The 288358-nt window shown below is 36.4% G+C and overlaps 2 protein-coding genes across 6 annotated transcripts; one reads left to right on the top strand and one right to left on the bottom strand.

The window, feature by feature from the left end:
• Positions 1-53046: 53046 nt before the first annotated feature.
• Positions 53047-137555, bottom strand: SPATA17 (spermatogenesis associated 17). Of its 4 annotated transcripts, XM_072333025.1 has the most exons (11): positions 137435-137555; positions 134996-135085; positions 133074-133155; positions 127843-127893; positions 121489-121592; positions 104298-104421; positions 90615-90818; positions 85384-85535; positions 84004-84042; positions 76315-76450; positions 53141-54627 (listed from the first exon to the last, which is right to left on the bottom strand). In XM_072333025.1, the coding sequence occupies exons 1-11, from the start codon at positions 137500-137502 to the stop codon at positions 54547-54549; spliced, it is 1131 nt and encodes a 376-aa protein (XP_072189126.1). In that variant the 5' UTR covers positions 137503-137555; the 3' UTR covers positions 53141-54546. The 4 variants fall into 4 exon arrangements, with proteins under 4 accessions (XP_072189127.1, XP_072189126.1, XP_072189128.1 ...); XM_072333026.1 differs by lacking the exon at positions 84004-84042 and having other exon boundaries at positions 53047-54627; XM_072333027.1 differs by lacking the exon at positions 127843-127893.
• Positions 137556-137661: 106 nt separating this feature from the next.
• Positions 137662-240208, top strand: GPATCH2 (G-patch domain containing 2). Of its 2 annotated transcripts, none has more exons than XM_072333023.1 (10): positions 137662-138057; positions 144814-145524; positions 149525-149586; positions 155810-155992; positions 157029-157108; positions 202008-202072; positions 204247-204286; positions 207334-207398; positions 224082-224164; positions 236533-240208. In XM_072333023.1, exons 1-10 carry the CDS (start codon positions 137726-137728, stop codon positions 236700-236702), a joined length of 1791 nt encoding a protein of 596 aa, XP_072189124.1. In that variant the 5' UTR covers positions 137662-137725; the 3' UTR covers positions 236703-240208. The 2 variants fall into 2 exon arrangements, with proteins under 2 accessions (XP_072189124.1, XP_072189125.1); XM_072333024.1 differs by having other exon boundaries at positions 137758-137986.
• Positions 240209-288358: the final 48150 nt, after the last annotated feature.

The raw sequence follows: 288358 nt of genomic DNA, 5'->3' as shown, positions 1-288358 counted from the left end.
GCTACACTGTTTGAAGTATTTGAGGTAGTTTGCTGTTGTATCTGTCCAACATTTAATTTCTTTTTGTATTCACAGAGAGTAAGCAAATATTAGGAACTAATGTAGCGAGGCATATTAATATTATTAGCTGGCATTTTGAATAATGGAGTCATGATAAAATGCTACATTGGAGATGTACTCTGGACAAAGATAATTAATAGTCTGCTGACTTTATTCCAATATTTTATGACTTTTCTACTTAGACAATAACTCTGAAATCCATGCTTTAAGAACTGATAATTATACGTTGGGTGGCACTGTGGCTTGGCTAGATTGTGTCAGTCCAGATACAAATATCAACAGAAACAGGATTTCTCTGATACTGTCACGTTTTAGAAATATAATTCCAGATTAAATATCAATTATATGGTTGTAAAGTCACCATAAATTGCAGAACTTTTATTTATCTTGTGCCTAATAAGGCAGAAGACAGGGTGAAAAAGTAGAAATCATACAGAAACACACTCTATCATGAAGAAAGGCTTTCAGGGGCTAAACAGGGTTTTTGCAGGCATTGCTAATACTGGTTTTTACCAATGTCAGAGATTTTAAATGTTTCATATGAATTGTGCCCTATTAACAATGATTTATTTTTTTTTCCATACAAGTAGCATTGTTTTCTTTATGATTTAAAAAACAACAGGTTTTCATGTACACACAAATGCACTTTCAGACAGAAATAGATTTCTCAGTCTCACTGAGCACAATTCTCTGTTGATGGACTTCATCACTTCAGTAAGAAGAGCATGTTGAAGAAAGACAAATATCACATGGACAGCTTTTACCTAGATAAAAGTCATCCGTAAATAAATGAGTACCAATCTCAGAAAACTGATACTAACTCTAGATATATGTCAAGCACCTTTATTTGGAGTAATGCATTTCCTGTGGTGGGTCAGCTCTGCAGAAAAAAAATATTAAGTAGACCAAGAAATGAAATAAAAACTAAACCCATTTTTGGCAGGTTGTTTCTCCTCCTCATCACTGACATAAGCAAGCATTTTATGACTTACTTATATATCTGTCCATCTGCTGCTGAATAAATTTTCTACCTGTGTGAAGATTCAAGAAGAGAGAATGGGACAATCCTCCACAGATTTCTCCCTGTACTATTACATGTAAGATGTAAGAGAATATGAGAATCATTTAAAATTAAAACGGTTACGTTTCCATAGTTTGTAGAGCTGAGGAGCTGTGAAACTCATTGAGCTTCACTGGTAGTTTTGTCACACATGCTGATCTACCCATTTCAAAGGTATTTTGAATGTGCTCCATGCAGATGTTAATACTCAGCTGAAATCTCTCCCTGTGTAAAGGAGAAATTCACCACTACGCTAATCCTTATAAGGAGTCTCTTCACACCATTAGTGTGAAGAATGTGCTACTATATGAGTAGAATCTGAAAACAACTTATTATCTGAGCTTTAATTAAGCAATAAACACGATTTAATTTCTGTAGAGAATTCTGTCACAAAAACTAAAATTCCTTTGCAATAGCAACGAAATAGAGAAGTGTTATTTGGAAAGGAAAAGGAGTATTCATAAGGGAGAACAGACAAAGATGGGATAAAATATTATTAACTAAAACTGAAATCCACCACAGAATCAGGAGTGGACGCTACATTTCTGCACTTTGGTTATCCTTTATTCTTTCTGGATATTGATGATTGCACCCCTCAACTTCACATCAACAATTATTCTACTCCTGAAAATTTCTGGCAATTTGACATTACTTTGCTGCTTTGTAAGGGCTCCTGGAGCCTCAGCTTCTTTCTGTGCCTGAAGATTGGTGATGTGGCTAAGCGCTGTGGGCACCTTGTACTCAGCAGTTGCTCGCGCCTCTCTCCCTTCTTGGTATTGTAAATTGAAGAACTGGAGCTGATAGACTGTATATTAATGCTGAGTGCCAAAAGGGTGGGATTTCTCTGTCTTCTTGTTTATCTGAATATATAATAAACCTTCATGTTGCAGATTGTTGTAAGAAATGTAGCTAAGCTACATGTTGTGTTTCTGCTCCACAGCTTTACAAAGTACACAGGTTTCAGGGTTTCAGAGAGACCTCTTTCATCAGACCTGTTTGGAAATCTGTCCTATAAAACATGGCAGACCTGAAGAAATTAATTTCAGGTTCTGGAGAACGGTGAAACATTACACGTCTTAGAAAAAGCACCAGTACATTAATTTTGATTTACTATTTATGGAAGCTGATATGTGGGATCAAAAGAGAGAGGTGAGACCAAATCCTAAGCAATGTGTCAAGAACTAAACACAGGAGATTTTGTGAAAGGACAATCAAACCTAAAACAGCAAAATATGTTGATCTTCAATACCCTTCTGTTAGAGGATGTTCATTTCCATGAACTGTTTAGTTTACAAGAATTGATGCACTGCATGAGTTTTAAGAAACAGCAGGGGATTTATGGCTTTACTATTTGTTATCTGGGTCATGAATATAAGAATTTCATTCTAATGTCCTGGAGCCATATCATGCCATTGATTTTTTAAGCAGATTTTGCCATTGATTTAAATGGGGGCTCTGCTTAAAAATCAATGGCACAATATGGCCGTGAGACATTAACACATTCAGAATATTGACAGAAAAGGAAAATAAAACCTTTTTTCCAAAAGCTCTGCCTCTAAAATTATCCTTTCACCAGAAGGCCCAGACATTCTACTGTAAATTTTTTAGCCTAAGAATAAATATTGTTAAATGCAGGTTAATAATTAGATTTACTTTTCTTTCCTAAAATATCCATATGACTGGCATCCAATCTTTTAATCAAATAATTGACTAATCACTCACTATGATACAGCTTCACAATCGAGTCGTCCAGCAAAACCCATCTTTCCTGACCCTCTCCTTGCCACTTTCCCTCTGCTCTTCACTTCAGAAAATGTTCAGTACAGTCCATTAAGGAACACTTTAATTCAAGAGGGTCTGGCTGATCAAGAAAAATTAAGCTCCTAATAACAGCAAAATCGAAAGAAATTTGGACAAAATGACTCTCCGCATCACAGATTTTGTTTACTAGTGGGTAATTAATTCTCCACATATGTTGGGAACATCTGTCGCAGTGACCTGCCATCGTATCTGTGAAATGACTGCTGTGCAGCTCCTCCTCAGGTCATTAGCAACGCTCTGAAAGGAATCTTCCTCTTTCTGTCCCAGATGGGTAGTGCTCTCTGGGAAGCCCACACCCCATGAGTCACCCAGGTCCCTGCCATCCTGCTTCTCACCTGCCTCCAGCTCCTACTGCCGTTCCTTCTGAACCAAGCAGTGATCGAAGAAGATCTGGTGCCCGACAGAAAAATGAGCAAACAAAAAAATAAATAAAGAAAGGAAGGATGGATTTAATCTTCTGCTACATCAACCAGAATCTTGTCACACCTTTGCGGGTTAGCCTTCCGGGCTAAGAAATCATCCTAATTTAATGCTTTAGCAGCCAAACTGTCTATTCTATTTCCCCTTGTCCAAAGGGCTTTGATGAATAGAGAAGAGAATGGGAGATTTTTCTCTCTTCTGTGCTGGGCTTCCTTTTCTGCCCATACAGGGACATCAAGAAAATATAAAGATGTACCAAAGGAAGTAAGGAGAAGCCATGTTCCTTGGCCTATTCTTCCATGCCTACAGTAAATTGTTCGGTCCAAGAGATGATCAGGTACAAGAAGTCTTCACCAACTAGAGAAGGGTGACCCATGAATAAAGATATACATACATAGGTCTGTTTTTTTATCATAAGTGAAGCAAAAACCATAACAAATAAACACAAACACAAAGGGGAAAGCCCAGTATCTGTACTTGAAAATCACATTTAGGTCATATACAGGCCAAGTACTGCTCATGTGCCAATGCATAATCATATGCTTCAGAGATTTAGACGTTATTTTCAAGGTCACGCAAAGAATATTTTGCTGGTGAGACAAGCTCCCCTCCCTCCCCTCATGCCCATCGGGACTAGAATAAGCTGAGGAGGGTGAACACCTGCAGCTCTTCCAAGACACCTGTGTTTACAACAAATGCCACAGAGCCAACAAATCTTCTTTCACAGGAAACAAACAAAAAACAAAAAAGAAAAAAACAAAAAGATGCAGACATCAAAGAAAATTAATCTATCTGAGATATCATTATACAGAAAAGAAGCATTTACTGTTAGACTTACTTATGCATCTCTCTAATATTTCATTGCAGACAATAATCCCTGCTGTTTTCAAATTTCTTTTGCTATTAAAAATACCTTTTCTTACCTTTCCTAAATGTATATTATATCCTCGTGTCCAGGATACATGTCTGCCTTTAACTAATATACATATGTATTTTCCAATTGAAAGCTCTCTCACATTTAAATTCGGGGAGGATTTGATCCAAAGGAACTGGCTGCAACTCCATAAGTACCTGAGAAGCAAACCTGATTTACATCCAGGGAGACTGTTGGACCTCTCTATTCCTTAAAAACAGCAACAACAAAATTTCCTTTCTGCTGCTTCAGATAATAGTAGAGAGGAAAAATCCTACTATTAATATTTCTACTCTAGAAACTGAATATGAATGTATATGCTAGAAAAGAAAGTAAAAGATACTTTCTAGTTTTATTTTTCCTTCCATGATACAAGCTGCTCCATGCATGGGCTGAAAATAAACCACGATTCTATGATTCACAAAGAAATCATATTTGGTAAATCGTGGTATATAAATAACACAAATCTTACCACTGAACTAAACTGGTTGCACTCATTTTTCAAGATGCTGAATTTGTTCCTATTTTCAGAAGTCACTCAAATGAAATAGTAGAATGGGAATCTCTCCTCACCACTGAAAACTACCTGTGTGACCTTGGCAAACATCTTAGGACTCACAGGACTGATGACTGCTTAATGAGATAATCCACTATGAAAAATGGGGGGTGGGAGACTGTGGTTAGAACACGTGTGCATGAAAAGAACAAGGAGTTCCTGAGTGCTGTAGTCATGGAATCAGGCCAGTGTTTTAACAGGTGTTTCTATGTCTTACATACAAAGTCTGAAATTTTCAACACTGTAGCCACACACAACAGGATGGATGATATGTTACCATCCCTTCTATACAAACAGGAAACTCGGGAAATGAAACATTGAAGGCAGATACCCTAAAGCACTCATTTATGTGAGTTTCTTAATGTTTCTGAGGCAATTATTTCTAAGGTATCTGGGGTTTATGTCTAAGACAAATATATTATCACATTCATGTTCTGCGTTGCACACATTTTCATAGTGAAAGAACGAACAAGTAATATCTATCTACAACTAGACAGTCAAGTCTACACAAGTAGACAGCACTGACACCAGCTTAAATTCTCTGAGGATATCAATATTTTAGGAGAAAATTGTTTTGTGCATACTTTCAAAACTTAGCAACATTATCTTCCAAATGTATCTTCCAAAACAGAATAGAAAAGCAAGAGCTTCTAATAGTTTTTTAAGGAGGGTGGGTTTGGACCCAGCAAGCTGACTACCAATGCATCTTCATTCTTAAGTGTGAAATTCTGATGGATTTAATAAAAAGTAAAAGGAAAAAAAAAAAAAAAAAAAAAGAAAGAAAGAAAAAAAAAGAGACAATGGATGAACTGCAGTAGCAGTGTCGCATTCCGGTGAGTGAAAGACTTAGGAGGCAGTTCTGAATGAAACATTTTTTGAGGGAGATCTTGGTTTAGCACATGAGAAGAGAACAGGCTGCCCAGGCAGCTCAGCTGTGCTTGACCACGCTTTGGCAGTGAAAAAGAAAATAAGCTAAATCAACTATTCCTCGCAGCAACAGAAATACTGAACAAGTTTTAAGTCTGAGGATATGCACACTTGTTTCCTTGCCATGGAGATCTGGTGAAGGTGCGTGTATTTTGTTACGTTTCTAGCAAGACTGTGTGTCTGTGTTCCTCAGATGTCTCTGAGGCTCAAGGAGAGGAGTGAGAGAAGCACCAAGAAAGAGATCAACTGTGCAGGGTTCCTGACAAGTGATCTCTGAGATCACTTGGAGTCCCTCCAAGAGAGAAGACTGAGTCATATTTATGTGCATTTGTATAACTTCAATTGCTGAATGGTACTTCAGTTGCTGAATGGTACCCATCAAAGCTGTATCAAATTTATCGTAGTTATGGTAGTTATAGCAATGCAGTAAGATTCAGAACCACAGAAGTTCTGAACCACACATCATACTAGCAGTGTATTTCCACTTTGGATTGTTTAGCAAATGCCTTATTGAAGAACTATTCAATTCTGCTCAATGAAAGTAATGATGAAAAAGGACCCATGCAGAAGGGATGCTCTAGCCATGGGGGATTTCTGAGCACTAAGCAATATAGATAAATCATATATACATCTCTGAGTCCAGTTGCAGAAATACAAGATAGGCCTTGATCCAACCCCAAATTTTTCACTGTATCTTCTGCAGGCTGTAATCTCCAGCTCTCCCAGGGGAGTAAGGCCAACCACCAAATATCTGCTGACAGCTTTACATGTGTAAACCCATAGCAACTTCACTAAAATCAGTGCAATTAGTCTGGTTTAGCACCAGTAAGAAGAGTTGAATTTGACTTATTAACACAGTAACTGAGGAATTATTTAGATTACGCTGAGGATTTCTGTGATAAAAACATTTTGTTTTCATTTTATCACTGAAAACATAAAATTCTTTTCGGGAATGTACAGAAGTAGTAGACTACAAGCCCATACACAAAGAAGAGAAGGCCTTAAAGAGCAGTATGCTGTCAGGGAGAGTGATACTAATCCCCAGGAGAGCTGTATATAATTAGCTGTCATCATTTACATGGTTAGTTTCTTCAACACATACAAAATATACATGATTACAGTTCACTTACAAAAGGATGAGTTTGCTGTGTTCTATACCTTATGAATTTTTATGGCATGTAAGCCAGTTGCTATTGAGTTGAATTCTTGACCAAAATTTTTAGTACACTTCCAGTTTGCACTGCCTTAAAGACGGCAGGAGATTGTACTCTTACTTCTCCATATTAGATTTAATAATCACTCTAAAACTCAACGTTTATTTATTTATAACTACACTCATTGTAACATTTGATTTTTTTATTAAAAAAAACCACAATATTCTCTTCACAGATGTGTCAAAATTTCAATTCAGAAAGCTTCACCCAAGATCATTTTGATATTTCAGCTAAAACTAGTGGAGAAAGAATAGTCTTCTGCAACCCAGAAATTATTAAATTTTATTTATTTTTTATTTATTTATTAATTATTATTTAAAAACTTGCCACTGAGCAGCAGGGCTGGTCTTTTTTTTGTCAGGAACAGGTATAGCCACATGTGAAACAGCTTTGAAGTTCTGAAAAATTCCTCTGAGATCTGTAGAGGTTTTGGCAGGTAAATTGTTTGAGGACTGGATTCCGGTAAATATATCCTCAGGGATCATATTTGGGAAAAGGCAGACATTAGAATGGAACCAAATATTTCTGGGCCTGACTATTCCTTTGCTGTTACCAAATGAATGTGGAATCCACTGGCTAATTGGATTTTTCACCTCCCTCTCTTATTATGGATTCAGAATTACTAACAACTATTGTTGACAGAAAATTCATAAGCAAAAGTAGCAAAAGCATCTGAATCCTATGCACAAGCACTAAGCAGCTTTCACATTAATCAGATCTTTTAATTTTATTTATAGTTTCAGTTTTCCTATTTCCTAAAAATAAAAAATAAAAACTATAGATATGGACAAGTGTTCAGTGACATTTCAAATCTAGAGGGGCTGGGGTTGAATACAGCTGGTACCTGCACAATTGGTATATGCAATCTCATGCTGCAGGATGTTGGTGAAGGTAAAACAAGATCCCATAATACTATATCCTGTCTTGAAAGCTCCGGATCTTCCTTCTACAGTGTTAGAAAGGGAACAAGAGAATCCTGACAACATGAGCTAGCATTTCCCAACTTTGACTCTTCCTAATGTGCAATTCCCACAGAGGCAGTAAAGACAAATCCATTTGCTGGGCACAAGCCTAAGGAGAATGTAGTTCTGTTATGTGTAATGACATTACACATAACATTTTGAAAAGCTTTTAACGTGGCTGCCCAGCTCTCTACTACCTTTGTGGTCAGAAACCAAAGCTTTGGCAGAGCTCAAAATTTTGCAACAAAGGTGAGAAACTGGTAAGTGCTTAAAGAATGCGTTGCATATGGCGCTTTAATAATGTATTTAAAGTGCTGAATGACACAGCTAAGGAGACATGCATGTACCACACCTTCCTACGCACTGCATGCAAGAGTGCATTTAAAAATTTGTGAAGTCTAAGCAGATGCTGTTACCATGACAAATCGCTTTTTAATCAGTCATAATTTTGCACTAAGTGCTGTATAAGTGCCCTTTGTTTCACTACTTAAACCGTCAATGGCTAACACTGGAAGTCACAGACTAGTGCCTGTCATTAAAAGCAATTGGAAAAAATCAATGAAATTTTTAATTAAAGGTGCCCAATCACTTGAATTTTTAAGGAAGGAATCCTCCTTGCCAGTATATCTTGCCTTCAAGCATTGTCAAGCAGTTCAGAGGTTAACACACAAGCAAATGGAGGTATCTGCAATGTGCATCTGGGAATGAGAAGAGGTATGAGAATTCAGGGAAAATATCTCTTATTTGGTTGATGGTATCAGAGAAGGGATAAAGTACATAAGTAGTGAAGTCTGCAGAAACCCTAAAGCATGCTTTTCATTAGATTTTTAAAAATACAGAAGAACATAAAAGAAGATACTGTTGCCAGTAAAATGTGTAGTATTGTTTTTTCTGTACACACTGGTGAAGAAACAGCTTGAAGAGAACTTCATATTGCTGTCATTAGTATTGAAGTATTCGTGTTATTGACTGCCTCAAGCATCTCATCTTTGTTTGGTCTATTTGTACCCAAGTGCTCAGGTTTTTTTTCTTGTAGTGTTTTTACTGATACCTTCTGTTTCTCCATCATCCACAAATGCATTTGTTAAAGATTTATCCACTGTGATAAAATCTTCACTAGTGAATCTCCAAAAGCAGCATTCAAGTACAGTAACTGGACTCTAATTTCCCAAAAGAAAAGAAATGTGACAGAAATAAATGTAAGATCTGGACCAAATTGGAAGTTTCCCTGGGTACTTTCTGGATGGGTGTCCTTCCTAAGTAAGTCTGCTTATTTTAAAATTAGAATAGCATTTCTTGATTGGGTTAAATTGTATCCCGTCATATAATATGATACAAAAAAAAAACCAGCCACTTTAAACGAATGGTGTATGTTCATTTACGCTAGGAAATTATCAAGTAATTTTGTAGTATATATGAGTTTGACCTGATCTATAAAATCTTAAGTAACTGGTGTATTTTGCAGAGATTTATAATACTGGCAAGAAAAAGAGAGAGAGAATATATATGTATATAATCTGTGGGGGTTTTTTCATGTAAATAATTCTAGGTTTTTATAGATTTCAGTTTTTCTTCTTATATTTACAAAATGAAGAACACTACACCATGAACCACAATCTGAAGTGTAAGTAGAACCTTTGTAGGAAAAATCTGCCTGAATTTGCCTTTTGATTAAATATTAATAATTACAGACTTCAGGAGTACTATAACTCTTTCTGTAAACTGACCCTGTGAGGATTATGTGGTTACAAGTTGTTGTCATACCCAATGCTTCAGCTTTTATTCCTTTTAATTGCCCTTTCTGTAGCATGTAACCTGTTTGTGATAACAGTAAAGTTCTGTGTTGTGTTTATTTTTCTTGCTTAAATTGCAGTGTTTCCATTAGGAGTAATAAAGACGACTATGGGCGTGCTGCACATATGTAATGTTTGCAACACCAGAAAATGAAAAAAAATGTCACAGTGACAATGCTTTGGGGTTTGAAATGCATCCAGTGCTTTTGGACACAGGCAGAATGGCTTACTCTTGTGGGCTGAGCTCAAGGAACTTCTTACTCTGCTTTGGCATCAGTCAGTCCTCCTCACTTGGTCCTTGACAGAGATCCAGATGTCTGGAATTTGGTTATTGTATACGTCAAGTCACATGCCTTCCTTTGGCATGTTAGCATGACTGAATCAGAGTACTCAGCTAAGCTGTTACTTCCACACTTAAAACTGAGAGATATGCAGGAAGAAGTGACTGGGAAAGAGGCAATGGTAAATGAGACAGTGGAGCTCCACTACCTGGCACACAGAGTATCACCACCTTGGCTCTTGGGGTGCCTACTTGCATGGCCTTAAACAAGTTGCTTTGTTTCCATACCTCTAGGTCAGACTCCAGTTTGGCCTTGTAAGAATTATGAGTTCATGAGACAAAAGTTCCATATACGTTTCAAGAAAAAAGTTGCTGCCCTTCGATGTGTCTAGTATCTACTGAGGGTCTGTGTCCTCCATCAGTGCATTTTCCCATTTCTGTCTCAGACAATGAGCAGCAGTATTTCTGGGGAGCTTTTGCCTTTTGATCTCCTCTCTGATCTAATGCAATTGTCCACTGGCAGAAGCGCTGCGAGGTGCAGAATAAAGTAATGAAGTTAATCTGATTTCCACCCCCAACCCCAGTATCTACATGTCCTTATTATATTAGATTCCTAATGAGATTCTCTGTCTGCACTCCAGAAACAGGGCTGAAAACATATGTATATGTGAGGAGGAGGGGATATTGTGGAAGGTTGCCTCCATTTACATCCCATCTTTAATGGATAAAATCTGCCTGTCCTTGAGTTCCAAGATATCTACCTTCAAAAGATTTCTTGAGGGAGAAGCTACTGAAATTGCTAAGAAAGATTCATGCATTCAGATCTGACGCATGTTTGGTATGGCAACAACATAAGCACAGAGGAATAGGGAAGAAACTTCTCATGAAGGTGTTGGGGCTTCCCACCTAGCAAGATATGAGGATATTCTGCAGTGGCTGGAGAATGTTTTGAATGGATGCACTTGAGTCACACTTGCCCATAGGAACATGGGCTAAATGAATTTTATTTCATTAAGTAGTAAGCTTTTGTTTCCCACTTTGTCAATACAGAGCCTGCACACCTCTAAAGGGCCCATGAAAGGCAGTGAGGCTTTTCTTGCTGCTATGCAGCTCTGGGGAAAGTCAAGTAAATGAGCGAGGCTTGAATCCTGCTTCATGCTAGAAGGACCAAAACTTGATCACTTCAACACTAAGTTTGTCATTTGGTCCCAAGACAGAAAATTTTTGTTGCAAATAACCCTCATGACAGATAAGTGTTTATGGATAAAATGCTTTTAAAAGAAGTTTAACAGCCTCAGCTGGGTCTTTCATGGACAAAGGCCCGTATCACAGCAGCACCATACATAATTCACCACAAGAGAGCCCCAGAACTAAGCAAGAAAGCTAAATTGCCTGTCACTTCCAGAAAAAGTGTTCCCTTTGGGTCAAGGTTGAAATCATTGGTAAACCAATGTGAAAAAGATCGCATTGGCCTCCATATGGATTCTTTCCCTGTGTCAAGACAGCAGAGAAAATAGACAGAACAAATGCTTACTAAAATTTCCATGTTATTCACAATTCCAATTTGCAAACCGGTGCATCACTCTCCAATCAAAGTGTGAGGGATGTGTGGCTGCAAAGGGGAGAGTATCAATATTTTCAGAGCAGCATTGATTCTTCTGCTGAAGCACAACAAGGCTGCTCGCAGAACATGTATTCCATTCACAGGGGTGTCCTGTCAGAGGTGCGAGGCATTACCACTTAGTCTGAATACAAAAAACACCTCATTATTACCCAGGGTAGGAAATGTTGCTGGTTACAAGCAGTGAGTATGACTTCAGGAGTACAGTTCATGAGAAGCTGATGCCATCTGGCTGTCATTAAGTGGGTGATTGTGGCTTCCTGTGATTGACTGGTGATTGATTGACAGGTAGTTGGGAGGAAAGGGATATAGCATGTCAGCAAGGCATGTGAGCCTTTTGTTTCAGATCTGTAAGTTTTATGGTGCATCTAGCTACCATGGGGGCAATTTTTCTCTTAGTCCCATTGGCACTGCAGCCTCCATTTCAAGTAGGCCTGAAATCTGCAGAGAAGAGATGGAGAGTGTGGAAAGTGCTTGGCCAAACAGACTCCTGCAAATATTTACAGCTTAATCCTGTGATGAAGTGTCATTTAAAGAAGGCGTGTTTTTTTTTCCTTCTTCCCTTTCCATGGCCACATTTCCAAAGGCTGCAGGAATTAAAGCTTTTCTGCCACATCTTGTTTGTAACAACTTTAAACATTACAGCAGTTTAATAACTTATTTCCTAAATATAGCTAGTTAAACAAGCAGAAACATAACTGATATTCAAAAGATAAAATACATTTCAAATTACTCTTTCAAGGACCAGAACTGCCGCATTTCAACAAAACACTTGAAACTGAAGTCTTTCTGCCACACTGAAAATTTGAGGTGACAGCCTTGAATTGTGCTGAGCAAGGTTCATTTTCTTTAAATATGCACGGAGTAAACTGGAGCCTAGAAAAGCAAATGTGTACGGCAAAGGCTTTATGCAGAGATGGATTACAAGCACTCAACGTCATCTCTATGAGGGCTGCACTTCATGGGAGTCAGTAGGATGTGTTTTTCTTCTCCATAACACTGGCATGTATTATAATGATAGTGCTTAAAGTTGCTTCTCATTATAGGATCTATGTTGGATACAGAACTTGTCATTTCACTGGTGCAGGCTCTTGGCTGCCAAACACCCAGAGACAGAGCATTGTTGCAGTTAGGAGTTAATCCATACTGAGCACATGGAGCAGCATCTGAAGAAGGCTTCCAAGTCAGGAAACTTGTGTGCAACAAATCCTCTTGCAACTCAACACAATCAGTGGTACTTAGCAACTTGTCTCACAGAAATTAGAAGGGTTTCTTTTTCGATGCATTGGGTTAAATTTTGACTTAGTGCGGGCTTTGTGAGTGGGACAATCTGCGCACATGAAGTGACTCGTCCAAGTTCAGCCCTAATTAAAGAATTAAAATAACCTGTACAATATCAGCAAATATATTAGGTCATGAAAGTAGTAAGTAGTCCCTGTTGATATTAAAAGGGACTTCTGCTAAAAACTTAGCAGGGTGTGAGTCCAACCTGAGCCTGGTTGGGACTACCATGTGGCCTGCAGATGCCTACTTTCTTAGCTCATAATATTTAATCTGCGTATAATGCTATAATGTGATAGAAAATACAGCAATAATGGAAGGATGGCTAAGTCCTAGGCTACTGTAACTGAGGACAAAAAAGGCTGTTATAGTCTAGACTTCTGCAAAGCCTTTGACACTATCATCTCCAACAGCATTCTCCCGCAGAAGCTGGCAGCCTATGGCTTGGACAGGTACACCCTTGGCTGAGTAAGGAAGTGGCTGGAGGGCCAGGCCCATAGAGTGGTGATGAATGGAGCTAAATCCAACTGGTGACCGGTCACGAGTGGTGTTCCCCAGGGGTCGGTGCTGGGGCCTGTTCTCTTCAATATCTTTATTGATGGCCTGGATGAGGGCACTGAGTGTACCCTCAGTAAGTTTGCAGATGACGCCAAGTTGGCTGGAAGTGTCAATCTGCCTGGGGGTAGTGAGGCCCTCCAGGGGGATCTGGACAGGCTGGATAGCTGGGCTGAAGCCAATGGGATGAGGTTCAACAAGACCAAATGCCAAGTCTTGCACTTTGGCCACAATAACCCCAGGCAGCGCTACAGGCTTGGGGCAGAGTAGCTGGAAGACTGTGTAGAGGAAATGGAGCTGGGAGTATTGATTGATGTTTGGCTGAACATGAGCCAGCAGTGTGCCCAGGTGGCCAAGAAGGCCAATGGCATCCTGGCTTGCATCAGAAACAGAGCTGCCAGCAGGAACAGGGAAGTGATTGTCCCCCTGTACTCAGCTCTGGCGAGGCTGCACCTCAACTACTGTGTCCAGTTTTGGGCCCCTCACTGCAAGAAAAATATTGATGCCCTGGAGCATGTTCAAAGAAGGGCAACCAAGCTGGAGCACAGGCCTTATAAGGAGTGGCTGAAGGAGCTGGGTTTGTTCAGTCTGGAGAAGAGGAGGCTCAGAGGAGATCTTATTGCTCTCTACCTGAAGGGAGGTTTCAGTGAGCTGGGAGTTGGCCTCTTCTCTTTTGTAACTGGTGATAGGACTAGAGGGAATGGCTTCAAGCTGCACCAGGGAACCAGGCTAGACATTAGGAAATACTACTTCTCTGAAAGAGTGGTCAGGCAATGGAATGGGCTGTCCAGGGAGGTGGTTGAGTCACTGACTCTGGAGGTGTTCAAGGGGAGTTTGGATGTTGTGTTGAGGGACATGGTTTAGTGAGAACTACTGGTGACTGGTGGATGGTGGGACTGGATGATCTTGTAGGTCTTTTCCAACCTTGGTGATTCTGTGACAAGCCCAAATACAGCAACCACGGATGCAGAAACAAAGGAAGAAAATCTGCTTATCTTTAGAAGGCATCCAGTAGGCAAGAATCTCCAATGAGATACTCTTGCCTCCACTAAATGAGGTCTAGGAAGGGGTGGATCCTGTCTCCGCTAGGTGCAGTCACCCAGGTGCACTGCAATCCCCTGGGTTGGCCCTGCCTTCCCACCAGGTGCTCAATCACTGTTTCAAGGACTTAGCATTTCTGCTACACTGAAATCAACCATTTAGTTTTGAAGAAACATTCATATAAAACTCATTATAATTTCAAGTGCTTAGAAATCAGTGTAGCCCAAAATAATAATTAAAATATAACATTTTCCAAGTGTAAAAAACTCCCAAAATACAATAATATATTTATATACACAGGAAGGAGCTAACTTTCTGCTTAGAGCATAACTAAATCTACTCGAACAAGCTGTAATTGTTCCCATGGTAACTGTGTATTATACAAGAATCCACTAAGTAAATAAAAAAATAATAATTCATATTTGAACACCTGGATTCATAAATGCCTATTATTTTTTGATGACACTAAGTGGGAAGAAATATTTCACAGCAAGGAAAAGGTAGGACCCTAATTTTACTGGAACAAACAAGGTCATTTTTTTTATTTATTTCATTTTTTATGTTGGTGCCCTGATACACAAAGTAGCACTAGCACACAGTGCAATACCTTTCCTCCATGTCAAAGCTTATATTCCAGTGTGGCAAGCCCAAATGGTATGTTCTTACAAGGAGAAAAAGTGAACTAGCTCAGCTTGTACAAATTATCACATTCAGCTCAAGATTTTACTCAAGGATTCGACAAGACTACTGCTGCTTTAAGGAAAGATGGTCTCCAAATGGTTTATGAAGTGATAGATCATATATAAATAGGTTGTTTGCTCTCAGTACAGATGCCATCATTACTAACTACTTTCAGGCTCTTTGAGAGCTAAATAATTTCGTAATGCATCATTGAACATTTAGTTGCTTCCATAGCAGATGGTTTCAGGGGTCCATCTGCTCACAGCAATGTTTTCAACAAGCCCCCTTCACCTTCACCAAAAGGTTCACAAGCATTAGAATATTCATTCCTCACCACAGGTGCCTTTCCTGGAGCCTCCCCATACACAGGCAGAGTGGGATGTACACTCAGAAAGACAGAGACGGCTTCCGAAACATGTGACTTAATCTATTGTCTATAGATTACTTCTGTCGGCACGTGAGGAGAGCAGTAATGTTAGGAAATACGAAGCATCAGGTTACCTGGAGCACAGCTTTCATTTGTCAGAGACAAGTTTGTTTTTAAACAGGCTCGCATCTAAACATAAAGAGTTGAATACATTTTAACAGCATTAACAACATTAAATCTGTGTACAGTAACAGTTACATTTAACTCTGTGTACACAGCTAAAATTATTACTACTATTAAGATGTTTGTACTTAGATGCACTTGCTGTTGAACGATCAGTGCACAGCACAAATACCTAGGTAACAGCTGCTGGAGAGAGAAATCTGACGCAGTGGAATTCTAATACATAAAATATGTATTGCCTTGTAATTTCAACAAGCACAATAGCCAGGGAATAAATTAGTTATCTTTTTGTAAACTGCCTGTCCTGCATTAACTCTTGTAGTAGAGACGCAGTGGAGACACTCAAGAATGAGCTGTTAACACTTTGTTGGGCTTTTTACCTTGAAGTCAGTAAAACGCAGACCAAAAATAACAGGAGGCACAGACTCTATTTTGCAGAAAATATGGATACATTTGATTTCTTTACTAACTACAGATGCGTCATTCCGTTATCCATATCTCAGGTAGCCATGTAATGAAAGAACTGTTGCAGTTTTCTCAAATCTGGTAAAAGGGATCTCAGAGAAGAACACCACTTCAGAAAGACAGACTGGTTGAACGCAATTGGGACACATGAGTTGGAAGAGTCTATGCATCTGAGTTACCACCTCTGCTTTTCATGGGATCTCCCTGGAGTTACATGAACTTATTTTCTCAAAATGTGTATATTCCTGCACAGATTTTCAGTTTCTTAAAGTATTTGGAAATAGAAATTCATGCAGAATTCATCAAAACTATCTTGGAGGATCAATGAAGCCCTTCCATCTTTTAGAAGCTAAGAGATATGTTTTAGGGTTAGGGCTAGTAATACCAGTTAATATCAATTAGTAAGTAAGAATGCATCGCAGCTATGGGGCATAATTCAGGCACTGAAATAAGAGATGCTTTAACTCTTACATCAAGATTCTTTACAAAAATATAAATATGCAGATATATAATTATATACAAATATATAAATACGCAGAATCTGCTGAAATATTCCCTGTCTCAAAAACATGAAGTCTTTTACATACATCTATAATCCCTAACTTAACACTGTGCTTCCATTCACCAGGAAGCCTGAACCTGTATAATAGGAACTCAGGAATTCTTTTGCCTGTCTAAAGCTAAAGAAACTCACATCTTTAAGCCATGTAATGAATGTTACACTTGCATCAAGATAATCTCAGATATGCACACAGACTGGGAGAAGAATGCATTGAGAAGACCCCTGAGGAGAAGGACTTAACAGTCTCAGCAAATGAAAATTTGGCCATGAACCAGCAGCATGCTCTTGCAGGAAGGCCAACAGTATCCTGGCCTGCATCAAAAGAAGACTGTTCTTCTCTACTTTGCCTGTGTGATCCCTACAAAAAGATGTAGAGCTGTTGGAGGAGGTCCAGAGTGGGGCCATGAGGATGACCAGAGGGCTGGAGTACATCTCCCATGAAGAAAGGTTAAGGAAACTGGGCTTGTATGAAGACTCCAGGAAGACCTCACTGCAGCCTTTAAGTACTTGAAGGGAGATTATAACAAGAGGGGAGAGACTGACGTTTTAAATGGTTTGATAGTGATGAGACTAGGGGGAATGGCTTTAGACTGAAAGAGGGGAGGTTTAGGTTAGATATTAGGCAGGAATTCCTTACTAGACTGGTGAGGCCCTGGCACAGCTGCCCAGAAAAGCTGTGAGTGCACAAGACCAAGGTGGATAAGGCCCTGGGCAGCCCTATTCACAGCATGGAGCTGGGGCTGGATGATTTTTAAGGTCTCTTCCAACACAAGACATCTTTCTCTATTAGGTAGCATTACTGATGTTTTATGGTACTGCTCATTTTATGAGTGTTTTTGTTTGTTTGTTTGATTTTTTTTCGGCTGCAGAACCTCAGTAGATGACTATTTTTGGTCACTCATTGCATACTCAGTTTCATATTCCTGGGTACAAAAATCCAATAATTAATAAATAATTAGTTCTAACACATTAAAAATAAGAGGGCTGAGAGACATGATCTGATAAAACCGTATCATAGTTTTATATACGTGTATATATGCTCTTCACACCCTAAAAATATTATGTCAAAAATCTGTTACAAAAATACAGTGCAAGAAGGAGGTGTAAACTGTCTCCAGTTCTGAGGTGCGTGGTTCAGTGCACCATCCAAGTTAACTGAATTCTTCCCAAGAAAAGCAAATCCTCCAGGTAGGCTATCGCATCTACTTCTCTTATGTGTGAATGCAGCTTACTCACCTGCTACTCTAAATGCAAATTTCGGCCTCTGTTTTTGAGTTCTCAGGGGTGGCTCTCATAAACATAGCTTGAGTCTTGTTGTTTTACAAAACTGAAAGACTATTTCCTCACATGCAAGATACAAGAATAGAAGAGGGTAATACAATGTAAAGACGCAATATGTATTTTTTACTACAAAAAATAAAGCTAAGAACACTTCATATGAATATACCAAATAAAGAAGAGTCTTACATCTGATTCCAGAAACCAATCCAGCCTATGTATTCTATGCAGTCTGATAGTATTTCTTTTCTCCTAGTGCTTGGTGAACAAGAACTTCTTGCTCATTCAGATCACCCCATGACAAATTTATCTTAATAAACTTTCTTGCTCCAAACTGTGGGCAATTGTCCACAAGAAGTGGCATTACATTACATTCAAGGTACAAGTCTGGCTAAAACATGGGAACAAACAGCTGCAAATAATATGAATTTAAACCGAGGCTGATTATTACGAGATAGGCTCCTAGCAGAAATCCCCTCCAGCTGGTCCTAAGTTTTTACATCAAAAGTCCAAAGAAGCCCTTCTCTTAACTCCAATCTTATGAGAATAACACGCATTGGAAATAAATCTGACTGCTTCCAGATCAAGAGAAAATAAATTTGTTTTTTGCTGGTTTGTTTTTTTTCCTTTTTGTTTGTAAGTTGTTGTTTTATTTCCCCTCTCTAAAGGAACAGTGTTAAAAGAACTGGTGTAATTCCAGGCCCTGTTCTTTATGCCTCATTGTAATAAATGCTCTGAAGTTTTGATTTTTATCTTGCTGTGTGGAAAATTGAAGCAAGAAGTATGGGGAAACTACAGTTAGAAAATAATATATGCTCAGACTTTTCTGTGTCTTGACCCAGAACTAACTTGACCTATAGCTCTGATATGCTAACATAATTGAAAACTTCTCGTGTTAATACGAAATCATTTCTATGTGGTTATACGGCTGTAGTTAGTGAACCTTAATAGTCATCCAAAGCATAACACTGCTGGTGCTGTTTTTCTTACATGTTTTTAATTGCATTTCTCAGTGCAATGTTAGAGAAGAAAAAAACAAACAAACAAACAAAAAAAAAAGTGAGCTAAAATATATTCATTAAAGAAAATTATTTCTGGAATTCATAAAGATACTGCAGTTACTGACTAGCTGACCCACGATTTTAAAACGTATTAATAATAGTGATTAAGTCTAAGTCAATTTAAGTATTTCACTAAACATGAAGGATCATATTGGTATCTATGTACGTTTCATCTCACTGCTAGCTAAACTTTCTTACTTCCCTACCTAGCTATAGAAGCTCTTATTCCTCTGTTTTAGACATTCATTACAAACTTTTCAGTAACTCTATGCACTCCCAAAGGATATTGATAAAAAAATATTTTCTTATAGAATGGCTTTTAAAGGCATTTAAAAATCGAACTATAAGTTTATCATCAAGTAAGAATAATATGGGAAAAATAAAGTGTGCCATATCATCAAATAGAAAGACATGGAGAAAGAGTGTTGGAGAATGGAAAAGAAAATAATTTCTTTATCTAAACTGTTATTGATATGCACATGTATACATCATATATATCATTGCATTTTGTATTAATTAGGCTCAAGGAATTTATACATTTTAATTATAGAAACCTTAGCACAATGCCCTCCACTATGCTAAAATACAGAGTGAGATCTACCTAAAGGCTTCTCAGGCTTTACACCTGCTGTACTTCATTTACTGTTAGTGGATGTCCGATAAGCCTTGACTGATAGCTTTTCCCTTCTGTTGCCATCATAATCTTTCCAATCTTCCAGCACAATTTCATAAGGAATTTGAGTCATTTTCTGCCCAGACTGCTGTGCCTCTAATACTAGCCTTGCTTACATGTCTAACAGAATGCAGGATTCTTCCTCTCTTTCTGGCCCCTGGCTCTTTCTTTAAAAGAAAAAGCTAACAAACATGCCAAGTGGTATAAAAAAGTGGGCTGTCAGTGCACTGGTGAAATACTGACATTCCATGTCTACAACCCCAATTTTCAAGGCAGTGTACAAGTTGGAAAACCACCAGTGGCAAGAACAGTTGCCATTTTGAATTTCATTCCAGCTCTCACAATAACACTGTTGAAGAGACTATCAAGCTTTTAATTTCTAGTTACAAATGCAGGTAGACAGAGGTCTAAGCAGGAATGATGCAAAGCATGCCAAATCAATTACTGCATAAGTTTGGGGCTGCACATTTTGTATATGTATAGAGAGAGCTATAGAGATACTTCACCAGACAAGTTCTTTAAAACATGTAAGTAAAGGATGGAAAAAATAAAGGACGAGGGCTTTTTTTATTTTCAAATTTAAGGGTTATAAATGTACTGACAATTGAGTGTGTGTTTTATGAAATATCATCCTGACATTTTAGTGTTTATATTCAGATTGAGTTAATTAGTACACAGTTAACTTTTTGCTGAAGAATATAATGCATTAAATTATAGAAAATAAAGTTTTTCCATTACTGAAGTGCAAAGAACTTTCTGATATCATTGTGCGGATGAACAGCCTAAAATAGATACATATTCAATTCATTTCATGCTATCATAATGCTGAGAATATTAATCTCCCATTTTTAACTAATTTATCTCTATGTTTTTGCTAGTAAGTGTGTGAAACTGTGCATATTTATGTAGCTCAAGCGTAAGCTCAGTGTGGCACATGGATCTACTCTGACACATTTCTTAACGTGCCATCAATATGAAGAATCTGCCTGAATTTTCAAATGTAAATTAAAGCACTAAAATTAAAGTTATTTATAAACGTAGTTGCAAATCTGCATAAACTTCAAAAGATGGGATATAAAAATGAAACTGAAAATATGCTGTGAGGCAATTATGTGTCTGTAGACACAGAAGTAGAGAATAATCCAATTATGTCTTTAGTTGGTTGCTTACAATTAAAAAGTAACAAAAGAGTTCATTAAAAAAATTAATACAAATAAGAGTTTTATTATTCTTAGAGTGAATGTGTGGTGGCAGTAATGTCCAATTATATTCTTCTCGATCTGTTTAGATGCTGAGATTCTATTCTAATGGGCCACAGTTTTATTCATGAGTGTATATAAGCATATATCAACGCAGTAAAAAATAAGTACTACATAACAATCACCTACCCTAATAATTTTATCTTGATTTCTTTATGATCTTAAATTAAATTGAGTCAATCTCATCTGCAGTAAGTGAATCTATATCATAGATTTAATCTGAAGATTTATCCATGTTATGTAAAACTTAGTATCTGGATAATATCATTGAACCAGGTGCAAGGATTTATTTTCAGTAGTAATACCAAGCGGCTCCTCTGAATAATCACTAGGAAAATGTTCCATTTATAGAATGCAAGATTACAATGTAGTGCTTGGATATACTCTCAACATGTTATGAAAGCTAATATTTGAGGAAAGAGTTTCACTCAGACATTTTTAATATGTTCGTTCCTGTGTGATTGCTCTGGAGAGAAAAACAGTTTAATGTGAACTAAAAAATCCTACAGGAAAGCATGGTACAATTAAGTACTAGGTTAAGCTTTTTGGGCTGACCTGTTATTCAGTCCATATCACACCAATTGCTTATACTAAGTAATATTAACAAAATCATACATTCCAGAGGTATGCATATTAAGTTGGTATTTTGTTCCAATATAAAATTGCCTGAAGACTCTTCAGTTCATTGACAGCATTTTAACCCAATTCAGAACACATACAGTTTGCACTTTTTTCTCTCTGGGGAAAGCAGGAGTTTCTTTTCTTTCTTTCTGGCTTATCTGTGAAAGTCATCTCACCATTAAGAAGCATCACAGTATCTGAAATTTTGCAGCAATCCTATAAGCTCCATCTTTAATTCATACAGTTTTCCTTCCTTGTCTGCATGACTGATTATTTTCAACCTTTGGAGTAAAGAAAATTCCTAGTGTTGGCCATATAAACGATGCATTAATTCTACATTTTAAGGAAGAGCGTTCAATTCCATTTAGAATAAAAGTAACATCAGGTTGTTGTAGGGTGGAAGAGAATGGAAGGCTCTGGCTATTCAACTATTTAAACGAGTGCCCTGTGCTCATTTTGGAAAAAGACAGGGGCTCCCTGCACCCATTTCTGCTCCGATTTAATGAAGTCGTTAAAGTAGCAAGACTGACAGGTTAATTATCCTTTATAAAAGGGGGACAAATTGAACTGTGTCTTTCCATCATTTTTTGATATATCAAGAAGCTCCTGAGGTGCTCAGATGCCACTCTGGTGAATAGAACAACTAATCCACTCTGCTATTCTTTGCTGACCCCGGTCCCCCCATCGGGGCCTTGGACTATATTGCAGTTGGGTTTTTTTGCTTCACATTCAACAGATTCCACATTATTATAAATTCAGAAGGATTTTTTTCCTCCATATGTTGGCTGACAGCTCCCCTGAAATAACTGATGGCTAAATTTAAACTCTGATGAAAATTAACCCGAGTGTTAAATGCAAACAGGAGCTGCTCGGAAAGAAAAGAGTTATCATGGTAAATGCCAAACAGTGGAAAATGTGTGTAAATTAATGGAGTCTCACTGGTGACAAGCTGTCAAACGGTTTGATGGCTCTTGCTAGTGCTTCAATCCCACTGAAGTTGGCCAGAGGGCAACATGGACAAGTCCTGCTTTTCAAAAAGACCACGGGATGCTTGACAGTAACGCTAACTAGATCATCTAAAGTTCATGGTCAAATAAGAGATGGTTTTTTTCTTTTTGCAAAGCTTTGCACTAAACAGAAATCATGCACAGCTGGGCTATGAATGAGATATCAAATTGTAGCTTCAGTACAGCGATCAAAACAGAATGGAGAGACTAAAGAGCAGCGGGGAAAGGAATTAAGTTGAAGTTAATATCAGGTGGACAATAAAATTCTGGTATTGCTGTATTTGTTGAGCACAGAGAAATGCTTGAGAACTTGCTGGATGAACATTTATTTCAGATTGGTATTTTAATTTGCTTTAAGAAACAAAATTCATTTTAGCCTTTTACAGAATCCTTCAGCTGAAGTATCCTTCAACTCTAAAGAAAACTTTGGTATCTATGGTAAGATAGAATTTATTCCCCCCCTTATATATACGTATATATACATATATGTATGTATATTTCTCTCTATTATTTTATTTTTCAGCAATTGTATGCTGTGCATTAAAAAAATTAATTTGTTCTTTCCTGCCTTAGGACCAGAGCATTCTTGTTATTAACTTCTATGGAAGCAGTGCCTAATTTTGACAGCATCTAAATGCTCTCATACAGCCTGCTCTGACTGATCTAGTGAGAATTAAGCTGAAACTGGTATAACAGATCTTTACCAACCTAAGAGATTCTGCTTCTGACAGTGTTTTTTCCAAAGTTCTCATCATGAAATCTTTTCTGTTAATTGCATTCCCAGTCAAATTAACCAAACTTTTGTCTAAATTTTCTGTAGATTGGGCATGGAGTGCAAGACTCTGCGAGCAGCCACTCTTGTGGATAATTAATGATTGTCAGTATTTACACTAAACTAGTGCAGCAATATGCTTTCTGGAAATGACTGTCTGTATTGGTCTGGGACATTTCTTTGTAAATGTCACACAGTGTAAAGAGAAACTATATTTGAATAATACCTTGGAGAGGACAAAGGATGAAGTGTGTAGCACTACCCTCCATGAGCCATCCAACTCATGCGACCCCCACTGCTCCATGTCACCGCCTGTGACTGATGTCACCTGTCCACTGATCTGCATCTCCACGGCCTTTCTCCAGGATTACAAATACTTTTGCCAGTTCAAAAAAGGCACTGACTTTTTGAAGTTCTCCTTCTCCTTCCACAGAAAGTTGATTCCTTCATGACAACAATCTTTGCCTAAAGATCAGGACAGACAAGACTACATCCAGAGTCTGTTGGATGGGGCCCTGGGCAGCCTGAGCTGGGGGGGGGGGGGGGGGCAGCTCTGCCTATGGCTGAGGGTTGGAACTGGGTGATCTTTAAGGTCCTTTCCAACCCAAACCAATGTATGATCCTATCATTTTCATAATCCTCCTGTGACAGCACTAAGTGTTGCTGCTTTTGTCTTATATCAATCAGTTTTTAAATCTAAGTGATATGGAAGGAAGTCTGATGATTACAAAAATACTTGCCAAAAGCAAATCAGTCTGTACTGTGTTTCCAAGATTGCAACACCCTGGACAAGTTCATAACCATGAGTGCTTTAACTGGAAATCCTTTTCTCTCTGTCCTGTACAAGCTGCGTTGTGGTGTTCATTAATCTCAGCAACCCTTTTGATTGCACACTGCTGTATCAGGGTCTAGAGACAGAGGTTGTTTACAATATAGCCTGGAGTAATCCTGATTTCCTCAGAGAGAATGGGATTTTTTTTTTGCTACTTCATGAGGACTATGGGACCTCCTCTGCAAAGCCTGAAATAAATGGAATTTGCCTGTGCATATAAAGGCTAGAACCTTGAACTCAATATTTTTCACCAGTTGCACAGATAGGATGGAACACAGTTTGCCTTCTGGATGTGCTTTCATTAGTTTTTTCATACCACCAGGAAGGTTTATTTCTGAGCACTCAGTTGTGTAACAAATAGCTGAGTAACATGTAATTCATTAGGTCCATGCCTTCCAGTTGTTGTTCAAGCGTTATGACCATTGATAAATTGTCTACTTCTTTATTGCATATAATGAGGTGCCATCATAAGTAAGGAGTATTGTTCATGTATTTCTACAACACATACATGCTTTGCAGGACAAACACAGCATGCTTAGCACCACATTCATCACACATTTCAGATTACATGGACCTTTGTGTAGAGAGGAGTGGCTGCAAGAAACATGATTTGAAATTAAATAACCATAGATCAGTGATTCAAGAGCAGGTCTGCTTTCTGTATCGCAGCCAGCACCCTTTATTTGAGACATGGTGGGATATCTTGTTTGGCAATCTTTCTGAACTGGGGCATTTTCAAGAGAAAATATTTTCTAACTCTGGGATCTTTAAAAAAATCACCAGTCCTTAGGGAGCTGTAATCTCCAGTCCCCAATATTATTCTACGTCTAAAAACACAGGGTTGTACAGAGTTAGAGCTCATCTGTTAAACTCTCTCCAGAACAGGAGGCAGTAGAAATCTGCCAGCATGGTCCTGTGTGAGTGTTATTTGCACAGCTGGAAATGTAGAGCAGATCAGATTAAAATACTTTTAGTCCTCAGCAAGTGTCTCTTGCATAGGGTTGTGCTGTGCCATTCCTCAGCCTCACTGGGAGCCAGAAGAGGAATTGCTAATACAGCTCATTTGTGCTTGGTGCTGACATGCCTGTGTCTACCAGAAGAGCTCCTGCAGTGTTTACCACTTTGTTGATGTTTTTTCCTAAAACCACCTCTCATTCGGGAAGCGTTAAATATGTCAGCAGAGACCAGGTCCTGTCAGATGTATTCCATGCAGCTACTCTTTGAATAGTCTTCAATAGAAATTCATAACTGATCACTGAAATCTGATTCAAAGATGACTGTTGTTCTGATGAATATCCTACTCCCTGAGCTAGAAATCCCTATCGTTCCCCTAGGAAGACTGGGAATTATTTCTTTTGGAGAGATCAGAAGGATGGGTGGAAATTAACCCTCCTAGGAGACTAGGCTTCTGATATTTCCCACATCCTTCTTTTATCAATAAGCACGTGTATGAGCACAATGTCATATTTCTCTGTACTGACTTTTTGTTGTTACAGGTCAGAGGTTTTCTTAAACTTAACATAGCTTATAGCAGCTTCTTTTGCTTTAGAGTTATTCCCCTAAGTGAAAGGACATGGGTTAAAGAAGAGTCTACTCCAAACTTCTGCATAATGTCAACATGGGAAGTAGTTGCAAAATGTAGATACAAAGAAAGGAAAGGGAAATATAACCTAGCAAATCAAGCATCTTTATTCTGTATGAGGGCTTATAGTATGTCTGCTGTTGATATCATTGCATATATGCCAAGTAAGATACATAATGACAGTTAAATATATATGTACAAAGAAAGCTAGCAAACCACACTTTATAGGAATCAGCTTTTTGCTTATCATGAAGTGATGGATAATTTCTGGAGAGCTTCAGCAAGGGAGAGGAAATGATGCAACTCAAGAAAAAACAAAATGATGCTGGAGTAATCAGGATGTGAGGTGAGGAGATACTGTCTGGGAGTTATCTTTATACAGTCAGACATGAAAACAGGCATCATGGAAATGGAACACAGTAAATATCTCCAGTGTTTAGATACAGGCTTCTGTGTAGGCTCTGTTGGTGATAATGTCCAAAGTACACACCAAGACAGCTGATAATAGAAAAGAAGGGAAGAAAGGAAACCTGAGCAGGAAGTCATTTGTCTGAAAAAATAACAAAGTTTAGTTGTTTTTTGTTTTTTGTTTTTTTTTTCCAAGTAAGTTTACTGTTTAATTTACATGAAACACATTTGAAGGGAAGTAATAATAATGCAATATTTTATTTTTGAAATTACATAACAGATTTACATTTCAGTATAAAGGTTGGCAGAATCTTTAGAAGGAAAAGCATAGAGAAAAAGTGCTATGCTGACCCGGAACCAAAGTAAAAGATATATCAAAGTTAAGCAAGGATAAAAAGAACTCCAATGCGGTACGCTTAGGGAGGTAAGAGGAGAATGTGTCAAAACTGATGGGCTGAAAGTCATGGCAGGAAGCCAGACTGATGGACAATGCTGAAGAGGATCAAGTCAGAGAGATGGGATTCAGCAGCTAAGAGACCAGAAAGAAACAGTAGTTCCAATTTAGCTTGGAACAGGTCAAATGAGGAGCCATTTTCTTGGAGAGTTTAGGAGAGTTGAAATAAGGTTTCAGAACAAATGGAAGATGTCAAGATGGGTACATGCAACTGATATTCAGCTGACTCTTCATCATATCAGTATCAGAGGAAGAAAGATGGTGAGAAGAACAGAGGCCATCAATCAAACTGAGAGGAAGACTAAGGCCAAATGAAGCAACTTGCCACAGCAGGATTAGATGGGGAGTGAGAAGTAGAGAAACTGAGGTTTTGAATGAAAAAAAGACAGCAGTGGAAAGATTAGAGAGGAGTGGGGAGAGAGGAGCCTTAAGCACATGTGAGATGTAAAATATCTGAGGAAGGAGCCCTTGTGCCTGTCAGTGTGAGTAGGAAGGAGGGATGGGAAGATCTTGAATAACCTTTTTATGGAAAAAAGAACAGGAGGAGAAACTGTGAGGAGTAAGAAAATTCACAATGGAGAGATGGAAAAGTAATATAAAAGATGGAAAAGTAATATAAATTCAGTGGATGAAAAACTGGCAACTTTTGTACGGGTGTCACTGAGGAGCAGAGAAGGAGAGAACTGACAGAGTTCCTTAGAAACAATCATCTGCACCCTCTACAAAGTGGGATGCAGAAGATGTATTTGTCTATGTATTTTTAAGCTGGCGATCACAGGATATATACTAGCAGATTACCTGCAGATCTGTACCTGAAAGGTACTGGGGGCCAAATCTCTTAAATGCTGTGTTGTTAGTTGTGTTGCCAGAAAGCAGTTACTAGTTCTGTTAGCAGAACATCAGTCATCTCCCCTAAAGTCTATGAATCTACTTTGGTCATAATACTGACCTGCTTATTTGTCTAATGGGTTGGAAATTAGCTTTCATGCCCTGTCAATAATTGTCATTGCAATTATTACAATTTCTAGCCAGATAATCCGAATAATTAGTGAACAGGGTGGATATAGAGGCGCTTTGTGTTGTTTTGTACTTATTTTTTTGTTTGTTTAATATAGGATAGATGTGAAGCTCCAGTAATTAATTTCCTAAAATTTCTAAGAGGAAAAATCTATGTATTTGTAAGAAATTAGTTTTTTTCCATTTTCCAAATCCCACTTAATTCTTAGTAACAGCTGTTCACCTTAACAGTTTCAAATCTAATTTTTTTTCTCTCATTCTTTTGCTAAAATGATCTATTTATACCACCAGTAAGGAGAGAGAGATTTGCTCCCTTGAACGTGCCTACCTCTCCAATTAATGTATTAAAAATTCCACAGTTTCTGTTTGCCTGCAGGTATGTCAAATGAAAGAAGATTTCAGACTTCCAGAAAAACAAAAACTTCACCAAAAATAATAATAATAAAATAGTAATATAAAAACTCCCGCCATCTCAGATGCCCCTGGTCTCGTTACCTTTTTAGATGTCAGAAAACATTCCCATGAATTGTGTTCTTACAAGGTAGTCTGAACTGCTCTGAAATGCTCAGTGGTTTGCGTTGAGTGACATTACTCTTGCAGACCTCTTGTAAAAGTGCTTTATCAGATGATGTTTTGACAGATTTTTACAGGCATGATTTTGTTTTCCCTTCCTTCTTTCATGAATAATTGGAGAAACTGATGTAAAATCCCTCCCTCTCTTGTGTATTGAGAGGAAAAAAATATTTTTAAGTCTTTACCTACTCTTGAAAGGCAATTTCAAAAAAAAACTCCAAAGCTGCTGGAGTTGGAATTACACTGTTATTAGGACTTAGCAGTCCATAGGCCAGCATTAATAGATAACCAAGCTCCTTGCTGGTTTAAAGCAGTATTAGCAGGCTTTCAAGCATCCTGAGTGTAAGGATGCTGTGCGATGCCTAATCAGTGACCGACTTTCTGATCCCCAGCGGATTAGAAATAACAACTCTGCAAAGCATAGGAGACTGAAAGATGCAGAACCGTCCTGTAGCGCTGTATCAGTCTACAGGTAACTGACACTGTGACTTCCTCTGAATAACTCGAGCCGGTCTTCCTTCTCCATCTTTTTACCTTTCTTGCCATCTGTTCCTGCTGCTCCCGCAGCCTCCCCGCTCTCCTCCCGCCAGGGTCTGTCTAAGCAGAAGGGTACGAGAGCCTCTGATGAGGTAGGCCTCGGGCCCCTCCATCACTCCTAGCCACGAGGAGAGCACCAGCTGTCTGGCTTCATTTGCATTTTCTCTCCAAAATAATGAAATTAGCCATGAGTATCCTGAGGTGATGCGAGACGCAAATTTAGGCTCGATGTGTCAGTGTGCGCTGGGGAGGGAGAGGGAAGGTCATGGAGGCATTCGGAGGATGCTCACAGCATGGAAATTGAGGGCAAGGAAGCTTCTGCCTCCTGCAAGAGGCACAAAAGCACTGTGACCAAGGGAGATACTTCATGTGCAGCGAGCCTTTCCACCACCCCCACCCACATGTTCATGTTCTTACATGCAATGGATATGTCTATGCTGCCCCAATAAAAACTTTATTCCAAAGAGGAGTAAAATACAGCTGTGGTTTATCTTCATGCCAGCCGTGCTCTGAGGTCCAAATTACGGCTAGTATTTTAATTTGTAGGTTATGGATGTTTCTGATGAAGCTGCTCTTGCCTGCCACCACATGTTTGCCACCGCGCTAACATTTTTAATTATTTTAATTAATTTGGTCATTTAGGACTTGCCACAGCTGTTGTACAGCACCACAGCTCCCTGGCTCTGCTTCTTTTTTCTGCTTGCCTGAAGTAGAGAGGAAAATGTTTGTGAAGGATTGCTAAAATTATGGCTTGCAGAGATGAATGAGGAGAACAGGCTGATACTTAAGCTCTGCAAGCCCTGTCTGTGCTATGGATGATCATGGTTTCTTTTGGTTTTGCTTTTATTCTTTGCATATACATGAACAGCATGTACTTATACAGCATACAAGGAAGTTGGCTTTTCACAGTCTGTAGCTTCTTTGTGTTAATTATTCTCCAGCAATAGTGAATCTTTGGATAGTCTTTAGGATACATGTAGAAGATTTACTATAGAGGACTAACACTGCACCTAGATGAAGACTAAAATATGTAGAAATATGAATTTTGAAAACAAAATATTTTTTCTTCTGTTTGTTCTGTTTGTTGTGCTTATGAACTAGTTTATGCATGCAAGCAACAGATTCTGAGAGCATGTTACAAAATACTATCAAAAAGCTGAAGTTTTCGTATTTAAAAGTTAGTGTTCTCACTCACCAGTGGATCCTATTACACACTTATCCTCCCAAAGTTAATCAGAGCACTCAGGTTTTACTATCAGATGCTCACATTAAACTTCATATGGAAATGAAGAATTAGCTATATATCATAAGCTTATCCCAAGGGGAGTAGTTTATGCAATTAATAAATTTAAGAATATAGGAGACTACAGAAAGTTATTATTGAGTATTTCTATACAAGTTATTTGCTCTGCTGCAGCAAACTAGGTGGCTACATGCATATAAGTATGTGTGTGTCCATAAAGAAATGAAGTCCCAGCTACCAGGATGGATTTGGCAACTCATTGCATGTCCAGTCTATGAAGCTGGTGAGTGCTTCAAGCGTAGACTGCAAAGTTGCACGTCCTTGTATCACTGTGAAGTCAAATGTATCACACATTTTTTCATCTTTCATTTTACCTACATATTGACTATATGGGTTTTTCATCCAAGAGGTTTTTACAGGGTCACAGGTTGTCGTGCTGGGCAGCAAAATTTAATTATAAATATTTATCAAAAAGCTTGAGTATGATTTGCCTTGATTTGCACTAATTACAGACTTCTGATACCTTCAACTCTAGCTCAGTTATCCACTTGCATCTTCAAACATTTTGTACTTCATTACCTGTTCTCTCCCACCACTGTTCACATGTGCTTAAAGAGCAAATAAAGTTAGAAGAAGCCAGTATGGTATTGCCCTTTCAAAGTCTTCCATTGCTCTGAAGTGGAAACAGACGCCATAAGATTGGGCTAGGATATTTTGAAATTCATTAGAACTTCCAGTGGTTAAAGCCAAACTGCTTTCGCCATTTGTAGTACAGTAGTTTTGTCATACCCTTGTAAGTTTAAGATGTGACAGAAGACAGTAGCTGGCATCTGTGACATTCCTGTATCTTATTAAGGAGGATATGGGTATCTTCTTTTAAAGCCATGTAAAGGAGTAGATTCATATGCAAATGATGACTGCTCAAACTTATTAGGCATCTCCTTCTTAGCAGTTTCAAAGTCCTGTTTTTGTTCTACTCAAGTTCAATAGTAGATACATATCTGACAATGTAGATGTACCCATTTTTCTTTGTTGATTATCCCGTTGTATCTCCCTGCTTGCTTACAGTTCTATATTGTCTAATCTTTCCAGCAGTGAAATAACTTTTCCAACACAAAATCCTGAATATATTTGGTCAGTAAAACGTGTATAGCAAATGCATGGTAAAAAAAAACAGTCCCAAAGACCCCCCTATTTTTGGGGGGAAAACTTTATATGTCATGAGTATAGGGAACACAGAAATACAAAGTGTGCAGGGTGCAGAGCAAGTTAAGAAGTACTTTGGCATCTACAATTATTCTTAGGTATAATCAAGATATCTTTTTTTGGCTTACTGTCCAGATAGAATTATTTATATATATGGTAAAGAGAAAAAGGTAAGTCGTTATTAGAACAATTTTTAACTGTCTAAATCTCAGTAAAATTATATTCCTTACATTCTTGCAATCTGGTTCTCATCTTTCTATCACAAGTTATTTTTCCAAACATACCAATGACTCAGACCCCTTCGTGCTTACTCACCACTTACAATGATGCACCTTGCCTGACAGCTTTTCATGTCAATCAAAAGTCTGGGTCAGGCACTTATCAATTGACCCTGTGTTAAAGATAGACCCTCATTTCAGCACCTGTCAATAGCATCTTTTGATGCATTTAGAGTGGAGGTTGTATCAGTAGAGTGATTTGTACCAGAACACGTGTGGAGCCAGAAGAAAAGGAAATATTTCTAAAGTTGGTTTCTGGTTTATTTTCTTATTGAAAAAATATTAGAGAAAAAGAACAACAACAAAAACAGAACATTTTTTTTTTTGTCCATAGGACAACTTTCATTGTACTGATATAACTGGGAAATGTGCTGATAGCGAGCAGCGCAGTAAGCCCTACCAACACATACTGCTAAAATCTTTGCTAACTTCCCATTCCTTTTCTAATATAAATGAACACAAATCAAATGCTGGTCCCTTGTACTGTGCTAATGTATAAGGAGAACCTTTTGATTATTAGCTGCGGTTACCATGAGCTCCCAACCTGGGATGGTGTCTACACTTCTCCTTCTGAGGTGTTAATCACAAATCTGCCAATCCTGTCCCACTTACAAGACAAGGAAAGAAATGTGAACATGTAAAAATTCACAAAGGGGCCCAGGAAAATTTCCCTGACACACTCCCGCTGTGACACCACAGCAATTGAAGAAGGCCTGTCATTTGGTTGTCAACCTTTGACCTCAACCAGACATATTTTGAAATGATGTGAAAAGAATTGCTGTGCTGTACGGCTGGCTCCTTACAGCTTTGCATGTCTGTCCTTGATGTCAGTCAAAAGTAGTTAACTGGCACCCATGGAGTCTTAACAGAAAAAAAAAAAAGCTCCTTTAAAATATCAGTAATGACTTCTGTTAGCAAGACTAGCTCTTGTCAAGTAATGACTTTATGACATAAGGTATTGTTTATCTAGGCATCGTTCTCTTACTTGCATTTTAATGAGTCTAATTAATAATAAGTTAGAAGTCCTCAGCTATTTCTTCACAGCTGGACCATATGCACTAATTACACTGAGTGTGCAAACTTAGACTAATCCCTTCGTCAAAAGAAATATTTTAATTTAAAAAAACCTCAATGTACTTTTTTTTTTTTTTTCACCTGATTACTTTCCAGATGTAATCTTTCCATTCTGGCAAATTTGCACAGAATCAAAGTAAACCTGGGAGTGGAGAAATTCCATATTTTATAGTTTTTCTCCTGGCAGACTTCATGCTTAAAATAATTGAGGAAAAGAGCAGAGTGGTGTCAGGTTCATTTTCAATGTGCGTTAGGTTCCATAAAGGTAAGAGATAATAACTTTTAATTTGAAGGATAATCACTGGTTTCTAGGAAAAGATCCTTCCTGAACAGAAGGATAAAGGATAACTGAGTCTTGGTGCAGACAAGTGGGGGTTGTTTCTATTGTCAAAACACAACAGCAATCACACATCTGCCTAAAAGTGATATTATTAGTCTCAGTGTAAGAATAATAATGTCAATATTAAATCAAGCATTACCATTTGAAACTAACAGGGTTTTTTTCCCATAAATATACATATTTTCTAACTAATTACATATTTGCTTTTATAATAATTCCTCATTTTATTCTGATAATGCAAATTACTTGATTGATTCATTGGTGTTTGCTTCTTTTTTTCAACAAGAAAAAGGCCCTTCAACATTTTTACAGCTCTTTAATAGTACATGTAGCTACGTAACACTCCATAGATTGCAACAGGGTACATTAAGGGCTACAGGTAAGAACTACAGTTAACTTCCTACTGATTCTATGTCTGTGTTAGATGGTTAAGTAGATTGATATCAAGATAGGGGTGGTATAGAAGTTCAGTAACTAAGAAGAGAATGTAGAATAAATTCTGATATCCAAATCCTGTTACCAGATGCGAAAATGTTTAATCATCAGATGTCCATAAAGTTTTTAACTTCATATGAATTCAAACTCGCATTTGTCTGTCTGTTTTCACATCAGAAGCAGAATTCAAACAAGTCTCATAAAACATGGAGCTCCTCAAGTCTAGCTGACAGTATCACTGTTGCTCAATTTTGTTGTGTAACAGAATTAAAGTTTCACTCAGCTTTTTTATATTAGCCAGTAAAATATGTTACATTCATATCCTTTAACAATGAAAATAATTGGATCTTTGTTCTTGGGTTGAAAGGCAGATTTTGGCACTTTCAATTTGAGTTTTACCAATCAATTCTGCATTAACAGCAACCTCAAATATGATGGGGTTTATTCCTAGCAGATATGCTGTGCCTGAGTCCAGGTCCTCTGCTTTTTATAAGTCACAATGCTACACATGGTTAGCTGAAATGTCCATAAGTATCCAGTTCATTAGCATGTGAATTTCAGTGGCAGCAATGGCATGAATAAACTAGAATGAGCAAATGTTGCTAACAGGAGGAAAATGCTTGATTATAAAGTAGTATTTCTATATATACGCATTGTAAAGACCTTTTCCACAACAAAACATGATGTTAAGCAGTTAGCTGAGCCTAAGTTCATTTACTGAACTCATGAGGCATTTCATCAAAGGAAAAAATGAACAAAATTTGGGTTACCAGACAGAGACCCAGTTTCATCCTGAAAACTCACTGATGATGAACTGAAAGCAGCTATTTGTGGAATTCCTACACTCACAGGCCAGTCAGGGACCAAATCTCTAATACTCACATATTGATCTGAGGAATAGGAAAGGTTCTTTTAATTTCACTTTTTTTGTTTGTTTGCTTACTTGCTGATAAATGCACAAAGCTTATGCAGATATTTTCTTATGGTATGGCCTTTCCAAAGTGTGTCAAAGACCAGTGGAATGAAGAAGTGAAACCAGGCAAATCTAAATTGAGACCTTTTCCTCATCACCCACACCAGCCTTGTTTTTGCTAAAATATTTTACTATATTTTATCTAGAATCATTTTAGCTATTTCCGAGAATCTCAGGAATTCCAGCATATCCACTTGGAGGCTGTTAGGCCATCTAAAAAAGCTTTGCCAATAACTTTTTTTACTGATGTGCTCAGTTTACATTTTCCATTTCTTATTTTCATTCCATTAGCCCCTGCTGCACATCACTGTACATTTCTATAATTCTTCATTCCTTCGGGCTCATCCAAGCTACATATCATTGCAAACTAGTATCTCATCTTCCCCTGTTTGTTGTTTAACCTAGCTTTCACTATGTATCTTCATACTTTTCCAGCACTGCTTCAGCTAAGTGCTATTAACCTTTCAAGCATTGACTCTGGAAATACAACAGTTCTTTCATAATTAAATACGCCATGCATAATAGTTTGCATGAAAAATTAATAATGATAGTTTATCTTCTTTACAGAAAAACAGTTGAGTGAAATTAAGAAGAGCTTTTACAAAACTGTAACAAGCACTGTTGTCATTTGGAACAGAGGGAAACTTTCCAGAAATACAATTCATTGTGTATGAGGTTTCTATTCTATGCCGTTCACTTGGAAATCTGAATCTATTGATTACCTCTCTAATTTGTATCATTTCCCTGGGTCTCACCAGACAGAGTTATTACTCCAGAAAATCTCCCCTCAGTTAAACACATGTAGCCTAATCCTCAGCGTTTCTTTCTGTGCATCAAAAGTCTCTGCCTTCTTTGGACAGCAAGTACAGACTTCACTACTCCAAAGGGCAATGCAATTCTGGCATAGTCTCATCTGTGACCCACACCTGCAAAGGCAGCCCAGCATAAAACAACATCTAAGAGATTATTAGCAGGGTAGAGAGGCTTCTTCATCAGGTACAAAGGAGTAGTTCTCTTAGCTCTTTGCTCTGTTTTCTGATGGCAATTGCATGTTTCATAATAGGATTTTTCTCTCCCTCATAGGCTTACGTTCACCTTTTTTCTTAAGGAGGTGAATGTTTTGGGTTAGGTACTGCCCATCCACAGGTGCCCTTGATGTGACGGGGTGAACTCTGGAGTCAATTTGACAGCACCACTGAACCGCATTACATTGAGGAATAAACAGAGGAAAGGCAGCAGAAAGGACTCTGAGTGGAAATCCCTTTGGTTCCTTTCCTGAAGAACAGCTGCCAGCTACAGTAATTTAGGGTTTGATCCAAAGCTCCTGGAAATCAGCCTGCTTTCATTTTTGGTGGTTATTAGCTGCCCCTGAATGCTGAGGACCTCCAGTTGTGAATCACGGCATGGAAGAAAAAGAGGCCGACTGTACCTAAATTACCTCCTCTGTACTTAATTTATGCTGATGCTAAAGTTTGTTCTCTCAGGACCTTCCAAATATAGACACAAAATTCTCTTTCCATTGGAAAGCTGAGAATCTTTCCAGAAGGTTAGAGCTCCAGTTTATAACCTTGATATATTGTCTCATCCTAACCTTGTTATTTAATTAAGTCTGGGCTCCAGAGCAGTGCATTTCTGAGGTGCTAATACTATGGCTGTTGAAGAAGAGGACATTGCTTTTTTTAAAGGCAGAGCACATTTTACATACAATACTAATTACGATCACAGAAGTTACTTCTATAAAGTCTTTTGCTCTTTGCTTCTCATAAGGTAGATCTAGATAATTCAGGTGCATTCATAATATTCCCAATTATTGTTAGCTATGATTAATGTATTAATCTGACCATATGGCATTAGCATATTAGTCTCAATATTGCAACTACTGTCTTATTACCTTTCTGGCTTAGGACTAGAGCTCGCTTCGTGACAGCGGGAACAAAGCCGGGGAGGAACAAAGTACCTCCCCCCTCTAACAGCGCGGCCCGGCCCGCCCGGCCCGGCCACGTGCGCTCTGAGAGAGGGGAAGGGAGATTGCGAATGGGTCTAGGGGGGAAAAAATGCAAAAAAAAAAGAACGATCTGAGAACGAACGGCGGTTTAATGAACCCAATGACACTAAACAACAACGAGAGAGGTTCAACAAGGAAAAAAAACAAATCCAAATCTCACCTGTGGGCTGAGGGAGGCGGGAAGTCCCAACCACGCTGTCTCCTCGCAAGCAACCGGCCGACACCCCGTCCCCTACCCAACATCCCCTCCGGTGCCGCCCCCTCCCCACATGCCCATTTAAGGCAGTCCACAGAAAAGAAGAAAAAAAAGACAAAACTTGTCTCCTTGACTCCCGTTATCCCACATGATGTTCTGATGTGGAATAGCAACACCAACCAAATTACAGAACCATAACAGAGACTGACCTCATCTCTCAGGTCCACCTAAGATCTCTACTAAGAGCTCAGGCAAGGCATTTACGTACATTGTTCCAAGATTTTTTTCCCATGTATAGCTCTTTAAGATGTCACAAAAAGGGCTAGCTGATGATTACTGACATATCGAGCATTTGCTGTGGTTCGATAAGACTGTTTTATCATACTGCCATAGAATGGTCTTGTTGGAAGAAACCTTAAAGGACATCTAGTGCCGACTCCCTTGCCATCAGCAGGGGTAACTCCCACTGGATCAGGTTGCTCAAAGCCTCATTCAACCTGACCTTGAGCACTTCCAGTGTTGGGGCTTCCACAGCTTTTCTGGGCAACCTGTCCCAGTGCCTCATCAATGTCATCATGAAGAATTTCTTTATATTTAGTCTAAATCTACCAACTTTTGGTTTATAGCCATTACCCTTGATTTAGTTCTATCAGAGCTTTAGCTTTCCTAATTCAACCCTTGACTGCTTAGATAATTTCTCTATATTCCACTCAGGCTGCTTGTCCTTGCTTGTAGACCTCATTTTTGTATATGAGGTTGTCCAGGAGCTTCTTGTTCATCCATGCAGGACTCCTGATGTTTTCGCCTGACTTCCTTGTTGTTGGGACACATTGCTTCTGAGCTTGAAGGAGATGATCCTTGAGTATTAAACAGCTTTCTTGGGCCCCTCTTCCTGCCAGGACTTTATCCCATGTTACTTTACCAAGCAGATACCTGAACTGACTTCTGTCTTCTCTCCTGAAGCCCAGTGTACCGAGCTTGCTGTGCAAGCTCCTTGCTGTTCTAAGGATCCTGAACTCCACCATTTCATGGTCACTGTATCCAAGTCTGCCCTTGAGCTTCACATTCCTCTCAAACCCCTCCTTGTTGGTAAGAATATATAGAGGCAAGTTGTTTTGTGCTTTTTTTTTCTTTTTTTTTTTTTTTTTTTTTTTTTTAAGGGAGCTATTTGATGTTGATCAGATCTTTTAAATGATAGAAGTGTTCCCAGAGGAAATGGATTAGTAAGCAGAGGGTAGATGAGGCAGTCAAAAGCACAAACAGCAATTTACCACATGGTCTGTGTAATTTATCACACAAACGTCTCTGACACATACGTGCTACGTGTGTATCCTACAAGTTTGATTGTGTTGCTCTTATCTACTCAAGGTTTTACCCAGTCTTCTTCCAGTGCTGAGAAAAATGTTAAGTAGCAGAGAGTTTGCAACTGCTTAGTCTGTAGAGCACAGTGTAGTTATGAAAATATTCATGGCAGCAATTCTTTGTGTTGAGAGGATCATCACAAAATGATCATTAAGATAGATGCTGAAAATTAGACCCAGACTTAGTTTAGATATGAAGGTACAAGAAAGGATACCATCTTAAGAACCTGATGCAGGTTAGTTAGAAAATACTTTGTGCATCTCTACACGCTCTACATGCAGTACTGAACAGAGGTGTCTGCGCTAGCTAACACACAGAGATGTGTTTTTTGCAGTCTGCAGATGACTGCATGGATGTTAATGAGATTCAGCCATTTGTGCTAGAGGCAACATTTCTCCTAGATCATCTTATTTGTCCCATATTTTTATCTCCTGCCTCATCAAAAGGGTTTAGTTTGCTGGGGTTTCTTTAAAAGTTACATTGTGAAAACAGTACAGGCATCATGCTGTGTTCACCCGATAAAGTTCTGCACCATCAGTAATTCCTACGAGGCTTTGTGCTCTTATGAAAACACCGAAACAAAATCAGTATTTTAATAGAAAGAGCTTATTGATTAAATTGTAACACATCTATACTATCAATTTCTTTCAGCTGTGACTATACATTCTATGCAGGTCCTTTACTAAGTGAGTGTTACCAGTAATGAGAGAATAGCCACCACTTCTTAATTACATTTTACATTAAAAAAAAGGAAAGTGCTGTATATGTTGTTAAGACAACAGTGCTAAAATAAACAGAATAAATACAAGTTCAAGGGTATATTTTTACTGATAATATAATTTAGTAAACAAGTCATCATATCTTGCTACCAATACCATTAGATAGCATACCATAGCGTTTTCATTATCTAAGTTTTGACAAAAGGGATATTTGAGGCAGATCAAAATAAAATAGCTTATTCTAAACTGCATAGTTTAGATTTCTTTAAATCAGTGGTAAACAGTGTCAACAAACACAAGATGACTCCCCAGAACAATGGTATATATTACCCCAGCTAAATGAGTGGTGAAAATATAATGAAACACCATTTTGAGGTAAGTATGTTTGGAGATACAGGCCAGCAATGACAGTTGCTGATGAAGTCACCCCTCTTACTACCCCAAATTGTTACATAAGAAACCCACTAGAGTTTTGAGAAGAAGCTTGTGACATTCTGTGAGTTTAATCATGTTCAATTCATTAACACAATTAGAGCTGTGAACAAATCTATCGACAAAGCCAGAATTACTTAGAAACAGCTACCAGGTCATAGATTATAGGAACTTTACCTCCACCTCTATACATCAGCCATGATTCCCTGGAAAAATACATCAGCCAGTCATTTGGAAATATATTTTTCATGGAATAAGCTTGTTATTTTCTCTAAATTAGTTTTTGCATTTCAGCAGAAAGGCCTAATTGCATCCTCTTATTAAAAGTAGCCTACAAACAAAGACCTTAAAATGCATTACTGTCACACCCTTGTGATTGATTCCTCTGCTAAATTTGTTTATCAACCTATTACTAAGATACATTTTAGGTCCAGAGCTTGATCAAAATCAGAAATCCTTCAGAATTTCTGGAGAACCTCTGTGAGAGCCACCATTTTGTTCTGAGCACGTGTATGGAAGTACTAGAAGTAAATCAGTGAAGTGACTGGCAATTCAGGGAGAAATGTACAGGGGATCTCACACAGGAGAAAATCCTTTACTGAAATCCTATTCCACACTCTCACCACAGCACCTCCCTTTTTGTGATCTACTCCCTACACCTGTGAGTCAAAAGAAATTTCTGCAAGGTTTAAACATTCCTTGTGAAAGTTTTGTCATGCTATTGTACTTCTCAACAACCTGACTCCACTAGAGCAGGATTGACATCAAATGCCTGTGGTTGTTTTCACAGGCCTGCTGTGATAAGGGAACGAAGCAAATGGAAGGAAATTGTATGAATCCTTTTGGGCAGTCTGCCGCACTTTGCACTGATTACTTTCTCTCTACCTTGAGCGTTAGGAGACCTTAGTAACAGAGATAAAGGGTAAATTATATCTTTACTTTCCTCAGTGCCCGAGGAACTTGTGTGAAGGGTCCCCTCTAATTACAGGTGATTGGGAAAAATCTCATTGCAAATATGTGTAGAACCAGGAGGCTCCTACAGACAGGTAAGCAGCCCTAGTTTTGTAATTGATAGATGGTGTAAGACTAAAGGCTGTGTGCATATTGGTCCTTTCCTTTTCCTTTCTTTAATTCAGTTTTATCAGCACAGCTCTGTTCCCCTTGTTCACAGGACACAAAAGAGACCCAGAAAAAAATAGGAAGTTTCACAGCAATTTACTTTTAATACAGAAATACTGGTCAGCTAAGAACCTACTTAGAGTGAAGCTCAGAAATTGCTAGATCTATTTTCCAAGGAGGTTTTGTAGTTCTAGGGGCAAAGCAACAAATAAAACCAAAACACTGGCAGAGTCTACACTGTTTGTCACTAATTTATGACAGGCAATAAACTGGATCACCACTGTTCCTTTGTTAGGCTTTATGAACAGTTTGACAGGTCTGGATTCTATCTAACAGAAGGCAGTAGTCCACAGCTCCATGTCATTTGCTTCACAGATTTATTTCCTTGGAAAGAAATGTGATTGGAATAGTCAGTTTCCAGTAGGTCCTGACAGAGATGTCTACAGAACTGCATGTGGCTCTCCATCTCTGTTGCATCCTTCATGGAATGTATAAAGTCTGTGTGTGACTTCTCATCACAACCAAATAATAGTCTCCAGCACTAACACAACTTAGCATCGCTTTCCAGAATCATTAACTCTCATTATTATATTGCAGAATGAGAAGAGGACAGGGTATTTTTGGTCAGGACTGGTAGTGCTAGTTACCAAACACCTGTCTTTAATCAGGCTTGGGTGATCTTATGAATTTTCAGGTATTTAAACATGGATGAGAGGTATCTTGGAAAACTGATTTAGTTCTTATGTTCTTCTGAATACATGGAAAATACTCAAATAAAATACACTTACCCTGACAGACACATTGCAATAGTAAAATGTGTATGTAGCTTTTGCAACGTTTATAGTATATTAATTACAGAGATATTTCTAATAATATGGTTAAACTGTTGGATCTACCTTAATTGTACTATTAAAAACCATATGTACTGTACATTCACTATTACACAAACAATTCACAGAGCATCTAAAGGGCTTTAATAGCTATCGTAAAAATTAATAATAAAATATGCAAAGGATAAGCTACCATGAAAACGTCAGAGGAAAATGATGACCTGTGTGTTTTAGATGATATCCTGCATGTATGCTATGGTGCTACTTCCATTCAGTTAATGCTTTGTTGAATAGATGTGTGTAAGCGTTGGATAACGTGTTGGTTTAATGCATTAGCTTTTCACATCACAGAACCAAAGTGAAATTTGATTTTGGCTATATCTCAGTTGTGTTTTGGAGGGTCCCCCTTCTTAATGAATTTCTCAAACTGCAAAACTACAATAGTGTTTGGTACAATTAATCAGAATTAATCTTTCCTGCATAGAAAGAATCCAGAAAAAGTGTACTTGTGGCTGAGAATGCAATAGAGAAGCTAAAATGTCATTCTATCTGACCTATTGCATCTTTAATGTCATAAAGCAAATAAAATTAATCAACTAAGTTGATGCTATGAGTGCTCTTCAGAAGCCAATAATGAACTGACAATAACAGTGCATAGTTTAATGTCACGTTATGTTGGTGATGAGCTGATGGTTGGACTAGATCATCTTAGTGGTCTTTCTATCCTTAAAGTTTCTTTTACTCTAGTAATAACAGATAGATAGACTTTTTTATCATTAGCTGAAAGACAAGGAATGTGATTATCTGTAATAATATACACACCTGACTCCACAGCACCATGAAGAGATACCAGGCCAACTTTGGGTTGTAGATACAGCACTCATGTGTGGACTTGTGTGTCCATTCAGGGAAGTAAAGCTTTGCTGCATCCAATTTGACACTGGACTGAGCTGTGTTAGACACACCTGCATGGTGAACACCCCTGCAATAATTACTAAAACAAGGTTAAATGCACCAGTGTAAATCAGCATAGTATCCATTAGCTAAATTTATTTCTTTAATACAAAAATGAAAAGTACAGAAAGCTGGAAGAAGTTGACATTCAGAAATAGACAACGGCTTTCAGTCTGCAACTAAGCTTTTCCCTGTCCAACACTAATACTTTCTTTGCAGTATTTTTTACATCAGTCTTTCAGTGTATTATAGCAGTTAGTCATCGTGGATCTCCTATAGACACAGCAGTGGCAGAAGACTTCTCTTTGATGTATGAGAGACACAAGTTCTGCCCCTGGCTTTCTAAAGCCTCTTCTTGCTTACAGCATAAGAAATGTAACAGTGTGGAGTTTAAATCAGCAGAGTGGCTGAGACTGACTCAAATGCACAGAAGCTGATTGATGAAGCATGATGCATCCCTTAATTAAGCAGAAGCTACTAATAAAAATGAACTTACTGGATGATTTGTGTGATTCTTGCAAGGCGGCCATATGTGCTGCACACTGGTAGTGGGAAAGGGTGGTAGGCAGCTGATGATGGGAAACTACAGAAGAGGAAAGTTGTTAAGAGAGGCAGTTTGGGCGCTGTCACTATCTCAGGGCAGTCTGTAATTAATGTCCTTCTCACTTATCCTTGTCTCTGTGAGAAGTTGTCCTCTCCTCCCTCTCTGCATCCTTTCAACATCAGTGCTTGCCATCACTGCTGCTCCCACACCAGTATCTAGTTTTACTTCTTCAGCTGTGATTGCAGCATTTGGGGGAGATAAAACTCCTTGAATCTGCACATCTGTTCCCTTTTCTGTGAGCTATAAATGTGCTTGTCTCAGCAAACCTTTACAGCAGCCAGAGTCCAGGTAGGTCTCCCAGTGCTCGTCTCACTGCAGCACGCTGGGTGGGAGCTGGAGCAGGAGAACACTGTTTGAGTGGATCAGGAGGAGGCTCCTGGAAGTCATTCTCTGTGCCATGGGCAGGTGACCAGCTGCAGCTGCTTTACCTAAACATGCAGTTCACCTCCTGAAGACCCAGATTAGCCTGAGTAAGATTGCACAACCTCATCAGGAGAGCAGAAGCATTACCAAGAAACAGCCTAGAAGTTAGGATGCTACAAAAGTGTGGGAATATTCTTTTGCTTACTGCGCATGGTCCTCAAGACATTCTGCTGTAAACCAAAGATTTGAGAATACAATGTAAAGGGAGAAGAGACATGTGATGTTTGTATCCTCAGCATCTCCACTCTGTATGTCTGAGAACTGAGACATTAATTCCAGATGTGTATTCTTTTACGTCTGAAGAAAATTGGCTCTTATCTCATTTGAGTGAGGGATGTGATGTCTTCACGTAAATAAGCATTCTCTGTTTTTGTTTTTTTTTTTTAATTCAACTTTTTCAGTCAACTTTTATTAAAATCAGTCTGAATATGGGTAGGCTAGAGTTCCATAGGAAAGGAGCATGAATTTAGTATAAAACAACAAACTTAAACCTTAGAAAATAAGCAAGCACTCACAAGTAACAAGAATGCTTCTCATAATGCATGTGGTATATTCCATTTGTGCTTCTCAGCACAGCTGTAAGTATGGCTACAGTGTTCAGTTGTAGATGCCTTTTTTGAAAGAGATGAAGAGGGAAAAGAAATGATTGGAAGTCAAAATGGGGAGAAAATGACAAAATTTTGTTTGCTCATTTGAACAAAAAGAAGGGAATCCTATGAACAGTCTTCGTATTTGTAAAAGGGACATGGTAAAAAAAGAAAGGAATAAACTTTCCTCTGTACTCTTTGACAACAGGACAAAAACAAACAAACAAACAAAAAGCTTAAATTGAAGCAATGGTGATTCAAACTTAAACATCTGGAAAACTTTCAAAGAACACGGATAGTTAAACACAGGAATGGATTGCCTGGGGATGTTTTGGAATCTCCATGATTGGAGCTTTATAAGAACAGGTTAGACAAACATCTGTCAGGAATGATTTAGATATAGCTGATCTTGCCTTGGGGTAGGGGGATGAACTGGATGACCTCTAAAGGTTCCTTTCAGCCCTCTTTGTATAAAAAATACATTCAATGATTGCATATTGAATTGAGCTTGGTGCCTTTTAGTAAACCTCATTGTTTCTGCTTTTCTGTTGTTCACTTTGCAGCTTGGCCATGCTGCAGAATCCAGGTTTCAACAAGAATCTTAAAAAGCTGTCTGATGCCAAATAGTGCTCTGGTTCTTTTACACTGTTACATTTAATTAGGCTTCCTAATTAATCTTCTCTGTGTATTACACTATATCCAGCCATCAATGTTAATAAAATCTTTGCTTAGTTTAAAGACTCTCTGAAAGTTTTCATTTGGAAAGTGAGACCATCTGGCCCCTCTACCTCACCAGGATTAGATTCTGGGTAAAGTGTACTCCATCTGTTTCTGAGATTCATGTACATATTACACAGGAGTGTGTGCTGGGGCAAAGCTAAGGAGGGATTTCATTGCCAAGATAGCTGAAATACGGTCAGATCTGTCTAGAGAATCTCTTTGATACTCTCAAGGCAAAGAAAAGAATCCTTTTCAAAATGTTCTCAGCATCTCTTCAGAGCAGGAGTGCTTATTGTTTCTCACTGGGTGAGGCAAGGTCTTCCACTGAGGTATAATCCAGAACTGAGTTATTTTAAATGTTGAAATGGTAATCTGCTTTATACTGTGTTTCTCCAAAAGGATTCTTCAGCCTGCCCTGGTATTGCTGAGATAAAGGGACTGTGACACAGATAGAGTTTGTTAGTACAGAACAGGCCCATCTATTGAAACAGACCCTGAGCTAGTACAAGCTCAGTCCTCTCTGCTTGCAGTCACATACCATTAGCACCCCACATATGGCGTCTGGCACCTCTCTGACATTATTAGACAAATCAAATGTCTTGATTTACTAAACAAAGCAGAGAATATTTTGCAAGTGGTAATTTTGATCATTGAAACGCTTCCTCAACTATGATTTTATAAATGATCATAAAACCAGATGGCTGGATTTCCCAGTCTTCTCCCATCATACAAAGCAGTTTTTGTATGCAGTTGTTATGTTTTGTTAGCTGACTTATGATTGAAGCACCTGCAACGTGGCTTCTGTTCCATCCATAGCACCAACTTCCTTTTAGGCTCACTATTACTCATAGAAGACATAAAGAAGTTATAGGAAGGTGGTAGTCAAGCCCAATCACCGACCTGGCAACAGTTATTTGTTTCATCATTTTAGGCCCATCCCCCACATACTGCTTTCATTTGGGTTGGATGATGTTAAAAGTATCCTGGGAATTACTATAACATTTGAAATATGAATATGAAATTTTGACTTAGGTACAGATTTCTGGGTGAAAATCCAGTCAGAACGAACTGTTTTTTTCCATATCATTTTGATAAGCAGCAACTTGTAGAGTTTCATAGCTACTGAACTGAAATCCCAGTTCTGATTTGACCTTAAACTTTAACTGACATTCAACTGGAATATCATTTTTTTTTCCAGCATATTTTATACAGAATTGATTGCCATAATCAATAGACTGTGTGTGGAAAAATGCCACACCCCGTTTGGTTCTCATTCTTTTTGGATGAAATCCATGGAGGAAAAAAAAAAATAGTGCAAAAACTTCTTCAAACATTAAAACTTATTTCATTAAAAATCACTACAGGTGTGTGGAATTTCTTGCTTCCTTACAATGCGCCCTACATTTGCTCATGTGTTTTAAAAACAAAAGCAAAAGCCAAAAACAACAGCAATAAACAAAACAAAAGAAAACAAAGGGGATTGTTTCAAGAGAGAAGTGTGACAATTTTGTCTCTGGATGTAAAGAGCCATTATCTATGACTTAGCTTTCTCAGCTTACCTATTTAGAACTTCGAGTAGATAACAGTGACTTTCATTGATGCTGGCAGATTTATGGGGCCATCATTAAAAAAGAGCGAAGTAGCCTTGATCAATGTTTTCAATGGATGAGGTATGTACTTGCTTTCCATCAATATCAGACATGCATCACTACTTTTCCTGCCTGCTCTTCTTCTTCTTTTTTATTTTTTATTTTTTTTAAGAAAAGATATAAATTCTGACAAATTGCAGAGTAACTGTTTGCTTGAGGATCCTGCTCTAGTTTTCTGTGGAACAGACTGATATCTGCACAGAAATTTGTTCAGTTTCACACGTTTTCTGATGTGTTTGATGTTAGATCCTTAAATGGGCAATTGACTATTTTGCATCATTGGTGCCATTTTTGTGTTTTGGAAAAAATTAGCAATAATTTCCTTTGACTCATGAAAATCTGGATTATATCTGTCATATAATCCATCACTTGGTAACAAACAGAAACAGGTTTCATTATCCAAAGGGGAATCATTAGGATTAAAAAGGGGGAATAAATTATTTCCAGCTTTTAATTCCACTTTGTGACATATAAGTGACTTTTTAACATTTCATTACATGGTAGTTCAAGTGTATTTTTTAAAGTTAGCTCTGCCAAATAAGTGCAGGAATAACCTGTTTTGCAGTCATTCCAAGCAACTTATTGAAGGTTTTATGAAGTAGAGCTATAAAATATATATCTACTACCTCTGACGTTCCAAGAATGGTTTAAAGGAACTGAAAGCAAAAAGCTTCTGAGCAGCCTCAGTAAACCCAAGCAGCCAGTAGGGTTAGGCCCACAGCTGGGACCTTGAATTAACCTTATAGCTCTCCTGCCTTTGCCCCACAGCTGGCAATCTGCTTTGCCCTTCAGCTTGGTGCTGTATCAGTCTCATCAGTAAAAAGGAAAACACCAGACTTTCTGCTTTCAGTTGCTTGGGACTCTTACGTTGGTCACCTTCAGTTTAAACTGTTGCACCATGTACTGTGCAAAACTGTGTTCTGGTAGGTAATTTTCTAGCCGTACGACTTATGCTGTTCTTCTATGTATTTTAAAGAACAAAAGTGAACAAAAAGAATTTGAGAAGAACAGAAGAGTTACATATATGAAGCAAATAGCTAGTGAATTGTCACCCAAATCCAATCGTCTCTAACATTTTCTTTCTTGGTGGAAGAATATTTTTTCTCTGTGAAAATCTATTGGAGCCTGCACTAAACGCACAGCTTTTCAGACAAATATTCGTGTCTTAGCAGCAATTCTTACAAGGCATTTTCAGAGAAGATGACTCAGTTGTTTCTAATCCTATTCACTTAGAATTTTTGCATAGAAAAGTGCCAAGATCCATCACTCAGCTCCTTGCTTCAAACTTACAGACTGCAATAAAACATTTAATCTTAGAAGTGTTTTGCTAACTCTATGTGACAATCTGAGTAACAGACGTATCAGCTAAATGTGGTCATGCTGTGAAGAACCAGTTTATCAATATATTTTGAGAAACAGCATGGTCAGATTCCTTTTATCAGTGTAAAAACTGGGGCAACCTAACAGTTATCAAGCTCAACAGAAGGTTAGTAGTGACTTGTTTAAGGTGAATCTCCTCTCACCTATCACTTCAGGCTTTCTTATGAGAGAATTATGGTACTGTGAAAACGTTACCTTTTCTCTAAGCTATGAGCAACCTGGAATTTATGAATAATTTGGATTGGAAAGAAAATTAGCCAGCTTAATCTATCTCCGTATATAATTACTGAGGAAAATATCTGAGTCCTTCACATTTTGCCTGTTCAAACAAACTTTTCATATTCACAATAGAATTTGTGATTCCTCAGAAAGAATTCTCAGGAATCGCTGGCACAGATTCTATTTTCTTCTTCTAAATAGGCATCAAATACATTCACTGTTATAAAAGTAAGAACAAATCATTAATTATTCCGGTTAGCTGATGGACTGGGAAAAAAAAAAGAATAACAAAATCAAAGGAGTAAACATTCACAACTCTCTGCAGCTCCAATTTCTTCTATGTTCTTAAATTGTAAGAGCAAATTTTTTTACACTCATTATGACGATCAGCTTTGTAAGAAACTATCTTTATTTTCTTTGACAAATATTTCTCTCTTAAAAGAAGCTGTGATGAAAGAACACATTTTTTTCTTCCCAGCTTTGAACACCTTCAGCTAGAGTGGCTTTGAAATTGGCGTGCATCTGAAAATCTTTACAAGTCATGTGTGTGAAGAGAGAAAGCAAACACCAGTGAGAGGTGAGCATATCCTATCAAAATCTGCTGATACTTGGAGCAATCATTATCAAAGACGAAACAGGAAAAAAAAAAAAAAAAAGGAAAAAAATATTAAAAAGGAGATAGAAATACCCTAAAGAGCCAAATTCTACATGTTTCACTACTAGAGATCCCTTACAATAATAGTGTATGAGAACTTTGCAAAAAATTATCAGATTAACTGTTATAGGATCTACAAATCTTTGGGCATTTCTGTCCATGGTCATAGCTTCTAGAACCTTCCCCAAGAACCTTCGGTTAGTCTTGTGTATAATATAATGTGCCTCACTGTCTTCTTCAGGTCAAACTTGCCAGAAACCTTTCCTGGCAATGGAGATCCTCTTTTAGTTCTGAGGTGTGACTCACCAGGTTGCTGCTGGTGACCTACTACATCCAGTCTCTGACAGAACTATGAACTTCTATGTACATACATGTGGATTCTTTGTGGCACTGAGACATTCTATATTGGCCATGGATATATACATGTATATATGTATACGTATATATTGTGTATGTGTGCATATATAATAATGAGAAGGATGTAAGTGGGATAAACACTGATTTAGTAAAAGTGCCTTGTCATTTTAGCTATGATTATGCCTGAGGAAGAATCACACAGTCCTCACTGTAAAAATATTATATTAAAAGAGACCTGTACTTTGAAACCTTTCAGGCACCTTAAAGATTTTTCGTGGATGTTGATTCAATTGTTAAAACAGTTGATTCCAACTCACTGCATAAATCTATAAAGAATTAAATAAGTAGATGGATATATTTTATGAGAAATGAAATACCTTGTCACTGTTTCCACATTACCAGAATATCCTGATGACTAAATAGAAACAAAAACGTAGGAGGAACCAGAGCAAATATTCCAGTCTTCTAACTAGAAACATCTTTTTGCCATAAATGGTAAGATCCCACCACTCGATTATGCACTTGTAAAATATAAAGTCATCAAAAACCTTTCCTGATTCTTGGTGTTCGGCAACAGCTGTGAGATATATGACCATGAATAGAAATGAATGAGAGCTAAATCATGTGTTAATCATTCCCAGAACTAGGTCAAACATAAGCTCTCTCTTGATGTTTACAGACACAGCTGCCTGTCACGGTCATCCTTTTCAACTGTCATTAGACTACAAATGACGAACTAACAAGTTGTAGGAGCTGTGGCCCCAAATATCTACGTGAGAAGTGGTCTCAGTCAGAATTTCTGCATTCTCAGGGGCAACAGCAACTTGTCAGTTCATTCTTCACTGCAGAGACATCGCTTTGAGTCACTCCACTGTAGATTTAGAATGATTGACACAACTGTTTTGAATAACAGGGACTGATTCACACCCTTGCTCAGAATAATTCCGCCTCTTCCATTTTCCTGTTTGACATCTGGATAAAATGTTCCCACTCCTTTTAATATGTGTCACTGGTTAGAAATCATAGGGAAGACTGTTTCCATGTTTCTTCTGGTTAGTACTTTATTTGCTTGTTTGGTCTGGTTCTTATGCTTGCTGTGTGGTCTTTTCCCTTTTCAAGTAATTTATCTTTCCTTTAGATTTGTGCAGCAATAACACAGAAGGTTCTCTCTTCTGAATAGGGTGCATGAACCCTCTTGTGAAACACGACCAGTCATGATACTCACAACAGACGCCCCCAGAAATATGATGGGCAGAGACCCAGGCAAGCCTGTAGAGATCCAGAGTTCATCACTGACCTCTCCCATGTCCAAAACATATTGGTTTTGCATCCTATGTGCGGTGATTCACATGGCTAGATTTTGGCAAAAAATATCAGCAATATCAGCAAGAAAAACTGAGAATGATCCTGCTCAAGAGAGAGAAGTTACTTCAAGAGTATATTAAAAGAAAGTTTAGCGCTTGTTTTGCTTATGTGTAAGTGATTAAAATCTACACTTCTTTCTTTACGTACCTCTCCACCAGAGTAGCTCAGACTATAAATCTAATGAAGTGGCAATAAAGTGGAAGAACAACTGTTGTTACTAGAAAATGATATGGTGGGATCAAATGAAGCATGTGGATGAGGAATTACCACCATGCCATACCACAAATGTATGGAGAAAAGGCAACTAAACCTGTTCTCATCCTCTTTTCACAAGAAGCATGTCTTAATAACTGGCAGGCATTGTCCCTCTTTAAAGATAGTTATCATGGTATGAGAACACACAGCCTGTATTTGCAAGTGCCCCTTATTTGTACAGTAACCAGAGATAGATACATTATGTAGATGGCTAGGTTCTTTTTTACATTGTTGAATAGTTTCACCCAAAACAAAAGCAATATTAAGATTCATTAGACAGCACAAAGTAGTAAAGAGATACAAGAGTTCAGGTTTAGACATTCTAATCTAGTCTATGTGCATTACTGGCTGTCATGTGTGAGGATGCTACCATGCCACACTTGCAACAGCACCAGTCAGTGGATATATTTTTTTGATCCAACATTAAATACCTAGAGCAACAACGCTTTCTTTTTTCCCCTGAAGTGCCTGAATGATTTATCTCAACAGATTTCCACACTTATTTCTTAACCAAAAGATTCTCAAAGGAAGCAGTTTAATGCAAACTCTCAATATGTCACATTTTGGCAGTGATTGCTTAATGCAGCAGTGCACTAATGAATTGCTCCACTGCATCCTCTGATCATGAATATGAATCGGAGTACTATAAACTGAACTCAATGTACTGATAAGTGACTGTATCTGATTGTGCCAGCAGCCAGATGATTTTCTCATTAATGAGCTGAACTATTAAAAGATGGAGGAATATGAAGCCAAGCCAGCTTTGCAGTATCTAATATTCTTTGCTGATATTTTTCCAGAATTATCAGAAACCTTTGTCAACTAGTGAAAGAAAACAACAAAAAAAAAAATGTATTAAGATAGCAGTGAAGACAAATAAAGCTCCTAGGTCCAAATTCTGTTTCTGATTACAAGAGTGTGACTCTTTTGTGTCTGTAATATTTCTGTTTCAATAACCAAATTTTACAGTAAAGGAATTACGTTATTTTCTCTGCTTTTTGTTCTCTACTGTTCTGAATACAGGATCCTATGGCTGTCCCTAAGAGCTCCTCATCCTCCTAAAAGCTCCTCTATGCAGAACTTATGGATTCATTAAATTGAGAACCATTGACTTATGAAGGACATGTTGCAAACACATCTTTTGGAATACAAGTAATCTGTTGGAAATATGTTTGGAATTTGATCTTCTCAGAGCCTTATACAATGTCAAGAATTGGTAGGTCAAACTGTGTTGTTGTTTACAAGCACCATTATTTTACTTTGCAGTTTAAATGTCGTCACAGCTCAGCTGGACACAGCCTTCACTATAAATCCAGCATGAAGGACCTAGATCACTCACAGTGTTCCTACCATCAGGACCTCTTCTGTCATACAATTTGAAGTGTGGCTTATTTTAAACAACAACAACTAACCAACCAAAAAATGCCCTGTTGCTTGAAAGCTACAACATCAAATTTGGACCAGAAAATTGCGTACAGAGTAAATCAAAATGTAGTCAACACTATTATAGTAATTCTGCCTCTAGAGGGCATTACAAGCTAAATGTTTCCTATGAGGAGTGTTGAGAGCATCTTGGATCAGCCCAGAAGACAGCCCTTACGTTGCTTAAATTAAGAGATTTTCTGTGTTAATGACATCATTTATGTAGGAGTCAAACAACACTATTGGGCAGCAACACCGAAAGATCTTTAATCCTCAGGGTAACAGCAGATAGATTCTTTGAGGAGAAACGTTGCCAGACATTTCAAATATCCCTGAAAATTCTCATGACGTGAGATCCTGTGAGCAACTTGTAGCGGAAAAATATTCCATTTTAATGATTTTGCCTGAATCCCTTTTGTAAGTGCAGTGATCCCCACTGATGGTTAAACCCAAAGATTATTATCACAAATGCTTCGAATCTTTAACACCTGGAATGTGGGCCAGTGTATGTGATATAGGAATAAACAACATTATTGTTTGACTCTGTCAAGATCTATGATGTATTTAAGGTGAACAGGTAGCACTGAGTGTCAAAGTATCAAGTTACAATCTTTTTATGCATTGGACAAGTGGCATAGTAACATTCTGCTAGCAAAACGGTGTTACAGGTTCTTCCCAGTATTTGCTGCTTCCTGAGGGTATTTGATAAGCCACTTTAGCCGTGGAGTATGAAAATGCCCAACAGTATTTTTTTCTTCTATGCAAGGGGATTAAATCAATCCAAATGATAACAATACATTTGTGTTTCCATGTCAGAAAAGCATGGATTGTGCATCTCTAGCTTCAGGTCAAAGATACTTTTTTCAATTGTAGAAAACAGCTACTAGGATGATTTGATATATTTTAGCTATGGATGCTTTACTATTCATATTTATTTTTTCAACCAAAATTGACTACATTTGATGAAGCAATTAGAGTAATTACTTTTCTTTTCCTAAGGACTTATGACTTGGATACTGGTGTGAGTAGTCTGTCAACTATCATATCCCACTAGATTTCTAGGAAACAATATATCTTTCAGATTCATGAGTTGATTTCAGGTTTTGAGTGTTCCTTTCCCTGTGTCTCTATCTACACCCATCCTATGTTTACAAGACTGAACTGTGAGAATATGTTGCAACATCCCCAATAAAACAGAAAAATCTCCTCTAAAGTACACACTATTCAGTAGCAGAGGTAGGAAGGAACAGAGAGAGGGAGAAAAGGAAGAAAGGCAGAGAGGAAAGAAGGGAGAGAGAGAGGAATGGAGGAAGGCTTATTTATCAATTATAGTGAACAATGTAAAGAGGCTTGTGGGAAGTACCTAGTTGATTAGAGAATTTTTTTTGTTTTTGTTTTTTTGTTTTTTCACTTGTTTCATTGTTTGTTAAGAGGAGGCAAATATATTTATTTATTATGTATACTTCTTGGGTTATACATACATATATGTATTAGTCAAACAATTAAAATAAACAAGGTTTCAACCTTCATCTGTGCTGTGGACTCTGCTGTGGAGTACTACTGCTATTGCAGTGCTGGTCTGCATAGCAATCTTTGTTTTGTCCTAGGGTCAGAGATACTGAAAGGAAGAAAGAGAGACTAATCTGATAAAGGCACTGCCATTTCTAATCGAACTGATGGGAAACTGTGGTATGGAGTTAAAGAGGCAACACAGGGTGAATTTCTCTGAAGTGATGAACTACCTTAAAGCTGAAGCAATCAAATAGATAGCTCTCACATCTAAAAATTACTGTGGCATCTTTATTCATCAACAGTTTTGCACAAGTGTATCATGCTCAATCCACTCCACAAACAACTAAAGCACTCTGAATACATTTGATGAGATTAAATCTTAATGGGGAGACTCATCTACTGAGGGGTCTCCTCGCTTTTCAGAGTGAATTTTTCATTTCTATGTTGAATAATAAACTTCAAACTGTGAAAAATCACAAATACCAGAAAGCAGCAACACTACAGCCAACACTTAAGCTCATAACCTACTGCAATGGAACTGAAAGACCTTTCACTCTTGTGTGACTTTTCCACAGTGGCAAACAGCTGAAAACCTATGGAAGTGAAATTTGTGAATCTTAGTCCAGAAAGTGTTCGGACATGTTTACATTAACCTACATCCTATAGAGCTTTCCTGAACACTTGGAGAGGACAAGAAAATAATAAATTAAATTTAGTAATAAAAAGCATATCACTGAATATCTGATCCAAACACTACAAATACTATATGATAAAATACTACTTGATTAAGATACATTCAAATGAACTGAAGAAAGAGTGTGGTAGACAAAAAATCCTGAAAGAATCCACACAAGACTTAAAATATTTTAAAGTAGCATCTAGCATTTCAATAGCCTACATAATTCCACTGTCCCTCTGAAAAGATGGATTTCAAAGAGGATGTAGATTGATAGAGAAAATGATGCAGAACAATGATGAAACAGCTATATCTGTACTTGAGATTAAAAAAATTACATTTTTCTCTTCTTTAGAGCTAGCCTCACTTGCAAACCCATAATAAGTGTTTTGTGGAGTCTTCCACTTGATTTCTCTAGTTCATAAAGAATTTCCATTTAAATAAAAGACAGCATTTTCTAAGTGTCATCCAATTTTCCTAAGATAATACTGACTTCTTTTTCAAAAGCACACGCAAAAAAAACCCCACCTTTGATTAATGTTGAAAGCTGCATTGCTTAAAGATCAAGCAAAATCAATTAACAGTACTTGAGACATAGTATACATCACTTTACAAAAAGGTAATTTATGGGACATTCAGTCAACATACTGCTGTGCATTTGCTGTATTACATTTATTGATTACTTATCAAGTGTCTTACATTGCATAGTTTACAGAATGATTACACTATTTGCCCAGCTCTTGAGTAAGTTTTCCCAAACTTCTCGAAGAGAACAATCGATGGTAACACAGTTTGAAAGTCCTAAAGAAATAAGAGAGAGACAAAAAGGGATGTTAAATTTAGTTTTCGTGTCTTTACCTTTTACTTCTCATAGTACTTTAGAATACTAAATATTCTCTTCTAGTTAAATTTGCTTACACAAATTAGGATATAAATTACAAAAATTAATATGCATTCAAAATATATAATGTGTACAATAGTTTGGAGAAGAAAACAATAATCTCTTGATACAGTTGAGAGAAAATATGTATTTAAAATATACGTAAATAAAAAATCTTACTTCTTTTCAGGAAGTAACATGCAAAGAGGAGTTATCAGCTTCCCAGGCTCTAATGGTCAACTTCAAAGAGAAAACTTTCCACTGTCAAACTGACGTTGGTGGAAAGGTTTTACGGAGATGCAATGAGTCTTCATAAAATGTCTGGGGACAAGCCAAAGTGTACAGCTTCACAGAACATTTTGTAATTTGAAAAGTTTGGTTTTCTCTCAAAAACAAAATAATAACATTTGTTTTCCAAAAGCTGACATGAAATATAATTTCCTGGATAATTTATATTTACTTACTTCACAGCCCACAGTTCAGTTGAATCACCATAAGCAGGCAAAGCAGCTGTGACTTCTGGTAAGCTCTACGCTAATACTGACTTGGCGCAATTAAGTTTCACCTCCTGCACTTCATATTTCCACACCATGGCTACATCTTAGAGCATCTTAGAGCATAAATCTTAAAGCAGCAAGGTAAATACATGCGTTCAAAATGAAATACCTCCTCTGTGGTATTCTTTAATGAATTGTGTCTCCCAGTTTTTTACCCAACAGAAACTTCCTATTTGCTTATTTTCATATTATAATAAGAATGGCACAGAATTCTGATTTTCATTGCGTGTTTGGCATCAAAAAAACCTTCATAATGCAGGAAAAAATTGTCCATTCAGGCAATTTAGAACAGATTCGACTATTCTTTCTTTTGAAAATAGGAAAAATAGTTGTATTTTCACATAGGATAGTTAAGTTCTGGTTTAACAATTTGGGAAGAAAAAAAGAGCAGAGAAATTGGGGTGAGATAGGGAAACCAGAGTACACCCCCTACATCAGGATAAAATCAGGAATGGCAACTCTGAGCATTGAAGAAGTCTTCATTTGCTGGAGCAGACGGCTTTTGCCATTAGGATGCCTGGCCAAACAAAAACAATTGGCTGCCAAAATTAGCTCCTTGGGACGATTTAGGAGCCTTTGAAGTGAACAGTTTTTTGAGCTGGAACTAAGCCCAGGTCCAGCTTCAAACTCAAATCAAGATGACAAAGAGGAAATTTTCTGTGCCACACGCCCCCTCAGTGTAAGATTACTTTGGGTTGGCAGCTGCACTGTTTATCTTGTTATTTAAAGCTATCTCACTAGATACTCACAACTGAGCATTTAAACAACTGGCTCTGATTATGACGACAGCAGTTATGTTCAACCACATTTGGGAAACATCACAGTCTGATGGATAATGGAATTATTACTGTCCTTACAGTTTGACTAATTTATGAAGTTTATAATGAATACTAGATGAATATTGCACAAAATGCACATAAAATATGAATATATTTTCAGGAAAAGACACAGTCATTTCTACATTTAAAGAGCCAGTTTTTAATCAGTTTTTAACAGTGTACAAAAGGCCTGAAAATATCATTAGCCTTGCAAGATCTACTTCTTTGCATTGAATTGAGCCTATCCTACCATATCATTGTAGCTGATTGCTACAGAGTCCTGAATTTACAGTTATGTAAAAAATTAGTTTGAATTATTTTGTGAGAACAAAAGCTCTGAGTGCAGAAAAACACACTGTCCCAAAATTATTTCCATCCTATCATTGATGGTAGCAGGAATGAATTAGCTTACTAATGCAAATTCCCATATGTTGGTCAAATAGAGTTTTGCTGCTTCAAAATCTTAGGAGCGTGGATTTGAGTTTTCTTCATTTATTAATTTTTTCAACAATGCATTTTTACAGTGCAATATAATTCCTGGAATCAGAGACCTGTAATTTGCATGACATTAGACCTATTTTTAAATTCCCGAGCCAAGTTTATATAACACCTCCTTTTTAAACTTGTCAAGCTTTGACTTCTTTCACTCCAGTAAATTTTAAGTGACTCAATCCAAATGGCAGAGCTTAACAAGACCTGTGAACTCTTTCAATATATTTGACTACTTGACTGTCCCGCGCACTCGTCTGATCCAAACAATTAAGATAAAAAGGTGACATAAAACCACCAAATAAAGAATTGTCTCAATTAGCGCACTCTAATGCCATAGATTAAATCTGCCAAATGCTCACATAGTTTATCTTTGGAAAGTTACTATTAAAGTAAATTCTAAAGGAAATTCACATCTGTGTTCATGGACATATATCAATATAAAGACAATGTAAAAACAATGGGCAAACAAGCAAATTGCAAAGCTATGATTGGATGCATATATATTCAATTGGATTGGATTATTATTAAAGGCTTTCAAAATTGTGTTGCCTCATATTTCTAGTGATAAATTTTTATTATCAATGTTTTTTTCCAAACAGTCTCTGGAGTGTGCTATACAATTTTTTCTAAAATAAAAATGCACTTTGGAAAGAGGAAATACATTCAAGCTGGTAAATTTAATGAAGAAGTGAAAAGTCAACCACTTCAGTCCAAAGTAGGCAAACAGCAGCAGCACATCCACTCACAGATTTAAAGGCCAGAATGTACCTTTGCAAAAGTTTATGATAAGCTTGGAACAATTAACTTACAGTGAACCTTAATTTCTGCTTAACACTATTCCATAGTTTCTCTGTAAAGACAATAATTCATTTTGTTGACTATTTTGCCATTTTGGGCCCCTCACTGATACTGAGTTGCTCAAGCACTTGCAGAGAAGAGCAACAGAGTTAGTGAAGGGACTGGAAACTGCTGCTGTTTAGTCTGGAGGAGGTCAAGGGATACCACATTGCTCTCTACATCTCCTTGAAAAGAGGTGATAGAACATGAGGCAACATCCTTAAGTTGCAACAGGGAAGGATTAGATCTGATATTAGGAAGAATTTCTGAACAGAAAGGATAGATAAGCATTGAAACATGATGTCCAGGGAAGTGATGGAGTTAACTAACATCCCTTGAGAACAGGGATACGTGGATGTAGTGCTTAGGGATGTCATTTAATGGTGGACTTGGCAGTGTTAGGCAATGGTGGGACTAGATGATCTTGAAGATTATTCCCAATGCAGATGATTCGATAATTCCATGAAAAGAGACTTTTTTTACATAAATAAAGATTAAAGTTGTTGCATATGGTTGTATGAATGCAGGTTTTCTTTCTGAGTGAGAAGTAGCACACAAAACTATTTCAAAGATAAATCAAATGTCCCCTCTAGTAAGCATCTATGCTCTCCTTACAATGCTGATTCAGAGCACGAAGTCCTCTTTTGAGCCAGTTAAAAAATATGGAAGACACAGTATGATTGCATGACGTCAACTATGATCCCACATGCTATGCAATTGCTAGAACACAAGTTCTGTGTTCATGTGTACTTTGCAACTGCATAGTAAAAACAGAGAACAAATGTCACTTGCTTGAAATCAGTACCTACAGAGAAAATAGCATGATTTTAGAGAATGCAGTGAGAAATTCTGCATAAAAATCCATGCTATAGTCCCTTAGTATGTGGTAAACACACTGTGCAATCTTGGTTTTTTTCCATAAATTTGAGATACAGCTCATGTGCATAACCTCATTTGAAAATCAGGCAGCACTGCCAAGAGCCACTGTGCAGACATACTCCACAACCCTCTCTGTTTAAAACTGTGGTCATATTTAAGTATTCCTTATGATTCTAATGCTTGTAATAGTAAAATTAGAGTTTTAAATTGAACAGTCATTGTAAACCTCCTGACCCATTAATAGCCACAGAGGTCTCTAACAAGAAAGAAAACCAGAAATGGCAAGTTGTTATTCAAGTGAAACGTTGATCCAGCTAACTTTTATTCTTAGCAAATTTATCAATACTGGTTAACAATACTTCCAACTAGTATGGGGCCTTCTGACATGACAAAATGAGTGTAACAACCCATTCTGTCAATACAACAGAAATGTCATTTCAAGTGCTCAAAACCCACTAAGCTACCCTAAAAAAGATTGATTTATCTGCTCTAGTGTTTCTTTGGGGCAAACTTTTCTCACAACTGAAACCAATTAGTGGGCCTGGCACTTGTAGTGCAGAATGTAGGTCAGCATCAAGTAATAAAAAAGTATTGACTTTTCTCTGTCTGTAAGCAGCATGAAAGGGGTGCCATGGCCTTGTCTTATATGAAAAGAGCTCCATTAATTTCACTTATTTCAACCAGGGCTGTCAAATACTAATGCTTCTATTGCACTTTTCACACATAGTACATTGACACCAATCCTGGCCTCAGTGAAACAAGTTTACAATATTTCAGACAGTGAAAGGGCTACTATAATTTTTAATTCCCTGTTGTACATTTAGTCTCTTTAAGCAGCATTGGTCAGAAGACCTATGGAGAGATATGAGCTGGGACATTAATAATGGCCACACACTTCTTCCTATGGGCCACAAAACCTATTCCTTGGGCACAGTTTCAGCAGCTAATTAGCCATAAAGTTCAGGATGCGGTTGTTTGGCAGAACTCTGGTGGTGTTTGATTGTTTTTTTGTGGCTCATGGGCAGTGGGCACAGACTAACAATTCTGCTTTCCAAAAATGAGGAATAGGTCTTCTGTGACTTAAGGCTATAAAATTGAAAAGTTAATGTGTTAACCAATTGGGTCAACTAGACCCATCAAATAAGAGATAATAACAAAAGCCTGTATCATGCCTTAGGGACTGGATCTCACTGTGTCAGTGCAGAGGTATTGACTCAGGGGGAGAAGCTTCCCTAATCGGAATTCCCCACACTGAAGTAGACAAGTGACCACTGCTAAGTTAAAGGGGGAAAAATGATGCCCTTACCTATTCAGCTTGTCAGCACAGTGGAGAGGGGAAAAGCAAGGAGCCATCATCTTCCCCTTGTACTGTCTACTACTATTACCAATCCTAAACCTTTTGTATTTTATTCTTTTGTGTAAATGCAATGAGTAAAGCTGCTTCCATGAAAACATTATGAGCTTCTCCACATTGTGGATCAAAACAGTGCTTTACAAACTGACCTAAAATGCTATGAATCTATTTCTCTCTATTCTCTGCAATATTCCTCCTAAACTGCCTGTTCCTTTTTTTTTCCCCACAAGTGAAGTTTATGGTTCTTCTTGACAAACTTGAGGGCCCTGAGTGTTATGTCTAACTCATCCCCTAATTACCTCCAGCAAATGCAAATGACATTAACAACAATAAAACTCTTTGATTTAAAAAGACTGGGTGAATATGGAATGCAATTTTATACTTCCTTTAATGACTTTGTAAGAGCAAATCTTACCCTTTGAATCAACTTGCCGTTAGATCTTAAAATAAAATGATATTGTATAGACATCATAAAAGGCAACTTTAAAACCTTCTGGGTTACACTTACATCAGGCAAATTTTTTACTTGTTAGTTTTAATCTTTTATTGACGTTATGATAATATGTTGTAAAAACAAATCAGGAAATTATGCTCACAGTAGGAAATCTAACAACACCGTTTTAATATCCTATCTTCCAAATAAAAACAGAAAACATTAATTGCTATTTAATTTATGTAAGAAACATTTCATTATCATTACAGTTAAATTTTCATGGAGCTTTACAACTACCACTGGTTCTTAGATGTTTCATCTTTTGGAATTATAACTGACAAAGCCAAACCCAAATAGGGCTTGCCAAAAATTATCAAATTTTATGGGTCGTGAATTTGAAAAAACACAGTTCTGACAATCACATACATTTTTTATACTTCCTGTGTGATGTCTCCGGTATGAACAACAGAGCAGTATACGTTCCTCTGTGACAGTCTAACATGGAAAATATAACTCTATTCCTCACTTGCTGTAATATTCTGAGAAGTGCACTACTACTAACCTGTGTTCACCTGTGTTTGCTTTCTTAGAAGCTAAGCTGTGCTAATTGATGGTTTGGAGATAACTGGCTAAAACAAGTGAAGCTCTAAATCTTCTCTGCAGGAAACGAGTTCTAGCCTCTTTCTGCCCCTGTGTGGTTGGAAGCACCTCAGACAAAAGAACAAAAGCAGATCCCAGTACCCACTTCAATAGCTGCTCAAATTAAGCTACACCATGATAGAAAGTAGCAATCCTTTTGAGAATACAATAGTCTGAGCCACTACAGGAAATGACAAATATTTCTGACTGAGCAAGATAGTTTTTTTCAATATCATAGAATTGTAAAGTGGCCTGGGTTGGAAGTGACCTCAGAGTTATTTTACTTCCAACCCCAGAGCTATAGGTAGGGTTGCCAACCACAAAATTAGGTACTAGATCAGGCTACCCAGGGCCCCATCCAACTAGGCCCTGAACATATCCTTTGATGGGGCATCCACAACTTCTCTGGAAAGCCTGTTCCAGGGCCCCATCACTCTCTCAGGGAAAAATTCACCTTTGACATCTAACGTAAATCATCTCCCCTCTTTTAGTTTAATATCTGCATTTATTAAGCATTACAACTCTATCATACCCTACAGTGTTTTCTCACACAAAAAGGCAAATTATCTCATATTTGAAAGTTTTGTTCAAGGAAGAATAAAGAAAAAAGGGGAAAGAATTTTGTCTACTGAATTATTTTTCTTGTAAGCTTGCCTGTATAAAATTAACCTGCAATCTGAAAATAGCCTGTCCTTTATGTCATGTGCAATACAACCAGCAATGAAGATTTGTGGTCTGAATTTGCATTCGTTAAATATGTTTAGTATCCTGCAGTCACTGTGGTTGCCCAAGGGGAAGGAATTCCCAGCTGTACCCTCTATGTTCATTTAGCCCATTTATTGATGATCTGCAAGTCAGATACTGTTTTGCTCTTCTTCCCAAACATGTACTAGCTTTACTTTAAAAAGTACATCCTCCTTTATAAATACATATGCAGTTAATTAATTTATTTATGTGCATAAAGCTAATCTACTGAGAAGGAATAGATCACCACTATGTAGACACTTTATGTGCTTTTAGACATATTCAGAGCCAGCATCAATATTACAAGTACAATTTGCCACACAAAGTTATAGTGTGTGCGGTACCTTTTTCAATGTTAAGAAACATCACACAAACTCTGTTTTGCCTAGTGTCTGTACTTGAACCAAAACTGCCAAAGATAATACTCTATTTTTATGACCTAATGTATTTTTTTGTATCAAGTAAATTAAATTAAGAAACCAATGCGAATTTGTCCACTAACTATTTCATAGTTGGATACCCTTGAACTTTACTGAATCTGGGCTTAAAAACAAATGTGCACTTGAAATAGTTTAATTTGTACTCAGAATCCCAAGAGGCATTTATTATTGTCATGTAAATCCCTACATCTTGCAGAGTGCTTAAATGTATATAGATATAGTTTTAGCACTAGAGTAAATGTTAATTTAAGATGCATACATAATATTTTGTGCAATATGAAAATGCACTAATGAGTAATGCATAAACCTTTTATGAAGTTACTAAATCTGAGATGGAACCATGCCTAACTACATTCCAATGTAAAAAAAAAAAAAAAAAGTACATGGTCTTAAAAGTGATGAAAAGTAAAGAATCCATTTTTGTCACGTTATTTGTATTTTTAAACAGACTCCTTGTCCAGTCCATCAGGTACACTCTCCTAGCAACACGATGTGCATTAGGAAATAATGCATTTAGAATAAGTATCTTGACTTATGCCATTTATATGCTGCCTCTTTCATTGTCTAATCTGTTAAACCATAACATTTTCTTTCCAATAGAAAATAAGCCAGTGCCAAGTGCTGACTGCCAAGATAAACTCAGAACCACTTTTAACCTGCTGGACTATGGCCAGAAAATGTTTAACCTGCCAAGAACAAGTTGTAACTATCTCTAAGTTGCCAAAATCATGCCACTAGGAGTTAAGGAGGGAAAACTCAAAACTGAAAACCTCATCTGAAAACAATATTTTTCTTATCAGTTTCAGTTGTACCTTTTTGAACAAAAGTTGCAGTTATTTAACATCAATCAAAAATATATTTTGATTCTATCGTACTTGGTATATGCAGCAAAAATAATACTCAGAAAGACCGCATCCACTTTGATACTGTTCTGGATAATACTTTCCAATCCTTATTGCCTTCTGTGCTGAAATGACTAGACCTGTAGATGAAAGGAGAGTGGTAGATGCTGTCTGTGTCAACTTTAGGAAGGCTTTCAACACCATATTCTAGAGAATCCTTTTATCCAACTTGGTTAATTATAGTCAAGATGTGCAGACTAACAGATGTAGTAACTGTCTGGAGTATCAGCCACAAATGGTAGCAATTAATGACTGGTAGCCTAACTAGAATCTGGCTGCAATTGTATTTCCTGAGGCACTGTCTTGAGACCTATCTTGTTTAATATCTTCATAAGTGACCTGGAGGTGCAGCTGGAACGTACGCTCATCAAGTTCAGAGACAGCAACAGACTAAGGGTGCAATCGATACACTTGAGGGTAATTATTCAGAGTGATGCAGACAGGATAGAGGAATGGTCTGTCAAATAAAATTCAGTATGGACAATTGCACCTGGCACAGCCTAACCTGAGGAACAATGTTGACAGTTTGGGTAGCAGCAGAAGAAAATCATGGGGACTGGGCAGACCATTCACTAAATATGAGCTAGAAGCGCAACACACTTCTGAAAGGTAAGAAGTGACTATATCACTGGAATATAGCCAAAGTAGTAATATTCCCCTTTATTTCATGCTTGTTGGACATATGGAACAGAATATCTACTTTTTGGCTCTCTTATGCAAGACTAGTGTAGATAAGCCTAAAGTCCAGAAAAGATTCACCACGCTAATGATGTCATTTTAATGTGATGAGTTATGAATTTATTTATTTTTTTTTGTTTTCAGTTGGCATTAAGAACCCATTGGAAATAAGAAGTTAATATTCCTCCATCAGTCACAAAATATATTCATTCTTTGTTTTTGTGTAGTCTTCATATGTAAGCACACATAAGCCAGTAAACAAGCAGAAACATACATTCTAACTGTGAAAATACTAAAAGTAACTCAAAGACCAAGACTTTGAAAAAGCCTGATTTTGCTTTAGTTATAAGAAAATGTATGCTTTTAAAAGTTTACAACAAACATGCAAAAAAGAAAAACCCCAGATTTTAGAGTTTCATTAGATTTTAGACTGTCTCTGTAGAATAAATTCTATAATAATTTATGAGTTTTTCCAATATCAACATGATAGTTCTCAGTCACATCAATATCACCATAATTATTTTTTTTCAGGTTTTTCAGACTCATCAAATTCACATCTAGATACAGGTTTTGGGGATTATCAGCACCCACCTTGGTACTGATAATTACAAGTAGCAAATAACAAAAGATTAACTTATTGTTATACCATGTCTAGAATCAGTATTTTTATGTGGTATGACAGTCCAGCCAAGTATGCATTACATTTCCACGCATCTCACTCTCTATAAATTGAGAGGATAAACTGACACAAATTGAGAGGATATCACATATTATTAAAACGAATGCTTAAAGCAACATTTCTTTATGGTAACACAGAAGGACAGACTGTCACTAGATCACAGATTGCTACTCAAGTGGTATTTCTTGAGACAATCTCCTCATTTGTACTTCTAATTAAATTTATCTTCAGCTCCTAATCTTCTGACTTCTCTCAATATAAAAAAGACAGTTGTCATCCACTGAGATCAAAGATAATTATTTCAGCTTCTGGAAAGTGTATCTGCAAAACTTCCAGTTCTTAGGGATTTAGGACAAATTATTTAAGTAAAGGCCAAATCTTAATAAAGTGAGAAGTAACAGAGAAAAGAAAATGTTTTTCACACAGTTCTTCCATGAATTTCGTCCTGCTCTTTGTGAGAAAGATGTTACTGGATGCTAAGTTCAGAACTGGTTTTTACATTTCTGAAATTCCCTGTAGTTTAGTACAGTAGTGTTTCGTAGGTTGCAGTACTTTTTGCTGAATAGTTACATTAGTCTTCTATGTTCCACAGTGAAAACAGTTTAACATAAAATCTAACTAACTTTGTTTTTAAGGGAAGCAAATGTATTTTAAAAATGTATAATAAAGTTACACGTCAGATCCTCTGTACAACATAAAAGATTACTGATTGATTATAATCACCTAGTGTGAATGAGAATGTAGTTTTATTTATTACATTGATTTCTTTAGACTTTGTACATAATTTTTTAAGAAAACACTTTTTTAGCTTAAACAGAAGAAATAACTGCAAACAATCTTGCCTATGATCTCTATCAAGAAAAGCACAGACTGTACTGATTCTCACTTTGGTGCCATGGAAATTACTTATACAAAAGCGGAGTTCACTTTAAAGCAAACCACTGCTTTCCCAGCTTACTTTCTCATGATTCTTCACAAATCATAATTTAACCTGATCAAAAGCTACATGTGCATAGGATGTGCTAAATGCTGTGCTGTTTTTCACACATTATTTTTTTCATTTGAAAGCTAATAGAAATATATTCTTATATTATAAAGAAAAGCAATGAAGTACATACCAGTACTTCAGAGATAAGGGAGTGCACAGGACTTAATGGGCCTAATTCTTAGTATACGCTTCCCTGCAAAGACTCTTTGCTGCTCGAGTCCTTTGTCAGAATGCTTGAAAGGGTGATGTCTTCATGGCTGGTGGAGGTTTGATGAAGTCCAGAGCTATAAGAAAGATGTGTTCCCTGTCATGTTCCATGCAGGGAAGACATTTTGTGGCAGATATTTAAAGGAACTTGAAGAGAAATTACGTCATGTCAGAAAGAAGAGTGCAGATGTCAAAGAGGAATACTCACAGTGAGGAAGGACTGCTCCCTACCCTCTCCTCATTCCAAAAGTGAAAGGATGTGACTAGGAAAAGGGAGCCTACAGTAAAATAAACAATTCTTCCAACAAATTACTTTCCTGTGGCTCACTGAGAGAAACTGCTTTCCTGTTTTGTAAATGTAAGCTAACTTCAGAAGAAACTGAAATAATGGAAAAGGAGGAGGAGGGCTTTCTCACTTTGTATGCAACTACTCTGGAGATTAGCTGAAAATAGGAAAATTACACGTATTCTACCCAGCATTCACAAATGCTCTAACTAATTAACAACACTGGAAAATAGCTCTTAGACTAATATATATAAAAATATTTCCCCATTTGCTATTTATGTATAAAAACATATCTCTGCGTACCCTTTTTTACTTCATTTCTCAGTGGTGCTTACTGTTCCATTCCTATTATTTTAAACAATTGAAGGAGAAGGGTTAGCATCAAGAACTATTCACTTGTAGCACAGATTTGTTCTGTCATTGACACAAAGCTAGTTCTTGTCAAATTTCAGATGATTAAGAAATTTCAGGGAGAGGAACATCTGAAATTTATGATCAATCATTATTTCAGATTCAAGTGTTCAGAGAAATGAAATGGATGACACATATTAGCACAAATTCAATAAATACATTGCTCACAACACTTGAACTAAGATCATGCTGTCATGGTTCTGATATGAATACATGTTATATATAACAAATGTGCCAACGTGTGCAAACAAATTCTATAGTCGTACATAACAGAAGGTTTATTTCATTTTTTAGCTAGCTAACTTCCAGTGTAAGTTCTACACCCCACTGTATATGTTGAGGAAAGAATTTAGCTTTATACTTTAACATCCACGCCTTTTATGCCTATGCAGAACTTTCACTGTATAGCTGAATACTATTATATCTTATAAATGATAAACAGGAACACAGATTGTTACAATGTTTTATATGCTAATTTATTCATTGACAGTGTAGTAGCAATATAAGTTGTACTGTGAAGTTTCCCATACTTTGAGGACTTTGGATTTGACCTGAAGTGCAAAACTACTTAAAATAGCAACACATTTTGGTCTTCCTGCTGCCAAAGGCTTGGGTATCTGTAAAAACTACAAATCATGCCAAACTCTTTGAGTGATATATGAAGGATCACAATCCACAAGGAAATAAGCTAAGACCAATTCATTCATTTCATTTAGGTCCTTCAGTGGGATTTGAACCATCCAGTCCACAAACCATGTCTCATGAGATTGCAGTATACACCCAGCCCACTGTAATAATGATTCATATACATATATGTGTATATGCTTTATTGCTACCTTTAGCTGGATTAAAAGCAATACATCAAATTTTATATTTCTGCCTCTTTTATTAGCTTTCTAGCACTTGATCAGCTGATAGAGGCAATAATGAAATGTTTTTTTATAAACTAGAGTTTGTAAGTCCTGTCCTGAGAACGTAATATTTCAAAAAATAGCCTAAGCTTTGGGGAAAAAACCAATTACAGAAACAGCATTAAAAATGCCAAGCACTGAGCAGAAGCAATTCTGGATCAGTTTAAAAAAGTGATTGATGAAACTCTAATCTGAGCTGAAGGAACAGTTTCACGACAAGCTGTGACCATTCCACACACTTCATTAGCTGCCATAATTAGCCTGGTGTTTCAATTTGTTAGAACTGGTGGGGACAATTTTACTGAGAATGCAAACATCAAAAAACAGGGTGCCTCAGACTTCAGAAGGGGCTGATGAGAAGCTTTTCTAGTCTCTGTTAACTAAAAGATTAATTACAGCTGATGGGAGGCTGTACTCTGATTGTCACTCTGTCTATGTGCATTACTTTTAGCATTAGAAGAAAGATATGGTTGACACTGCACTGCTCAATCAAGCAGCTTCGCATTAGTGTACAAAGTCTGTTAATATGCAGGTTTTTTATTGTTTCTCTTTTTCTTTTGTTTTCTCATATCCAACAAGTTATACTGTAAAAGAGCAGTACATTCAATTGCTAATTATCAGTGTTTGTCACTTACACTCTCATTCCTTCATATAACTACAAGTGAGAGATCCTAACAGTCAGAAAGCCGTGGGCTGGGAGTATTGTTAGTTCCTATTATCACAGCCAAAACGTAAATTCCTACTCAAAGAGACTCATTATGGAAAACAAAAGCAGTACAGTTAGAAAACAGATACTACGTTCATCGCAGTCTTTATCTTGTGCCGTGTACCATATCTACTATTATCCCTTTACATTAACTCATCAAAGCTTGTAAGGTTATTTAAATGAAAATGAAGATAGAAGTGAAAAGGTTATTCTTGAGTAATTCTGTAACTCTCTTTCTTGAATATTAACACACAGTAATACAACTGTTCATAAATAACTACTGATGTGGCTATGCATTTCAGTTTCCACATCTATTTTCTTCTGAGATCAACAGAAAACAAAGGATAGCAGAGAACGGGGTTTATCATCTTGACGGCAGTGAAAGATCCATTTAACTTAAATTTGTAAAGGGTATTTTGAAAAGTTTTTCACTGGCATTAAATGAATAAATACAGAGGTGCACTACATCAGTACTTGAAATGGAGCAAAGAGTTGATTCATGATCTACATTTTAAAGAAGCAGTAGCTGCTTATGTTAAAACCATTACGACAACAAGCAGCCTGTGTTACTTGTAGTTTCTCATTCACTCCAACACAAGTCTGAGAATAATCTACACTTGTTCTCTGGAGTGATCATCAAAGCAACAAACATGCACTTTTTCTCTCAGGTTGGACAAATACCCAGCATAATCTTTTAGAATTCATTCAAAGCAGATACATGTGCTAATAGTGTTACAAATGACACAGCTATTCAATCACAATGCATCAATACAATAAAATACTTCTTTCAGCCAATGTTTTCAGATGTGACATTCTGAAATCCTAACTGTATATGTTGCAGGAAGCCACCAGGACATGCTTCTTGGACTACAATTTGTAAAGCCACCAGCAACATGTAATTAAGATGAGATTCAAAGTGTCTGTTTTTCTGCAAAGATGAGTAGCAACATTCTTCCTAGAGTATCCTTCCTAAAAGGAAATGATGGAATTTTTCTGCATGTCAATAATAGCCATTCCTGGTTATCACACATAACTACGCTAAGTACTGAGAATTAATATCCCAGGCATTTTTGAATAGCAGCATGGGCTGTGTTAGTCTTACAGAGTTGTGAAAATCTTTATAGCTACCATTTCAACTATATTTAATTATCACAATCAGGCTAAACATGAGTTACAAAATAATAAGTAGCATGCTTTTGCAGATATGCTCCATCAAGAATTGCTACTGACTTTTACTTTAATATTGTGACAAACTGGTTTGGTTGAAATACAGTCTTTGGTGAATGTATGAACAAATCTTAATTCCAAGAATACTGAACAGCCCCTGCAAAACTGTCCTCAAAACGTAAGGCCAAACACGTCCCAGTTTAGTGAGAGGATTTTCAATTCCAGTAAATCAAATAATATAACAGTAGCAAAGATCTAAAACTAACATCAATTAAATATTTTGTAAACAAACACTAGTGTTTCCAGCTTCACTTACAGGTGTTTTTTTTTTGTTTGTTTGTTTGTTTTTGGACTTAAAGCTCTGCCACAAGTTGCTGTAAGGTCTGTGCGCACTGAAAAACTATGCAAGATACTCTATTAGTAAAGCTTTTTTTCCTCATTAAATGAGACCTCTTAAAATGTTTGAGCAACACATAAATTGGGAAGTTAAATATATATACCTACCTCCCTCAAAAAATACTGGGTAAAGTTAACTTACTAAAAGGCAAGATTTTCTTTCTATACTACAAACATGCAAGTTGCATTATTAAATGAGGAAGGTAGGCAAAGCCAGACATTTATCATCCTACAGACAAATGACACTGGATTGCTAGTTAGACAGTATAATAAGTACCATCTAATTTTCTCTTTCGAATCAATTTATTCTTCAAAGCCTTGGATCATCATCAAGGGACTGCATTTTCCCGTTGAGAAATCACAGGACTGAAAATCAGGATTTATAAAATATTTAACTAGTTACCGACAAATAACTAATAGAATGGATTTGATTAAAAGAATAGTGACAGTATCTTTTCTTATGCAAATAACCAACTGAATGGTTTGACTCATCCCAGTCACCACTTTGTATTATTCCTTCAAAATCATACCCTGTAAGTCATCAGCAACCTTTGCTTTTCCAGCTTTTCTTTCCAGCCTTCCAGTTATCCACCCATTCTCTTCTATATTTAGTTAAACAGCAGCCATTGGGTATCTTTTAATTTGCTTCATAATTTTAGCTTTCCTTTCCCTCTTAATAAAGTAATTTCAGAGATGGCTGATACTTAATAATCATTTGCACTACTCAATGAGTAGTGTTTTTTAAGGGCAGCACAGTAGCAGTGACCTGAAGAATGTTTCTTCAAATGAGAAAAACCTCCACACAGAAACTTTTAAAATGGGAATTCTGAAAGGGATCTTTATAATAAGATGTATTTCTGTAAATATAGCATTGGTCAAGGAATCTGGAAAAATCGTTATGCCAACAATCACAAGTTGAAATTCTGTTTTTCTTTCCTAGAAGTCTGAATGGATGAATCATATGAAAGAGATTTCACTTTACTCCTGCAAATCTGAGGTAACGTCTGCTGCCCTCACTGTTGTTTTTCACCCATTCCTGGCTTTCTGCATGTTTGCTTTTCTTTTTAGCACCACCTATCCAAGACTGTAGTCAAATGCCTGAGCTCCAAGGATCTCACAGTTCCAAAGAGTGATGCTGTTGTGGGAATCACCCTATGTGGAGTCAAGGAGTATAGCATGAGGATACAGAAGTGCTCTGACTCACAATGAGGACAGCAGAGAAAATCCAAGAGAATGTCTTTTCATGAATTATATAGAATGCATAGCTGTAGGATCAGATTATTGGATTTTGATTATTTAATTTGGTTTAGGACATATGGTAAGAAGCAAAGCATTGGAAAGCAACCTTAACTTGGAACAAGAGAGCTGATTATCATAGAATGATAGAATCATAGAATAGCTTGGGTTGGAAGGGACCTGGAGGATCATCAACCTCCAGCACCCCTGCCCATAGCCAAGGCTGCCAACCTCCATATCTAATACTAGATCAGGCTGCCTGGGGCCCTGATGTGGCCTTGAGCACCTCCAAGAATGGGGCATCCACAACCCCTCCAGGCATCCTGTTCCAGCACCTCACCGCTCTCCTGGTAAAGAATATCCCAGGTGATATCCAACCTAAATCTTTCCTCCTTCAACTTAAAACCATTTCCCCCTGCTATTATCTACTCTTGTGAATAGTTGTTTCCCCTCCTGTTTAGGATCCCTTTAGGTACTGGAAGGTTGCAACAAGGTCACCCCACAGTCTTCTCTCCACTGGGCTGAACAAGCTCAGCTCCCTGAGCTTGACTTTGTAGGGGAGGTGCTCCAGCCCTCTGATCATCTTTTGTTGCCCTCCTCTGGACCCTCTCCAGCAGCTCCCTGTCTTTCTTGTACTGGGGGCCCCAGACTTGGACATGGTACTCCAGATGGGGCCTCAGGAGGACAGAGTATAGAGGGACAATCACCTCCCTGTCCCTGCTGGCCACCCCTCTTCTAATGGGGCCAGGATACCATTTGCTTTCTGAGCTGCAAGAGCACACTGCTGGCTCATGTTAAGTTTCTCATCCACCAGGATAACTCATGCTAAGGGTTCATCTGAAACATCTGAATAGATCCATGAAGTTACACTAGCAGTAATAATTACACAGGAGCTGTGTCTCTGGCCAGAGACTGCTAGAGTGCAACACAGTTTTTGAACAACTCTTATCCCTGACATGGCTCATGAAGAAATCAGTAGTGTAAAACGCAAACTCTTACAGATCACCTAATAATTCCCCTACAAGAGAGCCACTTCTAGCTGCCACATTATGTCGACTTTACATTGCTTAGGAAAACACATTGCAATTATACTGGAGAAACTAAGAATCTGATACTCAGAATGTCCTACCTCATGTATATTAGAAACTTCTCTTACAAAGCATACTAGTAAGTATGGTGTTTACATTTTTAAATCATTTAATAAGGCTGATAGAACAGATCCATATTCCCCAGGGATACTACTCTGTGCTAGAAAATATGCTTGTGTACTTTATTATTTTTTCCTTCTGATCAAAAAGAAAAGAAACCAAGCAAATTCCTTAAGAAACTGTTAGTCTAAGAAAAAGTTAAAAGAAAAAAAAAATCACATATATTATCTCAGATATAATTGCTGCCAGACTAAGAAAAGTCGAGTTAAAGTGAAATTTAGATAAATTTCAGTGTAGGAAGAGGTGGAAAAACACAAATAGTATACTTCTTTTGCAGTAATACAATACAGTTATTCTGTGAAACTACAGAACATGGTGGCTTCAGAAGAATGTGAAAGGAAATGGGTTGACTATGTACAAAAGTCATGTGTGTACAAAAGTCCTGCTCACTTTCTAAGGATCTGAGATTTTCAGGCCATCTCTCCTGCACAGGTGAAAATTAAAATGCTGCTCAACTTGTTCTATATCACAAGTAACAATGAAACAACTGAAACTATTGAAGTTCCAGAGGCAACAGACATCATACAAAATAGCATGGATTTCCTCAACACTCAAGTTTTCTTTTTCATCACTGAAACTCAATACTCAGTAAACTAACATAAGAACAGCTGAGACACTCATGGAGACCTGATTCTTGCAATCTTCCTTATGGTAGAAAGCAAGTTAGACTTTTTTCCCATGATCTGTTACCTCTGTTATCCCAAATAGGACACTTCTGCAAGTTCTTGAACAAAGAGGAAGAATTTATACCTTCTGCAAATCAATGAAATACCTAGCATTATACTAATATCCTAACATTCATTTTATAACCTTGAGCTTGAAGTCCATCTACAAGTCATTATATGACTGAACGGAATACTTCTGCAGCTTCACCTATTCTCAGCTGATGGCAATCACTATCCAGCAAAAAAGGTGGAAACTGCTGGTTGTGCTTTGTGCTTTTATCCACACTGCCTGAATTAAGCTCTTAGCTTAATTCATTTAGCTCTGCCTCTGGTGACAGAGGTGGAAGCTATACCATTTATATACCCAACAATTATGGTTTGCTCTAATGGTTACACAATACAGCATGAAAATGATATTGATGGTAACTACAGCCCAGTTTCTACTGCTCCAACATAACTGGAATTTAGTTGGTGGTGTAATACAAGTGCTGTTTTTCCTAGCCTATGCAAGGCCATCACAATCAGAAATATTTCAGCTTGATATTTGATTAATGCTGGCAGTACTCTATAAGTGATTTCCACTCAACATCTAATTGTTTAATTATTTCCCATTATTAATGGAATGAAACAATTCAAAACAAACAGGCAGAATGACTGTTTTGCAGGAAGCTCATAATCATCAATTCATACATGTAGAAGTCTTCCTAAAATTATATTACACTGGCCTGTTGAACTTGAAAGGCATATTTTATCCCAATCAATGCATAAAAGTAAAATTATCCATAACTAAGGCATGTTTCTCTGCTGTACAGTTCAGCTGTAATGATCCCCACACACTGCACTTGCACATCAATTATGATAATCATAATCACGGTCGTTAAGCTGAATGTTCATTATTATCAGGATGCTGGTGACAGCAGATTCAATCATCGGGTGCAATGGGCAGGCAGTCACAGTCCCACCCAAGTTTCTGCAGACAGCGTTGTGCCACATTAAATCTATGATGTGTTCCACATCCCACTCCATTCCAAAAGCTGTAGACGGTAAAGGTCAACTTTATGTTCTGTGCAATATGCTTAGGTTCTCTAAATTAATTCCTTGCAGTACTGGATATTTTTATGCTTTGTAGATAATAAAATTCTGTTTAGGGCCAAAATGCCTCTGCAAATAATGAAACAGTGATGCAGTTGTGCTGTAATTCAACTCTAATAAGGCATCAGAGGAAAGAGTATTTCAGCGAAGAATGTCTTCAAACATCACGTCCTGAATTTTCCAAATAAGAAAACATTTAATGCTGTCATTTAAGTCAGTTTTCTAAAATGCATACGCAAACTAACTCCAATACCAATTAAAGGCTGTAAGCTATCATTTCTGCTTCAGTAAATATGAACATATGTGAGTGTTTTGACAACTGAAAGATTATAGTTAGTGTATTTGATCCCCTGACTGTCCAGCTATTTTGGGACCTATCACTGTAGATTAAACTCACAGTGACTGGTAAATTTTATTTATTTATTTATTTTTTATATTGGTATTTCTCACACATAAATCAAAAGTGATCCAAGGTATTTAGACATACATTGCTTCAACTTTAATAATATGAATGCATTTTTATTTATATAGTAGTTTACAACTGGATAAAAACATTCTCTTCCTCCTCTAGAAGTAAATTATCACTACATTTCTTAACTGTTTTAGTTTTTATTGAATAACAGAACTAGTTTTTCCTTAGCATAGTAAGATTTTTGAAAGCTAAGTGTAAGTACTCCAGAGGAAGTATTACAAGGCATTACTTTTCATTATTGCTCATTTTGCTTCTGAATTATATAATTTGCATACTAATTCTGTAACTTGAATTAAGATGCATATATATATATAAATCTGAAGGAAATACAGCCCGAACATGCACATGGACACACAGAAAACCTTTTTAATACACAATTTTTAAAAAGGCAGTTAGTATCAAATAATACTTCAGTGGATCAGAGGAATCTGGCTATTGACCCACTAACCACAGAACTGCCTCCCTGGAAGAAATTACACCACACCTTTTCTTATCAGCAATGATAAGAAAGATTTATCTACCATGCTACTTTAAGAAGTGGAATATACATCCTGACAGTTATCAGTTATTCAGGGTGTAATAATGTATTAAAATATATATAATCTCATGGAAACCTCCCAAAATGACTGCATTAAACAGATGAATTGTTAAGCAAAACTCCAAAATGAAGGTTAATTTTGATTAAAAATGGGAGTTGGAAGGCTGTTTGTCATGTTGAGTTAACACATACGGCTATACGTCTCCAGAGATTTAGGTTGAAATATATCCAAGATCAGAAATCAGTTCAGTGATATCAGATTAGTCCCATAATTTATATAATACATATATACATATAATACATTTTATTATATTGTCATTTCAGTCTGATCAAGAACTGCCAAGGACTGGAAGAGGGAGAATCTTTAAAGTGTAAGATAAGTATGACCAACAAATCTTTATACTGTTTTACATACATATGTAATACTCATGCAGTTGGACTCCAATCAAGTCCATCCTCCACTAATTGCTCTCAAACTAAATTTCCTTGGAACTTATTATATACTTACAAGGATAAGTTAGTTCCAAGGAAGTAAGTAATCACATCTTAAAAACTCTCAGAATTACTTAGGTTGAAAGTGACCTCTTCAGATCACCTATTCCATGCCCTTGCTCAAGCAAAACCTGCTAGAGCTGTTGGCCCACATTTGGGTTTTGAATATCTCCAACGAAAAGAAGGCAATTTCAAAAACCTCACGGACAATGTGTGCTAGTGTTTGATCACACTCACAGTATGGACTCACTAGATAGTACTAAGAATTTTGTTCCATCTTTTTCATTCCTTCCCACTAGGAATTTAAACACATTAGTGAGATGCCCCTGATAATCTCCAAACTGAAGAGTTCCAGCTCTCTTAGCATCTTCTTATATCAAAGATGCTCCACCTTATCATCTTTGAGGCCTTGCACTAGAACTGCTCTGCCAGATCCGTATCTTTCTAATACAGGGAAATTATAATGTGATTATGATATCTAATGAAAAAAAAATAGTAATACAAACACATCTACAAACATGTTAGAGTGCTGTTTTTGCTCATTTTCATCTTTTTTCACTAATTCTATACAATTGTACTATCCTAAGAATGTAATTCCTTTTTCATATAGTTTCAGAGAGTGTATTTGGTTTTGCAGGAGTTGACACATGATTTAAAAAAACAAATCCTTTTCTGTTTTTTGTATAAGCCTACTGTGAAGATACAGAAGTTCTGAACCTTTAGTTTCCTAAAGTTGCTATGTATCTGAAAAATAGGTAAGAAGCAAGTTGTTCAGTGTTCCTTTTTCTGTAAGTGTAAGCTTGGTAAGTGATGGAACTTTTCAGACTTTTGAAATCTCATACTGTATTAGGTTTCAACCACTGAAAATAGTTTATATAACATTGAAAGTTCAGAGCAAAACTATTTCTTATAGCACCACAGAACTGGAAATATGTGTTTCTGACAAAGAAACGATCTAAAAAACAAAAATAATTTTTTATTCACTTGTACTACTTTTTGAAGAATACATGCAATATAATGTTTCTGGTGCATTTTTTCCATAATTTTCGAAAGGTTTGTCTTCATGTGTAAAAGTAAATATATGTATTATATCTTAAATGAAGAAAGGCAACACAGAAACAGCAAAACTTTACAAAATTGATAGAACCGGATATGTACTTACGCATGCTTTTAAATCCATATCTAGTAGATGGGAGATGTGTTGAATTTCCTCAGATTTAACTTACCAGAGTGTTGAGGAAGCTTGATATCACAATAGCTCAATGTGATTTTATAACATGCTAGAAATATTGGCTTTGATTATCTCAGGATTAGGTCCTATCACATACAGTAACTTTCTTAAAAAAAAGTAAGCCATTCTTTAATTTTTGCGGTGACTTACCTTTCCTGCTATCCACTTATTAGGCTGTACTTCTCGGAAATGCTTAATTCCATAAGTTTCTTTGCCTTTTTTTTCTGATGCATGAATTGACAGCTCATATTTCTTATTTTTATGATATGAAGAAAATGGCAAAAATCTGAAATTTAAGAATATTTCAAAATTACTACATACGACTCTGAATGCCACAGGATTTATGTAAATCAAATATCAGCGAATTAGGATATTGTGTGGACATGCATTCCTGATATTTCCCACTCTAATTTCTTGATGTAGCAGCCTCCCAACCCCGGTATTGTGAAAAATATTACATAATTTTTTCTTATAACTGCTTTTTAAAAAGAAAATTGGAACAAAGAGCTATTGAGCTTCAACAGCATATGACTTGTATTACTAGATTATTACTTTGGCTGCATCTGTCCTACCAATGGATGTGAGCAAGGAGGAAATGAACAAGGTTCAGTGTGCAGTGATTTGCTTCTTGATACAGGCAATGCAGTCCATGCCACAAGTCAATGGAAAGCACAAACCATGCACAAGTAGAGAGCCTTGCATTCATCTTACAAGTGGTGTAGTCCAAAAGACACACAACACAGCTTCAACTTGATTGTTCCATTAGGATGGAAATATTTCAAGATGTCAGCAATTTAAGTATAAATCAAATCTAAATTGAACCAGAAAGATCCCCTTCTGTATATCAAAACAGAAAATGAATCCTTTGGCAGCTGTTAAAGTAAAACAGACTGTAGTCTATTTTGTCAGAATGAAAATGTATAGATAATACTATCGATATTCACATATTGGCAGGACACAAGGTAAATCAGTGGTTTCTTTTAAATTTGCAAATTGTGTAATTTACTCTGAAGTGATCAGTATTTCCTGCTAAGTGATCTTTTGGAGCTTGATTCTTTTGTCTTTGATCATACCAAGTGTGAACTCTCTTCTTGCATACTGCCACAATACAGTGAAATTCCAGCTACCTGCTTTGGACATATAAGAGGTTTTCAGACACCCCTAATCTCATGGACAAGTGCTCCGGATTGGACCCACAGTAAACTATGTGAAGGAAGGTAAAGGACACTTCATATATAAAAGATATGAAAGAGAGCCTACAAAGATATCTTAGTTTCACCTCAGAAAATCACATGAAGGAAGCTCTTCATTGCTGGTATTGCAATAAATAAATGAATAAATAAATAATAAAAAACCAAACAAAAACAAGGCATGTTCTTTACAAGTGCAGAAGAACTATTAAGTTAGAAATACCTGTTTCAGGAGCTTAAAGCACTACTTTAACTGCCACATGTGTAATTAATTAAAACCTTTTCAGTAGTTGAAATCATTTCAGTACATAGAGTCCCTATGAGAGTTAGATAGTCAAATTTTTATGAAGAGAGGGATAATAAAAACTTTCTTTCTGTCTCTTGGCTGATACAGACTGAGAAAATTATTTTCACTAAATAATCCATCAGAAGCTGTTTGGGTGGGCTTGTTGTGTTTGTTTCTTTTTTGTTGTTGTTGCTGTTGTATTTAAATTCCACTTCATAAAAATAAACTATTTTGCATTTTTACTAGTTGTAGCAATTTACTCTATCAAGTACCACAAAAAATATTATGTAAAGTTAGCATGGGAAAAACACTGAGTTAGCAGACTTTTAAATTATACAAATCTGTAGTAGCATGTGTATGCTCCTGGGAAAGGACACTCTCACATAAGACAGATTATGGTACTTGTAATGCTAATTTGCACATGGGATGGACATCACAAGCACACAAAAATTAATGCGGCCCCAGTGTCCCACAGAATACATCGAAGGTGCTGTGAGCCGGCTGCTCCACTTGCAGTTTTTATCACTTCTGAATTGCATTTTAATAGTACATTTTTCTTTTGTTCAGACATGAAAGGAAATTGGCTTTCTCAGGGGATTGGATAGCTGAGAAGACAAGGCTAGCAGTTTAGGGATTTGCCTATATATGCATAGAATTTAGTTGAGCCATAACATTCATAATTCAATATGAATACTACATCAGTAAAATTTATACAAAATATGTCAGTAAAAAAATATATATTGAGAAGAATAGAAGATAAAGTAAAGGAAAACAATAATGATTCTAGTTTTCCATATAGCACTTCCAAGGTGGAGTGCTTGACTGCACTGCGGACCATTTTTATTTATTTATTTATTATCAGACCAGTACTCAGAGTAATCCACTAGGGCTGCTCTGAAAGTAATGTTTCCTATTTATGATCTTGGCCCACAATGTCAGAGACAGATACTGGTGGTATGGCAGTAGAGGCTGAACCTTCATACCAATATTTCACTACATTTTTTTCCCATGTGACAGATGGCAGCAGAGGGGCAGCCTGACAAAATGGTGTCTGACATGTAAGAGCATATCAAACAAGGGGTGTGACTGAATTCCTCCACATGGAAAAAATGGCACCCCTTGACATTCATCAATGCTTGCTGGATATTTATGGAGACCAAAGAGTGGATGTGAGCTCAGTGAAGTGATGGGTGGTGTGTTTCAGCAACGGAAACAGTAACATGGAAGACAAGCCATGTTCCAGATGGCCATGCACAGCTGTCACATCACAAAATGAAGAGTATTTTGATCAGCTCATCCAGATGAATCAGGAGATGATGACATAGAAACTATGTGAGGAGCTGAATATGCTTCAATGCATTGGAAACGATGGTGGCATCATTGGAATATCACAAAATATAGGAGGCATTATCTTCAGATCATACTCTGTATGCTCTACCATACATACATACCATACATGCTCAAACAAATATCTATATTTATATTTTAATGTTTTAGGACTGTGAGTACACAGCTAACCGTGTACACTACACACAAATTAGCACAAATATAATCTTCCACATTCTACTACATATCTTCTCTAAGACCACTGACTGGAGTAAATCAACCCATAATATATGTTTGTGGTTGAGGAAAAAAGTTAAAGCAACTATGACTTATTTTTAACATTGAACAATAAAAGAGAACTAAAATGGAAATTAAAGAACACTAAAGATATAATGGGATATGATGGCATGAAGCAGTAATTTTTATTTTTTTGTTCTGTATGATCAATTCTTGCTCAATAATAAGCAATGTTTAGAGTCTAAATGTCACTTACATATCATTCTTTCATAAACAGCAGTCTGAATGGAGATAACCACTGTTTCATCTTTGAATGTGGTAGAAATAAAGTTGCAACATTTGACTGTGAAAATTGCAGGTCAGAGCTATGTGAGCAGATGCTGACAGGGACAAGTATCTAGCTACAAGAAAAGATGTTTGCAAATTCAATGTCTGTTTAAAGCAAGCAAAAATCATTCTACGTGAATAAGTAAATAAAATAACATTAAAACATTCTTGTATGTGTGTGTTAAGTAGATAACCAAAATAATGAGAGTTATATGGAAGTCATTATAGCCCTGCAACCAATAATTGCAGTAAAAAAGCAATAGCTCTGTAATAAAATTCAGTAATGGCTCTGTTCTGTAGCTCTATATAGACACCTAACGGAGTTTTTCCCAAACTTTGTGCTTTGAATGTGATAGAAGAGAATGATCGAAGGAGAAAATAATCAAATTCAGATAAACATTATGAACTGCCCAAACTCAGACCACAGTAGCTTCTACCACAAGAAGTTCACTTGGGTAGGATTCTTATATCTGGATTTCAGTTTTTCTTCTCTCTTAAATGTAAATTCAGAAGCTCTTGAAGGGTTTCAGTAAAAGAAGACAGTAAAAAAGAGTAGCAGGATGAAAGAAGAATTAATTTCCATGTTGATGTCACGTTATGCCACAAGGCATAGTCAACATAAGCTGAGCCTTTCTAAAATTTCCTGGTTTAACATGAGGTGAGTTTTCTCCAAAGAAGTAAATAAAAAAAGAAAAAGTGGTTTCATTTTGTCCATCACAAAATCTTAAATGAGATGTACCAAAAATACATAAAATACAAGGTGAAAGAGAGGGAACCAAAAGGAGAAACTACCTCAGGTTCTGCAAATAGCATTATTATATAAACAAAATGAGAGAGGACCAGGACCACAGCTGGCACTGTCACTGGTAACAAAAGTCAGTTGCAGTTTTTCCAGGACCACAATCTGTTGGACTGAATTAGCAAGAAAAAAGACCTAGAAGCCTTGAATTAGTAGGCAGTCCTAGACTTGACAGTGGTTAGTGGTATATATTTACATTTCAAAAGATACCTTAAATACCCGTTAATAAAAATAAAACTTGCTTTTTTTCCGTCCCTCCATTCATTCTGTTCTGTATTACGAGGCTGCCACTAATTTAATCTCTCTAATTCTTCCTTTCTATATATTTTGCCCCCCTCATGCTCTTTCTTCCTGCATCTCTTCACTTATTATTTCTTCTTTCCCCTGTCTCCTGTTCCTAGAGGCTTCATAAATGTGGAAGGCTTTCTAGTTAGCCTGACCAAGCTGAGAGAAGTGGCAGCAGATATGGACTCTAGTATCTATGGCAGTCCATGAGAGAAAGCTGCCTGTGCAGCAGGGCAAACAAGAGGGAGGATTTGTCAGGGAATGCTGTCACAGGACAAGAAGTAGCAATTTTAAACTAGAAAAGGGTAGATTTAGATCAGAAATTAGGGAAAAAGTCTTCTCTGTGAGGGTGATGAGAACTTGAAACAGGCTGCTCAGAGAAGCTGCAGATGCCTCATGTTGCCTTGACCTAACACAGATGAAAAGAAGCTCCCTCTGACTGTAAGGACCATGAACAATTAGCTCTAAACAAACCATCTGGAAGCTGTGACTCTTCTCCCTCCCCACCCCCACCCCTCTTTTGTTTGTTTTTTAAATGAAACATGTAATGAATTTCAAGCTTTCAGATTCAGCTTTTACCTGAAGTCATTGCTCTAAGCCAACACTTCATCTTTATGTTTGGTGAACAAAGCAAAAAAAACAAACAACCACAATGGTTTCCCACAGCAAAACAATGGCAACAGAGCTGCCATTATGTAGTTCATAATGAGTGTACATTAGAAATCAAAGTTTTTTATGAAGCATATTTTACTTAGTGCATCTTAGAAGATCAGCACAGCATTTCTGCAAGACAAACTTCTTTGGGATGCGTTCTTACAAATCTTGTCTGTAGTTATGTGCTACATACATGTGGGTAGTTTTGCAATAAACTATCAGTCATCCTCATCCTAATAGGAGAAAATCTAAGAGTTCTTTGTCTCTCTCTTTATTTAAGCCATGCCCGCAATACTGTACAGTGATGAAGAAAAGCACTGTCTAGTTCCTGCAGGAAGTAAAAGAGATCTCTTCTATAGTAAATTCCAGAACTTCTTAATTATACAGACTTATTAATCTGCATCCCCAGTGTTATAAAGTACTAGAACTTCATTAGAAAAATTAAGATGGAAAAATGAAGGCGCTACTTTGTAAATTTCCACTGGAAATTAGCTGGAAGAAGCAGAGGAATACTGGATCAAAAGAGGGTAATCATGCTTAACTGTGCCCTAGAGCACCCGCATGTATAATACGATTTGCACAGTAACTACCTCTCCTATTACTGCTTGTTTGGAGTATTCTGTGTTAATGGGGTTAGCTAATTTAGTAGTTTAACTTAAAAAGACTCTGCTGATTAATAAATGTTGCACACTGTGCTAGTAATTAAAATAAATGGAAGAGTTACAAATAGAAGTTGAATTGTTAAGAAAACATTATCTGAAAATATATGATAATCCCTGTTTATCATAATACAATAACAGCTCGGAAAATATGCAGATTGCAGAAGTTGCAAAGCGTATGAAAAACTAAGCATAATTTGAACAAAGTTTTCAAATGTGTCATATCTGCGTGACACAAAACATAGTGGCCATTTTCACTGCAGCTATGTCAGAAATAGAGTGAAAGAACTTAAAAGCATAAAAATAAGATTTTTTAAAAATGTTAAAATTTTATCAAATAAGAGCAACTTGTTTTCTTATATTTTTATTACCTTTATTGCTTTGCACATTTTGACACTGATGTCTTCAAGTGCATCTTTGAGCACATCACTGTGTAGCACAAAAGCACCTATGCTGGTTTTCAAAGAAAGCATCTTGCTGAAACAAGTGTGAGACACGGTGTGCAAACATTGCATTCTGCTGCACACAGGTGAATCCCTGTGTTCAGGACTGGTGTGGCTGCCTCTAGTGCAGCTCTGAGCACAGAGAGCCAGCACTGAGGTGACTTGCCTGATGCCTTGGTTATCACTGTGGTACCCTTATTCTGTCACCACACTGCAACTCATTCTGATGTATGCGGACTTCATAAAGATATTTAATAGTATACTTTGGATCATGAGCCATATTATCTGAGACAGCTTTTGACAAAATTAATGAAAATAATTTGCAATTTACATTTCTGTTCTCTGGAAAATCAGGCCTGTACATTGCTGCACACGACAGAGTAAAGAACTTTTCATGCTCAGTGATCTAAATATGCTGCATCCGGCACTTGGTGTCTCAAACTAGACACTAGTTTATTAAGTGGTCATCCCAAAGGAGTCCAATTGTCATTCCTCTCCAAGTGGAGAGGGAAATCACTTCATTTGTATGAAAAATAGCACAATAAGGCAGTAACGGCTTCAATTACGCACGAAAAGGGAATCATCCTTATTAGGTTAGATTGCCCAGTTGCTCTTTCAGTAAAAAATAGTAAAATCCAGCAGTTGCTACAAGCATACACAAAATTTACTCATTTATTTGGCATTAGCACTGCTGCTGCCTACCTGAACCTCTCCCAAAGCTTCCTCAATTATTTCTGCATTTATCAGAAGCAAGAAGTTTCTCAGAGCTTGAAATGTTTAGAGACAAATGTATAAAGCGATTTCAGAGCTTTGTTTGTTTGTTTGTTTGCTTTTTTAAACAAAATATGGCGGGAATTCTGTGTGGTCTGATATAACAGCTATAAAACACCAATATTCATTCTTGAAAAATGCAGATCACGGTCTCTGTTTCTTCTTATATTCAAACACCAGCTTTACCATAAATGTCAGACAGTTCCTCTGCTCTTTCTCTCATTTTCTAAAATATCAGAATGATAAGCATAGGAAGCACAACCAGGAAGAAATACAGTCCCAAAGTACACAATTACATAGAAAGAGACAAGAAATTTGTCAATTCATAATAGACACTGCTGAGAAAAGGATTACTGTAGAATCCGAGTAACCCTTTGTTGACTCCTCCCTGGAGACCACCATACCACACAGCAGCTGCGGCATTACTAGTGAGTGTTAGTCCTGATGATGACCTGCAGCTCTGTCATCACCTTTTCAAGGTTACAGATGTGACCCTTGCATGGTTGGTTGAATCTGAAGCACAAACGGAACAAGCACAGCCTGAAAATGTATAATCCACTATACATTTAGTGTGCATGAAGCTGAGAATTACTGCTTCTGTGCATTAAGGATGGCACTAAATGCTTCTTTACCCATATGGTAAATAAAGACTGCAGATCAACTGATATCTGTCAAAGTTGGCATGCCCAGATTTGAACTGTACAAGTCTAAAACCTTAAAGATTCACTTAGCAGAAAGAAAGAAAAATAAATATTTCAAGATAAGACTTGAAAGTGAACACATAATGACCTCAGAGGTAAATCTTATCAAATAAGGACTGGAGACCATATATTCATAAGCAAAGGACTTAATTCCTCCTTACCTGGAATGAATAATCAAAATCTTCTCAGTGAAAAGAACACTTTAATTGAGAGATAAAGGTTAGTTATTACTCAGTGTTTTCTAGATTTCAGTAAAATAAGTTAAAAATAAGAATTAAAAAGTCAGTTCAAATTGAAACTGAGATTTGAAAATTAAGATGCTTTTCCTCATTCTGAATAACAACAAACGGGAAAGAACAGAAAGCTGAGGTACACTTTTAAAGTTTCCCTATTGTGTTTAGTATATAAGGAATCAAAATAATACTATGCGTTATTTCTGTTAGCAAATAGAAAAAAATAGAACAAAAGTAGCTGAACAAAGAGATTTCTTTTTTAAGCTGAATCTCCTTCTAATATCACCGTTAATATTCAATTAGGGAAAATACAAGAAAAGATTTAATAATCAAAAATTAAAAGTGCAAATCCATTTGATTCTAGCATACTGATTTGATTCTAGCATACTGAAGTTCCAGTCCTTAAGCTAACATGTACAATATGGAGCTGACAGCAAAGAATCACATCCTAGTGAACCAGTGGATCATGGGCTGCTCACAAGGAAAAGGAATTCCTTTCTGTCTAGAATTCTGGTATTTAATTATCAAATAGTTGCTAAGAGCAGGAATTCAAGGGAAAAGCTGACAAAACATCATTTGTTTCTAGTTAACTACAAAGACCGAACAGGTGAGTTAATAGGCTTTATTATGATTGGACAAAAGTGTTCCATCACAATAAGAAAAGAGCTGGAGCAATTTTTGCAATAACCTCCAATCTTTTTGGATAGATTACGTCAGTATTAGGGATTGTATGGAAAACGAGCTGGTTTCTCTCATGCTATTACAAATGCTGTGTCTCAGAAAGACAAACTGCTACAAAAGTTATTATAGTATTTAAAAATCTTGTTCTAACATGCGCAACATATGCTCCCTTCCCTTCCAAGTGAGTTTTGGTAGTCTACTTGAAGAGAAAGCAAGTCTTATCAGCATGTAACATTTCTCTTCTCATAGTTCGGAAAATGCTTGACAATGAGGACTGAAACAGTATGTGTTCCTCAGCAAAGCACGTATGGCAAAAAGGAATTTGCATTTGTTTGCTTATTTCCCATTAAGCCCATCTGTTGCATCACATAGTACTATTATGGCAAGATCTATTGATTCATAGAGATAGAAGGTACATGTCTCACAATTACAAGATAAGGTCTCTGCCCTGAAGAGTTTATAATCTAAGGACAAAGATTTAGAAGTACGTACAGAGAATATTTGCTAGTAAGCTGTCAGGTCTGACATTTCATTTTGCCTGGCATGAAAGGTTTCTGAAAGCAACAGAATAAAGAAAACCTTCTCATAACAATATATGAAAAAAAAGAAAAACAACAAAGAACTTACTCATGCTCATGTATACATTTTATCCATTCCTCCCTTTTCATTTCCTCTCTGGCCTTCTCTAGTGGTGAACTGATTGATGCTGCCACTCGCAAGGTTGGCTCCAAAGGCTTGTAGCGCTGCCGCAATACTTCAGCAGTATCACGAAAAGGCCCCTGAAAGGTATAGGATAATGTAAGTGTTTTATTGTGGGGCTATAGTTCTTTTACTTCCTCCTTTTATTCATGACACATCACTGATGAAAGAGGGCACAGAGTGCCTGGGAAGTGTAGCAAGACTTTTCTTCCAAATTAATTAAAGCAGTTCATTTTGATAGAGAGTTACAGATAACACAAAGGTTGACAACATGCTTTAAAGCCCCACGGAGAGTATGAGAAATGTGCAGTCTAAATTTATTTAGGTTCTAATAAATAATTATTATTTTAAAACAATACATTGTTAGAACTGATTAGGAGAGCTTATTTTTTTTCTTGAAAAAAATGGTGAAATAAAATCTGATATACAAGTATTAGATTCATCTAGATTCTGCTTAGGCAGAAAATCTTTTCCTTTTCATAGGATAAATCACATTTCACCTTAAAGAACATGCTCTTTTCAATTTTAACAATAAAAGTATGTGGAAGGGATCCTGATACGTGACTTAAAACATAATTCTTCTAATGCAATTCAAACTAATGACCACCATAATGTAACTGCATAGTCACTTTTTGTAAAATCAAATTCCACATTTATCTGGCTAGTCTAAAAAAAAAAAATCCTAAAAGCTCCTATTTATTTTATGTGTGTGCATACATCTATATTATACACACATGCATATGTACATACACATAGTCTATATAGAGAGAGAATACATATATGTATACATAGAGAACTTTCCTCCTCAGGTTACACTGCTTAATAAGTGATCATACCAGCATCTACCATTTAGCAGCACAGATAAACAGCAGGAGAAAGTCCTTTCCTGAATGATCAAAGTGACATACATCTTATCTTCCTTTTAGTAATAACCATTGAGAACTTACCTAGAGTACAATTAGTGCTATATTATGCTCAGGACAATTTAGTGGCAACTCTGGATTTAGAAGTGTTACTAATTAATTTTTATTTTATTTTCACCATTGCTGATCCAGCAATGAACTAGCGAAACCTTTGGAAACTATGAGCAGACAAAGAATCCTAATCACAGTCTTTATTCTTTAAGATATTCTTCTTTAAATAGGTTATCACTAACAAGTCACAGCTGGAGTTACTGCAAGCACTGAGTGAAGACTGCGGGGCTAATAAAAAGAAATGATTCACGCCTCATTTATGTTCACTTATGTTTTACATTAATAGAAACCAATAATAGGAACCAGTTACCATAAAAGTCATGGACCGTAAATAACACAAATGGCAAATAAGTATCATCTAGTACTTTTCACAGCTGGACAGGAGGATTGCTATATTTGAAAGTACTTAATGGATTTTTACTGGAACTTTACTTTTTAAAGACACAGCATCGTGATTTGGAGATCTTTTTAAAGATCTTAGTAAGTAAGCAAGCGTATTGCTTAAACTTATTGCAGACACTCTATTGATTTCACTTTCTAAAAGTCTCCACAAAAACAAAAAAAGAAGAAAAAAAAGTTCATTTAGCAAGACTACAGTGAGTCTTTTAAAACAGAATGAAAATTGCATTGCTTGTAAGAGAATAACTAATACTATAAAAGGTCATTACAACTGGGAAACAATATTCTAATAATACATTAAGTAATGATCAAGATATAAAATAAGTTTTAAATTCTTGGGGAAACGATTGAGATATAAAGTAAGTTTTAAATTGTTAATAAAATGATAAGCGGTCTCTATTGTAAGATGTTTGCAGAGCTGGGTATACAGAGAAAAGAGGAAAGAAACTTTTGTCAAGTAATATCAGAACAAATATGTTTGCTTTTCGAATATTCTATTTCTTCTTCATTATAGAAAATGGACTCATATTTCACAAGTGTAAGGGCCAATTCAGGTGTCCAAGGAAGCTTTTTTCTCTCTCTTCAGTTTCTTAGAACTTGTAACTCTTTCTCAATTCATAGTTCTAATGGAATCAGTAGAACACAGCAAATAACCAATGAAAGGAAGACAAAAAGAGTTTAACTATGCAAAAGTCTCCCCAGTAAGGCGGTGTCATCACTAATGAAAGTGAGGCGTATTGCAGAATATTGAGTTTACTCTAACTTCCCTTTAGAATTTTCCATTTCTCTGTGTCATGTATTTGTAGAAATCTATCTAGCAATAAGCACCTATATATTTCAAATGACAAGACCTCTAAAAAATCCATTTGCCTATTCCATTTTACAAGATGAACCCCAAAATCTGTAGTAATCTGTGAAAAAAAAAATAAATAATGGCACTTAAAAATATTTTCACATCTGCAATGCTTACAAGCACCTCAGCCATTCTGCTTCAAAAGGGAATTTTCACCCTGAAAGACACTCACACCCTATGTTATGTTTTTGAATCAACACCAAATAGCATAAATATTATTGCTACAGATTTGTCTACCAAATAAAAGGGTCAGCAGGTAGGCATTCTTACTAATTCATCATAAAATCAGAAACTTGTGATAAAATCTACACAAACTCTTAGATTCTTTACTGTCTCCATGCCAGGACAGTCACCAGCATGGATAAAAGGAAAAAAGTCCCCTAAAAATGGGAAATTACTTTCTGTTATAAATGCCTTTGAATGAATATTGGACTAATTTTAGAATTATCTCAACTTCCATCAAGCTGTAGTTCTAGTTATCTTAGTAATAAAAATGTTAGATCTGTAATAACTAACATACAAGCATCATTAGAACATTTACATACACTATCTCACATACACAGAGCTTACGTACAAAATGCTAAATACCAATTACCCAAGAGAATGCTAGTAGATAGCTAATTTTCGTTGTTTTAAGCACATATAATTCTTATACAATATATCCAACCCTATTGGCAACACAGTTTCTAGATATCTGGATGAACAGTGGAGTAACAAGTGGCTCACCCTGGATGTGACACACATACACAGGAAAAAGAAGCATGGTGCCAGAAGGCGCTATCACAGAGAACTAGGACACAAGTATAGCTAGTAATTAAATTCCTTACTGTCACACTGGACAACTTTCAGGATGATGTATTCTGATGGGTTTTTATTTCCAGCTGTTTCATCAGCTCAAAACAGTGTCCTTTCTTTAGACAATACAACCCTAAATTGTCAAAGTGTTGTGCAGGGATTTAGCCGTGTGACTCCCATTAACATCAATAAGAGTCGCGCAGCTAAATCCATGCGCTGTGCTTTGAAAATTTGCCCCACAGTGTACATCCCAGGGTGCTGAAAGGATTAAAGTATTATATAGTAAATTCCCTCTTTGAGGTGCAGAAAATAAACAGGACTCTTCTGGTTTGTTCTGGAAGGCTGTATGTGCACTACTGCTGTGTGTACATCTGAACTTAGAAACATCTATAAAATATTCCACACCCAAACTGAAGCTTGTAAGATTCTTTATATACAACAAAGTGGTTTTGCAAGAGCAAGTTAGCAATGTAAAAGCTATGACTTCTCACTATTAAAAAAGCACAACTCCTGTACCATTACCATCTATGCAAAATCTTCCTCTTTTTCCTGAGAGACAATGCATTTAGTCACATCCTGCTGAAGGACTGTCACAGCCCTTTGGTCCCAGAAGACAAAGCTATAATGTCATATGTATCTGGTTTTGAGCATACATTCAATTTCAAACTCCCTGATCACTAAACAGTTGGGTCATGCTTTGACTTGGGTTTAACGTGAGTCAATTAGCTCATTATATGAGGAAGCTTAAACAGCCAAAGTGTGCAGACAAATGGAGGGAAGGACAAAGGTGGAAAATTTATTTGAAGTTGATCCTTATTATTACAAGCAGTGTGGACCTCTGTGGGACTCACCTCTATTTCTGGCAGATCTGCACCTGTTCCTTGTGCTCTAACCCAATTACTTCTGCTTTCACATCCCATCACGGATACTGACTTGTCCTCCTCTGGACAAGTCAGATGCGATACAAAGGTGAGAAAAGCCTCTTGAGTGTGTGTTAGCCTGTGAGACCGTGGCAAATCCAACCAATATACCACATGTAAACTGTGGCAGATGGCATAGCTGAACAAAGTTTGAACCTATCTGGAGCTCAGACTTAAGACTGTACTTGGAAATAGCTATGTCAATTCAGAGTAGCTAAATACCAATAAAGATAAATTATATATTGTTAATGGCTCATTACTGTTACTTATTTTTTTCAGTTAAATGGTAGCTTTGATAAGGTCTTATTTAGAACCACTGTCTTTCTAAAACATACAAACAAACAAACAAACCCATGGGATTCTGAAGGGTTCCATTTTAGGGCCAGTTCTTTTTAATGTTTTCATCAAGTACTTGGATGCAGAACTTAAATGCGTACTAAGTTTGTGGATGACACTATATTGAGAGAAGCAGTTGAATACCTTGAGGGTAGAGAGGTTGTGCAGAGAGATCTTGACAAATTGGAGAGCTTGGCAATCACCAACAGATTGAAGCAAGTGCCAGATTCTGCACCTGGGATGGGGCAAATCTACACATATGCATAGACTTGGGGATAATAGGCTGGAAAGTAGTCCCACAAAAAGATAGCTGAGGATTCTGGTTGACAGCAAGTTGAACCCAGAAGTCCAAAGGGCCAGTTGTACCCCTTGGGTGCTCCAGATCCAGCACTGCTGTCAGGTGAGAGGAAGGACTGTCCCAATCTGCTCTGCATTGTGAAGCCTCACTCTGTCACTGAGTGCAGGTCTGAGTGCCAAAATACAAGAAAGACATAAAACTATTAGACAGCATCCAAAGGGGGGCTATGAAAGTGGTGAAGGATCTAGAGGACAAGGTATGAGAGGACCCATGGCTCGTTCATCTCAGAGCAGAGGAGCTGAGGGGAGACCTCATGGCAGCTGCAGCTCCTCACATGGAGCAGAGGGGCAGAACTGATGATACTCAGTTATAACAGATCTCTTTGAGTCTCAGAAATGACATTTCTCTTTCTTCAAAGAAAAGACTAGAGAATCACATTTCCTTGTTTTTACATAACATACTTTTCTTTAAGACAGATTTGTTTCAAAGACTTATGTCCTGAATGCAAGCATGAGTTCTATAAATGAAAATTATCCATAAAATACTTAAACAAAAGCAGTCGAAGAGATATTGAATAATGTTACCTGAGGTTTCTGTCTGCCAATAGGTGGCAGAGGCTCTCCTGTGGGGAAAGCTGGAGGTCTTTTACAGGTAGGCCAGTCATACAGATCATATGTGAAGGGACTCTTTACTCGCTGCTGCCTGTGGCTCAATGGCTTTGACTGCCGGAGCAGCAGTTCCATTGGATCTGGGGATTTTCTGAACGGTGAATTGTATATGCCTGCAATCTGAACAGAAGATGAGGTTACTTTTGACTTCAACTTACAGTTCTCTTCACAGAAATGTTTAAACAGGATAATGTAATGTATAATCTGTGTTTCAGTACTTTGAATGCACGTAACTTTCATTTTATACAAGCAAGAAATGCACAGATGATCTTCACGCACCTGAAATTGAACCCTATGTACAACAGAATACTTGCAACATTCTTAATACTTTTAAGGTCATTTTAAAGCTCAGTTATTATTATTATCATCATTATTATTATTATATTTATTTGCTAAGAAGTACTGAATAAACAGAATAAAAAAGACATCATTTTAGAGATGCGGCGAAAAGTAAGTAAAAAAGTATATGTTCCCAGCCTTACTTTTCTTAAGCCTCCTCCTCCTGAAGTGCATACATCTTGGAGCTGAAAGAACTGAATAATCCCTATTAGCTCTACTGCATTTTTCATTAGCAGATCCTACTGGGAAATCACAATTCCCTGTCTCAAAAAAGTGAAGTATGGCTAATTTTCACCTTACTTAAAGGACAAAAATAATCAAAGATGGAAGCCTATCCAAAATATTTTTAGTAAATTTTAAGGGCTATAAGCTCAAATTCTGTAAGTGTTCTGGGCCTGACCAATTATTTTTGTTCCATGTTACACATTTGCTTCTTTGTGTAAACTATCCCACTACATTATCAGTGTAACTGTGTGATGGTAAAAAGGACATGAATAGAAATAAGTGGTAAAAACGTACTCATGCCAAACAACTACTGGTTGTTCCTTCTGCTCATCAGGTTATCAAACTAAATTATAGAGGTCCATGCTTCAGATACCTGGCAAGCAGGATTAATCTGTGTGATTATGAGTGACTGCAAAACAGAAGTCCATGTGTTACTCAGTGCTGTAAGGAATGGCATTGCTTCTATACTTCATTTTTAGAGAAGTATTAATAGCCACATGAGTATAATGGCATTCTGAAACTGTATTTTGTAATCTATATTGTGATACTACGCATGTTCTTGACATTTCTTTGTTCAAACATTTGGCAGCAATGTGTACTTCATACAGTGTTCAAACACTGAAATGTAGCTGTCTCAAGGTGCACAAATTGGATTGACTTTTAGCACTTAAATTAGACACTTAAATTAGCCATAATAGGTTTGGGAACCCACTGATTTCAGTGTCGTTTGGATTATGATTGCTGAAAAGTTGCCTTAAATAAGAGTCGTATTTCATTGCTCTGTTTTCACATACTATCAGGTTAAAAATACAAATAGTATAACAAATACAAAAACAGATTTGGATTTTTAGTGAGGAACACTTGTGAGGCCAGCTGGACACTTTACAAGATGTTGTGCTTTCTATTGCTGAAACTCTATGTAAGATCTGGGTCAAAATTAATTACGAAGTGCATTTTAACTAATGATTTTTCAAGCAATCCTGTTAATTACTTTACATTTTAATTATATGTGTTCAAGTATTCAAACAGAAAGATAGCAGAGCAATCAGTAGAGTTTGTATCTAGATAGATAAAATTAATACAAATTTACTCTAAAATCCCCAAGGTTTGTGGGTAGGTTTTAAGCCTAGATTTAAAATTAGAAAAGTTTGGTAGGGGATGAGTTTGATTCTATTTTCTAGTTCAAACCAATCTCTGGTAAAATTGCTTCCATTAATTTTAAAATGTCTTTGCAAATCAGAGTCATTTGTGCCATTCCTTGTGTATGTGTGGTGCACTGAAGAATGCCCTATTCACTCTACCCTCTGCAGAGAGATGGCAGTATGCAGAAATATAAGAATCTGAAGGATCAAAGCCCTTGGCATTTAATAGATTTTCATATCTTCTTGAGACATTTACTATAAGTTAAAAACTTGAACTTCATCTTATCCCTTCTTTAATACAATATCCTCTCAACTACAAAACTACTGTAGTTAGTACTGCAGTAATGGCAGAAAAATATCATGAAATACTAACTCATACTTTGATTTCAATATTTTCTTCACCTTCAGTCCACAAGAATATATTTTACCCTCCCAAATATTATGATAGGTTTCAGAAAGTATCATCTCTTCTGTAGGGAGTATGACATTTTTCTGTACTCATGTTCTTCACAACTCAGAAAGTCTTCTGTCAAAGCCAGATTTCTGGGACTTTATTTCCAGGAACAATTTTCCAAAGTGACAAACACTATGGGGAAATTTGTGCTACTGTTAAAAAACCTGCAGCTGAGTTATTTGCAGTACTGTCATGCTAACTTCCAACTCAATAAGACCAAGGTAATCTCAGGAGATGACTCTGCTAATAGCTTCTTGCTGACCTCCTTGCATCAGCCTCTTCTGCTGAATGGTGGCCCAGTGGTGAATATGGCAAATGAGGTGTGAAAGCACAGATTTTTTTATTTATTTTTATAAGACTATGGTTCTCACCCGTCAGAGGAAAAAAGGGGGAAAAAAAAAAAAAAAAAGGCGGGGGGGGAGGGAGAGAAATGAGTTATACAATAGATATATTTTTGCCCTAGAATTCTCAGCCTCAGACCTTCCATCATGGAAACCCAAGCATGACCTGGAATATTAATTGTGTCAGGTCAAGCATACTGGCAAATGTACCATTTGTTACCCAGTCATCCTTAGCATTACATTAATATTTTGAATGATTTTGCATTTCTAACACTCTATCATTTAGTTTCTCCCAAATATTTTCTTACATTTGTAATTAATGTTGGCATACTATATGTATGTATATATATACTAGAAAAAATAATTTAATGTGTATATTTTTTAATATTCTGCATCATTTACATCTCTAATCCTAAACTTAATGTATGCCATAGAATGACCTTTTTTTTTTTTTGTCTCTATCTCTTTGTCATTATCAACACAGAAAAATGTAATTGATATGTTTTCCCTGAATATAACAAAGAAATTATTTAGGAGCTTGACTTGAAAACAAAACTATGCAGCAAAAGAAACAAAGTACAAGGAGGAAGGGGGAGAAAGAGAAAAGGCAGAAGTAGAAAGGAAAAGGCAGGATGGTGTTGATTATGCTAGAGAGCTCCTCAGAAAAGAGATCAGTGGTCATGAGTGGTATAATAAAATGTGAACAATGATGTTGCAGTTTTACTTATGAATTAAAATATATCTCATTTCTTGACTTCAAGTAATTAAATTTACATCCACTATTCCAAACAAGACATGCCCTGGAAGATACAGTGGAGAAACTACTTTGCAAATTATTACATACATGAAAAATTAAATCAATGAAGATAAGCTGAAGAGAAACTGCAAGGATGAAGTCAGTAGAGAATGTATCCTCATGTATTAAAAATACATTTTACTGTAATTCAACTCAACTACAATATAGGTATATTTTAATTTATTTTTCATATCAACTCAGAAATTCTGAAATAACATGTATCATGAATATAAATGCTTCTATTAACAGTTATATGCAAAAAAAATACCTTAGACGGAGGTGGTCTTTGTAAGAAATTGTCACAATGAGACCATGAATAAGGCTCTACTTTCTAACTCTGTTCTTTTAATAATGTCTTAAATAATTCCTTCTTCAAAATGCACTTAAGGAGACAGAAGAGACTTCAGCAAAATAGGGACTAAATTCAAAAACCTTTCTTTCTCCACTGTAATTTGTAAAAAAACTAAGCAAGCTGAGAGAGGAGCTAAGAGATCTTTAAAAGCCATAAAAGTAAAAGCATGAAGGAGAGCTGTGAATGAAATATTTGCTAGAGAAGGGATTGCTGAATCAACACTGACCAGTGCACTTCATCATAATTATCAGGACATACTACTGCCAGGGGATTTATAAAAATCCCACTCAGCAAATAATTGCCCTGCTGTTAGGAGATAGTCGGAGTGTTAACACACTGTCACAGTCCAGCGTTTAGTAAGATATTCAACATTCAATTACTCTTGCTGAGAACTAAAAGGAAACATGATCGTTTCTCAGCTACTGCAGTTATGCTTCCACATGAATTCCAGTGAACAATCTTGTTAATCCCCAGATATAGTTTCTCTGGGAGGTAAAAGAAATACCTTAAAACATTAATGATTCACAAGAAAAACCCTTGCTTAAATGATGCTGCAGCCACATCTGTAAGAAAAAATAAATTTAAAACTACTAAATAAATAGTTTATTACAGCCTATCAAAATATTCAGTGCATTATGAAAATAGGATATCTCTAATGTGACGATGATTGGGTAAATATTCATCTATTAAAATTCTGTATAATAATAATAATCTAGCAACAAGTACAATGAAATTATGTTCACTAAATCAAATTTGAAACTTCAAATTATTTAAAACACATTACAGAGGCTTAACAAGAATAATCTGCTACTTTTAAACTAATAAGAATATGTATTTTTATGAGCGATTAATAAATATAGTGTGAACTTCATTGATATATTGGAAAAATATGATGGTCTGGTTCACCATTCTAATTCAAAATAAAATTTTCTTGCAATTGTCACCCAATTTTATAAATGACAGTTTGGTGCTCACCAAGATAATGCTACTTTTTAGGCCTGATCCCACAAACTTTATAAAAATAATACATAATAAAGATAAACTCTAAGGAATGTGTTCTAAATGAATTGGAGGACCTTGCCTGTTACTGTAGTTAAGGTATTTTAACTTTGAGATAGCCCTTTTATTCAAAGACAGAAGAATTCATAAATGAGTGATGAGGAGTGTATATTCTTTCAAGTGGAATTAATTACCTGTCCTCTGCTCAATATAAATACCGTTTTAACAGAGTAATAGAAACATTAATTATTGTTATTCTGCCTTCAGATTTTAAGGGTTGGTTCAGTCCTTTTCATCTGTGAAATGTTTGTTTGATATCAAAACAATAATGCAATCACATTTTAAATGCATGTTTAGGAGTAAACTAGGCTGCAATTTTATAGACTATACAAAGAGGTGTCTAGGAAACATTCAAGTCTGGTACCCTGCTCACAGATCATAAAATCAACCACTAACCCTGCACAGACACTGAGCTCAACTGCAGGAAATCAGAATGTTTTTCGAGTCTCCAAGCAGGTAACAACTGCTTGGGTATTTACACAAAATGACTAAAGAAGAACAAAACCTTAGATTTATGCATGGGTCAGTATGGCACAATATGCAACACAGCCGCACAGCAAATGCTGAGGAATCCAAAAATATATCTGCCTTTCACTGCTTAACTCTTTGACTGAGGCTTGTTCCCTCAAATCTCTTTCATGTGCAGGTTGTTCATGACTTGACCAGATCAGGAATAATGACTTGAATGAGTGAGTGATGGTAAGGTACTCGTTATAAAGACACAATACAGTGAAACAACATTCAAAGTTTTGTTATTGACTTCTCAGTTGACTTCTAACTGATTTCAAAACAAGCAGAAAATGGATTTTAGCATGATTACTGACTTTATTTTAAAAATAGGAATGGGAAGTTCCATTAGAGTTCTCACTTGTTCTTTAAGAGCTCGTGTGAGTGTGGGATCACATACGAATTCTAGGAACCTCTGAAATAAGCCTGCTTCTACAAACACCCTGTGAAAATGTGAATTTAAGAGATTAGTCTGAAGAATAACCCCTGAAGGTGGTTACACATTCTATGTCTCATTAACTATGTGTGAAAACACAGTATGTATTTTCTTACTGCCCAGGAATATATTGTAAGCTAACATTATTTACACTTGGAGAAGTTTTCCAGAACCCTAAAATACTTATTTAAATGTGTGATACTATTCATGTTTTTAAAATTAAAATTTCATCTACCCTCATTTTTATAACAGAAAAAGTTAGCTTTGTTTAAAAAATAATAATAATAATTAAAAAAAAAATCAACTTGAAAATCTCTGCTTTTCTCACTGGGTAAAGAAAAGTCCTTATAAGTACACCACTTAGTAACTCTGAATTTGTAAAACTAGTGGTTACCTAGTGCCTCTAGAAGAGAGGAGAACACCCTCTTAACAGGGAGCCATGGAAACCATGCGTAAATTTATTTTGATTGAGAAAAAATTCTTGAGAATTCGTTCACTTCTCCAAAAAAGCCAAATACAGAACAAAATCATGTAATATTTAATTGTTTTTCCATTGTTCCCTGTGTCTGTTGTATTGTGCATACATGTGAACTTTCCCTCACTGACAGATTCGTTGTAGTAAACCTATAGGATTAGACAATGACTAAAAACTCAAAAAGTGGCAGTGAGTTTAAAAAAGCAGCCCTCAAAAAGACCAGTAAAGTATTAAGTGAAGATTTAATGAATGTTCATAGTATCATATATAGTAAAGAACTACTTAGATCAGCATAGGTAGAAAAGGGTGATGCAATAAGAAACAAAACAAACAAACAAAAAGAAAAGCCCACTAGATTTTCTCAAAAGACAGTTGAGAGTGAAAAATTAAAAGCAAATAAAACATGCAAAATAAAGGCAAAAACAATATCAGAGATATATACAGTTCTCCTGATGCCCACCACAGGATGGAAAGACTTCCCAAATTAACAGTATATATTAGATACCAAATAATAGCATTGAATATTGAATAAACTGTGCAAGTTAATGAAATAACTTTACTACTATGCTATTAACTTGCCTAAGAGCTAAAAAAACAAAAGACTTGGTGTGTACATCACTCATCTTGAAGTCTCATTAAAGCAAGGATACCATCAGTGCTACTTCTTAATCAACAAGAAGGTTTGCTGTTGAGAAATGTACAGCATTTTATCTTCATGACTTCTCCCATGCCTTTCCTGACCTTCCCTCTTCTTATGCACTCATCTCTATTTAGCATATTACAGTTTCAAAAATTACCTCTGTAAGACCACACATCACATCAAACTTGTATAAACACCAGCTGGGTTACTACATAGCAGGCAAATTTATCCCAATGACTACTTCAGAAACATCCAGTCTATGCAAGTGTGTGTGAATGTGGCTCCATACGTGAGTGACTTATTTCATATTTGTACTATTTTGTAATTTCTCTGCAATATAGATTCTTTCTTAAAAGCGTGTAGCACATCATACACAAAGCCCACATTCAATATGTAACTCCCTGAGTTTTCTGACCCTGCAGCAATCCAACCCTTTTGCCAACTCAATTGAGAATAAAACACAAAATGTGGTCATGTTTTTTCTAAGATCTCAGCATGTACACTTTTGATAGATCACACAGCTTGTCCTTTAAACTCTGCCATTAATCCTATCCACAGGAATAGAGGAAGAAATTTTTTTTTGTCTAGAAAAAAACATAGAAACACAGGTTATGCAATTCAGATTCTGAAAAAGGTGTCTGTATGGACAAATCTTTAAACAACTGACTTGCAAGACTTGGCATAGGATCAATCCCAAAAAAACGCCATCTTTACATCTCATTGTAAGTTCCTTCTAGCAACAGATTATCTGTTAGTGTAAAATCTTTCCCATTTATTTGGACAGAAAGTTACAAATTTTCTTGCTGGCGTTAAATAGAAGGTTTCATACTAAAATGATTTTATAAAATGTGGCCTCTAGAAAATTAGTGTGCATTTCTGTTGTGCAACATGGTTAAAATGAATTCCTTACATGCAAAGTGAGATTGTAGGTGAGTATAGTTTCCCTTGAATTATTTTCCTTTACTGAATATCTGTGAGTAGAAAGAAACATCTGGCTTCCCAAAAAGAAGTGAATATGTGAAGAAGACTTTCGGATCAAATATACTTGTCAGAAATACTATATGAAGAGTTTAAAGTAAATTGAGAATCCTTTAGAAATAGCATCTTATAATAACAGAACACTGTAGCATAAAGTGCTTTACAGAGTAATGCTATTAAAGTGTATCTTCAAGTCTGTCTGAGAGCTCGGAAAACTCACTGTTTCCTCTTTAATTTAAATGGGATTTTTTTTATGGTACAAGCTTTGGAAAGTAGCAAGAAACATCTGACTTTTTGGCAGAGAAGCAATGAGTGGATATCAATCATTTATGGATAGGTGAAGATGTTCAGTGATTCTGTTAAAAAAATAAATAAACATCTTAGTTCAACTTCAGGATGTATGAGTGCTTATAATTAATGCTAATTTCATTCTCTGAATCTTTTAGAGACGGGATAATAAAAGTACAACAGTAAAGAGGAAAGAAATAAAATGGAAATGGTAAGAGCTAATTCATTCTTCATACTAGTGCAGTCCTTGGCCTTTCCTGAACAGACACAGCCAGTAGTAACAAATTATGTATAATAATTTTTGATGAGGACTGTTCAGTCAGGACTAAGCTAAAATGACCAAACTTGCAGTCTTGTCTCTTAAACTGTGCTTTTGAAGATCAAAGGGCAGTGATCTTTCTGAATCCTTATCTTTATAAGAATAAAACTGCCAGGTGTACAGAGATAGAGTGAGTGTGGAAAAGTTTCATTTTAAATAACACTTATCCTGTTTTTGGTAGTTAATAAATGAAATTTCATAGATTGTTTTAACTGTTTAACAACAACAGTCTATGCTGTGAAATTAGCATGCTGCTAAACAATATTGCAGTGAGAATGAAGTCAATGTGGTCTTCAAAGTAAGCACAGTTCAAGGGCTAGTTGATGTTGTGGGCTTACACTCATTCTGTTCAAGCTATTCCTTCTCTTAATATTTGAGAAAGACAGGAACCGGAGGAAAAAACTAAAGTGTAAAGGGGTATCTACAGTAGAGCTAACAGCAGCTGACATGCCTGCTTTTACCCAGGATCAGATTTACTTCAGCACTGTTGCTTGCTCCATCAAGTGATATTTAAACAATCCTTCTCAGTATTCTAGCTTAACAATGCTTATTTGGGTTTGGTCTATCATACATTCCAATCATCACTGTAAGGCAAAGATCAAAATTTGCAAAATTTGTTGGAAGGCTGCAAATACCAATGATAGGAATCACTCAACCATACTTCAACAAATGTGGATCCTTCATACTCACTTTGTTACAAAGTGCCATCAATGTATTCAGTAATTCTTGTCCATCTTTCACTAACTTTACTGTTTGTCAGCCCTTTGCAAAGGACAGCCCCTTCTACAAATGTCCACATTGCTGGTATGACAAAGAGCAGAAGTAAGAAACTATTCAATTACAGAGCGTTTAGTGAATACGACAGAAATTACACGGATAGAGATGGATGATACATAGAGATCAACATATTTATAATAGATATTAAATATTAACCTTAAAGATCTTTCTCATTTATTACTGACAATTGAAAAAACATTATGACCACTGTAACAGAAACGTTACACTGTGATTATGGACCAATTAAATCTTAATTATTTCAAGTTTGACATATCAAAAAGAACTTCTATTTCATTCATAATATGACTGATAAAAATAATGAAAAAAAAAAATAGGAAATGTCTGCATTGTTATTTCTACTCTATTTCCAGTAACAAATGACAAGAAATATTCTGAATAAAGGCAAAGCCTTGTTAAATATGCACTGCAATTTTTATTATATTCATCATGAAGTCAGAATTTATCCCACTGTTAAGGTAAAAACAAAAAAGGATAACGTTCTTACATATATAAAAATAAAATTTGAAATAGGGGATTTTATTTTTTAAATGGAATTTTATTTGGAAGCCTTAGAGTTGCTACCTCACAGACTTATTTCTTGCTGTATTTTTACAATAGAACCTCTTGCAAAAAGCAACCAGTAGGTGGAGCAGACAACATGATTTATCACCTGCTAACTTGACTGCTGTTTTTTTCCTAATTATAGGAATCATGTTGGAGAAATTTTCTTCAAAGGAAGATAATGTGTGTCAGGCATTACTTGACTAGTTATTGAAACTACTGGCATATGCTAAAAGCTCAGTGTTTCATAACAATGAAGTTTTAGAGTTCACTTTTTATTTCTCTATACATTATGTGGCAACTAACAGTTTAAATCAAACAAAATTTGCTTTCTTTTTTCAAGCCAACACTTACACCTCTAAAGAGCATTATATTTGCTTTGCATAGATACTGCAGGTACTAAAGACAGAAAAAGAAGAAAAAAAGTTGCTGCTTTTCAGAAAAGCTAAAAAACATTTTTTCTGTTTTGAAGTTGGCAGAATATATTAAAAAAAAAAAAAAGTATTTTCCTTTGTTCATCTTCCTTCTCTTTAAACTTCTTTGCTAAAATAATTCTTTAATCCAAATGAACAGATTATGTGTATTAAAATGTTTGTGTAAGTGCAATGTATTTGTACAAGTAGAATGGGAAATAGAAATGTTTTGTTAGATTTTCATGTCGAAATACACTCCGTTAATTGTGTCCAAAACATAAACTGTAAAGCATAGCATAATAGCATACATTTTTTACAATCCAGCTATTTCCCTGAATGTCACTGTTTCGTGTTGATGGAAATCAGTAGGTGAAAGAAAAATAATAAAAAACCCAAACATCTAATATCTGTAATGCAGATAAAACAATTTAAATGTAGGCATGCCTTTCCAACATTTTTAGGTAGATCAAACTTCCTGTGCCTGAGATTAAAGTGTTCACACACTTATTCCATTCGTATTTTGAGCTTACTAGAAGCTGTATAATTGTATTAATTCTACAGCTAATATACCATGGCTCGCAACAAGACCAATTAGTTTAGGTTCAGCCCCATGTTATAGCTCTAGATTGGCTTGGAAAGCAATCAAGGCAAGCTCAGATCTGTCTATATAAGGCTTTGTGTATATTCCTGCTCCCAACTACAACAAATAATGTATCCTCATTCACAGTTCAATCTCCATTTCTTTTCTTTTTCCTTTTTTTTTTTTTTTTCTTTATAATGGAAACAGTTTATGAAATAAATAAACACTTGAATAGGAAGATAGTGACAGAAAAAAATAGTTGACTTTATCATAAGCCATGCTTATGATCGATTGATAGACAACACTGTACATTTATAACACCAGCATTTTTAAGATTTACCTTTTGAAATGTGAAATAATGCTACCAATTAAAAACTGGCACAGCCTTACATATACACATATACACATATACACATATATATATTTAATGAGTGCAAAAAGATTATATCTGTGAAATGCAAATTCTGAATTCAATACAGGATTCGCAGTCTTTAAAGCCAGAAGGGATCACTGTATTATCTGCTACACTGTGTAGAGCTACATGCTTATTTCCCTGTTTAACCTGTAACATATTTCTGAGTTAGTTCTGTGGGCTTCAGTTTATACAGAGAGGAACTTGACATATCTTTCTTTACTGACAGTTCCTTTCTGACAATAAGTAAACACTTTTTTTTTTCCATGCTTGCAATAAAACAAAGATTCACAATACACAGGACATAATAGAAACTATTATTCCAAATAAAGACTTTGTAATGCTGCCCATTTAACTTGCCTGAGTATCTGCAGCCTTGAGCCCTGCTGTGGCTCAGCTTCATCATTACAAAAACTTCAGCAGATCATCTGCACTCGTTGGGCTTATAGTTAAAATACAACTAAAAAATAAATCCATTATATCAGCCTCCTCTTTTCATTTGCTATGTCCCCAGATTACAAAAGATACCATTTTCTTTACTCACTCAGAAGCGTTGACTTTTGCTGCCTGGTTATACTGAGAGAATGAACATACCTCGCTCAGTAATACAGTTAACTATCATTTGAAGACAGAAAGAAGCAGCTGTAGTCGGGTCAGAAGAGCATGGATATTGAGAGCAAATTGCCAGACACAAAGCATAAAAACAGTAAGTTCTGAAGCAAAATCATTTGCACTGTATCTTAGGAAAATATTAAATTTTATGATTATGAGGAACAATTAAATACAGTTTGATGACGATAAATTGATGGTTGCTGTTTTTCAAGGTGTTTGTAGGTGTTCCCTTGATTTACATTCATTCATGTTTCAAAATACCACCTTAGAAAGATGCTTCTTGAAGCAAAGTTCTGTTATAAAGGAAAAATTCTGTAGTCTGAGTACCTGTATACACATCATCTTTGCAAGGAAAATCAAGTATATTCTTGTTCTGAAATACTTTGAAAATTAGATTCTATGTAAATTCATTAGATCATAATTAGTGCTGCCCAATACCAGAAGTCCTCCATCTGGATGGCTGAAATAAGGCCCCTCTTGCCATTCCTTAAATAAGTGTCACAGTTTGCTAAGACAGTATTATCAGAAGTGAACTAAGTTTACTAAAATCTTTTTAGACAGCAAGCCTCTTAATTGTCAATAGCAATCCATTTTTTTTCCCCAGATAGATGCATTAATGTCTACCTAATTGTTTTAAATAAGTTTCTCCAACACAAATATAGTATAAAGCAAAAGAAAAACAATGCGCAGATAACTGTTAATATTCTAGCTTTACATCTGAAGAAATTAATTACTGTGAATTAATTTTAGTTACTAACTCCTTCAGAAAAAAAATCAATCAGGATTTTTTCTGCTGTCGTTCAATAGCATTTTTATTGTGCTTTTTTTTTCTTGCAAATAAAATTACTCACATTTTATTGGAAATTTGATTTTTGTTTTTATAACTGATATCCAGTCAATGCATATAGATTTTAATTAATGTTTAGATTACAAATGATACCCAAACAGAAGAATTGTTTTGTTTTGTTTTGTTTTGCCACTAAGTGGCATGGTATTTTTCTTGCTTTCCTTAGGATTAGCACTTCTTCCATGCAGATAATCTATACAGATAAATAACCAATCAGATACATAAAGTAAGAAATGAGTAAGAATCAAGAAAAAGAAGCATTTAGTTTACGTCAACATATCCCAGCTGTCTGCTATTAGTTATTCATACGAAGTAAACCCCATCACTAAGCACTTACGGTTTATGTGAAAGTTCACAAAAGAGCACTAACAAAAGGCAAAAGCACAAGTATTACCAATCATACTCATTTTGTCTAAGACACATCTATGGCTGTGCTGTCGCAAAGCAGCACACATAAGAAAGCTTGAAAAATATATCACTTCTATCAATACAAAACAAATTAATCAGTAAATATTTAAAATTTATGAGGCATTTCTATGGAAAAACAATTATGCTAAATAAGCTGATTCAGGCAATTCTAGGAAAAGCTTTTGCTGAAAAACTACGTTTACAACCTGTCTTAAAAACAAAGAGAAGACCAAACCAGTCCCAGCATTAGCTCAATTTTAAAAAGGGAAAAAAATGAAATCCCTCCTCAGCTTAATAACTTGTTAGTTCTTGACAAGTGCAACAACACAACAATAAGCCAGTCAAAATGAGTTTTTAAAGCGAGGTTATGCCCTTCGTGTTGTGTTATCACAGTGGCAGATCAAACTGCTGACTTGGACTCTTTCTGCCAGCAGTGCTGATGCTGCCTCTATGAAGCTGCTGTCGTGGAATAGTCATGGTACCTGCTCTTGCCTATAGAAAAGCACTAAATTGAACTCGAAGTAGTGTCTTTGTGATATCTTTTCAACAAGTCATGTCCCATTCAGCCTGCTAGTTTATCTCTGTCAGGCTGGGGGCCCAAGTGGTTTGCATGAGCTGTCAGGAACAGGTATACCAACCTGCTCTGTGCTAAGGAGGTAATGCATCTTTCGGGCTTTGTATTTCTTTTCCTTTTCTTTCTTCTCTAGGTCTTTCTTCTTCTTTTCCTTTTCATTCATTTCTGCATACTCTTGGAGTTCGTTCCTATGATAAAATAAATCTATCAATCACGTGGTAATAATAAAAGACCTAGTAATGTTTTATTTTACTTTAACCCTTTTATAGTCTCACGGTGTTTTGCCATTAACTATTAGCAGTATACTGAAACACTAGAATGGAAAATTACAGTTCATCGAGTTCCACAGCAGCAGGACTCTACATGGAGACAGTTCTGAAGAAATAGGATTAAAATGCCAAAACCAGTATATTAGTTCATATTGTATTGTTTAGTTATTACTTTGAAGAATGCATCAATCCCCATTTTAATAGTTTGATAAACTAAAACTTATATTTTGTTGTCTTCCAGAATAATTTTTGACTTTTTTTTTTCATAAATAAAATTGATTTTAATTTAGTAATGTTCCTTCAATCTCAACATAGAAGCTGTTTGCTTATGTTTCGATCAGTGCTTTGTGACATCTCCTTCTGATCTGCAAACAGGAGAGACCTTATGACATGAAAAAGCATAGTAAACATGGGATAAGAGTTTATATTCTCTCCTAGACCTTTGAGCCTTCTGTAAAATTGAGTACTTATGCACAGAGAAAGAACTGGATATAAGCTTCTTATGCAGCAATATTGTTAAAAAGAGGAGTTTTCATAGCATTAAGTTTCTTGCACAGGTCACTTTATACTCTAGTCTGATAGCAATACCACAGGCCACAACAAGAAAAAAATACAACTGTCTCATGAGGCAGAGTATGAAAGAAGTGTGCAAAAACAATGTCAACTAAATGGATGTAGTCAATAGGTTACAGGACATTTTTTTCACCGTAAAAGAACTAAAGAATGTAGAGAACTCATGATTCTAAATGAACATCTAGAAAAGAAAATGGCCATTGATTCCAAAGCAATGTCTTCTTTCATAGAACTAGGTTTCTCATAAATTATGCAAACAATGGTGATAATTAGTGTTCTCTAAGAAACAAAACTTTGTGCTACTGTGTACAGTGCATATGTATGGATTTTTGATCCAAGTAAGAAAGGTTAGTTTGACTAACATTTGCCACATTTGTTATTAAGAAATGGCTAGTTCAAATTGACTGGAAAGCCAAGGACATAAAAAAAATATTTGGTCAAGCATTTAGATCGTTTTAAAGTTAGTTAGGTGATAAATTCTAGTCGGTTTTTTTTGTTGTTGTTGTTTATTTAAGCATGTGAGTATATGGTAAAATTAAAAACAATGATAAATACATTATTAATATATCTGGATAATTCAAATATTCCAGCAAAACATATTTAGAGAGGCCCATATTAATAGTCTCACCTGTTTCGGTGGATACTAAATAAGATACAATAGGACAAAATCCAAATCCTGTCACAAAGCGCATGTGAGTAAGTTTGCTACTCTGAACAATTCCATTAGAACATCACATTACTTCTGAAAGTGTGTGTAAGATCGTGCATTCGATCTATTCTTAATATATGAACTATCATAACGTTAAAATTGTTCATCAATATATGTGAAAGACTGAATTCTTAAATAGAAATTGCAGTATAGAATTGTTATTTATTTCATGCTTTCTTTCAAGTTTTTATCAACTATAGTAAGTAAAAAATTAACTATTTACTCATTTTATTTCATATGTAACAGAAGAAAAATAGAATGGAAAGGAAATAAATTAAAGATCGGAAAAGATGTATAGGTCTCTTTCAAACTCTGGAAATATTTTTTGTTGCAGCTTACTGTTAAAGGCTGCTAATACAATATTTCATACAAGGTTACTTATGAAGCACACTGACGTTTAAAAATCACCATGCTATGCTTTTTCAGCAGTGTAATTTTTTTCCAACATAAGATTAAATTGCAAAATAAATGAATTACTTAGAGTGGCATGGCCCCCATTTTGCCACCCTTCTCTTGAAAATTGCTTATTAATATGAAAAAAGAAGTTGGAAAATAGCCTGTTTTACTTTATGCATAGTGTTTCGGGGCCTCAAAGCCTGCAAAGCCAGACTAGCTGCACATTTTAGATTGTGTTGGCAAGCGGGTACGATGACCTTTCTGACCTGCATCTCAAGGCTATTATTAATCGCTAAGTAACCTGGTAAAGCCAAACAAATTTGTTTCCATTGAAAGGATCTCTATCTGTGTCTGAGAATTTGTGCTGTACCAAACAAACCTCATTAACTGTGTCCATTTTTGACAAAGAACTAGGAGTTGGAGAGATTGGCGACCTTTCTTTGTCCTTAAGGTACAGATTTCAGAGTCACTGCCTGTAGGTACATAAGCATTTTTACTTGGATACTCTTTGTTCTATATCAATCAATCATAAATAAATGGATTAACAGAAAATGCATATAGTATCACTTTAAAAAAAAAATCCATTTTACCTTCAATATCAGAGCATATGATCTGTTTTACTTATTTAATACTGTTTCTTGATCTTTTTTGATTACAGTCATCTATTCAGCTTTAGTATCACTTTAGTATCAACGTATTACTAGAGCTATTCGTGTTCTTAGATGCTTATGCACTTATTTCAAAAGTGTGAACATGGAAGCTTTGTTATTTAGAATGTGTGTTACAGATGTATTAATAGTGGAATGTAAAATGTTTCCCATTGTCATTAAACTGAATTTACCAAAGTATTTTCAAGGAATATTTAGTGTCAGTATGTGATTAAATTACAAAGAAATCAAGAATAAAAAAATAATAATAATTAATTGAAAATCAAACAAAAAAAAAAGATTGTAGAAATTCAACATAATTCATGATCTTTTTAGATAGTACTACAATTCAAATTAGCAAGATCCTTTCCAGACAACCATGTCTTCCATAACACTGCACCAGAAATCTTTCAAAAGTTTGCTTGCTTTTAGTAGTTACAAATAATCTTCAATATACACTCACAGCCTACACTTCTTGTTAGTTGTGCCAAAATATTTCTATCACCTGTAGTATTGCTGTGCACACTTGTACAGAATATACAGATAATACTGACAGGAGGATGGGAACTCCCAGGATGATTCTCTTCTAAGAGGCAATGGAAAATAATACTGTATTTTCAAAGAATTTGAATAGGAGCAACGAAATCAAGAAATCGAGAAGTGGTAGGATATGAATATACTATTTCATTTGTGAGCAGCTCAAGAACCACACATTATGCACTGTGAAGTGGGGTTTACTGTTACCATACAGAAAAAGGTATATAAGCATAAGTGATATTAAGGTGTCACGGATTACCTAGATTTACCTGTATCCGTGACAGGGCAGCCGCCCCGTAGGGCCTCCCCTCCCTCCCCTCCCGGGGCCCCGGAAAGGAAGGGAAAATAAAACAGTGGCAGCAATCTAAGGAGGAAAACTTATTTTACTAAATATGATATTGGAATACAATGATTGAGGCTAATAAATCGAACAAAACAGAGAGAGAGAGAGAGTCCCCGAAAACCGAGAGGCCTACTGTGAAGTCTAGGCGACACGGCAGGAATGCTTCTCACTCCCTGAGAGTCCGAAAGAGAGAGAGAAAGTTCCAGCCTGAGAGTGAGATTATAGATGTCCTCCTCCCGTGACTTATCTCTGGCCGCGGCGTCCTCTGGGATATGTAGTTCTTCTCCGAGAGCTGAGCACCTGGGATGCTACTATTCTACGGAACTGGAGTATGGATGATCTATACTGCACATGATGTTATGATGTGGAATATTGACAGCAGCACTACAAAACTATGACATAAGGACATAAATCTGGACTTCCAAACAGAGTTAGAGTTAAGTCTTTAAGGTATTTGCCTGTTCAGAGAGAATAAATCCAAACTCCATTACACTCAATTGAAAATTCCATGAAATTAAATGATCTTTAGATTAAACTGAGCTTTCTCTTGGTTCATACACAACTCAAGTTCGATCAGTGACAATAAACAATGATTTCTTGGGACTATCTGATATTAGGAATACTAGCTACCATGCATGATCAATAACTTTCTGACTCTGGATGCAATTTGCTTCAGGATGAAACTTTCATGGTCCACTGTCAAGGAGGAGCACTGAATATGGAAAAATATTTTGGTCTGCATCAAATTTGTTGAGAGAAAAAGGGTTCTATAAATGCCTAATATGTTCTAGGTTAATTAGTAATCTTGTTCTATTTTTGCAAATAATCTGTCTTTTACATGGTTCACAGTTGGAATAATAGTGCTTATTAAACAAACTCACAACTAAAAGAGTTGGTATTTTTTTAACAAAATTTTCTTGTTGTCTTAAAGAATATTTAAGTTTTTTCATATCATCTACTGTATCTTCCTAGAAACTTGGCTTCCCCTGTATGCCTCGTCTAATTAGTTTCTATCACACAGATTTTTATATAATCCCATCTTAGAAGAAATATGTGTAAGTTTTGACAAATATAGTGCTTTATCATGACTTGAAAACTGTTCAAGTCCAAAGAATATCAGCACAATATACAAGAATATATAGCACAGTTTTTCCATTCTTTTGTTGTTGTTGTTTGTTTGTTTGTTTAAAAAGTGAATATGCAGGGTAATATAAAGTACATTTTCTTTGCAAAAGGGAATACTCCAAGTAACTGAAACTAAGCATAGCATTATCAATGTACATGCCCAAAGAAAACAATAATGATCTTGCATAAGAAACCTGTAAAATAGTTACTGATTTGCTAATGACAAAATTATTTGCTTTATATAGTTTGACAATAAAACATTTTCATATGACAAGGTAACTTATTGTTATTCTGATACTTCATTATGCAGTAGGCAGCAGTGCTGGTTCCAGCTATGAGATGCAAATTTGGTTGACAGTACTCCTGCTGTCTGTATAAAGGTTAAAAATACACACATAATATTGGTCCTGGCACTTTTGGAAAGGTCTTGAAGTGATGATTTCAGCAATATACAGATTTTCATAATTCTGCAGAGAACTGCAACATTTTACAAATTCACACTGACTTACATTTATTAACTTCATCAAACAATTGCATTCTGTCTGTACTTCCACTTAAATTCTGTGATCCTTTGATGAGATAACCATAATAAAATTGTAATATTAAATAAACAAAAGATAATCCAGGCAAATCATTAGCTGATCAATAGTACCCAGAAGGAATATAAAGTTACTGTGATTTTAAATAGTTCAGATTCCCAATCCTAAAATTCCAGGATAATAGCAGTAGGTGATCTTAGCATAAAAGGAGAAAACCTAAATCAATATTTCCTTCCTGACTGTCTATCATCCTGCCTCCTCAAAAAGAGAATATGGAACCAAAAATGAAATTAGTGGGACAACACTTTTGGAATGCAACTGCATGCCACTTGCTTTCACATTACATTGGTGTATATGAGAATACAATATGACTTGCCATGATAATATGATTTTACTTTTATCTATTATACTTGGGTAAAAAATGAGGTTTATATAAGAGAGAGCAGCCTAGGATTTACAGGTAATTTATAAAGAATGCTATAATTTAAAGGAAGAATTTTAACAGAACACACACGTTGCATTCTTGAGTTAGTTTTGTCGGACAGCTTAATCATCCTCAACCTAGTTCAGAATACTTGAATGGATCTGTTCAGATTTACGGAGCAGGCAGAAAGGCTCTGTAACCCTGTGCACCCCTCCACTATGATGCGTAGCATCGTGTCACCTGATATCTGCACCTGTGCAATCTTGCCCAGTGAAATCTGGGATAAAACCATTCTTAAAAGGATTGGTTCTCAAATATGTACCAGATCGTTTTATTCACACAGCTGAAATTTAAACCACTCTTTGGTAATGCAATGATACACTGTCCTTTCTGCTGGGAAACACAGAAGACTTCAGAGTGTATTTGCTCAAATTGCAACAAAACTTAAAGTGATAAAGGTCCAGAAAGTGCTTTTGCATTTCATCATTACTTTGCAAGGTAGATTTTAGCTAGTATAAAATTAAAACATTTATAGTAGATTGGTTGCAGATATATGCATTAGTTTACATAAGCACTGTGTTGTTTTTGTTTGTTTGTTTTTTTGTTTGTTTAATGGAAGGGTGGGTGTTTGCTTCTTTGTAATGATGAAATCCCATTGTTTTCACTAAGAGAAAACTCAAAAAGTCTTCAGAGTAATCCTGGCATATGATCATTTTGTTGAAAAAAAGTCTGCCCTGTTTTACATAACATCCCCTGCCAAGACACATGAATCTTGCAAACATTATTTATATATATATATATATGTCCTGTTGAGTATTTTAAGGCTGCGATTTGCTACAACATAAAGATGTATACTACATTCTGAAGTTTTTGACAGTTTAGCAGTTTGCTATAAAAGTAAACTAAAAGCTTAAATAATAGCTTTAACAACTCTAAATCTTCAGGAAACCAAACTGTAGGATATTCAATTTTTGATTCTGTTATGTATGTTGTACTCACAGTGCTGTCTTATAAAGACAAGTGCTGTATGACTGAGAAAATGGAAGGGAGAACTTTAATAACCTAGATATGTTTTTAAGACAACGTGTGGCTCAGAAAGAAACAGAGGAAAGTGTTTACTTATAGGAATAACAAGTGTGTTCATCTAGAACTAAAATACGATCCTGAACTTGGTAAAATTTCAGTCTAGAATACCTAGAGATAGTGACATTAAAACAATATTCTAAGTTCAAAGGATATATCTGCCTGGCAGAGTGGATTCTTTTCTGAAATTCTAATTTGGATTTAGAAATTCTGCAGATTCAAAGAGTGGGGTCAGTGTCAATTCTGAGGAGTTATCCGGTCTGCCAAAAAAGGATGTTTCTATTGTAGAGACCTAAGTCTGCAGGCTGACACGATCATCTGATCTGGATATAAAAATTATGTCCATTGTGTAAACGGTATGACTAAACTTATTTCTACCAACATGATACGCACAAACACACATACACTAGCTTTTTAAAGATCAGAAAGTATGTCTAGAACCATGGTAAATCCTAGACTGCAGGAGTAAGTGAGAGTCAGCTTGCACCCCTGGACACTCAGTACACGTGTATCCTGACAGAATCTCTTGATTAAAATGTTTGATCTCAAGTTGCAGCGCAACAGATGTTCCACAGGGCAGACAGTTATTAGGGCTATGAGGTCCAATAAACACCTATCACAAAACTAATTATATCAATCTGTTTGACAACTTAACAATGACATGTCTCTTCAAAATATGGAGGCCTGTTACTGGTTTGTCATTGCAGTGCAGTGAACAGGAAACTAATAAAAATAACAAACAAAAGCAAATGGATCCTGTAGTTTTTTCATTTTAAAGAAAAAAAAATGGTTACACTTTAAAATCCCATCATTATTTGTGCACAGCAGAACACATTCTGCCCACCTTTCTTTAATCACCCGGTGTACACTGCCAATGGAATTAGGCAATGTACCAGTTCAACTGTCAAGGTCCACAGTGTGATCAATATGCTATGTAGGAAATGTGATGAACATAGCAGCGAAGGGCATACAGTGAATGAACACCTTGTGCAGATCAGGAGATCAGGACACAGCATGTATCAGCTGATAGGAAAGAACAGACTGATGTACCCTTCTTATCCTTCCAATTTCCACTGCTGCACAGTTTCTCAACAGAGCATAATGGCTTTTGAAGTTACTGGTAACATAGTCACTTTATAAATAAAATAGGGAATACTTTCCTTAATTCATTATACAGAATCTTCTAATTAAGGTTTCAACTCATATGGGATTTTTCCTTACACCTATTTAAAAGCTACTAAATTATTTAACTTTCTGGAGATATGTAAAATTAACATACTGGTCTAAATATTTGTCCTTGTGTGTACAAATCCTTGGGCTGATTCTAGTTTTTACTCACTAGCAGCATGAAATGTCATGTTCTTGAAAAACAGTTTTTGTAAAAGGCATGATTTAAACACTGAAGTTTTGTTAGCTTAATTATTTTGATTTAAAGTTATAAACTCACCCATTATGGATTCAGCATAAGAATATCGACAGTACTGAAATTTCCACTGATTGAGGAACTGTATCCAAGTACGCTTGTTCAACTTTATTTCTGCTCAGCTTTATACTAAAGAGCTCACTAACAGGCAAAAGCAAGGTATGGGCAGGCATTCATTTTTCAAGTGGGTGCTTGTCATGAAAAATCAGCCTGATTAGTCTAAATAGTGAAATTAGTAATTAGGGGTAACAAAGCTGATTTGGTCCTGAATGGATTACACAGCGCCGACACACACATTATTCTAATGGCAGTTCAGTAGCAGTGGTCATTCCTAGCACAGTGTCAGGGCTAAGCTGCTAAGAGAGCTGTCAAGTTCTTCATTTTTCCTGCAACATAGGAATGAAGACATCTAAAGATAGCCAGCTACCAATGAAAGTTCTCAGTAAATATAATGTGAAAGTATCTGTTATTTTTTGGCACTGCAATTCCCAGCAGACTGTGCATGCTACCATCTGCACAGTAATAACTACAGGAAAGCACACTGCTATGCTATGCAGTTGCAGCTAAGTTGTTCCTAATTCAAAAACACACTTTCATTTAAGCTGTTACCTTTCTGCTGCAGTGCAGGACAATATATGGGATACACGTATGTATTTATTTTACCTTAATATATGGCACTTGGCAACATACACAACACTATTCAACACTAGGCGATTTAAAAACATGTTATAACTTCTAAAGGTCACGAGCTAATTTTCCTTCTCAGGCAACGATTTGACTGAGAAGCCTACTGACTGACTCACATTTTTTACTTACTTTGATATTTAAAAGTCTGCATATGTTTAGTATTCATTGTTCACATGAAATAGGTCTTACAATGGCAAGGCAGAGAGAGCTTTTATATATTGACCCATTACATAGAGCACAGCAGTAACACCAAATCTCACAGCACTCTAATGATTTTCACTGTACCTGATGGCTTCCTCAAATTCCCAAATAAATTTGTGTATAGAATTTGTGTTACCACCTGAGCATCCATGATGTCATTTTTTCTGAAGCATAAAACACAATGAAAGATAGAGAACTGTATTTTTAACATAACAAATGGAATCGTTTTAGGAAAGAGCTAATATTTTTAAGTACTGCAGTACTACTCATATGCAGCACAATTCAAAGCAGTGGCTAATTAGCAATATGAAATTATCAGCTAGATCCCAATTATTCAGAAGTGCATGAATATATTGAAAATATTATGTAATTAAGATCTCAAAAATCAGACATTTTTTAGGTGATGAGACACTCAGAATTAAAGCCTATCACCTGAAATTTTATTTATTCTACATAAAACAGTACAGCCAATTAGAGATTTAGGTATCCAGTTATTCATGCCTAAGGAGTACACCTGATGTTTTGATGATTTTATGATTTACACTTAAGCATATAATTTTTTACTTGGAGTACTAGATCCTTTCTTGAGTAAATAAGTCCAAAGGTGAATGTTGGTGAGGCCTACAAACATGAAGTAGAAGCAGGCTAACAGGTACTGGATCACTTTAAGTGTAATGCACCTGGAAGATCAAATTAGTCTGTTATGTGAAGCTGTGAATGTTTTCAATCAGCTAGTAAACTGGTCAAGAAAATAGTAGCCCAATTGGAGAAAAAAGGGTTGAAAATGTTGCTTTTGTTAAACACTCTTATGCTGCTTTGTTTTGAAAACAGCAGGAACTATGAAGTTCAAGGTAAAAGAACTGGGATTTAGCTTCACTGTCAAGGATAAACAGCTTAATGGATTCATGTAATTATCCCTACAAGGTGAAGAGTATGAAGAATTTGAAAGGAGGGTAACAATAGGGAAATGGTTTGCACAGCTTAAAAAAAATCATGCTCACAGTATGTGGAACTATGCTATGGCTTGTAGAGGGTTATTACAAGTAGGATTCACTGAACTGAAGCTTTTCTATGACCTGGTGATGAAAAGGTATATAAATTAATACACAAACTGACAATCCATCAGACTAAAACTGTTGGTTATTTTTATTTATTTATCAAACAGAAAACAAACAAAAAATAGCTATACTAATACATGGTTTTTGGATATTAAAGTAGTTTTCAGTCTATCAGAGGAAGATATAAAAACGAGCAGTGGTTCAAAGAAGAAATTAAAGCAATTCAGAGGACAAATACGGGACGTAAGATAATTAACTTCTGCAGTAGAATACAAATGGTATGTTCTATCTTTTGGAGATATCATATCAAACTACACTGTGTTTAACCAAAGGTTACTGGACTAAAATAAATATTGTTATAAATTAGTTGTTGATGGATATGATGTTGATGGATCTGAAGTTAGACTAGACCATCTGATTCAAAGCAGAAGAGTATTCTGAGCATCACTAGAAAAGAAAAAAATCAACCTTGACCATCAAAGACTTTGTTTGTTTGTTTGTTTTTATGGAAAAAAAAATAAGAGAGAGAGAGAGAGAGTAATGCCTTTTGATTTTCTTTTGTTTCTTCAGAAAACAGAAAGACAAGCTAAATTTCAAGAGATTCTGCTGAAGATCTACGTGTAAATCAGGTACTCACTAATGTATCTGTAGATGACATTACACATGAGATGGACTATCTGGACAGTGTAGTGCAAGATTAGTTACTTAGCCATTTGTACACAAACTGCTTTAGTAAACAAAATGTCTGATTTTCTAAGATAACAAAATCACACTTTCAAATTTTATGCTTCCTTATTAAGCTGAAAGTTGCAAACAAAAAGAACCACCATTTTTTAAGTGACAAATGTACTTCCTTAAATTAGTTGAGTAAATGGCATTTAAAATGTTGTTTTTCTAGTGTCATAAACAGATAACATTTCTAGTTCTCCAAAATATGTATGAAAAAATATTGATATACTCTCTCAAGAGTCCTTAGTCTTCAAGTGGTAGAGCTCTTCCCTGATAACTGAGTATAGCCTGTATATAGATGGCCTGTCATGTCTCTACAATTAGATAAAACCAGAACTGCTATAATTTAATCAGTTACAAACTGAAAATTGTATTTTGAAAATCAAGTTTATTAATATGTAATCTTTAGGTAATCATATTTATGCTCCTAATTTACACAATATTTATAGTATTCTACATGTCCTTGAAATAGGGAACAGGGACACTAGAGTATGAAAAAGTGGCCTAGCTGCTGGAGTTCATAAATTTTGTTCAGCTTTGGATGAGTTCAAAGAATTGCCATGTAAGAAAAGCCTTACAGAGGGAATTTATCTGATTATGGCAGTAATAATTACCCAGCTGTTTATTGCAGATAGAGAAATAATTCATGTAGGCAATAGGCCGTGGTGGCAATGACACTCCGCATTTAGTAAATATGCAAACTGTTCACTTCTAATTAAGCAAGCTAGAGGATGCCCTTATTAAATGTATAAACTAAAAGTGCCTTCCTGACAAGTGATGAATTGTTACATTGCACAAACTCTTGCCACAGAATTACTGGAGTGAACTTGGGGCTTAACTTCATTAAGAGATCTTGTGGGATAGTTAAATGAGGATGGACAGCATAACAAGACCTACCTGACAGTCAATGATATGTTAGAGCTTAATGAAACTGTAACTCTTCCCCTTTTCTACTTATTTTACAGCAAAGATACTGCCTCAGTCAAAACATAAAACAGTGAAGCCTGTCTTTGTAGAACAATATGAAATGCTAGAATTAGTCAGTCTGTAGAAAATGTTTTATAAGTAATTTTAAGACACCTAGTTCAAAATAAATGCAATTCAATGACCAAAAGTCGGGACCTAAAATTTCTTTCTACAAACTTGGATTAAAAATTTTGCTTTGGATATAGGTGAAATAAAGCTTAATATTTAACCCCTTAATCTAACAAATGAACTTACTGCTATATAAAATACATGAGAAAAAAACAGCCTTCTTTTAAAGAGTACATTCTAACCAATTACATTACCAAGGTTAGTCAAGTTTACCTGAAGAGATTGTTCTATATTACACAGAACTGGCTAAAATATCACTTGCTCAAGAGAGACCTAAATAGAATAAGACACACCTGAGATATGTCTAGCTGAATTTGCACCAGAAATGTAACTATCTAGCTTTCTGTGTAACCATACTGCTTCCTACCTTATTCTCAGTGTGATCAGAAATTATTTTCCTATGCAGTTAAAAGAAGATATTCCTTGTTTTATAGCTTTAGCCAGTTCATTTCAATTTCATGACCAAACTAAAAAGAAAAAACTTCATCTAAAAAGTCTTGCTTTGCAAAATGTGTTATTGAAAGCCTATAGGAATATAAGCACATATTTTGTATAAAATCACATGCGTATATGCAACTGTATTAGTATCTATAAAGGTAGGTAAAGAGAAGACATCTAGCAGCCACAGCTAAAATTCTCTGGAAAAGGCATAGATGGCTCAAGTTACAGGAACTATCACTCAAGATTAATATTCAAATGAAAGAAAGCATATTTGGCACTCATCTCTGTTTCTATGGCTCCCAGAGAAAGCTGACAGGATATGTTTACATTCACAAAATTCTAATTACAGGCAAATAACTTAAAAGCTATAATCTGTTTCCTTTAGATATCTTTGTAGACAAGAAAAAGAAGATGGGTTGAAGATAAATTAGATAATTAAGCATAAAGTGAAAGACAACATTACAAAAATGAGCTTTTCATTGTTTCAAGAACTCCAAGGAGCTGTCTGAAAGGCTTTGGCACTAATTGAAAATAGACTACAGAATCAATTGCTTCTGCAGTCAATGAGGAGGAACATTTTAATTGAATTATAAGACAATATATACATTCTTCAAAATACTTTGACACTTGAGAAAATAGCCAGCACCTGGACTTATCTTTATCAGAAAGAATCAGACAGATGGAGGCTAAACAAGTTCTCCTCATAATAGTATGACAACAGATTATTTATTTCAAGCCCTCTTTGAGGAAAACAGCAATACCTCAAAAGTTTTAAGAAGCGAAGTGCCTGTCATGTTAAAAGTAAATAAAACTCAGAAATGCTTCAGTAATCAGGAATAAACTCAATACTCTTACTTTTTTCCATGCTAAAAAATCAAGCAGATTTGCATAAAAGCTAAACATTGGGTTAGACTGCCAACAATTTACAACACTACTGTATTTCACTGTTCAATATAGAAAATTAGATTATATAAAGGATTTGTAAATATATGTATTATTAAGTGATTTATATCTCTTTGCAATATCTATTTCCTTGGCATTATCTGAAGAAGCTTTAATGATAACTGTGATTCCAAATCTGCTGATAGAGCAGCTATTCAAACTTGCATGAAAGTCACACACAAGAGCCAAACTCAAGATCTTTTCACTACAAGAGACAACAAGAAAAGAGAAAAAAAAAAAAAAATGGTGTCAATCTTCTCAGCGTGTGAAAATCATGAGTTAACAGTGTTTACATACACCATGATTCTTGTGAAAATAGACTCTGGTCTTAGTCTGCAATATGCAAGTCAGTGTTTATTCAATAGGAAAAAAAGACTAAATTACCTGCCTTGATTATGCAAGAACCCCCTACACCAGTACCGTGACACTGCTTTACTAGTTTTCTGATAGTGCTATCTTACTGAGTTGTATATCTAGGAAAAAACTAAATGGTGCCATTCATCAGCAAAAGGAGTCCTACATCCCAAAATCTTATCTCCAGTTGCACACCTGACATACAGCAAAGTTGCTTTACTGTAGTTTAAAGGCCAGTGCGTAGATAACCTTAAACAGAGAACTGTAAGTTAATCACACAGTTGGACAACTGACATTACCCATAAATTATTTTGATACAATGGCACCAGCATGCTAATTTATGCTATGTCCATTTGCTTATCATAGATTGGAAACTGCTTCACATAAAACAAAATTCTAACAAATCATATGGACTTACAGTCTATGCTAATTGCTTTTGGCATATTTCCCTTTGTAACAATTTTGCCAAGTCTCAGAGATGTTAAACGTAGCTTTAAGAATGCTTCAAAACAAAGTACTTTTCCTCAACATGAAATATAGTAATTTTAATGAAGAATAATCGAATTAATTTTAATACACTTATGTCTGCAGCCATCCAACTAATCCATACTGAGGCAGAATGCAGTATGCATCGGCATTTATTCAAATACAAATGATTGTAACATATGAAGAATTATTACAAAAATCTACATAGCAAAATTCTATAAAAAAAATAAATTAATTAAGACTATGTTTCCTACTTGTCTGGTTTAGAGGTTTCTAAAACCAGGCTGTTTTCAGTGGTGTCTAGTGCCAAGACAAGAGACAGTGGACACAAACTGGAGTTCTCCACAAACAGAAAGTTATCTGTGAACACCAGGATGCACTCCTTTACCATCAGCTGATGGAACATTGCTTCAGGTAGCACAGAGAGGTTGTGGTCTCCCTTTCAGAGATCCTCAAAAGATCCCTTGACTAAGTACTGGGCAATCTGCTCTGGATGGCCCTGTTTGAGCTGGGGGGCGGGGGGTGGGATCAGATGGTGTCCAGAAGTCCCTACCAACCTCAGCCATTCTGCAACTCTGTGAAACCTTGTACAAACTTCAGAATTTAGGACTATGAAACTCATTTCAAAGTTACACTGAACCTAAATGATACAAATGTAGAGAAAACTTTGGGTATGCCCTCATGAAGACAGAACCTAGTGTTCAAATTCATTCTTTTGCCATCTGTCAAGGGATTATTTGAATCACTTCTTAACTTAGGACTCTATGAAGACTCTACAGCCATTAAACTTAATGGTTTTGCCCTTTATTCTTCAGCCAGTCTGGGAGCTAAAACAGACAGCTATCTCCAGTTCTTACTAAAACAGCATCTTAGGTTAGGAAAAGCAGTCTGTTAAGGTGTGTAAACTCACACATAATATAACTATTATTATTTAATTATATTTTAGGTCAATTTCTGTTAAATCAATTTCTGTTAAACTTAATTACATCCCTCTATGGCTTTAAACTGGGGCAGCTTCTATTAAGTTTACTTTCTCCAGAGACTTTCACAGTAAAGACAAATAATAAAGGTCCAGTTACTAAATGAGGGCAGCTATTAAATAAGGCCAGCTTGTATTAAAGCTGGAAGGTAAAGATGTGGATATCAGATGAGATTACTCCCTGCTAAAAGAAATGTCCTGTATGGGGAAAAAACAAAAACAACAACAATAAAATAAAATAAAAAAAAAACTGGGAAAAGTGTTTTTTGTTTTTTTTTCTGGTGAGAGGAGGCAACAAACAAAAAATGTTCGATATCTACAGAGATAACTTTTAGCAATGAAGTTGTACACTCCCTTTGATGTACTAGGGGATGCAAATATGCAGAGAATCCCTCCTTCACCTTGTTCAGTATTCGTAGTAGGAAACACACTGGGCCACCTTGGGGCCAAAGCAGTTGGCAGTAACTTAGCCCAATGACAGGAAAAATCTGTTTGGCTGAGGGCCTACACCTGATCTTCACTAAGCATCTGTTAGATTTAATCAAAAGAATGTTGAAGATAATATACATATTAGTTTTCAAATATACCTGAGCAAAAGATTACTGCAGCAATTCTTGATCAGTGAAGAATTTTTAAAACTGAAAGGATATGGTCTATTTGACCAAATTTTCCAGAAAACTCATTTTTACCTTTTTGGTTTTTAATCTGAAAGACAGATTCTATTTTATTTTTTAATCTGATAATTAAAAACTATTCTCTAAATTTCAGAAGGCAGAACTCAAATTAGCAGAACATCAACATACCAGTAGCCAAGTAAGAGCTCATACACACCAACTCTGACACAGTTTCAAGCACCTGAAATTATTCAACTTACCTGCTGTAGAAAACAAACACATTGATTAAAGTATTATATTTGATTACATCAAACAATGTAATGCAGGAGTTATTTTAATGCTGTGACCAAGAGGACACCAACAGCACCAACAATGGTTGTGGAAAAATAATATAAATTAATATGCAGCATTTAAGGAAGTTGGATAATTTGTGTTTTACATACAGAAATTGCATATGCTGTTTTCTGTAACAGAATTCTGATTGTCCCCGTCATGTGACCTACACGAGACTTCCTAAAATATGAATTCCTTACATTTATACGCAAAGATTTGACTCAGCTTTATGTATGGCAAAAACTGTCCAATACTTCTTCACATACAATGAGAAAGCAATACTTATATTCAGCCAGTGAGCATTTTGTCTGTTTTTTCTGTTATCAGTAGAAATTGTCACATAATAGGACAGTGAATGATGAAGAGAGAAATAATTAACCTCTACGTTAAAAATTTTAATTTTAATTTCTGGGAAAGAGAAGAAAAAACAGAGGAATATGTAACGATAACAGTTTTAGACAGAAATCTAACAGAAGAATCTCTACTGAAGCTATTAGGAAAGGTACCTTCCCTATGTCCAAACTAGTGTCTTCCTTAAGCCCTGAGGCCTGCCCTTCTTCCTCTGTTGAGAGTCTTTAGGCCTAACAAGGTTCTGATGTTCTGTGAATGTTCTGATACTTAAACCAATGTGTACAGAATCCATGTGAGCCTTTGTTTTACTGGCCTGCTCTTCACAACACAAGCCTCTTTGTTATCTTAAATAGACATCGATCTTCCTTCTATAGTGTACAGTCACCAATGAACCAGCATGAGAAGCTGGGATACCAGCACAACAGTGCCTTAATTTTTTCCCAAATGATTGTAAGAACTTGAGTAGAGGTAAATAACAATTAAAGTAAATTAATATTCACACAGTGGCTCATGTACGTAACTTAGACTCAAATGTACACTTCATTCTTTGTCAATAATCAATTTTCAAAAAAACAACAACAAAAAGCAACAACAAAATGCAGTTAAACAGATCAGATTTATAGCATAATGTTCTATTAGTTTTGAATATAGGTGAAGAGACAAATTCTCTTTTATTAACCAGGTACAAGCCAGGTATTTCCAGTTAATTCAAAGAAATTAGAATTCATAACAGTCAAAATGAGAGCAGAATGTGGCACAACATGCATAGGACTAGAACAGAGGATGGTGACTGAAATGTATACATATGTTTGATAATGGAAGGGATCCTATGCTTACAGTTTAATTAGCAACATCATTTTTTTCCAAGTAAAAGAAAGGGAAATTAAGGTTCTACCACATAGAGTTTTTATCTTTACCTGACAATTTCGTTGTTAAGAGAAATGGCTTCCAGGTACTTCTTCAGTGCATAGTAATTATGGGTATATTTTCGGACATAATATCCTCTCCATGTTTTCTGAATCTACAAGAAATGAAAACTTTTTTATTATATTTCAAATTGAAAGTTTTTATGTGTATTAAATAACTTATATTTCCCAAAAAATAGGATGACCTTAAACGTAATATCAAGAAGCGACACCACTGTGTTTAAGTGAAGAAACTGCAGGTAAGATGTAACAGATTGTAGTTAAATGGTGATATGAATTTACTATTAAATGCCAACATCAACAAATAATATCAAATTTTAAGTAACTGTTTATGTTGCATCTGTTTATGTTGTTAAGAAACATCTGCTGCTGCCAGTGGCGTTGCTTCATGTCAGAATGGTAAAAAGAAGTGGAGCCTTTTTTCAAAGTTACAGCATCTAAACACTCTTTTGTGCTCTGGATATGTTGTAAACTGAATGGAAAACTCCCATTTCCTCAGTGAATGAGGATTTCTGAAACCATCATTTATGAACTGTCAGTCTTTCCCATGGAAGATGATGTGTGTCCATTTGTTACACATTAATTACAACCTACTCACAAAATCCTATTCCTTCTGCCTAATAGATTAAGCTTAAACCAGAAAAGGTAACCTCTTTTCTGTAGTTAGTCCTCATACTGTAGTAAGAACAGAAATTATGTAGTGTTGTTCATGAGAAAGAATTCAGCTTGATACATTTTAAATTGCATCAGTTTCAAAAATAGACAGTTCAGCCTGGCACTTCCCAAGTATTTAGTTTAACAAAACAGTTTAAACCTTCCCTCATACATGAAAATGATAATTATGATGTTTCTGAAATGATTACAGGTTTACTGGCTGTATGTTTTGTGGCAAGGGAAGTATTATCACTACTGCCATTTGCTAGTCATATCTATCCCTCTGTACTGCATCACATGTACTGATGCTGCTGGAAAACTTCTTTTCAGTCATGCTGAGGGCTGTTTTCAGTCTTCATGATCTATATTGTAACAGATCAGTGTATTTTATATCAGTATATCTCAAAAATAGATTTACAGTCTTTTCCTCTGTCCTCACTATCTGAATTTCTCTTTATTTACATTCTTTCGCCCTTGAATTTATCTACTTATAAAATATTCTTTAGTTTCTTCTTTGCATTGTTTCTTTTGCTTCAAAATGTATTTTAAAATTAATTTCTCGATTTCCATCTTCAGTTCTGCCTTCCTTTATTCCTGCTCCAGGTCACACCTCAAGACCTTTGCATCTTTGAAATGTTATGAGACAACAGCAGAATAGCAAAATCCACTAAATAAATAATATAGTCTGAGGTCTTACTATCAAGGAGGAACTCCACAGTTAGAAGCTATCACCAGATGCACTGAAAAGAAGAACATTGAGATTTGCCAAGAGCCCTCCTTTTCCCTGGGCCTCTGGCTACTAAATGTTTTAAGAAATGCAACTTTTCACTGTATCTACAAGGAATGTTTTTCTTGTTTTCCTTTTGCATCAACTCTTCTTAGAACCAAGCTACAACTTTGTAAGTGGAGTAAATCCCCCTTTTGCTACTCTGTTGTTGTTTTTGACTGTTTTCTTTCCCTAATTTTTATTCAAAAGTAGCATAATGCAGAAGAGGCAGAAAGAGAATCATGAACTGTTCTTGATTTGGGAAAGAAAACAAGTGAAAAAAAAAGCTGCCACTTGGCCAAATCACAAATCAGACTTTTCTCAGTGACTTCATCTTCAAGTTTTGGCAGAGCCTTTAGAAACAGGCAAAACTGTCTCTACCCCTTCCAGTTCCTTTGCGGTTGAACTCTGTATCACTAACTGTGGTAACTGACAAAAGTCACTGCAATTTTGCAACTGACACCATTTTCTGTGCTGAAAACAGTAACTGGAACGGTCTATATGGAGATCAATTAACAACTGCATAATTTTAAAAATTGTCTCTAGTGTCATTTTTCAAGCACAAAAGATAAAACTACTGTTTAAAGTAAAAACATGCATTTAGTCTGAACTGATGATACCCAGTGTATCATCAGCTATGATTATTTCTTTACATAAGTTGTAATAACTATCACAGGAAAACTTGCAGTAAGTCTTTGAGTGATATATCACAGAAAAAGTAAAATGATTCACTAAAGGTATGAGGAATAACATTCCCTTTTAGTGTTAGCATTCCCTTTGTGCATCACTGCGCTTTTTTCTCTCTTCTTAAACGAGACTCAAAACTAATATAAAAAGCTGGTGTTTTCTTTTTCCTATGTGATATTTCTTTGTTTTTAATAAATAAATGAAAAAATAGAGTTCAACCTCTAGTCATTGATATAAATAAATGTTATGTAATCAGGTGAACATGGGAGCAAGAAAGGTTCACACTAAACATGCTTTCTTTGCACAAACTGTAGTAAATTTCATAGTCTTTACAACTCCCTTTCTCATACACAAGTGCATTGGGTTAAAAAGGGATATAGAAAGAGGAAAGAATGAGCATGCCTTCAGAGATGTGGGATTAAGCAAAATCCTTTGCATGTGAATAAGGATCTTTGTTTCTCTGTTTGGCTTCAATATTTCTCAACAAGAGTAACTTGGCTCCCATATAGCTGTGTGCTCATTAATGCAGGATTATGGTCCCTTTGAAACTATTTCTGACAGTCTTCACCTTCCAGCTATAAATGCAGAACTGGATATTTGTGGGTTAAAGGATCAAAACTCAAACTGAAAGACAAAAGAGTAAAAGTATATAAACCTATAATTATCTCCGATAGGCTCAGTACACCAATTAAACATCACGTTCTACCTTTATTTATACCATTGTCTGTCTAGAATGACCCCACTGAACGAATCACAGGAAAGAAACATGCATTACATCACAAATTATTTTATGCCACGTAATTTGTTCCAAAAGTTGTTTCCTATGGAAACATTATTTCCACGGAAATTAGAGCTGTTACAAAAAGCATATTAAAACTATTTGATAGAGCAAATTTGCAGCTACAAAACACAATTTTTGAACATAATCACTATAATTAGCTGCACATTTTCACTAGTGATGAACAAGAGCATGGGTGCCGTGTTTGTTAACAATTGCTTGGCCATTCAGTAAGCAGCTTGTCTTTCATATCACAGTCACCATTGCTGAGACTCATTATCCACCAATTCACTGTGCTCACAGCAACTGTTTGGTTTCCATAAATGTTTGGCAAGCATTGATGAATGTTGATGGAAGCCATTTTTTCCACATGGAGGAATTAAATTCCACCTCTTTGGCTTCACATGCGCTTCCATGTCAGATGCCATTTTGTCAGGCTGCCCCTCTGCTGCCATCTCTCTTGCAGCAACAAAATGCAATGGAATATTGTTAGGAAGGTTCAGCCCCTACTGCCATGTCACCAACATCCACCTCTGCTATCATGGCTAATATAATAAAATTACTTTAGGAGTAGCACTTGCTGATTTCTACTACATTAATTATGTGTGTCACAAACCAGAAGACTGAAGACTAACCTCTTTGGAAAAGAATACTTTACACAGCTATGCTGATGATGCTCTCACTTGTAATTTGAACATTCTAAATGTTTGCTTTTATAATAAAGGACAAGTGTTATCTTGATATTAACTCAACATCACAGTTTAGTGCCTTATATCTTTCATCTGTTTGGGATGATGAAACAGGGACAGTATGAGCAACATTTTCCAGACAGTGTTGTTATCATAGCAGCTTTGATAGTATGGGTCAACTGAGCCATTTTTATCTTTTATGAGATTTTTATGAGCATTGTATACAGGCTCTTGTTCAACACTAGCAAATTGACAAAGCCAATGGTGGTAACCATGTTGAAAAATAGTGTTTTGTAGCCGAGAATTTGCTCTATCAAACTGTGTTATTGTGCTATTTGTATCTACTATAGTTTCCAGAGAAATAAACAGGAGGCATTACTTTTGGAGTGACTTGTAATGTATTGCAACTATATTTCTTTTTAATTCCAAGGTGAATGTTTTAAAATTTCTTGGAAAAAAGAGGCAAGTGTGTATGCCCTTCAAAGTAATTAGCAAGTTTCAACAGTGATTGGTACAAAACAATTATTGTCATTGATCAGCACTGAACAGATAATTTTAAACAAAGTCATTGTGTGCTCAGCAGATTACAGCTTGTTAACGGGCAAGTTCTAAATGACCTCTTAAGCTAGTCAAATCAATGATGCATATTCCTCATTAAGTAACATCAAAATGTAAGTGGTCTTATAAATAACATTTATTTTAAGCACTAAAACAAATGGCAAAACCTTGATATATCAAAAGCCATCTGCTCATGAAAATATTTTTTTTCGCAGGGATTATTTTTGCAGCTGAAAATTTATAGCATCTTAAATCTTTTAGGAGGGAGAATCATGCTGCAAAGAAGTGCTCAAAAGTAAAATTAATTAAAACGAGTTCTTTCTTTTAACCTAGAACGGTGAAACTGATGGTTCTGGTTACAAGTAAATGCGATACAGGGAGACAGAGATGTAGATTGACATCAAAACTATGAGCATGTGCAATAATTCTAATATCAAAATCAAAAACATCTTTCCAAGCAGTGACTGGAAACCAAAATAAATCATTCAATAATATTATGAAGCAAAAGTAAGTCATCTAATGCAAAAATATACACAGCTATTGTTATATTTTCAAAACACTGAGGCATTTTAATTGTGAATCAAGTCCATTATGTGTAAACGCAAGGCACTGTTGGCTTAGGAAATTCAAACTCTGGCCATACAATTTCCTTGCACAAACTCAACAGGCCTTCGATGCAGTTGTTCTGTATTTCAGTTAGTTCTTCAAAAACCAGATAATGGCAAAAAAACACATTCAGTGTTTCAGAATTGTAGCATTTTAAATCTGCTCTGTAGATGCGGCTGCAAAACATATAGAGAGATGAGAATTGGATTCTGATATTCACAATGAAATAATGGTCTGTTCTCTTGTTTTCTACTGATTTAAATTTCCATTAAAGAAAAGGACGACTGAAAAAATGCTACTCTGAAGATTTATATCACCTAATGATTCAACATTATATTTCCATTACAAATGAATGAGAACACATTCAATTTCAAAATGAATGACCAAATGCAAAACACTAGTTGACTAGAATATGTAATTACCTTTGAAATTTCATCTTCAAGTGCCTTCTAAAAGTACATAGCTAACTTTTGAGAGAGGACTTGCACCATATGTTTCCCACTGATTTTAACTGCATGAGTATGTAGCATTTACCCTATGGAATAGCTGCAAGCCAGCTAACTAAAGAAGAAACTAAAGGAAACAAGTACATTTCTTTGAACAATTAGATTGCTGTAAAACATTTTTAGCTCTCCAAAATACACTGAATGTAAGATTCTTGTGCTTTTGAGAGAAACACCATCAAGTCGAAAACCTGATGGGAATCTAATGGCACAACATTTGATTCTGACTTATCTGGGAGACAAGAAAGGCCACAGTTCTGGAAATCTTTCTACTTTACAAGAATCTCCCTGGGTTACTCTCCAACCCCATCACATCCCTACATTTGGTAGAATTCAAAATGTAATATGGAGGCCTATAGGCCTTAAAAGTAAAGCAGATTTGGTTTGGTTTTTGTTTTTTTGTTTTTCTTTTTTTCCCACAAAATACAAGAAGTGAAGAAGGCAAAAAAATTTCATCTCAAGGATTATCTCATGTCCTTATCTTGTTTACTTTATTTGTTCAAATACAGATCCTGAGATCAGGAAAAAAAAAAGCTAATTTTAGTTTAATATATTTTGCAGCTTTCCCATAACAACTGTATATTTATTAAACTTCAAGGACTGTTTACTCACTTCTTCGTCTAGCAAAAATCCCTCAAAATATCATCAATGAGATCACAGCAGCTCTAACCTATGTCTGGCAGTGAACTCATCCGGTACAAAGTAACTCTTCTGACATTTGATGCACCATTTGTAATGTATTAATGAAAGAATAAGCACCGCTACTTTAATGAACATTAAACTTCTATTGTTTGTCAGAATTTTAAATAAATGTCTACATTTGTAAGAATACTCCCAGAGTGTTTGTTTTATCATCATATATGGCAAGGTACAATGAACATTTCAGTGGGTCAAGACAGACACAAATGCCTTCAATTCAGCTACAGTTTTCAAATATAACCCAGACTACTGAGAGTAACTTTAATTTTTAACTATGTACTATTTTCCACTGTTGCCATCAGCATATCAATCAAGTGTATATTATTCTGGTTTGCTCATTTTATTAAAAGCAAATTCGGAGCACAATTGACTTTTCATTTGTTTAACAAGTGAAGAAATATTTACCCTGACAGCCATTTCATTGTAGAAATTCATCTTCATAATAAAATATGCTGTCTGTGAATCAAGGAAAAAAAAAAAAGATGGCATATATTTCAGTTAACACAAAGACAGTGCTCCTATTTTTACATATAAAAGATAAGAATCTTTATACATAATACATAATAAGAGTCCTAGGCTTAGAGAGAATAAAATCAAACTTTGTATTGAAGAGATAGGCTTCCTAATACATAATGCAGGCTTAACCAGAAAAATCTATGGTAGTCAAACTAGGAGCTAATGGAGATATATGATCATAAAATGCTCTCCGCTGAGTTTGATAATCAATGGTGCTCTACTGAGAGTAGAATAACAAAGCAGAAATATTCACAAGTGCTGGTGACACATAGTATTGTATGATTTATTCACTGGGGTTCTTTTAGCCAAAACTCACAGAAACATAAAAGGAATTCATATTTCAAGACGTCTGGTTTAATGAAAAATTCAAAGAAATGCTGTCTTCAGTCGAAATCGTTCAAGGATACGGATGCACTGATGGAGCAAAATTGTGCCTTCCAACCATCTGTACTAAATGTTATGTACTTAGCTGTCTCCTGAGTAATCCTTGGGAATTTTGTTTCATTTAATATTCATTTTAACATCATAAAATCATAAATACAATGATACCATGTTACAGTGAATCCCCTGATATAGAAAACACTTCCTGAAGTCCTGGTTTCCTTCCAATAAAGTAGAATTCCTCTCGTAGTGAACGAATCCCCTATTATACTAAGCAATCACTTGGCAGCATAGGTTATTTTAATGGATACATCACTTTAAACTAAGCTTTCACATCTGTTCCGCCCTCTAATTACAAATGCAAAATGAACATAATTCACAATTGTATCATAAAAAGTAAAATATAAGTACTTTGAATGCAAGAGTATGTCCTTTATTTAGCACAACATGCAGCTTTTATGTTTTTCTCATGTTTTAGGCACAAATCAAAGGCAAAAGTGCTTTCCCCTGATATAGTGATTTTCTCCCCCATGGCAAACAGGAATTCACTATAAAAGGGTTTCACTGTAATTAGTGTTATTTGAATTGCCTAGTCTGATCCAAAGCAAATTGTCTGTGGAGAGCAGCAGGACTGGATTATTTATCAACAGTCTGGGCAATTAAGAAACAGTTGGCTGCAATATGTTATTTACAAATGAACACAATGATGCTACTTCATTTTAAATTCTTTTTCTTCATTACATTAAGCAAGGCATAATTCCTGCAGTTTAATTAAGGTGCATTTTAAATGCTCACTTTAATATCATACCAATCTACTAGTAATAGATACAGGAGTAAATATATTTCCTATATGAAAGAAAAATGCAAAACTGCTAAATCTAAAAAAAAAAAAAAAAAAAAAAAAAAAAAAAAAAAAAAAAGTTTCCCTTATATGTATATGCATATACACAATTATGTTTACATATATTTTTTATATTTGAGGGAATGCATGAATTAGAACAACTAGCAGGCTCTACCTTCACTTTTCTCTACGTAACTACTTTCTAAGTGATGCTAACTGTAGATATTGGACTGAAATGATGTTTACCACATCTAAGTATATTCTTAAACACCTCAATTAAATTGGTATCATTTTGCTTTGCAGCTCATCTTTTCTTTCTTTGGAAGAGAAAACACGAGTTGTAGTACCACCAAATAGCTTAAATATGATAAGGGATTTCTCTCCATCAGTGATTAAATTAACCAATCTGATACTTTTTTTTTTCTTCACGATTGAAGGCCCTGAGCACTTTGGTTTGAAGGCACTCTAATTCACTGCAGAACCTAACTTATCATCACTGTGTTCCTTATGTCATTGGTACTGAAAGAAAGTGAGATCGCTTTCCCTCTGAACTTAGTGAAGTACTGAAGAGCTCTGCAAATGCACCTCCCTATGACATTTACAGACAGCTAGAGTGCAAATACACCTCACAGAGGCATGACAAATCTGTGCCTTCCACTGCCACTACTCAACAAAATCACTCATAATAGAAAGGGAATTACACATCCCTCCTTTTACTCAAAGTTGCTCTAAATCACAAATCAGTCAAATGGAGAATTGCTCATATCATTTTGTTTCACAGTTTGCTTCTCTTGTAAATTCTGATCTAATCTTGATTAGAATACAAAACAGTAAACTCTGCTTTTACAAGTGATGGACAATGTGTTTATCCCTATTCACGAAAGCATAAGCATTATTTCATGCTTCAATTCAAGTCTGTATTCATGTACTTTCCTAGTAAACAAAATAGCTTTGAATACAAGGTCCTCTCTTATCCAGAAGACACCTGCTTATGTCCACTTTTCTCATGCAATTTTCTGCATTTCTGTTTGTGATCATTGCTTCTCATCGTATCACCGGACACCAATTCCAAGGCTACATTTTCACACTGACTCTCTGGGAAGAACTATCACATAATCCCATCCATATGAACCACCACTTCCACTATGGAGTGTTTGTATCTACCTTTGAGATTTATGAACAGATCTCCCTACTAGTTTACTTTAAAGGCTATGATTCCAAAACTGAATCTTTATTTGTGTATGAACTCCTGCATGATGCTTAATCTTCCCCTTTTTCACTATTTAAAAACATGTTTGGAGATCACTTACGAATATTTTCTGATCATCATTAGCATTTTCTTTGCATTTATACAGATAATACAAGCAGACAATTTCAAAGAACCAGAATTGTGATTGCAAACAGACATAGAGAAGGAACAATCATTTGATCTAAGTTAATGTGCTTTTTTTTATAGAAGAAATAAGCGTTTGAATAATTCCTGCTGATCTGGGAATTTAAAACTGGCTACTCAGTTGAAGCTAAATAATTTAAGGTGGTTTCAAACTATCTACCGTAATACACTTTTTAGATATACATATTCTTCCAAAGGGAGCTGAAAACAAGCCCACCGTGCATACCAACTTCATTTAATAATGAAATGTTAGAATTTCATTTGCCTCAACAGGCGATTTCTTGTCCTTGGGAAGTATTATAAAATGGAACACAGAGATAGAGACTGATTCATGGTTTGGTGTTTGCCTGGTTTTATAACTCATCCTTTCCTGCAGGTACTTCAAGACTTTCAAAACCTACTACAACCAATGTAACAAAGGCATTAAGAAACTTACAGTAGTAGCTCAGTTCTTAATTTTAACTTGATATTAATGTTAAGAAAGAAACCTTTTTACCAAAGCTGCTATAATTAGAATATAGAAAGCTCCATAGCTTTGGTCACGTAAACTCTGTAAATAGATTTTTTTATTAAGTTAATGAACGTTAAAAATCAAAGAAGAGGCACTAGCGGAGTAACAAATGGAATACTAGTAGTGATGCACATATGGACAGCCAATCTGATGAGCTTCAGCCTTTGTTATTTTCCGCATCAGTACCACTCACATTTCACAATTTTGAATATAATCATTAAAATGATTTACTATCTATGAATCATGGGTATTTTGTGCATATGCTTTGCCTTGTTTGCTGGCAGCAGATACCAATATAGTCATTATCAGCTGAGAAATTTTGAAGTGACCAAATTTTTTTGTGTTTAAGAAACCATCATGTCAAACATATCACTGCATTTCATTATCATGAGTCACTACAACTACTGTTAGCAAGAGTTCAACGTGAACATTAAGTGATCTTCTACCTGAAAAATTGCATTTAACTACTGATAAGAATTTTGCTTCATTTTAAATTTTTTCAAATTCACCCAGTCACTGAGGGTGGAAAAACAGGGATGAATATAGGGAATGAACTAGAACTTTGTGTCTAAATCCAATCTGAGAACAGACAATATAGAATATAGCAGTCTAAAGGGGCAAAATTATCTGCTACTTGTATAGTTTTCATGTTGGCTTCCAATCAGACTGGGCTAGTCAGTCCTTTCTAAAGAGTCAAGAAGCACAGATTGAGGCATTCGAGGGAAAATATGGTTTTCTGTGCTGATTGCTCCACATCACGTGCTGATGAGATTCTGTTTTTCTAAAGTTCTGGATAATATTGGAGGAATGTCAGAAACTAGATGAACTTCTTGTATAATTCTGAATATGTTTTTAAGTGGGTGTGCTGTGCTTATGGCTTTGTCATACATTACAGCACAGAAACCAAACTTCCATAAATTCAAGGACAGTATTCAGTGAAGTTCTTTTTCTCTTTTTTGTTCAGAATAATCCAGTCCAACTATACTTTCTAGCTATATAAAATAATAACAATGATAATAAAATAAAAAATAGAAGCGTTTTAGAAGATGGAACGAGAATCACAGCCTGGAAGGATGACATAATTAGGTTAAGCCAGGTAGTCTGAAAGAGGTAAAATTTTAATTATCTTACTGATAATTGTAGGGGAGGAATAGAAAAGTTTTAGGCATACAAGTCTTCAAGCACAAAAATATAGTTTAGTAGGAGGCATGGACATTAGCCTGTAACATATGAGTTATAATGGCTCAGCTTTTTCCTTCTTCTTGACTTGTCAGTTTTGACTAAATACAACTATTAAAAAAAATCAAGAATAAATGACTAACAAGCCCAAATTACTGTAAAATATTAACACAAATTGACAAATTACAGAAGTTAACTACACATTAAAAACTTTATTATTTTAAGTTAAAGATAAATTAGCTTCTTCTTAATCTCCTAAACCTGTTAAAAAGGTTTCAGCTAGTGTGCTGTCATATACTTTTGCTATCTTCCACTCTTTCAAGGGAATTAGATTCACTGTGATCTGCTGTGTGCCTCAAGGCAAAACCTCAAACACTTCAAGGTTCATTAAGTAGAAATTTAAGGCACTAAAATAAAGAACAGTGGTATGTAGAGATACGGGCTTATATTACAGAATTATATAGATTTAGAATTAATGGCAGAATTAGAAATTCTACCAGCAAGAACAAACAAACAAAATTCATCTTGAAAAGCTCCAGTCCTGCCATAAGCATCATGCAGGCAGGCTTCTACGTGAGCAGATCTCACTGCTGGATTGGGAACTGATACTCCAGAGCTGCAAACACTTTAGAACTAACTTGACTATCATGAACAGACAAAAATTCATGGTGCTTTTCATCACAGTAACAGCTAAGTACATGACTGCATGCATCAAGAATCAATGCTTCAGCTCTTAAATTTCAAAGCATGTAAATGAATTACTCCTTATTTATTCCATAAATACACAAAGAAGATTTTTAAACTTGGTTTTCTACCTTAATCATTTTTCTGAAGTATCTTCTGCTTTGATAACCTCTCCACCATTTCTGTATAAGAATCACCATTTTGCTCAGATATCTAAAATTAAACATATTTAAAAATATGTTATTTTGGAAGAGTACAACTGCAAATGCATTATTTCCTAGTATTAAGAATAACACATAGTGCATTATCCATACATACTCCAGAATGAAGGCCAGTGCAAACCTACTTGATACATTTACATGAGTGAACACAGGCATAAATATATATATATATATATATGCACACACATGTTTTACATACTTTTCAACTTTATATATACATTCATACATATTCACTTAACGTTTGGAAAAGTAAGTTACTGTAATTTTCCAAATATATATACACACATATATACCACTTCCATTATCATTACAAAAAGATTTATGAAAAAGCTGTAAGAATGTAATTTGCATGATAGCTGGTTCCATGAACTTTCTTAGCCAACATATCTAACCACTTCAGAATCCATACTGGGGACCTTTTGTGCTCCTTACCTAAGGTCATCTAATATAGAAGCTGCTCAGTACAGCTACAGTCACTCACTGGAAGTAGGCCTAAGTCCATCCAGCTTTGGAAAGAGGGCATCCACTGAACAGGATCACTCTGTATACAACAGCAGAGTAAATCCTCTTTGCCACTCACTGATTTACTTCTACTTATATGCTCATAATGATTACATTGTTTTTTCTTGTGTTTCAAAAGTCATACGTGCCATTAGGTAGTACAGATGTGTGTTTAGAAGAGCATTTTCCTATAGAATACACTGGTAGAGACTCATGAGTTTTCACTTTCTTCTGCAGCATGCCATTGTCACTCATGTTAGAAAGAGAGGTGCACTGATTGCTCTTGTCTGTCTTTGTAGGGGCTTTTGACACAGGTGGTATAGCTGATATTCTTTGAAAGGCTGAAATAACATGCTTGTTTCCCTGCTAAACACATGCATATGATGGCTACATCCTGTGGCACACAATGGACAACAGATTACCAGTGTTGCTTTTATTTGTTTTTGTTTGGTTGTTTTTTGCTTTTTTGTTTGTCTGTTTGTTTTAATAAGTGCAAATAATGGCTGTTCTTGGGAAAAACATTGGCCTTTAAGTGATTAATGCTATTCAGCCTAACAATTATTTAGGATTGCCATCGTATGTCTGGGTGCTGCCTAATCCTTTGTGATAAGTAAGGGGTCAAATGGAAATACTGAACAACCCCTACTCCTCACAGTCTCAAGCTTTGTAAAGATAGTGAAATTCAAGTAAATGAGTTTGAGAAATTGGGCTTATGACCATGAAAAATGAAGGATTCTCCTGGGAAGAGGAACCAAAAACACTTCCAAAGAACTTATATAAATGTTATATATGGCATTTTACAGACCAGAATAATTGTTTATGATCTCTGTTTTACAAATGGTGAAAAATATATAATGAAACATTTCAAAAAATGCCTTGGCCAAATTGGGCAGTGGAATTTAGTTTTCTACAATATGAATTCAGTTACCAAATGCTCACCAGGCAATTTTTTTAAGGTCCACAGTAACTGAGATATGAAAAGTCACTACAAACAGCATATCTGAGGAATATCCTCATTTCCCCAGTCACACTGAGATCTCTTAATTAATATTTTCTATCTATTAGAATCAATTACTGTAGTGTTGGTAGGACCGTTAATTAAATTCTAAAGGTTTGACTTATGAATTGGTACCAAAATAAACTGAACTTATTCACAGATAATGGGAAAGACTGGCAAATGTGTCCTGATGTGTAGCCATCACAAATGGTTCTCTGCAGTATGCGAATCCAAAACAATTATTACAACCTTTATAACGTGTGAGGTTGGGAAGTTCTTTTTTAGAAAGAAATTCAGAAATGAAATACAGATTAAAATACGTCTAACATACTACCTCAGATAGGCTCGCACTCTGCATCCTCGAAACCAGCTCTGAATCTTGACAGCAGCTTTGTACACTATTTTTCTGTCTTCATCCACAGATCTGATAATATGAGGAGTAACAAGTTATAGTAATCATAGAAAATGTAAAAATTAATAATTGTTGGCATAACAATTTACTACCGAAACAGAAAATTCTTTGCTATTATTCCTTATTGCAGCTGGTGATCTTTTTCACTGGATTTTTGCACCCACAACTAAAATTTTACTTCCACATACTTCAATATTACAAAATTACAGGTACTCACAGTATACCAGATTTGGCAATCTTAACAGATCCATTACTGTAAGTAGAGCAGTTCTGCAGTGGAAATGAAAGCTGCTGTTTCACTTTGCACAAAATAGTTCAAAGACTACTGCAAAACTGACACACATCAATGCCCAAAGTTTGTTAAATTTAAAAGTTAAGCAAAAGATCTTTGCATTTACGTAGCATTCCACACCTTTATATTCTTCGTTCACTGGGCTTGGCTGAACAACTCAACTGAGCTTAAGTGTAATGAAGCAAAATGCTGAGAGAAGCATTAAAAGCACGTAATAAATAATTTCATCTTCATTTTTATTTAGAAAATGCAGAGTAAGTCCGATGATCTACTGGGGCTGTGCTATCTATAGAAGAATGCACCTCTGAGAGTATTTTGTCTCATCATTGCCTAAACATTGCAAGGGGCTTTACAATTTCTGCTGCTTCACAAAAGCAATCAATATGCAACTGGATTATTAGTACTTTAAACTCAGATGCAGTTAAATAAAATCAGATGCAGTGTTTTAAGGACATGGTTTAGTGGGCATAGTGGTGGTGGGTTGGAAGTTTGACTAGGCGATTTAGTGATCTTTTCCAAACTTCACGATTCTCTGATTCTATCAAAATCTCTAAACAAGTTGTTCTGATTTGTTTCAAGGTTTTACTTTGAGCCTTGTTGAAGTAGTTCAAGATTTGCACTCTAAAGAACAGAGATCAAACTACTGGTCAGCCCTTTAGCTCAACAGGAGTGTTTGAAGCCTCTCATTTAAATTCTTAGCTGAAAATGTCTGAGTTTTAGGAAGCTGATGGATTACAGCCTAACCTTAAAAGTGAAACAGTTCATTTTCAAAAAGATGTGCCAAAAACACACCTAAAAAACCAACCCACCAACCAGACATCAAGCATGCTGCCCTCCAATGGATTTCCATGTCTGGCTCAGCCTACCTGAGCTAACCTAAAATGTCTGAAATTCAAGTGAAGTCTGGAGATGTTCAAGGCCTGATCAGATGTGGTCCTGGACAGCCTGATTTAGTGGTGGGCAATTTTGCCTGTAGCAGGAGGACTGGAGCTTGGTCTGTAAGATCCCTTCCAACCCAAACCATTCTATGAGTCTGTGATAAGAGAAGATCATAAAGCCTACTGCTGTGTATACACCTCCAACAGTATGAACCGAAGTTCTGCGAAGGAACAAGTAACAGAACGCTTTATATACAGGCAGAACTTCAACTCTTAACTTTTAGTAATGTTACAGCTGTGCTATTGATGCTTATGGTGTTGTAATTGGTTTCTGAAAGAAAAGCATGCATTAAATAGTGAAGAAAAAGTAAAGCAACTATCCTAAATATGTGAGTTTAAATGTTAACCATGCACTAACAAATACAGTGCATTTGGGTTTACAGTACGAATTCACAAAGTAATAAAATAGTTCTTAAAACACCTTATTTCCTAAAACGTGATAAGTTATGAATGATTTCCTGCTGCCTTTGCTGTCATAAAAACCCTTAGAATCCCTGGGCCAAGGAGATGGCAACAGGTGGCCTGGGCAGATGGTGCTCTGTCCCAGGACATCTCAGCAGACCAGGTGTCTCCTTCCTTCGAAGGAGAAACATAAAACCTGTCCTGGGTGTTGTAGAGGACTGATGTCCAGAACCAGAAAAACCAAGGACCAGTCAAACTCCATGATCTGACGTAGCAACAAGGCACGGTTTTAAACACTGTGGATCTTAAGCATCAGCTCTCTCAACGACTGAGGGACATTCAGTTGCTTAAAGTGAGTACACAAATAGGTAGGCAAATAAATAAATAAATAAAAGTGGTGCCTTTCAGCAGCACAAGTTAAACATCGAGTAAAAGTCACACTTCTGGGCCAGGAGAGAACGGACCCTCACAGTTTCCACACTTCACGTGAGGCTTTCCAGATGCCGGTTTTCCCGGGGGGGGGGGATGAGAAGGACAGTGCCTATTTCCACCTTCTAACCGGACTCTTCAGGGAACCCGCTACTCGCTTCCCTCAGACCCGCCGGCAGCACGCCTGCCGCTTTGGGCGGGAGCAGCCGCCATCTCGCAACCGGGGAAGGACGAAGCTGGCAGCGGTACAGGCGGCCCCTTCCCAGCGCCAGGATCCGCGTCCCATCCCGCTGGGGTTACCTGTTCTTACGGAAATACTCCTCCCGCAGCCGCGAGAGTCTCGCCTCCAGCCGAACCAGCGCAGCCATGCTCCCCCCGCCTTTCCGACGCCACAGCCGCCATGGCAACGGGGCCGCACCACTCTCCGAACCCGCGGGGGAGAGCGGCGCATCCCGCGGTCCTGCCGACAAGGAGCGGAGGGCGCGAGGGCAGCGGGAGCGCTGCGGGGCGGGAGCCGTGAGGAACTGTAAGCACGGCGCGGGGTGCAGGAGAGCGCGTGCGGCGGTGCGGACGGAGAAGGGGAGATGCGAGATGGTGGTCGCGGCCGCCTTCCTGCCGGAGCCGCGGCCGCTTCCGGGCTCTCATCATGGGGGACTGAGGAGTAGCGCTGGTCGCCCGTGTCCTCCCCGTCTGGCCCTCGCCGCCGCCCCCGACCCCCGTGGCGGCTCCCCTCGGCTCAGTCTTTGCGAAGCGGCGCCAGCCTCCCTGGGGAGCGGCCGGGGCAGGCGCCGGGTTCATGTTCCGGGTCGCCGAGCCCAACCCGACCCGAGCTCCGGCAGCGAGGAAGAGCTGGTGAGGCCGGGCGGCGGGGCCGCCGCTTGGGTGGGAGGGGAAGCGCCGAGGGAGCGTCGTCGCCGTACCGGGTATGGGGTTCAGTACTGGGAGTGAGGTGTCCCGGGCTCGGCCTTTGCACAGACTCTGCAGGGTTTTGTTTTTCACCGAGGCGCACCTGCCTCGTTTGCCTCACCTCTTGGTGTAGGATGAGAAGACGTCCAACGAGGTGTGGCTGCTGTTCTGGGCCCGTGTTGATTCAAACCGATAATCAACAAGTGTGGCCAACAGAATGGTCAACAGAAGCGTAGTAGGTGCAGCTCAGTGTGGTTCACGTGTTGGTTGTTTCCAGACACTAGGGCAGCACATGGCAACGAAAGGTTTCAAAGCTGGTGACGGGTCTGGAGCACAAATCTTTTGGGGAGCAGCTGAGGGAACTGGAGAAGAGGAGGCTCAGGGAGACCTCACCACTCTCTACAACTGCCTGAAAGGAGGTTGTGGCAAGGGGGGTTGGTGGGGGGGGGGGGGGGGGGGGTCAGCCTCTTCTGCTGGGTAGCAGTTACAGGACAAGAGGGAATAACCTCAAGTTACACCAGGGGAGGTTCAGGTTGAATATTAGGAAGTATTTTTTCCCAAAAAGCAGTGATAAAGCACTGGCCCAGGCTGCCTAGGAAGGCGGTGGAGTTACCGCCCCTAGAGATGCTCAAGAAACATGTGGATTCTCGGAGTCTTTATTAGCACAGTGATTCCAAAGGCTTTATTACATCTCTAGTAGGACTATGGACAATGGTAAGTCAGTAGCAGAAGATGGAGGAGTGAGTATTGTTTACAGGCATTGGAGATCAAAAGGCTGTTTGTGGGGAGCCCTAATGAATGTGAAGCATCCCAGCTTTGGAAACCAGGTTTCATTTCTTTCACAACCAGCTGGTTTTAATCTCCTGCACAGTATTTTTATTTCTTGTATACATCATAGGGAACTTAATGGTTGATTTCATTTTCACTAATGGAAGTGGAGACGTGTGAGATGAGTTGGTTTTGTTATTTGGTTTGTTAGTTTTGTTTATTTTTCTTGAATGTTGATGATGATTCCAGGCCTGGCTTGAGGCTTTGCTGCTCTTTCTAGAGGCAGTTTCTGTATAGAAATGTCTGCGGGTAGAGTTCCCAGATTTTCAACAAATTTGCTCTTATCATTGTCTTTGTTTATTATATGGGCATGGGGAAGAAGAGGAGGATGGATTTAGTATTTAAATTATTCCTCCACTTCGTTTGACAGCATCACTTTCTTCCCTGGCTTTTTTCATGGCTTCTCATATCTTTATATGAGAGAAGGCTTTCAGACTAGGATTGTATTAGCCTAGATAGCACATAGTTCTAGAAAACTTATGACTAGTGACATTAGCATACGTATTTGCCTACTCTAACTTCTGTTGATGTAGTTCATAACACATCAGAGAATGAGGCGTGCTTTTCTGGCAGAACTATACTTATTTTATTACTAATGTTGCATGTAGCAGAAGCATGGCTTAAGACCATCCTAGCTTGTATCTTTACTATGAGAAAGTTTTCATTATATTGTTAATTTGTCATTTGTCTTTAAGCTTTATTATTTTCTGCCCATGTAAAGTAATTTAATTCCTGAGGCTTTAAAATTGATGTTCAGCAAAGCAGGCTATGGGATTTTGACATATACTCCCGTAATTGTCCTCAGACAGCGATGGTTTTGCTTGTCCAAATACACTGCCCAGAGAAATTCAGTACTGAGAGAGATATTGACATCTTGTAATTTATAGGACTGTTCGTTTAGTAATTTTGAAGGGAGATCCATTAAAAATTCTAATGGTCCCTCAGAGCTGCACTTTTCTTATCCTTCTCTCGTTTAAAAGAAGTCTGTTTGAAATGCAGCGAAGTATTTTTCAATGCGTAATACTTAATGTAGAAAATAAAGAACTTGGTCATAATAAAAACGTTAAGGCACTAAAAATGTTCAGTTTCTAAACTGCTGTAGAGTAGAATTGTTCACTTTGGTGTATCTACTCTGAAGCCAAAGGTTTTTCATTTTTTTTCCTACAACTACCTATGACAACTCGGGAATAGTTTGCAGTTTGGATACTTACTGGGCACTCTGATTCTTAGAGCGATGACTTTGATGTCACCATTTGACCGTTCGTGTGATTCTCCACCTTGACAATTAATTAATGAAGTCATACATCTGAAAAGGGCAAGCATATCAGTAAATGGGAGCAATAGTATTGCAAGAATTGCTACCTCTCATGATAAATTGCCCCAAATCTCATTTCTGGCTGACCAATTCATTTGTGTTAGACCGTTACTAAATGTCAGCATCTTTCTGACTGTGTACTGTTGCTCAGTACTGAATTCTTCTTCACTGTTAAATATGAGTGGAGAGTGTTGTTTAAAAGGTTTGTCAGTATTTGTTGTTTCTCCTTCTTTGGTAAATAGTAATTGTAGAAAAGCCAGAGGAACTAGTTACAGGTTTGTTTGGCTTTAATTTTTAGGGGGACCAGCAGCATAATCAGCTGATGAAATTCCATCATTCCTCATATGCTAATAACTTTCTCTTGTATAGGTCAAATGTAGGGGTATTCCTAAACCACGTCTAAAGTGTTTTCTCAAATGCAGAGTCAGGACTGAGAATTGACTTTAATGTATAACTTGGGGAATAAACTGTTGTTTGTACAGATAATCTAGAAGCTATGTATTTGATATCAAAACTAGTTCATTGAAAATTCCAGCAAGGGCAGTAAGTGTACATCTATAACTGTAGAACTATGACTTAAGTAAAATTTCCTTTTTTTGAGGCTCTTCTGCACTTCTGGTTGTTCATGAAACGCATTTATATATATATATACTTATTTATATACATATATTAATATGCACACACGTCTTCCTAAAGAAAGAGAGTTTCCCTACCTTAAAGATGAACTATAGCCTAAGATTTGGGGCTTAGTCTTCACAGGAAGCACTGGGCCAGATTCATAGAAGTGGAGGAGATTCTCTGTTGCTTGACCGCTAGCTACTATGAGTGTGATAGTTATTGGTACAGGAGTGGAATGCATTGGGGTCATTGTGTAACTTTCTCAAACCTGTTAGAGAAAATCTAAAGATGTATCTAGATGCAGATACAGAACTGGATTCTCTGGGTCCTCCTGTTGAGGATGGCTACTTGATGACTGGCGACTTTAAATAATGGAGGCCCAACTTATGTTACTTCTATATAAAATAAATGTGTATACCATAATATATAACAACAACAACAACAACAAAAAAAACCTCAGTAATTTTCTTGCCTACTATAGTATCTTATCAGCTGTTTAGTAATTTAAACTTTGGTTGCTCTGACGTGATTTCTACTTCATGCTTATCCCTAGAACAGTGAAAGTTCATTGGAATCAGTAAATTCTCTTGGCAGGGCAGTAAGTTTTTTCATCTGCTGCATCCTCCCAAGTGCTTACATCTGTTCACTCAAAATTTCTGCTTTGTGCAGCATTGATGTGGTCTTAAAACTGTTGTTTTGAGAAAATAATGTCTGAGATGGAAAAAAAACTTGAATTAATGCCCGTTTGCAGATAAGGGTGCAGTGTGAGTACAGTCGTGTTACAAGACATCAAGGAATCCATATGAGACAAGATTATGTAAGTCTGGTTTTATAATCCCAGTGTGCAAGGGAACACTTGATTTTCCTGTGCGTTTAGCTTGTGATCAAGGTTGATTGCGAAGGCAGCCAATATAATGGATCTGAGGAAACTGCTTTTCTTTGGATTTGTTATCAGTGGTTACTTTTCAGAACTGATGAGGCAGATATGGCATAACTTCTGCTGCAAGGAACACTTTGTTTAACAGAAAAATCTATAGAACTAGAAAGTAAATGTAAATACAGCTGTCGGTAGAAGATATTACATCTTCTTAAGAGTCATGCAACTGTATTAGCTCTCCTGTCACTGTGTTAGATGTTTGTTTTATGTTTCATGAGCAGTCAGAGCTCTACATTATGTGTTTTAGGTGGGAAGTGAACAGAAAGTATGGTAGTTGATTTGCATTGCAAAAACAAGTGCCTAAGTAGTAGTACTAATAGGAATTAGTACTACAATTTAGTACTTAATGGAATTATTAGTACTACTTCCATTAGTGGTTTCTATACTGAATATTAATGTTGTAGGTGAACTGTGTTTTGGAGTAGATAAAAGCAGTTACCTTGTTCCCTGCAAACTACTCTGGTAAGGGTAGAGAATAAATGGGTCAAATTTGAGTGAACTACGAGAAAACTGCTTCAGATAATTGTAAAAATCAGTGTGGGCAAGTTATATTTTCTTATAGTAAAGCAGAATCTTCTCCTAGTGAGGACATTACTGTTTATTGCTAGCTATGGGCTGTTGCTGTAACAGCATTTTTATGGCCTGCTGTGAGTCATGCTAAACTACAGCTCAACTTAATATTTTATCTGTCAAAATATGTTGTTCTGTGTTCCTTATTGCTGTCTTTGAAGTTTTTTGTCTTAGAGAATACCATTGAGACTCACAGGTAATGTCTTTAATAGTTTTTTTTTGTCTGACTCCCATTATCACAGTTGTTTCTCTACCTATTTCAAACACAAACACTTTTGTTACAGTGATGATTAAAGTGTACTACGTGGGGTTGGAATGCAGCCTTGACAGCTGGTTGTGATCCATGCAGAAAGCTGCAAAACTGGGTTTGTCTGATAAATAGTACAGTGGTAGCCATATACTCTTTAATTTTAGAACAGTTGAACAAAAATCTGTTTCCATCTGATACCAGCGAGATCATAGCAAGGGAAAGGGGAGCTCCAATAAAATTAGAGAGATTCCTTGTTTTCTTCAGAAATAAAGTCTCAATGTGAGCCACCCTCACACTGAAAGTACAGTGAGTTTAAAATGCTGAAGTACAATCCATTGGGGTAAAATCTCCTACAAAAGAAAAAAGCAAACCTATCCCATGCAGTAAGTAAAACTTCAGGAACCAAAGGCAAGAATTGGTTTTAAATCATTGTAATGCTCCATGCCTGAAAGTACAAATAAACACCTAGAATTGTAGATGAGTTGACTTTCACTTATCTCCCTGAGTTTTCAGATAATTACTGCTTCTTTTGAAACGCTTTTCCTGCTATGTTGTTTCTCTTGCTTTTGAGAGTGCTTTTGTATGATTATGGAGATTTTAATTCTTGGGAACCAAATGGATTAAGGAGGGTTGTAGAGAGTTTGATTCTTAGGAACACAGGGATTAAAAACAGTTGTAGTAATCTTCCAAAGCTGTTTCATTTCTTACAGGATAATGCAAAGATTCTCTTGCGCTAAGAGACAAAGAAAGTGTTAGGTTAAGTGAGAGAAATGGGACTAGAGATTATAGCAGGTTAGAAAAAGATACAAAGAATAAATGCAATTGACAGAGTAGTTTTGGGAACTCAAAATGGTCTTGTCTTTTTAGCTCTGCTTTTGGTGAGGCTGTTGTTGAAATTCTAAGTATATGTGAAAACTGCGTAAAAGGAAAATATATCGTTTCTTTAGGTAAGAGTTTTCATGACCAACTTGGACTTGTTCTTAAGTGTTCTCATCTGTCCCTGTGTTAATATTTAACATTTGTGTGCTTTTGTATTCTTGACTATTCAGCTATTACTGTCTAAGCATCTTTAACTTTGGAGTTTGTGGTGAATGAGGGAACTTACATGCTACGCATACAGTATTTCTCAATATCAACAACTCTGTTGATGTGGATAGATAACTAGTTATTAATTCTGTCATTAAGCTGTATTACAAAACCAAGAATTCTAATCTTGATTTTAAACATCTTGTGTAAAACTCACAGACAGTCCTTCTATTAATCAATTGACATAGTGGCGTGAAGGGCGTGAATGTTCTTGGCTTTATGTCAACAAAAACGATCTTCCTGTACTTTGATGTGAAAACCTGTTCCTTGTGTTTACAGAGAAGGGTCACTGCCTTCAGAGAAGGATTAGAGTTCAGCAGCCAGTTGTTTTCTTTTTGTAGTTGTGTTCATGTAAAGCATGGGTGAAGTTACCAAAGCCTGCTGAGTTAGGCATGCTAAGTGCTAGAGAAGCTTGAGGAGGGAGCAGGGAAACATTTAAATTGCTAAGTCAGTAATCAGACATTGTGATTAGGGCTTCTTTTTCTTACACAAGTGTGTAACTCTTAATGGTGCCTAGACATGGTGGGAAACTTTGCATTTAATACTCTGGAATTACTTTTAGCAGGGTATTCTCCCTACTTAATATCATTCCCCCAAATCATTTGGAAAGATGGAATTAGTCACTATTTAAAAAAATATATATCAAAGAATAACTGTCTTAATTTTGGCATCTAGTTACCATCAAGACATAATTAACCTTAAAATATTTTATTCCAGTGACAACTCTTAATGTTAACTCTCTCTTAACTCTCCAATGTACTATCAAGGAAGAATATTATGTATTCAGTTTCCCATTCATAACATTAAAAGATGCTCCCAGCCTGCACTTAGAGTAGAAGTTCTTACTGTGGTGATGCCATCACCAAGTGGAATCCTTGAAAGTAATGAAAATATGGTGAGGTTAAAAAAAAGCAAATGGAAAGAAAAATGTTGTTCTTGTCTCCGGAAGAGAAAAATGGAAAGGAAACTCAAAAGGAGAGTATACTGATGTGTTGCAAGTTCTGTAGGACTGACTGGGAAGGATGTGGATCTCAGCAGAAATACAATAGCATTTGTAGAGTACAGAACAATGTTGCATACAGTGACTTAAATGATCTTCTTATGTAAAATTGTTAATAGTTTTTTTAGATTCATTTGCTGTTTGTTTGTTTTTCTCTTGGAAAATATAGGCATTTCAGTAGGACTATGGAGGAGCTGGTTCACGATCTGGTCTCAGCGCTGGAAGAAAGTTCAGAGCAAGCCAGAGGAGGTTTTGCTGATACTGGAGATCATTCTCGAAGTGTCTCTTGTCTTCTGAAGCGGCAGGCAAGAAAAAGGAGGGGACGAAAAAGGCGTTCCTTTACCACCCATCATCCGTGGGAGACTGGTCACTGTTTAAGTGAAGGTTCTGATTCCAGTTTGGAAGAATCAAGCAAAGATTACAGGGAGAATCATACTAACAAGAAAGACCACAGTGACTCTGATGATCAGTTGTTGATCGCTAAACGCAGGCCTTCCTCAAACTTAAATAACATTAGAGGCAAAAGACCTCTATGGCATGAACCAGATTTGGCTGTGGACAATTTAGGAAACAGAACTTTGCGCAGGAGAAGAAAGGTGAAACGAATGGCAATAGATCTGCCATCAGAAGTTTCTAATGCACTGACAATAACTCAACAGCAGGATAATAGAGATCAAGAAATGGACAATGACAATAAATCATACCAACATCAGGAGTTTCCTAAGAGCAAAGTGAAAAAGAGGAAAGTAGCTGCAGTTCGACATGGACCAGAAATCTTGGATGAAGGAGTAGTAATAGAAAATGAAGAAATGAACCAAGCAAATAAGGACAAAATGGAGTATGAAGAGCAAAAGGGCTCAGATGAGAACATGAGCGACAGGTTATTTTTTTTTTTTCCTCTTTACAGAAACTTTAGATAATATTTATTTGCCTATGTTTCTACTATTGGAAATATCTGTGCTTTTTTTCTTTCATTTCAGAGTCAGATTGCTTCTACAAATGGCATCTGTGTAACAAGTAACTTTAGGGTTGGTTGATGGTTTTTGTTTTTGCTTTTTCTTGTTTTTTGACATAAGTTTGCAGTTTTTTAATATAAACTGAGCTGAATTGATCAGGTTAATGGAATCCAGCATAAAATAGTCAAGTAGCAGAGTAGTAATAATAGTAATAGTACATCATAATTGTTTCAAGGTTAAGAAAGATAGAATATAAAAATGATTAATCCTGTTTGTTGTTGTCTTTTTTCATTTTTTTCCTGAGTATTTTAACTGGAAACAGTTCTCGGACAATCTCACAGGAAACATTAAGATTTTCATAATTTCTAGACACTGATGCTTTGGTTATTATCTCTTAATCAAAAAGGCTGTCAGTATTTAGGTTTATCTTTGAGACAGTATGTTTTTCTTTGTCATGGGCATAAAAAGTCTGCAGGTTGTTAAGGATATACATCATTTATGAAATGCATAAACCAATTTACAGTTCAGAAACACCTGAGCTTGCCATTAGAAAAATGGGGGAATGATGACCCTTTGTCAGTATACCTCATCCATCCATTCCAGACAGCAGGCATACTACAATGGTAATTGTTTTGAAAGTACTATTTTGACAACACAGTAAGGTGTTAGTCATTTTTCCACCATACACAGGGGACTTTACCTGCAGGGCCTGGTAAGCCTGATTATGTTTATCCCGTGTGTCTGGTTCTCAATGCAGAACTGTCAACAAGAAAGACTCCTATTAGAACACAACTTTGATCAGTTGCTTGACAGAACTCCTGCCCCTGTTCGGTTGTGATTTTGTTGTTTGATTGATTGATTTTTTTTTTCCCTAGGCATTTTATCTACAAGCTGACGAACAGACAGATTGGTTACAGTAATAATAGCAGTACTAATAAGTGAATAACTCCAATTATTGTCTGTAAAGTTATTTGAGTTAATTACATGCTGGCATTGTCTCTCACCAGCAGATCATAAGCAGTTGAAAAAGTAGTGTGAACCTTGACTTCTGAAAAGTCTTCCTTAAGTCTCAGTTACTAGAACAGAAGCAGTACTACTTGGCAGCCAGTTTAGCTTCAGACATCTCACTTCAATGTAAAGTCAGAGGTATGTCTCATCAGGGAGCCTTTAGAACACTTCCCTCTTTGATACAGGGACTTGGCCTCCCTCAGGATCAGTACCTAAAGACAGATGATTAGAAATCTTCCCAGGAGCTGGGAACTGTTGCACGTTTCATCCTCTGTGCATGCAACACATTTTTCAAATTTTGTTTTTAAAATATTCTCTCAATGTTGATTCCTACTTTTTTTTTTGTTTGTTTTGTTTTGTTTTGTTTTCTCTTTGAAGTTCAGAGCTCAGTTTTCTGGCTCTCAATGGCAGTATTTAAATGATTCTGGAGATGGATTCCTATGCAGCTGGTTCTGAGCACCAAAAATGAAGTTTCTGATCAGAGCCTGTCTTCCCCTTCCCCCTGTCTTTTCCCCTTATCCTTAACATCAATTTCAGACAAATTTGGTGACATAAGGAAGATATTTTAATTCTCATTAAGCTTTGGTGGTTTTTTGTTTTGGTTTGTTTGCTCGTTTGTTTTTCTATTTAAGTGACTAAAAAGAGAAAGTCTGAACTGTTGCTTTTGAAAATGAGAGCAGTTCAACTAAGTCCTTTAGTAGAGGAGATGCTTACCCAGCAGTGTGCCAGTTGGTGCTCAGTGACTCCTCAGTTTTTGGGACAGGATTAATTAGTAACCACAAGGTGAGGGGACAGTTTGCTAGTAATGATGACTTAAGTAGATTATTTCCTTTTCTCTGTTTCCACGAATGTGTAGATAAAGCTTTGAAAGCTTTTTCAGTATCAAAGGTATTACTGTAAAGTTTTTGCTTGCTATTTTTTATTGCTGAAGGGAATCTGTCTTCTTGTTCATTGACTGCCATGTTGCACTTTTCTCAGGTGGAGCTCCTGCCTAATCTAACTGTGGCCTGAGATTAATGAACACTGGTTGCTGTGGAATATGTCGGCATTGTTTGTAATTTAATGGGTTTTTTTGTTTGTTTTTATTTATTTTTTAACAAGGGAGGGAAAAAAATTATGTTTGAATGCTCCAAGTTGTTATGTTTTTGTAAACTGGCTAGTCCTTCAGTAAGAATAATCGCACAATTAAAAAGTCATATTTAAACAAAACAAGCAAACAAGAAAAGGCAACCAAAAAACCCTGTTCCCAGAATATGGAATAACAGGAAAATTTGGTGGGGAAAAAAATGAAAGAAATATTAAGGCTGAAAGGATTTCCTACCTTTCATTTTAACAATAATAAGTGAACAGGAAGCATCCATATAAAGGAGGTATTTTTTCTTTAGATATGATGTAAAATTGTATGCAACTAAATGTAAGACTAGTAAAGTTATCTGTGTTGTAATTAATTTGGTGATGATTGTTAGAGAAAAGTTACTAGCATTCACTGCATCAAAAGGCTTAAGTCTTGGTCTCCTTCATGAAAGATAGTTACAATATCAACACTTGTAATATATCACCTTTCTTCTGCTTAAAACAACTGTGCAAATGAAGTGCGTGAGTCTCTGTTTTGTTTATATTATGTAAAACATGTGTATAAGTTTTGCTTCTGTAGTAAGAATATACGTAACAGAACATGTGGCAGTGATTAAGGAAACTTCCATCTTCAAAGTTATATACGTGATAACAAAACAAGAAACTTCACACTGCTTATTGGTTCCTGATACCATATTGTTTCATGTGTTGGAATGTTTTTTGGGTAAGCAGAGAAATGTAAAAAAAGACTTGTGGTTTGTTTACACACATGGCTTGTGTGTAATGTTGAGAGGAACTGTAGTATTTGCAGCTTTAATTTGAATGTATGGTGAGTTGATTATTTTTTTCCCCCCTCAAATTGCTTAATGTTCCACTGTAAGTAGAACGTGATTAACTTTTGGTGAGATTACTTCCTGCTCTATTCAGTGGAAAGTAATAAGTGATTTACAAAATTCCTTGTAGGTGAAACTCACCAAATAGCAAGTTGTATTATTAAAAGAAGAGCATATTCTAAGTGTTTAGAGATGCATGGAGTAATTTCTTTGCAATATGTGTACAGTAAAGAGAGAAGTACATTGATGAATCTGTTGTATTTCTTAAGAGAGAACTTGCATGCACATTGTATGCAGCCATTCTGATTTTAATGTTCAGACAGAAACTGGAGGAGTGATCTGTACCTTCTTTTCTTTTGTTTGTGGTTTTTTTTTCTTGGTATTGTGTTCATTGTGTTGGCGGTGTTACAACCACTGACCATACTTTGTCGAGATAGTGTTTATTTTTAAATACTTTGCTACTAGTGCTGTCAATTATTTTTTTCTTTCTCAATGAGACAATAATATATTGTGAATTCTTAAGCAATGAATTTTTCAGATTATTTGCCAGTGATATTTAGAAAGATAATTTGTATTTTTTCAGATTCCCATACTTGACATGCTGAAGGAAAGCACAGATTGCTTTTGATTGAAATTTTTCCTATTTTTTTGAGCAGTGGTGTTCCAGAATCAAGCTGAATTGCATAGCATAAGAAAGGAGCAGTGAGCATTTGATGGAAGCACATAATAAAATGCATCAATTGTGTCAGCGCCTTGTAGTAGTCACATCTGGCCTACTGTCAGGGTACCATTAGATTCCTGTGGTTTTATGTTCCAAAAATAATATTCTGTAGTTAATGGAACTAGGATATTTGCAGTTTGATTAAGAAATAATAATAATGCAATCCTACTTTCTTTCTGATCTTTGGTGTGCTTAAGTTCCATCTGAGCACAGCCTTGTTTCCTTAACATTTTACGACTGAAAGATCAATTATTCTTTTGATCTCTTTCTTTCTTTCTTTTATTACAGTGAATCCAGCAGTCTGAGCAGCAGTGATGCTGGTTTGTTTACCAATGATGAGGGAAGACAAGGTATTGAAACAATCTTTTCTTTCACCCCTCAAACAACCTCAGTTGAAATTCCATTAAGTGTTACAAGTAATTTCATGAGTTAAGTACTGTTTGAATTGCTATTGCTATTTTAATGAGCTGAAATAGAGCTTTCTTTCAGAGGTTTTGAAATGTTATGAGAGGGCGTCCCAAACCCATGACTTAATTTATAAAAAATGCATCTTTTAGATATTTTAAACTTATAGAAAGATTTTAAAGATATTCTAATTATCTAAACTATTTTTTTAATTCTTTGAGCACTCCACTTTTCTGACAAGACCGTGCGATCATAATACTGCCTTTCAGACTATTTTTGATGTGTTTTTTTTCTGTTATTCCCCAAGTTGATGTATTTGTTTTTTTCTAGAGATGACATTTACTAAACAGCCACTCAATTTTACCAGTCTGACTGACAACAGATGCACCCTGTTTTAAGCCTCTCCTCTCTGAAAAACTTGCATTTAAATTAAAAGTGCAGTAAAGATTCAAACTTTCCTTTATTATACATGATCTTACCACATTTTTATATGTTATAACTATTGAGGATAATGTTCCAATATTCTGTTTTTTTTCAAGTGCAGTTTTCACTGAGCTGTTCGAAGTGCAACTCATTTAACCTGCACAATGCTAGCATGTTTGCCAAACTCACAGTTTAGGAATCTGCAATTTTTGATAATGTAAAAAGATAAAGCAAAAATAGTCTCTCAAGTAATTAAGACTTGTTATGTTGTTGATTCTAAGTTGATGGTATTGGAAACCACTAGGTCTGTTCCTGAAGTAATGCATCCTATTTGTTACGTTGGCCCACAATGTCAGAGGATGTTGGTGGCATGGCAGTAGAACTTGAACCTTCCCACTGATATCCATTACATGTTGTTGTCGTGAGACAGATGGCAGCAGAGGGGCAATCTGATGGTATGGTATCTGATGTGGAAGTGCAAATGAACCAAAGCGGTGGAATTGAATTCTTCCATGCAGAAAATATTGCATCCATTGACATTCAGCAATACTTGCTGAATGTTTATGGAGACCAAACAGTGAATGTAAGCACAGTGAGGCAGTGGGTGGTGCATCTGAGCAGTGGTGACAGCAAAATGAAATATAAGCTGTGTTCTGGATTCACGCAGATTTTTACAAGCATTTGGGCTCTTGGTGGTGACTATGTTGAAAAATGGTGTTTTGTAGCTGTGAATTTGCTGTATCTAGTAGTGTTATTGTGTTCTTTGTATCTGTTGTAGTTTCCATGGAAATAAATAGGAAGCATTACTTCTGGACTGACCTACATATTTTCTTATGTGTTTTTCCACGGACTACTTGATTTTGTGCAAGGAAATAAAAGCTGGCATGTTCTGTAGTAGTGCTTTACATTAAAGGAACATCTTTTTTCTTCTTCTTTTTTTTTTTTTTTTTTAATCTTCTAACAGTTTAGTAGTGAGATAATTTTCTTTGAATACGGGATAGAAGTGTGCCTGCTTTGCTCATTTGGCCAAGGCAAGCTGTAACTTCTGCAATGTATCCCGAACCTCCCATTCTAAGTATCTCATTTTTTCTGCAGTAATACGGAGCTTTTCTGAGTAAGTTTGGTTGTCTTTGAAAGTTTAGGTCAACCTTTTAAATTTTTAAAAATACGAGAATCAAAATGAGATACCCACAAAATATTTACATTTGCATCCCTAGATAAATTTCCTTTTGACTTGCAGTTTTCTAAAACATTTGCTCTCTGCTTTTGCATGTAAGATGACTTAATGCATTTCACTGCTGCACATTTTTGAAGGGCCCCTCTGATGTGTTTGTGTCAATATTTTTTCCTTAAGTACTGAATTAAATTATTTAAGTTTTAAAAGTCCGTTAACTTGACGCATAATCTGATTCAAGCATTTTTAAATCTGCATTATAGAGTTATTTTTGTGAAGACTTCCATAAAAATAACATCAAGGATCCCACTGTAAAACCAAAATTGCTTATTTTCTAATGGTGCTTATTGCCACCCCCTCCACACAGACGTTAAGAATTTTCTCAATCCCTCTTATGAATTATTTCTCTTCAGTGAGATTATTTCATCTTTACGTATTAATTTATAGCCAAGTTGAGATGCACATGACTGAAAATAGTGAAGGAAGGAGAAAAGAAATCTGATTAAAAACAAAGTAGAAATTCAGGTGAAAGAAACAAAGCTGGAAAAGGACAAGATGGAAGCATTAAAAACTGTTGTTTTTGTTTTTTTTTTCGTTGTCCTTAAAAGCTGTATTCCAGCCCCGGACTTCACAGTGTCCCTCCTCCAGAATGTACATTGAGGGCATCAGCATCTTGGCCTCATTTGTAGTTCAAGCCTTATATTGCAATATGTTGTACAACACAGTAGGCCTCACCAGTAGGACCACCTGCAGTTCCAAGGCATTTTACAAGTTAAGCTTTCAGCACTATATTAACAAAGCTGTAACATTTAAATAATGTTATTTATGGTAGTGCTTTTTGGAGAAACGAGGGGGCAAGGGATGGAGGAATGTCAAATAGCAATTTCTTAAAATAAATGTTTGCTCACCAGCATCTATTAGTGCACTTTGGGAAAATAAGAATTTGACTTAAGGCCTCTTAGATCATGATGGGTAGCACTGAAGATGTTGTTACAATTGCAGAAAACTGGAAGCACAATTACATTAATAGTCCTAAGAAGCTGAAATTGGAGAAGGTCAGGGAATGTTGAAGTTCTGCTGTGACTAAACTTTTAAATCTAGCTGTATTGTTATTTTGTGATTAAACATATATTAATTAAAATGCCCTCTTAAATATTCCAGTACTCGTTTTGTACATCTTTTTTGTTTTCTCTACTGATAAGTTAGTTTGAGTCTTACATAGCATCTCTGCTAGTTGCAGTTGTCAATGTTGTTTTCTGATAAAACAAGAAATAGTATGTGTAATTGTAAGCATAGGTGCAAAAGCTTTCAACTTTTGTGGCTAGTTGTAGTTTTTGTAGGTGCAAAGAAACAAGCTGTTATATGTGAACAGAGTAATTGAAATACTAGCTATTGTCTGTGGATCACAGCTGTAGAAGTCAAAGCAGAGGTCATGTGGTGTTACTGGAGAATATCAGAGAGAGTTGGAGGGTGGGATGCTTTTTAAAATATCAAGAATATTAAGCCAGGAACTGAAGTGTCTTGAAATTTCAGAATTAATTTGACATTCTTGTTATGATTAAACATAAATTGCTTCAAGGTAATCTACTGAAGCAACGGTCCTGGTCAAAAGCTAGTGTGTTCTATTTTAAATAGGTGGATAGGAGAATGTGTGGGCTCAGATCTGTTTCTGGAGATCTAGAGGTGTTTTTAACTTTACTGTGTCTTGAAAGAATGTGATGTTTTAATGTAGTCTTGAGTTAAATAGAGATGGTGTTCAGCAGCCCTAAGAGGAAAAGAAGTGTTGTCCATCGTTTGAAACATTTTGAAGGCAAAAATTCTGCTTTGAATTTGAGAACTGCCAATTCAGTAAGATAAAGTCAAAGTGCTGTGTTGCTCAGCTCTTGAACTAGGAGGCCTTTGTGTTATATTCTCTGTACATTCATGGTCTGAAATTGATTGAACAAACTGGATCTTCCCTGAGCTCTTTTGAAAAGGGTGATCTCTAAGGGTGAAGCAGCAGGTAGGCAAAGTGTCTGAGAGTGCTCTCACCTGGATAAGAATAGCAGTAATAGGCTTATGCCCATCTCAAAGTGATAATCCAATCGAAAATAGTCAAGAGATTCAGAGTTGTTTTTCAGCTTGCATGTGCACTTTGTGCAGGAATACCTGGATTCTTTCATCATGTCAGAAAAACCTACAAGGTTCAGCTCCAAAATCCTATATTGTATCTTTGTCAAGAAGTAACTGGACAGTAAGGGAGGTGTAAGAAAATAAGAGCCCAGTTGTGAAGACTGTGTCAAAATTCCTTCTTAATTTCGTTGATGAAAGGAAACTACTTTGAGTTACTGGTAGTATTTTTTTTATTAATCAAGGTAACTGGAGCTTACATCTTATGACAGACTATTCAAAGTTTATTTGCACAAAGATTCGGAAAATCTAAACAAAGGAGTCCAAACTTAGATTATTGGAATTAACAGAAAGGTGTGATTTTCAGCCCTCCAACCTATCACCACTGTCTGTGTTCAGTACACTTAGGCATCCTCCAAAGAAATTATACCTGACCAAAGTGAAACAAGAATGGAATTAATGGTGAATGCCTTCATGAATAGTAATAGCTATAAATGAGAATCGTGGAATCCTTGGAGTTGGAAGAGACCTCTGAAAGCCATCTAGTCCAACTCCCCTACAATGAACAGGGAAAGCTAGATAAGGTTGCCCAGGGACTTATCCAGCCTCACCTTGGAAATTTCCAGGGATGGGGCATCAACCACATCACTGGGCACTCTGTTCCAGTGTCTCACTGTCCTCACTATAGAAGTTTTTCCTTATATCTGACTTAAATCTACCCCCTTTGAGCTTGAAATCATTTCCCCTTGTTCTATCACCACATACTCTGCTCAAGTCTGTCTTCTTCTTCCCTGAGCTCCCCTTCAAGTAAATGAAAGGCTGCTCTCAGGTCACCTCATCGCTTTCTCTTCTCGAGGCTGAAGAGCCTCAGCTCTCAGCCTGTCCTAGTGGGAAAGGTGTTAAATTCCATGGATCAGTTTTGTGGCCCTTCTCTGGATGTGCTCCAACAGGTCTGTGCCTCTCCTGCACTGAGGACTTCACACCTGGATGTAGTACTCCACGTGAGGCCTCACTAATGCAGAGCAGAGGGGCAGGATCACCTCTCTTGACCTTCTGGCCACACTTCTTTTGATGCAGCCCAGGGTACAGTTGACTTTTTGGGCTGTGAAGGCACCCTAACCCTCATGTCCAGCTTTCCATTCATCAGTACCCCCAGGTCCTTTCTGACAGCACTGCACTCAGTTCTTCCATTCCCTGGTTTGTATTGGTAATAGGGGTTGCCTTGACCAAGGTACAAGATCTTGCATTTGCATTTGTTCACTTCGGCCCACTGCTTAAGACTGTGTAGGTCCCTCTGAATGGCATCCCGTTTCTCTGGTGTGTTGACCAAACCCCACAGCTTCGTGCCATCCAAATAGATCCTCTGAATAAGTTGAATTCTGCCTGAAAACTCTTCAGACATTACTATGCAACAAATTCCCATTTGTAGAAAGTATGTTGAATTTTGTTTTTTTCCCGGACTTAGATTCTCATTATTTGTGTTTTCCCATTGTGGGAAGGAGTAGTAATGTCATTTCACACTAATACATTTTGTTCTTAAATTCGTGTTTTAAATCTTGCCTTTATGTCTTGTGTCTTTCATAGTCCTGCCTAATAAAAATAAGTAAATACTTTGAGGAAGAGTTAAAATATATAGCACAGCCTTCAAAAATCTAACTTTTGGATAAATGGCAAGTTTTCTTACTTGTCTTTGAAGATATTTTCCAGTATTCTGTCACCTACATAGTTGGTTTATAAGAAGATGTTTTTTAAAAAAACAACAATTTATTTTAATTGCTGGTATTGTATATGAGGCATATGTAAGATCAGATTTTCAGCCGTCTCACTTTTGCCTTTGACTTTGTATTTAAATACAACATCAGTAAATGTTAGTAAAATGACCAGCTTTGTAGAATAATGTAGTGTAATTCTCAATCACATGGTACTGTCAGTTTTCATTTAAAATCAACTTTTTCAAAACTTATTTCTAAATGAACTTAATCAGATTAACTTCATTTAGTCACATCTGTTCATGATTGTTTTCCCCTCTTACTAGCCATACAAATCATGAAATTAAGCTAATTATATACCATTATCATCTGCAAAGAACTAGTTTCACAGTTTTATACCTTTTAATTCCCTGCAGGAGATTAAAGCTTGTTTTTTGTTAATATGTAAAGTGCAGCAACTTAAATGGATTTCCCTGCAGTTATTGCCAAAGGATTAACTAGTTTATTATTGTTTTTCACTATTGTAAATTGGTTTTAAAACATTACGTTTTATGTGCTTTCATTGATGGCAACGCTTGTCATGCGATTGAGAAACATTTTCCAAATAGAACTGCCGTACACAAGTAATTGTTGTACAGCTATAAAGCAAAAGAAAGAATTGTCCTGTCAGAATTTATGGATGGTAACATCTGATTTTTATCTTCTCTGCTCCTCCCTGTTATCTGGGGGGTTTGGGTGTATGTCCCTACACAGGTGATGATGAGCAGAGTGATTGGTTTCATGAAAATGAATCTGGTGGAGCATGTGGAATTACAGGAGTCATTCCTTGGTGGGATCAAGAAGACTCTACAGAACTGGAGAGAGAATTGCCCGACCCAGTCTTTGAAAGTATCTTAACTGGTACCTTCCCCCTCATGTCCCATTCAGGGAGGAGAGGTAAGTGACAATCATATGCAAACTGTAGAATCACTTAGGTACACTAGAAAGATGTCTATAGATTAAAGTGAGCGTGTTCAATATTGAGAACATTTTGGAGATGCCAGTTTGTTCTTTGAATTATGTCACTTTTGAGATCTCAGTAGACAGAAATAATCAGAAAGCTGTCAATGATTAGGAAAGTCAATGTAAAACTTAGCTCATTTTCATAGCCTTTTTGTTGTTGTCTCAATGTTTGCATTGAGAATTCGTATGTATTGGTTAAAGTGAATCTTTCTGTGGAGTTCTCTGACCATTTGCTTTGCTTTATGGTCAGGCTTCGTTGTTTGTAAAGAAGAATTGAGTGCTTATTTAGAGCAAGGATTGAGATTGTTACTAAGAGTATTATCTAATTTTTACTTCAAAATATTTTAAACCATGGATCCATTGTGTCTAATGGTAAGGTTGTTCCAGCACTTCATTACCTTTACATATAGATCCACTCTCTTTCAGGACTGAAATTGTCAGACCTCACCTTTCTGCAACAATTCTATCTTACCTCTTTTCACATCCAAATATAGATCTTTTATGTGAACGGTGGTCAAATTACCATCAAACTGCTTCTCTACCCACTGAAGACACTGAATTCTTATGAGGTTTATTTTTCTGATACTTGCAGTTTTTTTCAGTGGTCTTCGCCTCTGCATGTTCACAGGATTTAATGCTTTCTAGTAGTAATGATGTAATCAATGCAAAATCGGTTCCCTGTAGTTTGATATGTTCTACTTATTTAGCCAGTTGGGCATAAAACCAGGATGGGATCTGGGATCTACAGAAAGACTTCATTTTTGTTACAGCTTAGACTTTCTTAACCACTTCCCTTTCTGTGTTTTTTTGTTTGTTTGTTTGTTTGTTTTTTTCCTATTAATACTCTGGCTATATTAAGATATTTTTGTTTAACTAGAGGTAAATTAATAGGTTATTATATAAAGGTAAATATGCTTCACTGTATGCTATAGGAAATATTCTTAAATGAATCTCTACTTTTTATTTGAAGGTTTCCAGAGCAGGTTTAGTCATCTTCATGGAATGCCAGCAAGAAACACAAAAAAGGCTTCAGGAAACCAAAATGCACTGGTAGGTCCTTTAATTGATACTAACATTTCTACCAGCCATTCTTATTGCCTTTTTGTTTGTAAGTGCATACTCCTCGCATTCTTGTTTCCTAATGTTGCAAATAGGCAATGGAAAGGTAAGACTTCAGTGTCACTACTGTTTCTGTGCTTTAGAGTATCTCTAATATGGATTTATTTTAATAGAATATATCTGGGTGCTAAAATAGCAGAAACAGTGCAAGATTGTCCCTCAGCTTGTTTTATGCTTTGTATAGAAAAGGTATTTTTGTTTTCTTAAAATTAACAAAGTTTATAAAAATGTTTCTCTCATCTTAAAAAGAAAATCAAACCCAATTCATTTCGAGTTTATCTAAGACTGGAGGTGTTCTAGGATGGGTATGTTGTTGTAGCAGAAATGTTAAGTCACAGCTTGGTGGGAAGGCAGGGCCACCCCAGGGGAATTCAGTTATGTACCATGCACCTGAGTGGCTGGAAGGGGTGTGGACAGGAACCACTTCATTTAAGGGTTGGCAGTAGAAGTAAGTGGATCTTGCTGGAGATCCCTGTGTACCTGAGACTTTCTGAAGGTGAGCAGATTCTTTCCTTTGTTTCTCTGCCCGTGGCTTTTGCATTTGAGCAAATCCTCACTTGCTGATGCCTAGGACTTCACTGTCATTGCTACACTTCACATTGCATTACAGTGTTACAATACTAAACTTTATTGTTTTTCTTTCCAAAATCTGTGTTGAAATTTTGTTCACATTCTGTTCTGTTTAATTGTCTAAGGGGAAAGAACATAAGCAAAAAAAATCAAAGCAAATTAGTGACACACTTCCCATAGACATCAGGTGTTCTTTGGACTGAGACTGTTCTAAAGCTATGACTACAAATAGGATTTGTTTGTTGCGGTTTCTGTGGGTTTTTTTGTTTGTTTGTTTGTTTTTTGTTTTGTTCTGATTTTTGGTGTGTGTGTGTGTCTCTAGCTCTAGGAGTAATACTTATAAATAGAGGAAAAAAATTGCTGTCTTTGCTCTTACGTACAATATTTGTAATTTCATTTCCTAATAGCTTTTTTAGCTTTTTTTTTTTTCAAACTAAGATTCTAATGAGATTTTAAGATTTTTTCTTTGGAGGAAGAGTTGTCTTCTTAAATTAAAATGTTATAATATATTTATTGTAGTGCAGTCTACTCCTTTCTTATCAGGAAAGTGTTTGGAAGACAAGGAGAGATGTGAAACACTATCATGTTGGGATGTGTTTATTATTCACTGGTAAATAACGCAGCATTGACTTTCTTAGTTATTTGAGAACAGTAAATGTTTTCAAATTTTAATTTACCTCAACAAAATAAGGTAGTTCTGTGAAATGTGAGATCTGTTGCATATGCAGAGAATAAGAAGGAACTGTTAGAAATGCAGCTTGTCTTTAAAAGAGGAGGTTTTTGTAGCCATTGAAATCTCTATGCATTAATTGCTATTTGAAGCAGAATAAGATGCCTTAAAACCTTGGCCTGTGATCTCTGCTGGTGGTGGTCATGAATTAGATGAATGTAATCTAGTTCTTGGTTTCATATCTACCTATTTTTATTTTTGGTTCAGTGCTTGCTTGAGCATATCTAGGATTTGTAGCCCATTTTCTAGGCTTATTGCAATTTCACTCTGGTATTTTATAGGAGCTATTATAACTGATAGGTTAGCTTCATGGTATTGATGATACATGGCTTAACTACCCTAAAAACTGCCTTTTCCTCCAAATTGTAAAAAGGTGATTAAGTTTCAATTGATGAAGATATACTGTGTATGTATATATATGATAAAAGTCCCTAATGTTTATTTTCTTGTATGCTTTCTAGGTTATCCTTGGGAGTCCATTTTGTCTTCCAGTCATGATATCTCAAATATAAAGATAGTATCATAGTCTCCTTTATAACAAATATGAAAGCTGATCTACTAAAGACTGATAATTCAGTTTCAGTTATTGAATATGTCATTTACATAGCGTTGTGAAACAAGGTTGACATGTGAACGTACCTTCTAAACCACTGTGTTTAGACAAGAGAGCATATATAGAATGGATGTGCAGTTGCCTCTTCAGATGCAGAGTTTTCTGACCTTCCTAGCAGCTATTTATGTGGGCACATGTGCTGCATCTGTCTTTGCAAAGAGCTCGTGTACTTCCTTTTAGGCAGTGATTGCTTCTTATAGAAAATCTTTTTTAGATACTTCAATGACAAAAAGTAATTTAATACCTGTGACATGTGATAAAACAGAACAAGAAGTAATTACTGCTATTAGATGGTAGCAGTGAAGACAACCAGGAATGCTTTTAGAAAGATTAATATCCTGAGGAAAGAACAGTACATACTCAACTCATGGAACAGAGTTGTGATGTGACTTAGTTCTTTCATTTTTTTTTAACAGGGAGGAATCTGATGTCTCTATCGCTGTTTTTACACAGACTATAAGAGAGACACAAAAGAAAGTATATTTTCCTGCTAAGATATATTTCCTGAAGTACATAGAGATATATTCAGTCTAAAGATACTGTCTGTATGTGTGGAATGTAAACACAGAGTTAATGGTTTATAAAGACAGTGTGTTTAATTATTAACATTTTTATTTGTCATGATTTAGTTAAAGGTGTGTGCATGTAGCCTTGAAAACGTTACTTGTTTTGAGAATGCAAAATGCAGAGGTAAGATAATACCTTGATAGATCACCACCCTTTAGGAAAGAGTTTGAATGCTCACCTGTTTAAATGGTATAAGAGAAAAGTTAGGCTAAATGTATGATTATTTGCTGTATCCCAAGGAGGCTGCCAACTTAAGTAATTTTCGCACCATAATTTCTAGAGACAGTGGGAACAGTGAGGCAGGGGATATTACCTCTTTGCAGGCCAATTAGTGATCTTCAATGTGAAGTATCTACATCTGATACTCAGATTCTGTCTGGATGTTCTTTCTGCATTTTATTCATTGACTAGTTGTTTAAGCAAACTGATGAGACTTTCTATCATCAGTTTATTGCCTTTGAATCAGAACACTTTTTAAATAATTGTGCAGAACTGCACAACCATGAGAGAAGTAAAACAAAAACAACTGTGAACATGATAAATACCATGGAAGTCTCTACCTAATCTAAAGTACAGGTTGAATGAGCTGCCATGGAGCAGGCAGGAAAAAACATGAGCACAGAAGTTTTATGTATATATACATACATATATATTCATTGCAAATACTTATATCCCTTGGATTGTTCATTCTACTTACTGAAGAAAGGTACAGTTCTTAATGGAATCCATAAATTAAATAATTTATCAGGCATATATTTTGACATGCAATTATAATGCTGGGATTTTGTGTTACTATTGCTTTGCATTATGGCAGCCTCAGATTTAACAGAACTTTCTTTGGAAGGAAAGAGGGAAAATGCAACTGGTGTAGTGCACTATGCTTTTGATTCTGCCTATGTCATATTTCTTTTAGTGTTTTTGTAGTTCTAGTCAGGAATGTGGTTCTTACAGTTGGAAAGATTATTACAGTGGAAAAGTAATACAAGAGTGAAATGGCGAAAGGGACAAACAGTAAAAGAATGCTCACCTGTCTCCAAAGATCTAGGCACATAGGAAAAAATTCCACAAGGGAGGGATCTCCAACCAGAGATCATTCCCTTGTGGTAGTCAACCCTTAAATGGGGTCTAGGAGAGGTGCAGTCAGGATCCACCCCTTCTGGTCTGAATTGCCTTCACCTGTGCTCCCAGAACTGAGCTGGTCCTTTCCCCAGGTGCTCAGTGGTTCAGGACATGGCTCAACAGTTCCCATATAGTGGTAGGAGTACTTTCATACCATACCAATATTTAATGAACTCTTAACAAAATGTATTGCATGAAATTCTATTTTTTGCTTGAATTCTGCAGTTGTAAATGGGTTCTTTCTTTGGTACAGCTACTGAAACAGATATTTTGTTAATGCAGTGAAGAGCGGTGTTGTTTTTCACTTGCTATGATAACTGGAGCATTCTTTAAATATCAAAGATTATCTTCTGTCTAGCTAATGTATATGTACTGACTTAATCCTTTTCCTTGGATTCTCACTTCTAGTACAGTGCTTAAGATGGCATCCCACTTCTGTAAAAGTTTCCCTCCAGCACTGGGCTTAAAAATGCCAAATGTGCTGCTTAAATGCCTGAGCAGCATTCTTTGTAATTCACCATAACCCAACCAGTAAAATGATAGTTTCATAGAGTTGTACTTGGTTTTACTTTTACGACAGAGCAAACGTTACAGTGACGGACCTCTTATACTTAAGGCAATGTGTGTCTTGGAGGTGCATCTAGTACAGTCCTTAAAGATAAGGGTGACTTTCAAAATGGCTATGACTTGAAAATATGAAGCAGCATAATTATTCCTCTTTATTTCTATTGCTTACCACAAATAAGTCATAGAATGGTTTGAGTTGGAAAGAACCTTAAACATTGTCTAGTTCCAACATTCCTGTTGTCCCTGTACAGGGACACTTCACACTAGAGCAGACTGCACAAAGCCGTACCCAACCTGGCTTTGAGCACCTCCTCAACTCTTCAAACTAGTGCAGAAGATGAATGGATTGTTGTTAGGGGTAGTTTTGACGTTCTTTCTAATTTTGCAAAGAAGTGCTGAATTCTAGATTTAAAAAGCCTAAAGAGAGTGTAGATGTGAAATTTTGACATTTTAAGAATGGTCTGCAAAATGTTTGCTACCATTTCGTTTCTTGAAATAAGCAAATCAAATGGATGTATCTGAGCACAGTTTTAAGGAGGGAATAAAACTACGTTTCTTGGGTCTGACTGCCGGTAGTTGGTGTCTCATGATGTTTACAGTAGGTTTCTTGTTTTTCAGTAGTATACATGTATCTGAGGACAAAGTGGATCTTTTTCTATACAAAACTGGGATTTGTTTTATGTGTTTCTAAGGTCGTCATACAGAAAAGCTCTGGTCTCTGTAAACATTCAGCAAGCATCAATGAATGTCATGGGTCCCATTTCTTCTTGTGTTGGAGAGTTCAGTGATGTACCTTTGCTTCATATATTTTTCTGTGTGAGATACCTTTTTGTCGAACTGCCCCTCTGCTGTCAGTCACACAATAGCATATAATGGAATGTTTGTGGGAAGGTTCAACCTTCCTACCTATGTCATTGTGGACCAATATAGTGAGTTTTAAAAAAAAAATATAGGAGGCAATACTTTTGGTGCAGATCTTGTGTATATATAAGCAGCAACCTGGATTACATATATTAGCAGGACAATAAAAAAGGTTGCAGGCATATGCACATCCAAATGAATTGGAATGGCTCAATAATTATTGGTCCTTGTAGTTTAGTTGCCTTTCCTTTGCTTAGGGCGCAGTAGCTGTGTTGTTTGGTTGTTTGTTTTTTTAGTTTATTTCTGAGTGAATCAAGAGATCCTTGTAAACCATTACAACTGATCACTTGATCCATTTCAGTGTAACAGTTCTGATAACCGCCAAAAATATGTTCCAGTCAGTCCCTTGCAATTTTGTTTAGCAGATTCCAACTTTAAGTTCTTTCCTCTGTATAAACTGCAGTCCCTAATTTGACAGATGCTTTTAGAACCTGTGTACATAAGTATGAAAATAACTGATGTATTTTGTTCAGATTAGCAGTCCTGCAGATAGTAGTTTTAAAGGTCGGGAAAGAAAACTATCCTCAGTTCTGAGAACTAAAAATTGTCTATGTATGTGGTCATATTTACTGCCAGCTGATGAGCAAAATGTTGGAACTGTCTTGTTTTAAATGTATATTTTTAAACACACCTAAAACTGACTTTAATGAATGTTAGGCAAAATCTGTGCAATTTTCCTTTCTCCTTTGATGCATTCCTGTTGCATTGTGGAGTTCTAAAAGATTTAGTAGGCAAAGACATTAAAAAGAAAAAAGTAGATATAGTGGCTTTACAGTAATTTTGGTGTTTGTAATTTTGTTAATCTGTATAAAATAGAGTCCAACTGGAAAAGGGAAATCTTTTTTTCTTTTCTTGTTCCATACCCATAGTTTTTTACTGCATGCATGCAGTGATGGAGATTTTGCTATCAAACTTCTGTCTTCTTTATAAATCTGGGTTCTAATCGATGATATAAAGGCAATCTAAGACAATTTACAGTCCCTAGAAAAAGAGCGTTTACTGTTGAAAGTTACCATAAGGCAGCTTTACTGTGCATTGAAATGCAGCACGTAAGCAAAAGATTAAAAAAAAAAAAAAGACTGTAGAAAAGCTAAACTTTCTGAAAAGCTGGTATTTCAGTGTTAAGTTGGTCATAAATATTTTAAAGCTTCTTGCTGTCTCTTGCTCAGAAGAACCTTATGCCTATCTGCATTTTGCCAGATTGTCAAAAAAGCATGTAATAGGCAAAGCATGTGTAATACTTAAACATCGTGAAGGTTTCATTAGAGCTTTCTTTGCACAAAACTGATGTCTTTATTAATTCCCTTATATCAGTGACGTATATGCATATTTTCCTAAAGCTTTAATGTGGTTTTTCTTGTAGGAAGTCAAATTCAACTTCATTTGCATAGTGCCTTACTGAATCTTGTATTAAATATTACTAGAATGTGGAAAATGTTCTAAAAATATTTGGAGGTTGATGGATTAGTACTCTTCAAAGGGAAACAAAACACTAAATATTTCTAATCCTGCATTATTTACCGCATGGGTGGTTAAATGCTACTTTAAGCCCCATAAAATTAAAAGGGAGAAATCTGCCAACTGTAGCAGGAATTGGATTTAGGAAGAGTGGTACAGAGCCAAAATATTGCTACAGAATTAGATGTCAAAAATCTTCTTTAATAGTAGATATATAGTTCACAGTGCCTGGTTATGATTAATACATTTAATCTAAATCACTGAAAGTTGCTCTCTCCTTTTCCATAAAATACAATAGGACACAAATCAGTTTTACTGTAGGTGGATAACAATTGGAAAATAATGCATCTTCCCGCCCAATAAATTGTCAGTTATACCTTTTAACTAAAATCGATTCATCTTTCCAAAATTTATTACAATTTCTAATAATAAATCTTTTCGAATGTTTATTCATTTGCTTTTTGATACATTTGTGCCACTTTTGCTATGGTCTAATGTTTTTTCTTTTGATTCATTGTAAATTAGAAAATCTATTTTGAGTCAATTTTCTAGTTAAGAAGTTAAAATCTATAACCTAGCCATTTTTTCATAGTCTCCTTTGCACATTTTAATACCCTTGAACTTACAATCCAGTAAATTCTGATCAGAAGGTGATTAAAAGACTTTTTCACTGCAACTTCTTGACTGAGGGCCAGATTCATAAAACAAGTACTTAGGAGATTGTTCGCTGCTTTTCTCCTGTGCTTCTCCTTGTTTCAAAGAGAAGGGCTGAAAGAATTGTATCAGATGAACAGATACATAAGATTTAGCCTAAGATTTTTAGTTCAGATGATCAGAATTGCTACCTTTGAATTAAAAGCCAGCTGTAACCATGTGGAGTATGATATAAGTCTCCTTTTGTTGTGTCTTTGTAGCAGCAAGACAATAATACTTCTGGAAATAACTAAAGCAGTCTGTATTGTTTCTGTAATTGTCCAGTCCTAACCTCCGAGGGTATGGTCACCTGTCTTTTCATGTTCTTAAAAATAACTTTTCTTGTTAAACAAGAAAATATTTCAAAATAATCTTCTCTTTGCTTTCTTTAATGATTGATCTGCTAATCTGATCAGTGCAATTGTGTTCACTGTTCAGCAGTTTCCTGCTCTGTATATAACAAAATGTGTCAGAGAGGAATAGTCTTTCTTCTTTTTTTTTTTCTAAATCTACTAATAGGCACGTTTCCTGTTCTCATTCAGTTAAATAGTATGATCTTATACTTACTTTTCTGTCAAGAATTTGGTATGAGAAGCTTGCTCTAATATGTAGGCACATCAAATTGCTTAATTTAAAAGTTTGTTTTGTTAGTAATTTAAATGTCAGTGCTGGCAGACAAGGGGGGAGAGGGGCAAGGGAGCGTTTCAAACATACGTGTGTGAAGATGACATTGATAATTCAAACTTGATCTGTATCAGCATTCATTGGTAAATTTGTTTAGGTGAAAGCATCTCGGATTTTGAAGTGATTGATTCCAAAGTTGTTTAAAAAAAAATATCATTTGTGTCGATGAATTGGAATTCATTAATTTTACTAATTGCTCAGTGAAGAAAACAGATGTTTTCTTAGGCAAAGATCAGGCTTTAATTACAGGTCTTAGCTACTCATCTAAAAATAGTGTCAATATGTTAATGCCTCTCAAAGATAATTTTTTATTTTTATTCTGTGGGAATGCCATTCTGTTATGCATTTGTTAGACCCTACCGTAATGAAGTTTAATGATATACAAACTTAAATTGGATACACAGAGTATTTATGGCAGTATTTATGTCACAATGCATCTATTTAGAAAGCTCTTTAATAGTAAGTTCAGTGGGTATTACTTATTTAAAATGCTGAAATTGATACTAGCTAGTTAATCTATTTCTTGTTATAAAATACATGGTACTAAAATACTCAAAACAATTGAAACTTTCAATTTATGATTCTGGAAAAGATGAGTTTCCAGCAATTATGTGAACCTGTATGAATACAGAGCCACCTTAGGACTCTTATGCCAAGATACACACTCTTTAGAGACTACCATAGAATTGTGAGCTTGGTTTTGCCCTTTAGCAAGCTGTTTTAAACATTTTGTTGGTTCCAAATGCTTTAATTACGTACTTTTCACTGCTATGGGGAGGTGGAGATCATTTAACTAGTACTAATAATTAGAATGATCCAGTCAGAAACTACCTTTGAAAGCAACAGCCTTATAATGCATATGCAGAAAGAGTTACTATGTCACATGCTTGGAAAAACCACTAAGTGGAAGGAAACCAACAAAGCATCCCTAAATGTAGTTGGTAAAATAAATACGTAATGGGGTACACCGATGCACAGCTACAAATGAACTGTGAGATCTAATAATTGTGGTACTAGAAAAACATGAGTATAATTTTAAAATCTTCCATTTTATTCTCAGCATTTTTGTTGTTGTTCAAATCTTACTGTTTTCCAGCAGTCTTTTTTATTTCAGAAAATGCATATCTTACATGGAATAAAGTTCTTGTAACTTCTCAGTGCATGTGTGTTTCCTCAAATTAAGGAGCTTGTCTTACAGTGATCATGATTTCCACCAAAATAAAATCCTGAAATGTATGTACATAACGCTAACTTGAAATAATAAAACATAAGTCAATGAAACCCTTTAGTAGCGAATTCCAGTAGTAGTCCAGATGTTCCATTATATTCTTCTTCCTTTAGATGTTATGAGCTGGAGAGATACTTTCTAAAATGTTTAGGTGGGGAGTATTTTTTTTTAATTATTATTATTTTTTATTTGAGGTTTTGGTCAGGCAAGTGATTCAGCTTTTTCTGGAAGGTGAGATTTCTACATAGAAGCATAGTGTAGTTAAGGTTGGAAAGGCTAACCCAGGTTAAACGGCACAAAGCTACTGTATGGGGTTAGATTGCATCCTTTATATGTGAAGTCAGCCAGTTTTACCATGTAGTGGTTGTAAAAGTAAAAAATATTTTTATTTATTTCATAGATTATTTTGCTACCATTTTGGTAAGAGCTAAGATTATCACATACAGTTGATGTGCTGCTTGTTACTGATCCTTTGAGAGAGGATGGCAGTCTTTCAGATAGTTGTTCCAGTTAGTGTTGTGTAGTAAGGCAAATAAATGAAGCCTCAATTAGTTGAAATGACATTAATCTGTGAAGAACATGTTTGAACTAATAGTTCTCAGTGTTCATTGTGGCTATTTTGCTAGGATAGTAAATGTTATGATTATTTTCATTCAGTTTTCAGTTGCTATGATGATCTACTATGGAAGTATTATTCTTGAAAAAAGGCTAACATTGCCTACTCTGCATTGAAGTATTTAGGGATGAGGTTGATGTTTAATTAGTTTGCTGTGGAAGGCATTGGCATTGCCCACTATGCTGTCTGTGGCTTTCAAAATGTGTTCCTAATGGCAGTTATTTCTTAAGCTTTCTGAAGATCAGCTGGCTCACTTGTCTACCTTAAGCTAAAGGGAGAAATAAAACTGCCTGGAGATTCAGGTACATCTGGCATTCCCTTTATTTTAACCGTGCCTTGCTGGAGGAGCTGCAAGTGGCCAACCATGCTGTCAGTGTACATGTAGCCCAAAGGTCTCAAATGGCCTTGACTTGCACAAAATAGGTTATCCCAGTAGGGTGACAGAGCTGGTTGACTGTTAAGAGAGCTAATCAAAACGGACACAAGCCTAAGTATAATACCAGTTATTAGAAACTCTGCTGGCATCAGACTAATTAAATGTAAGCACCTAAAGCATTCATTTATTTCTTTATCAAAATTATCAAACTGATGAAATGCCCACAGCTGGGGAGAGGTGGGACTTTTTGACCTCACTTAACCTTTCCAGTATAGCTAAGAGGATTTGTCTTGGCAGCCCCCTCTCCAAGGGGAGATCATTGAAACCATTAATGATCTATTCCTTGGCAAAATGCCCGACACAAATTCTTTCAGAGCAGACTTTTTCAGTGCTTTACACATGTTCCTTAACTCACATCTTCTCCTTCGTTCTCCTGTAGGTTTGTAGGTAATTCTGCAATTTTGTGCTTTGTATAGATGTCTCCTTTGTATCCATGTGTGCAGTGTTACTTAATATCAACCAGATCTTGTGTGGCTTGACAAAACAGAACTGCTTACTGTTGTTTCTTTGAGTTGCAGCACTATGTGCTTAAGAACACTTCTGAAGAACAGTTTGGGGAAGGCAGGAAAATTCCAAGCACTCGAAGTGGTAATCCAGAGTTCGATTGCTCTTGCATGGGTTTCTTCACCGTGGAACTTTGGGATCTTACCTCTTTCTCTGTCTCCTTTCCAGTCCTTCCTCAGGTGGCTTATTTGCTTCAACAGTTATCTTGTTCTGCTATGTCTTCTGCCCTGCTCTTTATCTTCTTGTCACTTGCTCTTTCTCATGTATTATTCCTGTCCTGATATTAGCTCTTGTTTCCTCTGTTCTTACGGAACAAATCTACACTGGTGTCTCCCTTATGTCTCTTCATGTGTTTCTTCCTCAAGTGTATTGTAGAGCTAATGGGAACACCTCTAACTCCATCTTGGTGCATGATGGGTCTGTTGCTGAGCTGATACCAGCTACCAGAGAGAAGTCCCTGACCACGTCCTGCACAGGAATCACCTGCAGCCTCTTTCACTGTTAAAACCCTGCCACCTATGCCCAATGCAAGCTAAGATATCTTTGGCTGGGTTTGGATATGTAGGTGTTTACAGCAGTACAAAGAGAAACTCAAGGAGAATAGAGTGCAGGGAGAAATTGTTTTCAGAAGTGTTATTTTTCCATTTGTCTATCACTAAGGTTACTTATGCAAACAATTTGCTTCAATAAAAGGAAATTTGGGACTGAAAAAAATGTTCTCTGTGCCCAGATATCCACACATGTATAGCTTATTAATGCCAATCATATTTTAAGAAAGTAGTCCAAATTTCTTCTGTAGGACCAGCTTGCTTCTTAGCAAGGAGAAATAAATACACATAACACAGTGGTTAACTTCTCAAGAAGCTAATATTTTACGGTAATGTAGAAAAGTACAGTTTTAGTAACTATGTTCACTACACTTGATGTGATCATATTAATATGATACCTGCTTTGAAAACGATGTAAGATATAATCTCATGCTCTACAGAGGAACAAATAACTTTCTCTAGTACTGTAGTCTCAATTTGTTGAGACTAAATTCTATTCATTTCATCCAGTCCTAGCCTGCTAATTTCAATTAGTTAAGTATTTGTGAGCACTTAGAGCTAACAAATTCTGAGGAGCAGGGAGTTGGGTGGAGTTTAAACTCTGTAAGTTTCCATTATGTGGGTTTTTATCTCTCTCTTAATAGCTGGTAATACCTTCACTTCCATTTACTAGGAATGGAAGAATAAACACCAAGTCACAGGGGAAGGGGTCTGTGGATTCTGAACATATAACTATTTGGATTTGTTGATTTCTGTAATTATACTAAGGACTAACTTCTCAATTCTGATTGAATGTATAGGAAATAAGGCCTAATTTTGTTTTTGATTGAATGCATCCACTTCTAAGCTATTGATTTGTAGGAGTTTATGAATGTACTGAAAAGGATTCAGGTTGCATCTTGGGAAAGAAAAAAAAAAACACAACAGAGTGATTCTGAAATACTGTCAGAAGAACCTTGAAATTGAATTACAGCTTTAATATTCAAACTGGGGCATGTATTGTTATTTGTGATATATGTAAAATGACTTTTATAGATGAAATTTAAAATCGGTGACGCAGAATAGGGTTTATAGTGCATGGGCTTTAGGAAGAGCAAGGAAAGATGTTTGATGTAATGCATGTGGCAGAAAGATGCACATTTATTAAATAAAGTAATTTTAAAATGGATATCTGATAAAAAGAAAAGATTGTTCTTGCTGATAAATTATTCAGGTGATTTTATGTTGCTAAACACAGATTTAAGAATTATATTAAATATTTTTCATATCTACTGGAAACAATTAAAGTAATGAAATATTTACCTTACAAAACAGTATAAATTATCCATGTCAAATCTTAGTGTTTGAGGCTTCCATTTCCAGAAGTCTGATGCTTTGTATCATGGTATCAGTACCACCTACATTTCTAATGAAGTACTATGGCTTCTCACATAATTGCTTCAGTTTTTATGAATGTATATATCACTCTAAGCCTAATACAAAGCTGAGTGTGCTTTGCCATTTAAGAATAGCAACAGGAAAGACTGAAAAGTGGCAGCAACCCCTGCTTGGCAATGCATTAGACAGCATCTACCAAATAGAACCCCGCTCCAATAATTTCTAAATTTATGTTTTGATGGTAGCTTTAAATACAGCTTAGCTGTTAGAAATGAAAACACTTATGCTCTCTGTATATTGGAAACAGAAAGTACAAAGAGGAATGTCTTCTCACTCTTGCAAGAATGCAACTGCAGAATTCCATTTTGAGTTATTTAATCCCATCTCTCTGTTCAAATGGTCTATTGCAGTACTTAACAGTAAAATTCTAATCAGTCTCTACCATTCATTGCAAATTTAGCATAGCATCATGGTGAATGAACAGTTGGCCTTATTAACACTAATTTGTTATGTTTAAAATTGTAGTCCGTTTTCAAATTACTGTAAACTTGATGAATTCATTTGCAGAAACTGCTGCAACTTTGATTATCTGCTAGGGAGTACCAAAAGGGGTGGTAGTGTTGCCAAGAAAAATATTTCCCTATGAAAGTGGTATGTAAAGTTGACATGGTTGCTCATAAATAGTTATCACTTGATCAGTTTAGGACTAGTAATTTCATTGGTGAAGTATAATCTAAGGATTTTTCTTTCTGTAAGAATGAATTATCTCTATCCTTCAATCTGTCAGTGATGAAGAATGCAAAATGAGAATCACAAAAAGTTACTTTACAGAATATGTTAATTAAAACTTCTTTAACTTGAATTCCTTTTGAGTTTGTCCCAGCTTGCCTGCCGCTTCTTCTCAATTAATTACTGTTTAGGGGCATGGTTAAAGAATCTTCCACTTTGCCTTTTATTAATAGTTTCATACCAACCTTTTGTTTGCGAATTTTCTGAGTGCCTTGTACTCACAGAAAAAGAGACTTGTCTTACCCATTATATGTTTAAAAATGTATATGGTTCTTTTTTTGTCCTGTGTGGCATCTATGATTCTATGTCCATATTCATATTGAAATTGAGGTCATGGATTTTACATTTGTGCACTTTTAGTAAAAGTTCATTGCAATTAATACACTTGAGACTGCAAAACTAGGAAAGCTAACAGTGGTTTTGAAGTAGCAAAGAGAGAATATGTGCAGTTGTAGAAGCAAGTGGGGAATTTTTGTTTGCCCTTGGGACTTTGAGAACTAGTTTTCCTTTCCTGATATCCATTTTACTGATAGTTGCCTGCATTTGAACTTCTTGACAATAGCAAGTAGTTGGACCAGATTGTGAAACAAACGTTGAACGCTCCCATCTTTTTGTGTACAGTGTGAATTATTTTTTCTTAATCTTCATTAGGTAAATAGGCTAATGCTAAATAGAGTTCATTACAATGTGTTTTTATTTTTAGTTGTTTTTATTTCAAAAGGGTTTTTTTTTTTTTATGTTATTCTTTGCTTTCACCTAAGTGATTTAAACTGTTTTATCTTGTCAGATTTGTGTGTGCTAAGTGCATTTGCAGTTTGAACACTTTCAAATTAAAATATATCACTTGTTCCAAATGTATTGATTTATACATCTCTTTGTCAATATTAAATAGAACAACTTTCCCAATAAGTTAAAAAAAGATGTGGCAAGGCGGATTACATTTAGTAGATTGGCTTAAGTTTATATTTCTACATGTTACCTGTTTGGGCATTTTTTGCTGTTTTGCTCTTTGTTCTCAATCACTGTTACAGATATTTAAAATGTCCGCTAACAATGCAGACAATTGTACTATGAATTAATACAGAGTTGCATCAATTCAAATATGACCCAACTTAAGCTTTCTGAGCTTTAAACTCCTAAGAAGTGGTTAAAAAGACAGTTCTGTTTAAGTCAGTGTTTTTATTTATGTATTTATTTTTAGTGGTGGTTTAACACCTAAAAAACCTTGAAATGAGCTTCACAAATCTTAAGTTTGAAGAGGATAAAATAATTCTGAATTCTTAAAATGACCAATTGTTCTGTAGATGTTCTTGAGTAAAATTCTAGTTTTGTGCCTTTTCTTGGTAGTGATAATGAAGTTATCTCTTCTGTCTACTTCTTTTCATCAGATAGCTGTTTGCTATGTACGGGATTTGCCATTGCAAATACTATCTCTTTCTCTCACTTCTTTTGTACCTGAAGATTAAATTGTTTCATTTATTCTAAGTAATCAGATGACTAGTTACATAGTTCTTGATAAACTGTAGGTGCGTCTTCTAACATGCTCTGTTAAAACATCTTTGTTCATATCTGTGTCTGTTCAACTTGTTCTGCTGATTGCTGAGCTGGAGTACAAGTGAGATGTAAAACTGGACACATATATTGAACCTAACAAATGTATCTGGTGTGAATCAAGTATTGTGAATGTGAGCCTTTTTGTTTGTAAACATAGTCTTAGTAATCATGCTTAGTAAGCTCACATGAATATTTACAAATGCAAGGTAAGTCCACTCTGGGATAGATGAGTTCCTGTCATTTACTGTCATTCCAACTGCTTAAAATCTAGGAAGTGACAGGTATTCTGCAAGCTGGGTATGTAGTTTCTATGTGCAGTGGTATCTCATTGCTGCTACTTGCAAGAGTCTTATAACATTGGAGCATCCAAGAATGTTGTTGAATTCTGTGATATCAGCTCTGTACACATGTAAGGAAAACTGTTTCCCAGAACTTCATACGTGCACATTCTGTAGCTTAGAAAAAAGATTATGTGGCTTCCTTTGTCTCCCTGACCTATACTGAACTTCATGGTTTCTTACCATAGGCTTCTTAATGATAATTAATTGCAATATATAACTAAAATTGTATAACCTCTTTTGTGAAAGTATATTTCATTGATGTTGGCATCTCTTCCAGCACAATAAATCTGTTTTGTTGGGGTGTGAGGGAGAGTAGGTTGCTTTATCCACTGTTGTTCTTTGGATGGAAATTCAGTTTTTACCTTGCTGTTTTTAACAGGATATTCTATGGGAATTAGGTAAGCTACCATCAGTTTTGATCTGTCTTCCTGCTTCATTCTAATAATTTCAGAAACTCCCAGTTAAATTTGACATTCCTTCAGAAATAAATGATTATTAGGTACCAAAGTTTCTTGAGGAAAAAGTTGCCAGCCAGAGGTGACAACCCTAGATTTAATAATTCCCCTGATGAAAGGCTGTGGTATAAGCTCAGTTATTAGCATGAGCAAAACCCATGTGGGAATGACCTTATAAATGCTTCAACATTTGATCAGTGTTTGTTCTTTTGTTAGACCTCAAAGTCAGTTAAATGTCGTGTGTAAAGCCATAAGGAGCTAGGTGGAGTTGCTAGTTTTTTTTCCAGTTAACAGTACCTCTATCCAAAATGAATCAAGAATAAGTAGAGATAACTAGAATAAATCCTTCAGAAGCAGTGAAGTTTAGTTGCATCTAGTAAATTCTGACTTCTTCTGCCCTTAATTATTTTGACAATGTTATTTATATTTTAGTTAATTATAATGATGAGTTTTTTTAAATTACAGAAGCTGTACTGAATTCATTGTGATGTGTCCAGCTCTATGGCTGTAGTGACCTCTGATTCCTACTTTAACTTTTGAGTATTCTAAAACTGTAGTGTTTTCCTGTTTTTATTAGTGTACAAAGTTAAAAATCCCTAAGGTACTGATAAAGAAGATTCTTGGTAATTTTTCCAGAAGGTTGAGTCCCTTGAGTTTCAGGAATGATGGGTCAAGGAGGAAACAAACACGCTTCCTGGTAGTACAGAATAAGAATTGGGTCTTAGCTAGTTGCAGTCAGCTGAAGCATAAAACAGGAAAGGTATCAGTAGAATTCATAAGAGTTCTTTGAATTTGGGACATATATGAAGCATCTTTAATTTGATCAGCACTATTAAGTATCAGGTAACACAAGGTAGCCATTTTACATGCATTTCATACTCTTTTTTTTTTTATGCTTCACAGGGAATTTCAATTTCCAGAAATTCAACAATTTCATTCCTTCTAATTTCTTACCACAATTTATTATATCTCCTGCAATACAAGGTGTTTATTAGGACCAAATAAGCAAACTGAATATATTATATTGATAGTAAATTCCTCAAATATGAAAAAGTCTTCTTTGGTTTGTGTAAAAAAAGACTTCTGGCTCAGTACTGCTGATCATAGATGGAAGCTCGTATCATAACTGTGTAATTCTGTAGGCATTCGATACTTTTGCTGGAAGTAATTGTTTTGTGTTATTGAAAAATAATAACATTCAGGAGAGAATTTAACTGAGTGTGTGTGGTAGGTTTGCTGTGTCTGTCAGTAGTATTAGCATCTTGTTAGGTAATACAAGCAAAACATATATACTTCATTACAACTTCATGACTAGCTTTATTATTACATTGATTTTGTTCCTTATCTTATACTAAAAGATATCAGTAAATCTGGACTGTAGGAAAAAGTTGTTTGCTAAGATTTTTTTTTTGCGTAGTTGTTCCATAGCAACATAACACTCACAGATTTAGTTAGTGTTTAAAAAGTTAAGTAAGGAATTATGGTAGTTGCTTGAGATAATGCCTGGTAGTGGTTTGATAATTGTTATGTCACAATAAATGGTGGGTAAGAAATCCAACTCTACTCTTTCTCAACATAGTCCAGAATATTTAAAAAGATGTAGAAATATAAGTTAAATCCTAAATGTCTGGAGTCTGCTGACTTTCTGGGGATTGCTGCATTTAACTGAGAATTTTTAAGGTTTTGTTTATTTAATTAAGATTCTCAAGAACTAAGAAAAATACCTCCAATATAAGTTAGTTATATTACTTCATGGCATACAGATTATTGAGGTTGAAGTGAGTTCTCGGTTTAATCTCGTGTCATACACTCTTGCCTTACTGTACTCCAATATTCTAGGTTTTCACCTGGTTTTGTGGTCGTCTTGAACAACGATATATACAATATGATTGCTACTTTCATGACATTATAGAGTTAAGAAATATTTTCATACAGAATATAGTTTTTTATCTGAGTATTTTTCAGGCTTTTTTAGCAAAACAAACAACAACAAAAAACAGAACAGCATTGCTAGCTGTATACTCAGTCATCTGCTTAATCCTTATCCCCTTTGCATTGTCAATACCCATCTAATTCCACTTTAACAACGGTAATTGGCTGATGGAGTAGCAGATATAGATTTGTTTTCCTGATGACTCCTTGACTTTTTTCCTCTGGTAATACTAATAGAATTCCAAATCCTTACTGGTGTGATCATGTCATGAGTAGGTCAACAGTCATGTCAAGGTCCTATTGGAAACTTCATAGCCAACATCTTAATTTAGACTTAGCTATCTTTTTTCTTGTATGTGCAATTGTAAGCAATTCTTTCAAGTATCACACTCATTCCATTATAACACAATTCATTTGATACAAAGGGTGATGGTTCTGCATGTGAATTGTTTACTGAATGTTGTCCAAGTACAAATTCAGTAAATTTCTTTCCAGATGTAATACATTATCTGAATTATGCCAGAAGCTTGAAGGAAGAAAAATATTGCTTATTTGCAATGATTTTCAGTTATTTCACTCTTGCACTTAATGAGAATTGAAACAGGTGTTTCTAGGATTCTAATGTTTAAGAAAAGCATGTCTGAAATATGGATATGTAAGGTTTCTTGTGTTGCTAAGTTGATACCATGATTTCTTGCAACCAGAAGGAAAAGTCGTCTTTTTTTCTCTCAAGATTTTTTCTTTTTTAAACTCATTTCTAGATTTTACCCCTTACTCATACCTGCTCTGTACCGTACTGGTTCTTCCTCTTGCAACAGTTCAGGTTTGCAAGGCCCATTTTTTGAGCTATGTCAGTTTACAAGACTGGGAAGGAAGGAACAAAATCAGTCTTTTCTCTTTAGATTAGATTTCTGTGATAGGAAAATGAAGTTGACAGCAGGATGGAAAGGGGGGGAAAGTAGGGCAGCCCCTTTCAGCAGTTGTGAGTCATTTAGGACAGGCTTTGTTTCCTGGTGGGATTTTGCTGTTATGTTTTGTTTATATAACTTAGAAATTTCATTGAGAAATGTAACCAACCCTGCACAAGCTCATGGAGCCTTAAAATCTCTCTGGGTTTGGTGGGCTAATTACAGTCTTTCTCATCCCCATATACTTTTCTACTACTTGAAGCTTCATATTTATTTTTTGCCTCCAGTGTATATCCACTGTGGGAATGGGAAGTGTGTCTGTTGTTGCCTTTAGTGGACTTGAAGTAGCATTGCAGAAGTTCTGTTATTGATTTGAGTAAGAACAGTGTAGACTGTGTGTACTCACATTGTCAAAAATAAAAATAAAAAAAAAAGCCTGTAACAACTGATTAAGCACTTTTGTCTCTTAAAACGTGTCAGATTTTATTGAGTGGTTAAGAGCCAATTTTGGCAGAAACTTAATCTCACTTAGTCTTTTGGCTAACTTAATTGTACTCAACATTGAAAGGGTGCACACAGCCTCTTGATAGAGATTTACGCTCTTGGCCAGGTGCTTAAATTTTACAGGAAAACATTTAAATTCAAGTGCTTTGGTAGTCCTACATCAGAAACAGACTTCGGTGTTACATCCTTGTACTTGTTTTCTGTTGTTCTCACAAAGTAATAGGTACTTTCAGATGTAAAAATATCTGTCCCTGACACAAGGAGGTAAAAACAGATGTGCAAAGAAGATTGAGAGAAGTAGTGTAGTGGGGTATTTGACTGTTAGCTGGTAAATAAGAATAAGCGGGGTTTTTTTTGTTGTTGTTGTTGTTTTTTAATTAACTTGTCAGTATAAATCAACTGGTTTTCCCATGGGCAGCATTGCAGATGAGGATCTTCCAAAGGGAATTAACTGGAGGAAGGGTGAAAGATGCACTGATGAGTTCATGAAGAATGTAATGTGCACAAGAGACTGGAAGAAATCATCAAAGCTAATGCTGGAAGAATTTAAAATAAATTAAAAAATAAATAAATTGCAGAAACTTGTCTATGTCAAGGGAGAGGGGACATGACATAAAACAAAGCAGGAGAAAATGTGTGCAGGACATAAAAAACGTGACAAAAAGCTTGAATTAGATTTTGTGCTGTTGGTGGTAGAATTCAAATAATCCTCTAGTCTACGAGTCTGAAACCTGAACCTTTGCTTCAGTTGAATATAACTGAAGAGGAGAAAGGCTGAGATATTAGTATTACTGCTAATCATAGTTCTGTAGGATTGTCTAAAGATTTTGGAATTAGGAACGGGTTTTATAGTCCTTTCTGTTGGAGGTATGAATTTTATTTTTTTTAGTTTGATTTTGTTGGTTTTTTAGGACTGTATTAGTACTAAACTGAACTTGAGACATCATTTTCAGGAAATGAATTGAGCTAAGAAACAGATGATAGACTCTAAACACATTTGAGAGCCTGTTGTATACTTCTGGATCTCAGCGGCCTCCTGTTTTTTTTTCAGGGTGCAGAGCTAAATGTGTGAGGAGCTGGCAGATGCTCTGAATAGTTTGAGTCTCTCTGTTTGAAACTAGCTGAAACTATTTAGATGGAATGCAGTGCTGAACGTACTTTCCTATTCTAATCAAGCAGACCTCAGCTCCAGTCTGTTGAGCACAATGGAAAACTGAACGTTTGTTCAAGGGTGTCTACAAAGAAGAAAGTTCAGAGAGAATGGCTGTTAAGAATTCTGTCTTAGTGAAGTGCTGACTCACAGACAGGCTTTATTAATTGTATTGGAGGTGATCAACAACAGCAGTTAAAGAGCTGGTTCCATGGAAGTATTTTCATAGGTTTAACTCAGAGTTTACTTTGGCTTTTAACTTAAGAACTTATGTAGACAGTGGGACTTGTAAAGAATGATGCAGAACACTAATGTTAGCTGTTTGTTTCATCAATTTCCTTTCTTCTGTCACCATTCTACTTCTAACAGACATCTCTATTGGTAGAGTTTCCATGTAGTGTATAGAAATGCTTTAGGTAATAACGCAAAATAGAACCTTTGCTGATTTAAGATGGTAGTGCTTATTCTATGTACTATGTTACCAGTTATCAGTAACTGTATTTGAGGAGAAACAACAAAACAAAAACACACCAACACAAAAACCTGAATGTCTTTTATTGAGTGAGTTAAGAAGTTCATTTATTTGCTTGCTTAAGCCTGAATTCAGAAATTCAGGCTTTCATACTGTCACAATGTTATTATGTTTCCAAGCCTAATTTTTCTGGTGGTATAATTAGCAGACAGAGGAGGTTGATTTAAAAAAAAAAAAGACATCTACTGGTTTTGACACTGAGAATTAATTATGAAATAAAAGACAGATTTGTGCTCAGGCTAGAATTAGCCTAGCAGTTCAAAATATAAGCAGTCACCTTGGAATCGTGTAACAAAAAGTGACACCCTTTCTTTTATTATAGGCTAAATATATCTTGTGAACTTTAGTTGGATAAATCACGTGTGTGTCAGTTCTATCTGTTATTCTGTTTAATTAATTTGGAAAATAGTTGTTGCTTTTCCTTTGACAAGCACAGAGTTAATGTTTGTTAAATGCTTCAAAAAACGTAACCATTTCTTTTAAGTGGCTTAGATTATTATCAGAGGTTTTTCATTCTAACTACAAAAAGGTGACATTCAGCACATGGTTGGTGGCTGATTTTAAATGAAGTAAAGTTTCAAAAGAGTACCTATAATACTGTTTTTCAAGCTCTTTAATTAGCTTTTGCATGGAATACCTTACACAAAATGCTGGCATAGTATTTTGCTCTTGTTCCTTGAAAGTGAACACAATTTGAATGCCATTAATGCATCTTTCCTTATTTTATGGCAACAAAGACTCCTCCAAATATCTTGTGCTGGTTAATACAGTAAAAAACACCCTATTGTGATAGTGTGTTAATCTTGAGTGCACAAAGAACCAGTGGAGGGTAAGAGGAGGACATCTGTTGGATAAGCTTTCAATATGATGAGAATGATAAGAGACCTATAACTGGTGCAAAAAAGGCTAATCTTTTACAGCATGTGATTAAAACCAATACATATATTCTTTTCAGAATTTGTTTATTTTTGCCAAGTGTAATAGCCATGTATTTCACAAATAAGCAGAGAGAGAACTTGCATTTGATAAAACTGGCCAGTCTACCTGCCACAGTTCATACTAGCTGCAGCAGTAACATTAAGTTTTCAGGCCTACATGTTCTGACTGGATTATTTTTATGATGAACTGTCACTCTGATGGTTGATCCTCTACTACCTCTTTTAGGTTTTTTCAGCACAGTAGTGGTTGTTATAATTCTACAGTAGGAATTCATAGGAAAAGTTGTACTATTTTGTAGAAATAATCCTTGAGCAGATCAAGAAATTGTGAATCATCTTAGAGTTTTGCATAACATTTAAAGTGTTATTACAATAAACAGTTGGCTATGAAGACTAGAATGAAGATGCTTTTGATAACAGATAATTTGTTTCATCTCAGTTTGAGAGAAGGAAGTTCTTGCCCTTGTCTCTTTTTTAGTATTTTTTTTTTTTTTTTGAGGAGTAATATGCATCTTTTCTATATGTAAATTCAGGTAGATATATCTGCCTTTTTGTAAAGTCTTTGCGTTATCATCACTGTGCACAAGCTTGTTGTATTTAATAACGTTTCCATTCAGAGGTATGTATTGTGTCACTTCCTAACACTGGTGAAGCTTTGTTTGGAGTCATAACTAATAGAATTGTATTCATGTATTTTTCTTAAAGTGAAGGATGTAGTGGCTTTTGATGTCAACTAAATAAATGAAATAAACGTAGGATGGAGTCAGTTCTTTGCTCATTAAATCAAATCCAAAAGTACCTGCTGTAGTATTATTTGGCTGTAAACCAAAAAAAGAATGGTTTAGTTAAAACTAGGAGAGAAGGAAGAGGAGGAATCATTTAATCAAATTTATACAGCTTTCTGAAAGTTGCTGGAACTAAAGTGGTTGGTGATGTAATGTACGAAGTTGAAGAGTATTTTGCTGTGATGGAGAAAACTAATGGAAACATTCACTTGGGGTAAGACAAATGGTATTAAATGAGAAAACACACCATGAATTGCAAATGGAGCTGAGTTAATTTGTTGCTACAGTAGTGTTGCCCTACTGTTAAATGAAGGCTGTGTAATTATCTTGCTGGCAGAGATAATGTCAAAACCTCATTTCTCCTTACATGCCTCATTTTTACATGAGGGCTAATTGAGCTGCAAGGTGACAACTGATTATATATGGCTATCATCAGGTCCTCTTGCTCAATTTGCAAATAATGTTATCTTTTTTAAGTGATGATTTTTATCACGTCAGATTGAGGCATTAAAGAAACTTTTTAAAGCTGTTTTAGTAATCTGTAACATTGCAATTCTGTCTCTATTTTATTTATGTTTTACAGTATTAATTCTTCCTCAAAGATTCTTGACATCCATTTTCTTTCCATCCGTTTATTTGAAGCATATAAAGATGTTTATTACTCAGTTTGCTTCCTGTCTTTTGGTTGTCATGAATTCATGAATTAAAAGATCCTTTGTAGTCCAAAACATATTAATTTTTCTTTAACTTTCTTGTTGACATTCTCAAATTCATTCTCAAATTCATTCTTGAAGCCACTGAAAAAATATCACTTGGAAGGCGGTCAAGAAACTTTTCTCTACTTAAAGAAATGCAAGAATCAATGTCATGTCTCTTGAGCTGTGGTGCTGCACACAGTAGTACATGTAACTGGCATGGAGACACAAGTACAGAGAATGTGTGAGGCAGTAGCATGCTTGAAGGCGATGAAAGTGCTGGGTGCAAGAATGCTGCTCTTAATACTTTATGTAAGCACCATTCAATATGTTTTTGCAAATAGCTTCTTGAATGCCAACATTCCTTTGCTAGTGCAGAACTAAAGGTCTGGGGCCTATCGCCATTTGGTGTGATGCTTTTTTTTTGCCTCCTCAATAACTTTTAAAAATCCTTATGTTTTGCTTTGTTTTAAATCCAGGTGTAATCACAAAACTGATTTACTCATTTATTTATCTTAATTCCAGTACTGGAATGTAGCAGTCAGAATTTACTTATTTTTGCCCCAAAACTGTGAGCTACAGAAGCAAAGCATGAGAGAAGCCTTAAAAGCATGTCGGGAGATAAAGAAACCTCAGTTTCAAAACCTGGCACTGATCCTGAGGTGGAGGGGACAGTTCCCATAGATATTCTAAATAATCTTGATTTAGTTGGGAAAACTATTCATAAAATATATACAGTATATTTGCCAGAGAATAGGTTTTGAAATGATTTAATGATCTTAGTTTCTTGACTGCTCTGTCTCACTACAGATACAACTTGCTCTTAAGTGGAACCTGGAATGTTTGTTACCTTTGTAATGATTATCTTTGTTGTAGAGGAGTCAAACTCTTTCCAAACTCTTAATGTAGTAATAAGAAGGGATTTTCTTGTAGCCTAAATGATATTTTATTATGTTTAAATTAGGAAAATAATTTTAATTGTAAAGTCCCAGATTAGACTGAGGTAGTTTGTATTGTATTACATATTACATACATACATTACATACATACCAAAAATAGAAGTTATGATTTTTAGCTGACTAGAGTTTAACAACATGAGACCTTCAGGTGTGCTAAACCCCTATGCTTATTCAGGATTCAAAGCAACTATACACTTTCATTCTCAGATGTTTTAGTAAGCTACAGTATGTATTTTTAAAATTAATAAATATGTAGATTTTTTGTCTTGATTGGGTATGATAAAGTTCTGCCCTTAATCACACTTTCAAACAAGTGAAATGATGATGAGAAACTATCTAAATTAAGTCTTCTGTTTTACCTTATACTGGGGAACAACAGACTGAAGCTTTGCTTCAGTATTTTCTTATACTGACAGCCTTTTTCAGACTTTTTGTGTCTTGTAGTATCTTTCTTAGATGCTCACTTCTATTAGAAATGCCATGACTGAGTGGCTGAGACCTTAGGGCATTTTTGCAGTGTTAGATAATTCTGTAGTTGGAAATTAAATGATACTGCTTTAACGAAGAAAAAAAAAATACTTCAAGAAAGCTCTGTATGTCACTTGGTTGCGTGACATCGGGGAGAGAAAAAAATTACAGAACTTTTCCTGAATGAAAGGAGTTACTTGAAAGTGAAATGGGTAAATCCATCACTGATATTTTAATAATGTTAGGTCATGTTGAGTTCTGAATAATTTAATCATTTCATGTATGTTTGCACTTCTGTATGAGACTCTGTTGGAAAATACCTTTTTAATGACTGACTTAAAGCCTAAGCTACATTTTTTTTTTTAATAACACCATTCCTCATATGATGTTTCTGTCTGTATATAGAAGATACTGGAACTAGGAGGATACTGATGATCTAACAGTACCAGAAAACTGAAAAGCTCTGTGACGGGACTTAGCCAGCATGCGTAACCATGACCCAGAGCAGACTTTGTTTCTGTTCTTCTAAAATTGCACCTTTGCAATAACTTTCAGGTAAAAGTGTTTCTACTGTGTCCTGTGGAATTCTGGTTAACCCTCCTCACTGGCCTAGCTTATGCTTGAACAGAATTTCACATCTTTTCCTTCACAAATACCTTTGATTATAAGGTTGGCTTGTTCCATCCCTCCTTATATGGCTCCCTTTAATGAAGAGCAGAAGCATTGCTTGTGGTTTCCATATATGGTGTTTTAGTGTTTGTAGAATACTGTGGGCAATTGAGAAATCAGCAGGTTGTTCTAATAATACAAGGGCTACTCTAAAAGAAATGCCTCTGATGTTATTATGTTGGCTCTTGATGTCAGAGGTGGTTGATGGTGGTATGGCAGTAGAGGATGAACCTTCCCACCAATATTGCATTACATGTTGTTGCTGTCTGGCAGGTGGCAGCAGAGGGGCAGCCTGACAAAATGGCATCTGACATGGGAGTGTGTATGAATCGAAGGTGTGGAATTTAACTCCTCTAGGTGGAAAAATTTGCATCTGTTGGCATTCATCAAAGCTTGCTGAATGTTTATGGGGACCAGACATGGCTGTGAGCACATTGAGGTGGTGGGTGATATGTCCCAGCAGTGGTGACAGACTGCAGGTCACCTCTTCCAGTGCAGGTTTTTATAAGCGCAGCATGCAGAATCTTGATCATCACTGGTTAAAAGACATAGACGATGGTGGATGTGTTGAAAAGTAATGCTTTGTTGCTCAGAATTTGCTGTATTAAGTAGTGTTGTACTCTTTGTATGTTGTAGTTTTTGTGGAAATAGATAGATATTACTTTCAGAGCAACCTTATGATGGCTAGTGGAAGATTAATTTATACTTCACAAGATTTTTGTTTTAGAAATATTAGTTGTTCTAATAATGAAAAAAAAATGAAGTGAAAATTAAGTATTGCACTAGAAACAGGACATAATTTGTTAAGTTGTAGGAATAAAAGATTTGATGAGGATCCAGTGTTCTGTCGGGAAAGCATTTCCTTTTTTTGCAAGGAAATTAACATTCATGCACTTCAGTATGTACCAGTGCTGGCAAAAACTGAGGTACTGAGTAACCAGTTCAGTTTTTAAAATAATTATGTGGGGGGAAAAAAAAAACAACAAAAACACATCATGAAATTACATGATTCTTTCAGTGAAATATTTTTCTTTATTATTTTTGGTTTATTTAAACTTTGCACATTGTACATCATGTTATTTTGTAGTCTTAAGAAAGCTTGTCTGAAAAGTGCACTGCCATTCTATTTCCTCATAGCCACATAAAATATGTTTTTTTGTTTTGTTTTACAAATATCAGAGCGTTATAGCACCAACACACTGGATTGTGAAGCAGGTACAAAATTGTATTGTGCTGATTAAGAATTAGAACTTCAGAGATGTTCTGAAGCATGTATATACCTTAACTGTAGGTGAAGCCTTGTATTCTGAGATGTCCGGGATAATGGTTCCAAACATACAAGAGTAGCATCAGTGGTATTTTCTGTGGATGCCTCTCAGGCCTTGCTGAGCTCTGTGGATGCTGGGCTGCCCTAGCAAGTGACCTCATAATTTCCAGAAGCAGGTGGAGGTGGCAATTATAGCTATGGCCACTATCTTGAACCTTCTGTAGAAAGTGATGAATTGTAAATGGCTAGATCCAGTGCACAACAATAAAATCAAATAAATCTTCAGCATGTAATAATGACAAGACTGAAAGACTGGCAGTTATAACAAGGCTGCTGTTGTCACCCACTTTACTGTAGCCTTGATATCCATCATTATCAGCTGGAGCTAGCTCAAGAGTCGGACAAGAAGGTCTGAAGAAGGATGAGTTGTTTGCGCTGAAGCGTCCAGTAGGTCCCATCTGGCTGAGAGTAAATGGGATTTTTTTTGCCTGTTCACTGGACCAGAGCTGTCCATCATTTTGGGCAGATATCTGATCACTTCATGCTGTGGGACAATATGGCTTTGTGCTGTTTGGCACAGCAATGGCAATTAAAATAACTAAACTTTTCATTTACTTTGAGCTTCTGTTTTACCTTAGCCAAAGGTGATCCTAAGAAGGAATCTTTACATTAATGGAACTTTTATTTATTTGAGACACGAAATCCAGTTAGACGTATCAGTGGCAAGATAATGAAAACATTGGAATGGTAATGGAAAAAGATTCAGAGAATTCTTTTGTTTTCCCCGCAGCATGCTTTAAATTACCTGAAAATATCTAAACACAACAGAAATTGGCAAAAATTTGGAATCATTACTGCTGCTATGGAAATAGAAGAATTGCTAGCCCCCAGCAAGTTTCTTGTAATTACTATTAATCCTAATTGTCTTAATGCATCTTAACTCAGTACTTTTCTTCTGCTAAATACAACTCTTCTGGGTTTACGTTGCATATGTAACTTTCAAGTGTATTAATCAGACAAGCATGAAAGATTATTTTAAATAATTGCTGTACACTAGAAATAAAATTGTGAAAACTGAATACTACTTAGTTTAACATGGCAGCTTATCTAATATTCGTTTGATCTTTAGACTTTTCAATAAGATCATAGGATTAATCAACATAACATGTTAATCAGTGAATCCCAGATTGATTTCCCCCTTCCCCCCCTTAGGTATAGCAGTTCTTCAACAGAAAACAATTGAGTTTATTGAATATTAATTTATGAAGTCAATATAATTGCTCTCTGCAAATTTGTTTTGTTCTTGTGTTTTAAGAAACATAGTGGCATGAAAAAAGAATCCTGTCAGATGTCATCATTTTGAAGTGAAGGTGATTTTATTAGAGGATAGAAATTTATAGTATCTGGATTGCAAGCGGCTTAACAGCAGTTTCTTCTGTAAAGCTGTCTTGTTTTACATTCATGGTAGGTTCTTACATGGCTTAATCCCAGCTTTAAAAGATTCAAAGTTGTGAACTGATGCATTACAGGTATGCAGAGTCAGGTGTTCTTTTAATTTTTAGAGTATTAAGTGCAATGAGAGAATAATATTCAGGTTTGTGTGTTCTTTTGTTTGTATTTCAGAAGCGTTACATCATATACGTGCCTTAGCTGTCTGACAATAGTTGTTTAACAAACATTTTAATGTGTATGATTAAAAGAGAAGTCTTCTGAGATTTCAGTTCTTCCATATTAGCAGGTTTGATAGCTAATAATGTCCAGGCAAACTGGCATACAATCATTCATTTTTATTTTACTTTTTTTCCTTATTTCATGATAAATCTTTAAGCCTAGAGGCATCAGATGCATATGATTTCTCTGCATTTTAGAATCTTGATGGAATAACAACTTCCAAATTTAAAATACTGGCCCATTGTATTCCAACTCAGTAGGCTTATCTCGAAACAGCAGTAGTCGCATGAAAATATATGTCAAGAGCACTGTTTTCTCATATTGGAATTTAGGCAATTTGTTTTCAGTCAGAGAGCTGTTTCTAACCTATTTTTGGAGCCCCTTTGTGGCCTGACCATACGTTCTAACATAATTTATGGTGGCACTGTAACATATGGACTTTTCATCATTGTCCAGATGAAATCCTCTGTTGGACGTGGATGCTACCCATATACACAAGCTCCCAAAGCAGGTATTTTAGAGTGCGGTTTAGTTTTGTGTAATCTGAATTCATCACTGTGCCTAGCATGGAGCTGGGGTTGTTCCATGTTTTGGGGATTTTTTTAGCAATAGTAAGATATTTTTGTGTATTCTATGTGCAAATTAAGCTTGATATTTTTGAAGTACTATGCTAAATAAATACCAGTTCATCATGAAACCATCTAACAAGACACAAAGCTCGAAGTTCTTATGAGAGTGAGAAGTACAAAAAATGCTTTTGTTTTTCTTCTTTGTAACAGTGGACACAAGAAATGATATGTAAGTGATATTAAGTACTTTGTAACAGTAACTGGCAACTGAAGTCATGAGTACATGATAGTACACAACATTAATTACTAATATCTTCTAGGGCAAAATGGTTATAAAAATCTTTCTCCATATACCTCTAGTTCTTACAATCTCTGTCCAACTGTACTGATGCACATTATTAATTTGTTACTGAAGGAAGGCAATTTTCTTCATTCCTTAACTTATGTATTTTTCTCTTTGATGTCTTCATTTTCTATACCAGACAGATGTTAATGAGTCTATATAGCAGATAAAGGATTTTTTGCTGGCAGTTTTTCCAGAAGACAGCTGTATTTTTTCTGTTGGCTAATATCTTACTTGTTTACTACTAAAAGAATAAGCAAGTCTCAAAAGATGTAAACACCTACAGACTATGCTTCAGTAAATATCTTGTTGACTTCTGATTGTTAGAGTTAAATAAAAATCAGAAGTTTTTGTTGTTTATTTCCGTAGTGTTGTGTTCAGTGCATATGTAGATCATTAGGCATTTCCCCATGACAGCTTGAAAAATTGTAGCACAGAATGAAGAGAAATTGGCAAATGTAAAATTACGTCTGAAACCTACCATTGCTTGCAGAGCTTGGACACTTGGGGTGGGCTTGTAGACAGGTTCCTTTCTTGAAACACAATTCAAATTTCTGAGCCTTTCTGAAATCTACCTAAACATATAGTGTCTGTGGAAACAATGGCCATAATGGACATTTTGTTCAAGGGTAAAAATCCCCACTGCTTCTCTTGAAGATCTCTGCCGGTCCTGCCAGTAAGAGTAATACTCAAGAGAGCTCAAACTGCTTGATAAACTAGTCAACTGGTCCTGCTTTAAAGAGCATCATGAGAGAATTAGAACATATTGCATCTCAGTTGCCTTCTGATGCTCAAGATGAGCATCTACAACTCCAGTAAGATCTTCATGGTTAATTTGGAATATGTATTCTAAACTGTAGGATGTGTTATTTATTGGATCAGAGGATCACTGAATGAACTTGGTTTGCGATACAAGTATCTCAGTAATGTGAAGGGATTGGTAGAGTTGTGTTTTTAAAAACCTTTGTGTGCAATGTCTCACAGCTAGACTCCAGACTCACCATCAGCTGTTACACTAGGGTGTTTATCACCTTTTCTACGGTAATATTTTTCTCTTCTAGCACTCTCTAATTTGTTTATTTGCTTTCACACAACAGCTCTTTTAGTATGTAAACAATTAGCATACAAATATATGTAAATTCACAATTCTATTCAAACAAACCTGTTTAACTAAAATTATGGTGTGAACAGTTTCTGACAGGAGTCTTTTTAGTCTTTTCTCAACAGTACAAGATATGTTGTAATTCAGTACAACCAGTACAATGCCAAACAATCTCCAACCGTACATGCAACAACCATTTCCTTTTTTTTTTTTCTTTTATAACTCTTTTCTGCTAGATATTTACATTATAAAAAAAATAATAATAATAAAAAAATAAAAATTTCAAAATGTGAAACCAATGCAAGAATGTTAAATAGATTCACTCTTGCTATTTTTGTTATTTTTCATTGTTCTGTCCAGTAGTACTTATATTTAGAAACAGTTATAAAATGATTATGGATATGATTCCTCATTAGGCCCATTTTGTACTTATGTATTGTGTTATTTTTTCTTGAATATAGAGAGCAAATATACCTTTATAGTGTGAGCATCTGTATATTGGGAAGTACGTAGCAAGTGAAGAAGTTCAGAATTTTTAAACAAGGTATATACTGTCACTGATATTTTGAATTATCTGGCGTCTCTATTATTTGTGCTGTTTACTTTTGAAAGCAATTGTAGAGAAAAAAAGCATTCCATCATTTAAACCTGCAGTATGATCTAGTTATTTGGATATAGTCCTCAAGATAAGTTGTGAAGGACTTAAAATAGTCTTCTGTCATGTCAAGCTAAATTTTTGGAAATTGTACATGATAGTTGTTTAATTGCATATCCAAATTATTATATCTCTTACTTAGCAAGTAATATGTATTTGCGCTAATTATGCTACCAAAATGTTTAATTACTAAATTAGTTGAATGTTGGAGGGGGGGGCTTTAATGTGCCAGCTGAAAGCAAGTTTGTATCTAGCATTCTGTAATCAATTTTGTTTAAAGTAAATATTCAGTATTAAAATAGTATAGTATCATCTTGGTCTCAGTTTGAACAGAAACTATTCTAAGCAAACAGCTGGGAAATACTCATGATGATGTAGCTGAAAACAGGATAGGAATATACTAGATGATGAAACAGTAGAAAGAATAGAATATGCTACATAATATTGCTTTTTAATTGTTATTGCAAAGCACATATAAGACTTTTTTCTTTTTTTTCTTTTTTTCTTTTTTTTTTTTTTTTGTAACAGCAATTTTCTCATAACTAGTTTTCATCCCCACCTCACCCGTCCTTCCCCTTCACCTGTAATGCTTCAAATGGACCAACATTTATCTTTCTTTTTAGTATATATAGTACATACTTAGTCACTGTGGACTATGCTTCTAATCTTAGTGATATCAGTCAGTAGTATCAGATTTACTTAGATTTCTTTCTAAATTGTTTTATTTAACTTCTTGCTAAGAAACAGCCTTTCTTTTATGGCCTTTCTACACAGTTTCAATCTTCTTGCTCCAGTTCCCATCTCACTGTATTTTCAGTTACAGTTTCTGGTTTAGTCTTGACAAAAGACATTTTTTTCCTTTGCTTACAATTCTTCTGAATTTGTTTTTGTAGCCAAAAATCAAGTTCAGCCTCTTACCTGAGTTAAAGCTGTAGTTTAAGCTTTACACTTCTTGAGAATTTTGTGTGGCTGGTTGTTCGCAATCATGTATCTCGATGATCTCTAAGGTCCCTTCCCACTTGCACGATACTATGATACTATGATGATGATGTAGCACTGTATGCGAGGTACAAGGATTGTGGTTTTGTATTGCTGCCTATTGTTTGTTCAAGTACCTCTAAAAGCAGTTTTTTGAATCTGGTGTTGTAGTCTTCAGTCATTATTACTCACTTTTTTTTTTTTTTTTTTTTTTTTTGTGTGTTACCCACCTTCCAGTTTAAAAATGCTACGTTTTTCCTTCTCCATTTTCCCACATAGCTGGAAAAATCTATCAATCATTGATGCCTCCCTATGCATTTCAGTCCAGTGGTCTCTGATCTTTATCATAAGATATTGGTTTTTTTTTAACCAATTTAATCTAAATCTACTTTTTTTTGGCAATCATAAGCTTTTATCTCCAATAATCAGAGATGACAATGTGTGTAATTTCCTTTAATAGTAACCTCTTGTTTTTGAAACATTGTATGCCAAGCTTTCCCACTTCATACTAAGCCACCACTATACTTTATTAGTGAATTAAGATGTGAGAAACTGGTGTCCCATCCCAACTGTTAGTGTGTTCCCTGAATGTGTTCTGTTCCTGAAGTTATGGGCTGTTTTGTATCATGCATCTTTGGTGTTTGCATGTTTGTTTTTTTACAAGAAACAAGAGCAAAGGACTGGATCTCACTCCATCCCATTGACCAATGTTTTAGAAAACTAGTATCTTTTGTGAAGGGCGGATGAGAGTTTTAATCCATAATCACAAAAAAATCAGTCATTTTCTACTCAAATGACAGTTTCAAGCCTGTGAAAACTGATTTGTGCATACCTGCCCCAGTATCAACTGTTACATTGTGCAGTACATGCTGGGACATCTAACAGTCAGCTTTGCATTCACAGGACATGTGGTGTAAAGTATTTCCAAATTCATGCTTTCAGTAAAAGGAATCTTCCCATTTTAGAAAGTCTGTAAGATAAACACACAAACTGATCTAAGACATTTTCATTTCTTGATTTCTTTAAAATTTGCTGAAGTAACATGCTAGCATGTGAACTAATAATGTTCTCAGCATGAGATTCTTTTCAAATTCAGAAGTTTTTATCAGGATTATAATTTTAGAGGGTACAACTCATAAGCTGAATATTATAAAAATGTTGAGACTCTTCAGAAACATTGCACTTTAATTTATAATGTATAATCTATACATACTGTATAAACTATATAAACAATCAAGCAATCATGTCTTTCAGTGTTATCTATTGCCATCATTCCCCATGCATTGAGGCTCTCACTATAGCTACAACTATAAAACGTTCCCTAAGTACATAAAGGCTCTAATCGTTAAGATTTTTATTACCAGCCACACATACAGAGCTGCAAATTGCCTTGTTTCAGATTTATTATGTATTACTCCAGAAATTCTATAAAGATCAAAAGAACTGATTACAATGTTGACCTTTGCATTAACTCATCTGAATTTAAATTCAAGTGTTTGATTTGGGAAAATAAGTCCATTTATCATAGGTCTGCTACTGAGGGGATTGTGCAGCCCTGATTGGGAGTGCTGAGACCAAATTTATTTATTGAGCGTGGGCTTGAAAATTGTTTGTAGGACAAGAGGAACAAAAGTTTGACCTGCCATTGTGTTGCACCCAGGGAACAATGTGGCAGCTGCCCTTTTCAAAAAGCTAGCAGTCTTTTCTTGCTGAAGAGCTGAAGGATATTTGTAGTTTAAATATATAGAACTATTTTGAAAATGCAAACCAGTGAGCTTTTTTGCACTGTGAGATAATTAGCTTCTAAATATAAATGTTACAGTCTCGAATTATGGAAGATGATGTGATACTCTAGATCTTAATATTTCCCCTTTCAAACCTATTTGAAGTTTATTGTCCTACAAACATAAATATTTGAGTGTACGTTTTAGAACTGGCTTCTCAGCTAATACAGGGAATGTCATTTTATGAATTAAATGTAATTCATCTAATATGAATATTTATACTAATCAAAAGCCTACTTCCTTTATTTTTAAAAGGGAAAGAAAAATCAGAATTTAAAGAGCCAAAGGTAACATGCAGAGTGATATCTTTGTAGTACAGCTCATTTTCTTGTGCAGTGCTAGGAGGAAGAGCTATGTCAATTAAGCACAACTTATTATATACTGTTTACAATAGTGCAAATGCTTGATATTGCATATCCAAGTTTAGCAAAAATATACTTCTATTTTATTCTTGAATCAATCCATAGCACCAAATGGTGGTGTTTGCTTATGTTGCCCTACACTAGAAATGCATTTACATGTGATAAACTAATATCTTACCTAAAGATGAATTGAGTCAGTTCAGAGAATTCAGGCAGTGTGGAAAAGTATCACGGTAGGAATGAGGAATCTTTCATCAGGATTCAAGGATGTTATACCTGTGGATCATAAAATATTGTAGAAAGTAACTTCAGAAACTTTAAGCTTAAGTACAAAATGAAAATAAATTGTTGTCCTTTGTAACTATGAAATCTGGCTATAAATAGTTTCATATGGGAGTTTCTGTAGCTAATACACTTTCACCTTGGATGAGAGCTAACACTTTCACCTCTGCAGTATTTTCCTCTTAACTAGTTTAGTCAAAGATCAGGTAAGCTGGGGAAAACTGTAGTAGGGCAAGTGGGTCTGCATCACTTAGTTCATTCAAAGTTACAAAGAGTTTTGTAAAGATTAGGATTCAAATCATGCTTATTGGAGCTGTCATGATTGGTACAATTGGTACTACTTATGATTGGGCAGATGACTTCTGGTTTAATAGTAAGCTGAATCATTCTTTTTGAATATGAAATGTTTTGCCAGCTTCCCGGAATTATATGCAGGTTTTCTGTTCTACTGGTTACCTTCCTTAAGCTGGAAATAAAAATGTTCCCAAATATTTTTTGATGGCACTTATGTCACGTCACCTTTTTATTGAATATTTAATTCTTGCCAACAGCATCTCTCCTAATAAATCTCACTATGTAGTTGTAATTTTAAAAATACAATAATAAGTTCAAAATGTATTTTGTTTCAAGTTGGTTGAATGCTTTGGTTTGCCACTAGAAGTTACTGATATGTTCAAGCTATTTCCTGGAGAAAAGTTTCAATACTGGTTGCCATGCTGGGTTATTTTATTATTTGCTTTGAAAATATATTTAACAAAAAAATAGAGATAAGAAAATCCAAAGTGATTTTGAGTAAATTAACTTAATAAAACCTCAGACTGTCTAAAACAAACAATAAAACAAAACAACCAACAAATAAGCCTAAATCAATACGGGTTGTTACAGGGTTATCCCTAGATGTAAGTCCATGACGGGGGCACAGGCCCCGGAAAAAGACAAAAATACACACTTACCTATGTACATATATATACATGGAATCATTGCACTCCCCGAGCAATGAATTCCCTTGTGGTACACACTGGATGCCCACATTTTTCTCCATCACCCACCAAGTGCACCCAGGTCCCAGTGTAAAAACAGTTTCACAGAGAGGTTTGCCATTTCCAGAAGCTGGAAGGACCCAAACGGCTTTCCCCAACATGCTTTCTACATGTACTACAGGGACCTTGTCTTCCTCTACCGTATGCAGGGAGCTGGGTTGTGTAGGACCATCACGATTGACCGATTCTGTGGTGTTTACAGCCAGGTGGCTTCTGACAAATGCTTCTCCTAGTGCTTTAATGTTCTGGCACCCATTGCTTTCAACGTGGTTTTTAACAACCTGTTGTAGCATTTGATCTTACCAGAGGCTGGTGCATGGTAGGGGTTATGATAAATCCTCTTGAAACCACGTTCTCTGGCCCAAATATCCAAAAACTGAATTTTGAAATGAGTCCCATTATTGGACTTAATTCTTTCTGGGGTGTCATGTCACCAAAGGATTTGCTACTCCAGACCTAATATGGTGTTTTGCGCTGTAGCATGGGGTACTGCATATGTTTCAAGCCACCCAGTGGTTGCCTCTGCCATAGTAAACTCATAACACTTACCATTGTGAGATCGTGGCAAGGTGATGAAATTAATCTGCCTTGACTCCCCATATTTATACTTCTGCCATCACTCCTTTCCCCACAGAGGTTTCATCCTCTTGGCTTGTTTAATCGTGGCACATGTGTCACAGTCATGAATAACCTTTGCAGTAGTGTGCATAGATAAGCCCACCCCTCATTCTCTAGCCCACTTGTATGTCATGTCTCTTCCTTGATGGTCTCAGGTCTCATGGGCCCACCAAGCTAGAAATAACTCTCCCTTGTTCTGCCAGTCCAAGTCTATTTGAGCCACCTCAATTCTGGTAGCTCAGTATATGTACAGCTGTGCTACTGCTGAAACTTTAGTAAGCAAAAGCCACAGATGGGAATTGGCAGCAAATGAAATGCAAATTTAATAATTCACTTGGTAAGCTGTACCTGGAATTGTACCACAACCAACTTGAAGGGCAAGCACTGTATTGAGCAAGTTGTGTTATATGCACAACCACTACGATGTCTTTGAGCCTCAAACAAAGCACAATACAAGGCATCCAGTATTCTAACAAAACACCTTGGGACTACTAAGCATATATATATACTGTGTGTCGTGAAAACCATGAGATTTTGATATTCATTTTAATAATCAGAAAATGCCAAACTAAACATAGTGGTGTTATGTTGTCTTGCAAGAGCAATGGATAGCAGGCACAAGCTACATTCTATTTCTAGAAGACAGATTTTGCCACTTATATAAATTAGCTTTTTTGTATTAAAAGTCAGATGTCTCAGAATAACAGAATTGTAGGGGTTGGAAGCCTAGAGATTGAGTCCAACCCCCCAAGTTAAAGGTCTGTTGGAACTTTTAAGATTCTACTGTGGTTTTCTATTATGTAGGGTTTGATGTCATGCAAAGAGAACTTTAAAAGATTCTTACTGATAAAGAGAGATTTGACAGTAAGGTAAATACATTTTATTCTTTAAATCTAAGTGGATTTGATGGTTGATGACTTAGCACAATCCATTTGTGAGCTTTTAGTACAATACATCTTTGGTATCTGCATTATGTTCAAAATCTTGAAGTGCAACACTACTTTATCTTAGTCTTGGTATCCTGATGTGGGACCACTATTAACTCTAACATGCTTGGCAGTCTCTTTTAAAATGTATGAGTAGAATTCCCACCTTTGATTTCTCACACATCCCTACTAGAACCTACTTGTTTCCATTTCTTCTATAATGGAACTCATGAATTATTTATGTTTGATATTTGAAGACAAGATGATGGAAAAGCATGAGAGTATCTTACTAAGAAAATGTGTGTTTATTGTGATATATTTAAAATTTATTTCTACATCATTTTGCTTAGGGGGAAATACAGAAAAGATATTTTCAGCCTGAATTTAGCTTGACCTTAACAGTGCCCAATTAAACGTTGATTTCTGAGCTTTCTGCTTGCTACTCCTGTTATCTCTGCTGGCACTAACTGTTGGAGGCAGTGGTTATAGTTACATGTTGCAAGATCAGATGTCAGGCAAAGTGGCTAATACAGAGATTTCTAGAACTAGCTAATCATACAAGCTTGTAGGGTAAAACAGATGCAGGCAAGCTCAAAAAAGCCCTGACACCCATGTATAGCAGTCAGCAATGAAACTACCCAAGTTTGTGTCTGAAGCTCTTCAAATACCTTTTCCCTGCTGTTTTATTACTTGTGGGAGAGAACTTCAACTGAAATACAAATTAGTTTGTGGGCACTAATAATTCTGTTGCTGCATAATCTAAAAGGTGAATGTTCAAATGTGTAAATTTTGTAACTGCTGTTATTCATCAACCTGTATACATTCTGAACATTATTTTATTCCAATCTTATCAAAATATATATCAAAATTTTCCAATACCTGGATTTTTTTTCTTCATGTAGGAAATTCATAAGTATGCTGCAGTCAACATTTTTTAATACCCAGTTTTCCTATTAGCTCGCTGTCCTGAAAATTGATTAGTTTGTTTGGCTTTTGTAATCTGTAATGTAACACATTGAACATCACATTATATATTTAAAAAAAAAAAAAAAAAAAGAAAAGAAAAAAAAGAAAAAGAAATCTGCAAATGAAACTTGACTGGAACAAGACTTTCAGATGTGCAGAACCAAGATACCATAATAGGAAACCCTTCTGCAGCAGAAAGATGAAGTTGAGTTATCCTTGCAGTTCAGTTTGATCTACCTCTGTGACTGATAGTCCTAGCCATTTTCTCAGCTACTGGAAGTACAATTATGTAGAAACTATACAAAAGGAAGAAAGAGACTGAATTATTTTACTTCAAGATAGCAAGGGCTATGGGCACTGGTGCTTTCTGTTCAGTCCAATGGTAGGCCATTTGTTTTTCATTTAGTTGTAATTAATTTCACTAAAATATGTTTGTCTTCTGAAACAGAGATGATGTTATTTGCAATTTGTATACTAGTTGCAGTATTTTAATCTACTTTTTTTATAACATCTGAGATCTAACATTAGCACATCTAAATATATTCATTGCTGTGTAGGTTAATGGAACTGATAACAGGATTGAGTTTTAATGTACAAGTAAAATGAAAAGACTTTAAAACAAATTATTTAGCTAGAAGTTCCATTTGTATGGTTTGTGTTTCAGGCTAATCATTAGGGCTTACTGTAGGTCAGCATGTCATATCCCAGTGGTGTCTGGTGAGATGGAGGGTTATCTCATATGTCAACCAGATAGCCCTGTGAACCATTTCGAGCAGTCAAGATAATAGGACTGAATTCTGAAATGAGGTAGAATTTTGAAGCGGGGTACAGTTCAGAATGAGAGCTGGAAATATACAGTGCCACATGTGAGCACAGTGCTGTTGCTTATAAAGGCAGTCACCTTTTGGCATGAATAGTGACTTATGTTTGACAATAGTCCCTCAAGGCTGGGTGCAGCGAAAATGGGAAAGATGGCAAATCAGGTATATATTCCTGCAGAGAAGAAAGACGAAGGAAAAAACTGACTTCCTTATCAGAGTGCTATTATTTGTGTGTTTGTGTTTTAAATCAAATTACATACTAATTCTTCATTTGAATACTGATATTGCATGATAATCTAGTAAGTATTTTTTAGTACTGTTTTTGACTACCTTTACCGTTCCCTGTTGTGTTGCCACAATTGCTATTTTGATTTTGATCAAAACAGCAACCAGAAAAAAATCGAGTATTTCTTTTTCTTAATGAAAGTGTAATTTTTATGTTGCTGATGAAATATTGTGACTAAACTGTCTGAGAATAGAAACACTTCCATATTTCTAGGGTAGCTGGTTTTCTGTTGTTTTTTTTATATGTTGCATTTTACGTTTATAAATAAGGAAGGGGCAAAATCTATTGCATATTTCTGGAAGGAGGAGTTCTGTATCCTCTGCTTTCCTGTCATCTCAAATAATACGACCTAATTTCTAATTGCACATCTAAATCAAATTTTTGATATCATAATTGAAGTTGTTAATCATCTTTTATATAAGGAAAATAAATTATAAACTACTCTAGTATTGTGTTTATTTTCAACTTTAGAGCTAGGGCAGTATATTCTGCTGAATTCCATTATCAGTGTTGGGAAAACAAAATTTTGCATGCCTATATTTACAATACTTAATTTGAAAAATCACAAGCACTGAGGCTGAATATATTTTTTTTCCTTCTGCCTATCTGTGTGTGACTTGCATTGTGTTTGCCTTTTATTTTTAGTCATGTAGGTGAATGTAGGTCAGTTATCTGTCACTGATGGGCAAATCCTGCTAGCATTTCTTCACATACTTGATACTGTGGCTGTAACTCATAGCAAAAGCTTAGTGACTTATGTAGCTTTTGGTCAGCCAGTAGAGGCCACTCATAGCTTACTCCTGAAACTGGACGGTGATTTGAAAATAGGGTTTTGTTGTGTGCATGAGTTTTCTAATTCACTCCGAGTAAGCTTACCATGAACTGTTATACCATGACTTGTACCTGAAAAGTGTTCTGCTTATGAGCAGTTCTGCTTGTCTTTATTTGTTTCCTCTAATAAGTCTCATCATATTAAGAATAATAATCACCTTCAGTAGTGTACTTCAAGCAGTCTTAAAGCAAATCTTTTAATTGCATTTTTTTTAATCTCCTTTGTTGATACAGTTTTTACTTTCACTATATTACATTACTCTCATGAAGTAAGGAGGAACTACTTCAATTTAGAGTTCTTGGGGGGGAGGAGGGTCTTGTTTATATGTTTTTGTTGTTTCTCCCAAATGAGCAACTGAACTGAAGTAAAAACTAGCCAAAGGTCAAAACGGCAAAGTGTGTAGCAGATGGAGGAATTGAGCACAATCTCACAGTCTGAGGCTACTATCCTAACCACTGTGCTCTGCTCTTTCCTTCTGTCTGTATAACCGTACAGGCAACTTAACTTACGATAATAATTTTACATAAAATACATTGTTTCAGCATTTTAGATCATTTGTAACTAACAAGGATAAAGTCTTTGCACTACTGAAGTAAAAATCTTGTTAGCTTAGTGAAGCTAAGACTTCACCCTAGGATAAGTTTTATCTATAGATAAATATCACATGTAATAAAGACTTTTTCATATGCAATATGAACCTCAACATTTTAGTGGCAGCTTTTTCTATTAAGGGGAGTTTGATTTAATTTAAATGTAATTAGTTGAATTCTAGATTTTTTTTTTTTTTTCAAAACTAAAAATTTACAATGTTTTATTGTCATACTTCATATTTTCTTCAGACAGCTGCCCTGAAGGTTTTCCTTTTCCCAATGTATGAAATTGACATAAAGAGTCCTGAAGCTTATATGTGTGTTTCATACTACAAGCTGGTTTAAATGAAAGAAAAAAGTTTGTTTTCCTCTGAAGTCTCTTCTTAACCCCCAATAATGTCAGTCTCCTTTTTGCAGTGCTCTGAGCTGCTGTTGGAGCAGATACCACAGTTTTATTTTACATTACACATCAGACATCACAAAAGATGATCTCGTACTGACTCCTTTTCAAGCACATTCCAAAAGCCACTTGTTTTAATGTTATAATTAGTTAATTTCAAATGCAAGTTTGATCTTAAAAAAAAAAAAACAAAAACAAACAGCTGAGAAAAGCTGTGTAATAGCATAGGTTTACAATGAAGTTCCCTCTTTTGCTTTTATATGTGATTTAAATTTCCTAACTTTCTTTGACGAAATGGTGTGAAACAGGCTAGAGAGACAGGTGAACTTGCACATATTCTTTGACTCCTAGAAACATACTGATTCTCATTTTATCTAGGATGCATAGGTGCTTGTTTCTTTGTTTTAGGAAGACAAAGTGGTAAGACATATACAGGGTGATGTGTTAACTCTATTGTTAAAGTCCAAGTCTTGTGGCTTTTTATTTATTTATTTTTGAGATTTTTCCTTCCTATCACTTGCTTATGTTTCGCAAGCATAATGGCAATGATCTGTTGAGTTTTGCAATGCTTTGTTAGTGAGTTTGATTTTAAATAATTATAGAGTAGCAAGAAATTGGCATAGATCTAAGTATTCTGCTAATGGACCATGTCTTCATGAAGACTTAATAGAACCAGTAGGTCAGCCCTACTTTCCCTTTACACATCATATTTTGCTGGTTTACTCATCTGAGCCAGAGTACAGATTGCATCACAATTGAGCTGTGTGAACACCCATGATTTTCTTTTGTACTTTTGAAAATCAGTTTTGTTCCTCATCTTTTAAGACATTATTCCCAGTCATTTGTTGCATCTTTTTTTTAAAGCTGCTATTCTTATGTGGGGGGAAATAGTTAGAAATACTTCCACTTTCTGAATTAGTTTTACCTACCTAATTTCCATTGCAAGTGAGTGTGCTCAGTTATAGGGTAATAGGGCTTGGAGAAATGCAGGCAATTAAATACACTGGTAAAAACCTTGAAAGAAATTATTGTGTATCATCAGCTCTGATATGCTCTATACTTACTGTTAAGCAACAGGAGCATTTAAAAGCTAATAGTCTTGTGTATGGAATGAAGACCTTTAATATTGTGCATGAATTGACCAGAAGCACGCTGTTAATGAATGAACTTCATTTTAAGTTTAAAACAACACTCTGGTCAATCTTCTACTTACTCCCATCACAGTCGTTATGATTCCTCGGTATGTGTGTGTACACTCAGACTCTACCCACTTGCATACACTCTGTAGGAAAAAAAATAAAATTGTAGAAATATAGAATGGTTTGGGTTGGAAGGGACCTTAAAATTCCATCCTGTTCCAACCTCCTGCTGTGGGCAGGTTTGCCATACACCAGATCAGGCTGTCCAGGCAAATTTGTGATTGGGAAAAAATAAAAAAAAAATCTTTTGTAGACCTTCAGTTCTGTTTATTTTTCATTTACCAGTGGAAGCCTAGTACTTACTTCAGCTCCTTTTTGTGCACTGGGACTTCTAAACCAACTCTAGGAAACTGTGCAGTTTTTCTACATGACTCAAGAATCTGAACAGTTGAGTGGCTATTTGTTTCCCTGTGCATAAACTTGGCAATTCATTTTTCTAATAGTGACATAGCAGATTAAAATTAGCGATAGTTCTTTGTTTCTTTTTCTTTTTTATTTTCTTTTTTCCCCACCCAGTTTTGCCAGGATGAATTCCTTCACATTACCCATAATGAATCCTACCATCATCACCATTCAGTTTTATATAAAGATTTGTAATTTTGCACTATGGTTTTAATTTTATCAATATTGTGTGTCTGCTCAGTAAAATTGAAGCTTTCTAGGGTAGGTACAAAAATCCTGAGTGGTGTACTCTGTGAGCAGTTGTATCTGTTCATATAGTTCATATTCTCATATAAATTAATGGAAAAATATATTTGTCTTTTATATATTATTTTAAAACTGAAAATCTGTCAAGTGATTTTTCTGGGATTTTCAATGCTTATTAAGTTTCAGATTATGTATTTTGAGTAAGCTGGAAACTTAAACTTGTTTCCATAAGTACGGCTGTGGGTAAACAACCAATTTTAGTCCAGAAAATAGCTTTTGCTTCTGTCAACATGTTGTTTATTTTCTCCCTGAGATAAAAAGTTCAGTTTTCTGATATTTGTACCAAGATAAAGTCTATAAACAAGATTAATATAGTGTGGAAAAGGTTGTCAGCAGCCCTGGCAAAGGAAATAAGTTGCCTGTACACAGAACATACTGTAAACTGAATAAAAGTGTCAGGTCCACCATGAGATAATGTGATCATGAACCTCTAACAAAGCATGACATAGGCACAGTCGGCTTTTCTTATAGCCATAGTGTAGAAAATGGATTACTGTATTCCAGGGGTACCCACTGGAGTAGCATGAAAACTTCATTTTGAGATTAATGCAGGATGTAACTCTTGAGAGCCAAGCAACATGTTTACCTGTGTTGTTAAACTACCAGTTTAGTTATTAATGTTAACATTTATAAATTATATATTTAAATACTTGATTGTATTTTTAGGTCTGTCTTTGTGAACTGGTGTTTCTTGCTCTCAATTAATAGATGAATACCAGTGTAAAAGTTGTCTGAACTTTGGTCACTGATTTACTGCTGTCATGTGGCTGTGTACAGCCTCAGTAACTGTAAAAACTATAGAACAGTAAACTACAGAAGCTGGTAAAGCACTCGGTGTGCTATTCTCCGTGTGTGCTCTGTTCTAAAGATAATCCTTTGGATAGTAAAATTATGTTGCCACCATCATTTGCTGTACTGGGGTTTTTTAATGCACACAAAGGTTTTTCTGCAGTACTTTCTTTTCAAGCATCACCAGCCAGAAAAGTGACAACATTTAGGGGTTTCTTTTTTAGGCCCATTGTTACTTTTAAGGCCAAAGAAGCAGAATAGAGTCCAAGTGCTTAAATCTTGGAGCTTTCAAATTACTTCATAACTGTTCTTTCAAAGTTTTCTACATTTGGAGCTTCAACTGCCATGGTTTTTCTCCATCATAAGACAAGATTTTTATTTTTATTTTTTTTAAGTTGAATGAATTGTTCTTTAAATATATCACAGGCTGTTTTTATTTGTAAGCCTTACGTTTGTTTTCTTTTGGCAAGTCTGAGCCATATAAGCATATTATTGGTGAATTTTGTTGCCTCCTTTCAAAGCTGGCAGAATGTCTGACTTCTTTCCCACTTCTACTGACTGCAGGGCTAACTCCAAGGAACTAAAAGTCAGTTCCTGCATTCCCTGGCAGGAATTGTTTGCCTTCTGCTTTGTTTTTTGAAGGCATCAGTTTCATTGGGTGGTCCCTAATTCTTCCTGTCTACATGTGCAGACAAATTAGTCCTATTAAGGTGATTATAAAAATAAAGCCAACTGCATATTTAAATTATACCAGAATATTATCTTCTGCATATTACAGGAAAATTCTACGTGTGCTGTCATAAATTCTTATGATTGCTCTTAATTTAAGTCGTCTAAGTCATTTTTACTTCAGTGCACATAAAGGGCTAGACAAAAATACACAACAAAGTATGGTAAAAATCATTTTCTTTGCTTTTTTTCTTGCATCGACTTTAGTTTCAAGAGTGGTGGGGTTACAAAGGCTGAGGAGATTTTTTAATATTGTTTTTTTGTTGTTGTTGAATGTGATTTTCAAACCATCTGACTTTCAGTTTTTCAGAGTAAGCACTTCGTGGACCTTCAAAAAGTAACATATGTCCCAGATACCTGTAAATGCCGAACATCCAATCAGAATTACGCCCAAATGATTTGGTAAATCCTGTACAGTAACTTTCTGCAGACAGTTTTTGATTAAAAAATGCAGATATTGCAAATTGCATTTACAAAATTCAGGTGGTACACTAGATACTGCATTCAGTACATGCAACATGCTTCCTTAATAAACAGTCTCTGTGTTCGTATGCTGCTTTATAATTCAAAGAAAAAAAAAAATTTCCTACTTTTCTTCCATAGGTAACTCCAGGACCAGGTGGCAGCAGAAAGACCATTCACTTGTCCCAGGATTCTCTTCACCACGAGTGAGTATCAGTACTGGACTTAGAAATATTTCTATTTTAGTTTGTGTTACAATAGTATCTCTTCCCTGAAGCCACATTTTGCAACTGTACAAATGTGATAAGGGAACCTCAGCTCAGCTACATAATGTTCGTTGTTTAATAGTAACATTTATAATCCTTTGTAATTCATTTTATGTTTCTTCATGAAACACACAGTTCAGTACTTTGTAAATGTATTTTTATTAAGCTGCTAAGTGTATGCTCTTCTAAAAAGCAACACTCGTTAGTGCTCTAAAATAGGATAGATATCAAATGTAACAGGATGTTTACGAAGATGTGCTTGTTTTTTTTTTTCAAAAGTGAACAATTACAGAAATGCATCATTTGAATACTTGAAAATAAAAAATCATAATGGAATCTTAATCATTATGTATCATGGAGCAAAAAGATTATCATGATTTAATGAAAATACATAAATTGTTTGCATACACACAAATCAAGAATGCCATTCAGTTTACTTAGCTACTGCAGTGTGCAATTGATATGAACTGCTGTTCTGTCCAGCTGACAACATCAGTTGTGTTCTTTCTTAATCTCTTTTGAATAATGACAACAATAAGGTAACTTTCCTATAATTTCCAAATTCAGTACAGCTGTTGAACACCTTTCGTGTCCAGCTTATATTAATGTCTGCTAATTTATATGTCACAGTATACTTGTAACTTTCTTGCTGTCATTTCTTTTTCTTTTTTTTTTTTTTTTTTTTTTTTTTTAATTTCACACTTGCCCTTTAATTATCTTGAAAGCAGAAATTTAGGATTTAGCAGTACATGGGTTCCAGGTACAACTGGTATTGCATGATGATTCCTTACAATACAGGAGTGGGAAGATGGACGGATCATCAGCAAAGAGCTTTCAGATTTGTGACCTAATAATTTACATATGTTGCTCTGAAAGTAATACCTCCTATTAATTTCCATAGAAATTACAGTAGATTCAAAGAGCACAATAATGCTATTTGATAGTACAAATTCACAGCTACAATAAACTGTTTTTCAACATTTTTACTGCCATTGCTTATTCAAATTTGCCAGAAATAAACAAATTCCTGCATGCTGCACTCTTCAATACTTGCATCAGTAGAGATGACCTACTGTTGCTGTCACCACTGCTGAAACATACCACTCACTGAGATCACATACACTGTTCTGTCTCCATCAATGTTCAGCACGTGTTGATAGTGAGTGCCAGTGAGTCAGTGAGTGCCTTTTTTTCCACATAGAAGAATTCAGTGACGCACCTTTGCTTCATATGCAATTGCATGACAGCTGCCATTGTGTCAGAGTGCCCCGCTACTGCCATCGGTCACGTGGCAATATAACCTAAGGTATTTGTGGGATGGTTCAACCTCTACTGCGATAGCCCCACCATCTGCATCTGATGCCATTGTACAATATAATAAAATTGGGGGTATTAGTTTTGGAGCAGCCTTCATTGCTCAGGCAGTACCATGGACTTTGCTTCTTCTCAAAATACACTAGTTAAACTTGACATATGAACATCATTATGTAGGTGCTCCGGCATGCTGTGCAGAAAAAGTGGAAATAAACTATTATATTTGATAACTTCAGAAAAAGTGTAACATTCGTAATTGCAAACAGTTGCAATAACTCCTTGGAATAAGGCTGCCAATAATCAAAATTGTGTAATTCTGTGTAGATATGAGTCCACTAATTCTACTGACTTTGTTTTTCACTTTAGATTCTAAGTCAGACCCTGGTTTATGAGGTAGTACAGTTACAATTGCCAAATAGTCCAAAGTATTTAAAAATCTTTCCAGCTATGATCAATAAAAAACAACACTTCAGGATTAAATATCAGGTTATTTTTATTTATAACACTTGCATTCTAGTATATTAAAATATGATCATTTTTATATTATTTTTCCTTCTCTGACAAAATATAATTACCTATAAATCCAGTGGCTACTGAGAAGTGAAATTTGCAGTGTATTCTTTCAGGACTGTAGCAGACCGAGAGTTCAATAAAAATATCCCATTAAAATAAAGCGTAGCCAACGGCTGTATTTTCCTGGCAGACAATAAAATACCCAAAAGCACGCACAGGCTGGTCATATGACAGCATGTGCTTTGTTAGTTATATTGTTAAACCTGTCTTTTCTTCTTCTCCCACAGCCATTGGTTTAGCCCTGGGGCTAGGAAGGAACATAGCCAGGTAAGAACTGTTTTGATCAAAACCAGTTTACTTGAGATGTGTTAAGGAATTTAACTACCTCTATGCCAGAGGCAGCAGGCTAATATTTGAAGAAATGATCAACAAAGCAGGTGTAATCTCATATTTCTTTGCAATAAAATTTGTGAACAGCAGCGCCTTTCAAAAGAATTCTTTACTTAATTAAAAATCTTGAGTTAGACTTAATTTCAGTTAAATTTCCTTGAGTTCTGACAGGCTGAAGGAAAAGATATCTTGTTTTGTTGCGTTTTTGTTTCATTAGATAAAGGCTTTGTTTTTCTTAAAATGCAGTAAAACAAAATTTATCCCCTGATTTTTGTGAATGAAGCATAACAGTGACAAGAGTGGGCAGGTTTCTGCAGGATGATCTTCATTTCAGTTTTTCTTAATTTCATTGTTTAAGAAGACCACAGCAGCAGCAGGAAAAGAGATGATAAATTGCCTTTGTATCCAGCCAAGGAAAGAGTGCCATGATACAGCTATTGGTTAGGATAAACTATAGGTTTATCTACTGGTCCTCTACGGTATAGTTCCTAAGGTGCTCAAACCTAGAAATGTGCTCAAGGGAATGTGAAGGCATGTTTATTTTTAGTTGTTAGAGATATAACACTTAATTCTTTAGCTTGTTTTCAGACGTGGAGGAATACTTTTCCTTATGGACAGTCATAAAGTCCAAACAGAACATACTGTCCAAGAACTTTCAACTATAAAATTATATCTAGTTTTGTATAGTTAATATCAAATATTAATTAGAAGTAACTGAATAAATCAGTGATGCATTGAAGTTTAGGTGACAGTTCCACAGTTCACTTTTCAGTTGGTAAAAATTCTTGTAACACAGTAGATGAAATTAGATCTGTACCATCTCACTAGTGTGCTTACAAATTTAAATAGATTTAAGACTTCAGAAAGAAATAAGGTGCATAGAATCTTTTGAAAGGTTCATCACTGGGTGATCCATCATGAGCACTTGCAACTCTAGAAAGTCAAAGTTCAAATCAGCTTGTTCCTTTTCCCATGCCCCCCACTTCTTTTGAATTCCTTAGCAAAGCTGAATCTCTCTATTTTACCTGCTCAAAACTGTTGGAGTGGAAAAAAGTGTATAATACAGTTTTAACTATCAATTGAGAACTTCTGACATCTTACAGTAAGCTGACTGACACTTACTTAACATCGAAACAGACAGCTTTATACGATTCACTTTCAACTCGTATCAGTTTGAAATGTGCTTCTTAGTAGAAGAATCACAGTAGAACAGCTTTTTAAAAATGAGCGAGCTTCGTCTTAATCGTGATAAAAGATTTCCTTGGGGTATTTTTATCCTATTCCTGAAAGTTTGGTGCTATAAGTAGCAAAATTTACTAGATTAAAATGAATTTGAGTAATTATTTTCAAGGGTTTTTTTAAAATATATTGCTTGTCTCCAAGTATAATCTTTTCTCGGATAACAGTAGCTTTGAATTAATTTTAAATTCTACATGTTCATTTTGCATTTCCTAAGGGCTGCAGTTTCAGAGATTATCTTAAATTCACTCTGCTCTTAACTTAGCCTATTAATGAAGTCTGAAGTTAAGCTAATGTCAAATCATACATTTGCTTCTGGAGTATCATGTTTGGTTTTGTTGTGTTTTTTGTTTTTGTTTGTTTTTTTTCTTAGACCAGAATAAGAAAATGAGAGTCTATAGAATTCTCCCTGAAGTTGTGAAGATCAGTACTGTATACGGGCTAAATATTTTGTCTTTTAATTTCTGAAATTAAAATTATTAAATTAGAAAATAGATAATTAAAATCTGGCTGGTGATCTGTATTTTCATAAGATACAATTTCAGTTTACTTTTCAGCCACAGTATTGACAATGATAGAAATGCTGTCTTTATCTAATCATGAGATAAATACACAGTATATAATAATCATAGTGGTAAGAATTGTGGCTGTATTTAAGTGCAGTTTGCAAGTGCCATGATTTGCTGATCGTAAGAAAATGGAAATAAATAACTTGCAATGATGTATCAGAATAAGTTCTCTTTACACATCCTTTGATTGACTTTTAAAATAAAAGCGCCCTTATTCACTGCATCTGAAAATTTAATAACTGAAATGACAAGGTGCAGTCCTTATGCAAGAAGCAAGCAATAAAAAATTAGGGAAAAATTAAGCATAATTTTTAGGTAGGTGTAATTTTTCATACTTACACATAGGATGAAAGTATAGTTGACCAAGTCATAACATTCAAGAATTTCCCATGGGCTTTTAAGTTCATTCAATACTTTGTTCAATGTATGAATAGCTCTACTTTTATACATATTGTTGAGTTTTGGTTTCACTACTACAACTTCTTAACAGGATTATTAACTGCCACTTTACAAATCTTGACAAATATCAAAATGCTGGAAATACAATTCTGAATTTTGGAGACGATCCTAATGAGAAGTCTTCTGTTGTGTGTTTAAAAAGGAGTTAATCAAAGCTTGTTCCAGAACTTGAGACATTACTACAGTTAAGTAGCTCCTTCATTATCCCTGCTTCACCACTATGGTGGGAAGTTTTAATAATGTGTTTTTGTTGCTTCTGCAGCTTCAAATTATAAAAACTCCTGGGGCTCAGAGAAATTTACAACTGCTTCATACTTGCTTAGCTACAAGCACCAACCTGAATAGATTTTTTTTCATAATTTAAGTATTCCCCAACACTTTTGATTTTAACATTTAAAAATTTGAGTATGGAAATTGTGAAAAATTTTGGAGATAAATAAAGTGTGACATCGTGAGTGGCTTTGCAATGTACTTTTAGAACGCTTATTTTTTCATTTTCAATTAATTGGGAATTTATAATAAGGTGCGTGTTTGTGAATGTATCTTGCAATCTTAGTTATTACCATAAAATGTTATTAGGCATCCATCAGTTTTAGACTCCAGGGTGAAAACATTATTGAAGGATTATTCAAAAGTTGGGAAAGAATAGCATTTCTAAAAGACCAATCGAGACATTGCATATGAAACTGTTTTGAGCAATTTTTTTAATGTCTTCAGCTCTTGCGAGACAACCGGTCGGACAGAGGACACAAGAAGAACAGCTCTGTAAAAACAGCTAGCAGGTAAGTTCTGGTTATTAACATCTGTCTTTACAACTGTTAACGCAGTTGTTGATTTATTAATTCTCCATTTTTTTAATATAAATTTCATGTATATTTGGGGATATTTTCAGTGTTTTTTTGTGCTTGTAATTTACTTTAAACAGTCGCTTTTGTATAACCTAATCTTTGCTGGCACAGACTTTATCGGTGTCTGTATCCAACTACACTTAATAAACTCAATCTCTTTAATAAACATGAGAATTAAATGGATACTGAAGCAAGGTTTGTGCTTCTGGCATCTAAGTTAATTGTTGAAAATGTATGAAATTACCATTATGCATGCTAACTTTTGAATTCAAGAAGTCAACATAAATACCATAACACTTCAATTGTTCTTAAGTCATGTTTCAACAACAGGAATCTCAACGTGAAGACTAATCATACAAATCTAGTTCTATCCTCCAGCTTGTTTCCTCCCCCTCAAAATAAGATGTTAAATACTGAACTGATGGGCATTAGTCTAGAAGTCTGTTCCTAGAGGGGTTTTTGTGTACATTACCTGCTGAAATCAGACAAGGCTGACAAAAGAATTCTTATAACTCGAGTACTTTTTCAAAAGTGAGAAACTGTGGGAATGTTTCGCTTTTTGTGCACAGCGCTTTTCAGAATACTAATTGTGTAAACATCATGTCCTGAGACTATTTTGAAAAGTTATCACAGATTTGTATCATTGTAAAATACTATGGGTTTGTGTGAGTCAATGCACCTGTCTTTCAAGCATTTACCTTATAGTATGTACATAATCATCCTGAAATAAGTTTTTCACTTTATTAAATAATTGCTTTGATGAATAACTGGAAAGTGAGAACAATACTTCCTTCAAAAATGTGCATAGTAAATATGAATCTGTCATTGTATTCAAATTTTGTTAACACAGTTTTTAAAATGCTGGTTGGGCAAATGCTGGTCATTCATCTTTGGAAATGATGGCTTTGCCTATTTAACCTTATTAAGCAAAAATATCTAAGAAGTTTTACATACATTTTCTAGCAGATATCTTTATCACACTGTATTTTTGCTCAGAATATTAGTTTGAGTCCACATTAGATAAGAATCTTCTCTGTAAGTACACACTATCAAGCTGTTTACTTGAAACTGACAGAGTAAGTGGACGTTAAGAAGCAGATCATATTTGAAGTCTTTCAAGGACATTTTCTATGATTTAGAGCCTCAGAACAGTGTCTGAGGAATTCAGTATCATAACTTTCATGGTTATTTTTCTGATCAGTGAAGTTCTCTCAAAATGGTTGATATCTACACAAGCAGTTAGAAGAGAAATTTATTTTATTTGTGTAAATAACATTAAATGCAAGGAGTGATCTTCAACCTCTCTTCACTAACAAATCAGCAGTAGGTTGGTAGACTGTATTTCCAAATAAATGCCTGTTAGGATTGTATAAAAGCAAATGCAGGTCTGAAGACTGTTGTTTTCTCTAAGATATGCTGTATTATTAAACAGCGACTTACTTAAACTATTGTTGCAATAGACATAGTACCAGGGTATGTTATCATACTGTAGTATGTTCAAAAATAGCAAGATCATCTGCTGGGTTGTTATTAGGTTATTTCACAGTAATTTTTTTGTGGTTTTTCAGAAAAGCAAGAAGTTTTCTCTGCCCACCATAGAACTCTTGTTGTTAGTTCTTGAGAACAAAAGGAAAATAAGTTCTCAGACTTTTATGGTAATTATTATTTTTTTATGATGTGACAACTCTTAGAATATCAAGAAAGGATTTATAAGCTGTACTTCGAACAAATTTTAACAGGCTTGCTACAGTTTATCTGTTGCAAATAAGAATTTGATTTGCACTACGTGCAGTCCTTTTTTCTGTTAGGCCAATAAACTTCCTAGGGACTGCTTTCTTCCTACAAATTATAGTGATCTTTATTGTAACATTTCACTTACTATCAAGAACTGTTCTCAGCAAAATAGATTTTTCTCTACATATATAGGAACAGCATGTGACAAATACATATTTGATGTCATCGTATGTTCATAATATCTACCCTCATTCAATTCACGATGGTTTGTCTGGTTTTTCTTTTTTTATAAATTAAATTCATAGTGTCGTATGATGTGGGTGGCCACCCTGCCCAAGGCAGAGAGTTGGAAATAGATGATCTTTAAGGTTCATTCCAAGCCAAGGCATTTTATGAATCCAAGAAATCTAAGATTTATTTAAGGTTAATATTGAAGTTTGCCTGTTTTAAAACTTATAAATTGTTGTTTCTACTATGTTAAACTTACTTTCATCACTTGATACAGAGAAAACATTTTTACTTAACAAAGTACTTACAAAAATTTGTTTTAATGGCACATATTAGTACAGTTCTTAAATTGGTTCTCTCAGCCTTATTACAAATATGCAGTTTCATTGTGTATGGAATATTAAAACAGAAATCTATCATTTTAGAATTTTGTATATGCACAGGTGTTTTGGAACAGAAAACAAAGAAAAAAACAACAGCAATAAAAATTGTAATAAAAAAACACCACTAAAAGATACAAAGGTCACAGCAGATCAAATTTTAGATCCTTTCAGAATTAAGCATCCTTGAAGTGAATGTTTCGTGATTGTATTGTGCTCTGTTCACGTGCAGTTATCTGCATTCTTTTGCTGAATGTAGGTGTTCACTCACACCTGAGAGTCTGAAGCATTCTAAAACTGACAATAAATTAGTTTGTGTTTTAGACTATTTAAACTAACTGATGCATTGAAGGTAATTCGGATGAGTACACAAATAAGGGTTGTAACTTTACATTATGTTGCTGTTCAGCTGCTAAATGTGCTGACTGAATAACAACAGTGAGGAAGGACTGGAAATTCTATAGAATTATTGTACTTAACCTAGAATATAGTTTAATTGGATTCTCTTACTGCAAGATTTAATTCCTCCATCTATTTCTTTATATAATTTTCACAAAACTTCATTTTTAGTGGTGAAATTTATCTTTTTATTTCTGTTCTTTAAAATATTTTTTCTTTTTTGGATTGCATATAAGATAGTTGTATACACACATGTTTTTTTTTATGCTTGCTTGGACTGTTCCTTACCCCTTTGGGGTGACTGAACACAGTTCTTGTCTCAGCAAGTCAACGATATGTAAGTCCCTGCATTATGTTAGATTGATGACTTGTGGAATAACTTATTGGGTAAATACATCAGTAAGGTGCGGAGTTCTAAACACTGCAGTGGTCCAAAACCACTCTATCCATAGTGGAGTACTACTTATATTTTCTGGGTAAGATTTACCATACTATGTTGCTTGGATTAGGTTTCTTCTGTCAAAAGAAATAGTTATAAGCAAATCTTATGCAAATTAATAGCAAGTTTTATTATTGGAAGGATCTTTTGGTTGTTGAGAACTGTTAATAATGCTATTGAGGAACAAAATGTTAGGAAGGGACAGTCCTGCACCATAATACATGTTGAAACTGAATAAATTAAATGATGTGATCTTCTGTATTTGTGTATTTATAATACACATATTTATTTATGTCACCTTTACAAATAAACTTTTCTGTCACTTATTACTGAAATTATATAAACAGTGCTACATATTTCTGATTTAAAGCTGAATGCTTATTCCTCCTTCATAGCCTTGAAAAAGTTCTGTTTACATTATATCTTTGCATTAGGACAGGAACTATTTCCTCCCAAATCCCACTACACTGCTTGAAGGTGTTAATGCTCCCAGCTGCTTGTTTTCGTGCTATAGTCTTTTGCCAGTAAAGTAGGTTTTTTGTCTTTATTTTCTTAATACGCTTTGGGCAAAACCAGCCTGGTTAGCTCAACTCACCTATTTAAATTAAATTGGCTGGATATGTACAAACCATTTTAGGGAGTGCTCACAAGATTTCTTCCCCCAGCAGAGCTGTGGAGATGATAATCTCTAGCAGATGTGTGATAACAAATAGCTTGGGATAGTAATGTCTTCATCTGGTGCAGTTGTTAGCAGACCAAATGTCTGTCTATAGCCTGAGGCTGCAGGCAAACAATTGAATATGATTGAGTTATGGCAAGTTAACAAGTTGTTGCTTGGCAGCTGAACTGCCATAGCTGAGCATGTGCTCTTTGTTTGCATGCTCCCAGCAAGAGGTGAAATGCATTTTCTGAAGTCACTTTTGTAAAATTTTAGAAAAAGGAGTTGTACCTAAGGAAGATTCCCCGATGTGAAGAACATTGAAACAGAGTTAAACTGTATTTTGCTAGGCTACTATAACATCATTGTTCTCAACAAGTGATATATTGCTAAGTATTGCTGTGTATTTTGCTAGGCTACTATAACATCATTGTTCTCAACAAGTGATATATTGCTAAGTGATATATTGCTTAGTATACCTCTGTCACATAACTATCTGCATGTCTTAATTTTTTATGTATTTGTCTTCACAATATCCTGTAAAGCTAGGAAGTGCTGCTATATTCTCATTTGATGGAATAACCAGAATGCGTAAGTTAAAGTTATATTTTTGGTTATACAGTCAACACTGTAACTAGCTACTTATGCTGTAATCTAGAAACAGCATTTCAGATTGGTAAACCACTACTACTAAATATGTTAAGCTCATATAATTGTTTTCCTATGCATAATGGTCTTGTGCCTTATTTCTTTATACAACGTTGCTCATGTTAAGTATCGATCATTATTTTATTAATATTTATTTTTTCTTATTGTACTGTAAGAATTTATGGCACATGCATGGATGGAGAAATTGAAAAGAAAATAATGTCCAAACTGCTGCTGTGTGCAAATTCTTTAGTTGATCTTGATGACTCCATGTTGGCTCACCACACTCAAATGCTCCCCCAGTGATTGTTAAAAGGAAAAAAAAAAACTATTTGTAGTTCCTATACAGTTCAGTCCTGGCTTGAACAAATTCCTACTCACGAAAGTGATTTCAAAGTGGTATAGAAATATTCAAATTAGGGTTAAACAAGGTAGCTGATGCAATGCTAACAATTTGTCAATGTATATCATAGGATGAACTAGTTATCCACTGCTTGTGGCTGGAATGTAGATCACAGCTTGAGGTGGAACCTTGATATTTACTTAAGAATCAGCAGCAGTATCTACTTAGTGGTTACTGTAGCGCAGAAGGAAGACTATGTGCCATTCTTCCAATGGCCACTTGTTGCTGTTCTCTTCTGAGTTGTCAGGAAGGCTTTAAAGCACGCTCTTGCAATGGCAAACAAAATAGGCTGAAAAAACAGCTTTCTCCACATGAGAGACCTTAATGGAAGAAGGCTATGGAAGTAGTTCAAGTCTTATGTGAAAAAAATGTTAGATTATACTAAATGATGATGAGCGTCAGTTAAAATAAAGTTAATCACAACTTCCCCTGGGTTTCCTGCAAGTTCTGTGCTTTTTTCCTTAGTTGTTCTCTGTCCATGTTAAAATTTATGCCCTGTATTGGTACAAGGTGTTGTCTCTCAAGTATTGTATGTCTGTGATTGATTGTTTGATTTATCACGACTAACAGTATTGTGTTAAAAGAAGTTTCTAGAAGAAAAGTAGCACCAAAGCTGGTGAGAGCTTTTCAAAAGTGTTTTTTCCTCTGGATAGCAATATGAATTTCAGCCTTACCCAGTTTGGAAGGGAGACCCCTGTTTGTATGTTTGTATAACACTTGTTCACTTTCATCTAGTGATACAAAGACAGTGTTTTCTTTTTCACAGATGTGACACATAGAATTACAGCTGCTCTTTATTTGATCTTCTAAAGAAACAAAGATGTGCAAGTATTCTGTCTGCTCCCTCTTTCCCACCGTGTCATCTGTTGTTTGGGAAAGAGTCCTAATTTGCAGTAGATACAAAACTATTTGTCGTCTTGCAGGTTTGCCAAAAGTAAATGAAACCATTAATTACTACATTTTTTGAGCAGCTGTTAATAGATTGGGATAAGAAAACTGTACATTAGACTACTGGTTAATTACAAGTACTGTAATTGTTCAATGTGGCTTTTGTAGGATGAAATTACAATACCAGAGGAGGTAAATTCAGCCAGTTTTTTTAAAAATTATACATGAAAATGTGCACATGGATGCATTGCAGTAAAACTAAGGAATGCATAACTGGGTTACTCCTGATTCATTTTTACCATCAATTGAAGAAATACTCCCAACAAAAATATTTTAAAAGGTAATGTTTAAACATTTTAATTTAAGTGTACAACTATTAAAGGTAATAAGTTAATGTGTTATAACCCCAGAGCTAATCAATCATGCAGGAGAGTCAGATAAAATATTAAAATCCAAATGTGTTTACATCATTAGAAATTAACAACTAAGCAGTTTTATCTCGTCTTTGGAGTGCCATGAAGCACTAACTCTACGCTTATGATTGGTGCTTAATAATATTTGCAGTTCCAGATTAAATTATGTGAATGTTTGAGGACACATTGCTTTCTTCCCTTGTCATCACCCTCAGGGACGATGTTATTTCATCAGTTTGCAATTTTTCTCTTCAAGAAGAGATGGTGCCATTTTGAAAGAGGGCAATTTCTGATCTAGTTTTCTGTGCAGTGACCTTATTTTTAAGGTCATAAAAATACTTGCCCATGTGGGAAGAGGGGACAGAAAGTTTGGTTGTTATTTCGAAGGATACCTAGTATGTTGTACTTTGCAAAAAAATATTTTAAGGAAATACTTCAGATCCTATATTAATTCTTGGATGAAGTATCCACTGATAAAATTAATATTAGTCAGTATCTTTAAAGTGTAACATTATTTAAACTCAACTTCTCCAAATTCATTTTGAAAAATACATTCTTTGATTGCGTCTGTAATGTAAAGCTAAGTTTTAACAACAAAACCACAAACAGAATTTCATTATTGTTGTACTAAAAGCTAATAGTTTGTGATATTATATTTAAGTAAGCTGCTAAATAATAGTGCAAAAAAAATATACTTAAAATTAAATTTCAACAGTAAATGAACGTATTAACTGTCAGTGATTTAATTGGTCTTTATTTAAAAAAAAAAAAAAAAAAAAAAAAAAGAAAAGAAAAGAAAAAGAAAAAAAAAAAAGAAAAAAGAAAAGAAACAGAATGACAGAGAGCCTCCAGAACTGTAGTACTTCTGGATCTTCCTGATTGAATCTTACCCCGTATGAATTGACAGCAAGTTTATTGGTTTCATATAATTGAATTTCAGCATGATATGCTTGTTTCTCACACCAGTTTTTAGCTATGCTTTTCCTTAGTTGCCAGATTGAAGGTTACTCCAGTTTGTGCTCCAAAACTTGAGCTGAAGTTCCCTTAACTTTTTAGTCTGTTGTTAAACAACGTTGCAATCAGAACAGGCCTTTTTTTCTTTTTGTTTTTCCAGCACTCATTTGTCCCAATGTGAGTTTTTGTGTAGTCATAAAATTATGTATACTGAGGAAATAATTTATACTAGGGTGATCTGAAAATTTAGAACCTCTCTGTCTTTACACCACACAGGCACGTGAAAACTGTTTTCCTTGAACATAAGGATGAATAGTTATGCATAGAGGAAATGGGATTGCATTTTTCTCTTCTTGTAAATTGAAGCGTTTGTGTAAGTTTTATACTAAGTTCTTGCTAGTATTTGAGGAATCCCTGGATCTCATATACTTGAAATAGTATCCATACTTAAAGTAGTATTGTGTTAACTATAATTCTTAGTGACAAGCATAGGCACTGTGGCTTCTCTTCCAACTGTGGTTTTCTGTAAGGAGAGAAATTGTAGAAAATGTGAGTAGCTTGTTTCATATTATGTGGAATTTTCTTTATTATCTTTGATATTTCAAAATCGTGGTCATTTAGTATAATAACACATTTCTGCCTGTGTGAAAAATGTCATTCAAGAACTGTCCTAGCCTAAAGGAAGAAGAGGACAGTAAACAGCGTGATATTTTTGGATCTGGGACTTTGTATTGTCAAGGCTTTTTGAAGTTTTAGTATCATCCATTCGTAGAGAAAAGAGGACATCAGTCCATGCTTCTTTAGCTTCTTCCTACCTGCTCTTCTTTCTTATCAGAATTCAAATTTTGCATTAGCTCCTACATGTGCAGACATCTTGTACTTAGTGAAGTTTCATGGCAGTTGTTATGATGAATGGATGCAGAAAGTTAGGAAGCATAATTAGTTTAACTTTCAGTCTCAGCTCTGGTGAATTTTTTCCCCCTCTCTCTTCGTACACACGGTTATATCTCATTTTCTCAGGTTATTGTCTGAATTATAACTGTACTATCTTGACCTGAAAATGAGATTGTTTTAAGAATTGTTTGTCACGCATACTATTAAAAATGTGGAAGTGAAAAGACTAAGGGGAATGATGTAGGAGTCCAGCTGTAGAGTTGTTATTTTCCTGGAGCCTGTTGATAGACAGTAGGCTAAAGACTGATGAAAAACTTCTGGATCACCAATCTAGATCTAGGCCTGAATGATCAGTTGAAAATGACTGTTGTGCTGGGTGTCTACTTGAATGAATTGAACTGTTAGTCTCTTACAGTGGAGCAAATGCATTTCAGTTGTCTGTACTTTCTCATTTTTTCACAGTAGAAACAAAGTAGGGAACCAATATCAAAGTTGAACCTTCCAACCTTATAAAGGTATCCCATGTTCTGTTATTAAGCTACTATGTTAGATATTTCTGACAGATTTTTACACTGTTGCTTCTTGTTCTCAGCCTCCACTAAAAGAAAATTTTGAAAGTGGATGCAATGATTTTAAACTATCCCTACATGGGTATAATCTAGAAGTGTGGGTATAATCCAGAACAGTATTTGCAACGCTTGTCAACAAGTTGCATTTGTCCTGTACTGACTATATTTAGTGAATGTCATGCTCAGTAAACAAATATGTGTTCAGAAATACCTGTAATGAACAGTGGAGCTGAGTAAGCTATCCTGTCCCTGTGTGGAAGTATCTGTTCAAGGCCATGGTTATTGCTCAAGTCAAAAAGATGCTTTTGAAATTGTTTCAGACTACATGAGGACCCATATCTTTTGGTTATTAATGATGTTGTCAAAAGATGAAAATGGAACAAAAGAATGTTTGCTTTAGAATTTGTGAAACAATATTGTCCTATAATAGAATGGTATTTTTTTGTGGAACCTCTTTTCTGTCCATATTACATCATCACACAAAGGTGAGCATTACTTATTTTTATCAGGTGTTCTGTGATTAAAAATCATAACGGAAAATGTGCATTCAAAACTATTCTGAAATATTCTGCTATAAATATTCATTTCTAAAAACATGAAATCATGTGATTTGAGGGGAAAAGCTGTAGTTTTAGCAATTTATTTTTTAACAGAAGTAGATTTTTTTAGTTCTATTCCATCAATGTTCCTTGGTGACTTGTTTGTACACTAAGATATTGGTTTAGATTTGCCTTTGTGTAATTCATATACTTTTGATCAATTCCAACTCATGCCCAATTATATTGCACTAAATTAACATAATTCAACAGATGTTGATATTTAAATGTTTTCTGGCATTCACATCTTGGACAGCTGTCTTAGAGCTTGGGGAAAAGGCAAACATTTAGAGTTAAATGCTGAACATATGCTTAAATTACTAATTAGAAACAAGAAAAAACAATGCATTATCCTTTCTGAGGGCAATAGGCCTCGAATACAGAAAAAAAATTAGGGACTCTTGATTTGCAAATACAGTGTGAGTGACTTGTGATTAAGTGTCACAGTGTTTGTAATGATGTAAAATTTTGTTTTCCGTAGTGTTGTACCTGCATAGAATTTCAGGCCTTGCACTACTTCTATATTCGAATGACCCTTAGAAGTGCTGAAAAGGTAACACAAAGGAAGATATTAGGATACAGTATTTGGTGATACAGTATTTGGTGATGAGATAAGCTGATGTGGGCAGGAGGAAAACTGTATTTTTCTTAGTAATTGCCATAGGGCTTTCAATAAAATAGGTATGTCATCCTTATGTTGAAAGTTATGTTGTGAACAGATTGGCTTAATATGGAAGGAGTTTGACATGCACTGTTCTATCGCAGCTGTTTAAAATTTTGTAAGAGGACAATAAAGTGCATAGCTTTTGTGGTTAATATAATATTTTTTCACACTTGTGGAGGCAGATGCTGCAATCTGTTGCATGGATGATGTCATTCTTTAAACAAGTTTGAAGAAAAGCTTCAATGTTTGTAAAGGAAGTAGAGGAATCAAATGTGGAACTGATTTCATGTGAATGCTGTCTGAGAAAAATGATACCAAGGAGAAATCTATATTCATTTTCATAACCATTAATAATTAATGTTTATGCTACATATGAATTGTATTTCCATATTATTTTGCCAGTTCTTTAGCACTGAATGAAGAATAACTGTAAAAACTTTTAGCATGTTTTGTAGACAAGATTAATTTGCAGACAAGAAGGAAATGCCTTCAATACTGTCAACACGATAGTGTTCAGAAGGTATGGGGGGAATTGTACTGTTCTTTCTACAATCTCCAGAATGTTAACTTGAGGGAATATGTTTAAATTTGTGAAATTTCACTTGTTAAAAACAAAATCAGGACTACTTCAGGCATAGTAGAGATTTTTAAGTTTTTGATTTCTGGGAATCAGTCTCCTAGTGCTAAATATTATAAGTGCTGTTTTTGCAGTTTCCGTAAAGGCCACAAAATCCTTTTAATTCGCTGGGGTGAGTATGATAGAAGTAGAGGTAGACCCTCATGTGTACCCAGAGTGTATGACATCAGTATCACTTTATCAGAGGTTTTTGTTCTTTTTTTTTCTGCAAGGAAAATTTAAGTGAAGAATTGCTCACCAAGATTGCAGCTATCGCAGTAGCTTTGGTGTAGACAGTGGAGGCTGCTCTAGTACTTAATGCTCAGACTGCCCAGATTGCCACCAGGCATGCACACATGATGTTGCTGTGACAAATAACAAACTAGATTGTAGACATTGATTTGACTTGAAGAGAGGTAAACTTGTACTGTGTGACATTTATCTCACATACTCTTACCAAAATGTTACTGAATCGTTTATTTCAAGATTACTGTATTACATCATACTGAGATCTGGAGTCTTGATCTTTGTTGTTAAATCCATTTTTCTGTTCATTCTTATTTAGTGTCAGCTAATCCACAGAGATGACCTCAGAGTAGTGTCCTGCACATCTGCTTGAACTGCACATGCACTGTGCATATTTAAAGAGTGAGAGGGTGTAGAAACCATCTTGAGAATGGGCAAGAAGCCATCCATATGTGTAATTGTTCATAAGGCACAAATGTTACCACAGGTTTACAGTTCTCTGGCCATTTCCATGGAAGCCAGACGCTGTGCCCACATTTGGACGTTCAGGCAAAAGAAAATGTAGAAGTTCATGTTCATCATAATGTGATTGGATGTTTAGTAAAATGTACATAGTAGTCTTTAATTCTGTTTAGATCTAAAGTGATCATAAACTGTTCTGTGGACTCAGGTGGTCTTGAAGCCATTGTTAGTCACTTCTGGAGAGTTAGGAGGATACAGTAGGAGTTAAAAATGCATCCAGGCTTTCTATTTAAGCAGTTTTAATGAATATGCTTCCTTTGGTAACTGTATACAACAGTGTCTGCATTTTGAGCCATGTAATAAACAGGAATCTGTAGTACAGGTCTATATGCGTATGAATTTGAGAACCTTTTCTGTGGTATTGTCATGCTAACGATATTTAAGTAATGGGAAGTTCACTCAGATTATGCTTTGATTTTGTAAAGTTGAGTTACACAATGCACTTCATTTTATTGACTTTCATCTGTTACGCAGTTTTGAATTCTGTTGCTATTTTAATCTTTATGCTAATGTGAATGTTATTTCACATACTGTCTACTTAATTTCAGTTTATAAGGAATTGTCAAAGCATTCGAAGCATAATGTCAATCATGGTCCTCACTGCATTCTGTCTTCAATTATATCTATATTCATATCTTTTGCTTATCTATATTTTAGGACTGAGAAATGATGGTGGCAATTACATTTCCACTTGAAAATAATTCTCTCAAGTCCCTTCTAGACTGCAAACCCATCAACTCTTGCTTTATTTTAATCTCTTCTTAAAGAATTTTGCTTATAAACTTTTGTCAAGCTTCTACAGTAGCTAAAGTATTCTGATGATAAAAATTGAAGAGTTCTACAGCCATCTGCAGGAATACATTGATACTGTGGCAGAATGATGTGGCACTGTTTACAGTGGGTTTGTTCCTCAGGTGAGAGAGAGATGTTGGTTGTAGTGTAACAGATAGACAAGTATTGATCATTACAAGTTCACCTAATTATCGTATTGAAATCAGGCTTCTTCAAAGCATTATTACGTTATAATATCCACCAGCATAGGGTTTTCCAAATATGAGTACAGATATTAAATAAATGTTGTTAAACAAAAGATGTTTACTCTCCCACATCTGACTTTGTTAGTCATCAGTACTTTTATCCATTTTTAACATGGAACTCAAAACCACAATCTCAATTACTTACAAGTTGTCTTAGCAGTGTTGCAGTGTAGTAAGCTAAATGGTTTGACACTAAATATACTGAATGTTAATGAAGTTAACTGCACTAATAACAGCCTTCATTGCTTCTTTCTGAAGAGGCTATAGAGTAATTATTGGATTTGATTAGTTGTTTTTTGTGATTTTTGATTTTTGTTTTTTGTTTTTTAATCTGGGGGGAGCATTGAGTTTCGGACTGTTATAGTTGTTTGTTTTAGGGGTTGTGAGCTTTTTGTTTGTTTGTTTGTTTGTTTACTCTAGTAATCAGTTGTGATTACATGTAGTAAATCAGTGAGCTAAAAGTCATTTGGGTGAGTTCATCGTATTGCCCTTCTCAGTGATTGGGCTAGTGAATTTTTAACTCTAGTAGCAGCAGAGTTCTGTGTTCATTTGCTCACAAGGTGGATCACCATGTAAGCTGTGCAGCTGTAGGTTCCATCACACAGTGGTTGGTTTGAGGGATGTTACCGAGTGGCCCATTGTCTACAGAGGGATTTTGCATACATAAATCTGATATAACCTCTAACAAATGTCTTGGACAGCTGAATGTGTTCGGGGGCATACTATATGTAGCCTTGGGCAGCCTGGTCTGGTAGACAGCAACCCTGCCTGTGGTGTGCAGGTTGACATTAAATGATCATTAAGGTCCCTTCCAACCTCAAACATTCTGTTATATTATGATTGTATGAAGACATGAGTAATAGAAAAGGGACTCATGAAAATCACTTGCTTACTCAGCTGTGATAATTATGGGGGGGAAAAAAAGGAGTCTGTTCTGTAGGTATAGATAGAATTATTTGGGGAGCCAAAAATTGTATGGTATGATATCAAGGGCAAGTCTCTTGAGAAAAAAATGACAGGAAAACTGCAACTATATAAGGAGATAACAGAATTTGTCTGAGTAAATGTTTGGAACAATGTCTTGATGTTTCTGAATAGTTTTGCATCATGATACTTCTATACAGAGGAAAAAACAGATTTGCTGTATCAAAACTGCTTTTCATTGTTATTATTGCCATAGGATTTTATTGTTTGTTTTACTGTTCCTGCCTTCTGTAGTCTATGTTCAGTGTTGAGGCTCTTATTTACCATGCATAATGAAGAGTCTAAACACAGCACCCAAGATTTTTTTTAATAAATAAATAAAAATTGACAGTAGTTTATCCAGTGTTATTGTTTAATATGTTGAGGCATGCCACAACAACAACAATTCCTGGCATGCTAGTGTAAGTTCACACCAGCCTGGCTTTTGCAGCCCTCTGATTTCCCCCTGCCACAACTTTGCCGCGGCTGTGACACTCGCAGGCCTGCTCTGCCGTGGTGCAGCTGATGCCCTGTCCATGCTCATATTTTTCTTATTGACAGTGAGTGTTCTTGCCAAACGCCAGGGACCATAGTCACATCTGTTTGTCTCCCAAGCTTGTCTGAGGCTGCTTGGGAACACTTTTTATCCAGAGGGCAGCTTTAACTAGGCCTAATACTCTGGAAAGCCTCTATTTGTAAATGCATACAATGAGGCGACAAGTTCCTGTTGTCTTTCCTTAAAAATTATTCCATTTGACACTGCTTGCTCTAGTCCCTGTCACCAGCACGTCAAAAGCCAAGTTTTCAGGCAAGGTGGTCTTAACAAGTTTTATTTTTTCCCTAATAAAATGCCTAGCTTCCCTGCAGAGCACTATTTATAAATGATAGCTAGAAGCAAGCTAGGGATAAGTAAAGAGTAGTCAGGCAAATAGCTATCTTCCTTTCTGTAATCCTCACTCTTCTGAATTAATGCTAAGGAACATAATGCTGAACTTAGCCTGATTGAGGGTCAGAGTTCTTCCTGCTTTCTAATACCCCCATTACAAGCATTTCAAAATGTAGTGTTCTGCTGAAGTATGATGCTTCATTTCATCTAACTGCTGGTTCAAGAACTGTGATGGTTCTTGTCCATTCCTTTTAAAACCCCTAGCTTTATGTTTCGCTGCGATCTGAATTGGCGGTGCATGTCAGATGGTAAGACCTGGGTGAAAGCAAACTCCACTTCTGCGTTGAGAACCGGTCTGAGATTTGATGTTAGTAGCCATAAAACCAGATTTGACAGAGCTTTACTGGGACTCTAGCATATTGCTATTTATTTGTGGCACATGGAATTTTCAGCAACAAAGAAATACCCACACTCACCTTGGCTGGTGATCAGATTGTTGTGCCTTGCAAAGACAAATGATTCATTTATGCTGAAGGAACCAGGCTGCCTTTCAGATGTTCATTGATTTTAAATTAAAAAGTAACTGCTGTGTTCTACATGAAGGGTGACAACAATAACAAAGTAGTCCTTACTTAGTGTTATTTGTTGCAACTCCATTCCTGTGCCTGAAGGAAAAGTGGGGAGACCCAAGTACCATAATCTTTACAGATCAATAATCTGGATATCTCAATGTAGTGTAACAGATAATCAATTCTGGGTAAAATAACTCAAACACTGCTAGCTGTTACTGCTCTAGCCTGTGTCTTCAGGTTCAATTGCCTGACTTTATTAATTTTTATCTTTCATCCTGCTTGTATTCCTAGAGACTTTTTCCATTTTTCATTCTGAAAGCACAGAGTTGCACACTGTTTGGCATATAAATTACCACACAATTTATTCTACATGTTTAATATCAATGTTATATGTATCTCTTAAATATTTATTTTCCCATATTATGTTTAAGTATTCATTTTCTGTATTGTACAGTTGATTATGGGTTACATTCCTTGATTTCTGTCTGAATTTGGGACTGAAATATAGCACTATGTTAGTATAGTGGTTCTACTGCAGAATCTGGATGTTAAATAGGGCAGTATTTCAACTTAGAAGTGCAAGGAAGATTAAAACTGAAAATAAGAGAAAAACATGTTGAAATAGGGACTCATTAAGTAAGGCTGGAATACATTTCTGCATGAAACTTGTTTACTAGAATATTTTACTATTTAAATAAAAGCACTGAGTACTTCCTTGTTAGTTTACTGTATCATTTATTTATTTAAGTATACAGAAGACTTTACATTGCCATTTTTTTAATCAATATATTCTTTTCACTCTGAAGTCTCACAACATAAATGATCGTTTGTTATTCATTTAGAAGCATCACAGCTTAAAATAATAATTATACAAATAGTAAAGGCCGGGTCATATATCCATGCTGAAACCAGATTCCCTGAGTGACAGTATTACTATGCAAAAGTAGACTATTCAATGCAGTTCTCATCTTGTAGTTTTATCAGAATCCACCACAATACTTTGCTAAGAGGTTCACAAGTCTGAATGACGTATCCAGGAACAGTAAAATTGTGGCATTAATAAATTATTCCTTTTATCCCCTGTTCAGTTTCATTTCTTTACAAAAAATAATGCCAACTATGTATGTTCCCTTCTACAGGGATTGCACATAACTTTAAGAAAAATAATGTCTCCTTTAAGATTATATTGTAAAATTCATTATTTGGAAATTCCAAATTTATCCTTTCATACGGTATCTCATTGCTAGGTAGATGGCTTTAGAGTAGTAACTTTGGCTTGTCTACTGTCCTAGGCAGGTCCAACAGTTTACCACTCCGAAGCTTGTGATTATTTAATGAGAAACTGGACATTGTATTCAGTTATATCATAATCATACTGTACCTTTGAATTAGTAAAGGGCAAATTGTTGTGCTGCAAGACGATTTCATTTACCTTTGAAGAGTTTGCTGTTTCATGTTTTCTCATTTGTTCTTCATCTTACTTTAAAAAGAAATTGACAGTGGTTTTCCTGTAATAAATGTTTTTCTGACAGTCAGGCATTACTAGCCAATTGATATTGTACCAACAATATTGTGATTTCTTTAGATAATTAATCTTAGCTATTTTCCTGTCAGAAGCAACAGTGTGTTTGCTGTTTGTTTTATGTTGCACTAGAAAGATCGCCAGTTTTGAAAATTAAAAAACATTCCTTTTATATTATTCATTCCAAGAACGATTTATGGTGCTGCACTTAGATACTGAGCACTTGTCAACAAGCGTAATTATGCTTCGATATAAACAAGATTGGTGACTTCACAGCGCAGCTTCATCTCAGTTGAATGTTTTGATACAGGTTTGGATTATACAAGCTTTGTGTTTGTGGCATTTTTCTTCCTTTGTTAATAGTTTTCTCCTATAATTACTTGCAGGCAAACCAGTGTGCATTTAGGATCATTGTGCATGGGAGACATCAAACGGAGAAGGAAAGCTGCTCCCCTGCCAGGACCCACAGGTAACCAATTTCAGTGGGACAGAACACAAAACACATGATGGTAAATCTGTAAATACGAAGCAGTAGGTCAGTGACCGAGATTAAGGCTGGGTAAATTCAGTAACTTATATTGTAACTTCAGTTTTTTTCGATCCTTATTTGTTAGTAGAATTAGAAGAGTGTATCTTTTTAATCTTTCCCTCAAACATTCTCAATTTCTAGATCTTTATAACAGCATTTCTTTAAAGGGACTGTATCTTTTTTCATATACTAAAAATCACAGACAGCACAGATTATGGTTCATATCTGCTCAGGCATTACAAGGTGAAAAACTTAAGTTGTCTTTTATTTTTCTGTGAAGAGAGCGTATGGATATAGCAAATATCCTGCAAACAACTGAAAAGGTGGTGATAAGCTTTAAAATTAATGCTGTGGATTAAACAGGAAGCAACTTGTAAGCACATTTCTGAAAGATTTTTACAGATGCGAGGTCACAATCATTGTGTGCATTTTGCTGATGTCACTGCTGTGAAATGACTTTTTCAATACCTAGCAGTGATTTATACAACACTTGTCAGTTTGTTTGTATTAATTATATATGTGCATACTGGAAAGAATAGATGGTGTTTGTGTGTCAGTGTCAGACATTTTATGTATAGGTAATATGTAAATCTGGATCGTACATGGTAGTCATATATAAATTATTATAGCAACATACATAGCACATATGGTTTTTCATATATATTCAAATATCTGTCTTTGGAGAAGCCTAATATTTGTATTCCAGCTGGATTCCCTCTGCAGAAATTTCATTGTTTTAAACCTCATGGCAGTAACAGACTAAGAATAATATTAAGAATGTTATTAAAGCACCTCAGTGGCAGTAGTAAGGAAAAAGAGAATGAGTGGGTCAGGTTCTAAGACTCTGAACATATGTGAAGTGAGAAAGAAAAATACTTAATGGTTGAAGAGAGAATAATATAATTATTTCTACAAGGTGATTTTCACTTGATAACTTTCAAGTACTAAAGGATGTCATTTTGTACTAAGAGGGTATGAAATAACATGAAATTCATTTTATTGTTCATTTTACCTTGGGCTTTTAGTGTTCAGTATTTTATTTTACAATCTGGTTCCTCTGTGCAACTTTGCAAAGCCAACATTTTGTTACTAAAGCAAATGGATTATATTCAACATTGTTTATCTCTGTATTCACAAATTTAGAGATTCTGAATTCACAGGACTTTCTTTTATTTGATGGATAACAGAATAAAGATGAGCAAATGTATCATATGAGATACCTTTTAAGTAATTTGAGGGTTTATTTTCTTTTTAAATTCAAAGTAATTGTCTCAGTTTTGTTCTTTACAGAAGGAGAGAGGATTTTTTTTCTGTACTCTCACAAGTTTTTCCCTTCATTTCATTATTGGAAAATTTTAAACAAATATAAACTTTGGTCAGGTTCTACATAGGTGTAGATAATTTATATCATTTCATAAATTATAACAATTTTCTGTTTTGAGGCTTGATTATATATGTCAGTATTTTATACTGTTTTGTGAAAGGTGTATGGTATCCTTTAAGAATGGAAATACATCTGGAAACTTGAATTAAAATGGTTGTTTTTATTATTGGGTTATTCTCCTTTCAATTTTTTCAGATAAGATATAGGAACAGAAGGGCTACATTTTATACAGAAGAGTTTGTGAATAAATATTTTGTTGAAAGGAAAAGATATGTGCATACTTACTTGAACAAAAGTTGGGAGATAGAAGAAGCATTCTGTTAATAATCTTTCTTATTTAACAAGGAAATCTTAAAGGCTATCTGTAAATGAGTGATGAACTGCTAATAGTTTCCTGAGACACATACGCCACAATCTTTTGCCTAATAAAAATCAGTCCTCTGAAAAAAAACAAAGGTACATACGTTGTTCAGATAGTAATGCCTCCTATTTATTTTCATAGAAAATACAACATATACAAAGAGCAAAATAACACCATTTGATAGTGTTTTGTAGCTGAAAATTTGCTTTGCTTTTCAGCATAGTCACTACTCACCACCTTGCAGTGCTCACAGCCACTGTTTGGTCTCCACAAACATTCAGCAAGCATCGATGAATGTCACTGGGTACCATTTTTTACATGTGGAAGAATTCAGTAACACCCCTTTGCTTGATAAATACGTCCCTCTCAGATGGCATTCTGTAAAACTGCCCCTCTACTGCCATCTGTCACATGGCAACAACCTTTAATGGAATACTGGCAGGAAGGTTCCATCACTGCTTCCATACCACCAACATCTATCTCTAATGTTGTGGGCCAGCATAATAAAGTAGGAGGCATTACTTCTGGAGCAGCCCTTGTAGGTCAGACTACTTGAACTGAGCATTCTAGTATGCTTTGGGGAAAAAGTGGAAATAAACTATTGAATGTAATAACATCGGAAAAAGCATGACATGCTTAAGTTTATAGTCTCTGGAAACATGTTTTAAAAATCATCTGTGTTTTTCAAAAAATTACAGTGATTAAGTAATTGCTGTAGTGCTGTGCACAGCCTTGAAAATCATCTTTTAAATGCTTAGATGCAGCAGTAGTAGAGAGAATGACCGGTGATACCGGTGAAGTGTTGAAATATGCTCTCTGTTTTGAGTCTCACAAGAGTAGCACCTGCTATTTTCAGACATATTAAAAGCTATAGACTTCTGTAGCAAGCAGTGTTATTGGTTAAACGTTTATTAATTGTGACAAGAACACCCAATTTATTTCAGTACTCCAGCTTATTTACTGCTCTTTCACCTTTGTATTTTGTATTGAAAAAGTAAAATGAATATTGATAGAGTTAGATATTGATTTCTAAATTTATAACCTGTTCTCAGCCTGGAGTCAAAGTCACATACCAATAGGTTTGTGTATATTAGTAACAAAGGATGTAGATTTACTTGTACAGCAGTGAGAAACTATTGAAGCAAGAAAGTTTGAGTGACGCAGTGCGTTTTATAGTTTGAAAAATGTCATTTGTAAAGGTGACAAAAAGCTGTGTTGAAAAGCAGTGAAAAATACAGGAGATAATATTAGGTATGTGTTGTTAGGACCTGGCTGTACTGAGGAGGTGAAGTCCTGATCTGTCTTTATTTTATTTTGTTTTGTTTTATTTTATTTTATTTTTTACAAAAATAAGTTTTCTGGATTTTGGATGCATGTTATAGCCCCATCTGTGTATTACGTGAGCTTTGGCAGGTAGTTGGTTTATCAACTGTAAAAAAGATGGAAAGAAAAATCTTTCTACAATTTCTTGTAAGAACAAAGTGTTGTGTGTTAGGGGCCAGGTCATTCACAATGACTTTATGCCTTCTTTGACTACGTACTTGAGCGGTAGAGCTATGTCACGTGACACCCTGATGTATTTCATTGCAGCAATACAATGTCCTCAAGTTTGCATTAAAAGCTCTTAGGCAAGCCAATATATCATCATGGAAATAACCCTACCAAAACTGGGTTCTGGTACCAATGAAAATAATAATAAAACAAACAACAGAAAGTTGTATGTAAGAGGAAGGATATTCTCTATGAAGTACTGTTCGTAGTTGAAATGAGTGCGCTGGAAATGCTTACAGTAATTTCAGTAAACAACTCAGATTACCTATTTAAAGTCTCATATCAAATTGGTAGATGCTACAGAATTTCAGATGCTCTGATACATTTACCTGTTTCTCTCCTAGTGCCTCGGTCACCTTTGTACAAATTTTATTTTTGTCAGCTTTTTTTTTTTTCTTTTTTTGTTTGTCTTTATATCAGATGCTTCTAAATCTTGCTTGCTGAAATTGTTTTTTTGGTGTGCAAATTCTGCTTGACTCCTGAAGGATGTTAATAACTTAATTTAAAGAGTGTAGAAAATTGTATCCAGAATAATAAAAATGTTAAGTTTTATTTGTGTGCATTATAAATAATCACTTATTTATGTTTGAAAATGTTCTTTTATATCTGGTGTTTATTAGTGTGCTTTGTAGTGTGGATTTGCAAAATCTAAGTTTAAAAAGAAAGCCATCTTGTAGTTGAAATACAAAGAATTTACATATTAAATATATGTTATTGTGCATTTTATAGGCAACTTAATATTGATCATTTTTAAGAAAAGCAAACTTCAGATGTTACATCTCCATCTAGCTGGTGTGTTGCATACTATGATACAGGCTGATACAGACTGAAATGACAAAGTTAAGATTCTTGTTTAAAAAGATGTTTTTAATGAAAAAATATAACATAATTACAGCAGAAACTCTGAGAGCTCAGTAATGCCATCATGACTCACTTTAACAAAGTAATCAAAAGGGTACATGTTTTCATTCCTTTTTAAAAATTGCCAACAGAACAGCTAAGCAAACTATTTTGCTGATGCTTAATATGTCAGTGATTAAAAATCAGACCTGAATATCTGCAGTACCAAATGATGATTTGAAAAAGATTGTGATTACACTGTGATAACAGAGGTTTCTGAGGGTAAGTTTGTGGTGAAGGTCAAGTTACTGAAATAGTTGCAAAGAAAGGGAAGGCTTTTGTTGAATCCTTTTGTTCTTGAATGATCTGTCAGTAAATTTCCAAAACAATAGACAAACTATTTTATGCCTCCTTTCTTCTTAGCTTGATTCATGGCTTTTCCACCTACTAAATGTACAACTCTATAAACAGAAATGTCTTTTCATAGAACAGTTACAACACTGGCATGTTGTGAATACTCTTCCTTATCGCAGTACACCAATTCTTATCATCTTCTATGGGTTACAGGGCCTATCTACCTGAGCATCCAGACTATGGAGATATATACATACATATATATGTGTGTGTGTGTGTGTGTATTTGATGTAATTTATTTCTGCAGGAGTTTGAATTTTAAAGGCTTTTTTTCATTTTTTCACTAAGTCAGTTAAAAAGTAAATGATCGGGGTGTACCATATGGTACTGGAAACAACACTAGGTACTGTAAAGAAATGGTTCCTCACAAAGGAGCCACCTGCATTTTAAATGACTGGGGGGAGCTTTTTTTTTCTATTTTAAATTTTGTTTTGCTTTTTGCTTGTTTGTTTTGTCATCTACTCGGATGCACTGATAGTTTGAGTTCCTGATCTTGGAGAATATGGACCTGGCAAAGAGCAAAGTTAGGACTCTGAACTTCGTAACAATGGACATCCATCTAAGGAATTAGTATATTGGCTCCCCAGGGATACTGGCCATAGGGATATAGGAATGGGACAGAGCTGGCAGCTCTTTATGGATGCTTTTCTCAGAGCAAGAGCTTGCAGGAAAGGCAGGAATCCAGCAGGACTGAGCAAGGACCTGATGGTCAAACTGAGAGAAAATAAGAAAATGTACAAGCAGTGGAAACAGGGAAACATGGCCTGGAAAGAATACAGAGGGCAGCCATTTGGTCATGCAGAGATGGGATCAGGAAAGCCAAAGCACAGATGGAATTGAACTTGCATCATAAATTGTTCTTGGAACGAATAACTTAAGGGACGTGAAAAATAACAAGAAGGGGTTCTGCAGGTCAGAAGAGACAAGCAAAGGAGAGTGTCCCCTCTCTGATAAATGGGAAGGGAGAACAGGCTTCAGAAGGCATGGAGAAGTTTTAAATTCTCAATGAGTTATTTGCCTTCTCTGGCAATTGGGCTTCCCATACCTCTCACAGTCCTGAGCCTCTAGATGAGACTGGGGGAACAATATCCCTCCCTGTGTAAGAGTGGAGCAAGTCAGAGACCACCACCCCATGAGACTGTACAAGTTTGCAGGGCCAGACAACATGCATCTCAGGGTCCTGAAGGAACTGGCTGATGTAGTTTCCAAGCCACGCTCCATCATATTTGAAAAGTGGTAACTGTGAGGCAAAGTCCCTGGTGACCAGTGAAGGAGACCAGAAAGATGTGGAGAGACTTGAGAAGGAATTAGGGGGTCCTGGTGGATGAAAAGCTGGACGTGACCCAACAGTGCACACTTGCAGCCTAGAATGTCAACAGTAACATGAGCTGCATCATTGGAGATGATGGTAGCAGGGAAAGGGGGGTGATTGTCCTCTAGTCTGTTCATATGAGGCCCCATCTGGAGTACTACATCCAGGCTTGGGGCCCTCAGCACAAAAGCAGTGCAGAGCTATTGGAGTGGGTCCAGAGGAGGGCCGTGAAGAAGAGAAGAGCTGTGAAAATTTTGGGTTCTTTGATTGTCAGCCTATAGCTTGACATTGCTACAGCTGAGGTCACATCTAATATTTGCATTCTGGTGTCTCTGTTACTGACACAAGGACTGTAGTTGGCTTGTATAAGTGACACAATTGCATGTTAAAGAGTGCTGCTAGATGTGGTGTTATTTTTATATCTTTCAAATGGAAAGGGATAATTCAGTGTCTTCCCAGATCTTCATTTTATTAGAAAGCTCTCCAAAACAAGAATCGTCTAAGTCCTATTATCATCTGTGTATTCTAGCCAGAAGCCTTAGTAATGTTCCAGTTTTTGTTCTTCGTGTTTATTATTGTATACTACTCAGTCTGGCTTTTTCCATCCAAAGATATTAGAGATTGAATGGGTAAAACAATACACTTCACCCACAGTGTGGTCCACTAAAGCAAGAAATGGGAAGAGCACTCGGAAGTCCAAATCCAAGTGATCTGCAATGATGGAAGACCAGTTAACTGGTTCAGTATCCAAATTTTCATCAGTGTGTGGATTTATAATTGGGAAGGTTGAAATGAAAGTAAAATCCGAGGTTTGTACTGCAGGATGCATCTACCCCTGCTGCAATTATGTAACAATTACTTTAGTGCGACTAGCAGTGGGACAGTAGGAGTGAAACTGTAGCAGTGCAGACATTGAGTTCTGTTGTGGATGCTGGGTGGATATGAATGCTTCGAGCAGCTACTGAGATTCTGACTGCCTTCTGGGCTGGTTTCATCACTCTATACTGGCTAGAGTAGAATGCAATGCAAGCAGACTTACCCTAGACCATAACTCTTCTAAGGTTGTTATTGAGACATAGTCCTTAATACCTCGCTGTGAGGCATATATGAGAGTTTGGTCTAACGATTCAATCTCAAATACTTAGATAAATAATGCAGTGTTTTCATATCTGATTTTCTCTGTTTGCTTGTTTTTGTTATATAGCCACAGCATAGTGAATTGTGAAAACCACTAGAGGCACTGATTTAAAAAGAAAAAGAATCACAGTATGGCTGTCAGCCATGCTCACACTGCTGACTTTGTACAATTATCCAAAACAGTTTTAAGAATAAAAACATCTGGGTAATCTGATTCCCATTTTTTTTAGTTAGAATGGACATAGAAAAGATGCGCTACAGCAACATGATATTTTGATTACATTCCTTCTAAAATGTATTGTGAATCGAGAATCAGTCCCTACTGTTCTGAGCTCATCTGTCTAGTGAGAAATCAGAAGAGAAAAAGAAGAGATGGAATATTAAACGCTTTCAGAAAATGATGGGGAAAGTGCACTAGCTTTTAAAGTGAAGCAGCATGTATCGTTTCGCCTTCCATTGGCTGTTTATCCAACATCAATACAACACTTTAGGAGCCAAATTACTAAACAAGCTGCCAATTAGGCTTGCAGTCAGCTGGATAGATTAGTGGCTAAGAGAGGCAGATACAAGATTTTCATCTCTTGAGCCAATTACGCAAGTGAATTACCATCCACAATACTCCTTGGAAGATTTGAGGTAGAAAGACTGACTCTGCTGTGATAGACATAAGTGAGATCCAGGGTAGGGGGTAAGGGTTAGCAGGCCGTGTATTGCAAAAATTACCCAAGCAAAAAGAGATCCTTCTAGGAAAGGATTTAAAGGATTTAAGGCTGCTGAGAGAGATAGAAAAGGAAATAATAGTTGTGGAATGCTCTGCAAAGGCATTGCTGTTCTACTCACAGGTCTTAATCATATAACAGAAAGATGAAAGGCCAAGACTATATTTCTGTACAGTGTCATTTTCTCAGAACTGTTTAAAAAATACCCATTTTCTTAACATCACAAAAGTTCGGTGACCAGAGATGGAATTATTTCAGTATGCCTTAATTTGCTTCTTACAGCTTAAAAATAAAAAGAGTAGTGCTTTTTAAAATAAGAGTTACTTAAGAGAGTGAACCTAGCTGTATTCCGACTTTATTCACGCAAATCTAAACCAAACATGCTTGATATTAGTCTTACCCAGAAATTTGACCAAACAAATAAATACTGTCACAATTAGGGTTGACAGGGTCACAGTTCCTTTTTTTATTCCATAATACATGATAACTTAATCGGTGAGCTTCTAAGTATTGTAGAAAGCTTTTAGCAAATAAAATGTATCTGATGCATCAAAACTGTGCATAGGCTCATTTGTTTCCTGCAGAGGAGCACTGTTTCTTAAATATGAAGCAAATTTAAAACCTGAACTTTTGCAAGCTGTTGTATCCAAAAATGATTAAACAGATGTGGAGCCTGCAGCAGCATTAGACCTCTGATCTGATTTTAGCTTACAGATGGAATTAAATTAATTCATGGCAATCACTGTAAAATCAAGGGTATGGCACTGAATGCTAGTGCACTGTTTAACCAGGACATACCTGTCTCAACAGCTGTTAAGAAAAAATTGCATGCCTTTATTTTTCATTGAAACTTGCCTTTAATAACATCATAAATATCATATCAAAAATTACATAAATGTGACGAGTTTTTTTGTTGTTGTTGTTTTTTCACTTCCTAGTTTAGTTTCTTCCTTATCGTATTCCTTACCATATTCCACATATGTAAGGTCATACGCATAATAAATGTAGACCTTGAAGTGTCTATTCATATGCACAAATGTTTGAAGGTAGGGCTTTTTTAATTTATTATTCTGGTTACCAGCATTGCTAAGTGAAGGGATGCAAGAGGAGGAATTTTTAATTGCTATCTTCTCAAGCAAGCTACCGTTTCTCAGTATGAGCTCCTCACTTGTGTAATGCTAACTACTCCTGCACATAGACTTCTCATCTGAAAGTCCAGGAACCAAAATGTTACAGTAGCTGAGACATTTTCAGTCCGTAAAAAGAAAAGACACTATATAGGGGATTCCAGCAAATTCTTAATACAGAAAGTTCCTCATAACTCATGCAACTCCACAAAGCCCCATACAGCAATAAAATTTGAAAAATGCATCCCTGCTCTTTGGTTAATCTGGTTTTGCATAGTTATGTTTTGTGGGGTGGCACAGTGTGTTGATTTTGTTCTTGCTCCTGGGTGGGTCAAGACTGAACACGTCCCAGAGGTACCACAGCCCTTTTCAAGGCCAATGTGCTTGGACCATTCTCTCTAAAAGGCCCTACTGGCAAGTCCAAGAAGTGCCCTGGGCTTGAATTAAAAACTGAACTTGAAGATGAATATTTCAAGGACAATTACCGATTTTAATTAGAAAATTGATGCCCAAAGCATATGAATTGGGGGTCAGGGAAATAACAAACAGTGTGGTGTGATTTTTTTAAGAGTTCTTTTAGATCATGCAGTGGGTCGAAGATGCAGGGTTGGCTTTATTTTGTTTTTATTTCTGATTGACCATGAGATGGAGGAAAAAGGCAGTTGTGAATACAACTATCCACATTCTTCTGATTCAGAAAAAAATATTTACAGTATAAATTAATATCCCTGCAATTCTCATTCATCATTTGAAAAATTTAAGACAGAAATAGATATGTTTATATAAAAACTGACTGCTGCAAATGATTTGCATATATTAAACCTTTTCAAAATTGAAATAAAAACTATTCGTATTTACATTATGTACATGAAAGAGTAATTAGTCAATGTGCATGCCCATAACATAGGCAAGTTGTGTGGCTTTTTGGTTTTGCTTTATTATTGCTGCTGTACAAAGCCTCCAAGCACATTATCCTTTGGACAGTGCATGCTCCTTGATTGTTTGCCCAAAAGGGAGTGTGGAAGCCAAGTTTATATGGTGTTTTCTGCTCTCTCTTGTTGTTATTACTTGGCAAAGTGTAAGAATGAAACAGAAGGCTTCAGGGCAGACCTTGGTGTTCTAATAGGAAACAGAAGTATATACAGTGGGGAAAAAAAACAATTTTCATATGTATTTCTGATGTATATATGTCTGTTGAAACAAAAAGTGTTCTAATTTTTCTGTCAGTCACTGCATGGAAAAAGCAATGAGCAACATTAAAAAAATTACAAAATAACAACATTCAATTATTTAACTATATCATGGCACAGATCGTTTCTTCATGCATCTTTTGTGTGAAGTTGCTCTGCATCTCTTGAGTTAATGTTCAAGTATGAAGGTACGTATTTTACAGGAATAATTATGTGGGTTTTCCCCTGAAAGGGACTAACAAAAAGCTGTTTATTTTGACTCAAGCTGTGCCTTGCATGCCAGCCCAGCAGCATTTGTCTTTGTCTAAGCAGCATTATGAATGGTCTAGTATTTCCGATACTTATGTGTCATGAAATATACTCTTATCTTTGTTTTTTCTTGCTTGATGGATCTCTTGGATCTTTCTTTCTTTTGAAGTTCACTTAATTGTTCTATGGCTACTGAAACCACATGCCATTTCTTACTGTGAGTTGTTACGAAGAGTGGACCAAAACAGGCTTCCAGGATTTTACCTGTGAGGTTTACCTTTGCTTTTGTTGAACCATTGCCTTTCTTCTTTCTTTTTTTTTGACCTAGAAAGTATAGCTAAGAAGGTTGCAAAGCCTGTGTTGTGTATGCCAGGCAATGTCAGGGACTTGACTGTATGAAAATTGCCTCTGCCTGTGGGGGCCTGAAAAGAAAGGAAGTCTTGGTCATTGAATTCTGTGCTGGTCAGTTCAAGGGAAACCCCCTCGGGGATGAGAGTCTGCTGACTTAAAAGCCTTTTTTAAGTCTAGCATTAAGCATAGCTTCAAACTAGTATTAAAGAATACCTTCTCTCAGTGCATTTCCCTTTTTCTTTGACTCGAAGACTAAGGTGCTTGGAAGCTGCCTACCTTTCATGTAGCCACTGTTTTGCTGAATCTAAACAGATCTGTAGTGAGTTGTGTTTGAGTACCATAAATTCATCATCTCAGTCACCATAATGCACCTCTTCTTTTGAACCTCTATCTCTCTATGGGGTTTCCCCTATGCAGCTTTGTTTTTGTTTTGTGGGTGTTAAATGAGGCTTTTCAGAAGTGCTTGTTCAACTTTTGTTCCTGTTTAGTAAGCTAGCTTCTTAAATTCTTGATTGAAGACATTATAGTCTTCAAATACAAAACACCTTGGACTCCTAAAACATTTTGCAGGATAAGTACGTAGAAAATTAAACAGATAATGTCTGGAACTGGGCATGTGGTGGGTTTTGTTTGTTCTCTTGTCAGTGGGAAGGAGCATGCTGTACAAAAGATAAAAACAAAAGCCAACTGCCTGCATGCAATAGCTTGTGCTAGCCTAAAAGTTCATTCTTAAAATTTTGCCTTTTCTAACTTCGTAAGGATCACTGCAAATTCCTGGAACAAATTTAATTTGTATTCCTGATGCAAGGTAGACATATAAGGGAAGGCAACCCATGTGTTATCTCCAGAAGTCTAGCTTGAGGAACTTGGAAGCTTGGAGAAAAAAACAAAACACTTGTATTTGACATTCACATTTCTTTTTGCTGTTTTCATAAGAAAATGAATGTTAAGTTGCATTTTGCAATCTTGACCATCTTTTCTGTAGAGTATGTGAAACATCCTGCAATTGTGTAGGAATGAAAAAATCTCATCTGTGTAGGAAGAAGCCTGTAAACAGCATCAAATATTATTGAAAATACCAAAAAAAGTAAACTGGACAATATCAAAACTCTTGCAGTTTTAGTAAAACAGAAACTGAGTAAGGAGATAGCTATATTCCAGACTATTAGACCATTTGTCTCTATTATAGTCTCTGTAGAAGCTGCAAGTGTTTAATCCGAAAACATTTGTAGCGTTTACTGAAAGTGATCTTCTTGAGCATTGATAATATTGCTGAGAATGGAAAGGTGTCCATGACAGTATGGTTTGTCTCGGCTTAATAATTGTGTAGGACAAGACATTTGTGTAATCTTACCCCTTTATAGGTAGACTTGAGCATGTGATGCATATTCTTCAAGGCTGATGTAAAATCCACTGTATTGGAGTAAAAAGGATCCCAAATGCTTAAATACTGAGTCAGTCTTTAGAAATTGTGAAAATTAAGCAAAGCCTTAGGTTGTATTATTTGGACTCATATGCAGTCAGGAGGTCAACATATGCAAAGACAGCCTGTTCTAGCAACCTATTAGATGAATTAGGAGAATAGAAAGATTTAAAGCTTTAAAGGAGATTATCCTGCTTTTCTCCACATGGCAGGCAGTGCTGATTAATACTGTGTGTTTCTTTAATCTCAGGGTTTGTAGGTGAAAACACCCAACCAATCCCAGAAAACAACATTGGAAACCGAATGCTTCAGAGCATGGGCTGGACTCCTGGCACTGGCCTTGGACCAGACGGGAAAGGGATAGCAGAGCCAATACGAGCCATCCAGAGACCAAAAGGACTCGGACTTGGATTCAGCTGACAGAAATGCACTTTGGCTGCCAAGTGAAACTAAAGATTGAAAATAACTTAAAAAGACAAGAATTGCAAACTTGTAGTATTTCTTACGATCAGCAAATTTGGTTGTTCTTCTCTCAAAGATCACTGAAGCTTGTGTGCTTCACATCAGCTACACCAGCTGCAAGGTACAGACACAGTGACAGAACCGGCGTTTGAATCTAATTTTAAAATGGTGCTAAAATGTACAAACACTTGTACTTTTTTATTTTCTCTGGTCTTAAAGTTTGTATTAAGTATAAAATTCAGTATATTTGCTTCTTTTCATAGAACCTTCTGACACAGCAGATTTTAGTATATAAGCAGTTTTGTTTTTGTTTTTTTTGTAAGTATAATTTCATCTCGAGAGCCTTGATAAGGTTTTCAAAGAAAACTGAACTTTATATAGTAATTGTGTTTTCCCCCTTTTCAGGCCAAGTTTCCAAACCAGATATTTCTAGTGTTTAACAGTATTTGAGGATAAGCTGTCATTTTGCCTGTAAGATATACATGTTTTCTGCTGGAAGGTGATATGTTATACAATTTTGTATAAGAGCATGAAAAATGGTTTTGTCATCATAGGAATGCCATTTCAACATCATTATCTGGCAATGTATCACTGTCTTCCACATTCAAGCTCAAAAGTAAAAAAGTAAAGCTTTTATACTTGTTTTTACATTTGCAGGGTTATCTTTTATTAGCAGATATTTTAAAATTTTAAAGTTTATTCTGCGTGTGGATATCTCTTTATATCAGTAATCCTTACTGTGTCCACACTTAAGGATATATTTCAACTTTGAACCAGAAAGTTGTATTTTAAAGATGCCTCTGTCAGTGTTTATATGCTGGGATTTGGTATTTTAAACAATGCAGTGTTCAGCGTTTGTTTTGTGATTGTGCTGGTGCCAGTGAGACACATTGTTTAAGGAACATAAAGTAACTGAAAAAGAACAAGAAGTGAGATTAGGGTGGATGAAAGGAAGGAAGAAGATACTCTGATAGCTTCTCAAACACCCCAGCTAGCAATTTAAAATCAAGAAGGATCATTAAGTGTTTTAATCAGTATCCTAATGTATCTAATACCAGCAGAAGTAATTTCATTAAGCAGCAACCAATCAAGCTCCCAGGGCACTATTGGTCTGTAGTATAAAACAAATTCCACTTTAAAATTAAATGATAGGGCTGAAGAAAACATTTGTGCAGATGGACTAAGAAGAAAATCTTGCACCTGCTGTAGTAGCTAGAAATGTTTACTTTGATTGCAGAGGGAACGGGATTTGATTCTTCAGTTTCTTTTCCTTCCCTGTTCTTGCTACCAAACTGCTTAGAAACATACCTGCAGATTATTGCAAAGGTAATTCCTGAGAATAAGGGAAGTGCACCTTCCTTCACATGACTGTGAAACTGTCAACTGTTTTTTTTTTCCTCTGGTCTTTTTCTTTCAGATTCACCAATTTTTATTTTTTTTTCCAGAAAAGCAATGCTAGGAAATGTAGCAACATTATAACATTGAATTTTCATAGAAGTTCTGTTCATTCTTTCCAGGGTGAGTACTGTCAATTCAGAAATATTCTTTCACAAATTAGATAGTGTAGACTAAAAGATCATTACCCATTGTTGTTCTTCATGATTGCTGCGTGCAGATGTTCTCTGAGTTTCAGAAGAGCCATTTATTGTTTTTTCCACCCTTGATAAGATTGTGTGGTTTTGCCCTTTAACATTATAAGATTTTTTAAATGGACTTGACACTAATAACCAGTGCAAACTTTTTATGGAAGGTTTTGGAGCATAGCATAATGTATGTTAGACACTTCTAATATCTCTTGCACACCAAACCAAGTTAAATACATTCCATACCCAAAGAATTTTAGGGCCACATAATTGCAAAAAACCTGGAATTCTGCAGACAGCAGAAATGCTCACTTCTGTATTTATTATTTACAGTAATAGATTTATATGACACACTCCCATTCTTTCAATGCAATGCCTGCAAATCTCTTAGTGTGACCATTTAGCCAGTTCCTTATCCTGTGAGTGATCTGTCTGTCAAATCCCTTTTTCTCCAATTTGGCAGTCAGGATGTTGTGCAGGTCTGTGTCGAATGCTTTGCACAAATCCAGGTAGATGATGTCAGTTGCTCTTCCTTTATCCACTGATGCTCTAATTCCATCATAAATGGCCACCAAGTTTGTCAGAATTGATTCGTCTTTGGTGAAGCCATGTTGGTTACCACCAATCACCTCACCTTTGTTTTCCATGTGCCTTAGCAGGAACTTCAGGAGGATCTGCCAGGTACAGAAGTGAGACTGACTGGCCTGTAGTTCCCTGGATCTTCTTTCTTTCCTTTCTTTAAAATGGAGGTTATGGTTCCCCTTTTCCAGTCAGTGAGAGCTTCAACAGATTGCCACGACTTTTCAGATATGATGGGTAGTGGTTTGGCAACTTCATCTGCCGGTTCCTTCAGAACCCCTGGATGGATCTCATTGAGTCCCGTGATTTTTGTTTTATACCAGTCTGTTAGAAATTATTAGACATTAAAACTGGTCAAATTGATTTTGATATGGAGATAAATTCACCTTTACTGTTTACAAGCAGGTATTTTTAGATGCCACAGCTAGTGATCAGCTGTAGGAGAAACTGATTTACTAGACTATTTTAATCTTGTGTTTTGAGGTAATTTAATGCAGTAAAATTCCCATTCAAAATCGCATCATTTTTCTGCTTCTCTTAAGTGTAATATATGATATTCCAGTAGTGTAACTGCACAATTAAGGCTAGCATTAGGAAGAAAACAAAAAAACAAAGTCATTGTGGGTTGGTTTGTTTTGTCTTTTTTAAGCCTCTGCAATGTTTGTTGGCTTTAAAACAAGTTGGTGTACCTGGGTTTTTTTCTTCAGGTTTTTCCCATGCAAAACTTAAAATCATCTGCCGTTTAACTTACAATCACACCTGCTACAAAACTGGTTCACATTATTTTATAGTATATGTAGAACTATTTCCAATACGAATTCATACTGACTAAGATACTGAAGGTTTTTATGCCTACATAAATATTGGTTCATCTTGTATCTAAAAGTTACTATCACACACCAAATTCTTTCCATTTAGGTGTTTGATTAATTGGTAGTTAAGCTGTTAACATAATATTCTGCCTATGCAGAAAATTTAGTAAAAAGAAGACATATCCAGTATTATCAACATTGCATTTTGCTACATTCCATTGTGTCTCAGAGTTCTGTGAATTAAGCCATTAACTGTTAATAAAAGAAACACATGAGCAGCTGCTGGCAGAATCCTGTTTTTAAGTAAATATTTGTTGAAGTCAGAGAAGCGTTATCAATATGCTTATTTTAACAAGTTTGTCCCTGCATTTGTCTTTCTTCAATTAGGTCAATAATGGGTGTAGAATGGCAGTAAATAGCTAAATAATATGTATTGAACGCTTTGCTTTAACAGCACAAATGCAAGATGAAATAAAATAATTAGACTCCACGGGTTTTGTATGTTCTTTTCTTTAAATTGCCTTTTTCAATGGCAGTGTTACTGCTCAGGTGAGTGCAAAAACATTGTTTCTGAAAATGTAATTAGGATCGCTAATATCTTGTGCTAACACTATTTTAGCAGAAGTGTTGTACCTCCTTAGCAGTACTTTTCTAGGTAGGTATTAAGTAGAAAATATGAACCGCATCACATAGTGCCTCATATAAAATATCTGTAGTAATTTTGTTATTATATCGTTCCAGGATGTTTAAATATAAGTTCTCTTCATTCTCTAAGTATGTGTATGCTTTGATAGCTGTGACATGACTGTGCTTTCTCTTCAAGCAGGTCTCCAAAACTGTTGCTCCAAGGAGAACTCACACCACTTTTTTTCATCTTTCTGCTCCCTGCACTGAGCCCTAAAGGCATATCAGAAATGGGGATCCCTTCTCTCTCTTACATTATACAGTGAGGAGGCCTTTTAATTAGGCTTTCATTGATAACAACGTTTTTGGGAGCAGCATAGCTAAGCACACAGCATCTGCCAAGGTGCCTACAACAGAAACCCATACCTAAAGACAGCATATGTTCAGCCTGCAGTGTGCATAGTGAAAAATGGAATTATTTCACTATTCACCTGTAGTTCAGCTCTAAAGGTAATCTAGCATGTTAAAAGTACGTCATTTTGCTTTGAATTCCTCCTGGAGAAGTTTTGATGTAGCTAAGTTTGTTTATTTACAAGTACATTTCTTAATGGGGGGTGGGGTTGTGTATGTTTGATTGCTTAATGATCTTTCTGTACTGGAAAAAGTCTTCAGTGATGTGCAGCAATTTCAGTATGGATATTCTTAAGTGGTGGGTTATGTGTTCTGGTTTTTTTTTTGCTATAGAAATTGTGTGAGCTTTACCAGCATGGATTGTTTATCTATGGTATAGCATATATACAAAGTTTGGTAAAATTATCAGCAATCTTTAATAAAAGTCTGCCTTGAGTTATTGTGAAAAACTTAACCATAGCAATGAAAGATTCATTATTATCTGCCAGTAGGATAATTCTAGTGGAAACTTGTAGGCTTTCTGTGGGTCTCTTCTGTCCAGCAACTAAACAGATACTGGAGGTATTTTGACCATAGTAATAGATCATTTGTTTTGAATAGTCGGTCTTTAAGTAAAGAGCTGAAAATGAAAATTAGATTATTATTCAGAATATTGGATTATATATAGGTATCTTAGTATGCCTTAAGTCTTCAGTGTTGTTCTTCCCTTCCTATTTTTTTCTGAAGAAGTATAACTATATATGTGTGAAGTGTTAATTCTCCATGTTTTCTGTCTCCAAATATTATCTCATGTATATGCTAAGTGGCAGGGTCCAGATTTTCTGTCATTTGTACCAGAGTAGTGAAGTTGTTTTTCATCCCTCACCTGGCCAATTTTCTGGCTGGCTTACTCTTGCCATTGTCAGTTATTTTTTCACACTTTGACACTTCAGACTTGAATTTTCTTCAGCCCCACCAGACTGCAATTTCCCCAGCCCCAAACTGGAAGACATAACATTTTCTGTACCTGAGTATCTCCATTGACTTCTAGAAGTGAAGCTCCTCATAGGTATGAAAATAAGCATCCATAGAAGTGCTTATAGACTGAGGCCTTAACTTCCTTCCCTGTTACAGATATGGATCCCCAACTTTCCATGGCAGCTGACTTCCCACAAAATCCTAGAGTCAACTGGATCATGCTGGACTACCATCAGCATAGAGTTTCTTCAGAGCACCTGTTTGGTTGCTGTACCTAATATTGGGTACAGTAACTAATGGATTCTGTATCTGTTATGTAGTCTTTCATTCCAGCCAAGTAACAAGAGTAAGGAAAAAAAAAAGTTTTTGATTCAATAAGGAAATAGATACTATTCCAAATGTTCTAGCTTACTACAAGCATCTGAATGTTGTACAATTTGTGAAATAAGTAGAATATTTACTTAAAATATTCTAAATGCCAAACTTTCAGTGTATATTGTGGTGGGCTTCATATTTCTCATAGTAATAGATATGTTCTACAACATAAAGTGTACTTATGCATAACTAATGCTAAATGTACAAGTCTGTTGACCATGGATGGCAATAATGTATGTTAACCTGGATTAAAGGCTTCCTTAGTTCTGGTGTAGTTCAATGATGAAAGCTGCCAGGACGACAGTTTCCACAGTCCAATCTTTCTGATTACCAAGAAGACAGGTGCTCTATGATTTCTTTAGAAATTGTTGAAATGACATGTGAAGGACAGTGTTTAAGGCATCTTCATTTAAACCCAGTTTTAATTATGTTATTTGCTACTGCATGTGAAAAATGTGAGTGGTCATTGCCATGAAAAACTTGGTTTCTAGTTCTTCTTGATCACCCTAGCTGCTGCTCTACAATGTGAAGGCTCTGAAGGCTCATCCAGCAGCCCAGAGGCTCATTGACTCTTATGGAATAACTGCTTCAGGTGCAAAGGTGAGCATGTGGAGCACCAGCTGCTGAGACATATTATCAATAATGTCTTGGTTAAGTGCAGGCTTAGACTTCCAACACAGGTAGGAAGTCGCAATATGCTGCTCATAGTGTTTGATAGCCATTAACATGGATTTTTTTCTTCCCGGCACAGGCTGCCAGGAGATGGAGAAAGAGCATCTGGATGATGTGTAAGGTTCATATATTTGGCAGGATCAGTTCATTACTGATGCACATTTTTAGGCAAAGGTTTGAGATAGGGATTGTTCGTAGTGAACTACTACATGACTGATTGTATGGGACCATAACAAAAAGGTTACAGCACCATGGCAAGGGAAGCTTGGAATTTTGCCACAGTCTTGAATAGTGGCTACCTGAAGAATGTTGGCCAGAACCACATTCCTGTGCTTGCTTTGGACCTATTGAGTCAAAATGTACAAAAGTAATTAAAAATAATAGTGATTTTAAAAAGCCTTGTTTTACCATGTGGTAGAGCACATGAATTTATTTGCCTGTTTACCTAACAAGTAAACATCCATACATTTTATAGATGAAGATCCCTGTAGAGAATAATACATACAGTCTGGAAAGTACAAGTTAAATATTGGGCATTTTGTTAAGCTATCAGCCATGTACTTCACCAAGCTATGACAAAACGTTTGGTTCTGATAACTCTCACTACTTATAAGAGGTGAGGTATTTCTACACAAGTCAATAAATCTGCAATGTATTGTTTAATATTCTGCCCTTATGTAAACGTAACCAGGGTGGATTTTTTTGTTGTCTTCCTCCTAATCAGTGGTAAAGTGCATTTAATAGCTCACTTAAGGTGTCATCCATTATTATGAGTTACTGTTAGATCTAATTAATAGAGCCAAAATTATTTTGTAATGAGAATTTGAAGTATTGCAGTGTTTAAAAAAAAATTACCATTCACAGCTAATTAATGTTTAACAATGCAAATAAGCTGATAATTATTTCTCAAGCCATAGAAAAATTCTGTGACACTTCATATACTACCTTTGTGATCCCAGTTGTTTCCAAATAATGCTTTTACAGAGAAATATTTCGAAGAGGTTTCCCTGGAAAAAAAAGGCAAATTCTGAGCACACAAGGAATGAGAGCTGTCCTTTTGTTCACTGGGAGCCAGAATCAGCAGCTATTTCTTACAGTAAATACTGATGGAGGGAAGAAAAAAGGCAAGGGTTTGAATGCAGTTGGAAGAAGAAAATTATACGAGATCCTGGCCAAAATTTCCTGTCTGCTCCAAGTCAGCTGCTCTACAGTCAGTGCAGGTATTACAAATGTAGTCCAGGTGGGCTGGGATCTCTTGGATCCATTGTGATAAAGTTACAGCAAAGTAACACTGTCGCTGTACTGAAGCTACATGCATTTTTGTCATATACGTAGTAAATCAAAACAGAGGAATGCTGTCAGTCTGGCTGTGTAATTGAATGGGAATAACTGTTTCTCATCACTGTTAACTTTGGCAAATGAAGTATGCTATTAGTCTTTTGATTTTTAACCCAGTTTAGTAATATTTATTTCCTATTCAGATGTCAATTTAGTGTCACAAAAATTTTATATATCAAAATTTATCCTGAAAGCGTTGAGGTTTTTGGTTTGTTTATTTGTTTGTTTTAGTCAACCAGTAATAAATACTATTTTATTTAGCAGGATTATGTAATATATAATCAACTGACAAGTAAATCACGTGGTCTTGCTGCTGGCGTACCGCTCAGCACAGGCACATCACTTTGTACCCCTGACATTTTAAGTAGGCCCAGATTTCTCTCCAGCAAGATGATGCCATTAGCTGCCAAGGGTGTGATCTACTATCACCACTTTTAGTTTTATCTATACATTAGAGTTGTCTTCTATCTTTGAGTTGTCAGACAGCATAAATCATCCTCCAATTTGCAGATGCCATTTGCTCTGCTGCAGAAGTGTCCTTTAATGATCCTTCACTTTTCCTTCAGGTGAGGTGTTCCTTGTGGCCACACTGCTAGTAGACCACACGACCCCACCTCGGACCTTTCCTCCAGGACTGATGGCTGCTAAAATAATGATCCACAAGCTGGGATCAGCCCGTCTTCCTTAGAAACTGATTTAGGTTTTCTGTTGATTTGCAGTTTATATGAAGCTTTCTGATGATGGCCCAGACATTCTTTTGAGAGTCTTCCATAGTAATTAATACTTGTTCTGCTGAAAGTCGCCACTTCCATTTGTGCACTGTCTTGCAGCCTTCAGCCTGGAAAACACAATTCATTTGTGTCTTATATTCACTGCCACAAGCAAGGAAGGACCACCATGGAGGTAATATTTTTTTACTTAGTAATTTTAAGTTGAAATCATTAATTTCTGGAAGAAGGGATCTGATTGAAGACTTCTGAAAGTTGGGATTGCCAGAGCAGGCCTGGAACATGGAGTACTCTTTGGTGGGCACCAAGTGCCCTGTAACCTCTACAAGTGGGAGGAAGGCCTGCAGGCCAGCAGACCTTTCTGCCCTCGGGAAGGGTCGGTTGAGGATTTGTTGCTGTTATCCATAAGCTGACTTAATTATTAAAATATTGAAACCCGTTCTCTACAGACTTAGTATTTCATACAAATTCACTCTAAAGGTGTGTATGCCGATCATGGTCAAAGACTGGGACTTTTATAGATTCCTTTGCCATCTTTGATAGCTGTTACGAGGCTCTACATGGCTGCCTTTTACATGCCCTGACTTGTTCCACATCCTCCTCCCTATATTCTGCCTGCCCCACTCAGGTCAGAACAATTAATAGGTTTTTAGGAAATGTCATGCAATGTAACACTTCTATCAGACTTATTCCTATCGGTCTTTTGTATTTTTGTTTTGTTGGAGGTTTTTTGTTGTTGTTGTTTTGGTTTTGTTGTGTTGTTGTATTTTTTTTTACTTGTTTGCAATTATGCTGTTTGAAAACCTTACCCGTGTCTGCTACAAAGCAATGCAGCACTTCAAAAACAATTCTAGGGACAGTAATATATGCAACTTGCATCACTAATCATCTATAGAAAGTCAGATAGCCTAATGCACAGTTTTAATTGTAGCAGTTGATGCATTCTGGACGCTGTGGAGAGCATCGATGTTTTGATTACTAAATAGAACTTCACAAGCCGAGGAGGAGCATGGAGTTGCCTTTCTGCAGCCTCTCTCACGCTCTTCTGTTCTTCCATCACGCCCGTTAACAACTACACTAGAAACAAGCAGCAGATTTTTTTCCACTCGGTGAGTAATTGTCTGCACAGCAGTGACAGATGTGCAATATAGCAGCTTCTTCAGGAAAAAATTAACAGTTTGTCCAGCATGTCAGCTTGCTCTTTTTAGTGCTTCGGAGGTCTTGGCCCCATTATGGATGATTTAGAAATTGAAGCAAGCTAAGACCAGCTGCCTGGGTTGAAAGCCTTAGTTAGTAGCCCTCATCTGCATTCCAGTATTCGCTTACATCTAGAAATTGGTAGGGCCCCTCTGGCCACAAGATGAGTATGGGCTGACAATGCCTTGATTTGTTGAGAGAGAGAATAAATGGGTTTTTCAGAAGATGAGGAAATATCACCATTACTGGCCAATTTACAGCATTTTATCTGTTCTTCAAACATGTCACTTTTGTTATTGTTGCATGGTAATTACATAGTGAAACGGAAAGAAAACAAATTCTGGTTACATATTCAGATGGATTGCAAAATCATATAATCCTGATAAATGCCCATTTATGATACACACGGATGAAAGGTTCATTTTAATTTTGAATAGCTAGCACAGCCATAAATAGGATATAGGATTAGATCCCACAGAATCCGATTACCTAAAAGCAAATAGTATTTTTCTTCACTTTTTTTTCATAACCAGGAAATTCAGTGTGTGCAGGGTATTTAAATAAGCAGGCTTTCCATAAAAGAATATGAAGTAAATGTAGTTCAATAGCTTCTGTATTTTAAATATAATAATTTAGGACTATTCCGCTAAGTCTTTTCTGAAGCACTCATTTGTAAATTGACGTCAACCCATCAATATTGCTGAAAAAAATATCTCACAGATATGGCCTTTAAAAGATATACATTCATGGCAAATAGAAAAAGCTCTGCTAGTTGGAAATGTAATCCAACAATAACAACAATTAGTATTGCTTATATATTATGAATTGCAACTGTTAAAACTTCTTAACACCTTTCAAGAATGTTTTAAGGCAAACACTGCATTAGTTGAGAAGCAAATGATGATACCATCCCAGTTAACTGCAATTCTGGCAACAGCTTTCATGCCAGAAGCATTCTGTGAAAAATGGGAGCCCCATTTCCTCTAGTGGAAGGCACCAGAAGGGAGCTATGTGGCAACACGGGTGTATATCAGCAGAAGGCAGATGATTTCTATATAGAGATGGGGGAGGAAAAAAAAAAAAAAAACACACACACACACAAAAACCTGCTTTGTGCATAAAGCTATCTACTTTGTAATCCTTGGCATCCAAATTATCTTTCCAAGACCAGAAGAGCAGGGATGGTAGAGAGGTAAGCACCCATGTTCAGCCCCCACATGATCCTCTCCAGGAGTGGACATGACACCTCCATCTCAAGTTGAAGCTGAGCACAGAGGATTCATGACACATCCAGAGCTGCATCCAAGGCACTGGGCAAGCTACTAAAGGAGGACTCTCCTTTAACTATTATGATTATCCTGATTGTTTTACTGGCAGGGAACCTTCCACAGCATACAGCTATTTGGTAGGATTGCTTCCAAAATGCAGACTACTGTTTGACCGTAAGTCCTGTAATGTCAGCCTGTAGGTTTGTGGGAGCTACCAGAACATCTCCCCTTAGTCTTTGATGCTGCACACATATTCAGTGTTGCAGCTGATTCAAAAGGCCTTATTTCTTGTTCTTGATATACCCATCATCAGGGATACTCGGTAGGAGTAGCCCAGGAGAGCAAGGAGGAAGCTGCAGCAAGATCTAATAAGGCTGAAATCATAGCAGGGATGTGGATGTACTTCAGATATAATTAGGATGAAGTGCAGTTATCTCAAGGGTCCTTAAAATCACTTGTTGGTTAACAGAAAATACCTTTACACTGGGAACTGGCATAAGGTCACTTAAGCAGACCTCAGCAACAGGAACTGAAACTATGCCATCCTTGTGTGAATAACCAAGAAGGCAGCAGTCAGCTTCCCTACCAATTCTAGCCCCAGCAAAGGGTAAGGGTTGTCAGGAAGCTCGGTCTCTGTGACTCAGTTCTCCTGGAGATTATTCCCAAGCTTTAGTTGTCTGCATATCCTTTTGTGTCCTGTTTTCTGTGACAGTTTCAAGCTGCCATTAATTAATTAACATTAATTAAATTGACATAATATTAATTAATTGTATTAATTTGGCCTAAACACAAGAGCAGTAAATGGTTTTAGGTTAGTCTTGGTTGCCATTCTCCTCTTGATGCTTTTCTTTATGTTTGTTGGCATCTAGATACTTAGAAGAAGCAGCAGGTGCCTTTGTGGAAGTGAAGGGATACAGGACCATGGTAGTCTGAAGTAATTGGACACACTGATCCTAGGAGAGAGCTCAACCAATTCAATTAGTAATCTAGAAGTTGCTGCTCATTTTGTTTCTAACTTGTGTCTTCAGTCTACAAATCTATTCACTGTGACCATGGATATTTTAATTATGGGCTTAGTGGATATGGCAGAGTTAAGGCAATGCCATTTACATAGACAGTGAGGCTAGTCCAGGGCATAATATCTACATAGATTGCCCTGGATATAATTCATCCTATTTATTTCCATGGAAACTATAGTTGATACTGTAAATTCTGATCTCTTGATAAAAACTGAGCAAATTCTCAGCTATAAAACACTTTTTCAACATAGTCAGCACCATTAGCTGCTCATCTTTGCCAGCAATGAACAAGAGCCTGTGTGCCATGCTCATAAACCTCTGAACCAGCAGACATGACCCTGTCACCGCTGCTGAGACACACCACCCACCTCCTCACTGTGCTGATACCCACTGTTGGGCCTCCACAAATGTTCAGCAAGTACCAATGAATGTCATTGGGTGCCATTTTTTTCCACATGGAGGAATTCAATGACACACCTTTGCTTCATATGCATTTCCATGTCAGACACCATTCTGTCAGTGCCCCTCTGCTGCTATCTGTCACATGGCAACAAATTATAATAGGATGTTGGTGAGAGGTTCAACCTATTGCCATACCGCCAACATCCACCTCTGATGTCATGGAATGACATCATAAAACAGGAGGCGTTACTTTTGGTGAAACCCTAAAATAAAGGACAGACCAAAGGAAAAGCTATCTTGTTACAGTACACTCACATCCCAAGCCCTGCACCCTGTACTGATTGGCACATATTGGTGGCAAACACCGTACCACGCTCCTGGGCTTTGTAGACTGGTGTGAGGATTTCCATCCCTGCTGCTGTGCGCCCTGGGGGCTGAAGCTCCTCTTCCCGTAGATGACAGATCACAGCAAAACAGAATAAAAGCAATCACTATTTTTCACGCTGTCCTCTGCTATTCCTTCCTGTAAGCAGCAGATTGTTGTATGTTAATGTTTCTATTGTTTTAATATTCTTGTTTTCCTCATTCATATTCTGAGGTATTATTGTTAGTGCCAACCCATTTGATTTATTATTTAGAGAAAGCACTTGTTCAAAAAGTCAGCGCTGGATATTAAGTGGTGATTGCTTGCAATGAATTTCTTTTTAACATCTGCAAAGACAATTTTGTCTTTTCTTCTTCCACTTAACTCTAAATGAGAGATCTTAAGCATAGTTAAATAGGATTCATAATATCTCGCTGACTGAAAATCATCTTGAAATGTGGAATGTGAAGGCAAAAATAGTTATCACATGCAGAACCCTCTTCCCTCTGAATTTCTAAGGGAGGGCAGGGGAGAATGCTGTCCCTGGGTGTGCATTAGTATTCCTGGTTGTGTGCGTGGTTAAGAGAGACCACTGTGGGGCCAGAGCCACAGGGCTGCTGCAGGTACAGATCTGACTGTTCTCTTCCTCTCCCTTTCCCCACGTTTTAAGCCAATGACATTAGTACTCTAGTATATGTTCATATATATCTATATCTATAGATAGATAGATAGATAGATAGATAGATAGATAGATAGATAGATACTAGTGCATATACTAGTGCAAGCATTTTTTTGTATATTTAACTGTGACACCCTGAAATATTCCCTAAAGTCTGTTCAATTTGAGAGAGAATCTCCATTGCGTTGAGTAATATCATACCATCATATAATGTTAATTACAGCTACCTTAAAACCTTGTGCAAGTAGGGCTGCTGAAGCATCCTCAAATCTGTCCTTAAAAAGCAAATGTGGAAGGGGCTGTAATTTAAGGTACAACTCAGATGCTCATTGTTCTTAGCCAGGTTGCCAAGATGGGCTAAAGAGCAAAAGGAGGATTCTGTCTCAGATTTAATTAAAGATAATCACCAGGAAGACTGGCAGGACAAACACATCTGTTATTTCATACATTTCCTAACATGAGCTGTATGAAGGGACTGAGCATTTTAGTTTTGCTCTGATTATTTTTCTCTGTAATACAACGATACCATGGGTAGCAACTAAGTATGTGAATGTTTAAAGTAGTTGGCTTCCTTTAAAAGTACAGCCATAGTGAAACACTAGAACAGAAAATAGTTCCTGGTATAGAATGTGATATATTTCTGAATAAATTATTTATAATGAAGCTAAGGGTGACAGAATTATGTTTGAACTTATAGTGCATCCTAATAACAGTGACATGAGCTGCGGAGTGGGCATTGCTCTCATAAACATTTTGTTTCCTTTCCCCAATAGACTGTGGCAAACAGTGATCGTGACTCTGGTAACAGAAGCCACACACTGGCCATGCTCCTCCTTTCAGCCTTGCAGGCTGCATAGTTTTTCTCACTAAGCAAGGCAGTAACAAGTACTTGTTTGAATTTCAGTGACTTCCGATGAAATGCATGCTGAGTAGAAATGTATGCTCTGTTTGTGCAAGAATACTTGGCCTACAACATGAGAGTAGAGAAGAGGCTGAAGAAGAGATGCCTGTAAAGAATCCTACAGGTTTATGTGGCTGTGCACTTGTGACTCATTTGGGCACTGTTGATTGGCCCAAGGTAGGCAGCAGTGGAGTGATGGCAGTGGAGAGAAAGCGCAACTGTCTGCATCTGCCACCTAAATCTCTGCCTGAAGGAGGATTGGAGGCTGGAGCAAAACATGAGGACGTGTGTGGCTTTACAATGACCTTGAACAAGGGTGACACCACAGGGAGGCTCCATCTGCGTGTAGGACAGGAGAAACCATGATGAGGATTGATCCAACAGAATGTAGTGGCTCCCTTGGATCCCACAGAGGCCTATTGAGGTCTATAGATCTGTATTTAAGGACTCTCAAATAGACCTTATGACTGGCCTGGCAGACCACGACTGCTGCAAAGGAGACACTGCCAGGGATGCTATAAATCTGTTGCAGACCTCAGGTAGCTGAGCATCACCTTGGAGGCTGCCCCATGTGCACACCACACCCAGGAACAGAAAGGTTGGTGTTCATGCTTGGATTTGTCATGTCCTTGGATCATTTTGTGATGGTGATTGGGTTGAAAACCTCTTTGATGTGGTCATATAATAGCAAACAAATTAATCAGGTGGAGATAAGTGGAAAAAGCTCCTAAAACCAGTAAGTTCTTTGTGTCCCCTAACGTAGTGTTTCTGTACAAATTAGTGTGCTTTTCTTTTCCTGTTTTACCCTCTTTTTTTTTTCCCTGAAGGGCTCCTGAGTAGTGTCTTTGCATGTAAAATTTCAGCCTACAGCAAGTTGTTGCTGCTGATGAATTACAAACTGCTTAAAGACAGGGCTGTAAGGGAAATTCTGACACAAGCTTCAGTACAGCAGCACAGACTTGTTTCCCAGACACCAAAATAAACCAATGTTTTCCTTTTGAAATAGTTCTATTAAGTCATCCCCAGCTTTCAAATCCTCCTCTGTTTCTTTCCTGATTCCTGTTCTGAGTTATCTGTATTGTTTTGAAAAGGAGAGTCTCCAGCCTAAGCCTGTGCTCCCAAGTCCTGCTGTTTGTTGCCTAAGGAGCACACAAAGGTTTAGATTGCATCTTTTCAATGCATTATGGCACCGCAGCCTAAAGCCAATACTTGTTTTTTAACTGGCAACCTGCCTGTACGAATGGAGGAAGCAGATTGCCTCTTTGCTGAACACTTAGACAAGGTACTGATTTAACAACAGTGGACAAGCAGCTGGGAGCTGGGCTGTCAGCCTGTCACACACTGACAAATCTGTTGTTCATATTCAGGCAGGATGTTCCAGTTAGATTGCCATCAGTATCATCCATCTACCACAGGCATGTGAGGCGTACCCACATCGCCTGCATACCCATGGACAAAATGCTGTTTATACAGCTTTCCAATGGAATCTTAAGAAAACAACTAATATGCTGTTGTTTGTGTGTGTGTGTTTTGTTTTGTTTTTTTTTTCCATGTGGTCTTCTGCAACGAGATCAGCAAGAAACCAGATTTAATTTTTGTCTCTTCCTTTGTTTCCCATTCGGTATGCTGGAATTATGCGTGCAAATCGGTGGTTACTCCAATTTCATGTCTCGAGCATGAAAAGAAACCTCTGAGTGGAGCCTTTCCACTTTTTATCAAGCTATGAAAGATTTTTCAAAATTGAATTTGATGAAATACAAACTAAAAGAAAGTATAAAAGCAAAAAAATACAGATTAAGTAACGCACATAGAAATGACATTGTTCCGGCTTCCAGACTGATTTTCAACATATTTTCATATAACCACTGTATTTGTAACACAGAAATAGTGCACTCCTGAATTATTTCGTCTGTGTAGCAGAGCTCAGCCTGCGAGGGAATGCTCAGCTGAAACCTGTCTGCCCGTGTTCATGTTCATCATCTGCCATCAGTCCACACTGGGCTGTGCAGGAGTGGGCACAGGGAGGGTGTGTGTGTCAAAGCTGTAGAACACGTGCTGTAAATATTTTAACCCAACCATTCTCTTACCTACTCCTTTCTTTTTCTGTTTTTTTTTTCTTTTTTTTTCTTTTTTTTTTTTGTTTGTTTAATTTGGAAAAGCTGCTTTTGAATACTCTGATTGTATATTCAGCGGATTATAGTTTTAAATTATCTGTCCTTATGTCATAGTTATCCAATTTGCAGCCCTGTGTGCCCTTTATCTTTTCCTGTTTCAGCTTCAGTTCTATAATCCCAAAGCCCACAAAATGAACTCCTAAATTTAGCTAGGGAAGAAAGAAGAAGAGAAAAAAAAAAAGGTACATTGTATAATTTCATGTGAATTTACCATCTGAATTGCTGCTGCCTGATCATCACCTCTGAGTGATAGAAATAACCTGCAGCTCTCTCAAGAAGGTGACGGAGGAAAGAGTCCGGTTAACTTTCTACTAATTCTCAGGGTGTTATATACCTTTTTACATTCACAGACAGACACTGGTGTAATTTAGAACAGTAATGACTCTGAAAAGTGGTAAGCTAGTCAGATTCTTAGTATTAATCTATATCCTTTCACATTTTAACCTAATACTGCAAAAATCATAATGTGACATACATTTACGTAGTGTATAATTTAATCAGCTAATATCTTCAAGTCCTCTCTGTAGCCTCTTCAATATAATACCATTTCTGGTCAAGAAAGCCATTTAACTTCACTATATTTTTCACAGTAAGGTTCAAGATCTTCTGGAAAACACCGAGTTCATGTAGGTTAGTTACGTTTCCTGTCTAAAAGAAAAAGAAGAGCCTTGCAATTTTAAGCTCATTTTCTTTTTTCTTTTCTTTTTCCAGTAAACCTTCAGAGTGCTGAGAGCCCTATGAAAGGCTGGTGAAACATGCATAAAGAGGGCAGGCTAATGATCTACGGGATTTTCTTTGTTGAAGCAACTGCTGCCCGAAGCCTGGTCTGTTAAAACAACCCTACAGGTTTGTCAGTCTTCAAATGCAGGCTGTAGGCACAGCAGGTAAGGGGATTTTTCTGTGTTCTTGTTAGAAATATAAATGAAGTCTGAGAGAATCAGACTGCTTCTGTGGTTGAATATGAGTAGAAGTAAACACACTTTAAAGTACTTTATACCTGGTCACATGTCAAGGCTGAGCTCCAACTTTTTGTACAGAATGGCAACAACATCAGTTCTCTATCATTATAAAATCTCTGGGTGTTCTGTTCTCTGCTCAGAAACCTCAGTCATTTTTGATTGACAGGAAGATTACCTAATAAACCTTCCCCACAAACTAATTAATCACTGTGAATACAACACTAAATTGGCAAGCATAAAAAAGCAAATGAGATGGGTGTTGAAGACCGTTTTCAAATGACCTTAGTTGAAAGCCAAGTACAGAGTGCTGAAAGCATCAATAACATCAGGCTGCTGGTAAACTTGTTCACTGAGGTGTGTGGCTTCACCCAGTGTGAGGGTGGGCTGTGAGGTCAGGATGTGATCAGACAGAAGACCATTCAATTGATGCAACTGGGACACCAGCTCTCCCAGCAGAGCTCAGGAGGTGGGACCTGCTTTATAGCTCCTCTGCCCTCTTTTTGCAGTTACTGATAGCAAATACTTCTCACAAATAAAGCTCTGTTATCATCATTACTATTGTAATGCAGAAATCCCAGTGTGCCCATGTTTCATGACCAGAGGGCTCCTCAGCACACAGCCCCGCTCCCTTATGGGAGCACATTCTCTTCAGACACAGGTTTCATCAAGGTAAAGTCACCACACAGTGATATTCCTGACCAGTTTTATCAAAGTCTGAGGTTTAGGTCAACATGAGATCTTAGTTCTCCACTTTCTGCTTTCTTCTCTGATGATTAAATATCATGCACTGCCTTATTTTTGGCTCAGATATAGGGCAAACCAGCATCACAGCAGGAAACACAGTTGCCAACTCTTCCAGCCTTGACGATGGGAGAAACCTCTCCTGGTATTCTACTGGGGCTGCTCAGAGGGGCCAATGCTAGGCTTTGCTTGGGCAGCAGAGCAGGACATGCAGCCTCTGCCATGTGGGGATCAGACCTTAGAAATTCAAAAGGAAATGAAAACAAAACCACAACAGTGAACAAAAACAGTGTAAAGGGTATGGCTTTTTTTTTTTTTCAGTAGATGCAGGAATCAAAAGAGTTGTCTGTCTGTAATTGCTGACAGCTGAAGCCTGTTTAGGTGGGCTTTCAGCTTAACACCAGCATCGTGTTTCAGTAACGCACTACTTTACCCATTCATCCTGAGAGTGGAGCAACACAGGCTCTCTTCCCTGCTGTTCTCAAACAGGTATCCACAAACCATCTCAGGGGCTGGCTAACTTTTTGTTCCTGATCTTTTGCTTCTTTTACTTTTCCTGCACAAACCAATGGCGGTTGCTACCCTGTGCCTGTGGGCAGATCAGAGCAGTGAGTAACTGGAATCCAGCTGGTGCTTCTGCTTTTTCACTTGATGTTTGAATAGCACTTAAAGTGATAATCTAAAGTGTGTGGCCTTTGAACTGTCTTCCCCTCCAGCTTCATGGGGCTGTACATGAGCTCAAAGGGAGCCAAGCGCAATGGGCATTTACAGGGCAAGAAATCTTCAGTGGGGCTCAAAACAAACTCAGCCTGAGCCAGATGGCTGGTTTTCTCCATAGCATTTGCAGCTTATTCCCTTCTCCATCCTACAGGTTCATGTGCGTCCCTCGATCCCAATGGCATGCTCCTCTGCACAAGTTTCATTTCATCGCTGACCACAACCATTGCCCTGCACAACAAGGGATGGCAATGACATGGCTGCTGCTCTCCAGCCATTGCTCAGCCTCCCAGAGCCCCCCCTTGTCTTCCCCTGCCGGCCCCTTCCCCTCCCTGCTTCTATCCCGGCTGCTCAGAGGCAGCAGAGAGAAGGAGAGAGGAATTATTTATTGTATGCCTGTTGAAAATGAAAGGCTTTTACATTTTAATGAGCACTAAATAGGAGCGAGGAAATATTGTTCATTAGCTGTAATCTGTGGAATTGCTTGAGTGAACTTCCTTTGGAGGCCGCTTTAAACGGTTCACTCAAGTAAAGCAGTTTGTATGGTAATTAAGGGAGCATTTTTCTGTCAACATCTGTGCCGCTATTTATAACGCTGAAGGTATCTTATTACTCCACCGGAGAAACATTAAAGAGGATGGGCAGAGGGACGGTTGTTGTTTTGTTTTGTTTTTTTAATATATATATGTATGTGTTTGTGCGTATATATATGCATATAACGTTTCTACTTTCTCTCTTCAAAACCTCTCCCTTTCTCTTGCTTCCTTTTTGCTTTCTTATTCTCTCCCCTCTACCCCTCAATTTGCCAAGAAAAACACCCTGTCCAGTGTTTCGTGATAGTAAGGATTATCATCCTGACATCTTTCCATTAATCATACCCTTTGTTCAGCAGCCAGGCAGGGAGACTCAATCTGCTCGGCAAAAACAAGAGGCCCGTGTCTTTGGAAAACACTCTCATCTCTCATCACTCCACGGTCCTGGAGATGCTTTTTGGCTGTGTTATCACACTGTCCCTGGAGGGATGGCACAACATGGCTGCATCCTCAGTGGATCCCTCTGGAAAGCCCAGCTCAAGTTGCTGGTGCTCTGCTGGAGTGCTATGGGGTGGCAGGGGGAAATAACCTTTTGCATATTTGGTCTCATCACACTGAGGTTGGTGCCTCAATTTTCTGCTCTAAGGCTGCTTGGGAGAAGAGTTTGGGTGCTAAGAGTGAACGTGTTTTTCTGTGTGCCAAAATAGAAAGATGTGTGTTTGTATTCAGTTGGTGGTTGGACTTGATGACCTTAGTGGTATTTTCCAACCTTTATGATTCTATGATAACACTGTTTTAACCCTGATCAGCCTGTAGCATAACAGTGCAATATGGAGCCATCATCAGGTGTTGTTTTATTCTTCCTTATTCCATCTTTGTTTTTCCCTGTACTCATAACAATGAAGTCTGCATCCTGAATGCAGTTCATCACTTAGAATATGGCAAATGTTGTCCCGAAAACTGGAATTGCTAAGGTGGAGGTGGATGTTACACAATGCCTCTGAGCCCACTTGGCTCACAGTGAGTCCAAAGTAGCTGTGAGGCATCTCCTGTTCTAGTTGTGTTCAATTCCCACTTTCCCAACCCTAAACATCTTCCTGCTTCCTTTCTCATGATCTGGATTCTTCATTTTTGCTTCTGCTGCTTTGCTTCTTCCTTTAGCCTTCTGATGTTAATTTCTTCCTCCCCACAGCTAGACCCAAATCTGGGAATTTTGCATGTGTTTTTCCAGAGTATTCTGCATATGTGCTGAGAAGTCTGTAGAGAAAAGAGAGGAACATTCATTCAGTGCTGTGAGGGTTTTACTTGGTGTAATAGAAAATATATATATTTTAAAAAAAAAAAAACAAAAAACAAAAAAAAAAAAAACTTCCACTATATGTGGAAAAAATGCAAGTAGAGCTGAAGCTTGCTAGATTGTGCCAAAAGCACTGCCCTATATAAATTAAAGATGCTTTACCAGAGCCAATAACTTCTATAGATTTTTCTTTACCTGTAATGAAGGAAAAACATAAATGACTATCATAAAAAGTAAACATTAGAAATAGAAAATCCCTTTTACAGCATTCAGTCCATCTTTCTGCCAATAACAACTTGTTCCCTGTAGTATATTCTTCCAGTGATTCCTCCAGTCTAGTGTTAAACATTTCTAGTGAAGGGCCTTGCTGCTCCCTTGAGAGGCAGTCTGAAAGCCTCATGCATTTCAATGTCAGGAAGTTTTTCTCAGCAACTTCAATTTTCCCTGTCTGTATTTCTTCCTGTTAGTGTTAGGATGTCCCTATAATTAGTTCTGTTCATTTGAATTTTTTTACTGATGCTCTTTAGAAGCTATGTGCATTGCAATTCTGTATCACCATTTCACAGCTAAGAAGCAAGATTTCCAACTACACTTCTTTTTTCCTAAATTATTATCAGCTTAATTTAATTCATAGATAGCATTTCCTTAATGTTTGCATCCTATTTATAGCAAGAAAACTTATGGTATCACCAGGCTTAACACCACTGCTCTTTTATTTTGATGGGTAACCAAATTGCAAGACCCTGACATCTGCTGTTTTTGGTAAGGGTCCAATGCTGTTTTCAGAATCAGGAAAAGTGCTTTCAATGAGAAAAAAAAATAAAATAAATAAATAAATAAATAAAATAAAGCAGACTGAGAGCAAATAATTAAGAGCAAAACTGACAAGAGAAGCCAAAAACAAAAGCAAAACAAAAAACAAAACAAAAAAAAAAGGGGTGATATTTTTCAGAAGAAAACAAAAGAACAAAGGCATCTTATAAATGAGAAACGAGTCTGAAGATGGAATTATTGGTTGGAAAAGACCAGTAAGATCATCGGTTCAACCTCTGGCCCATCCCCACTGACCTCGTCCCTCAGTGCCACATCTCCACAGTTCTTGAACACTTCCAGCGGCAGTGACTGCACCACCTCCCTGGGCAGCCTGTGCCAGTGCCCAACCACTCTTGCTGAGAAGAATTTTGTTCCTAGTATCCAACCTGAACCTCCCTTAGTGCAACTTGAGGCCATTCCTTCTCATCCTATCGATGTTCAAGGAACATTTGGACGTTGTGTTGAGGGACATGGTTTAGTGAGATCTGTTGGTGATCGGTGGATGGTTGGACTAGATGAGCTTTTAGGTCTTTTCCAACCTTGGTGATTCTGTGATTCTGAAAGTTCATGGAGAATCTATAATGCTTTGCTGAGTGAGAATGCATTTTAGTAGATGCTTAAGTACTTTTCTGAAGAGGTTTATCATGCATAAGACTTCTTAAAAGGCCCTTCTGAGTTAAAAATACCTGAAGTTCTCTCGAATGAGGATTTATAGCATTCTACTCATGGTAATCAAGACTTATGACATCACATATTTTTAAATTCTTATTAGGAAAGACAAAAAAGCCTTACAGTTGTTAAAATAAGTGAAGGTTCAGGTGAAAGAGGAGGATTATAGTACAGTAAAAGTAAGCAGTACAGCAAGCATCTCTTAGTGAACTTCTGCATTTATAATCTTTCTTTATCTGTAACATATTTAACTATAAGCTCTTTAAGGCAGGAATTTGTCATTCTGAATATATATGAGAAGCCTAATGTGGTTCAGAGTGTGTTTTAATATTTAACGGCAGGTCATTTTCTACAGACATTGTGGAGTTTATTGTCATAACATGTGTTGTTATTTATTAAATATCTCAACAATGCAGTAGATGTAGACCAACAGGCAATTTGGGCAATTAATCATAGCATTTACCAAAGATCTAAAACATCCTGTGTTTTTGGAAGGTATTTCTGAGGCTTTCCAGGTAGTGCACTATTAACACATGACAGGGCATGTTTCAGAGGTTCATTAATACATGTTGTAGATGTGCAGCCTCATGCATTCAGCCACCTGAGGCATGCATTAATGGACCATTAAAACATGCCCAGGAGTGTCTTAATGCTATTACAGTATGGCTCTGCAATTTTTAATTCAACTTTTTTATACAATGATTCTTTTCAAAAATACAATTTTTACTATAATGCAAAACCTTTATTCAGAAAAGAAAGGGGTATTGTGACCTAAGATTATGAAAGCACCTGGTCATGGATATAAATACCCTTTTTTTTCCTACCATTTTAATACATTTGATTTTGATTTTATATTGTTTTATAAATAGCATAGTCCTAAGGCCTGATTCACGTTTTTGCTGACCTACCTTCCCACTGCTCAGGAAATGTAGAAGAGTCTTAAAGTGCCATAAATGTAAATCACACCCCCAGACTACTTAGCTTAGTTGCTAATTTCAATAGACATTTCTAGGTTTCTAGGTGAGTAGCTCTTGAACAGCTTTGGATTTCTGTAGAGAAAAAAGCAAAACTGGAAACCCAAGCAGTTTGCCAGATAAGTTTTGCTGTAGAAGGCTAAAACTAGGAAAGGGAAAAGGGGTTATACCACAGGTGGACAATCTGCTCAGACCTTCAGTAACATGTTCTGACTACATCAGTTTTGCAGCTCAATCTTGGCTTAACTCATTCTGAAATAATCAATTAGCCTTTTGTACTCTTACTTTATAATTTTTGTATGCCAATGATACAAATAATGTTATCTTCATTATAATACAGTGAACTACTATCCTTGATTTCATAGTAATTCCTGCATGAGCACAAAGTGCAGGCTGTGGAGCAAACCATTCCCCCCCATGTCAGCCTCCACTTCATTTGAAAGTTGGGAGCAACATAAAGAGCTTGGAAGTGCTTGAACCAGCTAAAGAAAATTTCTTTAATGATATTACCCTGAAAGAAGGCCACAGGCCACACTTCAAAAAATTCACCATCTGACCCAAAACAAAATATTATTTCAGGTCAATTTTAACATTGCTTTTAAATTTCACTTTTATGTGTGTGTTTATTACTGCTGGCTGTCTCATTTAATGTGTGACAGCCAGCAGTTGAAATGATGCACTGCAACACATTGCTCAAAAAAGATTGTAATTATGTACCAGAGCATTTTTTTTCCCATGTTTCTTTCAAAAAAAACAATCTAAGGAAATTCTTTCCCTCTTTCTGAATTAGCTTTCTGACAGAAAAAGTTGCTGTGGAACTCCGCATTTGGACTAGTGTAGCTTAGAGCCATGTATTCATCATCATTATCATAATAGTAGCATTACACCATTATTTTACATACTCCTCCTCCTCTAAAGTATATAAGTACAGTGCACTGTAATTTGTAAGTACAGCCCTGCTGGAGCTGTTCTTTCAATCAGCAATGCTTGAGCAGGAGCTTCAGAACAAGGTCGGGTTTAACCAGAATATCATCACCTCAGGCTATATACGCTCATCAGCCATGGCTCCTCCATGCTCACCAGGGCACAGGCAGAATGTGGAATGATATGTGGCTGAATCACTGGTGGGATACTGCATGGATCTGGGACTCCTTGCTCTTCTGCAAACTGTGGTGTTTGTCAGTCTTGGAGCAGAAAGATCTGAGACAGAGCCTTAGTTTGATACTCCTCATCTTAATAGCAATGGCCAGATCTGAGGGTTACTCTTCTGTTTTATCCTTCCCCATGTCAATTTCAGGTGTGGGGAGTTTTAAAGAAGCTTTTTTGAAAGAAAGAAGGGGTTGGGTGGTACTTGTTTATATTCAGAAGCAGAGCAAGGGGACGTAACTGGATGGAGTGCAGAATTTCTGTCAGCAGATATAAGGAAAAGGCCATTGGTGTCAGTGCATATGTGTTGCTCAGTGGGTATGGCAGCATTGGTGACTGTCACCTTCCAGGTTGAGCTTGTAGTAATTACATTTTCCAGTTGTATGGAAATTCCTCAAAATTACACATGTGGAGAAACTTCTCATGTTGTATATTTTCTCAGGGAATTCTATATACATATAATCTGCAAATAACTTAGATTTGTTTAAATTTATTTGAGGAAAGTGCCTAGTTTGTAGCAGGAATTAGAGGCAGTACTAGTTAAGCACGTACAACTAGGAACTGTGGGATATAGAGTTTAAGCCCATGGCTGCCAGAATTAGATCTAATTCATCATTAAATGCTTCATCTTTCTCTACAGCATAGGTAAAAGTTGATAACAGTCCAAAAATATGATCCAAAAAGGGATAACATGGGGGGGGGAAATCCAGATCTAATAAGTCCAGATCTAGCTCTGAATTTACAGTACATTTGCTTCAGGGCTTTTCAGGGCTGTGAAGAAAGAAATGAGATGTAATGCTGGAACTGATTATGTGAGGAAAATGGGACTGTGAGAAGAAATCAAAAGCAGAGATGAGTGAGACAAGAAAGAGGGCAGTAGGGGAAGAGGCTCCAAGCTTGGGGCAGACATGGAGAAGTACACTCCATTAATGCATGCTCAGCCCATAAGGGTTTGGATTTTTATCTTTTTGTTTCTTACTTTGTATTTGTTATATAATATAATCATTAAGTTGCATTTTTAACTTTTTTTTTTTCACTTATGTTTTTATTTTTATCTCATGCATTACTTAAAGGAGGAAAATGGTCAAAGGCTGAGTGGCTCGTTGAATCTAAGGAATCAATCCTTAATCCCTGCTTAAGGGAGTGTAGGCTCTTAAGAAATTGGCAGCTATGCATAAAATAAATGAGAACATTATGTGTGCATTGATCATTAAAGTAACTAAGAGATTTAACAAATAGTTGTGCAGCTAGTAGGGAAAAATAAATAGAAGCAAGAAGATTCAAAATGCTCCGAAGTACGCCTATGTACTGTTTTTAGTGTCATGACAAGTGATGAAGGTATGAAATTCCTCAGCAACTGACAAAATGCTGTCTGTAAAATCAGTTTCTGACCAGCTAGTTGCATGGCTCCTCTGAGAAGGTTCCAGACTTGTTACACTTCGCTTTTGAGATTGAAACAAATATTTTGATAATGTATTTTTGACAATAGAAGACACAGTATTGATCCATACCATACTTTGCATGTGAATGCAGTTCATAAATAGCAGAATTCAGATTCCTACCCACAGCTGGCATTGACTAAGGATCAATAATCATCATGTGAGTTTTAGTTTTACCTAAAACAAATTTTCAGCCAAAGTGGCTTGGTCTCATGTTCTCTTTTATAAAAGATGTCAGGATTAATTAGTGAGTGCTAGTGTTTTTCAAAAATTCTGTGGTCTTTATACATTTCCTGAAGGAGGAGGCGGAAATTTCCAGATTTCCAAATGGTTGCACTGGAACGGTCTTTCCAACCAATTTTATGTCAGCTTCTGCAACAGGAGGAAAAAGTTTGAGGGTGCAGCATTCCAGATCTGATTCCAAAAAGTCATGTTGAAAAGTTTGTAAAATAGTGCCTCATCATGAGCTTTGATTTTTATATTTTAGTGTGTTACGGTAATGGTTGATAAAATAGCTCTCAACTTCTGCTTTCACAGGTTTTACAGTTCCCTCTTCTTGGGAAAACTATGTCATCGATACAATGTGGACTCTCTTCTGGCAGGTAGTAGTAGCAGCTGATGTTAAACTTCGAGCAATCTCCAGCTTCCCTGATGTGTCTGGTGAGTTTTACTGTTTTCAGTTCTTTCTACTTCAATTCCCAATCTTCTTCGCCTTCTTTTTTACCCTTTCGTACAGAATTCAGATATGAGTATGACAGACAGAAAACTATCCATACTTCAAACAAGATCATCCTGCATATTTTTGCGAAGTTTCAAAAGAAATTATTTAATGTTGCTTCAAATAGCATAATAGAATCATTAAGGTTGGAAAAGACCTCCAAGATCATCTTGTCCAACCATCCACCTTCAATCGGTATTTCCCCACTAAATCATGTCCCTTAGTACATTTGAACATTTCTCAAACACCTCCAGAGATGGAGACTGAATCATAATAGCATCATACTGTCTAATATTGTTTCAGTACTTACAAAGAATTCATGAACTTACTTATTTGCTGGAAGGAAATATTAGCACATTTTAAACAAGGACAATAACAAAAATAATCTCTCTTGAAAATGTGTTTATGGAAGAGATTTGTGGGAGGATAAAATATGACTGGAAAATATTTAATGAATTGTCTTAAGCAGTAGAACAGATTTTGTTACTGAACAGCATTAAAAACCTGCAAAGTGTTCATAGGAAATTCTTCTACTAGTCTTAACCAGTGCAGGGTGCCATTATGGACACCAGCACTTAAGCAGCAAATAATAGCATAGACTAAATGGGACATGAGAAGAGGGAAACAGAGTATAGATATACAAATGCTGACTGCCATCTGGCACAGATGTCATTTACTGCTGCTCATGAGTCAGGAACCAGTTAAATTCAACATACTTAGCAGTCTGCTTACCCTTGTGCAAGGCTAAGTAATACACTAATTATTCTTCAAAGTTCCAAACTACACGGTTCATTATTATTTTTTTAACAGAAAGTCTTGATAATTTTTTTGAAATTACTACAGTTTTTACATTTATGCTGGTACTCTAAACAAAACAAAACAAAACAAAACAACAAAAGAAAACCTATTGTGCTAGTGGTGACATAAATCACAGAATCACAGAATTGTAGGGGTTGGAAGGGACCTCCAGAGATCATTGAGTCTAACCCCCCTGCCAAAGCAGGCTCCCTACACCACGTCGCACAGGTAGGCGTCCAGGCAGGTCTTGAATATCTCCAGAGAAGGAGACTCCACCACCTCCCTGGGCAGCCTGTTCCAGTGCTCCGTCACCCTCACCATAAAGAAGTTCTTGTGCACATTCATGCGGAACTTCCTATGCTCCTGTTTCTGGCCGTTTCCCTTTGTCCTGTCTCCACGCACTGCTGAAAATATGTAATAAGGAGTAATTTTTCAGTTCCAGTGGATTGTATTTTGCGTTAGGTTTTTGAGAGAAAGCCACAAGTTAGCAAGCTGACAGGATTCCTGCTGAATGTGGCTTTTTCTTTCACTGGAGAGAAAGTAAAAGTTTTCAGCTGAGTTTATTTTGAAAAACGCATATACATTCCTCTTTATTTCCCTAAGTAATATTGTTATTTTGCTAGAATATCTGTGAATAAATCTTCATATAACGTTACACAGCCATACATATATTATAATATGTTTTACATTGGCTGGCACTGAAAAAATCCATAGAAGAATTGAAGAGGTTTTCTGTGTTTGCATTTTAGTTTGTGGAATAATATTTGTATGACCAGAGCACTCAGTGATTAAGTTAAATGTCCAACATTTCCATAGAAAAGCAATACTGAACACATGAACTCCTTATGTGCTGCAAATGGATATATTGAAGTATCTTCATTGATAATTGCTGCATATGCAGCAGACTGTTGCTTTTGCTCATGCATAAGGTCATTTGAATTTAAACCATGAAAAAGTATCCTAAGTGGGTGATAGAAGCTATTATTCTTATTGCAGCTGGATTGATTTCCAGCTTCAACTTCTTGGATTTGTAAAATTTCATGTTGTAATTGTATTATTTTTAGGACCAAAAATCATGATATTTTCTTCTATAAAGAAAATGAAATGGTGTTTAATCATGAATTCTGGCCTATAAGTGAGATGATGGGGGGGGGGGGGGGGAGGGAGAAGTAGTGCAGGAAGGCAGAGAAATGGGGAGGGAGTAGGGAGTAAAAGCAAAAGGAAACACAGCAACTGTGTCAGTCCTAAAGCCTTTTTAAAACATGGTTGCTTCCAGAATTATACTGTTAGCATTAACTACTCTACTAAATGTAATTTCAGAGCAGCTTGGCTATGCTGGGACCAATAATGTTTCAGCAGATGTTAACAGTGAGGGAATTTAAAGATTACAGAGTTTCATGGGTGTAGTAAAGCTGCAGTGGGAACAGAAATATTACCGTAGCTGTTATGTTCTGAGTGCACCACATTTACTGACAAGTAATACATGAGTGATAGTGAGGACCAAGGGAACAGAACTTTATACTTACTGGTCAGCAGCCTATAAATTCCATAAATTAAACAAAGTTTTATGTATTTTTCATTTCTTTTCAGAATGATCATCTCTAAGGGCCCCTGTTTCATCTTAATTCCACTGGCAAAGCATAGCTCTGTCTTTCAGCATTTCTTCAGGAGGGTATTTCCCCACTTGTGTGTTTCCTTTTCTTTCCTCCCAGTGCCCTCCAGCTGTAAGGCTTTCACAAGCAGTGCCTTCTCCCCAGTGATCCTTTATGGATCAAGCCATGGCCATCAACTGCCCAGCAGGAAATATTGCCTTCTGTAGGAGCAAAACCCTCCACTGAAAGCCTTTTACCATAGAACGGTGCCATCCATTTTGTGCACCACTTCTACCCTCAGTCTCAAGGCGAGGAAGTCATCATCATGACTTATTCAGCCCACTAGAGATCTACGAATTCATGGAGAAGTTAATGTTTTAATTGACCTTCTGAAAACATTAAAACTGCAAACCTGAGACAAGCAAGGCAAGCTAGGATAGGTCTGCTGCCCCATGTAAAAACTAACAATGCAGTGTTAGCAGTGAATGCAGCATGGGGGATTCATGAATGTTGAACAGCTGTCACAGGAGAGGTTTGTGTCCACTGGTGGATCCAGCTACAAAGGCAGGGTGTGTATTGTGGACACCAATTCTAGCTTGTGGAAAGCATCACCTGCTGTATCTGGGCTCAATTAAGTATGGATGATGTAATAGTGAGTTAACATAAAATTTTAAGTTTAGCTTGTATTTAATTGGTATTCAGATATTCGTGGTCATCCTGGCCAGCAGCAATATGATTTAAAAGTTAAAGAAATGGGGACTGGGCTTTCCAAAGGAATGAAGAAGAGAAACAAAATTTATGCTATTAGCTAACCAAGAATGAAATTATTACAACTTAGAATAAAGGTGTCCTCCATGTTCACAGAAGGGAGAGCACAAGAAGGTTATTATTGCATTCACATTTTAAAGGCATTCTCATATAGACCATATAGAGCCTACTGAATTATTTTCTACTTTCAAGTTGGGCATGAAAAGAAAAAAACTAATGAACTTCTGTTAACTTTCTCCATCACAAAGTTTGGTACAAGGGGTCACCGATGTAAGATCTCTCTTCCTGTGATGGTGATTGTGCAAAACCCACTAACCAGTGCTGATTCTACTCCAGACTTTCTCCTAATTGAGTAAAATGTGCTTATGGAAGAAAATACAGTACCACTATGATGCTTGTTAAGGAACAAAGACATCCCCCCCCCCCCCCCCCCCCCCCCCCCCCCATATAGCAGTCTACATACTGAAAGCCTTTTTATTTTGATGGCACTCTTTCACTGTCTATCATAAACTTAGTGAAGCAGGCTTTCTTTATCCAGCTCTCCTTTTATTGGGCACAAATCACTCATGACAGGAAGTTTTATGCCTAAATCCGTTTACTGTCCTTGTTGGTAGTCTTTAAATTAATATTTATAAGCCGAGAGAGGACCAAAAGGATGCAGCAGTAAAATATCTAAATGCTTCAGTTTGGCTTGAACTGAATTTTCTCCTCTCAACCACTGACATTGCTTAATTACTAGTGACCCAGGCGTGTATTGTCTCTGCTGCTCCAAGCCTACAGATCACTGCCTCTGATAGTATTGTGACTGACAGGTGGAGAGGTTCAAAGCAGACTGGTTTATATGATGTGTTGGATGAACAGGTGTGGGAACAGGGAGAAGAGAGAGAAAAAGAAATGTGTCCAGAGAAGTACCTTAAGAGAAGTGACTTAAAGATGAAACATATGATTTGTCTATGAGAAGAAATGAATAATATTTGAGGTGGCAAAAAAAAACTAAATGTAGTTGCTCTAATTTTAAACACACTGGGAAACAAACCAGAGGGCATACAAAGCTCAGGAAACTCAGGCATATTCAGATCTTGAATGGATGATACATATACACACCCTCAGCAAAATGACCATTTTCATTAAATCAATATGAAGGATGGTTCTTTTGCATATCAAAAACTGTTGGGTGAGCTGAAATTAGAACAAAGCTGATTAAAAGTAAAATCTTGTTGCATTCAGTCACTTCCTCCTTTTTGTTACTATTTCAATTTTTTTTTTTTCCTTGATGTCTCACTTCTGCCAAAGTTGGTGAAGGGTGTGCAACAGAAGAAAAGCAAGTGTAATACAAACCTAATCAGCTGTCACCACCATAGCATGCAGCCTCAGAAAAATAACAAGGCTGACTAGACCAGAAAAAAGTACAGATAGCAAATGGTGGAGTCCTTTTAAAATGTTGTTATAGGGAAAAAAAGAAAAAGAAAGTTGTAAAAGAGAAAAGGAATGAAAGACTCTAACCTGCAAGTAAGCTGTGTATGTGCACCCCAACCCTGACACAGGTTAAGTTTTAGCACATCTGTCATTTTATGGTTATGTGAGAACATCCCTCAAGAAAAGGTAGCAGATAGTCATCCATAGAAGATGCAGGAGATATAAAGCACTATTGTCTGTATGTAATGTGAAATCTTTTACATAAGGAGTGAAAGAGACTTTTATGTTCTCCAGGTAACAGAGAAACAGCAGAAGAGGCTGTAATGCAAACAACTAGATCTTTCTAATCTGTAACTTATGTCTCAGCATCTGCTGGATCTGACCATAAGGAACATCTAAAAGGTGAGTTCCGAACATCCATTTCATTTTGAGAATTAAGCCTGTTGCACCCTAAATTTTTGTTCTGCAAATACTTGTTTAGGGACATAAATAACATTTTTGTTTCATATATTTGCAGATCTGACTTATTAAGCTTGACCAAACTTTCTTTTACGTTCCTGAGTGCTGTCCTTTTGTTGACAGTATACTGATATGCCCTTATTGTTTCCCTTCCCGGGAGAGCTGTACTTCACGCATGCTGCATTCACACACAACAATAGGGGGTATTTGATATGTGGGAAGAAGACTGGGAAATAAACCATTAATTCTTCAGTACCTTGAAACCGCTGTTCTTTTGTGCTCAAAAGCCTAAGCTGCCTCAGGTAGTCTTCAAACTCCTTTTTAAACAGTGTTCCTGCCAACTGAGATAGCAAATGACTATAACAAGCCTACTCGCACAATTATAAAACAGGCACAATTACGTGTTCTATTAGAATGACTCAGACTTCCCCTAAATCCTATTCTTCCCAAGCAAGATAAAATTATAAGACTTGTGGAATAAGCCGATCATCTGCTGAGGGCAACTAATTCCCTTATAAGTCTCTCTGCTCTTGGGTAATCAAGCATCCAAAGAGATTCATTCTGCAGCTTAAAAGGAGATAGTATTTTGACACCTGAGCCAAGTATCCCAAATCTCTAGACGCAAAGTAATGTGAAACTCTAAGAAGGACATGATGTGGTAGGATGTGTGATATTACAAAGCAAGATGTAAAAGGCAGGATGATACAGAGCAGTGGAAGTAAGAATGAGCGCTCAATCAGCCAATTAACTGTTAGCTCACTATGTCTCAGCACTCCCTCCTCATCCTTTTCATCAGGGCACAACTTAACAGCAGTAGATAAGGATGAAAAAAAGCAAAATGTAACCGTGTTTTTCATTACCAGTTTTTCTCGAGTTTTACTTTTGGCTCTTTCAAATGCATTAAGCATGCCACAAGTACAGGGGTGTCTCTAAGTCAGTGGGAGTGACACCTCTGTTCAAATGCATTTGTAATCAGGGCTTCATTTTTTTTTCTCAGGCCTTAGAAAAATCACAGCTTTAAGCCTCTTTCTGTTTAGGTATTGTTGCCTAAAGCAGACATTGGGACTGTCTAAGTCAGAACAAGACACAGACTTATTCTGTGTGGGGCTTTATTTTTACTTCTTTATGATTATTTAAGTGCCTGGCTTTGTTAATGGCTTTTCTTAAAGAGAAAAGCAAAAATTGAAGACTAAAGCAGTTTGGACAAAGAAGGTCTAAATGCCTTTATGTTATTCTGCTCTTCAGCAATTATGATAATAGTTTTTGTGTACTGTTTCACTTTTTCCATCATCACGAGAATAGGCACTATGGTTCTCTATAGTGTCCTCAGAAAGGCTGACCTATCAGCCATAAAAGGATGTAACACTTGATAATAGATCCTCCTTTTTCTGAATCTTTTCTTCTATCAGTAGCTGACTTTGGAGCTTTTCCACACAAACATCACTGGAAAACTCCTCCCCTTTTGGTAGTGTTTTTCCTACAAGTTGGATGAAGAGTGCATGCGCACACAGCCAGGCATTTGCTGAAGAAATCTGTGCCCATGGCTGAGGGATGCTTGCTAAATGGACTGTTGTGCTTTCAAAATGCACTTTCCCTAGTGCCCTGACCTGAAACGAAGCCCCATGGCAATAATTTTCCATAGCTGAGAGACCTTTAAATTGAAATGTTGGGAAGTTGCCTTTCCATTGGCTCCAGCCCATTGTTCTCAATAGCCCACTTACTTTAACTTCCAGCTGTCCTAATAGAGGCAGAATAGTCAGCTCCCTGCTTCATGCTGTGCTATCAAATGTCTCCCTGTTTCCTGGTGTGTAAGCTTTGCTCTTTTGGGGGAAAATCCTTTAGAAATCAGGTATTTCTGATACACATTTTCACACTAACATGCTGAATGTCTTAACCAGGATGTAAATTTTCTGTTAAGCTGTTTAGGCTAGGAGGGTAACAGCTGTGTCTTGCTTTTGTACTGGGATTCCTGGATGCTGACCCGAGCATTGCAGGGAGCTCAGAAAAGGCTATTTTCTTGAACTTTGGCACTCTTCTCAGCTTCTCTGGGTTGTTTGTTATCTTGCCATGGTGCTTTTCATTCCTCTGCTTTTCTACCCTCTCTCAGAAGCTGGATAGAAACATCATTTGGACTGAATGAGGTCCATTTCTCTCTCTCCTCCACTTGCCTTTCTTCACTGTTTTCCTTCAGATCCTTAATGCCCCCTCCACACCACCCACCATTTCACTGGTGAATTTTTTGGTGTGGAGAGAAGGGCAGAGGAGCCAGGACAGAGGGCTTACTTATTCTTAGGACCAGAGATAAGGCAATATAGTATTTGTTACCACTGTTCTGTTTGCCCTGCCTGAACTGCATGGGATTTCCTCCATAGCAGGGAGTTCTTCAGATAGGGGATGGGATTTAGGAACTTCAGATGCCTTGAAGTCTGATCCTCCTTCCTCTCTCCATGAGTGAGAAAGATGAAATCTTACGGTACTTCACATAGCAAGGTCTCCATACCAAGACTGATGTTTTCTTCAGTGTCTGAAGGAATTACAGCCATCTGTGTCTGGACAGAGTTATTAAGCACTGGATGGTTAAAAAGTTAAAAATAAAAGGAAAAGGAAGGATTCTTCAGGCCTCAAGGATTTGGATGTCCGCAGCCAACCCGTTCTCTAACCAAACTCCTTGGAGGGCTAAAACCGTAAGAAGCTTTGAGCTACTACATGAGACTTCTGTGCTGCCACATCAACAGCTGTAAATCTTCTCTTGAGCTCTTCTTGCTTACCCTGTAGGGGAAGCAAAATTCTGCCTGGATGATGCAGTAGCATTTGGCAGCAGAACTCTGGCAAGCAGACTTCCAGATGTTTGATGAGAATGACAGCCTCAGAGTGGGAGTGCTTGAGTGTGTGCATGCATGCCACTCTTTAAAATTCAAGGCTAGCTTGCAGCATTATCAGGGAGTGAAAATGTCAAAAGAAGACAGTGTTCATAGCAGGCATCACATTTCAGGCCTTAGGAGAAAAAATCAAGGAAAGACAATGCCAAAACTATTCAAAAATACAGAAAGGGGGACCCCAAGTAGACCAAACAAGTCTGGGTGATGTAGAATTGACTGCTACCCCCAGCCCAAGCCCATAAATCAGTGCACATCTGGTCTCATTGGGTGGTATTCCAGATCTCTGTGCCCCACCACATTTACTTTCTTCTGCACAACCCCCCATCCAGTTGCTCTATATTCAGAATTATGGACTCTACTGCCTGGCTGTTGCTGCTGACCTTCTCCTGGGGTCTTCACAGATGCCCTTCATTGCTGTGCCATTCCTGTAATCCTTACTCATGCTTCTGTGCTTTTTGCTGTCTGCACATCCCGATTTTCCTTTGTCTCTGAGGTTGTGTGTCTTCCCTCTATCCTGCAGCTCCAAAGTCTGTGCCTCTCACCTGCCATTGCACAGCACATGGCTTGTGCTGTATTGTTTTCTCTAACCCTTTGCTATATGATCTACAAAAAGTGCATGTAAAATGAGATGTTAACATGATTTTTTTTTCTTGTCCCCATTATCTGTAATGTTATATTAGATTTCTGTGATTTACTACAAATTTGAGTGGAAAAATATTTTTTCCTCAAGTTTGAGAACTAATCAAGTTACATTACTCAGCTTATGTCACTTCCATATTGTTTTCTTTTCTTCTGATGAAAGTATTATGTGAAGAGCATTTTTTTGTGTGTAGTTACAGTATGTAAGCTGCTTTTGGCTGTGTGAAAATACTTCTGTGCTCCAGCTTAGATTGTTCTCCCTTCTACAGAATTCCCACTTTCCAAAATACCTTGTGCATGTTTCTCACTGTGCTGGAGATCTTTGTATTTTCATTGTAAGCTTTGCTGTCTGCAGAGAACTTTGCACACACGCATTTATTAGTCCTTATTTCTTCCACTTAAACATAAGCCTCCTGTAATCTGACCTTGATGTCCCTTTGCAAAGTGAAGTCTCCTGGATTGGTGTTGTTTAAGAGAGGTTTGTTTTCTTTCTCAGCTGGATCCTGCAGTATTGGGCAGGACATCAAAGAGTCATGGTGGCTGAGCACACTAACTGTGCCTTCCTGCCCCTGTGAGCCATGCTGAAACACAGGTTTTGACAAAGTACTTGTACGCTGTTCTGATAATCGCAGCTCTTTTTGTAAAGTAGCTATACAGCTCAGCTGAAGGTAAGGAAGCTTATTGCTCAGTCAACTGCTTTTATTCCAAAGCTGCTGTCGTCTTCCCTAAATAAACAGAAGGGACCAATACTTTCTCTGGTGTAACACCACTGACCTCTCTGAAATTACACCAGGGATGAATTTGATCAGATTTGTCGTCAAATCCATTTTGTACCAGCAGGAGCACAGACGAACAAGGCAAGCCATCCCGCAAGTCCAATCCAGGGCTCTTCAGTTGCCCCCACTGTTACCCCAGGCTCCTTCCTCACCTTAGGCAGAAGGGAATGATAAGGTCCAACTTGTCAGGACTTATTACTTATTCACGAAGCTATCACACCTTTGACACGTCTGTCAGTTTTTATACAAAAAACGAATGAGCAAGGATGCTGAAGTTTCCTTTCAGCACACTGGAGGGCAGTCCTTTTTACCACACCCTTAAGGCTTTCATGTCAGGGCTTAGTTGCAATGACAGAGCAGTGTGAGAGAGCTATCATTTTATCTGGCCATAATGTGCTTTCCTCTGGACAGCTTATACTTGCCCCCTGGTATTTCAGAGAATTAAGCTTTCATCCTTTACATAAATAAATAAATAAATAAAATGCAGGATGTACTGCTTATAAATATATAACATAAAAAAACCCAATTTGTGTTATATTTATGGATTACACAAAAATATTCCCTTTTTTTCCCCCAACATTTCCTGAAATAAATTCAGCATGTTGCCTCATCGTACTTTTGCAAAAGCAAACAGCAAAATATTTGCAAAGATACAAAAATCAAGAAAAGCAACACACTGAATAGGGCAGCATATTTTCTGATGTTTGTGGTCAAATCTGTAATTGTGTAAATAAGACAAGTAGTATCACAAAATTCAGATTAGTTCTTAAACCACTGGGGATCTTAGAAAATATCATGTTCAATAGTGTAACATTGCTAACAGTTACAAAGTGCAAAGGATATGCATAAGCATGGCTGATTTATGAAAATTCTGTATGTATACAGAATTTATTTATTTCCACATTTGGGCTTTGGCTGCATTTAAAATTAAAAGAAAGACAGCTTATTCATTTTACATGAGCTTTTTTGGCTATCTCATTGGAGGCCAAGTCCCAAGCAATTTGCTGCATCCTTTTTTAAAAACAGCCATTATATAAACTGAAATTAAAACTGGTTCTAAGTTTACACTGCTTCCGTAATTCAATTTTCACAGTTCTATTTTCTAAAAATCACCATAACTAGGAATAATGCTTTCTAATGCTTTAAGTCATTAATATCTCTGTGAGGATGAGGAGGAAAGGAATGAATGTAAGATGAAGTAATTCACTGCCACCATGTATGCAACTGTGGTTTCAGCTTTTCTTCAAAATCTATAATGCATTCAAAACCTGAATTTAATAGACTAAGCTTCCGTGATATATTCCCATTCTGGCAGTGAGTTTGTCAGCCCTTTGTGCACACATTTGACTTATCTATGTTGCAGTTCTCAAGAGTTTTGGAGAGTTCTTTTTTTAAAACAGTAGATGCCTCAAGAGGGCAAGATATTAGGTAATAGTACTTTTCCTTTGTTTTATAATGTTTCAAGAAAGAAATGTCTATAGGTAGTTATTATAGAGTTGGAGTCATGTTTTATAAAGACGTAGGCCTATTCAACTAAGTAGTTCACAAGGTTGGGTATTTGCATGTGTGTATTTAAAATTAATCAGATTTTAATTTGATGATATCAGACAGAAATGGCAGAACAGAAATCTTATAGACTTTAATCTTTGTGGAAGGATGGATGAACAGATAGAGATAGAGGAGCATGATGAAGAAGAGACACCCAGCAAGAACCCTGCCTAACGACAGGAGCACAGAATGAGTTCATGCATTATTAACCATAAAGAATCCACACAATATGTATATCTATATTTCTGAGAGTGTGAGAGATGGACCATATGTGTCCCACCCGTGGGAAAAGCCTCAACTGTAGTTCACAATTAATTATGAGACACAAAGCAGTAGGAAATGGAGCATCATTAGTTCTGTTCTTGCAGAACTACTTATTTATGTTTTTATTTTCCTCCCACTGTGCTTCAGAACATAGATAATGTGGCACATGAATGTGCCTCAGGACTTCTTTACACAGTTATTTTGCAACCACTTTTCAATCTGTGATAAAAAAGAATGAGCGCATATGTTAAACAACATCAATCAAGTAGTTATTCTTTCTTGTAAACCTATTACTCTCCTAGTCCATATCATCTCTTTAGTAGTAGTAGCAGTAATAATAATTTTAAAACCCACAGACTCTCCTCAGTGATGTGAGAGGATGTCAAGTTGTTCTGAGTCTTAAAGCTGGCAAAAGTTGATTCAGAAATGATAAAGTGGATTGAGCCCTCAGACAACATTTCTCAGTGTTTTCTTGTGTTTCTTTGTAGGACTGCTTAAACATGATTCTTGTCCTTGATAGCAATGAAACTCAACTGCTTTTCTGGCACTCAGTGAGGTGCATGTAGATATGGAGAGGAGAAAGGGCGGTGACTGCAATAGGAACATCATTGAATGAGCTTGAAATGTCATAAGAACCAGCCTCTTTTCATGCTTTGTATTCTACGTTCACTCTCAACTCATTGGGAAGTAGAGTGAAGTACACAGAAAATAACAAAATGACCACACAATGATTCAAAACTAGTGTCATATATTGTGTCCTAATGGCTTAAAGTTTGTTGATCCAGAAATGATGCTGCATTTCCTTCCTCCAAGAATCCTAACTGTAGTTAAGTTTAATAATTATCAAACAACTAATGCTTTATTTTCTCCTGTGATTTTGTTGCAGATTTTCTTCCTGCTCTGTTGGTTCTCCCATTCTTTCACAACTCAGTTCATGTATTGCTGTGATGGATTCAGAGCTCAGTATTGACTGCAAACCTGACCTGGCTCCCGCTGAAGACGGTGGCAGGACTCCCATTGACTTTGACGGCAGATGGATCTGAAGTGGAATGTGAATGAGCAGATATGTTCTGGATGTTTGAGACATTTATTGACTCTCAGACTTCAGTTTTGCCCAAAGCAGAATGAAGTTAAACAATTGTGGGTTAATGATTTTTATTTTGACATGAGGACAGTGATGGGGGAGGTAAAAGAGAAGCGCTCCTCCTAATTATACTATTGACATAACAGGTTATAGAAGTGTGCAATGAGGCCCTGCTACAGCAAAGCAGCTAAGCGCAGGCTTAAAATTAAGCATTTATTTAAGGGTTTTGCTGAATAAGGATGAGATCATTCACATACTTAAAGTTAAATGCATGCTTAAGTGCTTTGCTGAATCTGGGCCCAGATACATAAACCATTAAACAGTCACTTTAAGAAAACGGTGGAAAGCTGTTATACAAATTCTAGACCTTTTAAGTCATACCTCCTACATTTCCCACTCTCTCCCTTATTAGCTCAAGGAGGAGGTTTTTTAAAGCTCCAGTTCACCAAAAATTATAATGTTCATTGCTACTCAATTGTAATTCAAATTGCTCCACACAGCCCCAAGCATGTGTTCAAACATATAATCAAGCAAACAGGAGACTTGAATCTTGCCAGTTGGAATACTGTTGGTCGCAGATGCCACTTTTTTTCCTTTTTTTTTTTTTTTTTTCAAGCATAAATGAATCTAGGGAGAAAGGTTGATATAAGCTGGCTTTTGCTGTCCATTTTTGGTGCTCTGTTCCTGTGGCTCGGGTTATTTGGGTACATGTTGCTTTGTGTCTGTGAGGGCTCTATTTATTTTTTTTATCCTCTCTCTACTGTGGTCAGAGGAGTAGTACTCATCACCTGGAGTGAAGGCTGACAGGAATGAACATAGGCAGGAAGCAGCGTGACACACACATTGTCATGCATGACTGACCAGCAGCCATCAACAGCAATTAAACATTGAGAGCACTGGATCTTTTTGGACAGGTTCAAGTTTCCTGGCACTGCTGTGATTAGATGTTTTGCGCTGTTTCCCTGTAGTCAGTATGTGACACATTTCCTTTTGCTTGCTCTTTTCTGATGTTTATTTTTGCACTGTCCTGGTGTTAGCATCTTCTCATAGCAAATGAATCACTTAGAAAAGATCATTTTCAAGGAGATTTGTAAGGAAGGAAGGTTAAAGATAAAATGGATGTAAAAAATAGCTTTTTTTTTTTTAAAACAAGAAATTCCCCTCTTTCTGTTGAACGTTATAGTGTTTAAATGTTTTTTGAATAAGGATAGTTGTCCGTGAGTTTCAATGAGAGAAATATCTGAATGGCAGAAGCCATTGAAGAATAACAGAGCCCTTTGGTTCTACCCAAGTGGCTGTAATTTTACTGTAATTTGAGGTGACAAAAAAAAAAAAAAAGCCCTTAAAGGCAACACTGAAGGGAAGAGCGGCTGCAGTTACAGTGAGCTGTCACTTGCTTGCCCTCATTTCAGGGCTGAGCTCCAAAGCATCCCCACTGCCCAGCATTTAACTGAGGCCCAGATTTCCCGGGCCAGGTCCATGGCTTGGCACAACATCCTGCACAGAGCAACTCTGCACCGTAGCACCGGAGGTTGCAGCAAAAGGCCTTTTGGCACACAACTCGATCTCATGTCTAATTGAATAGTCACAGGGTGTGCGGCCAGAAAGTCTTGTCAGAGCTCAGTTCTAACCCCATCTATTGTCAGCTTCTCCCTTCCCCCATATTGAGTCCAGAATCTCTTGTGTGATTAATTAATTGCCTCTGTTAATTTGTGACCTTCCAGACTCTACAAGGACCCAGAAAGTGAACAAATACACTGCTGGATTTCTATGAAGGAAACTTTCATGCCTACATCTTTTCCATCTTTCACCTTGCATGTGCATGACATGGCCCCAGACGTGGTTTCAACTGAAGGAAACAAAGAGGTAATCAAAACTAACCCGATTTCATCATTCTACAAGGAGTAACTTGAGAGGGCAGTGTAATTTTAAATCAGTTGTGCTCTGCTGTGCAACAACCAGTCCAGCCACAGGGGCCAGTGAACGCATTAGACTTTCTCCCGAACTGTTAATTCCCTCTTGCACAGTTAATGAGAGTTGCTCCAGTCTTGCATCTGTTTCACCTTTATGTTCTTGCAATAGCATTTAGAGGCCAGAGCAACCCGGGGGCCTTGATAGCACTGACTTCTGCTGATAAAATAACTCTTTACGAGTTTTTTCGATCAGATATATGGCTGAGATCATGGGGTAGAAGTAAGAACTCATATAAGAACTTTTTCTGAATTTGTAATTCTCAATGGTCATTCTAGATTGCCCTGTTATAATAATTCTGCTATTTTGTGAGGCATAGTATTGATAACACTAAATAGGCCTCAGAAGAGCCATGTGAAGCAGAAAATGTAATTATTTCTGTAATGCAGATGCAGAAACAGGCACAAAAAAAGAAGAGGGACTTGCCCGAGGTCATAAATTAAATCAGAGATGTAAATATATCAGAACCTCAGCCACATCTCTCTTCTGTGTGGTGTGGGTGTATGCAGGAAAAGGTGGCTTACTTGATGCTATCTTTTTGTAATTATTCAAATTCTTTCTGTCTTTCTCCTTGTAGTTGACCACTTTATCCTAGTATGTCATCAGATGTACCTCTACAGATATTAAAGAAGAGCATCAGATGATTTTGAAAGGGAAAAAAAATAAAATAAAAAAAAAAAATTAAGAATAAAAAAAAAATGATGCTTGAATTTCTGTTACCAAAGCAGGTGAGAAATAAACAGACCAAACATCTCAGCCTGGAATGTCATCTTCATCTGTGAATCCAAATTTGGACCTGCTGCTGATGAGTTGGAAAAGCATTGTGGCATGAACAATGAGTCTTTGGGTTGACAGCCTACGGGAGCTATTCGGCAGCTTCACAGACAGGCTTCCCAATGTAAATGAAGATGAGAAAGTGCATGAAAAATCGATCATGCACTAGAGACAACACTTACTTCATTAACTACCTTCAGCACTAACCTCTTGAACACTGTTAGTAAACCTATTATGTCACAGCTGAGATGCATTTGAAGATTTTGCTCTGGGAATTTAAACCAAGCTATATAAGAACACAAACCAGATTAAGAAGTATTACCATATAAGGCAACTGCTAGTTGTTGACGTCACTAAAATACTGTCTGTTATTATACTTATTAGGGAACGTGATAACAATGATTAAAATTTCCTAATACTGTGATAAAATTTTTAGCTGTTGCCTGGAAAGAAAAAAAAGAAAGAAAGAAAGAAAAAAAAAAAAAAAAAGAGTATTCTGCAGTGTATGGAATGCAAATATTTCTAAGAAATGCTGTCATGTGGTGGAGATACTAACAAGAACTTCTTAGTAAGAGCTGATGATCTGGCTTTGGAATCCACTCAGGTAAGTGATGTAAAATACATATATAGATATATAGCCATACAAGGGCTTCTCCAAGAGTAATGCCTCCTATTTCAATGTGTTGACCCACTATGTCAGAGGCAGATGTTGATGGTATGACAGTAGAGGTTGAACCTTCCCACTAGTATGCCATTACATGTTGTTCCTGTGTGACAGATGGCAGCAGAGGGACGGCATCTGACATGCAAGTGCATATGAAGTAAAGGAGTGTCACTGAATTCCTCCATGTGGAAATCATTGGACCCACAGACATTCATCAACGCTTGCTGTGAATGTCTGTGGAGACCAAGCAGTGGATATGAACACAGTGAGGTGGTGAATGGTGCGCTTCAGCAGTGGCAACAGCAACAGTGGGTCATCTCTACTGATGTAGATTCTTATGACCATAGCATGTAGGATCTTGTTCATTGCTGGTGAAAATGCAGAGCTAATGGTGGGATCACTGTGTTGAGAAATGGTGCTTTGTAGCTGAGATTTTGCTCTATCAATAGTTTTGTTGTGCTTTTTGTATCTGTTGAAGTTTCCATAGAAATAAATAGAAGGCATTACTTTCAGAGTGGCCTATTTAAATTTAAAACAGGGACTGAGATTTTATGGCATTTAAATGGAGTTAAGTGATCTAGATTCTTTTCAAGTGGAACTGAAGCTCTATTACTTACGGAGTTCTGATAGTACAAACTGGGTTTTGATATTTGTTCTATCTCCTAAACAGCTTGTTCCTTTATTCTCCATTCTGTTTTATGATAACTCTAAACAAGGTAATAGAGACCAGTCCTATTTAACATTTTTGTTGGTGACATGGACAGTGAGATTGAGTGCACCCTCGGCAAATTTGCTGATGACACCACTTCACTATGGTCTGATGAGGCCCTGGCAGAGCTGCCCAGAGAAGCTGTGGTGCCCCATCCTTGGAGGCACTCAAGACCAAGTTGGATGGGGTCCTGGGTAGCTTCAGTTTGGGGGTAGACAGCTCTTTCCACAGTAGGACTGTTGGAGCTTAATGATCTCTAAGGTTCCTTCCAACCTAAGGAATTATATGATTCTAGAAATTGTAAAGAAGCATTGTTATTGCTTAGAAATATGTTTACAAAGCAGTGTTTTATGTGGATAGAAAGATTTTTGCTAATTAAATTTTGGAAATAGAAAAATTCCATATTCAGTTCTATCTAGACAATGTTTGCACTCTTAAAGAATGCTCTTGAATAGTAGACTTCAAAAACTTTTACAGCAGTATTATTTTCCTACTTAAACAAAACTATAAGCTCATATGAATTTGGCTCAGAATATGTCAGACTTAACAATATGATTCCTATTGTTCACAAAGGTAGGAAGCTTAGAGGAGTGTTCCAGCAAATGGTACAATGTTACAATAACTGAGGCATTTTCTGATGTATTTGGGATTACAAATTTAAATGTAATTTTGACTTTGTAATTTTGAGAAGGAAGGAGAAAGCATGCCCCATCTGACTGCATCAGCAGAGAGGATTTGGACAAACAGAGCATAAAGTTCTTAAGCAGCATGCTGGCTGGGTAGACTGGTAATGACTTGAGTCTAGTAACAAATCCTCTGAGACCTTTAACAGCCTTAATTCAGGATGCACATCATGGAAAAGGCAGCACTTTGGGCTCTACAGTATCCCACAGAACTGGGTGAAAGGAAGGCTGAATGGTTACTGCTGTTACTATCAGGTTATTTCATATCTACGGGTACAGGGAATCCTTGTTCGTTGCTCACAAAGCAGTATGTCTTGGATTGCAGATAGACCTGGATGAGTTTTCCAGACAGTTTTAATTTGGAATATCTGTTTAAACATGAATAGGCTGATTTTTGATTTTAGTATCTGGAATTCATGAATCTAAAAGATTAAATCAAAACAATATCAAACACACTCCTTCTCTCATATCAAACCCTCTTTCCTTAAAAACAACCCACAAATGTTCTGTGTTCTGAAAAGTTGAGTGGTTATTGAGGTATGAAGAAGAAATGATGCTCTGAACAATGTGAGCAAGAGATTCCCACAGCACCTCAAATGTGTTAGAGGATACCCAAGTTTTATTATTCCTTCTTCTCTTTGCTTCTTGCATGTTTGAAGTTCAGTGATGGATCCAATCCAAAATGCATTTATCTGTTTCTGATCACTCACATCCAGTAGCTAAAACTCATTAACAGTCATAACTTTCAAAACTCAAGGTTCGGGTTGTACCTACAAGGATGCAAGATGGGCCTACAGAGAGGGCAGGAAGACTAGTGCTCTGTTACAGATCATAGCATTGGACGGGGATTTACTGATGTCAGAGAAAGTATGTGATAGAAAGTACTGTATCCAGACATATTCAAGACCTGCAACTTCATCCTGTCCTTTACAGCATTCTTTGAATAGGTGTTATAATGGGATGGCAATAGAATTTTCAGGGGAACCTTCCTGATGCCTTCTTCTCTCTGTTATGATCAACCTGTAGCTGTGGTTTTCTTGAATAATAAAGAAAATCACAGTTACAAGTTCTAGATAATAAATACTTTATACCCTTCCAGAATTAGAAATTGCTAAATTTAAAGAAAGCAAATAGGATTGAAGAATGCAATAGGTAATTTCTTTGCAGTCTTAATTCTGTCTTTATTTCACCCTGAAAATAACTAAACTAGCTTGACAACATGAAACAAGGAAAGCAGTACACACAGGAAGATAGCTGCTGACGAAGAGGAGATAAAAAAGAAGTTGAACTTATACAACAGTTCGTGACCACCAAGTTAGCAGTGCTTCACCCATGTCTCCCACTCTCCAATACCCTCCATGCACTCCTTGTTGCCAACAGCTACCACTTTTCTTATCCATACTTCTGCTATTACTGGGTGTGTTAGTGCCTGCTGCAAGCCTCGAGAACACAGATAAGATTATTTTCCTTCTCCCCTTGCACAATGCACATAACTGAGTACAGAAGTGGAGTAGTGGAGATTGACTAAGATCTCTTTTAGCTCCGAGGCCCTTCCTTTCAGAGTGTGTACTGTTACTACCTAGTTTAATTAACATCTGTGCCAATCAGAGCAGCTGCCTATAACATAGAGAAGGTTAGCTGAGCATTCAAGAAGATAAATGAGGCAAGGGGTTGCCAGGGGGATGATGGTATGTCAGATGTGCAGTGGCTGAAGCATACATACATATCCCTATTAACTATACTCCTCCTAAATCTGGGGAGAGAGTTAAGACTAAGACAGGGATGATGCTTCCTTTAACTTTACATTTTTGGGCTTTTAAAAGTGTGAATAAGATGTACTGGATGTTCTAAAAGGGTACGCAAGGCCATCTGTTGATTTAATCCTATACAAATAGTAGCTAATAGAAATGATTAAGCATTTGACAAAGATTCTAAGAATGTGAATAGTGTTGTCTTCAAGATCTGTAGCAAAAGAAGTGCTATGAAAGTTCAAATGCAAAAATACATCAAAAATTGAAGATGTGGAACACGTCACAAATTAAGATTCTCCATTCCAACCAGATGCATCGCACCCCATGGCACTGTGATCAAGTTGGTGCTAAAATAAACTGGAAGCATGTGAGCAATACACCTTACTCCAGTTTAGTGCTCTTCTCAAACTTTTATAACTTTCAATTTTGGTTTTGGATTTTCCAATTATTTATTTATTTTTAATTTATTAGGAAAACAAGCTACTCTTTCCTCCTAATGACAGCATTACAAACTCTAATTGTTAGGCATTATTCTAAACAATGACATGAAACTGGTACTACAAAATGTAGATCTCATGCAACTTTGCATTGCACTAGCAGACCCTTTGGGATTAGTATTTACCTGCATACTAATTATTCTGCATTTATACTGGAGCTATTTAAATGCCTTAGCTTCCTGATGTTTTATTTGCTCAAGTACATTACAATGGTTGTATAGGGAAGAAAGCTTCTTTATCCAGATTTGAATAAGGAAAAGTTAGCAGCAGTCTTTAAAGCATTCAATGAAATAGTTTACAATTCTGTAGTGGAAAATAGCTCCCTCTTCCCCCTCCCCCCCCTCCCTTTTTTTTTTCCAGAAACCTGAAGTGCTCAGAAAGCAAGTAATCTCAGATTTACTTACAAAATTATTTGCATTCTCTTTTACATTTCCTTTACATTGTGCCAGTCAACATTAGGATAAAAGTCTCCATATAATTCTGAAGTTTATTCTAAAGTGATGAAGGAAATTAACTCCTGCTTACACTTTTGCATCCATCGAAAAGTTCCATTGGCAATAACTTAACAAAGGGTTTTTTTTAAGAAATATATTTCTAACTCGCACTCAGCTTTTATTGCAGAGCAGAAGGTACTTGGTCTTGGAAGATGAAGCACAGAGGGTGAGTCATGGTATTACAGTGTTTATCTCTACTATTGATTTTCAGTATAGTCACTTTGCTTCAGAAAAGGCTGAGCACCTCTGTAATTGGATGAGCAACCCAGGCCTCTGAGGAGAGGGAGGATGTACACTGAGGTACTCACACACAGATGGGCAGAAAAAGACATTTGTTCTTTTATAGCAAACTTGCAGTTTGAGTGAGAGAGTGCTGCTTATAAGAATGAAAGCTAGAGAGAGTAAGCCATTATGTCCCTGAACAAAAATAAAAAGTAGCAGCATACTTTCTTTGGTTCCCTTATCTTCTAGCTGCACAGGGCAATCTGAAGAGCAGAGAAGACCTCAGGTAAGTCTCTGAGGGGAGCTTTTTTTGTATAGTGAAAAGATTCAACATGAAAGTTCTAAACTCCTTTATAAAGGACAAAATAATCAATTTTGTCCTAGCTATTACTCTAGGAAGTATTAGTTAGATGGATATAGTGGATGTTATCTTGGCTTCTCTGTGAAATCTGGGCAAAACGGAGCACCACAGATGTTTATTTAGTACCTGGAAAATGCTGGTGCTCAACAGAGTAGTTTCTCAATGCCACAGCTCCCGTAGAGGCAATGTGAGGAAACTCATGCAAAATTTTGCAGTTCTGCAGACTTCCATCCACCAACCACAAAGGTTCTTACATATGGTCTGTGTGCTGATAAGCTGTAAGTTTTGCAGATGGCCCAAAAGAATCAGAGAATCATAGGAGATGGAAGGGATCTCTGGAGATTGAGTCCAACTCCCCACTGAAGCAGGTTCCCTACAGTTGGTTACACAGGAAAGTATTCAGGTGGGTTTTGAACTTTTCCAGAGAAGGAGAGTTTACAACCTCTCTGGGCAGCCTGTCCTGGTGCTCTGCCACCCTCTTAGTAAAGAAATTCTGTTACATGTTTGTGTAGAACTTCCTATGTTCCATTTTTTGTCCATTGTCCCTTTTTTTCTCACTGCACATCACTGAACAGAGCTTGACCCCAAGCATTTGACTCCCTCTCTACTGATGAAGATTGTTATGAACATAGCATGTAAGCTCTTCTGCATTGCCGGTGAAAATGCAAAGTTAATAGGGGTGACTGTTGAATAGTGCTTTGAGATTTTGCTCTATCAAGCAGTGTTACTGTGCTCTTTGTACCTGTTCTAGTTTCCATGGAAATAAATAGGAGGCATTACTTTCAGAGCAACCTACATACTTAAAATTTAATGATGCATGTACATTTGCAGTGGACCCATTTGGGGTGCATGCTTGCATACTTTGCAGCTAATTAAGTCATCAAAAGTTGCTTGGCATTACTGGATAACTAAATAGCTACTTGTGAAGAAGTTAAAATAGCCTGGGGCAGCCTTATTTTATGCATCTGAGTTATCCCTTACTTAATTCTGCATTCATGAACTGTTTCTATTTGTATTTGGAAGATGAAGCTTCCAAATTTGTACTCTTTCCTCAGCCTCTTTGGAAAATTTCCCCATTTCTTTTTTTCAATAATAAATATAAGAAGAAGAAGAAGTTACTCTCAATATGCAGAGGCAGGAGGGGTTTCTGTACACATAAATACAAAAAGTCTCTCAAAGGGCAGGTCACTTTTCATTCTGTCTTATACCATAAGCATTTTTGAAATGAATAATTATTAAAATACAGTATCTCCTCTTGCAGAGTAACTCAGTTGTTTAATTCACTAATGTATCCACTTGATGTCACTGTCACTGCCCAGTAGAAACGTAAATGTCAAAGGGCTTTCTGGTCATAAATACTTTGCACCAATAAGTGACTGAGCAGCACCGTCAGTTGCCTTTTGGACCCTTCAAGATAGTTTTATCTCTGTGATGGTCCATTCTGTTGAGCTGGACACTTCTGCTTCCGCAAGCTCCTTATTCATGTTTTGCATTTCCCCAGGAGACAGTCCATTTTCAAGACTGTATTTTCCTGGATAGAAACAATATCATATTCTATGCATTCTCATTAATAGAGAAAAAACTTATTGCATTTTTTTACTCATTTTTTCTTAAGGATCATGTGAATTTTTAAGAAAACAGTGAAAGCCATTTCTTTATTGAAATAGTACATGATCCCTTGGTACTCCTCTTATGTTGTCTCAATTTGTCTTATGTTGTCTCAATTTTAGTGTGAAACATCTGCATTCTGCACTTTCCTTTTGTTCCTCACTGGAATGAGCAACTGAAATACCACTTTCTCCTCCCACCCTCTCCTACTATCTTGTTCAAATCTTCATGAAAGAAAGATATGTTACTCATCATTTCTCCCTTCATTATTTTTGCATCCCTCTCTCCTAGACACAAAGGATTCATGGTGCGACTGAGAGTCACTTGACTACTTTAAGCTGGGATTTAGGCAATTGTCCACAGTGAAACACTGTTATTTTATGTGAACTGTTCCTTGCCAAAGCCCACGGGCCTGGATCAAGTGCCTTGGGGACAGCTGTATCCTGCTTTAACAGGCCTTGATCCTTTTGCTGTTGTTTTCTTGCTGTCTGGGTTATAAACATTTTCTGTCAGTCTACAGCTCTCTCTTCTGTGCCAGAGTAAAGATCTGATCGGACAAAGCAGTGCAATATGTTCTTCTGTGCTCCTTGCTCTGGGTGTCAGTGTCTCAGCGGTGCTCCTGCCTCTTTTCTTGTGCCGCTTTTCTGGAGCCCTTCGAAGGGTTGGAAAGCTGAAAAACTGGCATGTGGAACTGCATATTCATGCACTAGACTTCATTATTTGTATGCACATAGGTATTATTGTGGGAGCTGGAAAAGAAGATTGTAAGGGTTTCATGGAAATATGCACCAAGAGCCAAATCCTCATTAAAAATTGCTTAGAGTTCAGGCCAGGAGAGAATTGCAGGCACAAAGATTACTTGTGTACACTGCACTTTCAGAGGGTTACTGTGATTCATGTCCTTTTTACAACATCTCAGACGGTCAAGCTTCGTTCTAAGAGGAATAGCCAACATTTTCCTCTATGGAGCTAGAGCAGCTTTATACAGCCTCAGAAGACCAAAACGACCTTAAAACTGGTGCAGCAGGGAACAAGAGGATTATGTTGGTCTGAGAGATGGCATTCTCAAAATCATCACCTTTTGTTGCTGTCAAAATAAGATGCATGGCTATGGTGTCCCTTACCCCACATCACCCCTAGCTCTTGTACTCCTGCCCCCTGGGCTGTTGGTAGCCAGTGCTATTTAGAGCTGTCCTTATGCTTGGACTGCAGAGGTCCTGTTTGGCATGCAGCCATCCCAGACTCTGAAGATATCAGAGGCCAATATTTCTGCCCTGACCTGTGAGCTCTGGCCACAGAAAACGAGCAAGATCAAAGGTTTTGCCTTTTCCCTTTTCCAGGCTTTGAGGTTAAATTCCTTCCTGTGCAAGGGCTCCCTTCAGTATAATCCTAGGAGCAATTCTGAAGGCATTTTATTCCCTCCTCTTGATAACAGTAATTACTAAGTTGTGCTAAACTGTAATTTTGGAATAGGCCATTACTGGATGTTTGTAGCATTGCACTATTATTCCCAAAATTTTCTCTTAAATGCATGTAGTTTGGATAGAAGAAGGAGTCACATGAATGAGGCTCCAGTCTGGGATACCTAAGTGAATGGTGATTTTTTTTTTCTCCCCTACATTTCTTTACGAGGTACTTGTGGACATATTAGCATCCATTTGCACTAAGCAAGCAAGCAGCACAAGGAAGCTGGAACTGTGGAGGGTATCTGATTCCTTGCCATAAAAAAGGAAGCAGATGTACCACTGTCCTCATAGCAATCTGCCTCACTATCATATCAACTAGCAGCAGCTGCAAGGATGGAAATTTTCCATGTTTCACTCTATTCCTCAGTGAAGTGTGAACTTGCACACCCTGCTAAAGCTGTTAAAATGTTGCTAAAGATGAGCTTTGTTTTTCTCTGTTACAAAAACAAAGATATTTTTGTAGAAATAAATATTCTGAACAAGAGTAACAAAAATTTACAACATTCAGCATTTCAAATGCAGTAAGAAACTCAAAGAATTAAGATTTCAATGGTGGAATTTATTTCCTCTGCATGTTGCATTTTTTAGTGAATGTTTTGTGATCCTTACAATGCTTACACAGATATATGTATAGTTTCATTGTCTTCACAGGCATATATTGCACATCCTGACAGGTGTCTACAGAATTACTTGTAGGATGGAGGTTGAAATAGGAGGTTAAACCTGAGACTAGGAAAACCTGGTAAAGGCCATTGCAGGGAAGGACAGGGGAATTAATCTATTAACATTTTTATTCACATCAGTTGTGAAACTGCAGGAAAGTGAAACTTCTTATCAGAATAAATTAAAAGCCGGTTGTATGAAAAATTCTGTAAAACACAGTACACGAAATTTATCCACTACAGTTTCACCTGGTTCATCACGCTTGGCAATGTGAAGAATCTGACTTAATAACAAATATTTCTATGGGGGAAGTGAATTCTTGAGGGATCACCTGCTCTACAGGGCCTGCCCCGAATACTAGGGAATAACAGACAGATTTTCAAAGGCCTAGTCTAAGAACAGCATCTTACATTGTTTTCTGACTGGTGTCAACTAATTTTCAGTACATTTTTTGTTGAATTACAGAGTACCTTGATAAGGATGCCTTAGACTACCTCAAGGTCTCCCCATGGCAATGTAACTCCCAGCTTAATCTTTAAGAGAAAATGAGTTTACAGTATTACAAGAAAAGAGGTTTTTATAAATATTTGGATAGAAATGATTAAACTGGATTTAACGTATTTGAAATATACATCTTCCTTGCTGACCTCAACAGGTAACTAGCAGCTACTAAAAGCTGGCTGCACAGATGGAACGTACCCTCATTCATCTCTTTAATTGAAAGCAAGCAGCTACACCATGAAAAACACTTTGGTAATTTCATCTGGTCTTGTCTCTTGGATGTTTTACTCCAGGCTTCCTTAAACCTGTGTAATTAATAGTTTGAGGTGGCCTCCCATTCACCCACAGCTGATTGCTTTTACAATCAGGTGTTTACAATTAGGAAGGACATCGATAAGATTATCTTTCAAAATCTGAGGGGGACAGTGGCTATCGGAATTTTGTTTTATTTTCTCCCCTTATGGTTTTGTGTGAGAATTAAGATGAAGGGGGCAACTGAGAGTAGACAAAAACATACTCATAAGTAAGAGACTGGACCTCTCTCTCTCAAGCACGGCAAAACAAAGTGCCCATGTTGGGGCTATGAATTTCTAAGAGCAGCTCTTGGGCTGCTATTAGCTGTGCCAGGGGAAGATTCCTCCATCACAAGGCTGTGCTGCACAAACCACTGCTCCTGCTAATACAGCTAACAAGCATAACTCACACAAACCTTACCACCTGCAAGGGGTTGAATACTTAATATGACATACAATAGGATGTATGGTAATGAAATCATTTACTCACCCCCCCCCCACCTGAAGCAAGAAGAGGGGGCATTTCTCAGAGGACACCTGTCTGATAGGCTGTGTTACAGTACAGTTTCAGGAGGAAGCCAGTGACTTAACTAACCAACACACAACTGATCAGCACTTACAAGCCCTATCTCACACAGTGCTGTC

Source organism: Excalfactoria chinensis, chromosome 3 (assembly GCF_039878825.1).
Source record: "Excalfactoria chinensis isolate bCotChi1 chromosome 3, bCotChi1.hap2, whole genome shotgun sequence".
NCBI classification, from domain to species: domain Eukaryota; kingdom Metazoa; phylum Chordata; class Aves; order Galliformes; family Phasianidae; genus Excalfactoria; species Excalfactoria chinensis.
Note: the sequence above shows the minus strand (reverse complement) of the source record. Positions and strands in the feature narration are given on the sequence as shown.

Coding starts and splice junctions, on each gene's coding strand:
- GPATCH2 (XM_072333023.1), top strand. CDS start 137,726: ATGGTGGTCGCGGCCGCCTTCCTGCCGGAGCCGCGGCCGCTTCCGGGC. Junction 145,525..149,524: donor GATGAGAACATGAGCGACAG/GTTATTTTTTTT, acceptor CTTTTATTACAG/TGAATCCAGCAGTCTGAGCA. Junction 224,165..236,532: donor TCCCCTGCCAGGACCCACAG/GTAACCAATTTC, acceptor CTTTAATCTCAG/GGTTTGTAGGTGAAAACACC.
- SPATA17 (XM_072333025.1), bottom strand. CDS start 137,502: ATGGCTGCGCTGGTTCGGCTGGAGGCGAGACTCTCGCGGCTGCGGGAG. Junction 85,536..90,614: donor TTGGCAGACAGAAACCTCAG/GTAACATTATTC, acceptor TATACCTTTCAG/GGGCCTTTTCGTGATACTGC. Junction 76,451..84,003: donor ATTTTGATTATTCATTCCAG/GTAAGGAGGAAT, acceptor CTTAAATTTCAG/ATTTTTGCCATTTTCTTCAT.